The sequence below is a fragment of the Rhinolophus hipposideros genome, assembly GCF_964194185.1.
Source record: "Rhinolophus hipposideros genome assembly, chromosome: 4".
In the NCBI taxonomy this organism is placed as follows: domain Eukaryota; kingdom Metazoa; phylum Chordata; class Mammalia; order Chiroptera; family Rhinolophidae; genus Rhinolophus; species Rhinolophus hipposideros.
Window position 1 is genome coordinate 76,641,817 of NC_138050.1, and position 288,358 is coordinate 76,930,174.

Sequence of the window (288,358 nt, forward strand, 5' to 3'; positions counted from 1 at the left end):
ATATGTTTCCTACTTAGGCAGATTTTACTTTCTTAGCTTAATTTTTAAAAGTAAAATCCCATGTTTGGAGAGCTGATTTATGAAAGGATATTTAAGTTCCAAATCTCTTCTACTCATTTACAGGAAACTTCCTTATTAGAATATACTATATCAAGTCATGTGTTGGATAAAAAGAATTCCCTATTTTTGTCGTAGAAATATTCAACTTGAAAACTATTGCTTTATTTTTATATCTGTTTTTAACATTAACTTTCAAGTTTTGAAAAAATGTCTCAATCTGATTAGACGTCTGGAAGCAGGTAGGTGAGTGAAGCAAGAGAAATTTCATGGTGTGATCATAGGCAAACATTTCATTTATTAATACTAAATGTATTATTTTTTCAGAAGAAAAAGAATCAAGCTTTGTAGAATAATGAAGGAAAAGACTCGATCAACATGAAAAAGATAAACCATGTTTTGAACTGCTTCTTTTAGCAAGAGAACTTTTTGAATACACTAGTTAAGCTTAAAATATAAATCACTTGAGAGAGGAAATTAATATAAAAATTCACAGTCCTAGTAGTAGTGAACATGAAATTTTAAGATTTATGGAAAAAATATTTGTAATCTTAAAGAAATGTCAGTTGGTTTTTTTTTATACTCTGTTATAAATTACAGCAGGACTTTACCTACAATTCGTTGATAGAATTGATAAGAATCTGAATGAGAGAAGGAAAGTGAAACTGAGCAAACTAAGACATATTCTCTGAGTATATCCTTCTCTTGAGTTACTCATTTTGACAACATTTTCAGAAGAAAATAAGGAAAAGAACAAATTTATAATGGTTCTGTAATTTCTTTTTATTTTGTTTTTACAACTTCTCATACTCACACCTTTGCTCTCTATAATACTTTCTCTATATTGTCTCTCTCCTCTCCACCCCCTGGGGATACACACACACAGAGATACCACATATATATTTAGCCTAATTATTATATAACATACATATGTAATGTAATATATATATATATATATATACACATACTATATATATATATAATAATTGAGCTAAAAATAAAAAAATCAATTTGAAAAGTCTAAAAACAGATGTCACAGTCACATCCATTTTTCTAAGGTTGTTAAATAAGTTAAACACTGTATTATCAACACATATTTTTATATTGACCATATCCCTTTATTTGCATACTACTAATCCTTTCCAATTTTTCTTAAGACTGAAAACTCTCTGTGTGGTATTTGTCTATGTGCAATCATAGAAATCTGAAAGAAGTTAACAAACCAATATCCTATATGTGAATAATTATTGAAATCATAGCTAATAACTAAAACTTTTTATCTACAATGACGTATGGTGAGAATTACAATTAGAATTAATGACTATAAATTAGAAAATTATGGTCACCAAAACCATTGGTTATTTTTTTCTATCTTGACCTAAAAATATCAGTAGACTTAGAAAACTACATAATCAGAGGGTGAACAGAGGATAAAACGCCACACTAGCAAACTAATAGCAATATCCACTGCAGCATTTTGATATGATGCTAAGGGCTAAGTGGTCCTTTCATATCCTGTATCCATCTTTCTGCTGCTTTCTTTGGATAGAACGAAATTAATCTATTCTGGCATAGAATGTCTGAGATTGGCAATCCACTCAAAATATCTCACCTCTGCTAAAGTGAATCTGAGAGTTAAGTGATTTGGGCACAGTTTATCCAAGACTTTCCCATATTATATGTTAAAACTAGAGTAACCTAGAATTGCTGTAAAGAGATATAAAATCTATGTGGCAACTGCTTTGCATTCTTGGAAAAGAAAAAGCAGACAATACCAATATAAAGTCAAGGTATTAGAGGCAAAGGTGGCTTTTACCACTTCTGATGAAAAAAAAAAAAAAACACAAAAAGTTACACATAGTAAAATCCTGGAAACACTAATTAATCTGTAAGAGTAAGAGCAGGTAAACATTATTTAATTTAGAAAATGACTGGCTCGGGTTTTCAGTCATGTTCTTCCTGGTATAAAAATAATAAAATTATCTCTGATGTCAAAGAACAATAACAACGATATTGATAAGCTTAGCAGGATTCAGGAAAATTAACAAAAATTACTTTAAAGTAGTTTTTATATCACTATTAAGGAAAACAATGTGGATGGTGATACCTAGCTGAGTAAGAAAGACAAATTTCTTAATAAAACATACAGATGAAAGTGGAAACTAAAGAAAGTATTATTATTAAATCTACAAGATATAAATTATTGGCATATTTGAACATAGCCAAATTAGTAAGAGAATTCTTTCACTTTTTATATTCTAATGATGGCATATTATTAAGAACAGTGGTTCCCAAAGTGTGATCTCCAGACTTTGGGCATTTGTAAGAAAATTGCAGTTCTTACACCCCACCCAGAACTGCTGAACAAAACTTCTACAGTGGGGTCCAGCAATTTGTATTTTAACAAGCCTTCTAGGTGATTGTGACACAATAATTTAAAGCACTGATATATATAAAGCCACAAAGGAAACTAAATTATTATTTTCAAATTATAAAAAACACTAAAAAGAGGGAGGCACATTACAACACAAACTAATTTGTGGGCATATTTTCCCAAAGAGTTTAATAAGAATGAAGAGATGCTAAAGAATGAAGAGATGTTAAATGATAACTCAGCCTTAATTTCAGAACATTGTTTTTACAATATGTATAAGGCACTCTTCCATATATCACCTATTTCATTGACCTGATAGCACCCCTAGATTATTTGTCAAAATATAGCTTTATAACAGGTCAATTTAATTTCTAGAGATATTAAACCATAAAAAGTGCTGAATATTAGGAAATAGTTTGCACAGATTAAAAATAAAATGACATTACATTCAAGAAAAAATATATAGCGAAATATGAAAAATGCTAAAAAGTTAATGCTAAATTTGAGAAAAGGACAATCTAGGTATCACTGTTGCTTTTTGTCTGCTCTGTTCTTTTTTGTTTTTCTAGTCTTCATATTAGGTGACCTGCAATTACACTCAGGAATATTGTCTAGAGTATAATTTTTTGACAATGGGGAAAAATTATTGTAACCGTGTAACTAATCTTATGTGATCTACATCCTTCATGAAGAGATTTCTGAATGAAGCTTTAATGCTTGTGAATACTTTTAGCTCCATGACCTATTCGTTATCCCTAGGAGGTGGGTATTTAATCTGTCAAACATTTGTAAAACACCAAAAGCAGTATGGCCTTTGACCTGGGTCACTAAAATGGTACTCCATTCTAGAGACTTTTTGATTTCACCCAGCAGGTCCCATACATTTGTATTGTACCTTATGAAGCATTCAGGCAGAGTATGATCTTTGACTTCTGGCCACCTGTGTCCCATACTTTTTGTGTGAAAGAAATAAATGACAGGCTTGGAGATTAAGTTCAGCTTTCCTTTTTTATTCAGGTGTATTGCCAGCTGAGTTGAATGACCCATGGGTGCTTTAATTTATAGTATTTGGTTCTTTTGTTATTATAACTTATAGCAATGTATGTGTTACTGACAAATTATCTTAACATTCTGTGTCACAAATGGGTTCTCTTCTTTGGGAAGTAGGTATGGCAATCCCCCACCCCCCAAAAAAAATCTAACATTGCATGCACACATACATATATATCCTTAATTACTGCATGTGTTTTCCATATTAATGTCATCATCATTGTTTTTAAATCCAGAATGTTTGACATTTTGGAATGCTTGTAAGTGGATTTTATATATTACTATTTCAGAACCTATCGGGGGGATAACATTTGGAAATTCTATTGTGAACAAGTTTCATTTTAACAGTTCTATAAAAATCAACAACAAAAGGACTTCACTCATAAGGCGCAAAATCTAAAATTCTTTTCAGCTGCCCATCACTTTAATTCACTCATTCAAGAGGTAATTATTGGACCTCTACTATGTACTAAGAATTATGACAAGCACTGCAGAAAATATAGAGATGAACTTCCCTCTACGAGTCTGATATAGGAGCTAAGAGAGATAACTACAGCATAGGATCAGATTGCCCAAGCTCCAAACCAGAGGGCTAAGCAATGGTTTCTGAGGGCTTGGCTAAGAAAGATGAAGGTGAACTTCAGGGATAAGGTGGCATTCATCCTAGGACTTGAATGATGTATAGGATTTCAACAAATATAAGTAGTGAGACAAAATAATCCAAGGAGGAGTGAATAGCATGAATTATTAAACAGAGAAAGAAACAAACTGGGCCTCTTAAGGAAATGTCAAGTTGTCCATATTGAACTGATAATAAGACAAGTGAAGAAAAGTGGTGAGACTTAAGTAGAAAAATATGGAAGGAACTGGATTAAGGAGGATGTTGAATGCCATGCTAAGAAATTGTAACTTTATTGCAATAAGAAGTTGGGACTCATCAGATTTGTTTTAATGAAGAGAATAAATTTTGACTAGAGATTTTAAAAATAAAATTGTACAGTAGACAAGATTTACCTTGTTGGAGTCATGTAGAGCTAATTTCTATTTCCAAATCTTAAACTTGTTAGTTATCTGAATATGTTTCTTCTTTTTCTTGTGCCTCAGTTTCCTTACCCAGAAAAATTAGGAATAATTGCTTTTCTATTAGGATCCCTGTGAGGATTTATTTAGGTAATGCATGCAGTGCGTCTTAACAGAGTATCTGGGCTATAGTTGGTGAACAAAAACTGTGCCTTTCTCTGTTTTCTCCAAGGGTTTAATGAATGGGGAACTGAAGACTGGAAGTAAGAAAATAAAATGTAAATGTGACCCAAGGTGGTAACAGAATATTAATATTTTATTTTTAAAACATTTTATTAAAATGCAGCTAACATACAATATTATATTAGTTTCAGGTGTACACCATAGTTATTCAACATTTATATACCTAAAGAAATGATCACCATAAGTCCAGCAACCATCTGACACTGTACCATGTTCTCACAATATTACTGATTACTTTCCCTATGCTTTTCTTCACATCCTGATGACTATTTTGTAACTATCAGTTTGTACTTCTTAATCCCTTCACCTTTTTCACCCTGCCCTGCAACTCCCATTCATCTCTCATCCCAACAAATCTACGTAGGATTTCAACAAATATAAGTAGTGAGACAAAATAATCCAAGGAGTGAATAGCATGAATTATTAAACAGAGAAAGAAAAAAACTTCACCACACGTAGCTATTACAATATTATTGACTATATTCCTTACGCTATACCCTCCATCCCCATGACTACTGTGTAACAACGAATTTGTACTTTTTAATCCCTTCCCCTTTTTCACTCACTCCCCAACCCCCCTCCCATCTGGCAGCCATCAATATGTTCTCTGTATCTATGAATTTGTTCTGTTTTACTTGTTTCTTTTGTTCCTTAGATTCCACATATAAGCAAAATCACATTGCATCTGTCTTTCTCTGACATACTCCACTCAGCACAACACCCTCCAGGTCCATCCATGCTGCCACAGATGGCAAGAACCCATTCCCTTCCATGGCCGAGCAATATTCCTTTCTATATATGTATAACCTGCTCTTTCTCCGTTTATCCATGTATGGACACCCAGGCTGGTTTCACATCTTGGCCCTTGTTAACCACGCTGCAGTGAACATATGGATGCACATGTCCCATCAAAGTAATGTTTAGGTGTCTTCAGATGAACACCATGAAGTGGAATTACCGAGTCCTTCTTAGTCTCTTGCTATAGCCTTTGTTTTAAAGTCTATTTTGTCTGGTATAAGTATTGCTACCCCAGCTTCTTTGCTTGTTTTCTTCATTTCTATTTTCATGAAATAATTTTTCTATCCCTTTACATTCCATTTGTGTGTCTTTCAATCTGAAGTGAGTCTCTCGTAGGCAACATATGTAAGGGTCTTGTTTTCTTATCTGTTCAGCCCTCCTGTGGCTTTTGAGTGGATATTTGATCCATTTACATTGACAATAATTGTTGATAGATATGTAGCTATTGGCATTTTATTATTCATTATTTTGCTTTTTTTTCTTTTTTACATCTTAAGGAAGTCCCTCTATCATTCCTTGTCATACTGGTTTGGTGGTGATGAACTCCTTTAGCTTTGTCTTGTCTGCGATGCTCTTTATCTGTCCTTCAGTTTTAAATGATAGTCTTGCTGGGTAGAGTAGTCTTAGTTATAGGTCCCTGATTTTAATTACATTGAATATGTTGTGTCAATCTCTTGTGCCCTGTAAAGTTTCTGTTGAGAAATCAGTTGACAATCTAATGGGAGCTTCCCTATAAGTTACTAGTTGCCTTTCTCTTCCTACTTTTAGGATTCTTTCTTTGTCTTTAATCTTTGCCATTCAATTATAATGTGTCTTGGTATGAGCCTGTTTGGGTTCATCTTGTTTGGGGTTCTCTGTGCTCCTTGCACTCATATGTCTATTTCCTTCACCAAGTTAGGAAATATTTCAGTCATTTCTTCAAATAGGCTCTCAGTCTCTTCTCTCTTCACCTTCTGGTTCTTCTATGATGTGAACGCTGACATGCTTGATGTCCCAGAGGTCTCTCAAACTCTCCTCATTTTTTTTTTGGATTCCTTTTTTTGTTTTGTTTTGTTTTGTTTTTGCTACCCTGTCTTCCAAATTGCTGGATCCTCTACTTCATCTAGTCTGCTGGTGATTCCTTCTAGTATATTCTTCATTTCAGTTATTATATTCTTCACTTCTGACTGGTTCTTTTTTGTTTTAAAGTCTATTTTGGTTTCTATGTCCTTTTTTATTCTTGCTATTTCTTTGTTGAAATTCTCACTAAGTTTCTTGAGCATCCTTATAACCATTGTTTTGAATTCTGTATCTGGTAGGTTGTTTGCCTCCATTTTGTTTAGTTATTTTTCTGGAGTTTTTTCCTGTTCTTTCATTTGCGATGTATTTCTTTGTTTCCTCATTTTGGCAGCTTCTCTGTAAATAGAAACAGATAAATTTGTTTCTATTTATTAGGTAGATCTGCTACACCCCACCCCACCCCCCAGTCTTGTCTGGGTGGCCTTATGTAGTAGGTACCCTGTGGGGCCCAGTGGCTCAGTCTCCCTGGTCACCTGCCCTGTATGCTCCAGGAGTCTTTCTTGTGTGGATTGTATGTGCCCTCCTATTATAGTTGAGCTTTGGTTGCTATTGGTACATCAATGGGTGGGATTGACCCTCATGTTAATTGGCTCTGGGGTTTAACAACGTCCACAGCTTATGGGCTACCATGAAGGAGGCTCACTCCTTGAGTGGGATTTGCCCCAGCAGGTTCTAGTGCCTGTTGTGACCTCCCTGTGGGTGTGCCCCTTGTGGGGCTAATTTTGCAGTGCTCTGCTGTGGTCTGAAGCCAAACTTCAAGAATTTTGGTTCTGGCGCCTCTTGGGAGGGGCTCAGATGCAGGCCCAGGTGACCCACTGCCTGTGACCAGCCAAGGACTACCTGGTAAGAGCTACAAAGCAATCCATAGTTTTTTGCTGCCTCTGCTAACCCTGGAGGCGTGTTGAAAAGGCCACACTGTGAACCGAGGATGTCTGCCACCAATACTGGGCCTAGGGCAGCTCCACAAAATGCCAAGACACACTGAGGCCTGCTGCCACCTGCCGGCTTTCTTAAGGTTCAGCTGTTGATAAAGTCTCATATGGTACACAAGAAGAGTGAGGCAGGGTCTCAGGGATTCATTAGAGTGAGAAAAATTATGCTCAGCAGGTTAATGTAAATTCTGGTTTGGTGCCAGTGCCGAACCTAAAGCTACTCAGCAAAAGTCTCAGAGCATACCAAGGCCAGTTGCCACCTGCCTGGGATCTGTCGGACTTTGATAGTTTTCCAAGAAAGAGTACTATGCCAATGGGGCTGGCCGATCACGGAGAAAGTGCCTCTGGCATTGGGATAGTTGGGTGCGTCAGGGTCCCAAGTGAGTCAACATGGTGGAGCTATGGAGCTCACCAGACCAATCAGATTCAGATTTGGCCATGTGGGGACGGGCCAACACAGGAAATATGGCACCCACCTTCCAGTTTCTTCAGAGGAAGACCTCCTCACAGGGAAATAGCAACAGTCCTCCAGCCCTCAACCCCAAGCAACACAACTCAGACTAGCCCCTGTATGTCTTTGACACCCTACCAAGTTACTGTACCTCCACTGGAGCCCAAAGTGAGTGCCCAGGAGTGTGAGTCTGTGCGAGGGCCATTTAAGAAGACAACTGGGTTCCTGCCACCTTCCATCCCACCTGAATGGTCAGAATCCCCACTGCTTTTCACAGCCAGATGTGGGAGGGCTCTTTTTCATGTCACCAGTACTCTGGGCTCAGGAGGCTACATGGGGCTCGGGTCCCTCGCTCCTTTGCTGGGAACCTTCATGGCCAAGATATCCCTCCCTATTCTCAACCACCACAGGGAAGTTTGAGATTACCAGTTCTGTGTCTCCGCCCTTCCTACCAGTTTTGACATGGCTTCTTCTTTATCCTTAGTTACAAAACTTCTAGATTTGTAGAAGATTTCAGATGGTTCTCCAGATTGATTATTCTATAATTTAGTTGTAATTTTAATTTGTTCACAAAGGAAGCAGGCACAATGTTTATCTATTCCACCATCTTGGATCTTAATATTTTATTTTTAATAGAGGTTTGTGTAAAATGTAATAGATCTTCAATGTAGCCTTATCTACATGTTTATAATATATAAATGCCACAGAATACTATTTAGCTTGCTAATTTACCCCATCTCATTTCAACATCATTTATGAAAAGTTGAAAGTTACAATTTATATTTTTAAGTCATAAACTTTAATCACATAGATCATGTTCTCCAATATTCAGTTACACAAGTCAAATAAATCTGCTCATTAAGTTCTTAGCTTTAAGTATCTTTATTTACATTAGACAATACCTATTCTAGCTTCACAGAATTCTAAACAGTGTTATAATCCTTTAAAAAAGATAACTCCTGCATCACCCACATATGTACATGTAAGATAATATTTTACATATTCTTCACATGTACATATAAAATGCATAACCAATTAAATCAGTTTGTTAATTTGTTGTTAAATGTTGCAATTCCCAACTCAAATATGAACAGTTTGAAATACGTATGTAACTTCTTCTACTTTTCCTACTTCTCAATTCAAGGAAAGCATAAAAATATAAAAATAGGTCAATATTTATGTAGATGAATAAATGTCTCCTGTCACAGTTTCTGATTTAGCATTCCATTTATAGACTGCCCCACCAAAAATCTTCTTTAGTAAATTATGCTGCTATTTGGAGGATTAAATCATTAATGAATAATGCAACTTCAGATTATACCAGTTTGGCTGTGTTTGTAAAGGCCACCAACTCTGTCAGAAGATATTACCTGGAGGTTGTTATGGGAGGGACAAGTAGTCCTGAGATAAAATTTTTAAAAATGTAAATAAATAAGACTATAAAATATAAAACACTTACGTCGTGGACATTGCCAAATCTGACTCTCAAATTCTGCCTTCTCACGTACCCATAATCCTCTCCACAATACCCAAATCTTTTCTAGTGAATGTCCAAGATTGTAAATGGATTGTAAAATGAATTGTAAACTGGTGAGGGCATGAGACTAGAAGCCTGACTGACAGAACACAATGGAGCAAGAGGTGGTAAGGGCACCAGGCACAGCTAAGCAACTGCTCAGCTGCAGAGAGAACCTCTGCACATTTCTCGTCTGGAGAAGCATGACCTCATCTGGGCCCTCAAAGTAATGGCTCTCACATTGAGTACTCTTTGCAAGCATTCCTGCATCCTGCAGAGACACAGGAGTACCACGTAGGTCTCTGCTTATCCTAAACAGGACTTATTTCCAGTCTCAGAGATTTGAGTTTGGGATTGTTCATATATTTAAAAAAAATAGTTTACCCACTTTATTGAGATATAACTGATATACTAAAAGCTGTACATATTTAATGTATACAATGGGTTTGGAGGTAATTATAAACCTGTGAAATTATAACCACAATCTATGCCTTAAACATATCATTCACCTCTAAAAGCATCCTCCCACCGTCTTTATTATATATATATATTGTGTGTGTGTGTGTGTGTGTGTGACAAGAATACTTAATGTAAGATTTACCCTCCTAGCAAACTTTTAAGTATACAATACATTATTGTTCATTATAGGCACTATGTTGTACAGTAAATCTCTAAGAATTATTTGTCTTTTATAACTGAAACTTTGTACCCTTTGGCAAACATCTCCCCCATTTCTCCTGGCAACCACCATTCTAGTCTCTGCCTCCATTATGTTCACTTAGCATGGATTATTGCTATAAAAGTGGCAGTTCTTGTGCTATCATCTGCTGATGCCTGGGATGAATTTGTTGCCTAAGAAAAGAGCATGTTCTATTCATTTCTGAGTGGCCAACCTGCCCTTATAAATTTGCAACAACAGTTCTTTTACTCTAAGAAAATTGGGTATACATCAACTTTTACCAGAGAAGCTTATGCGGTGTAAATCCTGCATCTAAATAAATTCTAGAAATACAACAATCTGAATAATTATGTAAATATATTGTCATATCTTACCGAAAATAGATGGACAGAGGAAGACAATGTGCCAGGGGGATATATCCAGTCTTGAATTTCCTTCCTGTTACTTAGTCACCTCTGGTTTTACCCTTCACACCTTTTCTTTCTTTGTTCTCCTTTTCTAGTGATTGAGAGATGAGAATTGCTACAAGTACTACTAAATTTAATCCAGAGCACACTAGACTATGTTGGGACCAAATTTGGTTTACATTCATGATGCAGTCCTGATCTCTTAATGTAGACACTGGCAATGATCCTCAGTGACACATATGTAGAGGCCACCTATGTAACTATAATTGCAAAACTGTGGAGGTTTCTGTCCATTACCCAGAAATCATGATTTTACTCTTTTCTCAAATTTGAACATCACTGATGTAGTAATTGGGGAAGGAATCTTAATAGTCATTTAAAGCCAGGCCAGTCCCCTGCTCAGTCACTTTCTTGTGTGATCATAGGTTAAATTCCTTGAACTACGGTTTCTTCAACTGTAAAATGGCTAGGGTTGTTGTGGAAATTTCATGAGTCAATGCAAAGTGCTTAGCATTTTATTCTTAATAAATGATAACTATTCTTGTTTTATTTCCATGCCATTGTAACCACACCACTTTGTTACTTTGCTGGGCATTTTACTAGCTAAATAAAAACTGACAAAAATAAAACATATTATTTTAGATAAACTCTAAAGGTTAGCTTAGAAAAATGAGAAAAACAATAAGGACACCCAGCAGACTCATGAAGATTTTTAGCTTGCCAAACTAAAGCAAACAATTTAATAATTTTACTGGCATTGCCTAATGGTTTTACTTAAGCAATTTTTAAATAAAGACAAAAAACTCAATAGAGAAGACCAACATCTGCTGTCAGATTAACCAAAGGGTATGACAAAAATATGGTACCATCATAGGAGAGTAATTGTCTTTGTATCTCTACTTGCTATGTCCTAACAAAGAATTGATTGAGAATTAGCTTAAAATAAGCAAAGGTTAAAATGTTTAAAAAGTGAGATGACTGAAGTTTTACATTCTCAAAGTAGATTTATTGGTGTGAGATTACATATAGTCAATTCAATATGATTTATATCAATAAATAATGAATGAAGAATGGAATGATTGTAGGAATGCTTTTACTAGAATGCCCAAATAATTTTTATCACATTGAAGGAGAAATATAGATGAACTCTGCTAAAACATCCTCTGTGTAAAGACTACTTCAATAGGACAGTTATTTCAGCTTCCATTATTTTTAGCTTACAAATAAGAAGTAGAGAACTGTGTAAAAACTAGAGGATTTGGTTCATAATAACATTTTTAAATTACTCGAGACGAATCCTGGTTTAATGTCTGTAACCATTGGTAAGAAGTGTCAGCAAGAGAAAATTAAGGCGTTTTCTTAAAATAACTTACTTGGTGCAAGAAATAGAATTCTGTGTCCTTGAAGTTAAATGTATCATTGAAGCTGATGTAAAATAGATTCAGGAAGAGAGCTGAATAAAATTCCGTTGAACAGCAGTGTGGTATAGTGGGAGAAAAGATGGATTTTGGAATCAATACTGGGGTTAGACAGATTCAGAAGCTTACTTAACTTCTCTGAGTCTCATTTTTATCACCTGTAAAATGCAGATTATTATCTTCTGTGGATAAATGAAATGCAAAATATGTAAAAATGATAATAACAATTTATAGCATTCATTATTTATTATAATGGGTATTGTACTAAATAATTTATGTTTTACTTCATCCCTTTATATCACAATAACCCAGTGAGGTGAGTACTATTATTTTCCTATTCTACATATGAGAATATAGGGACAAAGAGGGATTGTGTGTCTTTATCAAGGTCAGCCGTCTTTTCAGTGGAGTGATCTGGATATGAATCTAGTCCATTGAGCTCCAGAACCCAGGTTATACTCCACAAATATAGAAAGGAATATTAAAAATGAAGTAACTACCAAATAGACATTTCACAACACATAGGATCTAGTTGATTCAATAATCTTTTATACTTAGATTATCTAGTCAATAATCTTTTATATTTCTGATCTCATTTATTTCACTTACAAAAAATAATAGTTTATTACTTATAATGGGTATTTGGCATGAATAAATTGACACCATCACACAGTTATCAGTGAGAAAATTATTATTACATTAATGCAAGATTATTAGTTGCACAGCCAACTCTCAACTTTCAATGTAAATCTTCCCTACTCCTACTTTTAAATAAAGTACATAAAAATACAAAATATTAGTCCAGATTAAGTTACTTTTGAACATTAAAATATACCTTTAGGGGAGGTAGCATACCTCATGACTGATTTAAACACCAGAATTAATTCTCATTCTCAATAGAGAAAAAAAAGATAATTATTTGTAAAATAAAAAGTAATCTCCATTTATTCTGTTCTCCATTCACACTTTATTGTTTTTATATTTTTAAAACTATAGTCTGTTTTTTAAATCAGACTTAGTGAAGTAAATTGACAAAATTGTAAGATATTTAAGGTATGCAATGTGATGATATGATATATGTATACATTCTGAAAGGATTCCCAAATTGAGTTAATTAACCTATCCATCATCTCACATAACTATTTGATGGGGGTGGGGTGGGGGTATAGAAACATTTAAATTCTACTCTTTGCAAATTTCAATTACATAATTTTATCAGCTATACACCATGTTTTACCTTAGATCTTTATTTTATAATTGAGAATTTATCCCTTTTACTAACCTACTTCTTCCATCCCCCCAGCTCCTGGCAACCACTTTTCTACTCTCTGTTTCTACTCAAACAGAGACAAACTCTCTGTTTGTCTTTTCCTAAAAATCTTTATTGTCATGTAGGATTTCATGAGAAGTCAAGAAATCTACATAATATGAAGGAAAGATGAACTTGACCACTCTTAAGCATATCCTCTGACTTTGTATGTTTAAAATAAGCCAATGGAATATTGGGGTTCTAGAAAGATAACAAGTACATATTCTATTTAAGGGAAAATCAGAAAAATTGAGGTTGGGAAGGCCCACCTAAGCAAGTAGGCATGGTTGCAACTTATTATTGCAAATTAATTTACTGGGATTCTATATTACATATAATTCGGAGTATTTACATCATAAATAGTAGTGTGGTAAAAAAAATATATCTTTCACCTGTGTCAGAACCTTCATGTGACAGCCACACCCTGGACCTTTATGACTTCATTAAGCTGACAAAGTCCAGGGAAATAATTCTGGTGTAGATTGTCCACAATGAATATCTAGAGATCAAAAATATACCATGTTTCCCTGAAAATAAGACCTAGCCGGACCACCAGCTCTAATGCATCTTTGGGAACAAAAATTAATATAAGACTTGGTCTTATTTTAATATAAGACCGGGTCTTTAATATAATAATATAATAATATAATATAATATAATATAATATAATATAATATAATATAATATAATATAATATAATATAATATAATATAATATAATAAACATAATATAATATACCAGGTCTTACATTAATTTTTGCTCCAAAAGGTGCATTAGAGCTAACTAGGTCTTATTTTCGGGGAAACACAGTATGTGTTTTGATTTTCATAATTGTATCCATCGTTGTTTTGATTTATATTTGTCATTGATCACTGTATATTTATGAGAAACTATTTTATATTCATATCATTTATTATATATTTGACTATATTAAGTCCATAATGATAAAATAGAATTTATTGATGAAGTATTTTATTGCTCACCATGTGAAAATGAAAGCTGAGAACACTTGTGCAAAATAAATTCAAAATTTGTGCTTCTAAATGAAAAGAAACTTTTTTGCAAGAATTTTTTTATCATCTTATTTACAATAGTAGTATGTACCTAATAAATTTCTATGCATTTTTTTCAGTTATAAAGGAGTACTTAAATGCTTCCATGACATAAGGTACAGTTCTGAGTGCTTTGTAGAGTACTTAAAAATAATAACAATAAATAAGACAGTCCAGTGTGGGAGATGGGGCATGATAAAAAGTAATCATTGTCATACCAGAGTTATGATAAACCACTAAGAAAGAAATTAAATTCAGATGGCCTCAGGAAAGGCTTCTGGGTGGAGATGGTGTTTAGACAAACCTTTAAAGAATGTCAGTTCTCTTTTAAATGATATTCTTATATACATCTATATTATATATCTCATAAAACATTCTTCTACTTTGTATTAGTTAATTGGTCTGAATCCTGGTTTTAGCTTCCATGATTCTGCTTAGTTTAGTCAGCCCTACAAAGTTTTATTTTTTGTTGCTTTATACGTAGTTCTAAACAGTAAATTTTAAGATACATTGTATTGCAAAATTAATACATGATTATTCAATTTTTAGTTTTTAATTTTTCAACTATAGTTGGCATAAATAGTTTATTAGTTTCAGGTGTACAGCACAGCAATTAGACATTTATATGACTTATGACATGATCACCCTGATAAATCCAATACCTATCTGATACCATACATAGTTATTATAATACTACTGACACCGTGATATACTCTACATCCTCATAACTATTTTGTAACTACAAATTTGTACCTCTTAATACCCCCATCACCATTCTCCACTCCCCAATCCAGCAAACATCAAAATGTTCTCTGAATCTATGAGCTCATTTCTGTTTTGTTTTTTCATTTATTCTGTTCTATAGATTCCACATATAAGTGAAATCATATAACTTTTGTCTTTCTCTGTCTCATATGATCCACTCACCAAAATACTTTCCAGGTTCTTCCATGTTGTTGCATTTGCAGATGTCAGTATTTCATTATTTTTTATGTCTGAAATATATTCCATTGTATACAAGGTCAAACAATTAAGTTTGTGAACTCATCCTAGAAAAAGTGCTGTATACCTCATCGCTGAATGTCATGATGGTCATCTTTGAAGTACTCCCCTTGGGAAGCTATGCACTGACACCAGCACCTAGTCCACACTTCAAAAGCAATTTTGGAACTCTTTTTCTGGAATGGCCATCAGAGCTGTCATTGTATTGTCCTTGGTGTCCTGAATGTCATCAAAATGTCTTCCTTTCAATATTTCCTTTATATTTTGGTAAATATAGAAGTCATTTTGGGACCACATGTGAGTAGGGTGGGTGTTCTAGTACAGTTTTTTTTTTTTTTTTCCTGGCTAAAAACTCCCTCATAGACAGTGCCGTGTGAGCTGGTACATTTTCATGATGCAAGAGCCATGAACTGTTGGCAAAAAGTTCAGGTCGTCTAACTTTTTCATGCAGGCTTTTGAACACTTGCAAATAGTAAACTTGGTTAACTATTTGTCCAGTTGGTACAAATTTGTAATGAATAATCCCTCTGATATCAAAAAAGGTTAGCAACATCATTGCAACAAACTCGCAGACTTAATTGTCAGGCCCAGTATATGTACCACCTCTTCTTTATCCATTTATTCCTCAGTGGACACCCAGGATGCTTCCACATCTTGGCCACTGTAAAGAAAGCTGCAATGAACATATGGATGCACATGTCCCCTCAAAGTAGTATTTTGGGTTTCTTTGGATAAATACCCAGAAGTGGGATTACTGGGCCTTTCTTTGTCTCTTGACGTAGCATTTGCTGTAAAGTTTGTTCTGTCTGTTATAAGTATAGCTACATCAGATTTTTTGTTTGTTTCCATTTTCATGAGATATATATTTTTTCCATCCCTATACTTTTGGTCTGTGGGCATCTTTTAATCTTAAATGAGTCTCTTGTAGGCAGCATATGTAAGTGTTTTGTCTCTTATCCATTCATCCACTCCATGTCTTTGGAATGGAGTATTTAATCCATTTACATTTAAAATAACTGTTGATAAATATGTAGTTATTGCCATTTTATTATTTGTATTTTTAAATCCTTTTTTCTTCTTAAAGAAGTCCTTTTAACATTTCTTGTAGTAGTGGTTTGGTGGTGATGAACTCATTTAGCTCCTTATCTGTTCTTTGATTCTAAATGATAGTTTGGCTGGGTAGAATTATCTTGGTTGTAGGTCCTTGACTTTCATCACTTGGAATATTCCATGCCAATCCCTTCTGGCATGCAAAGCTGCTGTTGACAAATCAACGGACAGCCTTATGGGCGCTCCCTTGTAGATAACTAACTGCTTTTCTCTTGTGACATATAAGATTATAATCTTGTCTTTAATCTTTGACATTTTAATTATGTTTTTTTTTTTTTTTTGGTGTGGACTTGTTTAGGTTCATCTTGTTTGGGACTCTCTGTGCTCCCTGGGCTTGAATATCCATTTCGTTCACCAGGTTAGGAAGGTTTTCTGTCATTATTACCTCAAATAGGTTATCAAGTCTTTGCTCTCTATTTTCCTTCTGGTACCCTTATGAGGCAAATGTTGGTACTCTTGATGTTGTCCCAGAGGCTGCTTAAACTCTCCTCATTTTTTTGGATTCTTTTTCTTTTTGCTATTCTGAATGGGTGTTTTCTGCTACCTTATCTTCCAAATCACTGATTCAGCCCTCAGCTTCATCTAGTCTACTGTTGATTCCCTCTACTATTCTTCATTTCAGTTATTGTTTTCTTCATTTCTGACGGGTTCTTTTTTTTATGTCTTCTACCTCCCTTTTTAAGTTCCCTACCTCCTTGTTGAAGTTATCACTGAGATCACTGAGCATCTTTATAACCGGTATTTTGAACTCTGAATCTGGTAGATTGCTCATCTCCATTTTGTTTTGTTCTTTTTCTTGAGCTTTGTTCTGTTCTCTCTTTTGGGACATATTTCTTTGTCTCCTCATTTTGGCTGCTTCCTGTGTTTGTTTCTATGTATTTGATGGAGCTGCTATGTTTCTGGCCTTGGTAGAATGGTCTTATGTAGTAGGTGTCCTGTGGGGCCCTATGATGCATTCTCCCTGGTCACCTGAGCCAGGTGCTCCACGTGTGTCTCTTGTATGGGTTGTATGCGCCTCAGCTTTGGTGCTGTTTGCTGGCAGTGGGAGGGACTGACCCTCTAGCTGAATTTTTGTGAGGACTGGCCATGACTAGAGTGGAGCAGCTGTTGTGTAGGAGCTGACTCAATGGGCAGATTCCCTTTAGTAGGGCTCTGGTGCCTGCCTAGTCTGCCTTTTGGGTGTGTCTTTCTGTGGAGGCAGTTGGGTGGTACTCTGATATGGTCTGAAGCTGGCCACCAGGTGTGTTGGTAGTTGGACCTCTTGGGAGAGGCTTTGTTGCAGGCCAAGGTCAGCCACTGCCTACTCTCTTCCTGGGGCCACTTGTTGTGAACTATAAAGTGATCTGCAGATGGTTGCCATTTGTGACGGCTTAGAGGTGCCTGGGAGACACCAAATTGTGTACTGAGGCTGGCTGCCACTAGTGCTGGGCTTGGGGTTGATCAGCAGGAGATGTGAAGCATATTGAGGCCAGATCCTGCTTCTTTGAGGTTTATGAACCATTAAGAGATTTTAGGAAATTTCTCAACATGAGTTAAGACAGGTTATTTGGATGAAAATTCTCCTGGAATTTGCTTGGGTGGGCCCACAAGTTGGGTAGTGCAGGGTTTCAGGGAATCACCAGGGCGGGGTAAATGGTATTACTGAGGTTGATGGAGACTCAGATATGATAGACACTGGAGTCTGCACACTGGTAAGAGGGAGGGCTCAACAAAGGAACTATGGCTTCTGCCAGCACAACTGAGAGGAAGCTGCCCCTCCTGCCCTCACCAGACAATTCAATTCCTCTCCATAAGTCCCTGGTACCTTTCAATCTGCTGCACCAGTGCTGAAGCTCAGAGCAAGTGCGTCCACTAACAAATAAGTCCATGCACACATCCTTTAAGAGGGACGCCTGGGACTCCAGCATCCTTCTGCCTCACTCAGCCACAATCTCCACTGGTTTTCATAGCCAGAATTTATGGGGACTTCTCTTCCTGGCACTGGAACCCTGGGCTGGGGAGCCTGGTGTGGGGGGAAACTTCACTCCCCGGGGGGAAACTCCATAGCCAATATATTCCTCCCAATTTTTAACCACCACAGATGTTTGTGGGACCAGCCCATTCTGCCTCTCCACCCCTCCTACCAGTCTCAATGTGGCTTTTTCTGTATGTCCTTACTTATAGGACTTCTGTTCTGCTAGACTTAAGACAGTTGTCAATAATGTTCTTTGGTTTAGTTATAATTTTGATGTGGTCATGGAAGGAGGCAAATGTAGTGTTTACCTATTCTGCCATCTTGATTCCTACATAGCTTCATTTTATAAGAGAAGTTATATGTTGGAATTTCTTTGTTTCTCTTTGCTGACCAGAATCAGCAGATATTCACAAATGGCTAAGGCCCTCCTCTCTGAAGAAGCAGTAACATCTTCCATTAAGTGAATATTATAGGTTACAACCAGTGTCTGATTAAAAAAAAAAAATCTATCTAGCATTACAAATAAGTTTTAATTAATACTTGCATTATAATATTAACAGTTTAAATTTTACAATTAAAATCCATAATGTTTATTGAACTCCTTCAATGTATTGGAAATTAACTTGGTAGTATAATTTTACATATATGTACTTTTAAATTAATAGTCAAGAAAAAAATTAAATTAAATTAAAAATCAATTAGTAGTTAAGATTATAGCACAATGCCTACCATAGGTAGGCACTCAATTATTACCTGTTGGATTAATTAAAAATTACTTAATTACATATTTGATGAGCCTCTTCTTGGAGCCATTTCATTCATATAGCTTGTCATAGTCAAAAGCAGCATGCCTAAGAATAGCAGAGGACTTGAATAAAAGGTTCTGCCAGGAGTATGAGTGGATTGATCAGATTTATGGTTGAAAGAGTTGGAGTTGTCAAGCATGATCATAACCTTGTAGTTCCAACAAGTCTTGATATTCACTGAAATCCAGAAGAGAGAAGCAAGAATAGGTGGATGGGAGAAGACAAATTTAAATCTTGAAAATGTTGAATATGAGATGTTGATAGACCATGAAGATATAAAATAATTGTCTGAAATTTATGGAAGGATCTGTGTTAGAGATACACTTATGGAAACGGAAGCTATGGTGAAGACTGAAAATTCTAAAGTATGTAGGGTAAGAAGAGACCAATAGTAGCGACCTGGGTTATCCATCAAACACAGGTTACTGTGATGAAGCATATCTGTCCAATGTAACTCAGCTCCTCCTCCTTTTCTGTCATTGATTGTCCCACTAGTGTGGGACATGGAGGGGTCTTATTCATGCTGCTGAACTTAAAATGTTTATCTCAACTTGACTATACTTTAGACAAGCAAACATATCCACATGCCTGGAGGGTGGCACACCCCAGTTCCATGAGAACAGGTGCATCTGGCCCTGGCCCTATGTACCTCTTCATCTGGCTATTTATTTGTATCCTTTATAATAAACTAGAAACGTGTTTTAAACTCTTAAAAGCTCCACTACATCTTGAACAACTATTATAACCTATAGTTAATATCTGTGCATATTTTTGCCACTGAACCTCCACATATTTTGATAAATATATGAGCTTTTGTCTCTGTTTGCTTTAAACATATATGCCTCTCAAAGGTCTGGAACATAGTTTATATTTAATTGATTCTTGCCTCATATTCCACATTTTTTTAAATGCATATATGTTACACCTACAGTAAAGGATTATGATGAGGATAAAATGGGATAATGACCATGAAAACTTTTTAAATTCTGAGCTTTGTGTGTTTTGTATTTTGCATGCAGTTTTTCCCTTCCCAAATCTTGGAATACATCAAAGTACTGTTACCACCACCACACATCCAGGAGTTTGAACAAACTAAGGCAACAATGTAAAAGGGATTGCTTAAGTAACAGGGCTCAGGGAAAATACAGAGACACTTTGATCATAGCATATATGGTAAAAGCAAATATGCTAAAAGGAGACCCATCTTAGAAGAATATACATTTTCTTGCTTTGCATATGCTCCACACACAGGATCTAGAATGACGCCTTATCTCATCATACCATCCATAATGAATGACTAACAACTTGAGTCTGTTAGGATTGGAAGCAGTGTAGTCCAAAAGAAATGAAGCATAATCATTAAACATTAGGGAGAGGAGAAAATGTGCCCAAAGGAGAATGAGGTTTGGATTCCTTTCTATAAGGAGACAGGTTGCCAGGAAAGATGATTCTGAGAACTGAGATTAGAGACTCCACACTTTTGAGAAGCTAAGAGGATATACTAAAAAAGAGTAGATGAGCCTGCATTAACCATCATGGCTATTGTTTAGGTCAAAGATCTGACTAGATTTCTGTGACTTTTCCATATTACCTCCGCATTACAAATGCAATGGTCAGTTCTCATTCCTCATTCCTCCTCTTTTGTAGCTTCTTGGCAGTATTTGGCTTCCATATTCTCTCTCTCCTTCTTGAAATAGTATTGTCCTCTGGATTATCATACTCTCTCAGGATTCTACTTTACTGGCTGCTCCTTTGAGCCTCCTTTTCTGACATTATCTATCCCCTTAACCTTGCTTCCGTGGGATTTTAATGTACACTTTTGTGTTTTTGATTTATTATTGAGCTGTTGACAAGTGGTACTAACAATAAAAGAATAGACAAGAACCTAACACACAAACTACATATTTTTACACTAATGACATTAGAGTACTAAAACATATTTCACAAATTGAAAAGAAATTTGAAGAGGGGAAAGTATGAGAATTTGCTCATTACGAATCACATGCTATTTTAGTTATGTTAAATTAAAGAAAACACATAGGAGCCATCAGCATTTTATTCAACTGTACACTGTAATTTATATAAAGCACATCACCGTCATCAGCAGTTACACCAAATTAATATTCATAATTTCATTTCACTGTTTTCAGAATTGTGTTTCACTTAGTTTTTAATTTTTAGTTATATCACTGCTATCAGTGTAAGAAATGTATACCTAACTTTGTATTTTCTACATTAAAAATAATTATCAAAAATTATATAAGATGATGTTTTTATTTTATGTTGTATTTGAAAAATACTGTATAGAAAAACTTTTATTTGAATTAGTCACTTAATGTTGTAGGAATACAAATTTCCAGAGGTGGTGATGATATAAAAACTGATTGCTCTAAATCAGTTAATAACTTTGGTCTTAGTAATGATTTTTCTATTATAATTTCAATTAAACTTTTCAGTAATATGTATCATATGAAAAGGTTTTTCTTTCTTATTATTATTTTCTGAATCACAAAAATGAAAATATCAGAAAAAATCCTCCTTAAATTTTATAATCTGATGTATCTGTAAAACGTGTGAATATCTAAGATTACTCCTAGCAGTGGCTTTGTTAAGTCTAAACAATATAAAGGAGGGGCCATTTCATCAGATCATTGATTACGTACCATTTTCAGGCACTTTAATAGTTGGAAACAGATTGAATGTGCTAATAAGACAAACGATTGATTTTACAGATATAAACTAAGGGTGACAACTGGTAACAAACTTAGAAGCTCTGTCAGTAGAACTGGCATGGGCCATACCATCCAGTCACTTTAAACAAGATCTCTTCATCATGAAATCCTAGTATTCTTACTTGGTACTTAGAGGCTAGCTTCTTGGATTTTTCTATTGATTTTTCTATTTTCAACAGAAATCTATTGATTGATTTCTATTTTTCTACCTCTTCATTAATCAAGTACATTATGTTACTTGTATAAATAAATATCTGTTTGATTCTCTACCATCTACATCATCGAACATGGTGGATTTCCTTGGGTCCTAATATACCTAGCACAATGCCTTATACATATTAGTCACTCAGGAAATATTTTCCAAAATCATTTATTTTTACTAGAGAGAGAGAGAGAGAGAGAGAGAAGCAGAGAGAGAGAGATAGAGAGAGACAGAGAGAGAGAGAGAGAGAGAGAGAGAGAGAGAGAGAAATAGATATACTGGGAATGCCAAAAAAAAATGTATTTAAGTGGACACTTTGGTCAACGTTGCTCAAGCGGTAGTTTGCCATAATCAGATGTGTCTGGACGCTGATGGTAACCACTTTGAGCACCTCTTGTAATTGCAGAAGTCAAACGTGACTTGTATTCATCTTTTGTTATCGGTATATATTATTACAATTTTAATACAGTTTTTTTCCTTTCTTAAAATGTGTATACATTTTTGACAGTATATGTGAGTGTGTGTCTGTGTGTTTGTGTATAATTTTATATTACTATTAGGTTGGTGCAAAAATAATTGTGGTTTCAAAGGTTGGAAATAATTGGAAAAACTGTAATACTTTTGCACCAACCTAATATGTATAAAATATATGCTTTTTCATAGATTGTGGAGTGCAAAGGATAAAAGAAGTCATTTTTATATGGTACAGAGCTGATCGTCAAGGGTTGTCCTGCCAATTTTTTTGTACCCGCCAGACCAATGAGAGGAGGACTCAACTGCTCAGAAGGGATCAGCTGCTCAGACACATTAGAATTTGTCTACACATCTTTGTGATGGCAGCAGTAATCTGTCTGAGATATTGTAGTGTTGAGATTCCTACAATTTATCCTGCTTAAATGTCCTTAGGCACTTGTTTAGCAAATAGACTTTGTATTAAGATATTCTTTCAATTATTACTTCTACATCCACCCATCTAAAAAGTCTTACCCTGATCTAGCATTTGGATGATGAATCCAGCTTTATTAATTTTACATTGCATGCTGGACTAGGTTTGCTTTCCTAACAATTTTTCTTCTAAATTTTCTGATTCTGTACCTTCCATTGTACTTTACCTGCAAATTCTTCATAAACTCTTACAGCTTTCGGGTTTGAGATTTTTTTTTTCCTCCTTTTGAAACAGATCCTTATGGTTTCATCCCTTCCATACAGCCACTTTAAGGTGTTCTTCTGTAACCTCTGGTACGTCCTCGCTCCCAACATTGTTTTGACTGGTGATCAAAGAGGAAGCAGAGCCAACTGTTCTAAACTTTGATCTCCATCCATCTCGGCATTTTAAAATTAGCATATTAACTCATCTTCTTAACTATTAAGGAGAGCATTTTATAACTACTGTAACCATTCCAGCAAAATAAAAACTTTAAGTGAAACAGGTAAAGTGAATACGCTTCTAAGATACTGAAATAATTTTCTTGTGTATGTAAATTCCTCTAAATGTTTCAGTGGTATAATAGTTTCTAAATTCCAAGAATATACTACTTTAAATATATATCACAGAAAAAGTTGTAATAAGAAAATTATGGAGGACAGGCTTTTTGAGATGACAGAAGAATTGTTGGCATGGTTTCTTCAACATTATTGCAATGAAAATTTTACTTTGTGTAGTTAGGAAGGTAGTGCTACAAAAATGAATGAGTACATACAAATTCTGCCTGGGCTCCACAATGATGCTTCTTATCATAAAACAATTACTTTGCTCACTTTCCTAGTTGATAAAAATCTTGTTTAACACACGTTTTCTTGGCAATTCTTTCCCCGTAGCATTAATAGCAATAGTTCCTGGTTTTTGTTTTTTTTTTGATTCAGATGAAGCACTAACAGAAAGACCACAAACTCAGAAATCACTTTATAGCAGGCAGTATGACTTGGGTTCTACAACTTTTTCCATGAGACAGGAAGCAATTGAATGTCTCCATGGCTTTATTGAAAGTTTTTATAAGTCTAGACAAAAACCTACACAAGAACTGCTCGCAACCCTGTAACTATAGAATGAGTGTGTGCAGAATGACTCTCCATGGAGAGTCAATAATTCCAATTAGACTCCTGATCTCTAGAAGTAGACCGTTTATTTGTTTGTAACTTAGTTACAATTCCAAATATATTTAGGTCTTTATTTAAACCTCACTAAACTGGAGGTTTCATAAACTAGTAAAAAAAAAAAAAAAAGCTTTGGTATTATTACTTCATTTTATACTTTAATCCACTTGTAACACTGTATTATAAATTAACATTATGATGTTTCCATGTTTTGTTTTTCTTACCTACATGCAAACAGATTTTATTAACATTTAAATAGGGCACCTATTACATAGAAATGCCTACTTTTTGAAATGCTTTTCATAAGGTCAGGTTATTTACTTTAAAAAGCAATCTATAGAAAAATGAGGAGAGAGTGTTAGGCAATAACCAAGATGTCTTATCACTACTATTATTATAATTAATTGCCCCGATACATTTGAAATTGCTTCTTTAAAGAAAAAAAAGGGGGGGGTGTTAAAAATCAGATCTCTTTGGCTTTTAGTAAAATTTGGTTTAATCCTGTGTGCTGTATCTGTCATTAAAGCAGTATTGTTAGACCTAATAATGTTTAAATGGGTTATTAAAAAAATGGATAGTTATGTTCACTAGGATAAGTAACAAAGGGAAAATGATAATTCAATATGTGGACACAAAATTCTCTTGGAATAAGTCAATGCCTCTGAAGTTGCTAGAAACAGAAAATGGTTAAGTGTCCAAACTCCTCATGCCCCTGCACATCTCCTAGATGACATTGCTTCAATGTTTTCCTCTAAGTAGACTAACTTCCTTTGCTTTTCTCATCCAAAGGGTAGGTAGATCATAATCTGCCATATTATAGGTCTGACCTTGGTCTTGATTCTAAACAAGAGAGAGAGGCTATTGACCTTTTGATATTACTTCATGGTCCTATTTATAAAGAAAGGCCAAGGTCACATTTTGCCCAGACATAACGGGGCAGTATGATATAGGATTGAGTGTCCCTTTGGATTGGAGGCAGTTTTTGGAAAAAGGAGAATCATGATGAACTGGGGAGGCACCCAATAAAAATTCACTCATTATTATATTAATAATGATCAGATATTATAAGCACATAAATGAAAGAATTTTCGTAACTATTTTGAAAGGACCTCTTCAACAAGGAACTTTCCTGTAGATAGAAGAATATAAAGATTAGGTAGATATGGTTCCTACTCTCAAAGCACTTACAATTGGATGTTTGCCGATACTGAAGAGTTTCTCTAATTACATCACCATCTGCTATGAGAATATCATGTACTCATGGTACAAAACAAATATATACTAACTTAAAAAGTAAAATAATTATTTGCTTTTCAAGTGTATATATAATGCACACATAGGTATATGTGTTTATTTGCTAAAAATGGTCTCAGTAGATCAAGCAAAGAATAATAAGGAGTAAAATATTTAAGAATACAGGGAATCATTAATTTAGTAAGTAGGGTGAGTCCTGTTTTGCAGATCCAAGTGATCTACAAGGTAAAATAGAGTTGATCCAAAAGCTTTTCTAAAAGGTCACTAAGGCCAGCTTTTGGTAGTTCACCAACTATTTTGTTTCAGTTGTTTCATAAAATTGTTAGAAAATAAGATCTATGTAAAAGCGTGAAAGGTGTGGAGAAAGTCACCTCCTCCTGCTAGCAGCCTCCCACTTTTTACCCTTGCTCTTACCTTTCTTTTTTAGTTTCAGATATACAAAACAATGTAATAGACATTTATACCCCTCACAAAGTGATAACCCCCCTCCCCCAATCAACATATATATATTTGGTATTCATTATTATTCAGCTTCAACTTCAGGTATACACTTCAGTGGTTAGGCACGTACGCCATACATGAAGTGGTCTCCCTAATAAGACAAGTGTCCATCATATACCCTACAAAATCTTTACAACATTATTGATTATATTCCCCAAATTGTCTTTCATATCTCCATGGCAATCTTGTGGTTACTGATTGTGTTTTCTAATCCCCTCACCTTCTCTCTCATCCCTATCCCCCTCCCACCTAGCAACCCTCAGTTTTTTTCTCTATATCTCTGAGACTATTTCTTATTAGCCTGTTCATTTATTCTATTCTTTAGATTCCACATATAAGTGAGATCATATGGTATTTGTCTTTCTCCGTCTGACTTATTTCACTCAGCATAATGTTCTCTAGGCCCATCCATATCATTGGAAAGGATAAGATTTCATTCTTCTTTATGGCCGAGTAATACTCCATTGTATAAATGTACCACAGTTTCTTAATCCAGTCATCTACCGATGGGCATTCCGGTTGTGTCCATGTCTTGGCTATTGTGAATAGCACTGCAGTAATCATAAGGGTGAATATTTTTTTTTTAATTAGCTTTTTGGATTTCTCTGGATAGATACCTAAGAGTGGAATTGCTGGGTCATAAGGTAGTTCCATTTCCAGTTTTTTGAGATACCTCCAGACTTATTTCCATAGTGGCTGCACCAATCTGCAATCCCACCAGCAGTGCATGAGGGTTCCCTTTTCTCTACATCCTCGCCATCACTTGTTGTTTGTTGATTTATTGAAGATAGCCACTTTAAAGCTTAAGTCAGATCATACCACTCTTGTCCCCAGACCTCCCAAGGCTTCACATGTGTAAATGAAAGACAAAATCTTCCCCATGTCTCATGACCCTACGAAACTTCCTTCTTCTTGACACTATGAGCCAATCTAGAAATCTCCCTCACCCATTCTGCTTCTAGCACACTGCTCTTCTCACTGTCCTTCAAAAATCCTCACAGGCTTTTCACTTACTTGCTGATCCATCTCCCAGGAATGCTCTTTTCTTAAATTTCTGCATGGTCCTCTCCCTCACTTTCTTCAGGTCCAAAATAGCAGCTCTTTCCACAACCCAACCTTTCCTACCCTACATGCTTTGACTGTATATCTGGCAAATCATATATTCACTGAAACTGAAATGTGAAGGACTTAGTTAAATCTAATTACAATTTTTGTCATCAAGAGAGTTGGGAAGCATTTTATAAAAGCACAGAACCTAGGGAAACTGTGATACAATATTGAGAGATTATTTTAAAATGTTAGGATCTCACCTGTACGGAGTGTTTTTGAGCAATCTAGCTTAAAGTTGGTAAATTAGTTGTGATTACTTCAGATGACCATAATATGGATGGTTGACAAGTTTTTGGGTGGCCAAACTGTTATAAAACAAACAATGGAATGTATGTGATTTGGAACCAGACTAACAGAGTTAAAATATTAGTGTTGCTACTTTCCTTGCTTGTAATATTTGGCATGGTCATAAACTAATAGAAAATATATTAATAACAGAAGTTTTAAAATATATGAATGCATTTTTTGAGCCACATATACTTATTTATTACAGGGAACCAGAACTTATACCTGCTTATTTGTCGTAATGAAGGATGAGATAAAATATGGAAATTCTATATGAGCTGAAAACAATCTATATGAGTTATTATTCTTGGAAATCAGGAAAGTAATAAAGTAAACACATTAATGAAAAAAAGTATACAACCCAGTGTAGGTAGAGTAGAGATGCTGATCAACACATTCGTACACATAAGTCAGGTCACAATATAATTGTAAAAGTATAATAAAGAAGAAATAATCGTAGTAATATTTACCGAGGATTACTATGTGCCAGCAAATGAACTAAGATTTTAAAGCATTAACTCTTGAATAATTACAGCAATCCTATAAGGCAAGTGACTATTTATTACTCCAATTTTACAAATGAGGAAACAAAAAGTAACCAGCCAAATTTCACATATCTAGTAAATGCTTCAATAGTGACTGGAATTGGAAAGTTTATTAGTCATTCATTATTTTACACACTCATATTGATATTATTAATTTAAACCCATAACAATATGTACCCTTCATACAGCCAATTTCTATTTCTTTGCAAATGGAAATATAAAAGGTAAACAAAATTAATTAGCATTTGCCAGAATTCAAAAACATACAAATTCCTCCAGACGTGGAAAAACAAATTGTTGCCATAAGTCAGAAAAACAGGAGGTCAGGGTTAGGCGTATAAATTTGAAGTAGCTATACACAATAGGATACATTCTCAGTAGCATTTGTAAATTTTATTACAGGGTGTGCATCTTGAGGAATTTGCAAAAAAGTCTTTGACAGTTTGGGCCCAGCTGTCCCTTATGGAGCATGATGGCTCTTTGGCCCTTTGCTCCACCAGAGGTCACTGCACCACTTATCAGACAAGGCCCCAAGGTTAACTGAGGGCAGGTCCTCTCTCTCCCAGGGTAACCTCCATGTACACAGTGACTTTGTGGGACCGAAGGAATGATGATCTGTTAATATAAGTGAGCTTTCTGTTACCATCGAATCGTAGAACATACCAGGAGATCGTTAATTGTTCAGGCCGTAGAAATTAAATTAACATCACTTCTCATACTTGATTACATGAAAGAGAACAGTAGAAATTTTGAAAAACTGGACTTTGAATGCAGTTGGAATTCAAGGTCTAGAATATAATAGAATTGCCACTGTCTTCAATTTCTTTTATCATCTGAAATATGAGCTCTGCTCTGAAATACTTTGGGGTATTATATAGCTCCTTTTTCTTCCCCTGTTGTTTTAACTTCAATATTGATGGCAAGAAAGAGTTAAATGAGTTTGAGAGGAAAGGGGGTGAGAAAAAAAACGACTTTACTAGGGAAACAGCCCTCTGATTGTGAAGTAGCTCCTGCATATCAAACAGGACTGTTTTGTCCCTTGTCTCATAACTATGGAAAAGCAGGAAGCAGTTTCTGCAAGGGGAAAATTAGAGTTGGAAGGAGGTGGGGATGGGAAGGTCTGGTTTGTCCATGTGACACTCTTCTGACTGGCACCATGCCCGGACATTTTTTCAGCCCCCTTTGAAAGACAGTCTGTATAAAAAGCTCTAAAGGGATCAATTTTCCTGAGAGAAGATGTGAGAGACAGGACAGTCAGGGCAAGCAGAGCTAGTACACGCCATACAATCAGACCAGACCAGATGGTGGACCCTACTCAGTGCTGTGAAAAGGCCAGGAAGAAGAGTGAGATGAGGTTGTTCAGAGAAGACACTGACTGTGAGGTCCTGGGAGCACATGGGTAGGAGGTGCAAATAGAAAAGACAGCTTTGTGAACTGGGAGCTGGCAGAGCAGGAGAAGAAGAGAACACCTGCTACTTTAAGTCAGTGATTAATGATCACAAGGAATTGAAGACTTGGAAATTGAAAATAAATATGGGGATTAAACCTGAGAAAACAGTGAAATATACATGAATATTCATGTACAAGCATTATTTATAATAGTGAACATTTTGAAGTAATCTGTATGTCTATATACGTATATGATATATGAAATACATATTATATACATGTATCTGTATGGTATATATATGGGTGTATATATACCATGGAAAAATAAGTGGTCATTTTAATTTTAAATTGTGTAAAAGTATGTTAAATTCATAAAGCATCACCTACCCTTATATATGTATATACATAAATATATCATATATATATATGTACGTACACACACAGGTACACATACACAAGCAAAGAAGAGAATGAAATAATACATCAAAATGTCAGCAATAATAACAAGTGTTGGAGAGGCTATAGAGAAAAAGGAACCCTCATACACTGTTGGTGGAAATGCAGACTGGTGCAGCCGTTATGGAAGGCAGTGTGGAGGTTCCTCAAAAAATTAAAAATTAAACTCCATTGACTATTTTCTCTCCCCAGTCCCTTCCTGCATCCATCCACAGCTTTCCGATATGTCAATTCTCTTAGTGCTTTATACCTTAACACCACCCATGTAAAATATCTAGAGTAAATTGTATTTTCTTCCTGGCTCTGGAATGGCATAGTATTTGGCATGGGAAAAAAATCCCTAGGGGGAGAAAAATCTTCAAAATGGGATTAAAGGATAAGTGTGTTACTTGATGAACATAGGAGTGATTTATTGCCCAGCAGAAATGGGTCACAAGAAATCCCTGGCATGTGGGAATTGTGATTGCTTAGAAAATCTCAATAGTGGCGTAGGATGAAGTACAGTGGAGAACAGGGCTTTGGGTGATCTGGTGGCTGATACTGTGATCACTGGGGCAAAAATGGTGGTGACAAAGATTGGGAGGGGAGAGGAAATAGTTAACCTTTACTGGACTGTACAAATGGCATAATGAAAGAGATGATCTGAGAGGCTTCACCTATTTACTCAAGGTACATATGGGAAGACAGAAAAGCTTCTATGATAGTTTTGAAATAATCCCTGAGGAGAAAGCATAGTGGTATTAGTTTCCTTTTGCTGTTGTAACAAATTGCCAGAATTTTTTTTTTTTTAAATTGGGGAATATTGAGGAAGAGTGTGTTTTTCCAGGACCTATCAGTTCCATGTCAAGTCGTCGTTTTCATTCTAGTTGTAGAAGGCACAGCTCACTGGCCCATGTGGGACTCGAACTGGTGACGTTGATGTTATGAGCACCGTGCTCTAACCACTGAGCAAACCAGCCACCCACTGGGAGGCTCAGCTCCAAGCTCAAGCCATTGTGTTCAGTCTAGTTGTGGAGGGCACAGTTCACTGGCCCATGGGAGAATCAAGCCTTGTTGAAAGCTCGCGCTCCAACCAACTGAGCCATCTGGCCGCCCCACAAATTGCCACAAATGTAATGGCTTGAAACAACACATTTGTTTGTTGTTTTGTTTTATCTTATGGATCTGGAAATTGGAAGTCTGAAGTGGGTCTTAGTGTGCTAAAATCAAGGTGTGTCAGCAGGGCTATGTTCTTTCTGGAAATTCTAGAGGAGAATACATTTCCTTGCCTTTTCCAGATTCTAAAGACCACCTACATTTCTGGTTTATGGCTACTTCTTTCCTTTTGAAATCTCTCTTTCTGGTTCTGACTTTGAATCTCATGCTTCCTTCTTTCACTGATAAGGATTTTTGTAATAGCAATGAGCCTACCTGGATAATTCAGGATAATTTCTACCTCTCAAGATTGTTAACTTGATATATGCAAAGTCCTTTTTGCCACATAAGGTAACAAATTTACAAATTCAGGGCATTAGGACATGAACATCTTTGGGGGCCATTTTTCTGCCCATCAGAATGACTAAGAATAAAGCCCAAAATATAATTATGTACTGTGCAAACATTACGAGACTAGTTAAATGACTGACTCACCAAGTCTTCCATACCAAGGATAGGCATTGGTTGGCAAGGAATTTGACCCTTAGACATGGAATGGGAAAATTTGGGCAGACATAGACAAGTCTGAGAAACATTTTCTCCTAAACCTATAAGCCACCCTTGCCAGAAGCAGCCACCTCACGTGTGGAAGTAAACTGCTTCCCTTTCATTAAACCTTTCATAAATTATGCCCCAAGGAAGGTTTCTTATTTTTACTTCTTATTCAGGTTCTACCACTCTTCACTGCCTCCAGGTTTATAAAAAACATCAGATGTCAGAATGTCCCAGGGAGAAATGATTTGGCACATACACTATCCAAGAAAAAGATAGTGAATCTGCCAAAGAGCTTTTGTAAAATCTTACTGCATATATCAACAAAAATCTGAGGAATACATGTATGAATGCCTTCTGATGATGATAGTCAAATGTAATGGAACATAAGGTTAAATTTGTTTTAATTAAACTGTATGTGCTCTCATTGTGATTGTAGATTCAATGTGTAAATTTTGAGTAGTAAGTAGTGACAGTTTGGTTACTTAATCAAAGCCTAGTCTCAATAGCAGCCTCTATTCAATATGCCTGAGATACTGTAATTCTCTGGAATACTGTAGAAGAGAGAACCCAAAGGCTCAGGGAGATGGGAATGTTGAAGAAAATCAAATATGTGCAACATATTCAGCAGCCATCATCCACTTCAGGGGACACTTCCTTAATGAAGACATCAGGAAACACATGGGTGTGGTTCTGTGGAGCTCCTTGTGAAGCTCCGTGGTGGCTGTCATCTGCAGGCTGGAGATACTGCCATAGAATGCGGCTCACTGATTGCAGTAGGAGCAAGAGAATTTCACAGAGGCAGAGACCAGAGAGTCGCCTTTTACTTTCGAAGATGAGATGGGAACAATTATTATAAAAGAAGAAACTGAGTTTCTGATCTACAAGGATCTGTGATCGTAGCTAATTAATCATTGTGATCCTAAGAATGAATAACATGAGAAAACACATAAAGTATGTTATGACAAATATGATAAAAATAAATAAGCAAAGAAAACTACAGGTCTGGTGAGTGGAAAAGTGACCATGATGGAAATTCATGGCTTCACACTCAATTCCTGAGCATAAGCCAGTTTATAGATCCCGTGTGCCTTAATTTAGAGGGAGGCTGGATCCCCTGAAAAAAGGACTTGAGATGTAACCACACGTTATGTACTTGTACTCCTCAGGTAGCTTCTTAGGAGCTCTTTGCATGGCCACCTGTTGTGGTAATGTTTTTTATTTTAGAATTTATTTTTGATATTTATACTGTACCTGCACAAGAAACATTTTCAGAAAGGGTAATAGGAAGTATGTCTACCTTGCATATCTGAATGTGTTTGAAATATGCTTTTACACTTGAAAGCTGGTTTAGCTGAGCTGAATATAAAACTTTGGATCAAAATATTTTTCCCAAAGAAATTTATTCTTGCCCAAGAACTTTTGATGACACAAGAATTAAAGTGTTTTTCAGTTGGATGCCATTCTGATTCTTATTAAATTAGAGGTAACATGGCTTTTGTCTTCCTGCATTTAGATTTTTAGAGGGCTTTATTGACATACCAAGGCTATAAGCTAACGAACTCACCAATACATACCCTCCCCCAAAACGTCTAATATAGTAGTAGGTCTATAGCCTGAGGTTTGCATCTTTAACATGTATCCCATCTTCTTCAAAATTTAAGGACCATTTTCTATACATTTATCCAAGTATAATCTACCAGGCAAAAGGCACTCCATGAATATCTTTGAATGGGTGGATAAATGAATGAGAACAAATGAATAAAAGCAAAGTTAAAGGGAAAACAAAGTCTAAGACCCCCTGTCTCAATGAATACAACTTTACTCCTAAATCTGCAGTTTTGATGAACGAATAGAATTTGACAAACTGTGCAGTGTAGTAGTGCAGTGGCTATGTCAACCTCTCTGAATCTCCTTCATCAGCAAACTGTTCACCAAGTTCTTATAAGGACTGCTTTAGCTAATTTATGTCAATCTCCAAGCACTTAATAAGCACTAAATTAAGTGGTGGCTCTGGTTCCAAAAAGATACTTTTATATTATATCTTAGACACACAATCCAACGTACTTACTTGATGCTGTTGAGCAGTATATGTATCTTTTTATTTCATTCAGGTGTGAGGATCAAAATCATAAAATAAATTTGGACTCGTGCTAACCTGAGACTATTGTTTTAAATGACATTAATTTTCCTCGCCATAACGTTGTCTCTTTGGGGCTGGCTACAGTGATACAGAGGAAACAACAGGATAATGTTCCAGATGTAACTGTAAATGGAACTATTGTGGACCTGCACTGATTTTATTACCACGGAAGAAACAGTCTCTGAATTTGTTGGAGAGAAAAAACAGGTAGGAGAAATAGACTTATGAAAAAACAACAACAACAACAAAACAACTAAAGATATATCCTAGTGAGATTTAGTTCCCTTGTACCCAAGGGAAATTCTGAGTTAAGCTCCAGAATCTGAGTATGCAGTGGAAGCCCACAGCGTTTGAAGCAGCTGGATTCTAGCAAATTGACAGTAAATATTAAGAAATGACACCACAGCAGATGATTAGTTGGTGAAAATTGAAGAAAGAGCCTGAAAGACTTGCCCATCTCCTTGGGTATATCATCCAGTCATTAGTCAGGATAAACTACTGAGCAAATAGTCATAGGCTCCGAAATTTGGTAGCTTGGAGACAAACAGTTGTCCAGAGTCAAACTGAAAAACTGAAAGATTCTATGTAATCTTAATAATAAAACTCTGAAATAAGAGAATGGGTCCCAAATGTCACATTTTGCTGGAAAAGAAAAATACGCAAACCCTACCTAGTTTATGATACAAATTACCTGGAGAAATACATGAAAAAATTACATTACTAACCTACACAGGCATGAGAAAAACTTGTCCTGGAAGTGTTAAATATTTGTGTTGTTTCACAAAAGATAATATTGAACAAGCATATCTTACTAGTTTTAAAATAATGTGTGATTCCAGCTTTAATGTTCTCCATATGGGTGGTAATAGGACATAATATATCAACATAGAATCTAAATTGTTAGAGGACTGGTGTACATAGGGGATTCAAACATCCACAAGGACAACAAGTCCTTTAGACAGTGATGAGGGACTGTGTTGACACCTTATGTATAAAATATGAACAAATATGTGGAAAGATGGAAAAATCACATGCAGCTCTGTGTGATTTTCCTAAGTTGATGAATTCTAAAATTTGCCAACAAGTATCTGGGGAGTAGAAAGACTGGAAACTGATTATTTAGCCTATCACAAATCCATACTTCATAGAGAGTTTAGAGAAACCTATAGCCCGACTCTCTCAGGGTATTGAAGAGTGAGGGCACTGGCCTAACCCTGAAACTCAGTACATGCCCATTTGTTCACCATAGAGCAAATAATATGGCCTGGACTCATTTTCTACTGCAAATTTAGGATAGTCTGCAGGGGAAGCTTTTCTATAAAATGACCCCTAGTTAGAAGACCTGTAGGGACCGTTAGTGCCAGGACCCAGGAAGAGAAGGCAGCCCAGACAAAGAGAGCAGACTGCAGCAAACCCCCTGGCAAATAGAATGTTTTGGGGGTAAAAGAAAGCCTTCAGAGCTTAAGATAACTACCTCACTCATGCTATTACTTTGTCCTTGTAACTAAGGGACCAATTTAAGCTGCTACAGAGGCTTCATGTTTAGCCTAGGGAGTGTTCTACTTAGAAAACAATGCCTGCCTGAAACCCTTCAACTGGCCAGCTTGAGGCTCACAAATAATAAGACTTAATGCATCTACAACTCTTGGTTTCAACTCACGAAAAGCTTCAAGCACATATTAAAAGCTCACTCTTTCACCATGGATATACAGCATCTCACTAGCATACATTCTAGTAAGTTATGGTTAGATGTCCTGCCAACTCTTAAGTTCAATGGCCTGAGGAAAACAATATAGATACTTGATTCTTTCTTCATGGGTCCCAAGCTTCCTACAGAAAGCATAACATAAACTGTAATCAATCAGAGAATTGCATTTAATGGCCCGATGGGGAGGACAAAAATAACCTGGAACATTTCCTAAAGATTGTACCACTAATGGCAACAAACCAATCCTCTGAGCTATTCTGAACAAAGTCAGTTAATGCGTGAAACTGACATTTAGATAGTTCTGCTGTCTAATAGAAGGAAAGGTCTCAAAGAGTACAGAGTAGCTAACAAAAGTAACATTATTCTTATAGGAATGACAGAAATGACAAATGCATGATAGATCCAGGGTAAATTTCCTGAAATGGACTAATGCTGCCCTAGAGATGCAGTAACCTATTTATGACAGCTCTTCACGGTGTTGATTACTGTGACTGGACTCAGGATCGTGTGCTCAGCATGCCCAGTAGATCCTTCACAATAGTATATACGAATAAAACATGGAGGCATTTTCCTTATAAATGCAATTAACACATAAGTGGAATAGGCAACTCATCTGGAAAACATGATGTGTAGCAAATCTCTATGAGACAAGAGTGACAAAAATGTAACCTAAATGTCCTTTAGCAAAAAAAAAAAAAAAAAAAAAAAAAGGAGGTAAAGGAAGGAAAGAGAGAAGGGAGAGTAAAGAAGGAACTAAAGGAAGAAAAGAAGTGGTTCCCTCATTAAATTGAAAAATCTAGGAATAATATATATATATTTTTTTTTAACAATTTATTTATTTTTATTTTTTTTTAAGTTATTTATTTTATTTTATTTTTTTGGTTGTTGAGAGCCCACTGGCCCATGTGGGAATCAAACCGGCAGCCTTCGGAGTTAGGAGTATGGAGCTCTTAACCGCCTGCGCCACCGGGCCGGCCTGAATAATATATTTTTTCTCTGCCTTGGCTCCATTCTCAGGCAGATTTTTACAATGACAAAATGGCTGCCCGTAGTTTCAGAAACTTCTAGTTTAAAGTATGACTTTTTTTTCTAAAGGTCTCTGGTGAGCATTTTGACATTGAGACTCCTTGATGTTCATCAATTCTCACTGCCATCTCTGAATTGCTGTGGTTGGAGGGATGGAATACTCTGATTGTCTGGGCCTGGAACGCGTCATCCCTCTGGATGGATGCAAAGTGGTAGGGTTAATATAAAATCAGAACGAGTAAGGAAAATCAGGGAACTGTTGCTAATAAAAGAGAGAATGGATGTTATGCGAGCAAAAAGATTTTTCGGCTGAAGTGTGCATGGATTTTCTTGTTCTATCTCAACAAGAGAATAGAAATAACATGAAGACAGCATCTTAGCCTCAGCCTCTTACAGGAAGCTAACACTCCTGTCCTTTCCTTGCACATCTACCAACCAAATGGGACCAGCTCCTGCCTCCTCCTCACTCCTCCTTCTTTCATCAAGAATGGGTCATTGTCAAAGGCAGGAAATGTTACTTGGCCTCAGTCCTAATGGACGGAGAGTTTTTGGTGCAAAGTTAAATCCTGAGTCAGTAGTGGTGGGATCTGCTCCCACACATTTGGCAGGTGAGACCAGTCGGGGGCCAGTTTTATTTGGTAACTGCCTGAGGAGGTGATATTACATTGGGATTCAGAGCAAAAGCCACATCATGATGAATAATATGCCTTAGCTTGGCCTTGCCCTCTGTGCACATATCTCTCAGGCATATTGCATATGCGCAGTGTGGGTTGAAGGAAGGATTCAAGGGGTTGGTATCCTGGGTCCTGGCCCAAATACCATCTCTTTTCACGCTTTAACATGATTTACATTTGGATCAGTTTCTGGAGATCATTTACGTGCAGCGAACTTGAAATTAAGAGGGAAGTGCTCCAAAAGAAAGAGTGAGACTCATGCTTTAGGAAAGGCCTCAGATGTTTATATAAAACAGCAAGGGCAGCTGCGCCTGCTGAGTAATATCCCACATGCAGCAAGCAGGCTCTGGTGTTAGTAGGGATAGGGATTTATTTCTCCTTCCAGACAGGCTCTCCTGGGAACTCTAAATGGTAAAAGCAGTGAACTTCCATATGGGCTGGGGTAGGCCATAAGTAGTCTCCGCATATGGGATTTTTTGGCCATGAGCCTCCTCACCTTACTTTGAACTCTGTATTTCCTTTCCTTTGCCAGCTGTAGCCTGCATGCAGGATGGACGATGGATTTGCGGTGGGACTAATGTAGGGGATTCTTGTAGCCTGCTGGAAACATCTCTGAAGCATCCATTCCATCCTTGGTCAGTCCACTAGATAAACCTTCATTTCTGAAGTCTTACAGGGGAAGGTCAGAGAGAGATGTGAAAGGAAAGCAGTTTGTTACTATGCATGACTTGACCACAGAATATCCGAATCCAACCCTGCTTCATTCTTTTCTGTTAGAGATCCATACAATACATTCAATAATCCCTCAGTTTGGTAGCAGATCTCAGACCCTTCTTTTGTGGGTTCAGCCACACTGCGTAAAAGATTTCATCACTTGAAATATGCTTCTTCTTCTTGGACTAGGAATATGGATTGAAGCTCTGGCAAGGTGGAGGTGAGTAATGATTAATTTAGACTGTATTTAATAAATAAAACCAAAGTAGGAAGTGTTGAAACATTTATATGTATTGCTCATGTGACAGACTTCCAGAGAAACATAGTCTAGGGCAGGTTAGGTGGCTCCTTGTCCATCAGGCACTCAGGTCTCTTCTCTCTTTCTGATCTATTATCCAACAATATGACACCCATACTTGAGATTTACTTTACAGTTGAAAAGGGCCACTGCAGCTCCAAGCATCAGTTCAGCATTTAAAATAACAAGAAAGAGGAAAAATGGAAGACTAAAAATGCCCATCTTCCAGCTATCAGTTTCCTTTGAGTACTTTTCCTAATTTTACTAGTGAGAAGTCACACAGCCTCAACTTGCTGCTGAAAAATGGGTCTTCTAACTAGGTGCAGTGTCAATCTGAATTAAATCGTGTTCAGGCAATATGAACATTCCTAGTTCGCTAAAGCATTGCTATGAAGCCCACTGGGTTAAAAGAGAAACAAAAGCTGAGGAACATATTCACCTCTAGGAGAAGTTGAAGCATTATTCCACTTCCTCCTCATGCCAACATTCTTTTTCCCCTCTCCTTCAGGAATTTTTCAAAATCAAGGGGAAACAGTTGATTGGTTACTGACACAGCTCTCTTCTGGCAGAGAAGGTTGAATCTTTCAGACCTGACGAGCGCACGCTTTCTCTGTGCTCTCTCCCAGTCAGTCTACTAACTAGAATAGGCCAGGCTATTGAGCCAATCAGCAGTCAATGTGCTTTAAGTTTCATACCACCTCTCCCTGGCTTTGCTATATATTACAGGAACTACAGTCCTCAGCTCCCTTTACCTCTGGATTTTTGATAGCAGCCAATGCGAAACCCAGACAGCAGAATAGGGGAAGAGAAGAAGGAAGAATGGTGGATATCCTATCGTTGTTGATCTCTGTAGTATCTCTTTCTAGTTCCCACCAGATAGCCCCTCCCTCTATTGTTCCAATTTCTATCAGACAGGACTTCCCTTGGATCTAAACTTCATTGTATGGCCTTATCTTCCGGGTTAATACCGTCTTCTCCCATTGTCCTTCTGTTCCAAGGGAATCAGCTTACTATAGCGAATCTCTGAGCTATCCTACTGCTTTCAGTTTGCTGTGTCTTCTCTCACCTCATCCGTGCAACAACTCTCGTATATTAAATGCACTGAATTTGAACAAGCTGAACAGTATCTGACAAGTTCTTGATTGGTAAAATTATGCTGCAATAATCAACAAGTTCCAAAATCTCAGCAGCTTAACACATAAAATTGTGTTTCTTACTCATACTGTACTGATACAGAGCAGCCACTTTCCAAGTGGTGAGTCACGGGTCCAGGTGGCTTTCATTTTTAACTATGCCATTTGGAGTATTTGGCTGCTACATCACTGCGGGAAGGGAAGGTAAAAAAATAAAGAATTCAAATCTACTCTTGTTTGCTTGATCCAGAAATGATGCATAGTAATTCCATATCAGCCCTTTGGCCAGGACTAGTCATATGGCCCAACATGATTACAAACGACGTTCTTATATATTTATACATGCATATATATGTGTGTATATGTGTACATACATACAGCCCCGTACCCACATATAAATACATATATACATACACATGCACACATACTCACAGAGATAGAGATATGCTTTTTGATATTCTCACGAACTATGGAAATGAGGTAAGAAAGGTATAAGATTTGGGCAACTTGGATTGTGAATCTAAGGTAAGTATGATCACCTCTATCTGTTTCTTAAGAACATACCTATACTCTTATCAGTGGTAGACCACTTCAAATGATTTGTTTATACATCTTTGTTACTCAATATCCAAAATCTCCCACGGTAGAAATGTTGTAGAATTATTTTCCTGTGTATGGAAAAATGACACCTAATTTTCTTATCACAGCTACTCTCTTTCCCTGTCTGAGCTCTACGCCAGCTTGAAAAGTCAATGTGAAATCTGAGTAGCACTCGCCACCAGAGATACGTCACGATGTTTCTTAGGAGAACACTAACAGCCTTATCCAAGTTCATGATATAATTATAGCGCCAAGTTTTTAAGAAGATTAAAACTATGAAAACTTAATAGAAAATGTTAATAAGAAATAATAATTACATATCGTTGAATAAACTCCAGACACATCCAAATAAAATGTTCCTCAGAGTCCCGCTCATGCTAACTTTTCATTGTCTTCATCCAAAGATCTAGAGCATTCTCATGGAGGCCTTAAGATGCGATATTTCCCATTTATACTTAGGGGCTAGATCTCTTCTGTAACTTTTCTTCTGTGTATTATTCTACTGCTATTTAAGGGTTACAATTTACACATAGATGAGCTAAGAGCACCAAAGCAAATTTATGTATCACATTGCCTGTTACAAATCACTGCAACAGGGACCATTAACTCAATCTAGCACAATACCAGGATTGCACCCATCAAACATATTTTGGGCTTTTCAAAATTGTAGAATTTAAATTGAGATTAATATATAAATTTTAAAAATACTTGAGCTGTTTTTTTGTTCATTTGTTTTTCCATTTGTGAGAGAAACCAATGTGTGTACAGAAAGCAGGTTCATTTAATGTTTTTTTATTAATATCTACTGTGTGCCGGACACTGTCACAGGTACTTATAGTGTAGCAGGGAATAAAACAAACATGATTCCTGCTCTCAGGAACTTTATATTCAGTGAAGAATATAAACAATCAATAATTATTAGCATGAAAATAAAAGAAGACCCAAGATCTTGTTGAGGTAAAAAAGAGAAGAGAAGAGAGGAGAGGAGAGGAGAGGAGAGGAGAGGAGAGGAGAGGAGAGGAGAGGAGAGGAGAGGAGAGGAGAGGAGAGGAGAGGAGAGGAGAGGAGAGGAGAGGAGAGGAGAGGAGAGGAGAGGAGAGGAGAGGAGAGAAGAGAAGAGAAGAGAAGAGAAGAGAAGAGAAGAGAAGAGAAGAGAAGAGAAGAGAAAAAGGCCACTGTGGCTGCAGGATATGAGCAAAGTTAATATGGTAAGATTGGAAATGTGGACACACATAAAATTATATGTGTGCACATATAACTTTGGAAAGAATTTTGGATTTTATTCTCAATGGGAAGGTACCGGAGAATTTTAAGTAGTACTTTTTTTTAATTAGTTTCAGATGTACAAAACAATGTAATAGTTAGACATTTACACCCCTCACAAAGTGATAACCTCCTCCAATCTACTAACTGTCTGACATCATATATAGCTGTTACAATTCCATTGACTATATTCCCAATGCTGTACTCCATATCCTGTGACTATCTATGCGACTGAGTGTGTGTGTGTGTGTGTGTGTATGTATGTATATAATTATAGTTGACATTCAATATTATTCAACTTCAGCTTCAAGTGTATAGCACAGTGGCCAGTGTATGAAGTGGTCTCCCTACTAAGTCTAGTGCCCATCTGGCACTCTACATAATCTTTACACCATTATTGATTATATTCCTCTAACTGTATTTCATCTTCCCATGACAATATTGTGACTACTGATTTGTACTTTCTAATCCCTTTACCTTCTCCCCCTCACAGTCTAGCAACCATCAGTTTTTTTCTCCCTATATCTCTGAGTCTATTTCTGTTTTGTTTGTTCATTTATTCTGTTCTTTAGATTACACATATAAGTGAGATCGTATGGTATTTGTCTTTCTTTATCTGACTTATTTCACTTAGCATAATATTCTCTAGATCTATCCATGTCGTTACAAATGGTAATATTTCATTCTTCTTTACGTTCAAGTAATACTCCATTGAATAATCGTACCACAGTTTCTTTATGTAATCATCTATTGATGGACTTTTCGGTTGTTTCCATGTCGTGGCTACTGTGAATAGAACTGCAATAAATATAGGAACGCATATATTATTTTGAAATAGTGTTTTGTGTTTCTTTAGATAGATACCCAGGAGTGGAATTGCTGAGTCATAAGGTAGTTAAATTTTCTATTTTCTGAGGTTCTGTTTTCCATAATGGCTGCACCAATCTGCAATCCCAACAGTATATGAGGGTTCCCTTTTCTCCACACTCTCGCCGCCACTTGTTGTTTGTTGATTTATTGATGATAGCCATTCTGACCAGGGTGAGGTGGTATATCACTGTGGTGTTTATGTTCATCTGTATTGATTAGTGAGGTTGAGCATTTTTTCTTGTGTTTGTTGGCCATCTATATGTCCTCTTTAGAGAATGTCTCTTCATGTCCTCTGTCCATTTTTTAACTGGGTTGTTTTTTTGGTGTTGAGTTGTATACTTTTTTTTATATATATAAATTTTGGATATTAACCCTTTATCAGATGTGTCAATGGCAAATATCTTCCCTATTCAGTCGGATGTCTTTTTGTTTTATTGATGGTTTCCTTTGCTGTGAAAAAAATTTGTATTTTGATGTTATTCCACATGTTTATTTTTCATTTTGCTTCCCTTGCCTGGGGGGCATATAAAAGTAAAGTATTACTAAGGGTAATGTCTGCAAATTTACTTCCTACATTTTCTTCTAGGAGTTTCATGGTTCTGGGTCTTGCATTTAAATATTTAATCCATTTTGAATTTATTTTGGTGTAAGAAGGTAGTCCAGCTTCATTTTTTGCATGTGTCTGTCCAGTATTCCGAGCACCATTTATTAAATAGACTGTCTTTACCTCAGTGTTAATTCTTGCTTCCACTGTCATAGATTAAATAACCATATAGGCATGGATTTATTTCTGGGCTCTCTGTCTGTTTCATTGATCTATGTGTTTGTTTTCATGCCAGTACCATGCCATTTTGATTACCATAGCCAAAGAAGGACACTACATAATAATAAAGGCATCGATCCAACAAGAGGCCATAACCCTAGTAAACATCTATGCACCCAACATAGGAGCACCTAAATATATAAAACAGACATTGACCAACATAAAGACAGAGATCAACAGTAACATTATCATAGTAGGGGACTTCAACACCCCACTGACACCAATTGACAGATCCTCCAGACAGAAAATCAAAATGGAAACAGAGACCTTAAATGACATATTAGATCAGTTGGATTTAATTGATATTTTTAGAGCATTGCAGCCCAAAGCAGCAGAATACACATTCTTCTCAAGTGCACATGGAACATTTTCCAAGATAGACCACATGGTAGGTACAAAACAAATCTCAATAAAATTTAAAATTGAAATTATATCAAGCCTTTTCTCTGACCAAAGTTCTATGAAACTAGAAATCAATTACAAGAAAAAAACTGAGAAACACACAAATACATGGAAGCTAACTAACATCATACTAAATAATGAATGGGTCAACATGAGATCAAGGAAGAAATCAAAAGATACTTTGAGACAAACAAAAATGAAAGAACAACTACCCAAATTCTATGGGATGCACCAAAAGCAGTCCTAAGAGGGAAATTCCTAGCAATGCAGGCCGCATACCTAAAGAAACAAGAAAAATCTCAAATCAAAAGTCTATCTTTACACGTAAGAGAACTGTAAAAAGAACAGCAAAATAAGCCCAAAGGGTGTACAAGGAAGGAAATAATAAAGATCATAGTGGAAATGAATGAAAAAAAGACCAAAAAAAAAAACCCCACAAAAGATCAATGAAACCAAAAGCTGGTTTTTTGAACAGATAAATAAAGTTGACAGACCTTTAGCCAGATTCATCAAGAAAAAGAGAGGACCCAAATTAATAAAATCAGAAATGAAAGAAAATGACAACAGACACCACAAAAATATAAAAAACAAAAACAAAAATATATGCCAACGAATTAGACAATCTGGAAGAAATGGATAAATTTCTTGAAGCATACAATCTTTGAGGCTGAATCAAGAAGAAACAGAAAATCTGAAAAGGCCAATTATTACCAACAAAGTTGAATCGGTAATCAACAAGCTCCCAACAAACAAAAACCCTGGACCAGATGGTTTCACAGGTGAATTTTACCAAACATTCAAAAAATAATTATAATCTATTCTTCTCAAAGTAGTCCAAAAAATTCAGAAGGAAGGAAGCCTCTCAGGCTCATGTTATGATCCACTATCACTCTGATCCCAAAACCAGAAGACATTAAAAAAAAGAAAACTATAGGCCGATATGCCTAATGAATATAGATGCAAAAATCCTCAACAAAATATTAGCAAACCGAATTCAACAATACATTAAAAAGACCATAAACCACAACTAAGTGGTATTCATTCCTGGTATGCCAGTTTGGTTCAATATCCTCAAATCAATTAACATGACACACCACATTAACAAAATGAAAAATAAAAATCATATGGTCATATCAATAGATGCAGAAAAAGCATTTGACAAAATCCAGCATTCATTTATTTAAAAAACTCTTAGGAAAGTGAGAATAGAGGGATAATATCTCAACATAATAAAGGACATATGTGATAAACCCACAGCTAACATCATAGCCAATGGGGAAATGCTAAAAGCATTGCCCTTAAAATCAGGAACAGGACGTTTGCCCACTTTCACCATTTTTATTCAACATGGCTCTGGAAGTTCTAGTCACAGCAATCAGGCAAGAAAAAGAAATAAAAGACATACAAATTGGAAAGGAGGAAATAAAATTGTCATTATATGCAAATGACATAATACTATATAGAGAGAACCCCAAAAATTCCACCAAAAAAAAAAAAACTGTTAGAACTGATAAATGAATTTAGTAAAGTAGCAGGATACAAAATTAATATTCAGAAATCAGTTCCTTTGTATATACCAATAACAAACTATCAGAAGTTAAGAAAACAATCCCATTTACAATTGCTTGAAAAACAATAAAATACTTAGGAATAAATTTAACCAAGGAAGTAAAAGACCTGTACTCAGAAAATTATAAGACATTGAAGAGAGAAATTACAGAAGATACAAATAAAAGGAAACACATACCATGCTCATGGATAGGAAGAATTAATATAGTTAAAATGTCCATATTACCTAAGGCAATGTATAAATTCAACACAATCCCTATCAAATTACCAATGACTTTTTTCACACAACTAGAACATATAATCCTAAAATTTATATGGAATCATAAAAGACCCCAAATAGCCACAGCAATCTTGAGAAATAAGAACAAAGTAGAAGGTATCATGCGATCTGACATCAAATCATACTAAAGACTATAGAAATCGAAACAGCATGGTATCGAATCGTGTTTTTAAAAAGCATCTTGGATGCTTGAGTCAGAAAGAGTAGAGGCAATGAGTTAGGATGCTACTAGGAGTTGTCCAAGTGAGAGATGATTATAAATGTTCTAAATGGCAAAGTTCTTTTCACATTTGAATACCACCAAAAAATTTCTAACAAAGAATGAATAACTCTGGTATTGAAAAGTGAAAGTTAAATCAGGATTCAAGTTTTTTGCTTCCAAAATTAAAGGGTTCTCCCCCCCGCAAACACACACACACACACACACACACACACACACACACTCTGCCATTTTGTCAACAGGAAATGTTCAGGAAAAGAACAAATGTAGCTGCTATAAGTAGAATCAAAACGTATTATATAGGTTGAATGGTAATTTATAGGCTTGACCAATTTTGAAATATTTTAAAAATCATAATGTTATATTCAAAGCATTATGAGACAATGCTGAGGCTTCTGTAATCACTGGAGGAGAGGCTTCCACTGAAAGTCTTCAGATTCTTGCTACGCTGTGTGGACATGAGTTTCTGTTACATTCCAATCGAGTGGTGCCATCTTGAACTTCCCTGTCCACAGCACTTTCCCATTCTCCTCTGCCACCTAATGTAGATGTGAATCTTCTTTCACTCCAATTCATTTCTTGGTGAAAGAGAGTCATATCCTCTTTCTAATGTTGCTCCTGATCAGACTGGCCTTGTAATGAGGAAGATTTTCGGTACAATTCTTATTTAAAAACCAACTTTTTTTTTTTTGCCTGGGGCCTGGAATGGGAATTGGGGTTAACGATAAAATAATATGAAACTTCTTATTGGGATGATGAAAAAATTCTAAAATGGAATATGATGATGTTGGTACAATTTGATAAATTTAGTGAAAAATCATTAAATTGTATGCTTAAAGTGGATGAATTTAAAGTATGTAAATTAAACCTCAATGAAGTAAAAAAAAAAAAAAAAAAAAGAAAGAAAGAAAGAAAAGAAACCCAACAGAAATAAAAGTACCTCCATTTATCTGAAAATTTGAGAATCAAATGAGAGGGAGAGATTTACAAATTGAGAATATAGTTTCAAAATTGAGGAAATATTTTTCAAAGCAGATTAGTTTCTAACAGAAAAAAATGCTTTCAAACAAACATCAAACTATGTGTGGATAGTTTAATATTTATTTGTGAATTCTGTTTCTGAATTTTCCAATATGTCACTTTTCATTACTTACTTCAATGGTAGAGCTTACTTATTACTGTTTTAGACTAAGAATGTATTTTTATATCTTAAAATATAGTGAATACAAGTGTCAGGATCATTTAGTTAGGAAGTTCATTTTTTGCTTGAGCCAAATGTAGCTCACCCATTACCTGTTTGATATTAAAGGGTACTTCTTCAATACCAAGTAGACGGTAATAGCAGCAAGAAAGTGACCATTTATCAAAGCCTATTCCTACCTGTGTCATACATAATGCTAATCATTTCATATAATGCCAAATTGAACCTTTGACAACAGCCTTATTGACTTTGTTTATTGAAGTATTTTCATTTTAAGGATAAAGAAATAGAGAGTCAAAGAATAGTGGTTCAAAAGTAAGTTCTGGAATTCACACAATTATTACCAAAGCTGAGAATTGAGCCCAGGTATCACTGTAACCACTGCCCACATTTTATTCATTAGTCTATTCTGTTCTTTCTAGAGAAGTATAGGGGAAGTATTCTATCACATCTGCCTTACAGTCAATTATAGATATATGATAGTCATATGTCTGAGAAATTACATTAAGAGTAATGAATTCATATCTTTTGTCAAATTGGATTGCATCATTGTGAACTTAGAAAACTTGGAAGATGAGGCTGATAAACTGCTTTTAGGAATCCTTCAGAGATAATAAGAAATAGACATTGTGCTAAAAGATAGGGTGACCATGTAATTTATTGTACAGACTAGGACTCTATTAATAATTTTTCTAGGACAGAAGACATAAACAAAGACTATTTGGAGCAAACTGGGACGTATGATTACCTTTCTCAAACCGAGAGATAGGTAATATACTACATATAGAAAAGAGTAATGGTATCATTTCTCAAACTATAACCCAGGCAATATTGAAGCAAAATTGCCTGAAAATACAGAAAAGATTATTAACTAGATCATTAGTAAAGATAAACATAAGTTCTCAAAAACCAAGTTCAACTCCAACAAGAACTCAGATGTCAGCTGAGGTAATATTACCCCTTAACATAAAGATAGATTTTATTCAGTCCATGCCTTATGGAAAATCTCAAACACTCAACAGGATTTCTGGGAACTCCAGAGTTTACACTATCTTGGTCATCTCTGGTTTCAGGTTTCTGACTCCAAATTTCTGTGTGCTAGGATCTTTTTTCTTTCATTATTTCTCAGAGTAATTATTTCTGCACTGGAATCCATGCAAATAGAGAACTCAACCATTTGCCTTAGTTTCAACCACAAGTTAACAAACACATGCACACATGCACATTGCTACTACTTCATGTGTAGCACAGACATGCTGCAAGTAGATGAGCGAGGGGATTTACAGAAGAATATGAAGGGGATGGATAAGGATACAAATCTAGCTTTTGGGTGTACTACATACTGCTTGTATGATTTTGGTCACATACTTGTAAAATGATAGCACTACCTCAAATAATTATAGTAAGGAGTTAATGAGACAACACATTGCATTAGCACAATACATGGGCACAAAGTAAGCGCCCAATAAATATTAGTTGTACATATTGTCACATTGTTGATGAGAAAGCAAACAAGTTAAAATTTAATCTCTATTCATAGAAGTTCTTTGGTTGTCTATAGTATTAGACCATCTTTTCTCTTTTCTTTATCTACTTACTCTATTCTACTCTCTCCTTTCTCTTCCCTGCACTAACAAAAACACACATGCACACATACACACTTACACAGATACACACACACACACACACACACACACACACACACACACACACACGCACCTCTTTTCTTCAGTATCTACCAGCAAATCAAATTCTGAAATTTCTGTTTCTCATTCTAAGATTTAACTGAGGCTACGAATAACATAAATACTTGTGAGCACCTGATTAAAGGTTCAGACACAACACCACCATGGTCTAGCAGTAGAGGAGGTAAAAAAGGTTTGTTGTTTTTTTTTCTTCCAGCCACGTAATCTTACTTTCTTGCTAGGAAAGATTCCTGGATTGATGGAATTTATGTTCATATAATGATTTCAAAAGTCAACTATTAAAATAGCGTATTATTTGATTGCATATAAAGAAGAAAAAGGCAGCTAAGTGATAATATATTTTAGTAGCCTCATTGCTGGTTGATTATACTTAACAAACATAATGATGAAATTGATTTCTACCTAATAGTGGGTTTTTGGAGAGTGACCTATTGGCTCTAACCCTGTTTGAGAACTCAGTCCACTTTGAGATTTGGATGAATATATCAGCAAAAAAGAATATACTAATATGAATACATGTTTATATAGAAAAAATGGATATATCTATAGATAAATATATCTATTAAAACTTTCCATGGAATACACATACACACACATATACAACCATTTTTTTCAGGTGATTCAGAGAACACCTAAACTTCGTGAGGGCTCATAAACTCCAACCTAAAATCCTTGATCAAAAACTAATCAAGAAATGATCAATGTTGTGCTTTGGTTCTGTCACTGTCATAGCACATTCTATATAGAAAACGGCCTGAGCCCATTTTTCACTATTTGAATATCAATGCATCCATGTAAATTTTTGAAATTTACAATGATATACACTTTTAGTTATTAATAAATATTGTCAATAGGATGTTCTAATAGCCACCCAATGACCTGGCAAAAAAGGTATAGGGATGCACTATATTACCAAAGTTCACTAACATAGTGTACTCATAGGAGACGCAATAACTGGATATAAATTTATCCTGTGAGTTAGACCAACACTTACTTGGGTGGTACTGCAATAGTATATGTTATACGAGGTCTGCCAATTAAGTTCATGAATTCATCCTAGAAAAAGTGCTACATACCTCATTGCTGAATATCACTATGGTCACCTGTGAAGTACTCCCCTTGGGAAGCTATGAACCAATGCCAGTGCCTAGTCCACCCTTTAAAACAATTTTGCAACTCTTTTTTCTGGAATGGCCCTCAGAGCTGTCATTGTATTATCCTTGATTATCTGAATGTCACCAAAATGTCTTCCTTTCAATATATACTTTATTTGGGGGTAAAGAAAGAAGTCATTGGGGGCCAGATCAGGTGAGTAGGGAGGGTGTTCCAATACAGTTATTTGTTTACTTGCTAAAAACTCCCTCACAGATAGTGCCTTGTGAGCTGATGCATTGTTGTGATGCAAAAGCCATGAATTGTTGGTGACAAGTTCAGCTTATCTAGCCTTCCCACCCAGCATTTTTGCCACTTCCAAATAGTAAACTTGGTTACTGTTCATCCAATTGGTACAAATTCATGATGAATAATCCCTCTGATAAAAAAAAAGTTAGCAACATCATTGCAACAAATTAGCAAACTTAATTGTCTGACCTCGTATATATCACAATGTAACTGTTGAGCCCAGTACACTTACATTCAAATCCTGGCTTTGCCTCTTGATAGCTATGAGAACTAAGTTAAACAATTTAACCCTTCCCAGCTTCAGTATCCTAATTTGAAACATTGGCCATGGTATCTACAAGTCATAATGCTATGATTAAAGGAAATGATATGCATAAATTAACTTTTACTGTGCTTGGCACATAAGTGCTCTGTGAATGACCACTGTTTTTAAGAAAACAGGCTGCTAAATACTTAGGCCATTGTAAAACTATTGCAATGTATATTATGATTACAAAATATAAATATTTGTGTACAGTAGTACCTCAGTTTTCGAACATCTCCGTTGACGAACATTTCATTAAAAATACCATAAATTTAATGGATCTATGGTATGATTAGATAGTAAAATTCATGCTAAATTTGAAGTTTTAGGGGTTAATTTTAAAAGTCTGAACGGATTAATCCATTTTGCATTACTTTCTATGGGGAAACCATGCCTCGGTTTTCGAACATTTCAGAACTCGAACAGACTTCTCGAACAGAATGGATTACGTTCGAAAACCGAGGCACCACTGTAATGTAATTAATATTGTTACAATTATAAGATATTGAATCTTTTTCTCTTCAACTCCATTGAGGAAAAAATACTCAATAATATTCTGCTGAATCATGGAATGCAGCCAATTGTGAATTTAGGACAAGGATTGGAGAATCTTAGTCAAGGCAGGCAGGAAGATATATTCAGAACAAATCTGTGGGTCAATACTAGGTATGGAAAAACACACAGTTCGAGGCTCGGGGAAAGCTAAAGGTCAGAAGCCAGAGAGCCTATGATAAAAGAGACGTACATGGATACCAGAAGGTAGCACAAGGTGTTAGGTTCAGTGTCAGTTGGGAAGGGGTATTTTGAACAAGTTGAAAAGGATAAGGTGAAGCAAACAGAAGAACAGATTTGATTGACAATCCTCATAAGTATGTGTTCATCATGTATGGCCTGAAATGGAAGCCTAGAGTCACAGTAAGTGACAAGAGGACTGAGGAGAATTTGGGGTGAGGGGCTAGAGAGGGAGAGAGAAAAACTGAGGAGAAGCCACCCAGGGTTGGGAGAGGCCGGGTCTGGTGGTCACCATGTCTTTTAATCACTCGCAACCATCCTAGTAGTTTCTGTCTTGCCTTAAAGCACTTCCTCAAAAACTGCTGACTCCTAAAGACATTTATTACATTTACCCTCCTACTTGATGGTCAGTTGAGACTATATGTTGAAATAATCATTGCATTTATTGTTTTAATCAACACTAAGAATAAACAGGACATATATTTTGAATTTTAAATTTATATGTGCTAATACAGATTTGGGCATACATCCTAAATATGACAAAATGTTATGCTTGATTCAATCAAGATTAATCATACTTGCTATAGTACTTGGTAGGCACATTTGGGTAATTTTAACATATTTTGAAAATACAAAAGCATAAAAGAATAAATCAGATGAAAGCTAGTAATATATCATAGAAATAGAATGTATTTTAAATTTTTAAAAATTATAATTGACATACAATATTGTATTAATTTCAAATGTACAACATAGTAATTAGATATTTGTATTTTATAAAAAGAAAAGTAATAAAGTGCATAATTCAGTTTGGCATTTTGTACCCATTGTCTTATTATTTTTTTTTTTTTCTGACTGCTATGTCACTAATGTTTTAGAGAACTCATTTATCCCATCTTTAGTATAATGTTGACCCCAGGTCTTAACGTAACAGAAAGGGCAATGACCTTGAAGTTAGAACTTCAAGCTGGCTTTCAAGTGCCAGTTTTATTCTTTGTCGATATATGACCACAGAAAATTAATTTAACCTCTGTGCTTTCCAGGTTTTCACCTATAAAATAAGGGGAAAACATTTTATTGACATTTAGTTCCTTTCTAGCAAAAAAAAAAAAAAAGAAAGAAAGAAAGGAGAAGAAGAAGAAAGAAGAAGGAAGAGGAGAAGGAGGAGAAGGAACAGGAAGAAGGAAAGAAAAACATTTGTTTTCTAAATCACATAATTGCATATTCACGAAAGCATACTCTTATTATTATAATTTTTTAACCATACTCTCTTTTTTTCTAAATGGGAATCTTTGATTTCTGATATATATATATATATATATATATATATATATATATATATACCTCTTTTTCAAATTTTCTTGTCTAAAAAGTCATGATGGAGTTGGAGAGTCCCATTTTGTGGCTTATAAAACTGAGCCCTGAGATATAAAATCATTCAGCAAAGATGGCATGATCAAATCCCATCAACAGTCATACATATATGTACATACAATTATATACTCTGCATCAATTATTACAAATATTCACCTCAAGATACCTAATAATTTTAATGAAAGGTATTTAAAACACGGATGTATTTCCACATTTTCAATGTGATTTCAAAACAGTCTATTTATTATGTTAAAGAAAGTCTTGGAAGACTAGCATTTGTTATAGCAGGACTTTCCCTGTAAAGTCAGAAGACTGAATGCAGGAAATAAATTATCAACCAGTTAGTGTGTATTTTTTCCCAAGTCTTACTCATAACTTCCTTAGCTGTCATTTCATATAACCATACTTTACCTGTAAATTAAACTCTCCTTTTATCAAACTCAGCTGGGGGTTATTATATCAACTTTAATGCCTCTAAAAATGGTGCTAAATGTGGATTTATATCACAAATGGAAAATCTGAGAGTGAAGGACATTTTCCACGTGGCAGTCTCATAAAACTATCGCTTTTAACAGACAACTTAAATTCAAGAGAAATTTGCGAAAATCTTTTAAGCACATTAATGGTCTTAGGAGGAAGTGCTAATATGGAGTCTGTCTGTTCTGCTGCAGCTGCTTGATTTATGAAAACATAAACAACCCTGACTCATTCTAGGGAAGTCATAATTACCATACGGACAGACGCTTCGTAAGGACTAATGCAGTAGCTTAAATTACAGTCATTGTGCTATCCCCACGCCCAAATCTTGCTGTAATACCTGCAGAGGAAAAGATAGTTCCCTACACAGTACCTTTTACAATCAACTCCATTACATCTTAAAGTAAATATATATGAAGACACTTTACAAAACAAAAAATCTATTGGCAAGGTAAGAAAGCTCAAGTGGCTACTTCCTCAAACTTTTGATAATGGCATCCTCAGCACACTTACTCTATGCTGTGCATTGTGCTTCGTAAGAGGTTTGTTGATAGGAATATCATGTGGCCAAGCCCTAAGGTTGCACAGTGTAGTGGGAGAGGCTAACAGCTAAACTTTTGAAATAACTGTGATGTGAACATTTGAAATACATTTTCAATGAAATTCTAAGTGCTGTGCTCCCAATACAATCAATAGTGAAAACAGTACCATACATATAATGAGCCAAAAAAGCTAGCAGACAAGCATTTTCTTATCTGTATTCCAAAGAAGTGTTTATTAGCATTGTATCTTTCCATTGTTGTCCAAACTAGCTACTTAGTATCTGAAAAGGCAATTTACCTTTCACCAGCATCACCTCTCATCCAGACTCTAATTTGTGTATGTTTTGGATCACAATATCAGAATAGACCTCAAGGAACCTTAGCTATTCTGATAAGGTGTCCTAGAGTTAATAGGAACCCATTGGTAGTTTCTAAACAAGAAAAGAAAAGAAAGACGCATCTTGTGCTGGGTGTGTGCTAGGAACTTTTCTAAGGGCTCTAAATATACCAGTTCACTTAAACCTAACAAACTCTAGCAGAGGCACTGTTAGTATTCTTATTTTGCAGTTGGGTAAGCTGAGGCAAAGAGAGTTTAAGGTGCCTAAAGTCACACATAATAGAGTCAGAACTCAAATACCTTGGACTCTCTAGTCTGCATACTATAGTTCTCAAACAAATAAAATGATATCAGAGTTAAACTTTGAGATAATATAGTGGCATGAAGGTATACCTGAATAGCCACAAAACTGGACAGAGAACTACGAATTAAAGAAATATAACCATATTCCAGGAAAGTAATACATATAAGAAAGAATATGAGGGCAGCTGGTTAGCTCAGTTGGTTAGAGCACGGTGCTCCTGACAACAAGGTTGCCAATTTGATCCCCACATGGGCCACTGTGAGCTGCACCCTCTACAACTAGATTGAAACAACTGCTTGACTTGGGTCCTGGACAAACACACTTAAAAATAAATAAAAGTTTAAAAGAAAGAAAGGATATGAAAGTGATTTCAAAGAATTTGGTGACTCATGTACCAAAATTAATTCAAAATGGATCAAAGACTTAAGCATAAGACCTGAAACAATAAACTGCATAGAAGAAATCATAGGTACTGAACTTATGGACCTTGGGTTCAAAGAGCATTTTATGAATTTGACTCCAAAGACAAGGAAAGTAAAAGCTAAAATAAATGAATGGGACTATATCAAACTTAAAAGCTTCTGCACAGCAAAAGAAACCATCAACAAAATAAACAGGTAGCCAATCGAAAGGGAGAAGATTTTTGCAAACAGTGCCTCCGATTAGGGGCTAATATCCAAAATATACAAGGAACTCATGCAACTCAACAACAAAAAAAACAAACAACCCAATTGAAAAATGGGCAGAGGACCTGAAGAGACATTTCCATAAAGAGGACATAAAATGGCAAATAGACATATGAAAAAATGCTCAACATCACTAATCATCAGAAAAATGCAAATAAAAACCACAATGAGATATTACCTCACCCCAGATAGAATGGCTATCATCAACAGGACAAATAGTAACAAGTGTTGGAGAGGCTGTGGAGAAAAAGGAACCCTCATACACCGTTGGTGGGAATGCAGACTGGTGCAGCTGATATGTGGAGGTTCCTCAAAAAACCTGTGTGGAGGTTCCTCAAAAAATTACGAATAGAATTACCATATGATCCAGCAATCCCTCTCCTGATATCTACCCCAAAAATCTGAAAACATTTATATATGAATACCAGTGTGCCCCAATGTTCATTGCAGCTTTATTTACGGTGGCCAAGACATGGAAACAACCAAAATGTCCTTCGATAGATGAATGGATAAAGAAGTTGTGGTATATATACACAATGGAATACTATTCGGTGGTAAGAAAAGATGAAATAGGACCATTTGTGACAACAAGGATGGATCTTGAGAGTATAATGCTAAGCGAGACAAATCAGACAGAAAAAGCTGAGAACCATATGATTTCACTGATATATGGTATATAAACCAAAAACAACAAAAGAACAAGACAAACAAATGAGAAACAAAAACTGATAGACACAGACAATAGTTTAGTGGTTACCATAGGGTAAAGGGGGGTGGATGGTGGGAGATGAGGGTAAGGGGGATCCAATATATGGTGATGGAAGGAGAACTGACTCTGGGTGGTGAACACACAATGGGATTTATAGATGACGTGATACAGAATTGTTCATCTGAAATCTATGTGACTTGACTAACAATTGTCACCCCAATAAACTTTAATTTAAAAAAAAAAGAATTTGGTGACTAACTGGATACAGAGAACAACAGAGGAGAAACAATTGGAATTATTACTAAGGATGTGAGCTTTGGAAACTGGGAAGATGTCTTAATAGAAATAGAGATGATTAAAAGAAAGTAAGAGAGGAAGAAAGACAAAATCACATTCAAACTTTCTGTCATCAGGGAGGAGTGCTCATGCTGTATACACAGAGCACAATTATCCACACTACATAAACCAACTGTTCTATCCCTTGGGTACTTGGGCATATGTCAGTCACAAGCTTCACAAAGCATTTTCAGAGCTATCTTATTTCTTTGCAATACTTTGCTATTGTATCTGTAACCTTAAGAAACTTTGCTGACATGCAGGTATTTAACATTTAACATTCTTCAGGCTAAATGTTGAGTAGGGAAGGGTCAACATGGCTCGGTGTCCTGTGACATAATCCATCACATCCCTCTTTAATTCCTCTGCACAAAGTCAGTTGGTTTTGGCCATTGGAAATTATTATAGGGCTGAACAAGAAGCAAGGCTAAGTATGTCACAAAAGTGGAAAAACCAGCCATCGGAGCAGAAAACCCTGTTCAGGTAGCCAGGTGGTCTGCAAATGCCTGCTAGCATTTTTTCTTCCAGTTGGCATATAACATCTGTTTCTAAAGTGAAAGGGTGTGAAGAAAATGACACAAGTGGTAAGCACTGACATATGCAGGGGAAAGGAAGTGATTTATTTTATATTAAGATTGTTACTGTTGCAAAAATAAAAGCACAACCTGAATATGTCTCTGTAAGACTTATATAATATATATGTGTGTTTAAGAGAAAGATTGTATATTTTTATTAAATCATAACACAAAAATACAGGACTCTGAAAATCTAATTAGCACAATGAATAAAAACAGGAGGCCTATAAAAAAATTATTTTCTGAAATAAGGGCAAGATTCTACCAAGAGTTTAGAAATAAGAAGGGAGGGAGTGGAACCTAAGAAAGTATAAATTACTCATTTGCATCAACTAGAAATGGTATATGTGAAATAATATTAATACATGAATATTTGCTAACAAAAAACAAAAAAAATTAAAGAAATGCTGACTATAAATTATCAGTATCTATTAAAGAGTCTACTGATTAAACTAGGCAATAAAATATTAAGCTTTTGGGATTACTGAAAATGGCAGCATTCCTGACTGAAGTTAGTATCAATTATATAGTCTAATAGAAAGAGTTTATGGAAAATTGGAAAATACAGGTAATGTAGAGTAGAATATAGATTGATCTTTAAACCTTGAATGGACTCTAAGTGTCAAACAGTGCCCACCTCAGTTTTTACAAATAAAAATCACAAGTGCCAGATGGTGAAGTTACCCTCCCAAGATCATAGAAATATCCGACCTTTCTTTGGAACTATGACAAGAAGTGATAGGAAGGGTGTAATATTGTCATAGTTCCAGAATGAAAGGGAGCTGGGTGAAGATTTAAGCATGGAGGCAGGTGGAGGCAATAATTCTTTCATAATAAGGTATGGAGAGTATACTGAGTCACAGAAAACAAGAAAGGACCAAAATAAGAAAGTCAACAAAATTGTAACAAATCATCAAAAAGTAAATGTGATACTAAGTTAGTGAATCGTTTATTAAAGTTCCTCTAATAAACTCCTCTGAAATCTGAGGAAACACTGAATTTGTTGGTACAACTTAATTGGGTAGACACGAACCAGGTAGCCAAGTTAGTCATTGCAGTTATGCTTCCCTTTCAGAACGGAAAAGACAACAATAAAAGGTATTGAGTACCTGAAATAAAACAGGGATGATGTATTATTTTTAACTATCTCGCAAACATTTTTATCTGGTAGAGGTGGGAGAGAGGCAAGGAGAAGAGAAAATTCTTTCTTTGAAGGTACCACTTCAAAAATAGAAAACATTGAAATGAGGAGAAATAAATAGTGTGTGCAAAAAAAAAAAGATATTAAAATTATTTCTTCTTACCTAATGTCTCAGGTATTTATAGGGTAAAACATGAAACAAAAATCTTCTTAGATTTATACAGTGGAACATGTTGAATAGCCACTCTCATGTCCCACATCTCCTCCATACTCAAGGCCATCACGTGGCATCTGTAGTGCAGTACTCGTCCTGTTAGGTGTGCTACCATCCCTTCACACATTGGACTTCCTGCCCCTGACAGAACAACATCTCTTATCACGGTGCAGAGCTTCTAGTGAGTATCTCACAACGTTCAATTATTAAACTTGAAAGTACATCTTTTTTGTCACGAGAATAGTACTGTTACATAATATACACCTATTAATAGTAGTTGTCATGCATTTGTGATAAATGGAATGAGGTGGCATTGTCATACAGGGAGATGCAAGAGGAAAAAGTTTCTCAAGTACTAGCTTCAGGAATAATGTTCCTAGAGCTTATGCAAGTGCTTTCAAGGTAGATAAAATAAATGAGAAGCAGATTTTCTCCCTAACAAAATTGCCAGTGGGTAAGGTAAAGGTTCAGAAAAACAGGAGGTTTCTAATATATTCACCACCCATTCAATGTCTGGCAGCAATTAGGAAAATAAACAGGATCCTGAGTTGAATTAACAGCACCAATTAAACTTTCCTGCAAACGCATTTATACCGATAACTGGTGGGGCAACATCTGGAAAATTATTCACAAAAATGATGCCTGATATTTCTGATATTCTCAAAGGAAACAAATTTTTTAAAAATTAAAAATGAGTACAGGGTATGAGCTGTGTACCAAACGAGAACTAGTTTTGACTTTTGCCACAATTTTAAACAAAAGTCAGATCAAACTTGTTTAAAGATTTAAAATGTATAATTATCTTAGTCTATAGGTGTAGGCAAAGAGCTGTTTCTCAATATGGGCTAAGACATAACATTCAAAAAATTATATTTAAGCTAGATACTAGAACCTTACAAAACTGAACGTGAGGTAAGGATATTGCACTTAATATAACACATATTTGGAAAACCTGACAGAAACAGTATTTATGAAATCATATAAAATCCTTAATGTTTTCAGCAAATTTTTTGGTTATAAACACCTTTGATGGTTTTTAATAAAGAATCCACTGTAATAAAATAATTCCCCTTATATTTATCTCAGCTGCGTGTTTGGAATCCGAGTTATGGATATGTTATATTTAAAAACTTATTGTAAATCTTTTGTATATTTATTTTGAAGTTTGGTAAACATTTTTCTATAGAAATCACAGTAATGGTGATTTGGTTTCCAGAGTCCTCAATAGTCTCTTTAATCTATGTGCCCAGAAACATAGTATCAATTGCATTATTTCAGTTACACTTAACCAATACATACTTTTTTTCCCCATTTTTGGAATGCATTGAAGAACGCATTCCAAATTCTAATTTAGGAGGCTAGAACGACCTTTCCTTCTCACAAAACACTCTCACTCACCGCCCAGATAGGAAAGACCCTTAATTAAAGACTTTATCACTAAATTCATTTTCAAAACAGAAGGCACTTCTTTAAGACACACTTCTGTGAAGTGAAGAGGGGAAGGAGATAAAAGAAGATATAGGAACCTATCTGGCTCAGACTTTCTAATGCAATTGTTTATTCAACAAACAACTATTGTGTGCCTACTAAGTAAACAACCCCAGGGCAGGCATTATGCTACTTGGGGAAAACAATGACTAATTAAATAGGGAATGTGCCTTCCAGGAACCAGTAGTAGTCCTGGAATAGAGAAGAAATGTGCACTACATATATATATATATATATATATATATATATATATATATATATATATATATATATATATATACTGTGATACAACATATCATGCCAAGTTTTGGCTAGATAATGAAATACCTTAAGTGCAATACCCAAGTGATTGGAGTTTACTCTGTGGACATCAAAGAGCCATCAAAAGTCTGACCTGTGTTTGTTTGGGGGCAGTGAAGTAACAGGAGAAAGGTTTTAGAAAAATACTTTAAAAGCCCAAGCAAGATTAATTGCAAAGGATGAGGGTGGTCATTGGGAAAACTGTTATTGGGAGACCAGTCCTAAAATATTGAAATAATATAAACCAAAAAAGACTGCAGAGCATTGGATTGTAGAGATTTAAGAAACTTTTTTAAAATACTGGACCCGGCAAAGATTGAGCTAATTCTCAATGGAGAACCAAACAAAGCAATAAATAAGGCTCTTAAGTTGAGCACACATAAATAAAACAATGAAGATAGAGCTGGTTTGATGGGAAAATGAGGTATTTAATTATGGACATATTTCATTTCAGACGTTAGTAAAATAGAGTTGATGATAATTACAGGAGCTTTGGTTAAATCCTTAACAACACTGAAAGAGATAGAGAACAAAATTTGGAGAAATGCATGTATTTAAAAAGTTATAGAAACAAGAGGTGAAAATGGATGTCAAATGTCAAAAAAAGACCTTGAAGAGCATTTCTTCTAGGAAACTAAGAGAAAGGAGTCAGTTTCAGAAGGACTTGGCCCATAACTGAAGTGTTGCCTATTAGTAGAGGAAGATGACAAATGGAAATGAACCATTAGAATCTTCAAATAGAACCCATTCCTATGTCACGTACTACTTCCAAACTTGTCTGCATCTAGTTTATTTTTTTAAAACAGGGTTTATTTTTACCATCCATTTCACGAGAAGATATTAGTTTTATCTTCTTGATGAACTAATTCACCAATTTTAATAAGTCACCTTTTATTTTATTAGATTATTTCTCTGTATTTCAAAAGGCTCTCCAAAATATTTTCCTGAATCTAGGATAGTGTCTGGTCCACAAAAATCACTGAATAATGGTGTGTTGGATAAAAGTATGATATTGGTGTAGAGGATATGCAGGTGTTGTTGGGAATGAGAATAAAAGGGGTTTGGGGAACATTGAGAAAGTAGAGTAAGGAGTCGATTTGAACAGTCTGGACTTTATGCAGACATAATATTTATTATTTATAATAATGAAGATTCAGCAATGAGAGTGGGAAAAGGTAAGGTAAAGCTCTGTAAAGAAATGTGCCGGGTTTGCGCAATCTGATCTCTAAATTCACTGGATTCCATTGTACTTCTTTAAATCTTTCTCTGTTAGGTATGTTCACCTTGTCTTTATTTTACAAATTTTTCTAAAGTCTGGAATTCCATTTCATCAAAGTATCAGTTTAAAAAGTCAATAATTCCTTTAAATATTACTGTGTTTTCAAATATAACTTGGAACTTTAAAAGCCTTTAGCTAATGAAAAGCCGCATACAGTAATTTTGAAATCCTACCAAAAAAATCTATGCCAATATATGCAAAATATTCCTACAGGTTACTAAAGCCACATTTAATAAAAATGTAAATCCAGTAAAAGTTTCTAATAATTCAACTTAATTAAAAATTTACCCATGTATAATAAATTATTAGGAAATATTCCCTTATTTCTTCTTACCAACACCTACAAGGCATGGCTCTCTCCTCACCTCTGCCCCACTATTACCTTATTAATAATTTATTTGTGTTTCTGACAACGTCAATTAAAGCCAAGTTTTTGTGTTATTCTGCCCTCCTTCTCACCCTTAACCTGAACTTGTAGTATTATGATAGTTGGGAAACAGGGATGATGTCAGCTCTTCTGTGAGCTTTTCAGTACCTTCCTTTCAATTTCTTCTGATGTTTCGCCCATCATTGCTTACTTTATTTGGCTCATGAAGGACGGTAACTGGCATGATAAGATAAATGAGTTATATCAGGGGTTTAACTTTGAATCATTACAAATCACACTTGTGCTTCTAAGGTGAATTTCAGAGCAACATGGAGACGTCCAGTGCTCAGCATCAGCAACTTTGGTGTAAGGAGCAAAGACATGACATACAATCTTCCTGGTGCCTCTTTGCGTGTGTGTATGTGTGTTTTTCTTTTGATGTAATCTCCTCTTTACACATCTGCCTGTATGGAGCATCCCCTGGGACAGATACGTAACGTGGAAAGTTGTGCCATCCAACCTTCAGTGTTAGTTGCCTTTCCCAGCACTGTTGTCCAAGTTCTGTGTGGATCAACATGGAGCGATTGCACTTCTCCCTAAGATCTACCATTCCCTCAAATTTGAATATTTTAGGTCCTGAGTAAGTTGTAATTTTAATGGCAAATATTCTGCTATGATGGCCATATTCTGTATTAGAAAGATTTGATTGCTCTTACTTTGAGATTCTCTTAACCTCTTCAACATGGTTTTTATTTTGGTCCTGTTTCTCCTTCACCTAAAGGACAAATGCATCTTGCCACTGATCTTCGTTGTTGTTGTTGTTTTCCCATAGGTTGTCGTTTGACTACAACATCAAATCCTGGGTGAAAAGAAAGTTCTGTGCCTCACAATACCTCAGTAGTAGTTTCTGGTTCAGTTACAAAGCCGTGAAGTTGACCTCCCAATTGTAGTTTTCCTTTTAGCTCTCCTTAAACCTAACTCCCAGATTAGGAGGGTTCCAAAGAGGATGAGCCCTTGTTGGTGGTAATTTGGTTAACGTTTCCCTCCACCTGATGTTATTAGGGTGGGAAATTGTCTATGTAATGGAAGTTTGAGTTTCCATTCATCTTTGTTTGTTAACTAATTTCACTCACGTCTTGTGGTTAATTCATTCTCTACAGCTAAAATCTTAATTTTTACTTACCCAATATCCATGGGGAGTCATTAGTCAGGATAGACAACCACAAAAACAAAAACAAAAAAAATGCATCTCTGGATGTTCTGGAGGCAAGCCAAGCAAATTACTAGGGTAACAGTTCTAATTTTTCTCTGTTTATCTTCTTTCTCACCCTCTCCTCACCAAATACTCCCAAACTCACAAACAAACAAGAGCTTATTTGAAAGGACATCTTGTGGTTGCTTCTCAGAAAAGTGCCACATTAAACCCTATAAGTTGATCCTGACAAAGTTGCCTCCTTGCTTCTATAAGTTGATGAAGATAGTGACGAAGAATGGGGGTGGGGGGGAATTGAAATACAACAAAAACAAAACCACAGTAAGGAATAGAATTGGGGTAGCCAGTCCTGTACCATTAGACCTTGCTGTATGGGGCTTGGTAACAAGGAGTATGTAAGGTGCCACCAATCTGAAACCCAAATGTAAGGTGCCACCAATCTGAAACCCAAAAACATACACATTGCAGTTATGACTATTTTAATGTGAATTAATGTTGACCCTAAGAACAAATTTCCTATTATCACCAAAACCAGATTCTTATTAATTAGATACCCTGGATTTCATCTATGTCCCATACAAGAGCCTAATTTCTCATGGGTAAAGTATTGGTTTGAGACTCCAGAGTAAGTCTCTTTCACAAATCTTATCAAGACAGACCAAAGATAGAGATGGTCAGGGTCATAAACCCTGAAGTCCTGTATATCGCCTAATAATTCATGTGTGAAAAAGAATCAACAGTGCAGGGAAATCACTATATATTTGATGGTTGTGAGACCTACCTGTGAATAGCACAAAGTGTCCTTTACTGTCATTCCCTTGAATTCCATTATTTCCCATCCTTGAGCCACCACAGGACAGTAGGAGAGCAGAGGTAAAACAATTTTTAGATGAAATCCCACCTGACCTCACCACACTAATAGACATGTGTTATATGGAGATAGAATGGAGGGGGGAAAAACATAGACATTTTTATACAAATTAATGTACTTTGTTTCTTCCTAAATTCTGATGGTTTATTCAAGTCATGCAGTTTCTTCTTGGGTATTGTGGATATCTATTAAATAAAAGAATTTACATAAATATTTCCCAAAAAAGCATTCTATTATATTTCTCAACTAGATAAGATCAGTACTCTGACAAATTTTTGTATACCCATGGCAAAAATGGACAGGGATGATGTAAATATGTTAATGATAGTATTAATTTCTCTTTCAATTACCAGGACATTAATAAAGGGGGAGAGGGATCAACATACCGGTAGGATCTTGCTCAGAGATCACAGAAACCCGTAGCAAGAGTATACAAGCATCACCTCAAGGTAGGATCAATAGCAGATAGGACACTAAAGGGTTATATTCTTCAACCCCATTTGAGAACAAGAAAAACAACGTCCAAAATAAGACAATTAACTACTAAGGAAGTGACAGAACCAAGAGTAAAGTCTAAATCTTTTGACTTATTCTGAAAGAGATGCTGTGGCCTTTTGTTATCATCCTGTCTGCCTTTTGCTGTGTCTAAGGAATCCTCCATCCAATAAGACAAAGAACATCTCTCATAATTGAGTTTGAAAATGCCAGATGGTTTTGTTACCTCCCATTCAGCTGAGGCATGGATGCATAAAGTCAGCAGCCAATCAGATGCTCTCAATATATGGACTTAGAAACAAGGGAAGGAACCCAAGGGTTTACAGAATTCAATCTGGTGAGAGCAGTGGCAGCAGTATCGGAGATCATCAGAGCCTTGAGATATCTGTCGTGTGGTTCTGGAAGTAATTTCTAGAGTGTGTCTAGTGACAGTGGATTCATAGTGAAAGCTGTGTGATTTTTGCCCAGTTGCGGTGGCAGTGGTGCTTCACGGCCTATTTGAAGACCGAATTTTGGGTGTGTGTAAGATACAGAACAAGCAGGAAAGCTGAGAAATGGCCCAAGAATAAACAATCCACACAGGTCATGCAGCTTTCTGTGTCAGCACAGATACAGTGCTTTTTCCTCGGCAAGCAGGCCTCAGGACCCCTCCAGCATTAGGATCTCCTACAAGCTGTGAATCTGGCTGGAGTCTGATATGAACAGCCATCGACTCCATTAGACCTTGCTGTATGGGGCTTGGTAACAAGGAGTAACGTTAATTAGTTTGTCATGTTTATGTTTCAGTGTTCCTGCTTATTTTCTTTTTAAATATGTGTTAGAAACTAGTAAAAAAAAATGAGGAATTCAGAAATGAAAGAATAAAGAAAGGAAAAATTAATGGATTAATATCTGTCTGTATATACACAATAAATCCAAGTAGGACAGAGAATACAAAACTACTTTAAGAAATCTGATAGTTCAGGGTCCAACCACTGACATTAAGCAACTCAAGTGCATACTGATCATTTTGTTTGCCACTTACAAAATTATTCCAAATGAATGACTGTCATGAATCCAGCTTGCTTAAAATAGAAGTTTCAAAGATATGGACATTTAAACAAGCTTCTTACGTTTTGTTGTGTTTTGTTGGTGTGTGCTGGTATAAACAGTTGTCATGTTTCATGGGAGGTGATGATACAACATCTAGTGGGAATTAAGACCATTCCCTGTGACAGCATTTTCTGTAGCTTCCAAAATAACATCACTTCTCCAATTTCTCTGAGCTTTCTAAAACAGTTATCTGTGATATTGTGATTTATAATAAGTATATATTATTTTGGTTCGAAAGTAATTGCGGTTTTGGCAATTATTTTTAACCTTTTAAATCGCAGTTACTTCTGCACCAACTTAATACTTGATCTTCATCCCTTTTCTGGCACAGAGCTCCTTGGAATATCCTAAATGAGGAGAGCCATAAAGTTGTCTTTTGTTATGTTAATAAGGTGACTTTTGAGCCCCAAACTAAGGATGGGGCTGGTTGCCAGGAGAACCAACCATGTGATTAGAAGGTTGAAAATTTTAATCTCACCCCCTGACTTCTGGGGAGGGGAGAGGGGCTGGAGATTGAGTTCAATCACCAATAGCCAATGATTTAATCATTCATGCCTGTGTAATGAAGCCTCCATAAAAAATCCAAAAGGATCAAGTTCAGAGAGCTTCCAGGTTGGTGAACACATGAAGATTTGGAGAGTAGCTTACCTGGAGGGAGTGTTGAAGATCCACAACCATTCCCCACACTTTGCACTGTGCTTCTCTTCCATCTGGCTGTTCCTGAGTTATATCCTTTTATAATAAACCAGTAATCTAGTAAGTAAAAGAGTTCTCTGAGTTCTGTGAGCCGTTCTATCAAATTAATGGAACCCAAGAAGGGGTCAATGGAACCTCCAATCTATAGCCAGTTGGTCAGAAGCATGGGTGACAATGAGACTAGCAACTGGCATCTGAAGTGAGGAAAGGAGAGGACTAATAGGATTGAACCCTTAACCTATGGAATCTGATGCTATTTCCTGGTAGATAGTGTCAGGATTGAATTATGAAAAACCCTGCGGGTGTCCAAGAATTGCTTGTTGGTGTCGGGGAAACACCGCCACCCCACGTTGAAATTGGGTGCAAATTCTTTCAGATCTTTTATCTAAAATGTGTAGCTTTCCTACTGCAGAAAACTAAAGGCTGATAAATTTTCCTATATGGAGTAAGGCTGTGTATTGGCCTTATCAGATCCTATCACCAGGAATACAAAACAAAAGAAAATCATTGGTGGAAGCAAAAACTATACTAAATACATATGTGATTTCAATTGCTCTTCTGTTTCTACAAACCTTGCATGTTTTACTTTATTCTTGATTTTTTTTTGAAATTTCAATTTTTAAGAATGCCTTAGACTTATTTTTCATATCCTCCACAGTTCCTAATGTAATGTCTTGCATGTAGGTGTTTAATTATCAGCTAGTGTCAATCAAGTCTTGATGCAAAATATCAATCCATTACCAAAATTACATTCAACTACACCTTTCAATTTAACAAATTTCCATTTATAAAATGCCAAAACAAGGAATATAATCAATGTTTGACAAATTATATATCAAAATTTTCTCCATTAGCAAGTCTAGAATGTAGCATGGGACAAATCATGAATATTTGCTAACTTTTTTATTCAAAATCATGTCATCTTAAATCTTGCATAAATTCTGGTATTATATAATTTTTGTGGCTCTTCCTAACAATATTGACCTTTATATTAATGTTCTGGCTTTATTTTACCTATTTATAAATTTCAATGCTGTAGTGTTATCTATTGGATAAGTCAAGGAATATATGCATTGGAAATTATTTCAATACAAGAGAGTATGTCTTATTAAGTATATTAAGAATTTTACATATATTGTTATCCATATCATACTTAGCACAAAAGAAGGCAATTATAAATATTATAGAATAAAAAGTGGATACAATTTTTATTAAGTAAATTATTAAATAAAAATGAAAGTTAGAAGACAGCATCATTATTTATTTATGAAATAACCACCATTTCAAGGTAGTTTCCTGATATCATCAAATCATCCCTATGAATTAGATATCAACAACTTTATTTTAAACTATAGACTTTAAGAATATGTAAGATTTAAGCCTCAATGACAGTAAGGAATTGGATAGGTATTCAAATGATCTTTTCTTTTTTTCACCCAACTATGACTTAGTGACTTTTTGCAGAATTTAGTGAACATTACATATAGACAATTCATGTAAAAGTTATTTTCATCCCATAAACAATTTCACCATTTGGAATTATGTTACTTTTTCTAAGTCAGATAAACTAATCATTCAGAGAGGTGAAAGGGAAATTATCTATGCCCACAATGACTGTAAGGGGGAAAAAAATGGTGAGTTCCAGTGGAAAATATTCTGTACATGAAATTTTGCAAGAATAACACTTTGTCAAGGAAAACACACTTCCCTTAGCATAATGTTCTCCAGGTTCATCCACAAGCCAATCCCAGGACAAATACTGCAGGAGTGTACTTATATAAGGAATCTATAATAGTCAAACTTACAGAAATAGTGGCTTCCAGGGCTGGGGGTGGGGTTGAAGAAATGGAGTGTTTTTATTCAATGAACATAAAGTTTCCATTATGCTGGAGGAGTAAGTTCTGGAGAGCCTCTGTAGAACATATTGCCTATAGTTAATACACTACCATGTACTTCAAAATTTATTAAGAGGTAGATCTCATGTTAAGCATTCTTACAGAGAGAGAGCGAGAGAGAGAGAGAGAGAGAGAGAGAGAGAGAGAGAGAGAGAACTTTGGGAGTTGTGGGATATGCCTAATACCTTCATTGTGGTGTTTGCATATGCCCAAACTCATCAAATTTTACAGGTTAACTATGTGCAGTGCTTTGTATATCAATTATACCTTAAAGCTTTTTTTAAGAAAAAGAAAGACATTTCCCCCTTAACTGGATTTGTGCTATTTTAAGTTCATATGATTTATCTATTTCATATTATCTTGACATTTGTTAAAAAGAAAAGGACAAAGACTTCCCAGATGCAAATCTACCCACACTCCATGAGAAGCCTGGAGCCATGACCGTACAGCTGTGTAGTCAAGGAGCGAAACAAGGAAGACAGAGGTGCATCCATTAAATGCACAGGATATGTCTGGTTATTTGTTGCACATATATGTCACAAGTTTCCTCTTTTATCAATAACTTAGCTAAATACAGATACCAATATTTATTGAGCTAAATACAGATCAATAACATAGCCAGCAGCTACTGTACGTCAGGCACTATGCTAATAACTATCATCTAATCTTTTATATCTATTAGGTCTAGCAATTGAGTTATGACGAGCTAGCATGGAGAACTAGACAAAAAAAATATAATAATGAGAGCAACAACTGTAAACACAAATCAAAGGAGCTTAATATATCTTGGCAGTTTCCTATCACTTCTTGTTTTCAACAGTGGTGCGTGCCAGTACTAAGCCCTTCTCCTGAATCCTTACATCCTTTCCCACATGTTGTGTCCCTTCCCTATCCTTGCTTCCTCATCTTGAGTTCTGCTGTAAGCTTCCTCCCCTCAAGTCTTCCCTGATTCAACTTCCAACTCCTTCAGAAAATTTCATGTATAATAGCTTTAGCATAGGATAGACACCTTCTTCATCCAGGAAAATAAAATTGTCTCAGAAAGCCACAGCAGTACAAATTCCAAAGTTTGAGTATCAGAGTCTGAAATGATAATACGTGGTGGCCACAGTATGTGTGGGTGGGGCTGCCAAGTCCCTTCCCCTTCAGGTTGCTCCACATTGTATGGTAAAGACACCTGACATCTCCCATGGCCTAAGTTCTCACAGTCTCCTCTTGGACACACACACACACACACACACACACACACACACACACACACACCCCTATACACATATGTATACATCTCTAGGGATATATTTTTTAAATATTATAATCAAATTAAGGTAAAAACAAAACTTCCCCAGAAGGCACACAAGCTTCTGAGATTTTTCTTGCCACTCAAGGTAAATAAGTATTTTATATCATTATTCAGCGTAGGTTTATCTTCCTTTTGTCTTGATAGTTATCTCCAGATATTGCCCAGGTGATGCATTAGTGCATATAAAACAGGCTCATTAAAGTGCCTGCTCTGAAGTCTTTAATTCAGTTACTCTAACTCCTCCAGAATACAAAATAAATTGTGAATGAAAAATAGCCCTTTATTTTATTTAACTCCATTACAACATAAAACTAAGTAAACAAGTTTAGTGGAAAATTCTACATAAATGTCGGTCTTTAGTTAAAATACATTAAGATCACAGAATCTATTATCTGCTTATTTGCATTCATCCAATGAACTCAGAAACAAGACATTTGGTGATGTATCTCCTAATTATCTTTCTGTTCCCCTAATTAGCCTTAGAAAATTCTTGAAATTCCTGTAAGACTCATGTATATTCTGACTTTTCTCTGACTGGCTTCTCTACACTTTTCCTACTCCATAGCCTAGTAAAGTGTATTAATTCAAGCTTCAATTCCTATTATGTAATCTCCACAACACCTCAATGCTCATTTTTACCTCATAGAAAAAGCCATTGCATCCCATGTGCTTCCATTGTGCCTTGTAAGGTCTATCAGTGTCCCTAAACTGTTATTTCACTTACTTGGTTTCATGTTGTGGCATTGGGCTGTATTTCCAGGATTTATCACAGGGTTTGGCACATATTAGGTGTTTCACATATACTAAATGAATAAATGAGTAAATAATTACTATTATATAACAAGTTTTGTAAAACTTCCATATTAGTTTGAGTTCATTCAAAAGTGAGCCTAAAACATGAAGGTCGTTTATGTGGAAGTGATCCCAAGAATAAAAAAATGAGAGAGAAAGGTATGGAAGAAAAGACAACATAAGGTTGAGGGTTTTTTTAGAGCCAGTCTGCAAGCTGCGTATAGAATAATTCAAAGAACTGTCTCTCCAAACTTTCACACTGCTTTTGAACATAGGCTGAGCAGCCTTACAATGAACATTTGAGGAGCAATGCTGACAATAGCCATGGAATTTTTCATCACAGCTTCAGTTCAACCCAGAGGTGACTCTACAGATGTGCATGGAGTATCAAAATCATCTGCTAAAGTTTCATAAAAATGGTCTTCAGATATCCTATGAGATCATTAATGGCTTCTATATACCAAGAACTAAACCATCGTTTCTATTCTTTCACTTCCAGGTTGAAATGTTATACAGGAACATGTTTTCACATATTAAAATGCAAGTAAATTCAATATAATATTTATGCAGTCCTTTCAAAAAAATCAATTTTACTAAAAAAATATTGATTGTCAAAACTGTTTCCTGTTCAACCAGTTGATGTGCACTGTAGAAGTGAACAACCAGAAGTTGAGAAGTTGAACATAGCCTACTGAAAGCATCTGGCTTGAACTGTTTTAAAAACTCTCTAGAATATTCTATTAGTAATGTTATTAAATGGTTCAGATGCCTGAATTAGAATCTTTTATTTCATCATCTCCCAATACATTTTATAAAATTCAGAAATCAATAGTGACATATACTAATTTCTGTTCAGATTAACCACATCATTCCTTGGTTAAACAGAAATTTGAAGCTCTACATTCTTTATGTTTATTTTGCATGAATAAAATAAACCACATATTAAGAATTGAGAACTATTGATAGTAGATTAGGAGATGTCAACAAAATGGCGGTGTGAGGCAAGCCTCTGTTAATCTCCCCTGGTATTTACAACTAATGACATAATGACATAATGCTATATATAGAAAACCCTAAAGACTCCACCAAAAAGCTATTAGAAACAATCAACGAATACAGTAAAGTTGCCGGCTACAAAATCAACGTACAAAAGTCCATTGCATCCCTATATACTAACAATTAAATCTCAGAAAAAGAAATACAAAAAACAATTCCTTTTGCAATTGCAGCAAAAAGAATAAAATACCTAAGAATAAACTTCACAAAGGATGTGAAAGACCTATATGCTGAAAACTATAAGACATTTTTTAAAGAAATTAAAGAAGACACAAAGAAATGGAAAGATATTCCATGCTCATGGATTGGAAGAATCAGCATAGTTAAAATGGCCATATTACCCAAAGCAATATACAGATTTAATGCAATCCCCATCAAAATCCCAATGGCATTTTTTAAAGAAATAGAACAAAAAGTCATCAGATTTGTATGGAACCACAAAAGAACCCGAATAGCCAAAGCAATCCTAAGAAAAAGAACAATGTTGGAGGTTATCACACTCCCTGACTTTAGCTTGTACTACAGGGCTACAATAATCAAAATAGTATGGTATTGGCAGAAAAACAGACACATGGACCAATGGAATAGAAATGAGATTCCAGAAATATAACCACATAAATATAGACAGACAATTTTGACAAAGAAGCAAAAAACATACAATGGAGAAAAGACAGCCTCTTCAATAAATGGTGCTGGGAGAATTGGGTAGCCACGTGGAAAAGAATGAAACCAGACTGCTATCTGTCACCATGTACCAAAATTAATTCAAAATGGATCAAAGACTTAAGCATAAGACCTGACACAATAAACTGCATAGAAGAAAACGTAGGCACTAAACTTAAGGACCTTGGGTTCAAAGAGCATTTGATGAATTTGACTCCAAAGGCAAGGGAAGTAAAAGGTAAAATAAATGAATGGAACTATATCAAACTCATGAGCTTCTGCACAGCAAAAGAAACCATCGACAAAATAAAGAGGCAACCAACTGAATGGGAGAAGATTTTTGCTAACAGTGTCTCCGATTAGGGGCTAATATACAAAATATACAAGGAACTCATGTAACTCAACAACAAAAAACAAACAACCCAATTGAAAAATGGGCAGAGGACCTGAAGAGACATTTCTCCAAAGAGGACATACAATGGCAAATAGACATATGAAAAAATGCTCAACCTCACTAATCATCAGAGATATGCAAATAAAAAACCACAATGAGATATCACCTAACCCCAGTCAGAATGTCTATCATCAACAAGACAAATAATAACAAGTGTTGGAGAGGCTTGGAGAAAAACGAACCCTCATACACTGTTGGTGGGAATGCAGACTGGTGCAGCCGATATGGAAGGCAATGTGGAGGTTCCTCAAAAAATTACAAATAGAATTACCATATGACCCAGCAATCCCTCTCCTGGGTATCTACCCAAAATCTCAAAACATTTATACATATAGACACATCTGCTCCAATGTTCATTGCAGCTTTGTTTATGGTGGCCAAGACATGGAAACAACCAAAATGTCCTTCAATAGATGAATGGATAAAGAAGTTGTGGTATATATATATATATATATATATATATATATATATATATATATATATATATATATATATATATATATATATACAATGGAATACTATTCGGTGGCAAGAAAAGATGATATAGGAACATTTGTGACAACAAGGATGGATCTTGAGAGTATAATGCTAAGCGAAATAAGTCAGACAGAAAATGCAGAGAACCATATGATTTCACTGACATGTGGTATATAAACCAAAAACAACAAAAGAACAAAACAAACAAATGAGAAACAAAAACTCATAGACTCAGACAATAGTTTAGTGGTTACCAGAGGTTAAGGGGAGAGGGGGTGGGAGATGAGGCTAAGGGGGATCAAATATATGGTGATGGAAGGAGAACTGACTCTGAGTGGTGAACACACAATGGGATTTATAGATGGTGTAATACAGAATTGTACACCTGAAATCTATGTAATTTTACTAACAATTGTCACCCCAATAAATTAAAAAAAAACTAGAAAGTAGATTAAATTGTTCTTGGTTCTAATTTCATTGATTACTGAAAAATAATATGCATTGGGCTCCTCAGAGATTATCCTATGCAATGCAGATATATAAACAAGAGTGACATAATAGGCTCATAACATCCTATGAAATCAAAAGATTTTTATCTAAACTTCAAGGAATCATACTTTCTTTTGTAATTCTAGAACTATCTATGATTACTTTCTTTGAACAAGTGATGTTTGTTTGCAAGGAAATGAAGTTAGGTTCCCATCACATGCTTCCTATCAAAACGTGGTCTCTGGATCAGCTGCATAGACATAACCTGGAAGGATGTGAGAAATATAGAAATTAAGGCTTCTCCCACATATACTGAATCACAATCTACATTTCCAAAAGATCCTCATATAATTTATATTCACTTAAAATTTGAGAAACACACTCCAGAAGATAATTTTCTTTTTTTCTTCTAGATACTGTTCCCTGTCTTATTTACGGAACTGGAGATGATCCTGACAATGCTCTTTGCTTTATGCCATTTAGGCCACAGCCTTTCTTTCCCTGGCTCATACAACTGAGAAACCAAACTGCTGGGTCACTACCCAACAAGTATTCCCAAGTTCTCTTCTAACTTTATTCAGTTATCCTTCATCTTTGACAAGGACAACATCTTCATAAACAACGAGAATATCCTTGGTCCCAGGGAGTGAACTATGACTATTTTAAAACAATTACATTATTTCCTTGTTATAGCTGAAATTGGTGTAGGCTTGCACATGTGACAATATTCTAAGCAGATTTATATTAATCTTGTCATTGTGTGAATCTTATAAAAGGAATCTATAGAGAAGTATAGTTCCAAGAAGTTCTAAACCGAAAGAAATCAGCAAAGACCAAGAAGATGATAATACAAAAACTTTGGGGGGAAAACAAGATATTCATATTCAACTGTAAAGTACTGATAAGTTTTTCTGTACTGTTGATGTGCATTGCTATTTATTTAGGAACACTGGAGATCTAATAGACAGCAGATAGATTACAGTCAACAATACCATATTATTGGGCCGGCCCGGTGGCTCAGGCGGTTAGAGCTCCATGCTCCTAACTCCGAAGGCTGCCGGTTCGATTCCCACATGGGCCAGTGGGCTCTCAACAACCAAAAAAAAAAAAAAAAAAAAAAAACAGTACCATATTATCAACTTCAAAGATGCTAAGTAACTAGATCTCAATTTTTCTCACCACAAAAAAAGAAGTGATAATTATGTGAGTGATGGGGGTGTTAGCTAATGTTAAGGTGGTCATCATATTGCAATATATAAATGTATCGAATCAACCTATTGTACTCCTTATACTTAAACAGTGTTATATGTCAATTATATCTCAATTTAAGAAAGTATACTTCCTCCTAATGACTCTAATTACCCATAGACAAAAATGTGCTATGAGGAAATTCATGTATCACAATCTTAAACCTAGAAATAATGTTTAAATTATGTTGGAAAAAAATCTGTCTTCTTTCAGATGAACTTATGCATTTTAGAAACTTTTGCCAGATCTGCAATTGGTTAAATAAGTAATTGACCTTAAATGTAAGGAAGTCAGAGGCTCTGTATTTGAAAGGGTCCTTTAGAGAAGTCTATAGCTGAAACCATGCTGTTTTATGGCAATTCTAGGGGAAAGACAGTATTGACTTGTTCAGTGAATCTCCTCTCCTTATCGTCATAACCCAGGGAAATCAGAATAGAGATTTTACCTCAGCAATTTTCTAATTAAAATATCCAGATTCTATAAACCTTATACTTTCAGTCCCCAAAAGAAATGTCTTTCTCAAGATATGACTCCTAAACATCAAATCAGCACTCATGGATTTAGTAGGGGAAAACAACATAGTATTTTTAAAGGTGGAAATTAATTTTCAGTGAGGTTTTCAGCTCCTATCTATCTACCAATAAATTACAATTAGTAACACTTAATCCCAGATAGAATAAAGGAGTATATAAGAGGGTTTATTCACTTAAAATTTAGAAAATTTTCTAATCTGAACTTCTGTGATTATCCACACCAGTGCTACAATTTTGTAAACGAAGAAATTGAAATAAGAGAGTTTAGATGGTTTTCCCAAAGTCACACCTGATTATTGCTGGAATCATGACTAGAACCCATGCTTCTTCCCACTTAACTCTTATGCTTTACCTTGCCACTTGCTACAATCATCACCAACATTTCCAATGAATCATCTGATGGTTCACAGCAAGTTTTTTTTTACTTTTGTATTAGTTATATGAAAATGGTATACTTAATTTCAGACTCTGGACATATATGAAGAAATAAACCACTAATATCCTATAGTGGTTTCCTAACAATAGGTTAAGAACCATCTAGTGTCTGACTGTGTACATTTTTGTTTCTAAAAGAAGCGTTACTGAAGTTTTTGCTTGGTAGTAGAACGAATGTAATGATTATGGATTTTTCTTCTCTTCATTATGAAAACTGTTGAGTGACACAAAATTTTGAAAGAACTATACTTTTCAAAATTCTAATAACATAAAATTGTGAAAATCATTATTGACCAATGTTCAAAGGTCACAATTTGCTTTCATAAAAAATTAATCCTTCTATTTTGGTAATCTGGAAATGATATAATCTCTAGGTTGAATTGTTGTTTGTTCATTCTTTTTGTAAGTGAATGGCTAGTAATTGCTACTGTAACTGATGTGTATACTGTATAATTTCAAATGTCAAATTATAACACTTTGTGTCCAAAATATTTTCAGTCTGTATTTATTATAATCCTATATTAATTTCATTTCTTACAAATTTTTGTGTGCAGATTTTGTCATTGTTATATGGCTGATACCTTTATAATTATTAGCACTTTTCCTTTAACAATTTCAGGAAGTTGGCCTATATGTAGATTTCTTACTTTAATAGGAAAATATTGTAATTGTAAAATATTTGAGCTAATAGAAACTCTAGGCCCATGTTATCGCAATGTAGGCATGATCCTATCTCTAAAAATCTGGTAGGTGGATATCCACAATTAGCTTAATTTCAGATGCTATTTCATTCAAATTGTTAGAAAATGATTTGCTTATATGGAGTTAAAGTTTTCTCGTTATAATTTCAATGCATTGGATTTAGTTTGGCCTTTTGGAGTAACACAGAATGTCTATTATTTTTTCAAAGTGTTGGGGGGATTTTGTTTTTAATATTAGTCATTAGTTATCATACTGCACTTCCCTTTTCTTTTTTACCAGGCCCTGAATGATGATGATAATAATACCTAATATTTATTGAGCACCTACAATGGGCTAAGAATGATTCATAGCCTTTCACATGCATTAGCTTATTTAATTCCCCCAATAGACCCACACAAGTGATACTAGTATCCCCATTTACTATATGAGAAAAATGAGGCTCAAAGAGATTGCACTACTTTCTTAAAGTAAACCAGCCAAGAAACTGCAAACAAGAAGCATACTCGAGGTTTCTCTGACATCAAAGCCAAGTTTTTCCTACTACACACTGTACTTTTTAGTGTATCTCATGTTTTTTTATCCATTCTCCTTGTAACATGATTCTTAAACTCATCATCAGTCTTTCACTCTGTATGCTTCTATTTGTTGATTTTTTTCACTCTTGCTGTATAATCCATATGCTTATAATATTAATGTTGCTACCTGAATAAATGATTCCACTTTAGTAAAACTTTCAGCAAAGTTTGTGTTGCAAAATATGAATTGCTCTAGCTAGCTAAAAAAAAATTAGTCATTCTTTTATATTGCACATATTTAAATACTTCTCAGTAAGTACTTCCATTTTCCAAGTGCCAGTTGGTTGTTGTGGAGACATAAATATAACCTAGAAAGTGATCAGGCCACTAATTGATACAGACAGTCAATTAGTGCTTCAAAGGATCTCGCTCAGTATTTTACACATAGAGAACATGGGAGAAAAATTATAGTTTGTTGTGTAATCTCTGTTGCTTCATTGTGGACCACAGCTATATAGCTACTGGATGGTTTCTACAGAAAGGAGGCAAGCTTCTTACCGGTTGCTAATAGGATGGTAGCATTATGGGAAACAATTATATTGTGCGATTTGAATGCATTAGCTTTCCCTTTATAAAGTTCCAGACTGAACCAATTCTGATTCTGTTCAGGTCAAAAGTCTTCTTAATCTCTGTGTTATGCTGATCAAACCTCAAAATGTCAGGTCAAATTATTTCCATTGGGCCAGTTCTATTTGTGATTAATTAAAATTTCTTCTTGATTGCATACAGTTCTTTTAAATATATAATCCCTTTATTGTGTAGCGAATTGAGAATATGGTCCTAATTTAAAAACAAATACTCATGTGGGCCTCTCAGTATGATGTAAGCCACCAATTTCAGTAAAGTGAAGAAAGAAAAGTAAAACATTTTACTGTTTTTGCATGAGTATATGAGTGCAATAACCAAGAGAAAATTATAACTACTTGCCTATCATTACAGATTACAAGAATTGATTAAAGAAAGTTTTTATATAAATAGAATGTATATGCAGAAAGTCTTGACACTAGATTTTTATCCAGAGATAGTTTTTAGTATTTTAGTTTTAGAAAAATAATGGTGAGACCACATGAAAATTTTAAAAGGTGGCAAACCTTCTCCTCATTAGACTACAGGAATTTGAAAATTCATGTTAATTTTCTTTAAGGATATTCTATAATTTAAATGAAGAATTGGTCTGAAATTCCTCTCTCTTTCTCTCTCTCTTTCATTTTGTGGTTATTAACTACATGATCTTTTATGTCACGTTAATTATGAGGGACAGGTTGCCTTTCTATTATTTTATTCATTTTCAACCCGCCAAGAAGACATACTAATCTTGTATGAGTTAAACGCTAGCACAAAAATGTTGTGCTATCAATAAGGTTGTGCAACATCAACCCTTTCCAAAAAGAAACTCAACTCTTCTCACCATTGACGGCTCTCCCAAAAATATGTATATAAAGTAAAGCAGTTGCACTAAGCAGTGAGGAAAATTGAGCGGCATTGCTGAGAACAGCAAAGCTGACAATGGACCAAGTTCTGAGCAACCTTTGAGTCCCATGGTGAAGGACAGTGAGGAGAGAGATGAAAAGGGGGAAAAGGAAAGGAAAGAGGCAGGAAGAAGTGAGCAAGAAATTCTCAGAGAGGGACTAGCAAACAAATACAGGAAATTCTCAAGACCAGAGAGAGGAGAGCTCATGAAAGGCAGGCGTGCTCCAAGATAGAAGAGGAAGGAGAGGGTTCCGCTGGGCTGGTGCATTGGTGAAGCACCAGACGGTGGCCAGGAGCAGAGGTCATGTGGTCCTCGGCAATGCACCCAACCTGGGCTACTGCCCAGGTGCCAGTCACTGGTTGGGAGAAAAGGGGTTAAAGTATATGAAAGGAATGCACAGTGAATTAGTGATAAGATATAGTATCACAGAAAACTGTCTGACATTTTAATTAAATGCCAGGTGCCTCTTAACTAAGCTGAGTGGACTTGCAGCCAACAAGAAACCTTGTTTACTCAAAGCTTTGAGTCGAAAAGAAGCTACTTATACTCCTTGTATCAAAACATTACTGAGGCCTTATAAAGTACAAAACATATATAAGAATGTGTGTGTGTGTGTGTGTGTGTGTGTGTGTGTGTGGTGTGTGTTGGGGACAGGTAGTATTGTTTAGGTATCTCATCTATTCATACTGAAGTCTAAGAGAGCTCTTACGCCTACTGGCTGAGACCGTGGGGAAGCTACTTCATCTCTCTGTCCTTTCATAGCCACATCTATGAACTGTGTATATAATAGCACCTACTTCCTAGGATTTTTAAGACGATTAGATGAGTTAGTATTTATAAACCATTTAGAGAAGAGGATGGCACACAGTATCATACCAATTCTTTCAACTCAAATAATTTTTTTCATAAAATTAACTTCTCTTTCATTTCACCATCGTTTACACACTTGTGCAAATAAATTTCCTTACTACAGCATTATGTTTCTTTCTGCCTTTCAATTCTTATGCAAGCAGACCCCTTGACTCTACCCTACCCATCCTTAAAAAGGAAAACCCTTCAACAGAAAAAATAATTTTAAACCTAAAGTCTTAAGTAATCACCCTGTATGACAGACTTCAGCCTGATATCAGGCTAAAGATTTAAAAATTGGGAAACTCACTCCATGCCAGTCTTTCTTCCAAGTATGAGCTCTTCCACAATATCTTCTTGCTTTGTCTATTTTCTAATGTCATTGGGTAGTTTTAAAAATATCTTGTTCAGAGTTTCTAGTTATTACATCAGTGGGAGATATGTCCAACAGGAACTTCTCTGACCTCAGTTGGAGGCAGAGCCTCGATATTCTAGTCTAATGTAATGGGGTGGAAGGGACAGGAACGGGGCTCCCTCTTTCACATGGAAACTTTGCTCAAATGTCTAGGACGCTTTATTGTTAAATTATATACAAGAATTAGGCATTAAAGCCAAGTACAAGTTCTAAGTGCATGGAAATGTTAGTAGGCTAGAGAGTGATAAGTTACTAGTCAAACTTTGTTTTGGAAACTTCCAAACATCAGAATTTGGGGGCATTTCTCTGGAGCATTAAGTTTCTTCAGAGGAGGATCATTTAGTTGCCTCCCTGGGGTATTACACAGCTACCAGCCAACATGAAACTGATATAGAAGGAGACCTGGTCTCCTTCAGGTCTATCCTCATATATCACCGCTTATTTTCAGTTGAGCCCTTCTGTGTGTCTAGAGCAGGGATGTCCAAACTTTTTTCAACATTTTTTACCAAGGGCCATATGTGGTAAAATACACAAACAGCCGGGCCACTCACTCGAGGTGAGGTACGTATTGCCTCACCTGGTTTATTTAAGTAAACTAAATACATTTTTGGAATTTGCTGTGGGCCAAATAAAAATGGATCGCGAGCCACAGTTGGCCCGTGGGCCACAGTTTGGACACGGCTGGTCTAGAGAAATGGAGTTTGTCATATTGTGAATTGAAGTGTCTCTAGTGAAAATGCTGGTGTCTCCTGGGGAAGGAGCAGTAGCAGTCTCCGTGCACGTGGTAAAGGTGTGACCCTGAAGGTCTAATTGCATCTCATACAAACTTACAAACAATCCACGTGTTTCCAGACATTCACTTTGACTTTATATTTCAAAGCCCATTATGTTTACTATTTCATTGTCTATGATTTAGAAGTGAATCAGCTGGTGGTTTGATTCTCCTGTAAGCACTTAATTTTGACCTCCCTTCATTTTGCCAAATCATTTGCTGTATCCTGGTCTTCTTTCCTTTTTCTTATTTTTTTATTTGGGGGTGGGGTGTACAGATGTTCACAAATTATAACAAAAATGTCTCTCTTTTGCAACGGTGAATTTATAAAGAGGGTGGATAAGATATCACCACTTTTATTAGAATTGGAAATCTCTGCCTAGAGTACTTTTAATCAACAATGTAGTTGATTTTAATAAACTGAAGTACTTTGAAATATTAAATGGATTAAACCCTACTGTATCATTATTGACAAATTTAAACTGAATGCAATTCTTTTCCCATCATGAGCATTTTGCTATAGGCACTATCTATGTACTATATTTTCTAGCCAGCAACATTTAAGGATATTTTTTCACAAACATATACTGGTCATTATTTAAAAAGAAACAAACATAAAATTAAATGTGAAGAGCAGATATTATGGACTGCAAAACAATGTATAATCTTCTTTGACAAGAGGAAAGACGATATGAAATGTTAGGTCTTAGAAATGCTCATTTCTTACAGAAAAGAAAAAAGAAAATGGGAAATCTGTACATATTTCAAATCATTACCAACTGAAAAACATAAGGAAATTGCACATTTAAAAATCTCTATTTGATTTTGCTTTACACATCAGAAGACCGGTCATACTGGTTCCATATTCATAGACAACAACAAGCAACAGCATTGAGTAAATGGTGTCATCTTCAGCCAGAACTTGTGCCTTTTCATTTCACCAAAATCCCTGCCTCTCTCAATAGAAACTCTGAAACCCAGCTTACGTTAGACATTCCACTATTTGCCTGCTCCTTATAGGATAAAACCAACATGGTAATGCTCATTCTACATTGAACTTTGTACTTAGGATAAATTTTCCCAAGAGTAAATGAATCAGCAAATATTAGAATACAATTGTATTGCTGCAATAACTATTATGTTAGCAGTTTGCAAAATATGATGGACAGTTAAGGAGTGTTCTTTAAAACTCTTCCAGATTATTTGTTAGTTCATCTTGGAGATTTTGTATTTATATTATAAAAACAATTGCATGTTTTTCTCTGGGATGAATGAATAATTGCACTTTTACAAAAATACTATATCAGGTTTAGTGTCACATCAAAAGAATAGAGTTAGATCATCCATTTGGCCACCTTAGCTGAGAAAAACTAAAGTACATAAGCAAGCTCTAGAGAAATACCAAGAATTAATCACAAAGGTAAAAAGAGAAGCCAGCTATCTAGGTAACAAGTAATCTAACTTGTAGTTTATGTGGATAGAAGTGCCTATAAGGGGGAAAAAAGAAGAAAGGGTGAACAGGTTGTCCAAAGCATTCTAAAGCTGACTAACCCTTCAAACACTATAGACATCATCAGTCTGTGAGCTTCCTTCTGAGTTTTGCCACAAGCCAGATCTATGAACCATGATATTTACTGCTTCTCATTTTTGTGAACAGTAAAATGTACCTAAACTAAATGTATCACATTAATAGGATAGCATGTGAAAACTGCCTAGGACAGTGTCCAAGCACATAGTTGGTATTCAAAAGATATCAGTTCCTTTCCCACCTAATTCGCTTTATGTTTCCTCAAAGTTGAATTCACTCCTTGACCACCACTTGAAATCTCATTTCATTTCAACATTCTACCAACATGAGAAGGTACTTCAGTGCTGTCCTTTCCTCATTGGGTAATCTGATTCAGGATATGTGAGATACAGGTGTCATATGATATGTGTGAGATATCACACATGTCCAATGATTTTCCTGAATTATATCCCTTCCTCCTACCTCTCAGAGAAGAGGCACTGGAATCTGAGTTTTCCATGCTGAAATCTCCCCTCTTGCTCTTTTGTCTTCTTTATCTCTGATTCAGTTCCTAAATTTAGATCTCCCACCATCATTTCCAATTGTCAAAGGATTGAGTGACTCCAGAAAGAGATAAGTGTCTAACATTCTCTTCATTTAAGGAGAATTCAATAAATATTTTTCTCCAGCCCATAACGGTGTCATCAGTTTTAAGTAATATCTGAAAAGCTTAGTGTCCCCAGTATCTTTGCATCCATCACTGATATAACATGTGTGACACCAACCTGTGCAAAAAATATATATATATATATTGATGACTAATACGCTTTCAATGATGACTAATACATTGACTCTTGTATAGTTGCAAATGCAATTAATGCAATGAAGCCCTTTATCTCTCTCAGGCTGGGCCACGTGACAAAATACCCTGTGTTTACTGTCATCTACCTGTCTGAGCTGAATTCATCAATTAGAAGATTCAGGAAATTTTTAAAAGCTAGTATCACATACAAGGTTAAAGCTCTGAGTAATATCTTGTCTCTGTCTTGTTGGCATTATTGAGTTATAAAATATTGAAATATGTTTAGTCCTTAGGGCCTCAGCCTAAGCAACACAGGAAGACCACCCTCAAAAACCCCATCCATGTAGGACCTGTCTCCCAGCAATAAACACTCAGCTCTCCCAAGCCTACTTCCACTTCAAATAGCTTTCATCTATCTGCTCAACTTTTTCAACATGTTCAAATGATGTCCTTGCCTTAACCAAAACCTCACTTTCCTTAGAAAACGTTAAAACCTGTTCAACTAATATCCCTCTCAAGTGGACACTGCGTGTTATCATGTACTCCACATGCCACTGAGTTAATTCTCATATTGGAATTAAATGTTTAACTTTTATTTGTGTTGATACAGCCAAGATTCTGTCCTAAAGAGCATCCGAAACTTTTGATTCCAGCTAGTGGAATCGAAACTACTTCACCTTTGTGTGGGCTGGTAGGCTCAGTTGGTTAGAGCGCACTGCTCATAACACCAAGGTCGCCAGGCCAGTTGGATTCCCACATGAGCCAGTGAGCTGAGCCCTCCACAACTAGATTGAAAACAATGACTTGACTTGGAGCTGATGGGTCCTGGAAAAACACACTGTTCCCCAATATTCCCCAATAAAATAATTTTTTAAACTACTTCATATTTGTTATTGCCACCTATTGATTTTCTATCCCCATGCAAGTGCCCTTTGACTTTTGAAGTTCATGTCATTCCACAACATGCCACTCATGCTAGAGATATTAAATTTACTTCATCTTTTTACCAAATTGCCCAACTAAAAATCTACATAGAGCAATTTTCTCAAGGGTATTACATAGAGGAGGTTTCTCAACAGTCATACTTTTACCATTTTTTATTAAATTTATTGGTGTGACATTAGTTAGTAAAATGATATAGGTTTCAAGTGTACATTTCTATAATACCTCATCATATATTTGATCCCCTTTGCCCTCTTCTATCACCACATACACATACATACACACACACACACACACACACACACACACACACATTATTACCATTTGAATTGAATAATTCTTTGATGTAGGAGACTGTTCTATGCATTGTAGGAAGATTAGAAGCATTCCAGTCCTCGATCCACTGGTGCCAGTAGCATCTCTTACCCAAATTTTAGTGAGAACTAACAATGTCTCCGGGCATTGCCAAATGTCCCCTGGGTGTAAAACTTCCTCCTGATTGAGAACCACTGTCATAAAGGACTTTTTTAAAAATCAGTTCTTTTCATTAGGGATTTGTAAACCTGAACTGACACATTCATTCAGAGTGCAGCTGCAGACAGAAAGGGTAACAAAATATTAAGGAAGGGAACATAAACACAAAGCCTGGAAATTTAGTCACAATTAATTTTGAAAACAATAGATGCATTAAAAATTTTTAGAAGTCTCTATTCAAGACAAGGTGTCTGAAACTGAGGAATAAATTCATTCCATAGTTATATATTCATTTAATTTATTCTTGGAATTACAAATGGATTTGATTTGGATACTACCATTTTGCACATACTACAATGGTGAAAGAAATAAGAAAAAAGAATAGAACTTTTTAAATAGCTTCAAACATAATGGATTCAGAGAGAAATAAATGTATTCAATTGCAAAAGTAGACTTAAAATGTCATAAGTGTCTATAATTACACCATTATCTTTTCTTAATATTCCATTTATACTAAAAACAGCTATTTATAACAATCTACTTATTTCAAAAAAAATAACAATCACAAAATCAAGATTTGAGCTCTAATTGAATGTAGTATAATTCCATGTACAAAGTGACAAAAAAAAAACCCACATAAATGTCAGTTGATGAAGATGAATAATGATGTCAAAGTAACTAAATTGGTACCAAAAACATAATTAGTCTTTTTTTTTGTTGTAATAGTTTTTCAAAGAAATAATAGCTATTATTCTTGAATTGTAAGTCCTACTGTGAGTTTGAAGTTTGGGCTGCCCAAATCAATCTCTCAAGTACGTTCATAATATACAAAGCATGTTAAAATTACTTGAAAAATCAAATATCCTGAAGTGTATTAATGACGCCAATTCAGTCTGCAGCTGCTGCAGCTTGAGTGTTGTGATTCATTCCTTGGTTTTCATTCTCTATTGTGTAGGAAGATGGATGCTCTCCTGATTATGGTGGTATACACAAGATAACAAAATATCCAAACTAACTTTTTAAAAAGTTACATATTATTTTCCTTTCATCACAAATATAAACATGCTGAAAAGTGAACAATATATATATATATTTTAATTTATAGTTTAATTTACGTAGGGCCAAATACATGAATTTCACATACACTCCAAAGTTACCATATAAATGCAACCTAAAGGACACTAAATTGGCTAAATACTTTGGTTTTTGTTACACACATCCAGTCAAGTATCATGAAATTGTTTTATTAAATTGGCAGACTATTTCTGTTTAGTTTTGGGTTTAGTTTTATTCTTAAGTAACCATAAGTGACTGACCTAAAGTTTAAGTGACAGATAGGTCATTCTTTAAAAGACAAACAGGTCTTTTTAAAAAAATGGACTTCCCTTTAATTTTAGAAGCTAATAGAATGATTCCTTGTTGAACTATTCTGGACAAGCAAGCAATCCATTACACAGTGATTTCCCATTTATGCTAAGAAATTTGATTTATCTAAAATTTTAATATTGACTACATGAAGATATTACTTGAACAAAACTCTCCAGTCAAAAATCTTCAATGCAAAAAAATATTGCATGGTAATTTAGAACTTAACTTTTGATTATATCTATATTTTGAATCCTGAAAATTTCTAGCTGTGTAAACTTAGGTAACTTCTATCAACTCCAATATTCTCCTTTATACGTTGGAATATTTTGAGTCACTGAAGGAATTAAATTGAGATAAATTTTTAAAGTGCTTACCATAGTGACTGGCAAATAGTAAATGATCAATAATTATTTTATTATTATTGAGACAGGTTAGTTAGTATGATTGCTAGGTAGACGGGTGTCCCTGATGGAATAAACAAAAAAGCAGACATTTCATGAAACTCCAGGAATGTCTCCTTCACTCCAGGACAGAGACATAAGAATATGCCTTGAGGTTAACAGATAATCTCAAATCCCTTCTGGCCAGACAAAGGAGCAGATCTATTAGATAGGAATGGGTGGGTTTTTAATCCCTTCAGGATGAGCAAACAGGACAAATCTAATAGATGAATTCCATCACAAGGCTCCATCTCCCCCCCCAAACAGGCAGGGGAAAGTATAAAAGTAAAAGGCTTTTGCCTTAGCTAATGGGCACCCCCATTTGGGACCCCTTCCCACTTGGGAGCTGCAACCTCCTGTCCTGCCTCTAATAAACTATCTTCCTTTACAACTTTTTGCCTCTCCCTGATCCGTGTTTCCATTCTTCGGTCTCATGAGACAGGATTCCGGACCACACCCAGAAAACTGCTAGTGTTAAGGTCTAGAATCGACCACCCCTCAATTGGACAGAGGACACACGCGATAATGCAAGTCACACAGCGAGGTTTATTTCCAGCTAGCTGGGGTCCAAGTATCTGCCCGACGCAGCGGGTTTCAACAAGGACCCCGAGCACTCAAAGCCAAGGGTTTATATAGCATCTTTAAAGCATCCAGTAATTTTCCATAGCTTCAAAGAGTATACATATCATGGGCTTGTTCCACATTCTGGGGATTTGACAAGATAAGCTAGCTTGTACCCCACCCAGTCGGTAGTTAACAAGATAAGCTCTCTTCAAATAGGACATCTGGTCCACACCCTGTTAAGGTCATCCAGAAAATGGTTTTCTTTCTTATGCTAACCTACTCTTACACTAGCAGATCCAACATCATTGGCATCATCTGAGGGCTCATCCGGGATTGAAGGAGAGGTAAATGTTATCTGTGCCTTTCTACTTGCCCACCCTATGGGCCTTCATCATTTTAGTCTCCTTTTCCTATCACACAGATATGGGGCCTCTGTCAGCTATTTCAAAGCAACTAGCATGGCTGCGGACCTTAAGCCTCTGAGGGCAGGTCTTGCAGAAGGGCTCTGGTTGATCCCCTCCGGCTCTGAGCCAGAGGAATGTTGGCCACAGTCCAGCTGCCTTCTCTCTTGCTTTCTCTCTTGGGTGGAGTAAAGCCCAAAGACAGTGCATGGTTGAGGTGAATGGCCCTTGGCAGCAATTGCAGGACTCTGACGGTGGCTACTCTGCAGTGTGGCCCAAATGCTCCCTGGGTCTTCCCCCAGCCCGACTGCCTGTGAGGGTGCCAGCAGGATGACTCCTTTGTCTTTGCTTTTCTTTCATCGTATCACTGTCTCTCCTCAGCTTTTGAGACGCTGGTCTAGGGTCTCTCCCCTGCGGGACCTCCTAAACACTCCCTGCCAACCTCAAGACATCTTAAGGTAAGAACATGGATCTCTGCCTTTATAGGACGTCTCTTGTCATTCAGGATAAGATATACTGGCATTTAACATTCCTTCCCAATCATCCTCTTGAGATCTCTTCCAAGCTTTACAGCTCAGATGGTAGCGTCCTGATATCTACCCCAAGTCTCTCTGTTGTTTTTGTGATCTCTCCACCTGTTGTCGATTCCTCAATAATTGGCAGCCTAGACTCATCAGGGGCTCCACCCATGGAGTCCTGAATACCTCGCCATTTTCCTCTTGTACCTCTGCTTTCATCAGCCATCTGACAAAATTCACAGGGAAAGGCAATATATTCTAGATTCACTTTACCTTGAGGAGGAAACTTATCTGAAGCTTTTTTGGGGCTTCCGTTTTCTCTTTTTACCCCCTCTTACCTATCAGGAATCAAAACTTCCCCCCTTGCCTTTCTGCCCAGACCATATGCCTTCTTTACAAGCCTTGAGTATATACTCCCTCCTTAAACATCTTTATTTAGAAGGCCACTATTATATTAATCGCGCCATCAATTTTTGTGATGCCCAGAGTCAGGGTATACACCCCTCTACCTTAATGCACCTCATTATTGGCCACAGCTTTTATCAGCCTGTGAGCCAGCGCCAAATATTCAGGCAGGGACAGGGTAGGCGCCCACCAGGGGGCGTGGGCCAGGCCACCCAGGTAAGCACAAGTAATCCTGGCACGCCATGTCTGTCCACCCGCCTCGGAATCGGCCAACCGGTCGCACAGTGTCCATGGTCCACATGTCTAGGGGATGCCCTATAGCAAGTTGTGGGAGATGAATTGCAAAGGGACGTCTTTCTGTTCTTCCTCCCTTTCAGATGGGCAATCAGCCCTCATGCGCCTACATCCCCCTGAATTGCATCTTGAAACACTGGGACAAATTTGACCCTCAGACTCTGAAGAAGTGGCACCTGACTTTTTTTTTTTTTTCAAAGGTTTGGCCTAAATACTCATTGGAAGATGGGGAGACGTGGCCTTCTGAGGGAAGTATTAATTACAATACTATCATGCAGCTAGACCTGTTTTGCAGAAAGGAGGGCAAATGGTCAGAAGTTCCATATGTTCAGGCTTTTTTTTTGTCCTGAGGGACAACCCAGGTCTCTGTAAGAAATGTAAAGTTGACCCAGCTCTTTTGGCTGTGATCTCTTGCCTCCCTTCCCCTAATGAGTCCCTTTTTAAGGTGCGTCCTCCTAAGGGGACTCCTCCCAGGGGGATTCCTTCTAAGGAGACCGCTCCTAAAGAGACTCCTCCACAAAAAATCCCAGTGGGATCCTCCTCTCCTGAGGAGGTCCCTTCAAAAAATACCCTGTCAGGGGATCACCCCAAAAACATATATCCTGCTCTGGAGCCAGTTGCTGCCCCAGCTCCTTCTAATTGTCCTCCATATCCAGGACCTCATATCCAAAACCTCCCCCAGCTTGGAGTAAATCAAAGGTGCTTCCAGCTTGGAGTAAATCAAAAGTGCCCCCAGTATAGAGTAAATCTCCTTCTCTTACAAGGGATGCCAAGAGGAGAATTTGAGTCTGCCAGGGTTCAAGTCCCTTTTTCCTTGTAAGATCTCAGACAAATAAAGGGAGATCTAGGGAAGTTCTCAGATGACCCCGACAATTACATAGAAGCTTTCCAAAATTTAACTCAAGTCTTTGAGCTCTCTTGGAAAGATGTTATGTTAATCCTGAATCAGACTCTCACCAGTTCTGAAAGACAAGCAGTCTTGCAAGCTGCCGAAAAGTTTGGAGATGATCAGTTCCTAGACTCTCATGAGGAACAGGCAGGACGGGATTCTACTCAGGAACCCTTCCCTACAGGGAACAGGCAGCACCCACGATGACCCATAGCTGATCCTGATACAGCTATGGGAAATTGGCAAAGAAAACACTTTCTGGCATGCATTTTAGAGGGACTGAGGAGAACAAGGGCCAAACCCATGAATTATTCAAAACTATTTACTATTAGCCAGAATTCAGAAGAAAATCCCTCAGCCTTTTTAGAAAGTCTCAGGAAGGCCTTAATTAAATATACTCCTATAGGGCCAGACAATCCTGCAGGGGAAATTCTTTTAAAAGACAAAAGCTCAGGCTGCCCCAGATATCTGGAGGAAACTACAAAAATTGGGTATTAGTCCCGAAGACACCTTGGACCAACTACTCAAGGTGGCCAACACCGTCTTTTACAATTGGGACCAAGAGGAAACCCAGGACAAGGAAAGGAAAATAAGAAAAAGGACAGAAATACTAGTGGCTGCCTTACAGGGCACCCAGGGAAAGGGAAGGTCTGACTGCCACCCATGTGGACAGTCTGGTCACTAGCGCAGGGAATGCCCATGGCAACCAGGGCCGACTCAGAGACCTCCATTGCCCTGTCCCTTCTGTGAAGGGCTTCACCGGAAGTCAGACTGTCCGCAAAGGCCTCCACCCTCAAGGCCAGACTCCTCCAGTCAGACTCCCACTCGGGAATGAACGGACCCAGGGCTTCTACTAGTGGCTCCCTCGTCCCATCTAACCATCAGCACCTGCGAGTCCTGGGTAACTCTAGAAGTAGAAGGAAACCTATTGATTTCCTTCTAGACACAGGAACCACATTCTCTGTCCTCTTCTCCAATCCAGGGACATTGATGTCCATGTCCAATCGACATGTTACAGTCCGCGGAATCACGGGTAAGTCAATTACTAAATATTTTTCCCAGCCCTTAGGCTGCATATGGGGTGACCTAATTAATGTTCCCCCATTCATTCTTGATCATGCCAGAAAGCCCTACTCCTCTGTTAGGAAGAGACATTAAGACTGAGATAGGAGCTATTGTTCTCCTAGCTCCTGGAAGGATTTCTAGCTGCCTCCCAGTAGTAAGAACCAACATCAACTCTGATGTTTGGGCATCACAAGGGACAAATGGTCGTACCTTAGACCGCTGCAGTCCACATTCATCTTAAGGACCCCACTTTATTTCCTTGCCGGAAACAATACCCTCTGAAACCCGAGGCATGGAAAGGATTAATCCCTATCATGAACAGTCTCTGGGGCCGGCACTGTAGCTCAGGCGGTTGGAGCTCCATGCTCCTAACTCCAAAGACTGCTGGTTGGATTCCTACATGGGCCAGTGGGCTCTCAACCACAAGGTTACCATTTCGGCTCCTCAACTCCCACAGGGATGGTGGACTGTGACCCCTGCAACTAACAATGGCAACTGGGCCTGGAGCTGAACTGTGCCCTCCACAACTACGATTGAAAGCACAACAGCTTGAGTTGGAAAAAATCCTGGAAGTACACACTGTTCCCCAATAAAGTCCTGTTCCCCTTACCCAATTAAAAAACAAAAATCAGTCTCAAATGACAAGGGCTCCTTAGAGAATGCAACAGTCCTTGCAACACCCCCATCTTAGGGGTTCCCAAACCAAATGGAGAATGGAGATTAGTTCAAGACCTCTGGGCCATCAACAAAGCAGTTATTCCTATACACCCTATAGTTCCAAATCCTTACACTCTCCTAGCCCAAATACCTGAAAGTGCCAAATGGTTCACGGTGTTAGATTTAAAGGAAACCTTTTTCTGTATACCCGTGCACCCTGACTCTCAATATCTCTTTGCCTTTGAGGACCCTGAAAGCCAGATTTCACAGCTCACCTGGACGGTCCTCCCTCGGGTGTAGAAATAGTCCACACCTTTTTGGACAGGCCCTCTCTAAGGACCTGTCAGAGTTTTCCTATAACAGTTGTACTCTTTTACGATATGTTGATGACCTTTTATTGTGTGCGCCATCTGAAGACCTAATCAGCCAAGGCACTACTGCCTTTTTTAATTTTCTAGCCTCGAAGGGTTACAAGGTTTCCAAGGCCAAGGCCCAACTGTGTCAGACTTCTGTCAAATACCTTGGGCTAAGTATCTCTGAAGGAACTAGGCCCTAGGGGAGAACAGAATTCATCACATCTCTACATATTCCCTACCTATGACCCTGAAACAATTAAGGGGCTTCCTAGGCATTACCGGCTACTGCCGACTCTGGATCCCAGGATACAGAGAAATGGCCTGCCCCCTTTACCAACTAATTAAAGATACTCAAACTGCAAATACTCATCTACTACTTTGGAACTCAGAGGCAGAACAAGATTTTAGCCTTTTAAAACGTACTGTTAAGTGCCCCAGCCTTAAGCCTTCCTACAGGAAAATCCTTTCATTTATATATAACAGAAAGAAAGGGAATGGCGTTAGGAGTCCTAACACAACCCAGAGGACCTCACAGCAACCAGTAGGATATTTAAGTAAAGAACTAGACCTTGTAGCATGCAGCTGGCTGGCTTGCCTCCAGGCCATAGCTGCAGCTGCCTTCTGGTTCCTGAAACTACCAAGCTCACGATGGGACAAGACTTAAGCATCTTTGCCCCCCATCACATTCAAAGACTTTTAAATACTGACAATAGTCACTGGCTCACAGATAGCCGCTTCTTACGGTATCAAGCTCTTTTACTAGAAGGTCCTGTAACTCAAATACAGACCTGTTCTTCACTCAATCCAGCCACCTTCCTCCCTGAGGCGGAAGAGGAACTGATACATGACTGCCAGCAAGTTTTACTACAAATGTATGCTGTTGGACCAGACTTATGAGACATACCCCTAGACTATCCAGATTGGACACCTTTTACTGATGGGAGCTCTTTTGTAGAAAATGGCACACGAAAGGCTGGATATGCTGTTGTTATTTTACATAGTATATTAGAACATGAAAGCCTTCTTTCTGGAGCCAGTGCACAACTGACTGAGCTAATAGATTTTACTCGAGCACTAGAGCTGAGTAAAGGAGAAAGAGCCAATATATATACTGATTCAAAATATGCTTTTTAGTATTACATGCCCATGGAAGCATTTGGAAAGAAAGAAGCTTCCTAACTGCCAATGGGTCTCCTATCAAATATCACCAGGAAATCAACCAACTGCTACAGGCAGTACTTTTTCCTAAAGAAATAGCAGTTATATGCTGCAAGAGACACCAAAAGGGAAGTGATGAGATTTCTGAAGGCAACAGATTAGCAGACCAAACAGCTAAAAGCGCTGCCAAACTAAGTTTCAACCCTACACTAACTCCTCTAATCAGGGATGGGTCCATAACCCATATTAAGCCCCAATATACTCAAAAGGAACAAGAATGGGCTAAGACAAGGGGCTACACCACCCAATCCACAGGTTGGTTACAATGGGAGGATGGTCATTTACACCTCCCAGCAGCCAATCAATGGAAAGTTCTAAAAACTCTTCACCAAACACTCCACTTAGGAAGGGACAAAACTTTATAAATGGCTCAAAAATTATTCACAGGAAAACGCCTTCAAAAGACTATACAAAATATTCTCACATCTTGTGAAGTCTACCTTAATAACCCCCTAACACATCTTCAGACAGCCATAGGCAAAGACAAGGCAAATACCCAGGAGAGGATTGGCGATTAGACATCACCCATATGCCTAAGGCCAAAGGATGTGAGTATCTTGTAGTATGGGTAGACACCTTCACTGACTGGGTTAAAACCTTTCCTTGTAGAACAGAAAAGGCAATAGAAGTAGTTAAGGTTCTAATTATGGAAATTATACCTAGATTTGGCCTCCCCAAGTCTCTTCAAAGTGACAATGGGCCTTCTTTCAAATCTTCAGTCACTGAAGATGTATCCAAAACCCTGGGAATAGACTATCACCTCCATTGTGCTTGGAGGCCACAATCCTCAGGCAAGGTAGAAAAGACCAATGACATTATCAAAAGACATCTTAGAAAATTATCACAAGAAACTAGCCAAACTTATACAGCTTTACTCCTCATAGCTCTCCTTCGTATTCAAAATACGCCAATTAAGTGTGGCCTAAGCCCTTTTGAAATGTTGTATGGTAGGCCTTTCTTAACCAATGGTCTCCTAACTTATCATGAGACTATAGAACTAACCCAAAGTATAACTTCTTTAGCACAGTTCCAGCAAGCCATCCAACAATTATCAGAAGTTCAACCTCGAGGGATCAAAATCCCTTACTTAACCCAGAAGATGAAGTTCTTCTCAAATCTCTTTCTTCTCTATCTCCGACACTAGATCCAGTGTGGAAAGGACGCTACACCGTGGTTCTTTCTACTTCCATAGCAGTAAAATCCCAGAATTTAACTCCTGGATTCACCACTCTTAAGTCAAGCCCTGTACGAGTGCACCCACACAAACAGAAGAAAAAGACAAAGGTCCTACATACTCCAGTCAACCACTAGGGGACTTCAAACTTCTTCTGCACCATACAGATAAGTACTTTGACGATACAGTCTAGTTTCAAAAAGACCATGTTAGGGGGCTTCATTCTCTTCACTGCTGCTTTCATTCTCTTTTTTGCTGCATCTGTTATGTGTATTGTCCTAGATTCAGTCCCTTCTTCCTGCCATTACTTGGCCTTGTTGCAGGTCAGAGCCTAGGAATATTTTGTATTATTTTTGCATGCTATATTTTAGTCAGTCTTTTGAAACTTTCTGACATTTAAGACACCATTAACAATTACTACATTATGTTTTATCAAGTTTTACTCTTTACAATAATGTTTCAACATGGGGCTCAGAAGACCTCATACCATTCCAAAGAAACGAAAATGTGTGGATTTACCTAGCCAAACATGTAATGAATGTGTCAAACTTTTGCTTTAAAGGAGGAAATTATGTTGAACAAACCTTTACCTCCTGTCTAGTTGGAGTATGCACATGCTTGAGTTATATAAAGAACTATACCACCCTTCAATACATTGATAATCCCATGTCTTACTCCAATATCTACAGTTGGGGTCCCACTACCATCCAAAAAGACATAAGCATGTTCTCTATACAGGTTCAAACTGTAACTCCGGCCGATCAATGTGTTATTTTTACCGGCTGTCCCAACCATTGTTGATTTTTCGACCAATGATGGCCTTAACTGCAGCTCTACCACTTCTACAATTTATGCTAATACACGTGTTAAATTACCTGCTGGATGGTTCCTTCTGTGTGGAAAGATGGTTTACTCCTGTGTTCCAGCTTATAGCACTAAGGGACCCTGATCTCTCGGAAGATTGACTGTCTTCTTACCTCAAAAGCCTCGTCAGGCTAGACATCGCAGAGAATTCGCTCTAGATCCCAGCTGCGGCAGCGATATACATTTATTTAGTTCAGCTGAATATATTTCTTCATCTCTCTTCGTAGTACCTGCTATGACCGTAGCCTTAGATGTAGAGATTAGTGACATTGCTTGTTCAATGGCAAAGGCCCGAATGCCATTTCACAGGCTATACACACCATAGACCAAGAGTTAGGACAAGTCAGAGAAGGAGTTCTTGAAAACCGAGCTGCTATAGACTACCTACTCCTCAAACACAATCAAGGATGTGAAAATTTTAAAGGATTATGCTGCTTCAATCTTTCTGATCATTCTCATTTAATAGAAGATAAGGTACAACAAATTCATAACTTAGTTTCCAATATTAAGACAGGATTATTTGGCTTAGATTTATCCTTTCTTACTTCCTGGCTTCCCAGCTTAACAGGGTTTAAAGAAGTCTTTCTCATATTTCCATTATTCATTATTATAGGAATTATCTCTACGGTGTATCTCTGCTTGTGGACCACTCGCTAGCTGGCTATAGCAGCCTCCAAAGCAACAAAACCCTCATCTGGATCTGGTCATCTACTCGGGACCCTTAGACAGACCTCTGGACAAGCCCTAGCTGCTGGTCTTCTACGTCCCTCCTCAGCCTGAAGTAGCCAGAGCAGTCTTCACCCTTATCCCCTAATGCCAGTTAGGGTTTCATCTTCAGAGGGAGGATTGAGACAGGTTAGTTAGCATGATTGCTAGGTAGACAGGGAGGTCCTTGATGGAATAAACAAAAAAGCAGCCATATCCTGAAACTCCAGGTCCTGGAATGTCTCCTTCACTCCAGGACAGTGAAATGAGAATTGCCTTGAGGTTAATAGATAATCTCGAATCCCTTCTGGCCAGACAAAGGAGCAGATCTAATAGATAGGAATGGGTTAGTTCGTTAATCCCTGCAGGATGGGCCTACAGGACAAACCTAATAGATGAATTCCATTACAAGGCTCCAGCCCCCTTCCCCAAGCAGGCAGGGGAAAGTATAAAAATAAAAGCCTTTTGCCTTAGCTAATGGGCACCCCCATTTGGGACCCCTTCCTGCTCGGGAGCTGCAACCTCTTCTCCTGCCTCTAATAAGCTATCTTCCTTTACAACTTTTTGCCTCTCCTGGTCCGTGTGTCCGTTCTTCAGCTTCACGAGACACGATCCCGGCCCACACCCAGAAACTACTAGCAGATCCAACATCACCTACATCATTATTACAAATAATTATTTTTATAAAAATTAATTCAACTTATTCAGGCATTCTGTGAAAACAAACTTCTCTATATGCTTTAAGTAACAACAAAATTAAGTTACATGCCTTGTGTTTTTGTGGCGTTTTTTTTCGAATGGAGGTGATGAAAGAAATATCCAAATGACAGTGTTACTGGTGGGAAAAAGCTTATCATTCCATAGGGACTTTGAGATAGACAAAAAGCATAGGCAGTCGGGGACATGGCCCTGGTGGAGGGGATTAAGGCGGAGACCATAACAAAGGCAGGGGAAATAACTTCAATAGCTAGCAAATAGAATCAAGCTGCAGAGCCCCCCAAAATCTATCAGCTCAGGGGGAGGGGAGCGGGCCAATCCGCTTGTAGTTAACAATTTCAAACTGCAGAGAACCTGTGCAGTCTGAAGAGATAACGTAATAGCCTCTTGTTAATCACAGGTGTCAATCAAATAGAACCACGCCTTGATTGGAGGACACTCATCCCAGATAAAACCCCCAGGCTCCTGCAAGCTGCCACCCCCCTCTTGAGCCTCGCCTTTGCTCCCAGGCTCCAAACCCTTTGGAGTGTATTTTCTCTTTTAATAATGGCCTTGAGCCACAGCTTTCTTCTCGGGACCACTTTTACCTCTTTGAAGTGTACTTTTTCTTTTAATAAACTGCTTTTTCACTACTTTACTTCAGTATCTCATTCAATGCTTTGCTCCAGACGTCAAGAACCTGAACGTTGCGCGGAGAAGGGCCCACTCTTGGGTAACATATTTTGGCCAGCCAGCCAGGGGTAGCTGCCCAGGTATAGAAGACCAATCAAGTTTGACTCAGAGTTATTATAGTTCCCAGCACAGTCCAGCCTGTGGGGCACTCCACTTGGGACCCCTCTCTCTTAGGCGAGCCTTTCTCTTGTGCCTGTTCTCTTACGCTTTTGCAATAAAAACTGCTCCTGTTTAAACCTTGCTTGCCTCTCGGGTCCATGTTCTCATTCTTCGGGTAGGTAAGACCTGAACTCGGGACACCAGACACCAGAATCCTATATCATTTGAGGGCTTGTCCCGGATATAAGGAGAGGTAAGCGCACCTCACGCTTTGCTGCCTCTCCTGCGGCTGCTTGCCTGGCTTCAGGCTTCCATTTTTTGGAGACTCTCCCTCTCTTAAAAAATTGGGCCTCCGTCAGCCATTTAAATGCAGTTAGCACGGCTGCCCACCTACAAGACTCGGAGGACAGGTCGTCCAGAAACGGAGGTGGTTGATCCCCCATCTACATCGGGAACGTGGCCGCCTGCCACCGGGCTTCTCTTTTCGCGAAGCAGGATGTCCTCGGGCGCAACGGACAGCGGCGACTGCGGACACAACTGCTGGGCCCGGGTCGTGGCAACTGCAGCGGGTCCCCAAGGGCTCTGCAGTCCCAGGCCAGTCCGATTGCTCCCAGTGGGTGCCCTGGGCCGACCCTTCCCACACTATGGCTCTCTTTCTAGCCTTTCCTGTCCTCAACACCTGTGAGGTGTTGGTCCACGGTCGTTCCCGTTTGACCTCCTCATCAACCAAGATCTCCTCTGTAATACTTAGGGTAAGAAAATGGGGCTTTGCCTTTATCGCACTTCCTTAGCCACCACAGATCACCTCTTCAGGCCATGGCAGAATTCTTTATAACGCCTCATAGTTCTCAAACACCGATGGTGCTGTTCTGAGTTCCTCATCCACCACTTCTGTTGTTTTGTTCCCTGACCCACTCCCGCCATTACACTAGCTCTTGTCTGGCGGTCCACATACATCAAGGCCTCCATCCCTGGGGACCCGAATATTTCCCTGCTTTTCTCTCATACCTCTATTTCTACAGGGTCATCAGAATCACATCCCTTATTCCCAATTCCCTATACCTTAAGGAACACTTCTCTGAGGCCTTCTGGGGTATTTACAATCTTTTCCTTAGCCCGCATGAGGACTGGGATTCCTTAGAATCCCTATCCCTCAGGCAGGTTCCCTCCCTCCAGGTTTTGGTCATTTACTCGCTTATCTCTGCTGTTTTCAAATGGAGTCACTTCTACATAGCCAGCACCATCAATTTCAGGATGCTCCGAGTAGGTCCCTTCATCCCTCCACTCCAAGATGGCTCAGTGTTGGCCACACGTTATACAGGTTCCCTACAGCGGGGGTAGGCAGCAGGCAGGCACTCGGGGTCCAGTCCAGGTGGCCCAGGTACGCATGATTAATCCTGGCCACCGGTGACCCCCAGTCTAACTCCTGGTCATGCAGAGAGCTAGACCACAGGGGCGGGTCTAGGGGATGCCCTAGACAGAACAGCGGGAGAAAAGAGCCATGAAGGGATGCCTTACCTCTTTTCCCTCACAGAGTGGGCAATCAGCCCTCAACTGCCTACACCCCTCTGAAATGCAACCTGAAGCATTGGGATAAATCTGACCCCCAGACCCTGAAGAAAACACATGATATTGCTTTGTTCAGAAACATGGCCCCAATACAAGTTAGAAGACGGGGAAACCTGGCCTCCTGAGGAAGTAGCAACTATATGGTAATACTATTATGTAGTGAGACCTGTGCTTCAGGTGGGAAGGCAAGTAGTCTGAGATAATAGCTCAGATTATTAAGTTTGGGATCTCATAGAGTTAAGAAATAATAAAAAATAACTAAAATAAAGTTTAAGTGAAACTTTTCAGTAATAATCATATATTGGGGATGCTTAGATATAATTTCTCAGCATCTATTGGTAACTTAAGATTTTAGTTTTGCTAAGTTGTATTAAATGATAAAAATTATTAAATATCTAGGTATTTCAAAATAATGAAATAATGAAATATTGATTATTGGATAGGTCTAAATTCATCTATTTCTAGCTTCTTATCACAGGACTGTTAAAAGATAAATTAAGATCTGTTAACAAATATATCTTTCATTGTAATAACTGGCAGTGTATCCCCCTAATGGTTCTGACCCACTGTTAAATCCCTATAAAGAGGTTCGGATCCTAGAGAAGGCCAGGAATTTGTTTAAATGTCTTTAACAACCGAGACAGGAAAACAAGGAATAAAGAAACAGTGAAACTGGATGAGGCCAGAGGCTGCCCAAACTTTTGGTCACAGTTATAGACAACACAGAGCTGAAGCCACCTCAAAATACCCAAAAAGCCCCAGAAAAGGAAACGCCAGGTAAAAGAGCCTACTCTGGATGTGGAAGCCCAGATCACTGGAATAAGGACTTCCTGATCTTCCAAAGCAGCCGTGCCCCTTGTACAAACTAAAAGGGCACTAGAGGAGGGAGTACCCCTTGTTCTGAAAGCAGCAGGGGCCAACTCCCTCTCCCCAAAATGGTTGTAATCACCGTTGGGCCTGAAGCCCCCACTGGCTCCTGAGCTGTTCTCATCACAGGGACAAAACTGCAGGTGACCCTTGACATGGCAGGTAAGCCTGTTTATTAGCCATTTATTCTTTCTTGACATCTCCTCTGAAACCTGCTTGATTGTAGATAGAGCCCCTAGAAAAGGACTCTAGGAACGCTTAGTCAGGAGACCTCTAAACCCCCTAGCTCTAATTATTGTACATTGCTTATAGATTCTGACCTCAATTCTGTTATTTCCTATGTTAACTTGAGAGGTTCAGCAGGCACTCAAAAAATACCGGGACCAATACCTCTCCCAGGCCAACCCCTCTACATATTACTACCCCCTAAAGTCAGGACCAAGTATCGTTAGAAGCCTAGAGGGGGCTCCCTGACAGCCCGGTTGTCAGGGCTTCGGAGAATCAACAGCTGGGACCCCTTCCCTCGAATTAAACCTGTTTCATTTAAGTGTCCACAGGACTCCCCCAGAAGGAAGTCTATTGGCAATTAAAGTACCAGAATTCGGCTCCTTGATTCACCACTCACGAGTCAAGCCTTGGACACCCACAGATCAGAGCCCTGAATACTCCAGCGATCCCCAGGGTGATCTGGGTGGTTTAGATAAGTGCCCGGATGGTGGGACTTAACCCCAAAGGGACGATAGTCGGGGGTTGGGGGGGTTATATTCTCCTAATACTTGCCTTTTTTTCTCTTTATCACTGTCACCCTCATCTGTGCTGCCCTAGACCTGATGCCACTTGCCTGCCACGGTCTCTCGTGGGCAGGCTTGAGTTTGGGACTGATTTGCATTGCATTCTTAGGACTCACTCGATTAGTCCTATGAAACCTTTCCAAAGTTTGGGACTACCGCAGGACTCCTTTCCCTTCCTCTCCTTCTAGCTACCACCTGTTTTTACATATCTTCCATTGAAGGTCTCTCAGGCTGGTGGGCATCCCTTAGAGCCCAACTCCTATGATGGCTATGCCCCCTCGTAGCCCTTCTACTAGTCTTCCTCTTTCTACTCTCATGTGGTTCCTGCATCCTCAATCTACTCACTTGGTTTATCTCTTCTCACCTAGAAGCCATAAGACTACAAATGGTACTCAACATGGAGCCACGTATGGACTTACAAGACCTACCCATCTACGTTGGGCCATTAGACTGCCTTGTGACCAGCTAGCCCACTGCCAGTCCATACTTCACTCCTCCTCAGCAGGAAGCAGCCAGAGCTATCTTCATCCCTTTCCCTAACAGCAGTTAGGGTCAGGTCATCATAGGGGGGATTGAGATAGAAGAAACCAAAGGCAGTCAGGGACATGGCCATCGTGGAGGGGATTAACAAAGCCAAGGGAATAACTTTAATAGCCAGCAAATAGATTCAAGCTGCAGAGCCCGCCAAAACCATCAGCTCAGGTATAGCGGGGAAGGGCCAATCAGCTTGTAATTAACAATTTCAAACTACAGAGAACATGTGCAGTCTGAAGAGATAAAGTAATAGCCTCTTGTCAATCACAGGTGTCAATCAAGTAGTCCCACACCTGGAGAGGAACAGCCCATCCCAGATAAAACCCCCAGGCTCCTACAAACCGCTGCCCCACTCTTGAGCCTTGCCTTTGCTCCGTGCTGCTCCAAACCCTTTGGAGTGTACTTTCTATTCTAATAATGGCCTTGAGCCACTGCTGTCTGTTCAGGCCCACTTTTACCTCTTTGAAGTGTACTTTTTCTTTTAATAAACTGCTTTGTCACTACTTTACCTCCGTATCTCGTTCAATTCTTTCTCTAGATGCCAAGAACCTGGACATCACACCGAGAAGGGCCCATTCTCCTTTAACAACTTCAGTGTACAGTTCTGTTTTCTAAAATACCTGATCATTTACTTCATCATGTTCATTTTGTTTCTTTACTTATAGTTGACATACAATATTATATTAGTTTCGGGTATACAATACAGTGAATAGACATTTATGTATCTTATGAAGTGATCAGTACAAGTCTAATAAACATCTGTCATATTATTACAATATTATTGACTATATTCCTTATGCTGTACATTACATCCTTGTGACTTATTTTATAACTGTAAGTTTGTAATTCTTATTACCCTTTCCCTTCTTGGCCCATCCCCTCACCCCACCTCCTCTGCCAACCATCAATTTGTTCTCTGTATCTATGAATGTGTTTCTGTATCATTTTATTCATTTGTTCCTTATATTCCTCAATATAAGTGAAATCATACAGTATTTGTCTTTTTCTCTTCAACTTATTTCACTTAGCATAATACACTCTCGGTCCATCTATGTTGTTGCAAATGGCAAGATTTTATTTTTTTATACTCAAGTAATATTCCATTGTATATAATTACCACATCTTCTTTGTCTGTTCATCTATTGATGGACACCTAGATTGCTTCCATAGCTTAGCTATTGTAAATAATGCTTCAATGAACATAAGGACGCATATATCTTTTTGAATTAGTGTTTTTGTTTTCTTTGGATAAATACCCAGAAGTAGTGATATGGGAGAGGTTTTGCTTCTGTACGGAATCCACTCCTGGCTCCAACTTAAATCTACATGACATATGCAATGCGGAGAAACGATACTCTGGTCTTTTTGAAAACTTTCTTTTCTCTCTTTGCCTCTTAATGATTCTGCTTCCTGTACATTTACTATGCATAGCAGTTTCAATGCTTCTATTTACTTCATCCCTGTGACTTGGGAGAGGTTTTGCGTCTCTATGGGATCCACTTCTAGTTCCAATTTAAATCTATATAACATATGCAACAGGGGGGAAATGATATGGGCCAAGTGAGTATCCCTCCCCACCCCACTAAAAAACTTCAAGTTTTCTTTCCTATAGAGATTTTAAGTTCCCTTTTTCTTAAGTTTTCTTTCCCCACTTTTTTTATCTCCTACCCTCTGCTTTAAACAATTACCCTAAAACTTGTGATTTATGCTTGTTGATTGTAATCATTGAAGCCTAAGGGTCTTTCCAACCCATTCTGGGCTCAGCTCCTGGAAAACTGATGCCACCTGAGTGAGCAGTTGAATGGCCACAGGCTCCATAAGAGCTGATGGATTTTCCATCATGTAGCCACCCCACATCAATAGCTTTGAGCTCTGCTTTTTAAGAAATTTATTAATTAAAATCTATTTTTCCTTCTTCAGGGGCTTTGGAGATACAGATGATATCCCAGCAAGATTACCAGTTCCAACTAAAGAAGCCAATATGATCTTCCAGGCAAATCTCAAGACCCCTTCCTCTCATCTAAGATCAGACAGGGTGAGAGTTCAGTGAATCCCACAATAGGTAGGAACAGCTCTATGCCTCTGCCCAGCAGGAAAGAGATACAGAAGAAAAGACCTTCTCTGCCTCAACTTCCCATAGAGATTTAATGGGGATCATGACTCTCAAGGGGAAAACAAGGCAGGCAGATAGAGACAGACATTGGGTCTCTGCATTCCTGCACGTCCAACACAACCCACAGAATGCGACCTCCCAAAAGTCCTCCCCTCTCCACCCAAAACTTCCCCTTTTCTCGTAATTATCTACCCCTATGAGGAAACAAATGGGTACAAAATACCCAATGGGTACAAAAATACCCAATGGGTACAAAACCCGTCACTCACACCTGTGCACTAAAGGCCACAACAACCTTCATCTCACCCGGGGCCTCATTATACCATCATTATAATATCATACATACGCCCGGAAGTTCATTAATTTCATTATAACAGACTGAATTCTGGGAAGGAACATGCACATTTTAAAAAGATGAGGTAATAGCCTCTTGTCAATCACAGGTGTCAATCAAGTGGTTTCACTCCCGGAAAGAAACAACCCATTCTAGGGAAAGAAAAAGGGATAAAAACTCCAAGTCCTCAGTAGGCAGCCCTTTTTTAGCCTTGCTTTTGCTAATAAACTGCTTTTTCACTACTTTACCTCGGTATCTCGTTCAATTCTTTGCTCGAGATGCCAAGAATCTGGACACCACGCCGAAGAGGACGCTTCCCCCAGCAGCCAGAGTGGCTAAGATTCCCAGTTTTGCTCAAAGTCCCGGGTTCAAACCATGTCTGGGAATCTAGCCCACACTCTAGCCCGGGTTCGACCCCTGGTGTGAGAGTCAAGCCTGGACATCCCTCTGAGAAAGGCTCACTCTCCGGTAACAGTAGGATTGCTAAGTCATAAGGTAGTTCTATTTTTAATTTTTTGAGGAACCTCCATACTGTTTTCCACAGTGGCTACACTAATTTACAGTCCCACCAACAGTGTACAACGGTTCCCTTTTACCTACATCCTTACCAGCACTTGTTTTTTGTTGTATTTTTGATAATAACCATTCTGACAAGTGTGAGATGATATTTGTGGATTTGGTTTGCATTTCTCTGATTATCAGTGATGTTGAGCATTTTTTCATGTGTCTGTTGGCCATCTATATGTCTTTAGAAAAATGTCTACTCAGTTCCTCTGCCCAGGTTTAATTGGATTGTTTGTTGTTTGATGTTGAGTTACATATTTTGAATATTATCCCCTTAATAGACATATCATTAGAAAATATCTTCTTCCAGTCAGTAGGTTGACTTTTTGTCTTGTTGATGGTTTCCTTTACTGTGCAACTTCTGGTGCAGCCTATTTTTAGTAGTGCTAATTTATTGGCTTTATTAATTACTTGGCATTATGGTGACTATCCCAACTATTCCAATCTCTGTTTTATTAATAACAAATATCTAGGCTTTTTCTGTCTGATAAAACTCAACAAAAAAAAAGTCACCAATATATAGCATATTTAAGACTCATTCTTCACAGAGACCAATGATGGTATTTATTTCTCTGCTGAGCTTCCCACCACCCAGAATTGCTTAGTAGTATTAGTATGTTAATTATATTGGTCAATGGACAACACTATTCCTCACCTGCTATTCCAACACTATTCCTCTAGGGATAAAAGCTCTGTAAAACATGTTACATTTAAAGCTATAAAAAGGCACCGGAAGGAGTTGAATACTATGGGAATTCATTCTGATAAAGAGTTTCTTTTGTTGTAACAAGTTAAACAAAAATATAAATAATTGCAACAATTTTCATCTTTGCAGAATGGTTGTAAATAAGTTATTCTTTCTGACAGTTATTAGTTACTTTTGCCCCATCCCCTGAACATACTGAATAATGAGACAGGTTAGTTAGCCTGTCATTAGGTAGACAGGAAAGTCCCTGGTGAAATAAACAAAAAAGCAGCCATATCCTGAAACTCCAGGTTTGGAATGTCTCCTTCACTCCAGGACAAAGATATGACACTGAGCCTTGAGATTAATAAATTATCTCAAATCCGTTTTGGCCAGACAAAGGAGCACATCTGATAGATAGGAATGGGTTATTTCATTAATCTCTTCAGGACGGGCAAAAAGGACAAACCTGATAGACAAAATCAATTAGAAAGCTCCAGCCCCCTTCCCCAAACAGGCAAGGGAAGGTATAAAAGTAAATGCTTTTGCTTCAGTCACTGGGCACCCCCATTGGAGCCTCCCCCCCACCCCTCCCGGCTCGGGAGCTGCCTTTAATAAACTATCTTCCTTTACAACTTTTTGCCTCTCCCTGGTCTGTGTCCATTCTTTGGTCTCACGAGACACGATCCCTGCCCACACCTAGAAACTGTCAACAGATCCAATATCATCTACATCATTTGAGGACTCACAGAAAAATCTTCCTACATCATCTGGGGGCTCATCCGGGATTGAAGGAGAGGTAAATATTATCTGTGCCTCTGGTTTATCCCCTCCAGCACTGAGCCGGAGGAATGTCGGCCACAGTCCAGCTGCCTTCTCTCTTGCTTTCTCTCTTGGGTGGAGTAAAGCCCAAAGACAGTGCATGGTTGAGGTGAATGGCCCTTGGCAGCAATTGCAGGACTCTGACGGTGGCTACTCTGCAGTGTGGCCCAAATGCTCCCTGGGTCTTCCCCCAGCCCGACTGCCTGTGAGGGTGCCATTTGGAGGCTTCCCTCCCCCTCTCTGCTACTTTCTCCTATCCTTCTGCTGCCTTTTTCCTTTCCATGAGGAGACTGAATACTGGCGTGTGGCTAGGACTGTGGGCCTTTGCAGACAACTGAGGGACCCTGGTCATGGCTACTCTGCGGTGGGCCCCAAAGGTCCCTCTGGTCCCTTCCCAGCCTGACTGCCCATAAGGGTGCCAGCAGGATGACTCCTTTGTCTTTGCTTTTCTTTCATCCTGTCACTATCTCTCCCTAGTACTTGAGACATTGGTCTGGGGTCCCTTCCTTGTGAGACCTCCTCAACACGCTCTAGTAACATTTAAACAAGTTAGCCAGGAACTGAGTCCCTTTTAGGGGACACCAAAACCTCTCACTCACTTTCCTATACCTCTTTTGTTTGCTGTCCTTTGCGGGCATGGGTTGGACAGTTAAATGTCCATTAAGGTGTCCACTGCTTGAAAATTCCCGTGACAGGATAACCCAGTCTTGGAACAGGTCATTTAGTACCTGCCAGGCTCAAGACAAACCCAAGCACCAGTGAAGTCTGTTTGTGCGGCATAATGCCTCTCTGGAGACTTGATTTTTCATCTCCTCTGTTCTATCGCTGTATGTGTCTGGGGACCCTGAGGCTTCTCTGCTGGAGCCCCACCCACCAGGTCACCTCAGCCACCGCCAGGCAGTTTTTAAGGAGGACCAACATATTCCAGATTTGCTTTTCCTTAAGGAAACAGCCTTCTCTGAAGACTTTTGGGGCTTCAGATATCTCTTTTTGTCCCCACTCACATATTGGGCTTCAGGGCCAATTTCCACTACCTCTTGCCTAGGCCGTATGCCTTCCCTACAAGCTTTAAGTATATACTTCCTCCTTAAACATCTTTATTTAGAAGGCCACTATTATATTAATAGACCATCAATTTTTGTGACGCCCAGAGTCGGGGCCATACACTGCTTTACCTTAAGGCACCTCATTATTGGCCACATCCTTTATTGGCCTGTGGGCCAGTGTCAGACATTCAGGCAGGGACAGGGTTGGCGCCCACCTGAAGGCACAGGCCAGGCCATCCAGGTAAGTGTGAATAACCCTGGTGCGCCACGTCTCCCCACCTGCCTCAGAACTGGTCACGTGGTGTCCATAGCCCACTCGTCTAGTGGATGCCCTAGAGCAAGTTGTGGGAGATGAATCGCAAAGGGACGTCTTTCTGTTCTTCCTCCCTTTCAGATGGGCAATCAGCCCTGACATGCCTTCACCCCCCTGAATTATATCTTGAAGCACTGGGACAAATTTGACCCTCAGACTTTGAAGAAGCCATGCCTGGTTTTCTTTTTCTCAGAGATTTGGCCTAAATATACATTAGAATATGGGTAGACTTAGCCTTCTGAGGGAAGTATTAATTACAATACTATCATGCAGCTAGACCTGTTTTGCAGACAAGAGGGCAAATAGTCAGAAGTTCCATATGTTCAGGCTTTTTACACCCTGAGGGACAGCCCAGCTCTTGGTAAAAGATGTAGAGTTGACCCAGCAATTTTGGCTATGACCTCTTGCCTCCCTCCTCCTAAGGGGACTCCTCCTAGGGGGAATCCTTCTAGGGAGACTCTCCTTAAGGAGACCGTTCCTAAAGGGACTCCTCCAAAGGAACCCCCAGTGGGATCCTCCTCTCCTGAGAAGGTCCCTTCAACAAACACCCATCTCCTAATCCACCTGTAAACAGAAATACCTGAGGCTGAGGTATCTGAAGGAAAAAAACTTTTAAAAACCAAGCAGCTAATTCTCAAGCCGGACCCCTTACTCGGTTGCTCTAATTTTAAGTCCTTGCAGGGACCACTCACAGTTGGATTCTTTATAAGGAAAATCACCTTTAGACTGGAGTTCTAGAGTACTAATATTCCAAATAAGCCTACTTTTAAAGTCATGTTATCTCTGTTACAGAATTTGTCAAGAAAATAGCTTAGATTAAATATCTAGGTATTTCAAATAACAAAATGCCGAGGTGTTAATTATTAGGTAGGTCTAAATCTATTTCTAGCTTCTTGTCACAGGAATGTTAAGGGAGAAATTAAGATTGGTTAATAAATATATCTTATATTTTATTACAAAAGCCTATTTTATTACAAAAGACTACAAAAGCTTTTAAAGATTACCAAATATATTCCTGGATTTGCCAGTGGGAATGCTAATTGCTTGCTTTTGGTTGTCAGCAAAAATTAAGGTTCTGAAGGTTATGGATTCTAACATGGAAGAAAATGGCGTGTGTTTTCAAGGAAGGTATAAGGTACGGAAATACATTTTTGAAGGTACTGAAAGAAAGCAGTTTGTCCTAAAGATGGTTATTTCTGAATAAGTAAAAAGAGACAAACTAAGAGGGACTGGGAAAGTTGTAGAAGGTTTGTGAGAACTTTTGAGAGTTATTAACCAAGTAAATTTAAATCTCAAAAGTAAGCTGGTAGAAAATAAAAGTTAAGTTTTCTCTCTCTCTAAGATAAAGTTTATTGGACTATTGGTCTGTTACTGACATTATGAAAATGTTCTCTACCTAAAAAAGCAAAGATTATATAAGTCACCAAAATAATTTTCTATGTTTTATATTTTCTCAGTCAGGTCCTTGGTTACTCAAAAATTAAATCTAAAAACTAAGTTTTGAAATAGTTAAGTAAACTTCTATATTGTAGAACTGCTAGAGTTCATGTGCCTTCTTTGGTATCAGCTATAGGCCAATATAGAAAGCTTAGCCTCATGTTGTCTTCTAGCTGGCAGGGAATCCTAATGGTTCTGACCCACTGTTACAACCCTGATTAAGAGGCTCAGATCCTAGAGAAGGCCAGGAATTTGTATAAATGTCTTTAACAACCAAGACAGAAAAACGAGGAACAAAGGAACGATGAGACCAGAGACAGGCCACACTTTTGGCCACAGTTATGGACAACCCAGGGCTGAAGCTAGCTTAAGATAGATACTCAAAAAGCCCCAGAGAGAAAACGCCAGATAAAGGAGCTTGCTTTGGATGTGGAAGCCCAGGACACTGGAAAAAGGGGTGTCCTAATCCTTCAAAACAGCCGTGCCCCCTATAGAGACTAAGGCCCTAGAGGAGGGAGCAGGGATCAACTCCCTAAAAATGGCTGTCATCACTGTTGGGCCTGAAGTTCCCGGCAGCTGCCAAGCTATTCTCATCACGGGGTAAAACTGCAGGTGACCCTGACAAGGCAGGTAAGCCTATTAATTTCCCAATTGATATAGAAGCCATTTATTCTGTCTCAACTGCTCACTCTGGACCTTTTTCCTCTGAAAACTGCTTGGTTGTAAAGATAAAGGGAGCCCCCAGATTTCGGCTCATTTTACTCAGCCTGTTTATTATCATTGGTCTATACCTTAAAGAAAATGTAAAATAAAGTAAACTTAAAAAGGACTCTGAAACTATTGCGTAAGGAACTAGACCTCGTAGCACACAGCTGGCCAGCTTGCCTCCGGGCCACAGCTGCAGCTGCCCTGCTGGTTCCTGAAACCACCAAGCTCAAGATGGGACAGGACTTAACTGTCTTTGCCCCCCAGCACATTCAAGGACTTTTAAATACTAATAATGATGGGGAAACTGACCTTAAAGTGGTTCCCTGCCACGTGGAACTGACCTAAAATGGTGGCCCGAGTGGAGAGAGAGGTCCCCAGCCTAAGCTCCAGCCCACTTCCTCATAACCCCCTCCGAGCCACACCCTGAGCCAATCACCAGATGACACCTACCCCTTCCCAGACTCAAGGAAGTCCCCAACCTGTAAAAACTTGCTCAAAACCTTGCTAGGGGCTCAGTCTTTTGGGAAGGATCCCGCTGAGCCCGCCGGTGTAGTAAAGCTGACTCTCCTAACTCTCTGAGTGCTGCTTCGGTTCTTTCCAGTCTTGGATTCTGCAACAATAATCATCACTGGATCACTGAGAGCTATCTCCTACGGCATCAGGCCCTGTTGTTAGAAAGTTCTGTAATCGAAATACAGACCTGATCCACACTTAATCCTGCTGCATTCCTCCCAGAGATGGAGAAAAAATTAACTGCCAACAAGTTTTAATACAGACCTATGCTGCTAGAGCAGATTTACAAAAACCCCTCTAGACAACCCAGATTGGACTCTGTTCACTGATGAGAGTTCTGTTATAGAAAACAGCCATATCCTGAAATTCCAAGTTCTGGAATGTCTCCTTCATTCCAGGACAAAGATATGAGACCACGCCTTGAGGTTAATAAATTATCTCAAATCCCTTCAGGACGGACAAAGGAGCAGATCTGATAGATAGGAATGGGTTAGTTCCTTAAGCCCTTCAGGATGGGCAAACAGGACAAACCTGACAAATTCAATTAGAAGGCTCCAGCCCCCTTCCACAAACAGGCAAGGGAAGGTATAAAAGTAAGCTTTTTCCTCAGTCACTGGGCAACCCAGTCGGGACCCCCTCACTGCAACCTTTTCTCCTGCCTCCAATAAACTATCTTCCTTTACAGCTTTTTGCCTCTCCCTGGTCCATGTGTCCATTCTTCAGTCTCATGAGACACCATCCCGGCCCACACCCAGACACTGCCGGCAGATCCAACATCATTTACATCATTTGGGGACTCACAGAAAACTATTCCTACATCAGTAATATTTTAGTCTCTGCAACTGTTAGCCCTTGTTATGATACTTTAAATTTTATTTTTCATTTTTCACTGCTAGCTGATTAATACTGCCATAAAAGAAGGCTATTAATTTTCATTATCTATTATACTGGTATATTCTGCTATGATACAAGGATATCTTATAAATTTTAAATATAATTCATAAATATTAAATATGACTAGTAGCTTTTCTCCTGAAATATTTTAAAACATTTTATAAAAGCTTTTTCTAAGTATATAACAATATGTATATGAAATTAAAGATAATCTTATTTCCAATAATTATATATTTCATTTTCTTGTATTACATTAGGCTTAACTTCAAAAACAATTTAATTTGTAGAGCTGGTTTTGTAACAATATTATGCAAATTAGTATTGGTTTGTAGTAATCCTTACATAATACTTATGTTCTATTCTATTATTTTTTTACATAGCCTATTGTTTAATTAGAAAGTGCTGCTGAGTTTTACCAATCCTGTTCCAGTACAAGTGATGTGAATATATTAATTTAGTTTAATTTGTCCCTGAAACAAATTACAATGGTACCTTGGTTTTCTAACGTAATCCATTCCAGAAGACCGTTCCAGTTCTGAAACGTTCAAAAACCGAGGCATAGTTTCCCCATAGAAAATAATGCAAAATGGATTAATCAGTTCCAGACTTTTAAAATCAACCCCTAAAACTGCAAATTTAGCATGAATTTTGCTATCTAATGATACCATAGATCCATAAAATTTACAGCGTTCATAAACCAAAATGTTCGTCAACGGAGACATTCGAAAACCAAGATACCACTGTATGCTGAGAAATTGCTAACGTTATATAATCATTGGAAAACTTGTGAACATTTTAAAAATCTTGTTCACTTTTTTACTAAATTTTAGATAACTTATAATATTGATTTTGAGAATTTTTATTGATCCCTGTTTTTTAAGTAGTTTTTATTTTAAGTTGCTAAGGTTTTGGTATGTGTGCGTTTAATTCTTTTACTTAATTTCAACGGGTATGGCTTATGCAGAGGCAATGTAGCCTGCACTTAATCGAATTTATTCAAGTTTTTGAGGGGAGATCAATATATGATCACTTTAATATATTTTTAAAGAAATGAGAGATAAATGTTTCATCTCTGTTTCAGATCTTTATTTCATAATACTTATTTACTCATTTTTCAATATTGTATGCATATAATAGTGCTTGTTGATTTTATTATTTGCCATTTTCATATTATTCCTTGATCCTTTACTATGTAATTCATTAGTACTAACAGATATATATTAAATCTCTATTACTACTGTATTGTGAAGGAACTTGTATTTCTAGGCATTTCTCCTTATGAATGTATGGCTAGAATTCATGGAAAATTTTATTATATATGCTATGTTAATTGAATTTTATTATAATTTTGATGTTTGATTCCTTTTCATCTGCTATTAATATTGATTTTCTTGTATTTTTTTGGAATTTCACAATAATACATTGATTTATTCCTATTCTATTATATTTATTTTATTGTATATACTAAAAGACAACTTTAATGTTTATACAGTTAAGTAGGGATTTTATTTATTTATTTTTGTGAACAGGGTGTTGTACTAACACTATAATTTGTAAATAATCTATCTTCTATTCACACTTTCAAAAGTTTTCCTCTCTCAGATTCCAAGATTCTACATGTGTGTTAGGCTGTGTCTGTGTTCTCTGTTTTATTTGTGTTTGTCTATCCCTATGCTCATGCAAAATTTTAAAATTAACATAACTTTACATGTGTTGAAATCTGGGATATCCAGTGCCTCTCTGTGGTGGCTTAGAGATGGATGCAATGTCTTTTTTCCAGTAAAGAGACAGGATTTCCCTTGAATCTGGGATGGCCATAGAAAACTGACTGAATACAATTCAGAATTAACACAATTGTGGGACCCAACATTAGACATAAAAACCTTGCAGCTTTTACCTTGGTCTCTTGGCAATGCTGTCTCTTGGATGGCTCCCTCTCAGAACACTGCCATAATGAGATAAATCCAAGCCATGAGGAGAGCCCTTGTGTAGACGTACCTGTAGACAACTGCAGCTGAGCTTCCAGCCTTCATTCAGCATCAACTGGCAACAATGTGGACAAGCCCTGACAGACATTCAGCCTCGGTGAGATTTTTCATTTTTCATTTAACTGCAACTCCATGACAGAACCCCTAAGCAAAACCACCCACCCACCTAAACCCATTCAGTCCTGTATAGAGCATATAAAATGTATTATACATGTTGGATTGAGGTTTGCAAAACAAGTTGTTTACTAGTAGGACAGGACTATGGCTGCACTTGTGGGAGACTGATAAGAGTAAAGAGAAAGTAAACATATTAATGTGTAGAGTATATACATGAAAGTAAACATGTTTATTTTTATGTGTGAAACTGAGCATAACAAAATTGAGTGGTAAACATGTTCACCAAAACAATTTCTGGTTATCACCTGAGAGGTAAACAACTCCTGGCAAACAACTTCTGGTTATTATCTAAGAAGTAAGCAAGTCCAAGGAAAAGAGGATAAAAGCAGACCTCCAGAGCAATGCCATGAGTGGTCTGACTGGGCGCCCCAGCTAAGACCCTCTGCGAGGCTCTGAGCGAGACGCTCCAGAACGATCCTACAGGACATCCTTCTGGGTGATCCCACAGAGCCCCCCGTGAGGTGCGAGCCACGATACCGGGACTCTCTGAAGTTCTTCCTTGCGAGACCAGCTTGCCTCAGACCGTCATGGGCCCAGTCGCCTCTCCTGGACCAGGAAACGTCTCCATCCCGATTGACTCTGGGATTTGGTTTGTTATTAAAGTCTATTCTATTCTGTATAACTTTCTGTGCTTACCAGAGCACGGGCCTCCCTGGAGGGACATTGGCTCCCAAATAAAGCTGTGTTACTCACTCTATCTGAACCTGTGTGCCGGGACTTTGTTCCCCACTCGGGTCATGAATACCAAACAAGGAGGTAGGGTCCTGCCGAGGGGTTAATGTCCCCTTGACTTTCAGGAAGAGACTGAAATGTGGTGACTGCCCTTCCAGGCGCTTGCAACAAATCCATAGAAAAATGAAAAAAAAAAAAAAAATGATAAACTAGTCTTTTAAGCCAGTAAACTTTGGAGAGGTTTATTTCACATCAATAAGTAACCAGGATGTTTGTGTTCATCACCTAAATTTTCTTTCCTATTTATTTTCAGTCACTGTGAACTTTAGGATTAGCTTATAATTTCATTTTCAAAAATTAGGAATGTGAATGGAATTGACACATGGATTAATTTGGAGAAAATTAAGAGTCTTTATGAAACAAATGGAAAAGAAACAAATTACAAGGCTCTGGGTTTGGAAGAAAGTCAATGAATAAAACTAAAGTAGAATCACACATTTATTTGCCTGTCATGCAGGTTTGTTGTTCATCAACCCAATTTTATAACAGGACTCAAAAGAAAATGAAGTTTTAGAAATAAATGCTATAAAAATTCAAGCATTTTAAATATATGAGCTTTTAAAGATGTATGTCTTTAAGAAAAAATAAAACTCCCCCCTAGCATTTCATAAAATTTAATGCACAAATACATGTGTATCACAAAGTGTTAAAATATTATTTTCATATGTTGGAAGATTCAATCCATGCCTCTCTTAAAAATTTAGAACTTGTTTGCTTGTAAGGCTGAGTGCATTTTGGAAAAACTTTGTGTTAGCTACAAATAACAATCATTTCAAGCCCAGCAACCGACTCTACTTTAGCAGAATCCTTTGAAGAGTCTTTCACTGCCTTGTCTCTCCTCCTATTGGCACCCAGGTCCCTACTGTCCCAATTATAATAATAAGAGAGGGAGGGAAACAGGGAGGGAGGGAGGGAAGGAAGGAAGAAAAAAGGAAGGAAGGAAAGAAGGAAGGAAGAGGGAAAGAAGGAAGGAAGGAAGGAAGGAAGGAAGGAAGGAAGGAAGGAAGGAAGGAAGGAAGGAAGGAAGGAAGGAAAGAAGGAAGAAAGGAAAGAAGGGAGGAAAAAACATTTGTTTAAAATGAGGTAATGCTGTGTTTCATAGTTTAAAAGTACATGAAAGCCAAATGCACACTTACTCACCTGTTTAACATGCAAGTTTGGGGATACAATCCTTCAGCAAACAACAGGTTTATTGATTATAAGGATTCTAGCACAGCTTTCTTGCCAATATATGCTGTTTTGTGAAGAAAAAGAGACAAAAAAAAGTGATTTGGAAATGAGCCACCTTTATTTTAAGTTCCCCAGTCAACATGTTGCCACAGCAACCAAAGTTCTTGCTATCCGGGAAAAGACAGATGTCTTTGCTTCAATCAGGATGCAAAGCTAAGAAGGAAAAAGAAAAAAAGCAATGAAAATTCATCATTTCATTATTTGAAGTGTGAATTGCTCTGAGTTGGCTTTGAGCCATAGTTCCTATCCACAGGATCCTTTAACATGTATTCAAGTCCCTCAATATTGCAATACTTCATTTCCATTAATTAAATAATTGCATCCAACACTATCTCATGATTCAGTTGAATCCATTCATTGTCAAAACCAGTCATTATTCAATTTAAAGTAGTTTATATTATTATGCAGTGCATTGACAAACATGATGTTTAACTTTACTTAATAGGCAGGGTTGTGTCCAGAGAAGGAAAAGATGGGGACTATGAAAGGAAAACAGAAAGAGGACCAGAAAATGCCTACATTTTCAGTTATTTGGCTATATGTGCTTTTTTCTTCTCACCCCAGAAGCTTCACTAAAATAAAGGTACAGCAATTGATAAATGTTTAAACTGATAAGAACGAAAAATAGAGATAATAGTAGACAAGATATTATAACAAATTTTTGAAGATGGAAAATAAATAGAATAGTAAGTGAATTAACAGAATAGAGGAAGTTTCCATCAATCTGTCTGCTTAATCTTCTGAGACTTCCTCACACTGTGTGGACCCCCCTCCCCCCATCCATTATCCCTCTGATAGTGGCTCTCCTCATGGCTTGGATACAGAAGAGCAGTGAGCAAATTTAGATAGAATTGCAGGTAAACTGAAGTTCAAGGTCTACAGAAGGCAAAGTGTTAAAACAGAAAACCAGGAAGTTGGTTAAAAATTCTGGTTCAAGAAGAGTCAGAGCTTTCAGACTCTTTTTCACTGACTGTGTATACATGAGAATAGAGGTAGGAAGACTAAGATAACAGACAGATAAAGTTGAGAGGGAGGGGTGGCCCAGGTCTCAAAGTAGGAACCTTAATAAAAAGTTTACATATTACATACTACACTCTTCAATTTTGTTTAATTTAGTGTTTGCATTTTTTACTTACTAGGCTTTATTTTTCAGGATAGTTTTACATGTACAGAAAACTTGAGAAGATAATGCAGAGTTCCTACATACCTCCTCTCCCCTAAATACTATTTCCCCTTTTCTTAACATTTTGCTTTATATGGTACATTTGTTACAATTGCTAACCCAACATGGATACCTTATTATTAGCTACAAAACATAGTTTACACCTTCTCATTCTTTGTGTTGTACTATTTATTCTATGGGTTTGACAAATGTATAATGTCATGTATCTACCATTAAAATATCACTCAGAATAGTTTTGCTACTCTAAATGTCCCCTATTCATTCCTCTTCCTACTCCACCTGAACTGCTGCCAACCACTGATCTGTTTGTCTCTATAGTGTTGCCTTAACCAGAAAATGTCATACCATTGGAACAGTACAGTATGTAGCCTTTCATACTGGCTTTGTTCTCCTAACAATATATATTGTTAAGGCCAAGCAGACAGACGGAGTGAAAATATACATGCTGATACTGGAAGAAGAATTTAAGGAAGATAATATTACAATTTTTGATACTGGTTTAAGCTAGTATTATCATACACAAGTGGAGCAGAGGCCCACAACAGGTCAGGACAAGGAACTTTATTAATTCTGTCACTGTATGTATCACTTACACATGTCTCAGCTACTCTAACTATTTAAATTTTCTCTATTGTAAAGAAAATTAATGCTGCTGATCCAACATCAGGATAAGTACTTCAGATTTTCCAGTTGTTCAAATGTGTTTTCTCATCTGGTTTTCACAAGCTACATTATCCAAGCAACAATCTCAGATAGGTGTGTCACCATAACCATGGAGAAGATCGGCATCTTAAGGTGCACCAAAGGGTTGGGTCTTATCCGTGAGCCTCATATTCTTAATAACTGAGCTGAAGAGTACAAATGTTCATTTCAACATGGTAGAACATATTTCTTGAAAATATATAATGTTTTAGACGACTGGTTTCTTCACATAAAAAGCACAATTCCTTCCCTAAATATTTGAATATTCACTTACTTTTCATAGTTGATTATATGTAATGAACTGAAAAGTTCATCACAATACACAATAACTTGCATAGCTTCAAAGTTCACAATGAAGTAGATCATCTGCCTTTTAAATGTTGGAATGGATCTGTATTTTCATGGAAATAATTAAATTACCATTTGGCTATATTTTATCACATATGGTATACTTAAATACCCAAGCAATATTAGTCACCTGTTTTATATTATGCTTGTATTACTTATTATACAAAATATGTTACATAGATCATACTTTGTTTTGACTATTGAAAAACTATGCCTACGATGTTTAATGCTGTAACTTAGTAATTCCATGGGAGTTCCAGAGTCCCCTTGGGAATTCTTCATATTGACATGACATCCCAAATTTTCAGAATCTACATTGGGATATCTGTAATTTCACTAAAAAATATGTTGAAACCCAAGCAATTATCCCTTCGGCTGTTCATCACAGAAGTCTCAGAAGATTAAGCATTTGTATTCTAGGGTTGGAATAATTTACCCTTTGAAAGACATGTAAGGAAATAAAATAAGCTCAAAATTGCCTTTAAAACTATTACTTTGAAAAGAAATGTTACCTACATAGAAGGTAAAACAACTAAATGCCTATTTAACATTTATAACATGTTATGAGCCATATTATTATCTACGTAAATAAGGAGTTGAAGGATATTTCACAAGACTCCCTTGAGTTACAACACTATCTTTCAGCAGAATCCAATGAAAACATGTTCTGTTTTAAAGAATTGGTCCAAGAAAGACGATTCAAGAAATTCCTCTTAAGACACTGGTCAGATAATTGTTATGATCTAGTCTATGGCTCTCAATATGTTTTTTTGATCATTCTTAATGAAGATGAATGTGAATGGTTATTAATCTGCACAAAGTTTGAATTGCCTGGAAACCATTATTGAGTAACTTTTCTGCCTTCTGATTTTCCAAGAATTCATCTCAATTTCCTCAAAATTTATTTCCTCAAAATCTATCATGTGGGAAGATGGAATAGATATACTTTTCCTTATTTCTCCCACTACATACCAAAGAAAGAGACAGAGAGAGTGAGTGAGAGACAGAGAGAGAGAGAGAGAGAGAGAGAGAGAGAGAGAGAGAGAGAGAGAGAGAGAGAGGGAGGGAGAGAGAGAGAAAGCAAGCAAGAAAGCAAGCAAGAAAAAAGAAAGAAAGAAAGAAAGAAAGAAAGAAAGAAAGAAAGAAAGAAAGAAAGAAAGAAAGAAAGAAAGAAAGAAAGAAAGAAAGAAAGAAAGCATTCTTATATAAAGCAAACATAGGAAGATTCTAAGAAATGTAGAGAAGGCAAAATGGCTAGGGCATTAGGACCCAAGGAATGACAAGATGATGAGTTCCCTGTATTTTTCCCCCTTTATATATTCCAGACATTGACCTGAAGCAGCTCACAATCAAGAAATGCCAATGGACACGGAGGGGCTGGGGTGGCGGGGGACAAGGATGGGCAGCTTACTGAGAGAAACACTCAAACAGTTATATAATAATAACTATTCTACTCAAGCCAAATGCCACAGTGAAAAAAAAACACAAAAAAGTGGCCTGATCCTCATCTCCACCAAGAAAGGCAGAATGGAGAGCCTAAATATCCACTGCACCTGGTAGTAATCAGGTGTTCTCTCCTCCATCTGCTATTCTGGTGTCAGAGGCCACCTTCTATGTGATGTCAGTGGAGGGGTGGAGGGGAAGTAATGCGGCAGCCCTGTCCCTTCAGGCCATAGGGGTATGAGTGGAGGCCTCACTGTAAGCCAGAACTCCCACCTCTGCTCAGTAGTAAAGAGGATTGCTTTCCTCATGTGTCATTAGGCTGAGCAGGAAACCTAGATTTCTATTCTCACATGGCAGTAAAGAAACTGCCAGAATAATGTCCAAAAAAAGAAAAGTTATCAAAAATAAAGGTTAAATAAGATCCAGAGTTTCATAATATAGTACCAGAAATTTCCAAGTTCCATCACAAGTAGCTTGTTACACCAAAAACAAAGAAGATCTGAAACTGAAGGAGAACAACTATAATCAATAAAGGAAACCACTGAAAAGATAGAGGTATTAGAATGATCTGACACAAATTTTCAAACAACCATCTTAAAATCACTTTAAAAAGCAATTGTGAGCATGTTTATACCAATTTAAAAATATAAACACTCAACAAAGAAATAGGAAATCTCAGCAAAGAAACAGGAGATATAAAAAAGATGACTGGATTAAGAAACTGTGGTACATTTATACAATGGAGCCATAACGAAGAAGGAAATCTTGCCATTTGCAACAATATGAATAGACCTAGAGAACATTATTTTAAGTGAAATAAGTCAGACAGAGAAAGACAAGTACCATATGACCTCACTTATATGCGGAATCTAAAAAAACGAATAAGTGAATGAAGTAATCAGAAACAGTTTTGGAGATAAAGAGGAAACACTGAGGGTTGTTAGATGGGCGGGAGGGTGGAGATAAGGGGGAAGGTGAGGGGATTAGAAAACAGTCGGTAACCACAAGATGGCCATGGGATTTTGAAAATTAATTTGGCGAACGTAATCAATAATGTTGTAAAGATTTTGTAGGGTACCCGATGGACACGTGTCCCATTTGGGAGACCACCTCAGGGAAGATGTAGATGCCTGATCAATGCACTGTACACTAGAAGCTAAACAATAATGAATGCCAACTATAATTATATATATATATATATATATATGTAGGTATATACTTACAAGAAGTGGAGTACAGCATTAGGAATAGAGACAGTGGAAATATAATGGCTCAGTGCGATGTCAGAGGGATAGTGGATGGGGGGAGGGGGGTCCACACAGTGTGAGGGATATAAATGATAAACGTCTAAGTATTACTTTGTCTTGTGCACCTGAAACTAAAAAAAAAAAAAAAAAAGGACCAAATGGAAATTTTAGAAGAGAAAAATATACTAACTGAAATAAACTCAATAACAAAATGAAGAGGGAAAATGAAAGAATTAGTGAGGTTGAACGTAGAAAATAGCAAAGCTGAACAACGGAGAGAAACTATACTGAAAAAAATGAACAGTGAAGGGGGATGGTAGAGGGTAAAGGGGGTCAAATATATGGTGATGAAAAGAGAATTGACTCTGGATGGTGAGTAAACAACGTGATATATATATATATATATATATATATATATATATATATATGATGTATTATAGAATTGTACACTTGAAACCTATGTAATTTGGTAACCATTGTCACCCCAATAAATTTAATTTTAAAAAATGGAAAGAAAAAAATAAACAGATGTGCAGTGACCTGTGGGACTGTAACAAAATATCTAACATTTGTGTCATCAGAGTCTTAAAAGGAGAGAATAAGGTGCAAGGGACTGAAAAAGTACTCAAAGAAATGTGGCAGGAAGATTTCCAAATTTGACAAGATAAATAAACCTACATATTCAAGAAGCTGCGTGAACCACAAACAGAATAATCCCAAAGAAACTCACACCAAGACACATTATATTCAAACTTCTAAAAATAAAGACAAAGAAAAATCTTGAAAGCAGCAAAAGAAAAACTACACATTATCTATAGGCAAAAAATTATTTGTATTACAGTGGATTTCTTATTAGAAGCCATGGAGGTCAGAAGAAAGTAACACATTTTCAAGTGCTGAAAGAAATGAACTGTGAACCAAGAATTCTATATTCAATGTAATATTTTTCAGGACTCTAATGAAAGTCAAGATGCTCTCAAATGAAAGAATGAATGAATGAATGAATGAATGAATGAATGAATAAATAAATAAATAGATAAATAAATAAATAAATAAATAAATAGACTAAGAGAAATGATCACCATCAGACCTACCCTACACATCATCAGATCTAAGTTATCTGACTCAGGAGTCCTCTCCAGTATCTTGACTCAGAGTCTACCTATACAGGGGAAAGTTTTTTACCCTTCTTAGTGAGAAGGCACAAAAACTTTAAATATTTTATGCATCACTATAGAATTGGTTGTATACATTGGTTTAAATTAACCGTAGCATTTTCTAAATGTTGGTTTTATCACTCTTAGTTACTCCTTTGAGTATATTCATGAAGTGTAATGCTTAATAACCCTTCCTGGTATTGTTACAGATGGCTAGCCAGATGAGATGAATCCCTTGATATATTGCAAATACAAATTCTGAGACCGAGAGTGGATAAAACCAGTTAAACCTTAAAGTGTGGTCTCAAATGTCAGCATGAAACACCTGTGCTATAGATTTAAGAACTGCAATGAAAAAACACAAAATATCTGCACTATTTAATTTTAGGTTTGTGGTATGGAATTTATTCATCCATTTTTTTTATTTTTATTTTTTCATTTAAAACAAGCATTCAAATTCTGTAAAGAAAACAATTAAAACACTGTCAAATATGTTAAATATGATATGATACCCATCCTCAGACTCAGAAGCTAGTGTACATAATAGGTGATGTGTAAATAAATATTTGGCAGTGCGCAATATGAATTTGGGAAATCTGCCTACAATGTGATAATCTACTTAGGGTGATTCCTCTTCGTCATGGTGACTAAACTTGTTATTCTTTAATTTGTTCTTTCAAATCCTTTTCCATCTGTTATTTGTCTTCACTTCTAATATCATTTTCCCTGATAATACCATGAGCTGTCTGTTTTTCCTATAACAATGATAATATTTAATCTATTATCCCTCACAAACATGTATGTGGATGTGTGTGGATGTCTGTGTAGGTTTGTGCTTGTGATTGTGTACATTTGTATGTATTTGTATGACCATATATGTACTTGTGTGTGTATGTGTATGTGTGTGTGTGCGTCTATGTGTGTATAGTTGCATGTCTCCTGATTATATGTGTGTTTGTGTGTTTATTTGTTTTTTATTTATCGATCAATCTATCTAACTTTAAACTTTTATGTCTTATTTACCTACCTAGTTACCTGCTTCCTATCTACTTTTACTCCAAAACAAGAATCACTTCACACCTTTTGAAATATTGTTTCACTTAAATTGAAATGACCACCTGATCACAAATACATGCTCAATAACTAAAATATGCTAGTCACTCTACCAGTTATTGTGAATATACAGTTAAAAATATACACTTTCTGCCCTGAAAAACACTTCTCTTAAAAAAAGTTTTGAGAAAACTGAGAAAATGGATATGTGACTAAAATGTAATTGATTTTAGTCATCAAACCAAAATTATACAAATCCTACCTAAAATTCCTCAACATTTCATTAAACAAATTCTTAAGTTTCCTTAGTTTTATACATCAGATTCTAATAATCTGACTCAGGTGCTCTTTCCAGCGTCCATTTTCCTTTCTGCATGATTCTCTGACATCCAGCTGGTGTTCTAGTGGACCTGCATAATTCACCATTTCATAAATATTCGCTTCTCCTCAATTACTTCAAAAAATTAAACATGCTATTTCTTTTTGGCTTACTCCTTCTCTCTTTTCCAGTGTCAATGCATTTCATCTGAAACCACTTTTCCAAACTGGCACAGGTTCTACATACTAGTAACTTACACCTTCTTAGTCACCTTCCTTTAGATTGTACCTGTCCTGTAACAATTCTCACAATCTGCATAAAGCAGTAAAATATATACAGCTAACGTGTTAGAGATATGCCTATCGCTGTGCTAGGCACTAGGCATACAGCTAGTCACAAAAGGGTACTGCTCGCACCCACACGGAGTTTAGAGCCCAGCAGTAAAAGTGAACTTTTAACAAATTATTTAAAAATAAGTACATGGCAGAGTGAGTACTGTGAAAGTAGATACAGAAGAGCGTGTAGTAAGCGTGTTTGTGTTATTTATGGGAAGGAGTGTTGCTAGATGGCAAATGCTTTGAGAGGAGAGATCACGTGTCTGTGGCATCTCCAATGAACCTTGTATATACATACGAGGCATTCAAACCATATTTACTAAATGGCTATATAGTTTCAAAAATACTTCAAGCAATTGTTCAGTTCATAGTAATAAGAAAGTGGAAAGGCTGGTTGTACAACTAGGAGGCTATTCATTCTTTTTTTAACCATGTTACAGCAAGCGAATAATAAGTTTCCGTAGACTGTTACCCTGTCTTCTTTTTTTCAGGCACATTGCTGTTCTTAGACCATACAAATGACTTAGAAACCAAACGGTGATTTTTGATGATAACAATTGTTTTGTGACTTCAGGAATAAACAGTTTATCCTAAAATAACAAAAATTCTCAGTGAATTAAAAGACTTGACAAGTGCACTTAAAGCATTAAAATTGTTCTGGGAGTAGAATAAGCCACACTAATTAAACATCACAACCTTACCAGTGCTTGGGTATCTGTTAGACCAGAAATCTTTCTGGATTCAATCTCAACCAAGAGATTATCCAAGAAAAAGTCCTGCTACTTGGAGACATCATTAGACACCACCCTTTCTGAAAATCTACTCCAATTTCAACTTAATTATATTGCATTTCACATTTTATCTTAATATTAATACCAAAAAAATCTGGGTCAAGCATTCATGTATTTCTAAAATATTTTGTACAGTCACTGCCTGAATTTAAGGAAAATGATTTATAATATCTCTTATTATATAGCTACACCCAACTAATAATGATGATACAGTAGCAGATGGATAGAGGAATTTAATCACCAGACTAGTAATAATTTGATTTCCCAAATCCAGTGATTAAAAATATGGATGTATTCATTGATAAATTAGATGTGAAGAGAACATGAAGCCTTAGAGAATAATTATTTTCAAGGGCTGAGTTACTATGTTGCTTCAAGCTAATATATGCTTCTTACCCACTTCCCCAATGTCTTCTTTTTAGATTATTTCCTTGTATTACATTGAACAATTAAAACACTGGATCTGTACCCTATTCAGCAGATCTTATTATTTAGCCTCAAAGTCTTTTTTTCTGTATGTCCAAATTATTAAAGAAAAAAGAAAAAAAAATTGATGGGAAATGAAACATAGCAAGAGATTTATATTTCATGTCACCTAAGTAAGGTAACTTAGGTCCTTCAAGGTAAAACAAGGTAAGAAGCTTGTCTTTTTTAATCTTTTTTTCAGGTTTTAAGATTTTATAGTTTTGAAAAAATGACAGAAGGCATTCAATACAAAAAGGTAAAAAACATATGGGAAAATATGACTACAAATCTTACCATCTATAAATTACAGTAATTACCTGACTATGAGTAGCATTTCATGTGTATATCCACACTACTATTTATAAATAGAAGAATATGCAAATAGAAAAATAGATGTATGGATTACAGATGTATGGATGGGTGAATAGATGAATGGATGATTAAATGGACACAATTTCATAAACCTAGATTTTATTATATTTGCCATTATAGTGAACAATTAACTTTTAAATTGTATTTAAATTAACAGAAGAAAGAGGAACTTAATTAAAAACAAAGGAATTTCCAAGCTTTAAATGAATGTTCTTACTGCACAAGAGATAGCCTCTTAAATACTATGAAGTTAGAATCATTTTCACTACGTGTTAATTTGTACATTATTTTGCTTCCTGTTACAAAATACCAGGTGTGCCAAAACAACGTATAGAAGTGGACATTATTGCTCAAGTAGTAGTTCACCGTAATCAGAAGTGTCTGGACACTGATGGTAACCACTTTGAGCACCTCTTGTAATTGCAGAAGTCAAATGTGACTTGTATTCATATTTGTTATCGGTATATATTGAGTATTACAATTTTAATACAATTTTCCTTTCTTAAAATGTACATACATTTTTTGGGCACCCTCTATAATAAGATCTTCACACTCTTACTATTCCTTTATCTCATAAAATTTGTTAGTAATGTTCTTATTTTTATGTTATCAAGGCATAAAATATTTATTTTTCTCTTTTAAAACCATAACTCTAACTAGTATTTTATCTATTCTGTTTTTTAATGTATTCAATGCTTACCACCAGCTCCCTTACCATATCTCCTCTTTTTCTGGGAGCTTTATTTGTAGGTATCCATTTGATAGTAGATTTCACTTTTAGGTAGTACTAATGGCAACATAACCTAGTTTAAGATGAAGTAGAAAAATACCAACCTTCTATGTCTTAATATCACAAAAGTTTATTTCTTGCTTATACTAAATATTCAATGCATATCATTCAGAGATCCAGTCTGACAGAGGCTCCATGCACCTCAACATAATCGTTGTGGAAGAGGGATGAGATAATAGTGAATAATGCAGTGACTCCTAAAAGATACATGTCATTTCCACTCATATAGAAAGGGGAGCCCCATCCTAACACATATGCTACTGGAATAGGACTGGAAAATGATTGTGAGTAGCTCTAAGGATTACCAGTCAAACCTTCTAGTCAACAATATTGGGAACACGCTCCTTGCTGTCAAAATACACTCAATGGAGACAGCCCACAAATCCCATCCAATCATAGCGTCAAGTTTGAGGAGCAAGATCTCTGGATGGAGCATGGTACTCCATCAGGAAATGATTCATGGTTGTCCACATTACATTCAGAAAATACTCCTTTTGCATTGAAACTTATGAATTAAAAAGACATATTATTTTTGCTCACACACACCCAATTTTAAAAAATGAGAAATAGAAATTGTTCTCAAAAAACAGTGCGGAATAGAAATTGTTATCAATAAATATATATATTTGCTAAAAAGGAGAGGAGAGATAAAAATCAGGTTGAGGTATGTAAAATTTTGAAATACACTGGCTAGAAATGTTGAGGTCCACCTACCCTGAGAAAGGAGGATATTTCTTGAATAGGACAATTCTGCACCCTAGACATAGTTTCTTTGCCTGTTGTTCTCCATACACTTTGGCACACTCCTCTAAGTTCTTCCTTTTCCATTGAATCTAAAATGGTTCTACCTTATACCTATTTTGATTTAAAAATATTAACCAAGAATTGTATATCTGTCAAACTGTCCTTTAAAAATGAAAGGAAAATTAAAACATTCTCAGATAAACAAAAGCTGAGAGAGTCTGTTACCAGTATATTTTCCCTACAAATAACACTAAGGAGACTCTTTAAGGTTGAAATGAAAGGACAACAGATAGTAACTCATAGCCGTTTGAAGAAATAAAGATCCTGAGTAAAGGTAACTAAATATGTGGACATATGTATGTAAAAGGCAGCATGAATATATTTCTGGTTATAAATCCATTCTTTATCTCTTACATGGTTTAATAAACAAATGAATAAGAATAATTATAAACTATATTATTGGGCAAACAATGTATAAACATGAATTAGTGACAAGAACAACAAAAAGGAGGCGTACAGGGAGGTATAGGAGCAGTTTTGTGTATAAAGTTAAGTTGATATCAAATCTAACCTGTTTGTCAGAAATTTAGGGTGTTTATTGTGATGTCTACAGTAACTACTAAGAAATAACCTTAAACATATGCTAGAGGAAATGGCAAGGGAATCAAAACTATTCACTATCAAGTAAATCAAATAAATATAAAAGAAGGAGCTAATGGAGGAAATTAGGGATGAAAAAATAAAGAGAACAAACAGCAAAATGGCAGAACTATATTATTCTTTATTTGTATTGTATTTTGTACAGTATTTGTACAAATAAAAATGTGTACAGTATTTTTTTATTTGTAAAGTATTTTAAAATACTTTAAATGTATATACTAGATTAAAGTTACCAATTAAAAGTCAGAAACTAAAAGAGTGAATTTTAAAAAAAATGATCCAACTATACCTTATCTACAGGAGTTTCACTTTAGACCCAGTGACACAAATAGGTTGAGAATGAAAGATGGAAGATATATTCCATGAAAATAGTAACTGACACAGAGCTGGAGTAATGACACTAACATCAGAGAAAATAAACTTTAAGTGGAAAATCATTGCAAGAGACAAAGAAGACATTATATATTGATAAAAGGGTGAGTCGAGAAAATTCAATGATCATAAACATAGGCAAATCAAAATCACAATGAGATACTGCTTTAAACACAATGGGATAACTATAATTTAAAAAATACTAACAAAAAGCAATATTGGTGAGGATATGAAGATGTTGGAACACTCATACACTACTGGCTGGATTCTAAAATGTTGCATTTGCTGCAGTACGCAGCTAAACAGTTCTAAAGAAGTTAAATAAAGAATTAACCTGTGATACAACAATTTCACTACTAGGTATACGAGAAAAAGTTTTCAAACAAAAGTTTGTATACTAACATTCATAGCAATGCTATTCACAATACTCAAAAGGTGGAAACAGTTCAAATGCCCACCAGTGTTGATTACCCAACCTGGCAAATAACAGAGACAAACACCAAGCCCAGTTTCCTACAAGGCAGCAGCCAGCCCCTTAGTGGTAGTTTTTTGTTTTTGTTTTTTTCCCCACTGGACATCTTCCATCATGGAAATGTCAGTGCTTCAGTCTCACTGAACAAATACTCAGGACATGTATTTGATTCATGATTTCAATGCTTCTGCTAACACTATTGCCCATGAATTTTCTGAATGCTTTTTATGGTCTTAGTGGTTTCTGATATAGAATCTCATTTTAGACCAAAGCCATTTTATGTCTGATGTGGAAATAGCTAGCCTGAAAAAATGTTGAATGGTCTATTGTATACTCAGTTGTGGTGCATTGTGGATGGTACCATCTTGAGGGCTTGGTCCTTTAAGACATGATATGTGCTTTAAATCAACACTTGATATACAATATTATTCCTTTCATGATCAAAATTCACTGCTGCAAGGATTTCTATAGCCATAGACCCAAAAGACCCTTTCATAAAGCATTTCTTCTTCTCAGTAAACTTTGTCTTCTGTTGGTGGAGTAGATACCAAGGAGAATACCTATACCAGGGAATATAATGTCCACTACATTGAATTGGAATTTGAGACTGCCACTTGGTCACTTAAGGTGTATCATGTCACTGAGACAACATAAAGATAAGGAGGTCACTATACTGGTTAACACCTTAGTTCTGATTATCTTGGAAAGTAGGACTGTGGCCAGAATATGGGAACAAAAAGAAGCAAATCAGAAGACCTCAGTGGTCCTATTTTGTGTTTGCTTTATTTGGTTTATTTTTAAAGTTTTCAAATCTGCATAGAATACTACAATAAGCATCCATCTATGTTTATCAAATATTAATGTTTATCACATTTCTTCATCTACAGATAGATAGATAATAAACAGATGGATAGATAGACAGATAGACAGATAAATATAGAATTTGCATTCATCATTGCCTCCTGAACACTAAATACTTCAGTATGTATCTCCTAAGAACTAGAACATTGTCCCATATAAACACAATGCCATTGTCATTCCTAATATATCATCCATATTCAGATTTTCCAATTGTCCCCAAAATAAAGCTGTGAAAGTAAATAGTCTTAAGTTGTGACCCTGCTGTACTCTACATCTGAAGGAAAACAAAAGAGGTAGGAATAGACTCCTGCAAGGTCACAGAAATTTATCCTTGGATCCCAAAATAAGGATGAAATCTTAAAATGAAAGTGTGGTCTCTATGCCATGCAATGACATTATAAACTTTGCAGATATCAAGTCATGGAGCTGAGGGCAAATAAGTTTCAGATCCTGCTGGTGATCCTGTCTTATTTCTTCTCAAGTCCCCAGGCTCACCATTTCCTATAACCCATAGAAACAGAAACCAACTAGAAAAACATTTTTCAGGTTTCTTTCACAGGTGGAAGGTGGGAGCAGTGCCAATCCAACCCCCACATTCATGCAGTGGATTTGGCTCACCATCTCACACAGAACACTTACTTCATATGACCCTGAAGGGGTAACTTCCTGACTTTGACAGGACTCATAGTGCAGCACACCCATGAATTCGTTTTGTTCATATGTATTTCTATTTAATTTATAGCCATGGACATTTTTGTTATGCTTGATCCCACCTAAGACTTTTTAGCTTTCCTTTCCATACTTCATGTATTATCATTATGGGTCTGTCACAGAAAACACAACATTGAAGCATAAACTATTTGCAATATCTTCATTGGAAATCATTATAAGGACCACTGCATATGGTTGTGAAGTTTCTTTAAAACACAAAAGGACCTAGCTTTAGAGTGATCAGGGCCAAAAATCAACCCTGATGCTTCACACCATGTTGTATGTCTGATAGGAAGCTGCATGCATCCCTAGGAAGAGGGACCATTTTTTTATTCACTCAAATAAACTGTTTGCTTACCGAGATGTATGTCATAGACGTGTGCCCAGTGAGAGGGGATATCTTTTCTCTAGTTCACACAAAGACAGCCTATGAGCTTGAAATATCTGTGGTCATTTTATTCATTTAAAAACCATTCCTGAGGTTTCCAGAAAGGTAGACACAGAGTTGTTCAATCCCCACATAAAATAGAGAGAGAAACTAAATGGCAAATTGAAACACTATAACTCCACAAAGGATTCCCTGCACAACAGACAGGCAAGACTAACAGGTGCACTACTGAAATCATCCAAAGGTGGGCAAAGTGAGTGAGTGGGAGGGGGGAGGAAAAATGGGAGAAGTGCGGAGATGTGCAGTCCGGGCACAGGACACAGACCTAGCTCAGTGCCCCGAGATCGCTGCATTCCGGAACTACCGCAGCTACAGGAGAGGGAAGAACTCGAACTGCTAGGGCTCCGTTTGTGGCCCACAGGGCTGAGGGGACAGCATATAACATGACTGAACCCAATGCTCACGGCAGAGACTTCAGAGCAAAGACAGAGGGAAGAAGGCTGCAAACAGTGGTTTAAGCCCTCACTGCCTAGCAGAGAATGGAAGCCTTAGGCATGGAGCCTAACTTCTCCCTCCCTACCCTACCATAACTCACCCTGCCCCCACCTGCCCAGTGCTAGAAGCAGAACAGCAGCAGTGTCAGATCAAAAGAACAGAATATTTGCAGTTCTGAGAACTGTGGACCGCAGACATTGACTCGCAGCCCAACTAGTTCTGGCAAAGGGGAGGAAGCCGTGGAAGCAGGACTGGTTGTGGTGGTTGTCACTGCCATTGTTCTGGGCCACCTTTCACAACCCACCCTGCCCCTGTCCCCACCTGTCTGGGCAGATCCCTGCAGGAGTAAACAGAACCACTGAAACACATGGGCACTGAATCTGGTGCAGGAAGAGCTTTGGAACTTCAGAAGCTCTCCGCATCTCCATAGAGGCAATGCCTATGACCCAAGGGAACTGTTCACAGAGGAGAAGCCTGCTTTCCAGGGTATCCCCACCATTGTGTGAGAAGCCGGAAAGATGCTGAGAAAATATAACACTACAGTGTGAGAGAGAATAAAAGGCTGCAGTAGGAGAGAAAATAAAACATTCTACCAACACTTACTGGAAAACAAGAGAAAGACCTCTTTCTATCAACCTGTTGCAGAACCCACTCCTGTAGATGTCTAGGAAGAGAAGTAATAAATCATTAATAGCCATGAATAACCAAGATAACAACAAGACAGCTCAGAAAGAAAATGAAATGCCTCCAGAAAATGAACTTAAAGACATGGAAATATGTGACTTAATGAAAGAGAATTCAAGATTTCAGTTCTTTAAAAATTCAATGAGATGCAAGAAAACACAGACAGACAGTTTAATGAACTCAGAAACAAAATCAAAGGACAAAATGAACATTTTACCAAAGACATTGAAATTTTTAAAAAGAATCAAATAGAATTTCTGCAGATTAGAATGCAATAAAAGAAATGAAAAATGAAATAGCCAGCTTCGGTAGTAGAGTTGACCAGATAGAGGAAAGGATCAGTGACATCAGAGATAGAAATTTGGAAATGACACAGTTGGAAGAAGAAAGAGACTTGAGACTTAAAAGAAATGAAAGAACTTCACAAGAACTTTCTGACTCCATCAGAAAGAGCGATATACGAATAATGGTCATATACCAGAAGGAGAAGAAAGAGAGAGGGGAACAGAGAGTGTATTCAAACAAATAGTGGATGAGAATTTCCCAAACTTATGGAAATAACTGAATCCTTGAAACCAAGAAGCAAATAGAACACCTAATAGAACACCTAATTCTTGAAACCAAGAAGCAAATACAACATGCCTTCTCCAAGGCAAATTACATTGAAGCTGTCAAAAATTAATGACAAAGGAAGACTCCTCAAGGCACCCAGGGAAAAGAAGATGGAAAGGAAAGGAAAGAAAACCCCATTACATTATCAACAGATTTTTCAGCAGAAACTCTACAAGCCAAGAGGGAGTGGAATCAAATATTCAAACTATTCAAAAAGAGAAATTATGAGCCAAGAATAATATATCCAGCAAAGATATCTTTTAGATATTAAAGAGGAATAAAGACCTTTCCAGATATACAGAAGTTGGGGTATTTTCTAACACACAACCTACACGTCAAGAAATACTGAAGGAGATTATTTGACCAGCATAAATAGGGATAATTTGTGACAACAAAAACATAAAAGTGGGGAGACTAAAGGCCTGAACCAGAATATGGGAATGGAGAAAGTAAGCATGCTGAAGAAAATGGAATTTCTAAATATCAAACTTTCTTTTACATAAACTTAATGGTAACCACTCAAAAATAAAAAAATCCAGAACAGAAATATGTAATGTAATAATAGAAGAAACAGAGGGGAAAATAATAGAATACCACCACACAGAAATAATAGACAACTCCAAAAAGTCAAAGAAATAATGGAGACACAGCCTTACCAGAAAACTAAAGATAGAATGACAGGAAATCCTCACGTATCAATAATCACCCTAAATGTAAATGGACTGAACTCACCAATAAAAAGACACAGTGTATCAGATTGGATCCAAAAACTAAACCCAAACATATGCTGCCTCCAAGAGACCCAATTCAGCTATAAGGACAAATATAGACTCAAAGTGAAAGGATGGAAATTTACACTCCAAGCAAATGGTATCCAGAGAAAATCAGGTGTAGTCATACTGATATCAGATAAAACAGGCTTCAGGATAAAAAAGGTAACAAGAGACAAAGATGGACATTTCATAATGATAAAGGGGACTATACAACAAGAAGACATAACAGTCATCAATATTTATGCCCCCAATCATGGAGCACTTAAATGTATCAAGCAACTACTAACAGAACTAAAGGGAGAAATTGACCAAAACACAATTATATTAGGGGACTTAAATACATCATTGACAGCTATGGATAGATCATCTAAACAGAAATAAAGAAACAGCAACCCTAAATGGCACATTAGATGAAAAGGACATGATTGACATTTATAGAGCACTTCATCCGAGAACATCAGACTATGCATTCTTTACTAGTGTACATGGAACATTCTCAAGGGTAGACCATACATGGGACATAAAACTAGCCTTAGCAAATTTAAGAAGACTGAAATCATATCAAGCATATTCTCTGATCACAAGGCTTTGAAATTGGATATCAACTGCAAAAAGAAAGCAGGAAAAACCCACAAATATGTGGAGATTAAACAACATACTTTTAAATAATGGCTGGATTAAAGAAGAAATAAGAGGAGAGATCAAAAGATACATAGAAACAAATGAGAATGAAAATACATGCTTCTAAAATTTGGGGGATGCAGTGAAAGCAGTTTTAAGAGGGAAATTTATATCACTACAGGCCTATCTCAAGAAACAAGAAAAATCCCAGATAAATAACCTCAAGTTACACCTTAAAGAAAAAGAAAAACAAATGAAACCCAAGGTCAGCAGAAGAAAGAAAATAATAAAAACCACAGCAGAATTAAATGAAATAGAGAACAAAAAGACAATAGAAAAAAATTAAGGCAACAAAGAGCTGGTTCTTTGAAAAGATTAATAAAATTGACAAACCCAAGGCTAGACCGAGATACAAAGAGAGAAGGCACTAATAAATAAAATCAGAAATGAAAGAAGGGAAGTTACCACGGACACCACAGAAATAAAAAGGATCATCCAAGAATACTATGAAGGACTATATGCCACCAAATTCAATAACCTACAAAAAATGGACAAATTCTTAGAAACATATCCTTCCTAGGCTGAATCACAAAGAACTGGAAAATCTAAATAGACCAATTACCAGTAAGGAAACTGAATCAGTCATCCAAAACCTTCCCAAAAGCAAAAGTCCTGAACCAGATGGCTTCACTAGGGAATTCTATCAAATCTTCAAAGAGGATCTAATACCAATCCTGCTCAAACTCTTCCAAAAAATTGAAAAAGAGACAATATTCCCTAAATCATTTTATGAAGCCAACATTACCCTGATACCAAAACCTGGTAAGGACAACACAAAAAAAGATAATTACAGACCAATATCTCTGATGAACACAGATGCAAAAATCCTAAACAAAATTCTAGAAAATCGAATGCAACAATGCATTAAAAAGATTATTCATCATGACCAAGTGGGGTTCATCCCTGGAGCACAAGGATGGTTCAACATCCGCAAATCCATCAATGTGATACATCACATAAACAAAATAAAGGACAAAAATCATATGATTATATCAATTGATGCAGAAAAAGCATTTGACAAGATACAACATCCATTTATGATTAAAACACTTAATAAAATAGGTATAGAAGGAAAATACCTTAACATAATAAAGGCCATATATGACAAACCCTCAGCTAATCTCATAATTAATGGTGAAAAACTGAAGCCCTTTGCTCTACGTTCAGGAACACAACAGGGCTGCCCCCTATCACCTCTGCTTCTCAACATAGTGTTGGAAGTCCTCGCCAGAGCAATCAGGCAAGAGAAAGAAATAAAAGGCATCCACATTGGGAATGAAGAAGTTAAATTGTCACTTTTTGCAGATGACATGATGCTATCTATAGGAAACCCTAAAGACTCCACCAAAAAGCTATTAGAAACAATCAATGAATACAGTAAAGTTGATGGCTACAAAATCAACTTACAAAGGTCCATTGCTTTCCTATATACTAACAGTAAAATCTCAGAAAAAGAAATAAAAAAAATAATTCCTTTTGTAATTGCAACAAAAAGAATAAAATACCTAGGAATAATCTTAACCAAGGATGTGAAAGACCTATATGCTGAAAACTATAAGACATTTTTTAAAGAAATGGAAGAAGACACAAAGAAATGGAAAGACATTCCATCCTCATGGATTGGATGAATCAACATAGTTAAAATGGCCATATTACCCAAAGTAATATACAGATTTAATGCAATCCCCATCAAAATCCCAATGGCATTTTTTAAAGAAATAGAACAAAAAATCATCAGATTTGTATGAAACCACAAAAGACCCCGAATAGCCAAAGCAATCTTAAGAAAAAAGAACAATGTTGGAGGTATCACACTACCTGACTTTAGCTTGTACTACAGGGCAACAATAAAACAGCATGGTATTGGCAGAAAAACAGACACACAGACCAATGGAATAGAATTGAGAACCTAGACATAAACCCACATAAATATGGACAGATAAATTTTGACAAAGAAGCAAAAAAAGAAAAAAAAAAAAACATACAATGGAGAAAAGACAGCCTCTTTAATAAATGGTGCTTGGAGCATTGGAAAGCCGTGTGCAAAAAGTGAAACTGGACTGCTATCTGTCACCATACACCAAAATTAATTCAAAATGGATCAAAGACCTAAGCATAAAACCTGAAATAATAAACTGCATAGAAGAAAACATAGGTACTAAATTTATGGACCTTGGATTCAAAGAGCACTTTTATGAATTTGACTCCAAAGGCAAGGGAAGTAAAAGCTAAAATAAATGATGGAACTATATCAAACTTAAAAGCTTCTGCACAGCAAAAGAAACCATCGACAAAATAAAGAGGCAACCAACTGAAGGGGAAAAGATTATTGCAAATAGCGCCTCCGATAAGGGGCTAATATCCAAAATATACAAGGAACTCATATAACTCAACATCAAAAAAACAAACAACCCAATTGAAAAATGGGCAGAGGATCTGAAGAGACATTTCTCCAAAGAGGACATATAAATACCAGATAGACATATGAAAACATGCTCAACATCACAAATCATCAGAGAAATGCAAATAAAAACCACAATGAGATATCACCTCACCCCAGATAGAATGGCTATCATCAACAAGACAAATAGTAACAAGTGTTGGAGAGGCTGTGGAGAAAAAGGAACCCTCATACACTGTTGGTGGGAATGCAGACTGGTGCAGCCGCTATGGAAGACAGTGTGGAGATTCCTCAAAAAATTAATAATAGAATTACCATATAACCCAGCAATCCCTCTCCTGGGTATCTATCCAAAAAATCTGAAAACATTTATCCATATAGACATGTGTGCTCCAATGTTCCTTGCAGCTTTATTTACGGTGGCCAAGACATGGAAACAACCAAAATGTCCTTCGATAGATGAATGGATAAAGAAGTTGTGGTATATACACACAATTCAGCGGTATACTATTCAGCGGTAACAAAAGATGAAATAGGACCAATGTGACAACATGGATGGATCTTGAGATTATAATGCTAAGTGATATAAGTCAGACAGAAAAAGTAGAGAACCAACTGAAAACAACAAAAGAACAAAACCAAAGAATAAACAAAAACTCATAGACATAGACAATAGTTTAGAGGTTACCAGAGGGTAAGAGTGGAAGGGGGTTCTAGAAGAGGATAAACTGTGTCTAATATATGGTAATGGAAAGAGAATGGATTCTGAGTGGCGAACACACAATGTGAGATATAGATAATGTAACACAGAACTGTATACCTGGAATCTATGTAACTTGACTAACGTCACTCCAATAAACTTTAATTAAAAAAAAAGAAAGAAAAGAAACTAAATGGCAAAACTCAAACTTCTAACAATAAAGGGGTAAATTCAATAAGACATAACAATGCTAAATATGTACACATTTATCAAGAGAACTTCATATTATACAAAGCAACAATTAACAGCACTGAAAGCACAATTACAGTTGGAGACTTCAAAACTCCTCTGTCACTATTCGATAGAATGAGTAGACAACAAACTGAACTAATTAACATTAGGTCACTCCATCCAAGAGCAAAGTACACATTCTTTTCAAGTGCATATAAAATAATGATCAATATAGACTGTAATTTGGGAAAAAAAGAAAAATGCAACTAATTTTTAAAAATTGAAATTGTACAAAGTATGCTCTTTGATCACAGTGAAATTAATGTATAAATCAGCAACAGAAAAATCCACCAACGGGAGCTGAAAGAAAAAGGTGAACAGATTAAGAAGTACAAATTGGCAGTCATAAAACAGTCAAGGATGTAAAGCATAAGGAATATAATCAATAATATTATAATTGTATATGGTGTCAGGTAGGTACTAGACTTATCAGGGGACCACTTCAAAAGTTATGTAAATGTCTAACTACTATCCTGTACACCGGAAATTAATATAACATTGAATATCAACTGTAATTGAAGAAGGAAAAAAAAGAAAATCCTCAAATATTTGGAATTTAACAAAAATGCTTTTAAATAAGTAATGTATTTTAAAAAGAGGTTTAAAAGAAAATTAGAAAATATTTAGAATTACCTTAAAATAAAAATAGCTAGCTAAAATTTGTGGGAGGATTGCTTAGAGGAAGATTTACAATATAAATGTTTATATTTGAAAACAATGAAGTCTTAAATCAATTATCTAAAATACTTAATAATCTAAAAATATATATAAATTATTTAATATATTATATATATGTAAATTATATATGTATATATTTTACATATATATAAATAATTATATAACATAAATTATGTATAAATTATATATATTATTTAAATATATATATATAAATTATTTAATCAATTATCTAAAATGTTGGTGGGAATACAAATTGGTATAGCCACTATGGAAAACAGTAGCAGAGTTGTGTTTGTTGTTTTTTATTTTTTTTATTTATTTTTTTATTTTTATTTTTTTTGTTTGTTTGTTGTTTTTTAAATTAAAAATAGAACTACCATAACATCCAGCAATCCCTTACCTGGGTATTTATCCAAAGGAAATGAAATCACTATTTCAAAGAAGTACCTTCACCCCCATGTTCATCCATCATGTATTCACAATAGCCAAGACATGGACTCAACCTAAGTATCCATCAACAAATGAATAAATTAAGAAAATGTGATATATTTGTTTTATATAACAAATATAAATATATATATACACACATACACAAACACAGATATATATATATACACATACACACACACACACACACACACATATATAATCAGTCATAAAAGAAAAAGGAAATTCTGCCTTTTGCAACAATTTGAGATTATGCTAAGTAAAATAAGTCAGACAGAGAAGGACAAATACTATATGAGCTCACTTATATGTGGAATCTAAAAGCTGAACTCATAGAATAGTAGTTGCCAGGGGCTAAGTGAGAAGGAAATGAGAGAATGTTGGTCAAAGTGTACAAACTCCCAATTATAAGATGAATAAATTCTGGGGATCTGAGATACAGCATGGTGACTATAGTTAACAATACTGTGTTATATACCTGAAGGTGCTGAGAGAATAGATCTTAAATATCCTCACCACACACACACAAAAATAATTATGTGAGGTGATAGAGATGTTAACTAACCATACTGTGGTAATCATTTTGTAACACATACATGTATAAAATCATCACATTGTACACCTTAAACTTACACAAACTTATATGTTAACTATATCTCAATAAAGCTAGAAAAAAATAAAAGACAAGAAAATACTTCTCAGATGATCCTAATAAAACCAATAGCAAGATTCATGGCTCTAGGAAGTAAATAGTTTGGTTTTCTTTATCCAAGAAATCATTCACTCTAGTTTGTAAAACAGGTTATATTGATAATTACTATTTTTTCTTATTACCACACAAAACATTTTATTGTGCTTACTCATATGAGCAATTTTGTAAAATCAATAATCTCAACATATTTTATTCTATAAATGATTTTTATATTTACAAAGTGTATACATTTATCTGGTGACAAACATTAAATATGTAGTTAGTTATAGAACTAACAGTGCTATTAAAACCTAATTGATCAGTTGGAAGGATGATAAATATATTAAATACAAAACTGTTAAATAAAGAAATTTAGAACATTTATTTTATATGAATTTTATCACTTGGTAACATACAGATGAAATGAAGCATTCTTTAGAAATATAACAACCAATAATTAAAAGAATTATAATATCATTCTGAAACTCCATGAATCAACAGATCAAGGCATTGAGCATTAATGAATTCTAATATAAAAAATAAAAATGTGAAAACTAGAAATTATATTCCTTCTGATGAAATGAACATACCATCACCTATAAACTTGCCAAAGGGATCAAACCTGAGTCTGATAAAGTCTCTGGGTCCAGAGGCAGAAAATAAAAGACAGAAGAATTTGTTCAACTACATTCTAACTTTGAAATCAGTAAAATCCACAGTGTGGGAAACTTTATAAGTCAAACAGCCCAAGGGTCTTTAACAGATAAATTATAAGGAAAATAAATGAATGAACATGAAGCCTATAAATTAAAAGATATATCAAAGGAAAAATAAATAGACAAGAGAAAACTATAGAGTCTAAGGATGTACACCTGTGTGATAAAATATAAGGAAAGGCACAGAAGTGATCACTGTATCTGTTAGTTTTGAATAGAGAAGCAAATAGAGGAAATTCTGGGGTGGCTGGCATCATTCTAATTTTTTAACGTAGGTGGTGATTACAAGTGTGTTCAACTTTTAAAAATTCATTAAGCTACACATTCATTTTGTATGGCTTTATGTATTTGTGTTTCATTTTATAATAAAGAAGTTAAAACTTAAGAACAAAAACAAATTAGTTCCAGAAAATCTGTTATGGATAGGCCTTGTTGTAAGCACAGAGGTACAAAGTTAATTAAAATGGTCGTGGTCTTAGAACAACTAATGGATGACATGGAAACACTGGTGGATGTTTTAAATATGATGGATGTGTTAATCATCTTGATCTTGGTAATCATTTCATAGGAGATATATATGGATACATATTAAATTATCACATTGTACACTTTAGATGTATACAATTATATTTGTCACAATTTTAATAAATAAATAAATAAATAATTGCGTACATGCAACAGTGGAAACACTCCGTTGTCAGAGCACTTAGTCCAGGCTCAAATACAGAGACTTAACACTTCCTGTGTAAAATATCATCTGAACTTAAAAGAAATTACCCAGGAGAGTGTATAGAGGATGTTCTAAACAGAAGTAAGAGCAAAATCTGAAAAGAAAAGGATGGCATGGGGCTTGGAATTGATATAGAAACTTATAACTGGAGCATAAAAGATGAAGTGGGAAAAGATCAAATAGTACATACTTATTTTGAAATAAAGATGCCAATATGACTTTTAAAATAAATTTATATGTGCTCTTCCAATTTTTCTAATACATTAATGCACAAATACCTTCTACAATGACACAAATAGCTCAATACTACACAATACAATTGTATCTGGCCTTACAATCTTCAGCAAAACTATTAATAGAAGCAATCAAATCAATTCTTTCAACAACTGTAATGATCATATGATGGATATTTTAAAATAGTCCAGATGTAATACAGTTATGTTGGGGATTTTAGAGACACTAGATTAAGTTGCTGGCAAGAAAATCTATTACTTTATACTTTGTGTACAAATAGACCAATGGACATGGCACAAAGCCTATATTTCAGGTCAGTTAGTTATTGTGATATTTTTATTGGCACAACCTTCCAGAGTCTAGCCTATAAGTCTTATTTATTGAAATCAATAAGAATTTCACATCTATAAAACAGATTCCCTCCAATATAAGTAAAGGTGAGCTCATAATTTGACAAATATTTAAGTGATATTGGTCACCTTTGGCTGAAATACTTATGAAGCTGAATTAAATGTAAAATGCTATTATTACAGAAAAATGCATGATTTCTACTGATTACTTCATTTCCTAGTATAAATCGAGTGAAGAGTATTAGAGAATATTGAACATAGTTCGTCATTATGAAAACATAAATCAAGTAGGATGACATTTTCAGTAGCAACACAATATGAGGAAGTGATTGTTAGATAAAGATATTTTTAAAGGCTTATATTGATGGACTGGTACTAAATCTAGATCTTATCTATCAAAACATGGATAACAAAGAGCTATACAATGGAAATCAGTTATATTTCATGTATCTGGATCCAACAAAATTTTAATAATGGAAGTTAGACAATGACTAACAATTCTGAATCATTGTCCAAGGAATCTAATAAGAAATATGTTTATTGGCATGTCTGTTTCATAACATCATATAATCAGTCATTTAAAAATCCTTTCTTCCTAGAATGACTCATAGAAATCAATTTAAATATTGCTTTATCTTTTTTTTAAATTAGCAGTAAGCAAAATATTTTGCTTATATTATATAAATTTCTAACCATTATGCTACACACCTGAAACTAATATAATATTGAATGTCACCTATATTTGAAAAATAAAAGAACTTTTTTAAAAATCAAAACAAAGGTGAAAACCTATCCTTAAATATGCACAAGAATTATCTACACTAGAAGAGTGCAATAAAATATGATTAATAGGGGAGAGTAAATTCATCCTGTCTTTTGAAAGAAAGATTAGATCAGAGGCATACATTAATTGTGCTACTAAAAATAACTGTTAGAGGAGAAACACTGTTTTTTAGTAAAATAGTATTTTCTTTTTAATGGATGAAGAAAATATTCGCTTTTATTTCACCAGTAAAATAATATGTATAAAAAAACATATTATAAAAAGTATATGAGGCAAAGGCTACATAACTCTTATTCTTAATGTTATATATTAATTTGTGCCAGTCCTTGTTTCCCCCTTAAACATTTACTAAACAGAGCTGTTGTTCTCAGAATTGATTTTGCTGTCTCAGCCACATTAGGCTGAGATGCTTTTTGGCTTTCATCTGAATGAACAATTTTCTAGTTAGACACACTGGATTTGGAGTTTAGTCAATAAAAGCTTTACTGTGTCTTTTCTCTTTCCTCTTAGAGCTCACAAAAGAGACCTAAATTCCATTCATCTTTTCACTTGCCACAGTGGAATCTTTAGCAATGCAATTATGGTTTGAATGAAGAAACAGTGAGAAATTGGCAGAGAAACAAATAAGAATTCTTTGTTTTCCATACTTTCACCTCTGAAGATAAGTTACTTCTAGATATGCATGTAAATTTATCTACCTTTAACTATTTATTTTTGTTATGCTTTAGGAGCAGACATCACTATCAAAAGTTTAATATAATCCTACTGAGTCCCATGTGACTAACTCTTAAGTTATGTACAAGGAAGACAATTTGATTGGACCCCACTATTTAAATTTAAAAGGTTTTAAATAGATTGAATCAAGGAGTTCATTTTACAACTTTGAATGGTGTCATTCAAACTGACCAAGTATTACAAACTCAGAATTTTTCATATTCATAAGCATTTATAAAAATTTTCTTAAGATGTCTATCCTAATTTATAAATTGTGCTACAAGAACCATGATATACTGCATCATTTTATCTGGCACATTTGAATTAAAAATAACAAGTCCGAAACTATCAGCAGTGAATGAAAACCATGTTATGAGCCAAATACAACTACAAAAACAATGGTAGTCCCTAAGGAAGAAATTATGGTCATTGTGGTAATAAGTCCAATGGTGATTCCACAGTTCAGTACCAATTGATTCTCCACTTCACTCTACTCCATTTAATTTAGAGGTCATACCAGCTCATTTCTGAGATGGGCAGTGCTTTTTGGCTTATAGATTTATTGAATCTTATCAGATGCTTTCTTTGCACAAGACATGAATAAAATATTGATCTATTTTTGTCTGTTCTAAGTCCCTTTCAAATCTACTTATAGTGACATATATAATGAAAAAGCTATGGAATATTCAATAGAGAAACAGGAAAGATTCAGCTAGAAGAAGGGCAGGGAAACATGTAAACAAATATAAAAAATTCAGTTCATCAATGGAAGAATGGCAACGGTGGCATTTGATGATCCATAAACAGAAGACACGCTCAGGAATAAATAGAAGTGACAAAAAAACTAAATGAATTCATTTACTTGACAAATGTTTATTGTAGAACTATTCTATATCAAGCACTTTTCTAGGCTCTAGAATATAATAACAATCAATGAATAAAACAGTCTCATATCCATGACTACATGGCCCTTATATGCCAATGAGGAAAGAGAGACAGTAAAAGCCAATAAGTAAACTAGTGAGTATGCCACATGCTAATGTGTACCAAGGGGGTGGAAGGGTAGAAAATTGGTATTGAATTGCATGTCTTGATCTTTGTTGAGGAAAACATCTGTGTATTTTCCTAAATATTTATTAGAGGTTGTAAAATTACACCCTAGTGTAAAATTCACTATATCTATCAGTATAATTTAGTAGAGTTGGGTTATATCCATGAAAGAAGTTGAAAAATACAAAGATGAATATATGTAACTCTTGGCTGAGAAATAAAATTTATTATTCTACTTCCACTATGCTCCAGGACTATAAGATTGCTAATATGAATCAAATTCAAATAAAAAATCATAATGGTTAGGTTGAAAAACATAGACCAATGAGTATCAATTTCTTACTTAATAAACATGTGGAGCTTATATTAATATATGGGCAATGAGATAAACACAATAAACATGAAAAAGAGAAATGTTTTCTGTAAGAAAAGAAGAATTAGGGTTAAGCTATGTGATTTTAAAATAAGAAGATGTAAAAGGGAAATATTTTTATAGATTCATAATTAACTTAGAAGGATACTGAAGTGAGAGAAAAAGATGATTTCTTAAGATATAAATAACAAAGAGTGAAAGACCCTAGAGCTTATGCAATGAATAAAGAAAGAGTGTGCACCCCTTAACATGAGGAACAAGACAAAGTTGCCCACTTTCACCATTTTTATTCAACATTGGTCTGGAAGTTCTAGCCACAGCAATCAGACAAGAAAAAGAAATAAAAGGCATCCAAATTGGAAAGAAGGAAGTAAAATTGTCATTATATGCAGATGATATGACACTATATAAAGAGAACCCAAAGACTCCACCAAAAAGCTATCAGAACTGATAAATGAATTTAGTAAAGTAGCAGGATACAAAATTAATATTCAGAAATCAGTTGCATTTGTATACACCAATAACAAACTATCAGAAGGAGAAATAAAGAAAACAATTCCATTTACAATTGCTTCAAAAACAATAAAATACTTAGGAATAAATTTAACCAAGGAAGTAAAAGACCTGTACTCAGGAAAATTCTAAGACATTGAAGAGAGAAATTACAGAAGATACAAATAAAAGGAAATGCATACCATGCTCATGGATAGGAAGAATTAATATAGTTTAAATGCCCATACTACCTAAGGCAATATATAGATTCAACACAATCGCTATCAAATTACCAATGATGTTTTTCACAGAACTAGAACATATAATCCTAAAATTTATAAGGAACCATAAAAGACCCCAAATAGCCATGGAAATCTTGAAAAATAAGAACAAAATGGGAGGTATCACGTTACCTGACATCAAAATATACTACAAGGCTACAGGAATCAAAACAGAATGGTATTGGCATTAAAAACAGACACATAGATCAATGGAACAGAATACAGAGCCCCAAAATAAATCCATACCTATGTGGTCATGTAATCTATGACAATGGAAGCAAGAATACACATTGGGGTAAAGGCAGTCTAATAAGTGGTGCTGGGAAAACTGGACAAACACATGCAAAAAAATATGAAGCCGGACTACCTCCTTATGCCATATATTAGAATAAATTCAAAAAGACTAAAAACTTAAATGTAAGACCTGAAATGATAAAACTCCTAGAAGAAAATATAGGAAGTAAATTTGCAAATATTACCCTTAATAATATTTTTACTGATATACCCCCTTGGGCAAGGGAAGCAAAAATAAAATAAACATGTGGAATTACATCAAACTTAAAAGTTTGTTTTCACAGTAAAGGAAACTATCAATAAAACAAAAAGGCATCCTACTGAATGGGAGAAGATATTTGCCAATTATACATCTGGCAAGGGGTTAATATCCAAAATTTATTAAAAACACTCATACAACTCAATACCAATAAAACAAACAACCCAATTAAAAAATGGGCAGAGGATACAAAGAGACATTTCTCTAAAGAGGACATACAGATGGCCATCAGACATATGAAAAAAATGCCCAACCTCACTAATCATTAGGGAAATGCAAATAAAATCCACAATGAGATACTACCTCACTCCAGTGAAAATGGCTATCATCAATAAATCGACAAACAAGAAGTGTCGGCAAGGATGTGGAGAAAAGAGAACCCTCATACACTGTTAATGGGATTGCAGATTGGTGCAGCCACTTTGAAAAACAGTATGGCAGTACCTCAAAATATTGAAAATGGAACTACCTTATGACTCAGCAATTCTGCTCTTGGGTACTCTCCAGAGAAATCCAAAACACTAATTTGAAAAAATATATGCATCCCTATGTTTATTGCAACACTATTCATAATAGCCAAGACATGGAAACAACCAAAATGCCCATCGATGGACAACTGGATAAAGAAACTGTGGGATATTTTTACAATTGAATATTACTCAGTCATAAAAAAGAATGAAGTGCTGCCATTTACAACAACACGGATAGACCTAGAGAATATTATGCTAAGTGAGATAAGTCAGATGGAGAGAGACAAATACCATATGCTCTCACTTATATGTGTAATCTAAAGGACAGAATAAATGAACAAATACAGAAATAGACTCAGAAATATTGGGGGGAAAAAACTGATGGTTCCTAGAAGGAAGTGGAATGGGGATAGGGGAGAAGGTAAAGGGATTAGAAAGTACAAATTAGCAGTCACAATATTGCCACGGAGATATGAAATACAGTTTGGGGAATATAATCAAAAATGTTGTAAAGAATTTGTAGGGTGCCAAAAGGGCACTGGACTTATTAGAGAAACCACTTCGTGGAATGTGTAGATGCCTGACCACTGACCTATATACCTGAAGCTGAAGTTCAATAATATTGAATATCAACTATACATATTCACGTGATGTACAGTACAGCATAAGGAATATAGTCAATGGAATTGTAACAGCTATATGCAATATCAGAGGTTAGTAGATTGGGGCATTATCCCTTTGTGAGAGGTATAAATGTCTAACTATTACATTGTTTTGTACATCTGAAACTAATAAAATAGAAAGAGAAAGGAAGGAAGGAAAGAAGGAAGGAAGGAAGGAAGGAAGGAAGGAAGGAAGGAAGGAAGGAAGGAAGGAAGGAAGGAAGGAAGGAAGGAAAAAAAGAAGAAAGAAAGAAAGAGCAACGCAACACAATCCCCCATGTTGTCAGCGGCACATAGCTGTTCTAAGTAGTGCAATGTCAAGCTGATGGAAATAAAGCCATCAATTCATATTCAGTAACAGTTTTTGAGCACCTCCCCACATATAGGGCAATATACTAAGTATTAAATTACGAAGATATTTTTAAAATATGGTTCCTGTATTGATATAGTCATCAGCCAGGTGGTTAGGACTGCAATGTAAACAAAGAATTATAATGTCAAGTGTTAAACACATGATGTATTTATACATAAGATGCTTTGAAAGCATATAACAAGTTGGGAGTAGAGTGGTGGTTCTCAGCCCAAACACTGCTTTAGCTCAAAGCCCATGCATTCTCTTACTACTAACAGCTGAAAGCACAAATGGTGGGGAAGTCAAAGGACATTTTATTAAGAGAAAATGGCTTCAAAAGTGGTACAGAGATGAAAAGTGCACTTCGAGGAATAAGGAATATCACACAGTCAGTATTAATTTTCCGAGAACCTACTGTGTGCCAGAAACTCTGCTAAAACCATGAGATTTACAAAGATGAATGAAGAGTGTTTTAGCCCTCAAAGAGCTCATCAGTCTCGGGGGAGAGAAAGAGAGAAGTACATCTGTTACCATGGCACATTGCCATAAGCATGTTTATAAAGAAATGCACCGAATATAGGGATGGCCAAAATAATAAAATGATCATTTCTGTTTGGGTAATATGGATAAATTCCCCAGGGTGTTCTTGTTTTAGTTTTTGAAAGATGACTTGGAATTCCAACATATAAAGGAAAGGAAATATTTGAGGGAGCAACATTTTGCAAAAGCACAAACACATAAATCATTTGGAAGCATCAGAGATAGATGGTTTTACATGGATGGAACACGGGGTACATGTGGACAAATGGACCTGTGAAGGGTCTTCCCAGCTGTGTTAAGTATCCCAGTTGGTGAGGAACATGACTTTTATGGAAAAGAAGTATAGAAGATACCACTGGAAAATTGATTGGTACCAAATTTTGAAGGACTTTAAATAGTATAATAAATATTTCATACATCTTTTAGAAATCTATGAGAATTCATTGAAGGATTTAAGCCGGGAAGTTTAGAGGTGTTGCCTAAAGAAAACTTACTCAATGACAGTGTCCAGGATTGTTTGACGGAGGAAAAATGTTTGTACCTATAAAGAAACTTAGAGTGATAAAGAATAAAAATTAAGATGTCAGAGAAAGGTATAGAAGGTGACTCTAAGATTTTGATCTATGTGTAAACTAAAGAAAACAAAATAAGTGCTTTTACCAACTAAGATTATGGGAATTACTATTAGAGAAGCAACACATTATAAATGTTCAGGATAAAATCGTGTTTAAACACTGTTAAACATTTACAAAATAGAGAATGAAATAATTTCACTTTTTCTTCCCATTACAAAGTAATTTTTATTTTATATTTATTATAACAAAAACGTTCGGCTTCTTTGATCCTTCTAAAGAAAGTTTTGGAAATTCAAGTTTCCATGCAGGTCTTACATACCCAATTTCATACATTTGATCATAAAAATTATGGATCAGGCTCCAAGCAGCTGGCCCTGTTACCTTCCCAGCTGTTCTTTCTCTTCTCAGCACCTCAGGATGTGGTAACAGGTACCAGGCCATTCTAGGAAATCGCCTTTACTTTCCACGATATAAGTTCTCCTGATTCTAAGAGGAGAACAGATATTCATCCAGAAAAAAAATTAAAGCGTGGGAGTGTATTTCCTCTCTGCTGCCATTTTCACTGACCTCTACCATAGACAGGGTTTGCCTGCTCCAGACAGAATCACTGGCTCCAAGCCTTTAAGAGAATAAGCTGATGAGTCAGAAACTGAGACCTTGAGCAAGGATTTCTTCACTGAAGGACACATTCCAGCAAACACTGTAGTTTTTCTTCCCACTGCCTTCCTCTTTGTCTTGCTCTTCGATTCAGTACAAACTGTTGCTGCTCCGGAGAAAATCCAGTTATGCTCCAAATCAGCACAACACAGTCTTTAATGTGGTTGTTAATGGTGGAAGATAGGTTTCCATTTGTATTATTTCTGTTTACGTTCCTTTTCTGACCTAGGGAAGGTTATTATCCTATTTATCATCTAATGACATTTTGATAGTGAAAGAGATGCTCTTCATAATTATCTCAGGCCTTTGATTGTAGAGGACTTAGGACACAGGATTATTCAACTGAATGAGATTTTGTCTTCTCTCTCCTAGCTGAAGAGTAGTTATAGGATGGAAATCTGAGAAAATGCTACGTAGATTTTGAAAAAAATAAATCTGATATGATTCAAGGATTTAGTAGCGTCTACGTTCTCCAGTAAAAATGGTGTGCTCCTTCCCTTCTACTCATATTCCTTATTGTTACTTGAAATACTTTTCATGTGTGCTATCTACTTTACTATTCTTTTGTCATACATGACCTCATTTTACAATTTATTACACACTCTAAGTATCCACAAACCTTGACACTATTTTTAATTTTATTGTATCATTTTAAGCAGTATATATCTTTAGGAAGTTATTTCAAGAACTCTGCTTACTTGTATCACACTAGACTCTGTCTGCTTTTGAATACACACAAACACACACACAAACACACACACACACACACATTTGGCAGAAGCCATTAATCACCATACAATATGCTCTAGTTTTTTCTGTGACAATTAGGGTAAGGGAAAAGCTAACAATGAAATTTATTCATCACTATATTCAACTTGACAAGCAGTTATTAGTTATTCTTTTTGTACCATGGAGGCAATGAAGTACCATCAGAAAATATTTACAAAACTGGAATTTAAACCTCATTTGATCAAAAACAAAAATTGAGTGCCAGTGTATACAAAACATTATACTGAAGCAATAAGTAGTATCAAAGAAAAAAGGCGTAATCTCTGCAAAAAAAGAACCTACAACTTATTTGAATGAAAAAATACAAGCCTAAAAATTACTTATATGCATTACTTATATGTACATATATGTGTATATACATATATATGTTGGTGCAAAAGTAACTGTTATTTAAAAGGTTAAAAATAATTGCAAAGACCACAATTACTTTTTTTCCCCTCCTATATATCGATACAGGAGGAAATATATAAATTTCAAATTACGCTCTTTAGTGTAATGGGTTATATAAGAAATGTCTTAAATTTTCTGTTTGTTTTTCCCTGGCATTAAGAAATGAAAAAAAGGAGAGCAAGGTTTTTGTCAGTTTAACAAGAAGTACCTTAATTAGAAAAGAGTTAATATTTCTGAGTTGGTCAGCAAAGGTAATATACAAAGTGAAGCTATTGGGTGAACAGGAGGTAAGGTAGTCATCCTTAAGAACAGGCCTTAGAGGTGAGACGTCGATAGGCAGTAAAGTTTCTGCCTTAATGTAACCACTTGTGGGAGGTGAAGCATAAAGGCCCAGGTCTCTCCTCTGACAACAATATGACAGTGGAAGACAGCAGTAGTGCACATTCTCCCATGACACACTGAGACTCATTTTTAAATCTAGGCTGAACCACTTTGGCTGGGAGGACAAATATAATGGGAGCCTAGTTGAAATCAAACTATGGTCCAAGACACATCATTTATGTTACTCCACTACTAGCCACGTCTACTCTGTGAGATTATCTTGTCCAGAGAACAGAATAGAGATACTGGGGAGATGATATTGGAGTCACTACTTCTGACTGGCTCTTTCTATGTCATTAAGCGCTCACTTAATTGATATGACAAGATGGCTTAAGGGAAATACATTTATTTTTGCTACTCCAACTGTATCCCACAGAGTTATATCAGCATGACCTGGTCACTTACTAGAAATTCAGATTATCAGGCTATCTCCCAGACCTATAAATCAAAATGTACATTTTAGCTGGATACCTAGAATATTTATAAAGTTTAAAGGACACTGCTTTGTGTAACTCAAAGGCCAAATCAAATCTCAGATAGCTTAGTAACTTGTCTAATATAACACAAGCAGTTGATGATGGAGGCAGGCAATCCCAGGATCATTTACAAAATATGTATATATAGACAGAAGCTCCATGAAATATAAGTCCAAAATCACTACATGATCAGAGACAGTATTGGCTGCAAAAATAAATAAGTCGTGCATAAACACACACACACACACACACACACACACACACGGAGGCTTCTTTAATCAGTAGTAGGTAGATAAAAGCAAAAGCTGGACTTTGAAAAGTCTAATGCAATAAAAAATGTTTTATGCCAAATTTCATTTTTTAAAAACAGAAAACAAATATACTGCTTTAAGCTTGGAGAAGTAACATAACTACAAATATGCAAAAGATTTCTTCTGCTAGAGAAACATTATAATTTTAATTAGAGCTTAGAATAAACATTCCAGTAGGCAAAACTGATTGATACAGACACTATGTACAAAATGGAACTCTGTCATGAATCTCCAAGTATTTCAGGAAGCTAAAATTATAAAATAACCAATTTTGACAAACAGAATGACTATATTCAAGAAACAGATAGGAGATAAGGCAAAAAGCAATTTTAAGGAACTATAATAAATATCCACAAAGAAATTTGATAGGATTTATTATTCCTAGAAAGATTCTCATAAAGAAAAAAAAACTAATGAAGATAATTGGAAAAGGAAAAGTTATTGCTAAATTTTTAAAAATCATAGAGTGATAATAGAATGCATCTAACTAAAGACTGAATTAGTGAATCTAATAAAGCCAAGAGATTCCCTCAGAAAGCAGTCAAAAAGGATAGAGTCAAATAACATCAGAGAAATTGAGGGTAGTCTCAATTTAAACATCTGCATAATAGTTCCAAAAGAAGAGAACAAAGAGAATGGAAGAAAGAAAATAAAATACCAGTAATAGTTCAAATAAAGTATTAGAAAGCTGAAGAAAACCGATTATTTAAACTAGACTTATATGAGTAATTGCTTCAAAAATCTTGCCAGAATATGAGTTGTTGGAAAATAAAAGCAAACCTATCCAAAATAAATGTATCCTCTTAAACATGTAAAACACACTTCAATATGACAGTAGGGTTGCAGATAATATCAATTTTAAAATTAGAGATTATTTAGAAAGGCACAACATATCAAAACCTGCTGAATAGTACTAAAGTTGCACTCAGAGTAATTTATATAGTTCTAAACACATACATTAGAAAACAACAAAAAAAAACTGTTTTTAAATTAGACATTCAGTTCGAGGATCAAGAAAAAATAACAATAAAATAAGACTCAATTCGCAACAGGAGGGACTTAATAAAGATAAAACAGAAACAAACCAAATAAAAATATAACAGTAAGAGAGTCAACAACAGATAAATATTTAAAATAGCTGGTTCTTTGAAGAGTCTACAGCAACAAACCAAATTTTTGCCACAGCAAAACAGTTTGAAAACACAAATAAAAAGCTGTAAAATCGAAAAACATCATCACTACAGATATGAAAGAAATTTCATAAACCATAGATTACTACAAGCAACTTTTCATCTATAAATTCAAGAAATGAAAAAAAATGAGTTGTAAGAAAAATATGAAATAACCAGATTAATCTGATAAAAGTGGAAAATCAGAGACATTTTAAAAGATTCTATCCCTTTAAAATGCATCAAACCCCTACAGCCTTATTTACAAGTCTTTCAAAACCATCAAAGTACAGTTAAATCCTGTCATATAGAAAGTTCTTCTTTTTTTTTTTTTTAGAAAATCCTATGATATAGAAAATAGAAAAATACAAAGGGTTCTCAGGGCTGAAAAATCTTTGTGGCAAAATGCAAACAGTTGGCATTACCAAAAAATTCTAATCCAATCTCATTGATCAAAAAAAAAAAGATTAAAAGATAAATACATTTTACAGTCCAGTCCAGCTGGAGGTTGGAATTCTATTTGTGACTAAGGAGAATTTTCCCCACGAATGTAAAACTTGCTCATCTCTAGGGCATCTCTGAATATTATGAAGTAGTTTAAAAGATTTAAATAGAAACTAAAGGCTTTATTGAGCTGATGCACCTCCCGGGAACTGAAGAACATGTAACTCCCAGAGACAAAGGAAGGCTGGGGTGTTATAGTGTTAAGGGAAGGTGGGCGCATGGGGAACGCGCAAGAGCAGACAGGTGAGTATTCTTGTGGTTTGGTCCAGGTTGCGTTTTTTTTCATCCCTACCTGCTGCTAAACTTCTGTTTGGAAGAGTTGAAGATTTTTCCAGTTTTTCATGCCTCTTGCTTGGGAACGCTTGCGAAATACCACCCTAACAACTGTCACAACAGTTCTTCTGAGAGCTGTTTTTCTAAACTTTATAATTTGTCAAGGTTCAAGGGAGGGAGGATGGAAGGAGCACAATAAATAAATATGTAGGGGTTAGGGGAAAGAATAGGGCAGAGAGAAAATACATGAGGAAAAAAAGCAAAGGAGGCAAGAGTTGAAGCAAGGGATAGTTGGGGGGCGGTTGTTTTTTTTTCAAATCTTTTTAAATGCTAAAATGACATGAATAGGTTTTAAAATATGAAGTCATCTAGAAAAATGCTGAAAACACATTACCACTAATTTAACACTAATTCTTATCTTGTTAAAATGTATTGATCAGAAATCTATAGCATTTATCACATATCACACTTCATAGATAAACATTTTTCAAATGCAGTTCCACTAAGTGCATTAATAAAACTACATTACTCACTGTCATGGACTTCTTTTGAGTGTCTGCTTAGCATTATTCTTGTCCTCTAGGAAAATAACCCCATTCTCGGGGGAATTGCACCCCACAGCAAGACAGCTATATGGTAGGGATGAGTGTGCCCCCACTCCCAGTTCATTTAGATACATGAGCCCAGCCAAGCCAATCATTATTTTCCAAGTTTTGCTTTCATTTTTTTTCCAGATGAAGTTGAAGAAAGGGATTCAATTCCAGCTAGTAGCTGAAAGTTTGAGATAGGATACATAAAGCTCTCTGTATCTATGGCCCTTGTCAATGAGGGGACAATCAATAGCTGTAGAAAAAGAGGCCCAGATGGAGAGAATTTCAAAAATGAGCTAGTGAGAGAATGAGTCCTGGCTGCATTTCAGTTACTGGTTTAGAGTGTCCTTCAGACCAGCTGTAAACTGTTGGAATTTCCTTATAATCTCCTCTTTTTACCTAAGTTTATTCAAGTTAAATGTACTGTTATTTGCCATAACAACACAAAGTAATATGATTTTATTTGCAGCCAAAAACATCCTGATTGAAATATCATCACTACTACTCAATCGTGCAGTAAGAGAAAGAAAATGAACAGAAGAACGAAATACTGAATATAATGATAATGTAATTATGCATGATGGCATTTACATCTGTCTAGAACATAGACTCAAATTAGAAATATTTTTAAAATATGAGCCAATGATAATGTTGCTCAGGGAAAAATTATAAAACTCAAAGTAACTTTTCCATGAATTAGCAACAAAAAAAATTAGAAAACATTATAGAAAAAGGTCCAAATGCAGCACAAGATCTGTGTTCCTGGATGGGAAGACACATTGAAATATGTATTCCTTTTAAATAAATCTTGCAAATGAGACATTCTAAACTGTTAACACTTTCTGCCTTTGTGCAAGGAAGTTGGAGAGAGAGGGAAGGGAAAGTGAGAGGTGAGCTCTTTCATCCTTTAGCTTGTACTATTTTTGTATTTTTTAAATTATTTATAATCATGTATTCAGACAGAACTTTTTTGTTTGCTCATTTATTCTGTTCTTTAGATTCCACTTAGAACTGAGATCATATGGCATTTGTCTTTCTCTGACTTATTTTGCTTAGCATTGCTGTATTACTTTTTAATTTTTAATAATTAAAAGTTTTCAAAAGCAAATTTCCTTTGAGGTCCACACCCCGTCAAAGACTTGACATCTCCCTCATCATTTTCCTTCCCGCCGTATTTTGGAGAGAGTCCTAAATCAGGTGGATGACTTTCCTAAAACTTAATCGCCTCAACTGGAACGACTTGACTTTCACTTAACTTCTGCAACCACTACCTTCAACTTATCACTGCTATTCCACTTCAGCAAACAATCTGCAATATATTTTTTACCTACAACAGTAATTTTATGTTATAATTTTCCCTTTGAATTTGCCCAATAAATCTCCTGATGTCGTCCCCTCCCCTATTCTGATGATTCATCAATCTCTACCTTTTACCCTGCTCTTCTTCCAAAGTGTACTTCTGGGAAAATAACTGCTGTTGGATGCGAGACACAGCCAAAATCAGAAACGGAAAAAAAAGAAAAATAAATTAAAAACTGTACCCATGCAACTATGTATGTAGACTATCAGATTATTCCAATAAAACCTTATGTTATACATTTTCATCTGTGCTTTCAAAACCACTTAGCTGTCCACTTGTATATTCAGAATGAGCTGCGTTTCACAGTTCCTTTTGTGATCGTTCCAAGTGTTTGTCATTGCCCTCATGCCCTCTGACTCAACATGCTCTCACTTCACAGCAGATGACTTCACTGTCCTCATCACAGAAAACGTTAGAGGTCATTATGCACCCCTCTTGCATTCCCGCTTCCTTAGCGGTAGTTGCACCTCTCCTTACCATGTTCACCCCATCACAGAGGAAGCAGCATCAAACTCTCCATGGATCTGAATCTGACACCCTAGCCCCTCCACCGCCATGGATTGTCGCCTGATTCCTGTGCATTTAACCTTGCTTTCTAATGGCTCTTGTACATCAGCATATAAATATTCTCTGGTCACTCCTATTAAATTAAAACACACACACACACACACACACACACACACACACACACACACACACACACACTCTTCCATGGTTTCACATGCCTTTCTAGCTATTGCCTCAGAGCTTTCCTTCCTTTAATAACCAAGCATGTAAAAAGAAGCTTTCCTCACTGTCTCAACCTCCACCTCTTAAAATCCAGTGTGTGGCCACACTTCTTAACAATGACCTTCAAGTGAATAAATCCTATGCCTCCTCATCCTGGGCCTTCCCTGATCTCCCTGAACTTCAGTTTCCTTACCCTGAACTCTTATGAGGCCCCGTGCTTATCTGGATCATTGCACTTAATACACCCCCTTATAGTTATCTTTTCATATATTTATCTCACTCACTTTACTTCTTGCATACAACACACCAACAATATCTGCTGATGTTTTCTTCTAAGTATTACCCCTGCACATTGCCTCATTTTGCAGTCCAATTCAGGCCTTCGGAATTCTTTATCAAAAGAAATTTATTTATTAAAATAGGTTATTTATCCTTCTTCCTTTATAGCACTTCCAAAATAAACTTTATACCAAGTAAACTGATCATATTGAGTGATTGAACATAACCTATTTGAATTTACTCCCAGGAAAACAATGAAAAGAACACAAAGTTATATGAAGATAATAGATAGGTCCCAGAAACTAGAGTAAGGAGGATTGAAAAAAGGGATAGAGTTGCATCCCCAGAAGGTAATATGACATGGGCTGTCCAGTCACCAGGAAGGCTTCTGTCAGGTTCCCAGCTCCTTCTTCAGTGAACCAAGGCAGTCTGAAGAGCACGACATACAGCAAAAAGAAAACGTATCATCACCCAAGTTTCCAGACCTGTCAGAGACTTAAGAGAATGGTTTAAAAAAAAAAAAAATCCCTGAAATAAAAACAAGAAAGTCCTGAAATGTATTTTGATGGTATTTTTTGTTTTTGTTTTTCTTAAAAAAAAAAAAAAAAAAAGAATTAAAAAGCAACCACAGCATGGTGTTGCTTTCAGGAGTCCTGAGTACAATAAGCATACGCAGAGTGAATTAACATCTGGTGAATGGTATCATCATCTCCCCTCCAACGAAGACCTGCATCATGTCTTCTGAGGCTAATTCCTCAGACCTTCATTTCCTTGAGCTCGAAATTAGGACATAAAGACTGTGTTATAGCAGTTATAATATCCCTGCATACTGCATTATCCCTTAGATTTAATTCATTTTTAAATTCACGAGCTTAGAGAAGAGATGGTCTCATAAGATTGCCTTTTAAATAAACAATTATTGTGTAACAGATTAGATATCATAAAATGCCCTCAATTATAAAGAGCTATCATTATTCTAATGATTTTTATTCTGGATTTCACAACATTTTTAAACATGGTTTGTATTTTGGACCTTGAACCTGAGGTTATTTTTAAATGGTTGCCTCATAATATGGTTAAGATTTTTGTTTTTTAAGGAGGGAAAATTTTAATTGTGATAAAGGAAATTGGGTTGCTGTTGGAAGCACTATTTGAATAGAAGAAGGAAACTCCTCATTTTGCAACTTGAATTTTCAACTGCAGGTGCAGGAGATAGGGAGTTATTCTGCACAAACTTTTGACGCACAGAACTAGTAGATAGAAGAATAAAATCATAGTTGGCACTGGCACTGACTGCTGAGATGGCTAAAATGAGGTTCCCCTAACTGTAGGGAGCACCTTCCCTGCATGACACTCTCATGACACAATCACAGCTGGCCGGGGACTTCAGGACATCAAGGCCAAGCTGTGACCCCGTGTAAGAATGTCTTATCCTACGTCTCTGACAGATGGCTTGCCCAGCTCCAGCTGGATTCAGAAAATAACCCTGCTTACTTTTGGACATTCCCAGTGGTCAAAAGTTTCACTTAACATTGCCTCAGAAGACAAAACAAAACACTATCTCATTGGTCCTCGTTTCATCATACATCAGAGACCTGAAAAATCTACTCCCTTGACAGGATAACTCTTCACATATTTTGTTACATCTATTTCCTTCCTTGGGCTAAACATTCCCAATTCTTAAAAATTTTTCATGTTTAGCATGATTTCCAGAATCTTCAAAAGTTTATCTTCCTTTGCTAGACAAGTTTACCTTCCAGAAACTTGTCTTAAAGTGTGGAAATTTTAGCTACACATAGTGCTCAGATCTAGTTTGACTAGTAAAAATGTGATGAAACTATTGATTCCTATATTTTAAAGGGTATACCTATATTAATCAACCTAAAAATTAGAACAGATGGATCTTTTATGTTTTTAGTCATTGTTGGTCATATGAATTTATGAAAAACAGCAAAATATTTTGCCCAGAAATGATTCCAAATACAATTGACTTTTAAAACATGCTTTCTGTACAAGTTTACATCTAATACATTTTATTCATACTTGCAATAAAAGTAATAAAATAATTTGACTTAAACTTAAATAGCAAGTGCGCATGAGTACCTGAAGAAAAGTAAAAAAAAAAATTACTAAGGTTGGTTAACAAAGCAAACATAAAAATATCTTTCTGGTTGGAAATGTTAAATATTATAAATATATTAAATTTCCAAAAAATATTTATTAAATGAATACATCTCATATAATATCCCCTATGGAACTTTTTAAGGATCATAACAAGTATTTCTAAAGTTCATTGAAACAGCATGTGGCTAGAAACAAATAGGCATTTTAGAAAAAGGAACAAGTGAGAGTTCATACTACCAAAAATTAAGACATACGAGAACTCCAGCAATTGAAACAGTGGGATCTGTGTCTAGTGTACACAGAAATCAGAATTCATAGCCCTGTAGCAATATATTGTATTAGAAAAAAATATGTATACTATCACAAATCAGTGAAAAGAGATAATATTAGTCCAAAAATCTTGACCTCTTATTTATTTCTGGTGAGATTATAAAATTAGCACAATCTTCCTAAAGATAATTTTGGTAATATTTATCAAATCTTTAAAAATATTCTACATCTTCATATAGCAAATTCCTGTCTAGAAACCCTAAGAAAATTATCAGATATTTGGACCAAGGACAGTATACAATAGATTATTTACATAGGAAAATAAGGGGAAAATGTATACATTCTAATCATAGAAGGAATAAAAGTCATGTATCATATATTGGTAGGTGAACACTAGTTTCTGTTAGAAGTAACCTCCAGATATAATGCTTCAAATATAAAAGAATCTATTTTGTGTAAGTATAAACTAAGTGTTTCTGGTTAGTAATGGTTTTCTTCTAATTCAAGATTCAATGACCCAGGCTGCTTCCAGTTTTCTGCCACCTTCAATCCAAAGCAGCCAAGGAAACCAGCCTCATTCTGTAAGAAAGGCAAAAGGCCTTAGAGTAACATATAGGTGACATGTTACTTTCTGTTCACATTCCATTTGCAAGAACTCATTCACATAGACACACATAACTGCCAGGGAGGCTGGGAGGGATAGTTGAGCTATGTGCACGGGATAAAAGGAAACTGTTTGGTAAATAACTAAACTGTAGCACTCTAGCCTCCCCTTGGAGGTTCAGATTGTACCTGTTTTTTCAAACAAAGAATACAGCCACTGCCTCCTCCAGGGAAACAACCAAATATCTATCTCAAAGTTCAGAATCTCTAAATGAGGGTGGGGGGGCAGTTCTCTCCATCAGATCTAGAGTGAGGTTCCTTGTGGGTCCAGTGACCTATGAACTAAAAGGATCAATTACTTCTTGATCCACAGATAAGATTACTTGGGGGTGGAGGGGTGGGAAGGAAACACCTTTTGGAATAACTTAGCTGAGAAAGAGAGCAGTTGTTAGAATTTTCTTGAGCAGACATTTTGAGGACCCACAGATTATTTTAAATCCTTAGCAATGAAAGATTGTTTTATTTTGTCCAAGTTCATGCTTTTCCATGAAACGCTTATGAGGCTTCTGTTAATTTTGCTTTTGAGGGTATGCTAATTACCACACCCTAAGTCCTTTCACAGATGCTATCCTTCTCAATTAACTTCACTGTGGCTATCTTGATACCATCTGAAAAAAAATAGGTGTGGGCCGGACGGTACTTAATCTGCTCTTGGCCACTGGACTGATTCAGTCAAGTGAGAAATCTACTAGGTCTGTTGTTCAAAGCCTTTTTTAGTCCTCCTTTACTATTTGGGATGCAGAAGTAATAACTTTCCAATCTTGTAAACCCCTCATAGCTGGACTCTGTTTTTGCGATTTCTGTTTGCACCCCAGGCTAAACTCATTTCTACTACAATACCTTTTACTGCTCCTTAATTTTGTTTTTCTTGCTCTTTTTTTGAAGGTTCTACCTTCAGTGCTTAATTAATTTAATCCCACTCTTTGTAGTTCAATGATTGTTGACTGCTATAAATTTTATCTCTGCAGAGCTGAATCTGTCACATATTTTTTATAAGCAGCATATTATCATTTGTCTTATTTAAAAAAACGATTTTTTAGCCAAAAGGAAATTAAAGTCAGAAAACATTTCAATATGTTCTAGTGATTAGATATTTATTTGCTTCTGATTTTTCTTGTGTTTTTTGTTCTAATATAGTTTACCCACCTTATTTCATTTTTATCATTTCAATTGTTACATGTGTTTATGCTTTTATTTTGGGCCTGTTATAAGTTTATTATTTTTGCAAATGCACTTGCAAAGAAGATGCATTCTCGCTTGGATGCAATTCTACCAGTCTTTACATGAAGATGTTTAATTCACAAGTCTTTCCCGCCCTTTGGATTAATGTTTTAGTCAATAAGACTGTTTCTAAGTAATTTTTTAGAAAGAGCTATAAATGCTATAATTATAAGTTACTGAATAATTGTAAATACATTTCCATTTTCTTTACATGTGTATGATTTGGGCTTGGTGAAAAATTTTGGGTGTATAACTTTTCCCTTCAATAGTGTATAAACACTTCTCCATTTAATTCTGCAAAGGTTAATAAGTGCTGGCTTTAGCGACCAGATTCTTCTGGTTGGATATTTACACAATTATTTCTTCACTGTAGACATCTAGAAATGTCATTATAATATAACGTGTTTCGCACCTTCTATATCTATATCTGTCACTTTCTATCCAATCTTATTTATCTCATTATTCTTATTTTATATAGTTACAGTTTTTCTCTCTCAGGACTGTCTTCCACATCACTGAATTTGATTTCAGAAATATTTTTTCTACTTCCTTCTGCATTATGGTTTTCATTTCCATAATGTTTTTCTTATTTTCTACTATTTCCTTCTCTTAAAAAAAAAATCTTTCCTTCTCTTAAAAAAAAATCTTATTCAATTTTATTGTATCATGTTTTCATATTTCTTTTTAATTATTTATTTTCAATTGCTTGTTTATTTGATTTATTTTAGTCCTGGGGAAAAAAATGTGTTATCCAAATTTTTCTTGTTTCCTGGTTTCACTCAGCTTGTTTTGTACCATCTCCCCCTTTCTTTAACATTTTTTTTCTGAGTGTCCACACACAGATCTCTTGATGGATTTATTCTATCTATAGTTCATCAAAATTGCCATAGATCTTTCTAAAGTTGCCATTACAGTAAGAGTGGTATGGTGCTCTCTCTTTGTCTTAGGTCTTGTTTTTTAATTTGTAAACTGGTTTAATTATTTTCTTAGAACTTAATTTGGAGGTTGGACTGTTGAGAGTTTTAAGTATCTCTTCAGTTCTTTAGCTACTTAGGGACAAATGGGGTCACTGGGTTAGAGAATAACTGAGCAGCTTCGATTCAATTATTCTATGTGAGAAAATGTGTTCTGCAAACTGCAGTAAATCCATCTTTTGTTTGTAACCATTGCTTCCTACCAAACAGCTCTCTCCAACAAAAAATCGTGTCACTATAGAGTTTCAGGATTCACTGTAAAGATATGGCGTACACTCATTTCTGTTACTGATTTATGTCTGAATGTTAACTTATCTTTGCTTAGGAATGTCATTCAGTAGCTGTGAAGCTGATTTGCATGTTGGTGATGCTTCCTCTAAAACATTTGCATTATCACAGATCTCCACCATTTTTTTCCAGCTCAAAGCAAGTGAAAACTGCACTTCCTTCATTAAGCCTCCTTTTCTCTGATGTCTTATAATGGGAAACTGGATACTATCCCCTGCCCATTTCTCAATCCTCATATTCCCAAATAAAGAATTCTTGATTAGGGCCCATTAGGAGCCTCTGACTTAGGTTTAAAGAAATTTCCCATCTGTATTGTTTCTGGAGAGGCACGTACTAGTCCCTAATGCTCTATTTTATTTAGACTCAGGTTGTCACTGTTTTTAAAAGATACTATGTTGTTTGTTATTATAGCTATTCCTTATTTTATTATAGCTAAGGTTAGTTTTCTTTTTCTTTTTTTCCTTATCATTTCAGTCATTTCAGACAGAAATTTATATAAAAACTTCATTCTCTTCTTTTACCAGAACTACATAGTGTGGTATCTCAGCCTTCGCCTATGTAAAAATATCTTTTTTGTTGCTTTCGGGCCTGAAAGATTATAATCATTTCTTTAAATTTGAATATGGGCAGAGAAATCTATGGGTGTGTGCTATGTGGGGGAAAAAAAAAAAACCTTGATTTTTTTTTTCGATTTATTTTTTTCTCTTTCTAAAGTTTCAGACATCTAGACATTTACTACTTTTAAATTTGTAATTCAAAAATTGTGGGAAAAGATGGAAACATGACTCTGAAATATAAAATAAGAGAAGTTGCATTTATGATTAAAATCATGGAAGTCACCAAATGACAATCACTTTGCAAATTTTGCCAGATACAGAGCATATAAGATCAGGCTAAGGAAAGGCACTTGAGTCCAACATGCTAGTGGGGTTCATATCTCAGGGTGGATGGTTTATCAAGTTGGTGAGTGGCAGCCTGGTAAATTATTGGGCTGAGTTTTGTAATAGAAAATAGTTCTTTTCTATAATAAGAGATAGCCTAGATAACTTAGAGAAACAGTGGCTCTGGTGAATTCTCAGATGGTAAATCCCATCTTAGAGGTGACAATTCTATTATTCCACCAGGAAAGGGAACTGATGATGCAGAGTCTGGAATTTGGCATAATACTTCACAAATTAAATAAAATCACACACAAAAACAAAAGAGAAATGGGGCCATGAATATATGCAACTTTCCATCTGAAGTTACCCACATTTCCAACATCTTCTCTCAAAGAGTGTAAAAAAACAAAAAAATCAATTATAATTTTACATCTGCAAAACAAAACAGTTCACCAGGAACCAGGAAAACAAAACTAATAAAAAAAAAAATACACAAAAACAAAGATTTGTTCTTGTGGAGAGTTTGTAGAGGCTTATTGGTCATTTCTATGCCCACCCCTGATTTCTTAACTTAATTGAAATAAATGCAGGAGCCAAGTGGACATTGAAATATAGTATATAAGAGCATGTATATTGAAAAGCATCTGTATTGCCAGTCACTATTCTGATTATATAATTTCATATTAACAGAGTCCATTGGTTCTCAGCACCAGAGATGTAATGAGTCATTTAATCTGTATATAGATGGAATAGGTAGTGTCTAACACACTGGCAGTACCTGAAATAGACTTTTGATTAATGATTTGTGTTAACCAGGCCTAGGTATTCATAAATGGAACATGAAAGCACAACAAAATAGGGACAAAAGATAAATCAAAAAAAAAAAAAAGATAAACCAATGTCACTTTTTTAATCAACCCATTAATACATGGGTAAGACTGCATTTTTCATATTTACAGATGAAAGAAAAGTAGCTATGATAAGCTGCTAACTGGACATTATCTGAAGGTTGGAAGTGGCACTACCACCTGGAAATGAAAAGGTATTTAAGTGAATGCTACTAAATCTACTATAGCAATCCTCAGCACAAAACTAATTTGTATTTTTTGTTGTGCATGTTGATATAAAAGAAAAGAACATAATGAACTAAGGTTTTTCTGCCAAAGGAACCTGACCTCCTTAATGGGGGGTTGGGGGGGAGAAAAAGAAGAAGAAAAATGAAATTAAAAACAGCTGTTTGGATTAAAGGAACAAAAGTATTCCCCAATGACAAATTTATAATCAAGAGGAAATCAGGTCCAAAGAAATGAAGTGAAGATAGCCAATGTGATTGTCTCTAATTTATATAAAATAGTTTGAGTACAAAGGACATGAAAGAAAAATGTCTTTGAAGAACCAAAATTCATGATAACTCTCCAAAAGGAACAAGAAAGTAAGAAGAAACAAAATCTGGTACTCGTATATATCATGTATTTCAGATTTTCTTTAAAACTACTACAAATTCCAACACACATTTAGCATATACTTAACATCGCTACATCAGAGATGGTCTGATTCTAAGCCCTAACTCTAATGACTCCACAACCTGCATTTCTAATATAGAGACATCAGATGTCCTATAACAAGAAATAAACAACATTTCTGGACAATAAGAAAATGGAATAAAAAAATGTAGATTAATAACATAGATCCTGTTGTCATGCAGCTGCCTGTCTGTCTGTCCCCTCGTGCCTACCCCTAAAAAGAAAGAAGAGTCTGTGAGACTATTCCTTTCAGGGACATTGCTTCATCTTTATGCCATCTCCTTGTATGGCCCCAAAGGATGGCTGGCTAGCCAATAACAGGTAAGATTCCTCAAGAAAGGAACGACCTAAGACAGGCACAGTTGTGTGGGGACAACCAGGAGAATTCACGGGGTTGATAGAGGTGGGCTTAGGTCCCCACCTTCCCCCGTCTAAGAAGAGCTTTTACCTCTGTGGCTGTATTCCTTCCCACAACCTCTTTGGGAAGTGATAACATCAGTTCTTTATGTCAGTAAGTTTTCAACATAAAAGTTTTTTCCCCTGGGGAGGTACAAACAATAATTATTTATACATCATGGGATTTTCAACAAGCAAGGGTGATTGGTTGGAACCAGTTTTCTGGTTTGGTGTATGAGACTCACAGACGTAGTAAAAACAATGCTACTTCCTTGTATGTGCATCAATAAAAGCCACAAGGTGGCCCCATTCGGGCCTTTCAGTCCTTTGAGTTTGTGAGACCCTTGGCCCCTGTTTCAAAACTTTCTTGATTTCTGTTTCTTTCTTAACCCTTTGCCTCCCCTTCTTGTTCTGTCACTCCCCGTGTTGTGCTGGTCGCAACAAGATCCTATCACTTTGTGTGCCTGGCCCCAACTCCTGTTATTAATTTGTCCCTTCACCTGCCACAACTTGAAATGGTTATGAGTATTGTGCTTCTTTCCCAACAAAAGGAAATTTCGCCAAACTACACTGTCAAAGGAGCAGCTTGAAGGTATACATAAGTCATAGGATGAAAACTTTTGAGATTATTTTCTCTAATAAAATATATTCACTTTTTTTAAGTTAGAAAAGAACTCCAACTTGTTATGATAAGATTTCCTCTAGATTCCTCCTCTTGACTTTAACAGTATACCAATTGCTTGGTGTTCCATAAAGATATTCACAAATACACAATAAAAAGTCCATATTTAAGAAATTAATAATAGAAAAAAATCACTTTCAAATATCCATGCTTTTCCTAATGGCAATAAATGATTTCTGTATGCATAACAACATGTACACAAAATGCATAATAACTGGACCATTTTTTTCAATATATCATGCTATTACTAAAAGGAAAAAGAATAATGATGACGGCACCCCAACTCAATAGAAAAACAGAATTGCAGATGTTGTGGCTTCTAACCAGAAGAGGCTGGACCTCTGTGCAAGGGAACTCTCTGGTCGCCAGAATCTCTGAACACACATCCTGAAACCAAGAGACAATAAAGCTTGATGAGAATTCTGGACTTCCCAGGAGAGACGAAACAAACCTTCCAAATTGAAAATTCACAGAATTGTCTCCATTTGCCTTACCTAAAATTTAAGTTGTATATTACAGAATTTGGGGTCTTTCTTACTAGATTGGGGGGGAAATAGCGAATAATTTTTTTAAGATTACTGACAGATAATCATTTTTCTTTCATAGCATTAGCTGTAGTAAATGTGTATGAACGTGAGAAAACCAGGGAGAGAGCTTCTAGTGGCTGTTACAGATGGTGCAGAAAGAGAGATTTTTATCTACGTAAGGATCTCAAAGGAAAACTTGTCCACACTCATTATAAAATACCCACAAAAGCGATAAGTTCTGTAGAAGGTTCTTCCAGTCTATATTCTGCCAGCCACAGAGGGTAAGGTATACCTTTCAAAATTATAAACCAGGGTTTTCATCTACAACCAGGAACTTTACTAAGTGTTCTAAAATATGTTCAGATTTTCTGCCTTTTGAAAACACCAGTTCCAAACGTTTTTAACTGAATTTATGCAGCAGATATGCTAAATTTAGTCAAGAATAATGTATTTATTTCCTGCATTTATAAAGTAAATATATATTGCAGATACACATTTATATGTATGTATACAATTACAACCTCAGAAATGCATAAAATGAACAGCGTTATAACATTGAGTTGATATGATTGCAGGTAAAGTGAAAAACAATTTGACATTTTAGCTTTTCCACCCTTATTATCAATAAACACCAAATGTTTTTGATGTATTTTTTAATCCTGAAAATAGCTTGCAAGCCTACACTCTCCCTGATTGTTTCCGTGCACATCACATTGAGTTCTGAAAATGCATGTTTGGATGTAATTATAACAAATCTTTAACAGATTCAAAAGGATTTCATTGCATTTTCAGCTGAACTGATTTTAAGAGGAATCCAATTTGCTTCCCATCTCTACGGTAACTTAAGTATAATAGATTTTATAAAGACTTGAGTATTTTGTTTTAACAGTCAAATAATTGTTTCTGCAGAAGCTAATACAATCTTGAATTTTGTCAATTGAATATGACTTCTGAAATGAGGAAACTGAAAATCCCTCTCTACTCTGCTTAGATAATTGTTGAAATAAATGCTTATTCTGGGGATCATGCTTTCAAAGAGACATTAGTGAACCTGAGTTTTTCCAGAAAGGGTGATATATATGGTAAGGAAATTCAAATCATGCTCAAGGGAAACTGGATGAGGCCCCCCAAACAACCTGGGAGGCCCACCTATTCTATATTTCTATGAATAAATTCAAGTTCAATTACAAATAACATTCTTATATAATATGTATAAAATACATTGAAGTGAGAAGTTCCATGACTTCCCATTCAAGTTTGTAAGCCAAAAATCCAATGACTTAATAAATCGTTTTAGTTCATAACCGAATTATACTACACATAAATAAATGTATATTATAGCCTCATTATTTTTGGTACAAATTATGATTTTTTTCTTCCACCTATATAAAGCAGAATTTTGACACTTTTATTATAGAAAATTTAGCTTTTTATAGGGATTCAGATTTTCTATATTCTGGGTCCCAGGATTTTAAAAAGGAAAATCTATTTTTAGAATAAAATTTTTTTAAATGAATTTTATTGTAAGGGATAAAAATACTTAAATATTTCAAGCAAGGAATATGACAGTGGTGGTGGAATGATGATGTCTTTGAGGAATCTTATCTAGAAAAAAACAGGTATGCATGTGTGATGAGAAGGGGGGCTATCAATGAAGATACCTCTCCCCCATTCTTAAAAACTAAGGTAAATGAACTGATGTTTTCAGAATTATAATATTCCTCTAGAACCACTTAATGTATGTAGTTGAAACATCCCCTAAACTTTTCCAGAGAGTGTTTGCCATTCTAGGAAAACATATTTTTTTTCCTCTGTGTCACAACACTTACCATGCTTTTTCCCAAACAGAATACCTATTCCCTTTCCTCAAAAATCGACCCTTTCCTCAGCTGGAGTCCTACCTTCTCCATGAAGACACATCTCAGTCAATTAATGGGAGCACATATTGTAATGATATTAATCTACCTACAAATTCTCCTAATTCAGACCCACTGCTTTCTCCTCATCCTTGCTGCAGTTACCTTTACTTTAGAGGTCTTTACCTGTATGCCCTTATCTTTAACTCTTAGGTCGATGATAATAGTCATTTATTTCTTTATTTCATTTAGTTAGCTGAATGTTAGAAACTTTTTTCACTTGTGTAGGTGAATTAAGTAAAAAACCATTTCTGCCACATCCATTATATTAGATATTTTTCTTTGTTTTCACTTTATTTTCTATTTTTCTTCAAAAGCTTTTATCACTACAAGTAAGTGAGTAATAGAGTAAATATTGCCAAGAAAAATGTTTTAATGCCTGTTAGAAAAAAAAAAAAAACACAGGGGCGGAAAAAAATGTATACAAGTAGGCACTTTGGTCAATGTTGCTCAAGCAGTAGTTTGCCGTAATCAGAAGTGTCTGGATACTGATGGTAAGTACTTTGAGCACCTCCTGTGATTGCAGAAGTCAAACGTAACTTGTATTGATTTTTGTTATCAGTATATATTGAGTATTACAATTTCAATACAGTTATTTTCCTTTCTTAAAATGTGTATACATTTTTTTGGCACCCTCTGTAGTTTATAAAGAAATATCTGAGTTTTTACCTAAGACATTTACATCCTTCTGAAAATATAAAAACAGCAGTGGGTAATTTTCTGTATTCATTAGATTCCTCACAGGTTACATTTAATTTCTTCTGTAATGCCTAAATTTATTCCACAGCAATTCCAAACAAAGACAATGTTGTAAAACAACTTAATAGAACATATACCAAAACCAAACCAAACAAAAAACTTCCTTTAAAAGTAAAGAAAATGCAAAATGAATGAGGGATGTTTTTGTGATAGATATGAATTCATTTCATTAGAAATTCCCCTCACTTCTCTCTAAATGTTTACACTGATTACTAGGATATTTTTAGTGTTTAATTTCAACTCATTAGAATTTCCAAAATGGGAGTTTGGGCATTACCAGTTGTCCCACATGACAATCTGAGTGAGGAGCTAGGATGAGCAAATTTTTGGATGGGGTCCTGGCAAATGTAGAGTGACCTCTGCTGAGTCAAAGGCCAATGAATGGCATATCAAGTGACTTGTCAAAGCAAAATTTTTTGAAACTAAATATAGAAAAAAGACACAATATTATTACCTATTCTTCACTTTACCATTTCCCTGCCAGTTATATCTTTTCCTGTCCCAGAACGGATGAGAAGTGTTTGTTTTGTTTTGTTTTGTTTATTTTAAAAGACAAGTAGAAAAAGAGGAAGGGATTACTCCATTTAGAGATAGGAAATGTTACATTACAAAAACAAAAAGATTATAGAAGATTATAATGGAGGCTTTCAAAAGAACTTCACTTCCAAGCCCTATTCTCTGTTGTCATCCTAGCTTGATTTTCAGGATAAATCCTCCCGCTTAGTAAAACAAATTCACTCAGAAGTGATTGCCTAGGGTCTAAGTGTAGCAAAAATGTTTCACTGGTGGCATTTGCTGATGTCTATATGGAACCTATTTCTATCATAACTTCTTCAAAGTTAAACATATAAATTACATTCTCTTACTGAATGCATTCACAGTAAAGGCAGAATTCAGTGGTAATTTGTATGATATATACCCTATTGTCTCTACAAACAAAGTTACTACTGTGTTTCCCCGAAAAGAAGACCGGGTCTTATATTAAGGTTTACATTAGGGTTTATCTTCAGGGGATGTCATCCTGAAAAATCATACTAGGGCTTATTTTCAAGTTAGGTCTTATTTTAAGGGAAACACAGTATGTGTTTACAGATTTATTTCCTAAGAATGAAAGGCCTTTAGGCTCCTCAAAATCCACAGAGTATAGTGGCTGGATGGCTCAGTTGGTTAGGAAGCAGGTCTCTTAACAACAGGGCTGCAGGTTTGATTCCCACATGGGTCAGTGAGCTGCGCCCTCCACAACTAGGTTGAAGACAACCAGCTGCCTGCGGCTCAGCTTCTGGAGGGGCAGCCGGATGACTCAGTTGGTTATAGTGCGAGCTCTCAACAACAAGGTTGCCAGTTCAATTCCCACATGGGACGGTGGGCTGCGCCCCCTGCGGCTAAGATTGAAAATGGCGTCTGGACTTGGAGCTGGGCTGTGCCCTCCACAACTGGATTGAAGGACAATGACTTGGAACTGGTGGGCCCTGGAGAAACACGCTGTTGCCCAGTACTCCCCAATAAATTAAAAAAATAAAATAAATACAGGGCAGTAAACTTTCTATAAATGGGCAAGCTATTGCAAAAGAAGAAAGAATGTTCTGGAATTGAAAAATAATGCAGACACTTGGAAATATTTAAATCTATCATGAAACATGCAAAACTGTCTTTTAAATGATAGGGGGGGAAATGAATGAATGAAGAAATGAATACTTTAGGAAATGAACCCTTACTTTAGGAATGAATTTTAGGAAATCTTACAGATGACTTCTTAAACTGCTCTTACAGAAGTTATAAATCGAGCTATAGCGAACACTAAAAATATTATCTGTAGATAATTAAGGGTCCTAAGGCCAAAGACCAATTATAAGTTCCAGAACATTTCTAGTTGTGTCTCTAGCAGATACATGTAATTAATTATTCCTTCATGCATATATCATTATTTTGAAAGGACAGGACTCTCAGTTGGGCCACAGTTCTCATTAGAAAAATTATCTCAAATCACTTAATTGTTACGTGTGTAGTCCAGGTTCTAGTCTTTTAATATCTTTTAATGTCTATATTCTCCCAAATTTTCTTCTAAAGAACTTAAAGTATTGTATGTTTGTTCCTTCTGTGATTCTTCCCATCATCCACATGGGAGAAGAGTATGATAAAAGAAGAGGATGAGACGCTGAGAGAGGAAATTGACGTCCCTGCCCTAAATTTTCTCTTCTTTTCACTCCATATACTCCTCGCTCTAGACTTTCCCCACTAGTCCTAGGGCTTGATAACCATCTATATCCTGATAACTCATAAATCTATATCTACAGGCCTAAATTTTCTCCTGAGTTCCAGACTCTTACCTTCAACAGCATACAACCCATCTATTCTACAGGTATCTATCTCAAAATCAATTTGTCTAAATATGTACCTATTATCTTTTTTCCATTAGTCTGTCCTCCTACTGTAATCACTAAATGAAGAAATAGCACCAGCTTCTACCCCACTGCACAGTCTGGTCACCCAGGTACATTACTGCCCACCACCACCACCCCGGGCACACACAGCCACTTAGCCTCACTGCTACTAACATTTTCCTAACCCAATACTATCATCTTTTGCCTAAACCCTTATGTGGGGACATAGCCCCAGAGAGCAGTTTCCAGGCTCTCGGCCTCACATAGAAAGGTGCTGGCTCAGGTAGTAGATGGCCATCAGCTGTGGCTAACTGACCATCAGCTGTAACCATTGAGCCATTGGCCACTAATATAACTGCTGTAGCTACGCTAGCAGAAAATGGGGGCTAGCAAGAAGATGGTGGCTGGCAAGTGTGGATTGCAGTTAGGATGGTGGGTTGCGGACAGTGTGGATCCAGCCTCCAGTGAGACTATAGTGCCTCCAGCGAGAATACAGTGGTATGACTCCCCTACCTATGTCTCCGTGGGTGTTCTTTTTTGGCCTCACCATGTCCTGCGTTCTTATGTGGGGAGCGGGACCAGAGACCCCACAGGCCACCCCGCACGACACCTTATTTCCACAGTTTCCTAAATATGCAGCCTGTTTCTGTTCAATCTATTGTCCATATTACAGTATAATCATTCTGCAACTATTTTCTTAATAGTTGGTATTGCTTTAAAAACATCTCTTTGCCATTTGAAAAATTTCAAAGTCCTTCACCTGACTTAGCAATGGGTTTGTGAGCAGAGCCCAGCTTTCCTTTGTCACCTGATCTCTATAACTTTCTCCCTACTAAATGTAACCCAAACCACATAGACCTCGCTCCAATTCCTTGGCATTACCACACACCGTTCAAGTCTGTTTCTCCATATTGCTCCCTGATGCACTATTCATCCTCCATGGTTCATACAACTAACTCCAAGTCATCCTTCAAATTTCAACTTAGCCATTATCTTCTGGAAGTCTTGCCTGATCCTTAACTTGGACTTCCACAGCACCATACAAGCAACACTCTAACAGAATTGGTTTTATTTATGCATATATGGCCTATAAACACAGAAAGAATAAGGAATGTGTCTGCCTTCAATATCACAGCAGCCCCAGCACCTAGCAGCAAGAGTTCTTGTCGATTAGTAGTTACTCAGTACATTTGGGTCAAATAGATGAAATTTTTAAGGCAGACAAAACCCAAAATGTGTTTTAGTCCTGACTATTATATTAAGTTAGTTAATTAGGTCACGGATAAAGTAAGGCAGGTACCAAAATCTGGTCTGTTTTTAATGATATACGAGGTCTGACAAGTTCACAAACTTGTTGCAACTATGTCGCTAACTCATTTGATGTCAGAGGGATTATTCATTATGAATTTGTACCAACTGGACACACAGTTAACCATATTTACTATTTGGAAGTGCTGAAAAGGCTGCATAAAAAAGTTAGACGACCTGAACTTTTCACCAACAATTCGTGGCTCTTGCATCACGACAATGCACCAGCTCACAGGGCACTGTCTGTGAGGGAGTTTTTAGCCAGTAAACAAATAACTGTATTGGAACACCCTCCCTACTCACCTGATCTGACCCCCAATCATTTCTTTGCTTACCCAAAGATAAAGGAAATATTAAAAGGAAGACAATTTGATGGCGTTTAGAACATCAAGGTTAATACGACAGTTCTGATGGCTGTTCCAGAAAAAGAGTTCCAAAATTGCTTTGAAGAATGGACTAGGCACAAGCATCCATGCATAGCTTCCCAAGGGGACTACTTTGAAGGTGACTGTAGTGATATTCAGCAATGAGGTGTGTATTAATAGCATTTTTTTTTTTTTAGGATGAGTTCACTAACTTAATTGTCCAATTTCGTAAGCAACAGCTTTTCGAAATGGGTTTATATGGTTTCAATTCGTCCTCCTTTGACAAATTAAAAAGGTCAGATAGCAATTAGTAGAAGACTCTTCCACATCAAAACTGATTGGAAGCCAAACTATCTACAAAAAATGTCTTTTATCCCCTTATTTGTCATTATTCCCAATCTTAATAGAGAAATCAAATTAAATTTTAGTTAAATTTTCATTTCTTTCTGTTAATTAATGGATTGGTTTCCTATTGTTATTCCTGCTCAGACTCTTTGTCTAATAAAGATTAACTGACTCATCCTTCCACCTCTGGAGATCTGGAATCAGTTTACTGGCAGTTTACTGGAACAGAGCCAGAGTTATCCTTATTCATTTGACATAAATAGCAGTGGCTGTGTGATTTACAATTGCGTTAGTGCTAATTTACTAATGGAACTGGTTGGGTGGATTTAACTTTCCCCAAAAAATACTGAGTCTGTTCTAAGAGCCAACCCCACTATAATCTCATATCACCAAACCATATTTCAAATCCTACTTTTTACTAACACAACAATTTGGATAAAGCTATTCAAAGCAGCACATTAAAGTGAATGACTGGAACAGTAACTTTATGGTATTAAGAAGATTTTTATTTCATTTTTCCTATCTGGTTATGTCAGATTCATTTATAGGATATTTATAACTGATTATAAGCCAATTTTCAGCGCATCTTTCTTCTTAGTCAGATCCATATGGATATATAGATATTGATATGGAGATATGGACATAGATTTATAGATATACTAGTAAATATAGAAATATAGACGTAGATATAGAAATAGAGATACAATGTTAGTTTTTCTTTCATTTCATCAATTTCACTGAAGAGTCAGAGTGTTTAATGGTATGCTTTACTTACATTTCCTGGCATACTTAGTTTTTTGTTTGTTTTAAAGCTAATATCAGTATTTTAAAACATTACTCCTTTGAGAATTTACATGTTTAGTTCATCGTATAGATAAAAAATTTGTTTAGAAAATCTCAATGCAAAACCTTATGTGAAATTCTTGTTTTTGAGGTAATAGTTTCTAAAAGTAATACTTTATTTTTAATGTTGCCTAGACCCTTAATTTGTAGTACTAAGATTGTTTGTTTTTTTTTTCCTTCAGAAATAGTAAGGAAAGCCTGCAGTTCCTTTTTGTAATGTTCACTTACATAGAAAGAGAGGCAAATATATATTTTAGTGACCTGGACTTTTAGAACAGCTCATTAGCGCCAGTTAGCATGTAATAGATATTTTGGCTAAAGAAGTTTATGGGTTTTACAAATAATTTCTTCCTCCCACACACCAAATTTAACAGTTTTATAGTTCTTTACAACTTCCACCCCATTCACGCACCTCGTCATTATACCAAGAGCCAAATTTTAATGATTTTTGTTGCCTCTAGCACTGTATGCATGTTCAGAAATGATGCACCCCAACTCTTGACTAAATGCCAAACTTTACTGATGAGAAACAGGTCCACTGAATAAGTAATAATGATGAGTGAGATTTCATGCTGTTTTACTGCCAACAGACCATCAGAAACGGAGTTCAGTTCATATAAAAATAGTCCTCCACCAAACAAGTCAGGATGGCTGGCAGCCTTGGTCAACATGTAAGTGAACTTGATAACCCTCTCTATTTGGAGAATTCATGTGAAATACTCTCCTGCTTGCTTTATTTGACTTGGTTTAAAATGTTAAAGGATGCAATGAGGCCATTATCATCTAAACTCTGAAATTAACTAACTGTGTACTATAATGGTTGACCAGGACCTGATGTATGATATGCAATGACTCTTGAGGAAACCTGAGAAGCATACAATTGAATCTAATGTTTAACCAAGAATAATGTGTAAGGTAGCTAAAAAGAAACATCATTAGGTTTCTACAACTACTGGGTACTACCGTCCTAAAAGCATAAAGAATTGGCACCACGAAGAACTGTTGTATCTTGTTATAATTAACAAGGTGTAGTGATGTGGTATTACTAAAAATAAAAAATATTTGTTGACCACCTAGTATTTGCTGGACCCAGTGCTATAGCCTTTATATATTTGAGTTTATATAAACTTTATGATATTTTAGCATAAGAATATTATTCACATTTTACAGATATGAGTACTGAAGATCAGGAAGATTAAATATCTTGCTCAAGGTCACCTATGAGCTTTGGATATAGAGTCAGAGTTCAAACCCTAGTATTGCATCCAAATTGTTCTCACTATACAATATATAACACATGTATGTGTGCCCACATACATACACGCACACACAATTTATATTTATTCATTTATTTTTAAAGTTAAATCATTTCTTATGTTAATCAACCTAGTGTTTTTTTAACCAAATTCCTGCATTCTATTATAAATGAAATAAAAAAGGGCAACACTAAGTGACTTATAGGCCAATTAATGAAAGATGACCCTTCCCTACACACTTTGTTGTCCCCTTCAAGGCTGAGAAGGTTCTAGATGAAATGTGACAACAAAGTTTTGAATTTGAGCCCCTCCAAACTTCATTTAAACAGGCAGATTTCCCACTTATTCTCAACAATGTGCTTGTCCATCTTCAAACTTCTAAGTCTCAAGATGTCCTTCATGGGAAGCCAACTCCACCAGGTGGAACAATGGCCAAAACTGACATCTTTATATAACTTTCCAACAACACATTTTTATAAGTCTCATTCTCTGTGTGTCATTCCCTCATGTCTTCATAGAAAAATTTTCCTACCTATTAAAACTCAAGAATGTTCTATTTTCCCCAATGAGAGGAAGGTACATTGACCTGTTAAGATGTTTTCTGAGTGTTCTAATAGTGTTGGTAACAACTACAAACCACCTGGGTCAGTGCTTTCCTTTGTCTAAATGTCTGCTCTTTTCTCTGCTATATAACATATCCTCCAATTTCCAAATTTTCTCTGTCCCTCTTTCTTCTAAGTATCTCTTATATTCAATACCTGACAGACACTGGTTCAGCTTTACCTCTAACATTAAGAATGTTGGCTTATCCTGGTCATGGCATTGTACACCAGAGGCTGGACATTAATGAATGTCAACTATAATTTTATGTGTATAATGTGATGGCTCAGTGTGAGGTCGGGGTGGTGGTGGATGGGGGGAGGGGGGTTCACGGTGTGAGGGATGTAAAAATAAAATAAAATAAAATAAAACTAAAAAAAAAGAATGTTGGCTTATCAAGCACACACACACAGACACACAGACACACACACACACAGACACACACACACACACACACACACACACACTTGGATGTCTTCTTGTATTAATGACCTCTGCCCACTTGTGAGTTTGCCTCCTTAGTCTGATAGCCACTCTTGCACTGCCATGAGAACTCAGCTCACTCTAGAATTCGTTTCTGCTAAATTTCATTATACCTCAACAGAGAGGTAAAAATCAAATTGATATTGTTTTATAAAATGGTGGTGTGAACACTATCATATTCTTGAAATGTTTCTTCTAATTTTTATCATTTCACAAAGATAAATAAACAATGGCACCAAATACTGAGTCCCAGAAAAATAAATTAGTTAGGCATCTGATTAATTGGTCTTTGGTTCCAGAATAAAGGACATATTTGATTCACTTGATTTTAATTGTTTGATTCTATATTTTATATATACACCTAAAAGAAGTTATTTGCACATAGTATATTTCTAAAATGCAGGAGCTGTGATAAGAATTGATCATCACTATTAATAAAGTAAATGAAAGATAAAAACACTACAAATAGGCAATTTATTAAATAAGAATTTCTAGTGGAAGGAAAGTACATGTTAATGGACGTACTTGAAATCTGAAGAAAAATTCTTAGGTGAACGTGCTCAAAACTGGAATTACAAAATATATAAATTTTAACTTTTTAGAGAAATCAGATAAATAAAGGAAATAAAAGAGATAATTGAGTAAATATTAATTATAAGAGTATCAAATTATTTTGAGGAGATAAATTAAAATATGTAATGTAATGAAGGTAAAGAAAATACTAATACTTGATTTTATTGGAATGAAATATCATTAAAAACAAAGTATTTAAGTCAAATGTTTGAAACATTCCAAAAGGTACTAAAATTTTTGCTTTCAAAAATCATTAGGCAGCAAATGAAAATATTTTACTTCAAAAAGATTCTCAGTTCAAAGAAAATACATGTTTATGATCCAGAACATGGAAAAATGCAAACATAAGAAAGATTTTCTTAGTTTTGTTACTTTGACAAAAAATTGAGAAAAATTATTGCAGATGTGAAAATAAAAGCATCCTGGATATAAAAACCCTGAGTTAATCCAAACGAGTACAGGTTGATAAAATCAATACAGTTGACCCTTCAACAACATGAGTTCGAACTGTGTACATCCACTTATATGCATATATATTTTTTCAATACGTATACAGTCAGTCCTCCATATCCCCAGGTTTCGCATCTGTGGATTCAACCAACCAGGGATTGAAAACAGTATTTTCAGTTCACAGTAGGAATCTGGGGATGCAGAGGGCTGACAATATGCATTGTTCTCCACCATTTGATATAAGTAACTTGAGCAGCCGAGGATTTTGGTATTTGTAGGAATCCTAAAATCAATTCCCCATGAATACTGAGGGTCAACTCTAGTTGATTGTCCATCACATTAAAAGAGCATTAATTTCAATAAAAGAAATATTCAGGAATTAAAAATCTAGGATCAGAATACCAAAGCCCTGCCATTTCCTCATAACTGTTATGTCCCTGAATGGAATAGCCAATGACTCAAAGGGAACCTAAACAAATAGATATTAAATGTTCTGGAGTCTAAGACACTTGGCTCAGTAAGAAGAGGCATTGCTGTCTTTCATGAATCATCACCTATTTTTAAGAACTTGTACTGGTGTCAGAACTACAGCTGCTGGAGGAAAACCAAAGTCGTATAAAACTGCACCCTGTTTTCAAGGAACTAAGAACTCAGTGTTGGCACATAGGGAGGAAAATCACACATAGCACGATAATAAATAAGAGTAGAGGTGAGAATTACATGAAGTCAAAAGATGGACTTCAAAAGCAAAATGGTTAAACAATGACTTTTTGCAGAATGTGGCATTTGAGCTTGACTGTGAAAATATGCATAAATTAGATAGGATAAAAGAAAACCAGAAGAGAGGAATAAAACATATAATGACCCAGATATAGTAATGCCCATTCGCATGGGATAGTGACAACCAGAACCAAGATTTCATTTCAGAAATAATAGAAAATCGAATGATCGTAAGATGGAGATAGATTATGAAGAGTTATGAAAGGAAATATAGCACAATGTTAGAGTTGTATATGAAGTGAAAAAATAAGGTTTTAACATTTATATTTATTTATGTTATCTGGAAAGCAAATATGAGGTGTCTGGGTAAGGGACTGACTATTCTTACTTGTAGCAAAAATTACATAGGTTCCCCACTTCCAGTTTTCCCTCTTCAGGGTGATGGAAAAGAACCAGATAGATCCTATGTATATACTCAGGGGGATTCCTATAACAGAAGAGGAAGCCCAAATCTAAGAATCTGGAAGCTTGTATAGGCTACCCAGTGCCCCCTGCCCCTCCTAAGAGTGGTAAGAAACCTTTGTTCCCTAATGTTTTACAATTGTTTGGAATGTGAACAGATGGCTCTTGACTCCAGGTTTTAGGCCCCTTTGAAAAACAAACAGATTTGGAAATAAATCCCTAACTCTCCAAAGGTTTTTCAATATCTATCGAGTCATATTTTATTTCCTTTAACCCAGGCTTGTCCTTTGACCCCAGTTCCAGTTTTCTTTGCTCAGAATTCCCTAAACGTGCAGAAATGTAAAAGAACACCCTTCCTGTCATCAGGCAGGCCTGAGTTTGAATCACAGATCCATAATTTACCAACTGAGTACTTTTGCATGGTTATTTAATATCTTTGAGGCTCAGTTTCCTCAATTGTAATTTTTTTTTTTAATTTAAAAGATGTAACATATGTCATTGTGAGATGTAAAATGGATAATGCATGTAAAGAACTGAAAATACTGCCTGGCCCTGGATTAGAGACTTAATTCATATTAACTATAATTTGCATTTTGAAATCCAGGAAGAAGCCTCCAAATTTTCTATGACTAAAATATGAGGGTATTTAAAATTAATTAAGCCTGAGACTGAAAACGGTATTTAAGCCCAATCATTAAGAGCAGTTTTTGAAATGAGCCAGGTGGGGTTTGGGTTTGAATCTGACCCTGCCATTTACTGGCCATGTAACATTGGAGGTATGACCTGGAGGTATCGCTCAGCCTTTTGAGCCTTATTTTTCTTCATGGCTAAAAGGTTGATAAATCATGCTTAATTTATTGGATTGTTACAAGAATTAAATGAGATAGTGTGCAAAAAGCATAAAACGTGGCATATATTAAAACTCACAGTATATATTAATAATATGTTTACTGTTACTGCTTTAATTGTTATTGTTATTACCATAGTAATCCTAGGTAGGTGAGTTTAGAAGTAAAATGTAGTCAAGAGGATAGCCAGTGTATTCTTGGAGTGACGCAGGGGTGTGAACTTGGACTTCTATGAAAAGAGGGACCCATCTAGAACCTCATGAATGTTTCTATTTACATTTGTAGAGAAAGCAAGCTCTTTGAAAGAGCCTCAGGCTTTATAAAGAATGTGCTCTTTTGTGTTTTCCCAAATGGAGGTGATCTGAGCTTAGTCAGTGTAAACGTTTACTAGTAGGTCAATACCTCTTTTTGTATTCTATTTCTAAAGTAATGAAAGAGATGTCCAGGAGGAATTAACATATGATGTATGATCAAACACTACAATGAATGCTTAACACTTACGATGAATGCTTAAATAAAAAAATTATTTTTTTACAGTAAAAGACACATTGCCATGAATCTCCCTCAAAATACGCCCCCTCGCTTCGATCACACTTATCCCATCATTCTTGCCAGTTTCTGAAGCAGTTCTGGATATCCTCTTTTATGAGTGTCCTCTTTTATGCTGTTGTGGCTGCCTCGATGTCCTGAATCATTTTGACTTTGGGGAAGAGCCAGAAGTCGCATGGTGACAGATCTGGTGAATAAGGTGGATGAGGACACACTGCAATGTTTTTAGTTGACAGAAATTTGCCAAATACCAGATGTGATGTATGACACAGATTATTTCCGTTGTGATCAAAACATAGAGTGAATGCTACCACTGAGTGCAATCCAACAGAAAGGCAGGAATCTTCAATATGGGAAGTGGCCCATCGAACGACATTAACAATGTGTTACAAGTTTCAACTTGTTCAGTGCAGTCAGTTGGGTGTGAGCTACAGTTGAGAGAAGATGTGCTTTAAAGTGTGCCATAAATCATCCTCCATCATGACAACACTCCGTTGTCACACACAGCTTCTGGTATATGGCAATTTCTGTCAAATAAAAACATTATGGTGTGTCCTCATCCAATTTATTTACCAGATCTGGCACTGTGCAACTTCTGGCTCTTCCCAAAAGTCAAAGTGATTCAGGACATCAAGGCAGCCACAACAGCACAACTAAAGATGCTCACAAAAGAGGATTTCAGGAACTGCTTCAGAAAGTGGCAAGAACAATGGTATAAATGTGTTCAAACAAAGGCGAGTATTTTGAGGGGGACTAACATCAATGTGTCTCTTACTGTAACATATATATATATTTTTTTTTTATTTAAATATTCACCATATTGGTTGATCACACCTTGTATTTACCTTGAGTGGATTAGAATAAGCAAAGAAAGAGCTTTTCGTCCTATTCTATGAGAAGAATTGTTTGTCCTGTTCTATGAAGTGATCATAGATTTTCCCATTTTCTAAACACAAACGAATAAAGCATCATGAGTGTTGACAAAATAATTTAAAAGAAATTAATGCTTTATCATGATGTAGAAAATAAAAGAAACAGAGCATATCTGACTTTTCGAAAAGCACAGTGATGTCATACAGCTAGGTTATGAATATAAGTCTCAAAGTCCATACAAGTGAAAGAATTATATTTAAAGGCAATGAAAATGCAAAGAACAGGAAAAAAAAACTCACCAAAGCTGGAGGAGGGAAGCAAAAGAACACTTTAAGGCAGCAATGGGAAGGAAGACATTATGGCTTATAATGATTATTTCCACTTATTATTAAAGATATTATTTTGAAAATAATTTTTCCCAATAGAGCGTACTTTTTTATCTGGGTTAAGTACAGGCTTTGGTGAACACAGGAACACACAAATGGATGATTTAAAATTATACTTTCCCACAAGTCTACTGGAGAATTGTTTTCTGATAGCTAGAATGCTTCTTTTGTCTTATAGCCTTTTATTTTAAATTAAATTGAGAACAAATTGCACATTACCTCTTCATGGTATTACTGCACTTAAGGCAGCAGGAAACTCTATATAATATGATTCCCATTCAAGAAAGTTAAATAGAGCCCTTGTTTCAACAATCATACCAATTTCTGTACCATTTATAAAATTGACTCTGACCTTATCAGCCTCAATCATCTTCTTCAGATTTGGATCAGTAAATTCAATTCTTACTGCTGTTCAATAGCTTCCAGTGGACATTCATAAGCCCTACCATTCGTTTTCCTTTGCTTTTATAACTAGGGGAATATGCCGGTGGTGCCAAAAAAATGTGTACACAGGAGTTGTACTTTTGTTATCAGTTTATATTGAGTATTACAATTTTAATAACAGTTTTTTCTTTTCTTAAAATGTGTATACATTTTTTGGCACTCTCTGTATATGTGTATTTGTGTATATATAGATTTAGGACAAAATTTCCTTAAATACACACATATATATTACACAAACACATGTTAAACTATATGTTAACACTTAATAAGGCCTTGTGATATATGATTTGTATATAATGTATCTTCTGGTCTCATCTTTTTATTCTACTCTGTTTTCTCTTTTATTAGTTTTATATATTGTTTTACATGTATTTTTGGAAGTCAGCTTTTTTGAACCAAGGTGGACTCTAAACAAATAAATAATAAGGATGTAACATCATTACAAAATTAAAATAAAAATAATTACCTTGTTTTTCAAATATACGCACAGACACACACACACACACACACACACACACACACACACATCTTTGCCACTTTGTGTAATCGGTAATTAGTTGCCTTTGAGGTCTAAAACATGTATAGTTTGTAATTATATAGCCTGATCATATGTTCAAAAAAATTTACAGGTGAAAGTATTACCATATGTATGTTAAGTTTGTTACTTTTTGTTTATTTGTTTGTTTACATTACAGCCTGCTCTAAAACAAGGTAAGACTCTACTAGATACTAACACACAATCCATAACTAAAATATAACCATTTAAAGATAAGTGTAATTCTCTAAGGATTCTATGTTTAGGAACTATTTCAGGGCTGTTCTAAACCAATAGCAATGAAAAAAACACTTTAGATGTTTGTCCTTAGCTATGAAACATGACTATCAAAATATATCCTGATTCTGACCAAGCCTCATTTTCTCTATCTCCACCACTGGGATCTAATACACTATTGTTGCCATGCAGCAGCCTACCTGTCTTCTCGTACCTGCCCCTAAAGAAAGGAGAGTCTACGAGACAGATCCTTTCAGGGACTTTACTTCACCTTTGTGCTTACACCTTATGTCTCCCTGTTTGGCACCAAAAAGATGGCTGGCTAGTCAATGAAGGGTAAGATTCCCCGTGGCGGGGGGACAACCCAAGCCAGACAGAGCTGCGTGGGGACCATCAGGGAACTCGCAGGTCGATAGAGATGGGCACAGCCCCCCACCTTCCCCCCCCCCCCCAAGGAGAGCCTCTGCCTCTGTGGCTACATTCCTTCCCACAACCTTCAGGGGAAGTGACTCAATGATGTGCTCTCCATCTATTTATATGCATAAAGGTTTTTTCCCTTGGGGAAGTACTTATCCTGAGACTTACAGTTCCGCTGCCTGCAGGCAAGGGTGATTGGCTTGAATCAGTTTCCTATTATAATGTATGGGATTCACAGATCTTGAGATTGACAAGCTTTATCTCCTTTACTTCCTCACCTAAGTAATAAAAGCCATGCATTAGCCCTATTCGGGGCTCAGCCTTTGAGGCTGGAGTCCCTTGGACCTGCTTGCACTATATTCTTGGCTACTGTATTTTTTAACTCTGTGCCACCCTCCTCACTCCCCACAACTTTTGTCGTGCAGAACGTGACACACTATTATGTATTGCCCAGGCTTCTGCAATAGTTTCTAGATGATATCCTGCTTCCATTCCTTCCATCCCCTTAGTTTATTCTTCTGATATTTTTAAATCAGTAAATAAGATTATTTCACACACATTCCCTACCCATTACCTAAAACCATTCAATAGCTTTTCTTAACACTAAGAGTAGAGGCATACATTCTCATTGTCATGGATGAATTTTTTTAGAAAAAAAATAATAATTAATGCAATAGCATTGACCACCTAACCCCTTACTGATGAATCAATCCTGAGGGAAAGACCAAGGCAAGGGTATAATAAGGGGCTCTGAGAAGTTCAACGGTGCGGAAGTGTTTCAATATTTAAATAATACTTAATTATTTGACTGTACCAGTGTACAGTCAAACAGTGTACAATATTTAAATAATGAGTTTGACTGTACCAGGCTGAACGATGGCTTACTAACTCTAGTATTTTCTGGACCCAGATTTCTTCTTCAGCCTCATTTTCTACCTTTTTCTTCCTTTTCCAATGCTTATGCTATATAGATCTTCTCAGTAGACATGTAAAACACACCTCACTTCAGGGTCTTTGCACTTGCTGTTTCCTCTACTGGGAAGCTTACTTCGTACACTGCCTCATTTAAAAAGTTCCAAGCTCAAAGGTTACCTCCCCAGAGAGAACTCTTTTGAGCACCCTGTCTATGGAAACATCTCCACTGTCTAGTCCCTTACCTGGCTTCAGTTTTCTTCATCGCCCTGACCACTTCCTGATATTTCTTAATGGTCTTACTTATTTTTTTATTAAACTTATTGGGGTGACAATGGTTAGTAAAATTACATAAGTTTCAAGTGTACATTTTTATAATACATCACCTACATATCACATTGTGTGCTCACCACCCACAGTCAGGGACTTGGAGTGTCTTGATTCCCAAGGAACCACTAGCATCTACAATAGTTCCTTCTGTATACTTGTGTACAATGGATACAAACACTAGAAACACATCAAGAATAATCTGATGCGTAGTGATATGTTAGTGATACTGGCAATGTACATAATGCTTTATCAATGCAAGAGAAGGTGATTTCTTAGAGACAAAGTTTCATGCAAGGCATAGTGAGAAAGTTCAGAGCCACAGAGTCTAGTTATAAAATCAGCAACCAAGATCCAAAGCCAAGGCAGTTATGAAAAGGTGGTTCCACAAACACATTACATTAAAAAAAAATTAATAGGAAACATTTGGGAACTCCTAGGCACTCTTGTGAAATAGCCCTTTAAAAATTTGTGTTGAAGATGAATGCATAAAAGATATTTATAACTGATGTTGAATATATGGTTTATAGGGTTGCAAAATAATAGATTTAGGACAAAATTTGCTAATGTATGTCTAACACAGACATTTTAATATCTGCTTTTTAAAAATGTCTTACTCTGTGGTTAATTTTAGAAAAGGGTAAAAAAGGAACTCAATATATTAGGTAGGAGACATTTAAACATAATATGGTGTAGCATTGTAAATTTGCTAAACAATTTCTCAAGCCTGCTAATATATACTCCTACTTCCCCAAGAAAACACTATAGAATTTTTAAAAGAAATGACCCCTCTACAACTGATTGAGCCTGAACTAGTACTGAAAATTAACAATTGTGTTCTCAGTTTAGATACCTCCTGTAGAAGACTGTGAGTAAAATGATATGACATATTAAGTAAGCACTTAACAATTATCAAAATAACAATTTTTTTGTTATTCTAAGGTCTTTTTGTTATTGAAGGTCTTGTTATTTAAGGTCTTTTAAGGCCATTGTGAATCTGCATGCTTAAATCTAACCAATTTAAGGAGATTAATCATTAAGATTAACAGCAAGCTTGATTGAGTTAAAAGTGTTGGTTTTTCTGGTGTCACTACTAAATTTGTGATCAATTTACCAGAAAGTATATATAATTTTTTAAAACCAAGTTACTAAAGTATTAAGCAGTATGGTTCTCCTATTATTGTTTCAAAAATGATGTCACATTTTATTCTTTTAATGCCATGATTATTGGAAAAACTATAAACAGGGAAAAATATAATACAGATAGAGAAAATCGCTAAAATTAATGGGAAAGTGAGCATTTCCCCATTTCAGAAATATCTCCTAACATTTACAATTTGGGAGAAAAAGAGAACAAAAATTTCTGTAGTTTAGCTCAGGCCACAAAACAGGAGAGTGTGAAGTTCTACGTTGGGGACACAGTGGTCAAAGAAGTTATCCACTGAGTCCTCATACTGAACAAAAAATGGAAGAAAAGGACCTGCAAAGGACTAGATCCCTTCCAGAGAATGCCAGTAGATTTCCCGTATGCAACAAGAGACACCCACGACCACCTGGTAGTCAGAAAACTGTTTCTCAGCGAAAAAGGAAGAACCCAAATATCTCACTTTTTTAAATGCATAAACATTTATGAAAAGGAAAAATGAAATGACTAGAAAGATATACACCAAAATACTTAAGAGGTTACTTCTGATTTGTCTGTGTGTATGTACTTCTCTGGACCTTTCTAATATTTTCCAAATATTATATATTAAAATGAATGTTATTTCAAACAATACAAGGCCACTCATTTAAATAAATAAAAAAGTTTCCTATGAATCTTTCATTCTTCTCTGATTTGCAACTTTGCAAAAAGTCTCTTGGAAACTTGGGAAAAATTGTTTTTATTTTTTATGTAAATTTTCAAATATAAGTATAACCTCTTTCTAAAAACTCCCTTTACTTTTGCCCTTGTGGCCCTCTTTTTTTGTTTTCTATAAATCTTTTGAATCATATTGTTTTACTTAGTGTAGCACATTGTGCACATTCCTGAAAATAACTGATGTATTTGTCTCATAAAACACTGTTTTCCTTCATGCAGGTGGCATTGTGCTTGTGCCAGGTGTCCCTGGGTGGCCACCTTGCCTATTTAAATGTAAATTATGTATGTGTGTATGAGACTAAGACTGCAGGCGCTGTTATAACAACTCATATTAAATAATGCACTGATGTCTAGCCACTGAGTGAAGGAATTTTTCATTGTTTTGAGATTGAAGTAAGCATTAGCGTGAGCAAAATGTCGTTAATGGGGGCAAAACATGTCCACAAATTGAGGATAAATTCAGAAGGTGGGTATGTTTACAGCCAGAGCTCCAAAACCTTGATTAAGATATTAGAAGATCCACAGTGGACAGCGTTCTCCTATTGTCCCTCTCCTTCTCCAATTCCTATCCTATAAGATGTAAGGTCCCTCTGCTTCAGTCGAGTTAAAGGTCTATAGCATTTTAATTTTTATTAAAAGTTCACCAAACCACGATTGCCATTCGCCTGCTCCATTTTATTGCCTCTCCTATCCTTGTCTTCATAATTTCCTGGAAGAATTTGATGCCATCAGAACTACATGTGAGATCTCTTCTGGAATGAATCAAAAAGTCATGTTACTTCCTGAAAAGTCTTTCGGTTCTTTACCTCAGCATCACTAAAATCCTTGTTCACCAGCCTCCTTCTTGACATTGCTTTATTGGCTTGTTCAGTTTTGTGGTCGGCATGTTTCCTGCCAGTAATTATAAAACCAAAAGGATATACGGAAAGCTGAGATTTCATTTATTTTTATAATAACATCCTTTAGAGGGAGTAAAAAGAAAACATGGAGACACATTGAAGGAATGAGAAATATGTGCTTCTTTATACATTATGCGTTGGGAATTAAATCCCAAATATAATTTGCTATATGTTAATGATAAATTAGATGAAGATGACATTAAAACCAAGGTAGTTACATTAAATACATTGCTAAGTAGAAAGGCATGTCTTTTTGTTATAAAATCTATTTTTCTACATATATATGGATTGGCTTGATCCAATTTTGCAGCATTCATGAACGCTCGTGAACTATTGACACTAATGGTTATACAACTGATGTTGGCTTTTTCCTGAGAAAGTGGGGCTACTAATTCATTAGATTTTACACTGTGTGTGGTTGCGTTGTTTCCTTATGGATTTTTCCGCATTGTTTCTAAAAGATTCCTAGTTTCCAAAATGTGAAGCTTAAAAGTGACAAGATATTGTGATTTCTTGGTGTGACAAAATTTGTACTTTCTAATCACATTTCCGTTATCTAGTCAAGGTGTATGTGGTACTTAAAAAAAAAAAATTAAAAAAAAAATGGATATTTCTTGACCATGAAGCCAGCTGGCTACATAGAAGATACTAGCACAAAATTATGAGAAATCTGAATCTCTTCAACCTCAGCAGGGACGGTACCAGCAAAAAAAAAATAAATAAAAGTTGTGAGACAAAGAGTTACAATTGATGTTTTATATGTGAAACACTTTTTCTCAGTTGGAAGACTCTAAAACAATAATATTTATTTTGTATGCTACATTATGACACATGAGGTTAAGGGGGAAAAATTTAATCAGTTTTGTCTCAGTTCCATAGAAATTCTCATGCCTTGATCTTAATTATGAATTAACTGAGTATGTTCCATATCCCAGTTACACACTAGACTAATGATGATCTTAAAGATTTGTCTGTTGGTAGCCCTCATAAGAATCTTTGTCTGGACACCTATTGCCAGTGTTTTGTTTCATTTGAACTTTGAAAAATAGATGGTGGTTTTATCTAAAAGAATTTCTCTAGACTGAAGAGGTTACACTTCATTTTTTCTAAACCTACCTCTTCCATCCTGTAACCTAAATGTAAATATGTAAGTGCTAAGAACAGAATGTCTGGTTTTGACTTTTTTAGCATATACAGTATATAGAGAGAAATTTTCAAAGATTGGCACACCGGTTATATAAATGACCAATCACCCATTCCAAATTGGATTAAACCAGTTTTGTATGTGTACTTTAGGCTATCAGCGCAGTTACATAGAATTAAAAGGAAACCTCTACGATTCATGTAAATGAAATATAATGATCATCTGCACTTAGGTGTTTTGTGGGATAGTCACTAAAAATGCACCACCATGCGCAGATGGTTGGCATTTCTACCCATATTACTTAAAAGCAGTTCCTGATGACTTGACCTGCTTTGTACGAACCAACACAATGACACGCCCCTTAAGCCTCACTCTCTGAAATGTGCCCCTTGTACACCATATGCTCCCACCCCTCACCTATTTCCATTTCAACATCTAGTGCGTTTCCCTGAAGGCAATATGAAACTTGGCTATGACTAGTTGCTAAAACTAATATGCAGTGGCAACAAAAAGTCATTAGCTGGTGCAAATTTGGCTGGGGATCAGCAATGTTGCTTATAATCCACATCTTGGTTATGATTTAGACTCTATTAAGAATGAGAGGAGCCAACAGTCATCAACTGGAGTGGCTAGTTCCATAAGCAAAAGGCAGGTAAATGTGATAAATACAAAGTACCCTTCCTACCCTAACCTTGTACCCATTGTTCAATCTTGGATTGCCCAAGGCTACAGGCAGAAGGTGGAGTTTAATGAGGAGTCCACTTCCAATTTGTAATACCCTCTTTATACAGCAAAATAGTGCTGTGGAAAGAACTCTAGGCAGAAGGTGAGGACACCTAGGACTAGTCCCAGGCATTTTGAGTCCAGAGCGCTGACTATAAGAAGATACAAATTTTCAGAAAAGTAGGCTGTAATAAGATGTGACCTTTGACCTGAAGGAACTTACAACCTGTCACTAGGAACTGATTGATGTAGCTTTCCTAAACTTTCAGTGCCTCAGTTTCCAACTTGAAAATGAAAATAATGAAATCTACTCCGCCATACTTCACAGATGTACTGTAACGCTCATCAGGCTTACAAATGGGAACAAAGGAGCTCATCTAGAGAGACCACATTCCACAAAATTAAAACCTAGGTTGATGTCAGTATGTATTTTAGGCCATGTTTTTTGTGTGTGTGTGTGTTTTTTTTGTCCTCAAATGTTGCTAGAGTTACAACTAAAATAGTCTAATGACTGATGTTTACTGCATTTTATTTTTCTACCAACTATTTCTTGGCCACTTATATTTGTTTACAATAATTTTTTTTCTCATGAAAACATATTAGATGCCTATTATGTATAGAAATAGTAAGAATTATATGAAAGCCACAATGAAGTATTCTATGCTGAGAAGTCAAACTCACTTTAGAATACTTATAAGTAGAAATCAAGGTAGATAATTTAAGAAACAAATGTTATAAAATAAAACTTAAGGAAAATTAGGAGAACTGAGGGGGAAAATGAAACAACAAAGTGAAGAAAGGAATTCATTAAGATGACAATTATTTCTGCTACTTCTCTTCTTCAATTCTTTTCCCCAAAACTTCTTCTCAGGAAAGAAGCTATACTATACGCAAAATAAGGAGCTATCTCAATGGCATGACTTCAGAATATATTTTAAAAAACAAATTACTACAAACCAGAAATCTCTGGTGGCATCAAATAACAACAACAACAATAATAATGTTGGGATTAAGGCATTTTAGGGATGTTCTTAAAATTCTTACTGTTCTCTATAAGGCATGCTCAAAACACTGAAGTAAGCCTATGTAACACTAGGCAAGTAACCTTGGAAAAGGGGGAAAAGGAAGTGGACAGATTTTGATAGTGGAGAGGAATTCAAGGAGATGGTACTAGAAAAGAAAAATCCGGATGCAGTTACTCAGTAAGGGAACCAGACCATCAGGGAATAAGCACCAAGAGGAAAATGAGACTGTAGTCCTTAAAATGCCAAATTGAAGAGGAACTAAGAGCAAATGGATGAGGAAACTTTTCAGTATATTACTACTTCACAAAATTCCTTAAAGCCAATCCTCCCATAAACTTCTACTTTGAGGCAAATAGCTGCTAAAGCTACCCATCTTGCAGAAGTTAAGTACATAGGCAATAAGAGAAGGTACTTCTGCAAGAATTAGGGAAGTGAAGAAAATAGGGTAAGGGTAATGGCTTAAAGGTTGTAGGCATGTTACCAACAATATGAAAGAGTTCAACATGCTTATAGGCTGAAAATAAGATTCCAGAATGACTGTCAGGAGAAGAGAGGGGATACTATAAAAAGAAGAAATTTTATTCCTCTGAGATCTGAAGAAAATAGCATAGAGTTGTTACGGATACAGGTATCGGGGGTGGTGGGGTGAGCAATGGGAGTATGCACTTTCTTGACTTCCATTTTCTCTAGGAAGTAAAAGACAAAGTCACTAATTAAAAATGAAAGGGCTAGAGTGAAGTACTTTGATGAAAGTGGTAGACTTTTCAATATCTGCCTTGGAAAAACAAAGTTGATTAGAATGGGGAGGAAAAGTATTGCCAAGGAGATTTGTGGTTTCAGTTTGGGTTGGAAACAAATGTCTAACTCTGGATCCCCTCAGGAAAGGACACCAACCTTGTTGAGACTATCCATGGGAAAATTTCATAAAACATAATCTTGGGGCCAAGCCAAAGTATTCAGAATATTAGATAATCAGTTCAAACATGGCAACCAGTGGAGATTAGCTTGAAGCCAGCAGCTGAAGCAGGCAGGTAAGAGCAGGCAGAGATGCCAAGACTGGAAATGGGGCAAACACTGATGGAATGAGGAGGCAAAGTGTCAGCGCCCGAGCAGTAAGGAAGAGAGCAAAGTCTGTAGGCAGCGGAGACTTGGTTCAAGAGAATGCGTTTTGCAAACAATTATTTGGCTGCTCCATTTATTTTGCCTATGGTTAGGTGAATTCCAGCAGGGTCAGACAGGACACTTACAGGGTATACATGGATCCAGGATGCATGATTTTCTCTAGTAATCTCCACAGGCCTGGAGTAGGAACAAAGAAATTGGATAGTTAGAATAACTCAGGGTTTGATGTCAGTTGGACAAGAATGTTGGAAAATCAACAAGCAATGATCCAGGCAAGATTTAAAAAAAAGAAGAAGAAGAAAAAAGAAAAGAGTTGGCAGAAGTCTGCTAAGGAATCAGAGAATAGGGGACTGGATGGCTACAGAACAAGTGAGTGGAAAAAAGAGATTGTGTTTAGATATGGGATTGCCTACCAAAAAGGCAATCCCAAATCTAAACACAGTACTTCAAATCAAATCAAAATTCTGGATATAGATAACTTATGACTCACAATGGCACAATAGGAAGTTCTGCTGACCAGGAGTAGTTAGAATAATGAAGAGAATGGAAAGAGACTATGGTGCTACTTGCCATGCTTTACAGTTCATTGAAGAAGAAAAGAATATCAAGCTATGAGAAAGATCAAATTATGTATATTTCAGTGAGCATCATAAAGAGTGTGCCTAAGGCAGAAACTGAGAGTTTCACAAATAAAGCAGACATCTTGACTTAGGTCTTTTTACATGAATGGTTGCCTTTTGTCACTAGCCCTTGATGTACTACAAACTTGAGATACAAATCAAAAATTCAGTGTAATTTTCAGAGTCCTTTGCCTTCTACTATGTCTGATGACCCTCAGGGTAACCCTGTGAGAGACGAATAATGACGTCTCCTTCCCCATTATATAGAAGCAGAAACTAGCACTAAGCAGATCCCTTAAGCACATGATCTTCAGGACTAAAGTCTAAGCTTCTTTCCTAATGTCAGAGTATGAGTGAGACAAGCTTTATGCCTACATATCAAGATGGAGAAAAACAGAGTCCCTGCAAAGCAGAAATACCAGCTACATTCAGACTCCGTAAAAATAAGTGGAGAGAATGATACTTTCAGTTTATGGGTCTCAGACACGCATACATTCATAGTGTTTAATAAGTTATAAAACTACAGTGCTATGATGAGAACATGTTATCTCTTTTATCAGTCAGTAATTTGTAGCATAAATCTATAGACTTGGCAGAAGTCATAATGGCTCCATATGTCCACGACTAAGCCTCAATTACTCTTTATTACTTATGAGAGATTCCTTGCTGCTTTTCTATTACATCATTTAAAATATTGATCGTAGGTTATTACCCACACGATCATGAATTAAGTTCTGTGTGTTTACATGCTGCAGTTGAAGACACAGATCCAACAGTATCATAATGTGAAATTTAAAGTATTTCAACTCCCTAAGGAAATTTGCTAAAACCACTTGGACGTACTTTGAATTATTTGTTTGGTTAATTGTCAATGCCTCCAAAGTGGGCCACTGTAAAAGCTTTCTCAGAAAATTGCTTTCAAAGCCTCGGGAAGTTTGTAGGCATTATGCTTCTCTTACACGCCATGCAAGGTTGTCTTTGTTTATTGCACTGTGTGCCACATGTACGCTCGTATTTTGCACTAATGTTTGTATGCAGCTCTGGTTCATTATCAGGTTACAATGACAACTTAAATAGTCTTCCAGTCCTCTCAGGTAGGGTTTGAATTTGAACATAAGATCTTTACCATCATATTAAACACACCCATCAGGTCACTCTGGATAAAGACGTTAAACACGCAAGTCTCCAAGTCCTTATTTCCCAATATCTTTTTTAAAGCTTCCACATCCCAGACTGGCAATTACCACATCATATAGCTGTTGCTTCCCTTATTATCTTATTATCTTCTCTTAATATCCTTGGCAATTAAGATCATATCCAGTGTGTCTGGAGGAAAGGTAACCTGGATGAGACTTCCTAAGATGCTATCTGATGCAGGTACTGAAGCTCTGATGAAAACATAACATCAACCAAAAGATAATATGTTTGTTCCAGAGAGAAAATGAGGTTGTTTGGATTTTTATTTCATTTTTTGTTTTAACGTATGCAAGGTGATTTGCACTATGTCAGTTCATCTAGGTTGGAACGGTGATTCTCAGAATTCCTTTTCCTGCATAGCTCCAAGTTCCTGTGGGCCTCAAGACATATTCGGGGTGACATTTGCAAGGTGAAAAGAAGCAGCAGCCGTATTCTTTTACACTGGGAAAGGTCATACAAGGCCTCAAACGCTGTTGCAACTCTGGCACATTGCTTCTGAGCTGCTGGCTCACCTTGTCTAAGGGGATCTCAGCCAGCCTGCAACAACTCCAGTCCACCGGGTCTCCTTCAGCTCCCTTAAGTCCCGGGCCAGTGTGTGCAGCTCCTGAGGCAGCAACAGCACTTGCTCTTCCAACTCCTGTCAAGTCTCTGTTTTGAGTTTCTGACTATTGGGCCAGCAATGTGTTTAGCTCCATGGTGAAGGGAAGCAGCCTCATTGCAGCACTACTGATGATGAGACTTGGCTGTGGCAAGAGACTGGCGTGGGTTCCAGTCACTTTTGTGGGTACAGAGTTATCCTGTCCCTCACCGGCTTCATCATCTTTCCTGCCCAATGGTCTGCCCTGCTGACTTCAAGCCCAGCAGCCAATATAGAAAAACAGGCTCATATAAACTATTTAACCAGCTCCTACAAATGTGTAAAGCCAAATTCCTGTGATAAATCCCCTAGTTCTTATCACTCCTAGTGGCTCTGTTTCTCTGATCCAAACTTGACTAATAAAATATGCATATCTGTTTTACTCAGGGGGACAATATCTAGTAAAATGGGCTTCAACGACCTATTTCATGTAATGTTAAAATTTGGAATGGTAAAGGAGAAAAATTCCACATTTATCGTTTTAGGTTGATATTTTGAACTTTCTACCCTTTCGAATAATTTTATTTTTAAAACAGTTTTCCAGGGGGAAAATGTAAACACAAAATTATTAGAAACTTAAGATTACCTCCCATACACCATTCTGAAAGCCACATTCATAGAAAAATTAATTTAGTCATAAGAGAACAATGCTCTTAATTAGGACACGGATGAGTTCTGTAGTCCAAACCACTGAAACCACTTCCGAGTTTTAACATCATGAAGACTTAATCCTTCTTACACTTGGGGAAATAAGAGAAATCATTTCAAGACATAGAAAATATTTTGTAAGTGAAACCAGGAGCTGAGCTAAAAAAAATTATTTATGAATACAAATGTTCTCCCCTGATACAGTTCTCCATACAGGCTATTAATCTAATTTATATCATACACTTAATTCCCTTCTACTATTACCTACCCAACAGAGGAAGGAATATGCTGGTATAAATTCACAGAAGGACATGTTCATAATTGCTAGAACGCTCACAAGTTTCAAAGGCACAGCTGAAAGTTTGATATGTGTTCCATAATTCTCCAGCTTTGTTTCTGTCCCTCTATTCTGTATCTGTGTTGAAGCAATGGGACACTTACATGTGAGTTGTTCAATGCCACTTAGCAATTCAAGTGTTCATAAGGCTTGGTTGCTGACGCTGCAGAAGACACGGAGATAATAAAGACCCAGTCCCTGTCTGCAATTCAGTAAAATATGTAAGAAGGAGGTGGTCCATGCCAAGGCTTCAGGGAGAGAACTTACTCTAAGGAAGAAAGTGAGAAGGGTGGAGGATGGTGCTGTTTTCCTCCTGTAAAAGACTAAAGGAGAAGATAAATGGATGTTAAAGTGAGGAGTCCACAAGATGGAGAAAGGGTGCTATAGTGAAAACCTGCTACCTATGTGTACATTTTAATAGAAACCTCTCAACTAAAGCCCATATGTAAATTTCAGTAAAGTCTACATTTGTGGCAAATGCTGTATGCAAGTAAATTCTACTAGAGGAAATTTGAAAAGGTATTTTTTTTCTATAGGATCACATAAAGTCTACGAGTATGCATGTCTATTCCAAATATGCATAATTTTTTTAAGGCAAAGATGGTTCTATGTAATGTCTGGGTTAAAAATTTAGGTAAATGGATGGACTAGCACAAGTACCCCAGTTACCACAATATAAACCAGAGTACGAAGTACAATGGACTTTGTAAAAAACATGAAATTATTTTGGATGAAGAAAAGCATTTCAGAAAAGCTGGTTACTCACATGAGCATTGAAAAGTGCATGTGATTTCAAAACATAAAAACAGAATGACAGATATTGGCAATGGAAGGAGAAAGTCACTGAATGGGAAAACTCAGTCAGTTAAAGAAATCAAGGAAAATGTCTAAAGTATAATGTATACATATAGGGGAGTAATAAGAGATTATACTGGGTAGTCAGTTATAACATATAACATGTTATGGACTAGAGAGCCCTGAATGTCAAACTAAATGTTTTTGTTGTGTGTTTTTTAACTTTTTTTTATTGGAATAAGGATCCCAGAAAGGTACCTCCTTAAAAGAATATTATGGAGAGAAATGTTGGTTCAGAAGGTTTATCTGGCAATAGCGTGTTGTTGAACCAGATAGTGTAAAGGCAAAAGTTGTAGGGACCAGTTCAGAGACAATATGACAGATCATAAATAATGAGGACCTAGAAATTCACCATAAGTATGAGGTGCAACAATTTTATTATAAAAACAGGTGGATAGAAGAAAAAACAAATGGAGTTTCAGATTCGCGCTGATATTATTTTCATGAACTAGAAAGTAAGGTCATTTATTGAGACGAATAGAAGAATGATGAGGTTACAATTTAAGGAAAGGGAATCCATATCTATAGTAGTATTTGTCCATTACACTTCTAGTTCCAGTAACTGTCCTGTCCACTCCGCTTCATTCATATCGTTTCTACTGGAACTGCCCAACTATTCTATCACAAAAACTCATATGTTTCCTTGGCCACAACTGATTAACCCAGAACCAGGCACAAGACTCGAGTGTAATCAATCAGAGTGTTCACCTACAGCTTCTGGAACTGATCCGTAAAAGTCGCTGTCTTTCTAGTTTTCTGGCTTTTAAGATGGAAACCTGAATGTCATATCCTATTGTCCTTTCATTGTGTTTCCCACACGTTTCTTCCCATCTGGGACACAGAACAGATGTGATGTACACAGAAAAAAAAGAAATTAAATTGATTCACAAAGAAGATAATAAACACAAGATGGAGAGAGATGAAATTTAATCCCCTGATTCCAATTGTAATAATGGACCAGTCCTATTCCTAGTTTAGTTCTTTGATTCTGAAAGACATCCAAGAAGGATTTTAATAACCATCCCCTCATTGCTTAAACCAGTTCAAGTTGATTTTCTGACACCTGCAATGAAAAGATTATAATTAATAAAAATTGTTTTGGAGAATTAGCAATAGAGCTTACTATGGGACACCTAACCAGTACCAGACACTGTTATGGGGACCAAATAAAGTTTGAGACAATAAATGAAAACAGTATTCATCTGTTTGGTGTGTATGTTTCTGTAGAAGTATTCTGTAGTCTGGGGATAAATAAAGAGAAGGTCAGCTATTGAATTGACCAAAAATTGTGTTTTTAATTGTAAAGACACTCAATGGAAGTACAATAGGACATAAAGGTTAGTGATATTGACAAACGTGATTGAAGCTCAAGGTGAAGTGTCTGTCAAGGGGAATGATGTAATCCATTAGTGGTATCTGCCCTGAGCAGAGAAGTCGGAGGCATAAGTATGATTTCTAATCATTCCCTTTCTTTCTCCTCTTCAGAATCTATATTTATCCTCCATAATTCTTTTAGCAAAACCACATTAATGTAACTCTCCAAATCAAGATTATGGTAAAGGAACTGATATAAAATCACTATGTAAAACGAAGATGCTTTTTTTTTTTAACACAAAACCAGATGTCCAAGAGACCAAGTCATGTGGTATATACCTTAAGGATGGGCTACTAGAAGAAATAGTAACACAGAAGAAATGAAAATTTTGGTCTTGATGTTATAAGAATAAAAAATTAGGCTACGGGCCGGCCTGGTGGCTCAGGCGGTTAGAGCTCCATGCTCCTAACTCCGAAGGCTGGTTCCATTCCCATATGGGCCAGTGGGCTCTTAACCACAAGGTTGTCAGTTCAATTCCTCGAGTCCCCCAAGGGATGATGGGCAGCGCCCCCTGCAACTAAGATTGAACAGGGCAGCTTGAGTTCAGCTGCCTCCGGGATGGCTCAGTTGGTTAGAGCGCGTCCTCTCAACCACAAGGTTGCCGGTTCGACTCCCGCAAGGGATGGTGGGCTGTGCCCCCTGCAACTAACAACGACAAATGGACCTGGAGCTGAGCTGCGCCCTCCACAACTAAGACTGAAAGGACAACAACTTGAAGTTGAACGGCACCCTCCACAACTAAGATTGAAAAAACAACTTGACTTGGAAAAAAAAAAAGTCTTGGAAGTACACACTGTTCCCCAATAAAGACCTGTTCCCCTTCCCCCAATAAAATCTTTAAAATTAGGCTAAAAAGAGAATTGTGTACATATCATTGGAAAATAAAATGGTAACTGAAGATGCCAACATTTTATGTTGGCAACAGTTTTTTTATGTTGGCAACAGTTTTCCATTTCTATGCTTCCTATTCTGTAAGATTTTGAAGTAGGAAACTGTCAAGGTTAGTGCCCCACTCAAATTCCCTCAAACCATTCCAATACCTGCTTTCCATATTTCCAGCTGTCTACACCTGCATTTCATTGCCTGTGCATTTCATCTGGCTACCAAAGCCCCTACGTCCTAGAAAGGCCTAATTAACACCCCCTAGGAGCATCCCTCAACCAATGATGGAAGAAAGCTTGGTATGTAAATATTCCAGCTTGTTCTCCCCACTGCGATGTAACTCTGAAATGCACCCAAATTTTCTCAGCAACAGCAATGTGTAGTTATTCCCAGTAATAACTTGCTAATACATTTGTTCTTGGCTGTCTTTCCTTCCCTACTAGACTTTCCATTTTTACTGGCATTTCCTGAAATTATCTTTCAAATAAATAACTTGAACTTGAATACTTGTTTCAGGATTTGCTTCTGGGGAAATGCAAATCACAAAAAGACTGGGGAGAATACTGTTGAATCATCATTCTCGGACCTCTTTTCTGAAAGCCAAGGTTTGGAGGGTTTTATTTTATTTCCTGGGCTCAGAAAAGTGTCAGTTCTCTAAATTTAAGTAGTAGAGAAGTGTGTAAGATGTTTGAGATATTAATTAAGGAGTATATAAAATTGAACAGGATATGAGAAGAGGAACTAAAAGTTAACAGGTGGGGGGGATGAAAAGGGCAAAAAGGGTCAAATATATGGTGACAGAAGGAGACAAGACTTTGGGTAATGGGCACACAATAGAGTACACAGAAGTCATGTTATAAAGATGTATACTGAAACTTATATAATGTTATTATTAACCAACGTCACCCCAACAAATTTAATTTAAAAATAAAAATAAATTCAAAACTTTAGAAACAAGAAATTCTAAAAAGAAAATTTTTAAAAATCTATAAATGCAGTTTCTTCATTGTTGATGCAAAACTACCTATCTGTTCAATTAGAGGCTATTATGGTATGTTGAGTGTTGATAAACCAAACATTTTTAAGAATGGGGGAAAGATGTACGAATATATCAGTAATTCATATACTTGTTAAAATCATCCTTGCCTAGTTATTATAATTTGTCTCCTTAAAACTTTTGCCAAAAGAATACAAGAGTTCAGTTTTCTGAAATGGATAACACTAGTATTTCAATCACTTTTTAAAATTCATAGTGTACAGACAGCACGGAGACTATCGTTAGTAATACTGGATTGCATATTTGAAAGTTGATAAGACAGTACATCTTAAAAGTTCTCATCACAAGAAAAAAATCTAGTTATGGTGATGGATTTAACTAGACTTATTATGGTGATAATTGCTCAGTATATACAAATATCAAATCATTATGTTGTACACCTGGAACTAATAGAATACATGTCAATTATACCTCAATCAAAAAAATTCAGAATTGAAACACATTCATATTGGTCTAATCCGATGCCAGTTAACTAAAGTAAGATACCTTACGTACAATGAAATGAGGAATTCTTATCTTTGTCACATATTTGTATATTTTTCAAGAAAAATATTAAGACCATTTCACAATTGCCATTTTTTTCTTCATAAAATTGTACCTATTTCTTCTGACTAGAAAAGATAAATGCAAGGAGGCAGAGATTATAGAAAATGTAAAGATCAAACAAAAGAGAAAACTAAATACAAAATATATGAATATTTTCATTTCTTTAAACAAAACCCAATATTTGTACTGTGAACAAAGTCAGCAAATGTACTAAGTTTTGTTGTTGATCCCCCTCAAAAAAGGACAGGGGGAAGGAGATATGTACAATCCTGGAGGTTTCCTCCACTCTTATATATGATAGAAATTGTCATCCTGCTTTACAAGGAAAGGAATAAGAATATGAAAAATGAAACTTTTTATAAGAAATAAATGCAATGATTGCAAAAATAGTAACAGTGTCAGTGTTACGTAACTGGGACTAAAAGTGATTATATGCACACATGCTTAAAGAAAAAAATGTGCTCTCAAAGTGCAATTTGGGGTGGCTTTTGAGGAAATCCAACATTCTAATAATGTGAAAGTCTGAGGAAAGACTAGGGATGTAGTATGGATTGCCCAACAGCAACAAGAAAAATATCAAGAATTATAACATTTGGTATGCAAGAAGTGATGGAGGAGAATCCATTACTACGCAAAAAAATTTCAGAAGATGTAGAATCCCAAACGACAGAAAACAGCAGCAAAATGAAAAAGCTGCTTTAACTGCTTGAGGGGGGAAGCTTAAAAGCTCAGTAAAGATGATCATTGCAAGGAAATTTGCAAGAGAATTAACAAATAAAAATGTAAATAGATTCAATTTTTATAAGAATGATGGAAAAAAATCATAACATAGGAAATCATAACCCACGAAAAAGTGAATGAGATAGAAGGGTCATTTTAGAAACATTTGTTTTTACTCTGACATTCTAATTTGAAATTAGACATTGAAGGAAAACAATTTTATGTAAAAGTATTGTTTAAAAGGAATAAACTTTATAACACAAAAACATGTTTATCTTCTCAGCAACATCATTGTTTAATGTAAAACCAAATGGAGAGCCAGTAATGGACTCACACTGTGACAAAAGATAGAACAATCAGATAACAAGAGTGATGCCACAGAAGCCCACTTTTTTAAGGCTGCCTATAACATTTTCTATCAACTGTACAAACAGAAAACTTGTAAAAATGTATCTCTGTTAATACTTGCTTTGTCATTTTTCCAGACAATTGGGCAACAGAAATGTTATTTGATCCATGCTGAAGTTCTTGAGAGAACCAGAAACATAATGGGCTCCAAAACACCTTAAACTGCTGGCATCATGAACACTTCCTGCCTAATTCTGTTGGACAACAGAGACAAAGCCAGCCCTGTAATTACATCCCAGCCTGATCTATGCTCGCAGTCATGTAATTAATACTTCCTCTGTAAAGCAATGGAATAATTTAAAGAGCAGATATTTTTCAACCATGGTCTGAAAAAAAAAAAGAAAGAAACTCTAAGAGGAGAATACATGTGCATTTTAGCTATGTGCAGACACTTCTGGGATTCCATTTGCTAAGAGAAATTGTAACTAGATTCTCAGAGGTTTCATTGTACCAAGAGATGAAAATGATACTTCCTTCCTGCTAACGGCTATAGTGGGGGGTAGAATAAAGAATGACTGGAGCCTATATTTATTCCATGAGGGTTTATGAAAATGGTAAACATAATCTCAGTTCCCGGCTACCTGAGCTACCCTAGTATGGTGCCAACCACATTTGCAGAGCCTCAGCCAGGAAATCGGTGTAGAAATCTGGCTCCAGAGGTTAGACCTTAACTTACACAGCAGAAATAAAACACTGCACTGCAGCACATCTATACCGACTTCCCAAATCCGTTCATAGTTTCCAATGTGCATCTGTAGAGAGGTACTCACAGTGGTGAGTGTAGATCCTACAGAACTCGGAGACACATAAAATGGTTTTGCAACACAAAAGTAGAAGGCAGAGTTAGAGAAAGAAGGTAAACTAATAATATAGACTTTACCAAGAAGCTCCGTTTTCAATAATTGTTACAATTTTAAATCATTTTACATTATTGCCTTCTAAATAATTTGCATACATGCCCCCCCCCAAAAAAAAAGTATTTTCAGAGTCCCTCTCAATCCCCAGCCAAATCCAAAACAAACTTCACCTTTGTCTACTTCTTGTCAACTATTTCTATTTAATATTTAGACTACACAAAGAGTGGTGCCAGGGTACACACAAAATGAGATGGCTATTTCCTCATCCTGAAACACTCTCTGTCCCTTACTCTTCACAACACTAAGTAAACTTATTCTTGAAAACCACATCTCCCAAAAGGTCTTCCCGGATCACTCTTCTCCTTCTCTATCACATCACCCTGGTTATAACCTATACGAGACCTCTCAATCTCAGAACCTTCTGTTTATTGACTTGTCTTGGCTTCTGTAACAAAATACCATGAACTGGGTGACTTAAACAATAGAAATTTCTTCTCTCACAGCTCTTGAGGCAGGGAAGTGTGAGATCAAGGTCCAGGTGAATTTTGTTTCTTATGAGAATGCTCTACCTGACTTGCTGCCTTCCGACTGTCTCCACTTCCTCTTTTTACAAGACCACTAATTCTATCCTGAGAGCCCTACCCTCATGACCTAATCTAACCCTAATTACCTTCCGAAGGCCCATCTCCAAATACCATCACATGGGGGGTTTGGGGCTTTAACACACGAATTTTGATAGGACACAAACATTCAGTCCTTAACAAGAGTATTCCAGATTTGGGTTCCCTCAACATAGTAGAAACAACAGCAAAAACAATTGCTCGATTATTTGACTTGATTATGCTATATCTCTCATAGAGGTAATCTGTTTTGTGCTCAGCAAAATATAGTTCTTAACTATGAGTAACTAATAATCATTTCCAGAGCAATTTGACGCATGCATCTTCACTCTGATGGCTTCATTGGTTTCACTTTATAGTTATAAACTCATTTGATTTCTTCATAAATTATGGAAGCTCTTAATTCTACTCTAAGAATTATGCCAAGAAAAATATAAATTTTTAAAAATAATATATGACTCTGCATGAATATTTGAAGGCAATAAGCCAGATTTATATTCTGTGAAACACAAAATTCTTTACAAAAAAGTAGAATGACTGATTGGATATATCAAAACACAATACCTTTCTGGCACAATGAGTCCAAGAGCCCTTCTCCATGGGAGATCACTTCTTTTTTTTCCATTAGAAAAGAGCAAACAGGGATTTTTTAATATACTTTTGGCTTAGGGACTCTGAAATGATTAAATTTCAGATATGTTCCAATTTGCAAAAACTGGAAACACAAAAATAGGCCAAGGGCCCAAGTCCAATTTTCCAGAATCAAAAACTAAAGCATAGAAATGGTAAAGAAACTCAAAATTACCATGAGTAAGGGATGTTTGAATGGATATTTTATTCATTGAACTCATCGTTTTTCACTTCCTTTAATTTCCAGTCTTATCTCACAGATTGATCCACTTTAAAGTTACCAAAAATGTTTTTTCAAATGTGTTAGATTGGCTAGTGATCATACCCACATGCACATTGTAAAAAGATTTATTGCATCAGCCTCATTTGTGCCATGTGAACCAATTAATAAATGAAGGAGTCAATATTGACATCATTCACTCATTTGACATTTTCTGGACACACACTTCGTACACACTATGTATGAAGCATTGTATTACAAATTGTGTCCAAGTACTATTTAGGAAACAAATAATTACAGGTTAAAGTGGGACTGTTTGCCCAGAGACAATTTTAAGGACTTAGAAGTTAAGTTATTCACCTAAAAGCAAAAACAGTTTTCTCAGGTATCCAAGCAAATGCTCTCCAGTTAGAAAAAAAGAAATATGCAGCCTTCAGTAGCCTCTGCAGCCAACCCTGCAGAAGTGGATTTGGATTAAAGAACCAGGCCAGGGTGTTAAGAATCTCTACTAATGTCTATATATATCATCTAGTTATACATCTCCCATTCGGCTAGGTCAAACCATAGGACTACCACAGGAAGTATACTTATGCCGTCTCATAACATTCAATATTTTCTCATCTCTAAGAGTCCATGACACTGTTTTTTTGTTTACCTTTCCAGTTCCTGGGTCAATTATTCCATCTCTTCTATATAATGTTCTTGTAGTTCCCTTATTAAATACTGGGGTTCCCCTCTCTAAGAATCCCATCATTTAGCCTAGGTCTCCAGCCTCTATCTCTTTTCTGAGTTCCAGATCCAAATATTTAACCCCTTACTGAACAGGTCCTTCAGCATGTCCTATAGGTACCAAAAATTAAATGTAATAAAATCAAAGTCATAATCTGTACTTTCAGAACAGGCTAGCTCCTGTATTTCCCCTGCTTTGTCAATGATACCTCCAAACACTCAGAAAAATACTAACCTGAAATCGAGAGAGCTTGAACTTCTTTCTTTCCTTCATGTTCCAAAGAGGGATCAAGTACTGTTGTTGATTATAATTTCTCCTTCATCCCCTGGAGGCCTTGGTTTAAACCCTCACTATTGTTTTTCATTTATTTGTTGAAGCAGTAATTATTTGCCATCAATTATGTGTCAGACATTGTGCTAACTCAATAATTTTTTTTTAATGTCTATACAGGGAGAAACAGATAAGCAAACATGGAATCATATAATAACCTTACTTTTAAGTGGTATTTCTTTCTTAAACTCTCCCTAGCCTTCTATTCTACCCTTGACATTGTCAGTTTTCTCATCATACCCTTCTCTAATCTAGTGAAAAACCTCCAATCACTCCTTATAACCTATACATCCGCAGTAGATTTCAGAAAAAGATTTACATGGATTTAAATAAAATGAATTTAAATTTCCAAAAGTGAATTTAATTTTTTCTAATAAAACTAAGGTACAAGTGAATTGCAGTCCCTGAGAGACTTAAACTTTGAAAACAGAAGAGCAGGGATGCCAAAGCTGAGTATGAACCAATGTCAGAAAACAGAGACAATGTAGTGTGTGTGTCATCACCTAGAAGCCATGAACATAGGTCAAAAGTAAGAAAGCTGACTTAGAGCAAAAGTTAAGCAAGCAAAGCAGGAAAACAGCAAAGCAGAACTCTGGGGGCAATCAGAGACTTGGTGCTGTAGAGTTTGATAAAGAAATAAATAAGTCAAGAAAACAGGGAAATGATTATGAGGGGCCAGAATGACATCATCAGTGTTCAGCCATTGCTAAAGTCTTCCTTTGGAAAGCTGGTGACCTGCCCAGGGTGTGTGTTCCTCAGCCTGTCTTTCAGAGGCAGAGCTCTGCTCTGATTCTCACTCCACACAAAATATTCCACTCAGCCATTGTCCTCAAAAAAATGTCTTGACTATAGAATTATAAACAGTGATTGCTGGCCTACCCAATAAATTGTATTTCCCAGTTTTCTGGGTGATGAGTGAAGCCCAGAGAATAGTGATAATCTCCAAGAAGGCAGACACAGACCCTTGGCACTCTAAGGATCCTTCAACCCTTATTGTGTGTGTGTGTGTGTGTGTGTGTGTGTGTGTGTGTGTGTGTGTGTGTGACACTCAGTATTATAGTGACATATTTTATTTACTTCCTCTGTTAAATAAAAGTTGCAGTATGTCAAGGACTATGTATTAATATCAACATAGAGCTGAGAACACTGCTTTTCACAATGAAGGCCCTTGAAAGAGGTGTTAAAAAGATAGGAAGTTAGGAGTTGTATCTTGAGAGTATTATGCTAAGCAAAATAAGTCAGACAAAAAAAGTCGAGAACCATATGATTTCACTGATATGTGATATATAAAACTGAAAACACCAAAGGAACAAGACAAACAAATGAAGAAACAAAAACTCACAGACACGGACAATAGTTTAGTGGTTAACAGAGAGGGGTCGGGTGGTAGGTGAGGGTAAAATAAATCAAATATATGGTGATGGAAGGAGAACTGACTCTGGGTGGTGAACACACAATGTGATATATAGATGATGTATTACAGAATTGTACACCTGAAACCAATGTAACTTTACTAACCATGCCACGCCAAGAAACTTTAAAAAAATTTATTGGGGTAACAATGGTTAGTAAAATTACATAGCTTTCAGGTGTACAATTCTGTAATAAATCATCTGTATATCACATTGTGTGCTCACCACCCAGACTCAGTTTTCCTTTCTTCACCATATATTTGACTCCCTTTACCCTCTTCTACTATATGCCTTTTACCCTCCCCTCTAGTAATGACTATTGTCTGTATCTGTGAGGTGTTGTTTCTTCATTTTTTGTCTTGTTCCTTTGTTGCTTTCAGTTTTATATCCCACATATAGGTGAAGTCATAGGGTTCTTGACTTTTTCTGTCTGACTTATTTTGCCTAGCATAATAATCTTGAGATGCAATATGTTGTTGCAAATGGCACTGTTTCACCTTTACTCATGGCAGAGTAGTATTCCATTGTGTACGTGTACCACATCTTCTTTAACTAATCATCTATCGAAGGACACATTGGTTGGTTCCATGTCTCGGTCACCATAAATAAAGCTGCATTGCATGTCGAAACACATATATCTTTGCAGATAAACGTCTTCAAGTTTTTTGGGTATATACCGTAGAAAGGGATTGTTGGGTCATATTCCATTCTGAATTTTTTGAGGAACCTCCACGCTGCCTTCCATAGCGGTTGCACCAGTCTGTAGTCCTACCAACAGTGTATGAGTATCCTTTTTCTCCACAGCCTCTCCAACACCTATTATCTGTCTTGTTATGATGGCCATTCTAATTGGTGGGAGGTAGTATCTCACTGTAGTTTTTATTTGCATTTATGTGATGATTAGTGATGTTGAGCATCTTTTCGTATATCTGTTGACCATCTGCATGTCCTCTTTGGAGAAATCAGGTCCTCTGCCCATGTTTTAATTGGGTTAGTTTTTTGTTGTTGAGTTGTATGAGTTCCTTATATATTTTGGATATTACCTCTTATTAGAAATCTCAGAAAAATAATAAATAAATAAATAAATAAATAAATAAATACAATTCCTTTTGCAATTACAGCAAAAAAAATACCTAGGAATAAACTTAACCAAGGATGTGAAGGACCTATACACTGAAAACTGTAAGACATTTGTCAAATAAATTGAAGAAGATACAAAGAAATTGAAAGACATTTTGTGTTCATGAATTGGAAGAATCAACATAGTTAAAATTACCATATTACCCAAAGCATATTACAGATTTAATACAATCCCCACCAAAATCCCAATGGCATTTTTTAAGGAAATAGAAGAACAAAAAATCATCAGATTTGTGTGGACCCACTAAAGACCCTGAGTAGCCAAAGCAATCCTAAGAAAAAAGAATAATGCTGGAGGTATCACACTCCCTGACTTGAGCTTGTACTACAGGTCAACAATAATCAAAACAGCATGGTATTGGCAGAAAAACAAACACATAGACCAATGGAATAGAATCAAGAACTCAGAAATAAACCCACAAAAATATGGACAGATAATTTTCAACAAAGGAGCCAAAAACATACAATTGAAAAAAGATAGCCTCTTCAATAAATGGTGCTGGGAGAATTGGATAGCCACGTGCAAAAGAATGAAACTAAACTGCTATCTGTCACCGTGTACCAGTTAACTCAAAATAGATCAAAGACCTAAACATAAGACCTGAAACAATAAACTGCATAGAAGAAAACGTAGATACTAAACTTATGGACCTTGGGTTCAAAGATGATTTTATGAAGTTGACCTCAAAGGCAAGGGAAGTAAGAGCAAAAATAAATGAATGGGATTATATCAAACTAAAAAGCTTCTGCACAGCAAAAGAAACCATCGACAAAATAAAGAGGCAACCCATCTAGTGAGAGAAGATTTTCAGAGTTGGTTTTAAGAGTTTATTTTACAGGCAATAATGAACTGGATGTATGTAGGGAAATGGGCAAAATCCATTTGACAACTTGGTGATTCTTTAAAGCCATTCAGAATCACTGGGATCATTTAGGTCTGCATGAGACAAACTGAATAATCAAACCTCTTATGTAAACTTAATTCATCAACTGCTTTTCTATCTCATTAAAGAAAGACTGTCTCAAAGCCTAAGCCTTATAAGTATCTCAACAGAATTTAGCAGTTTTACTTTGGCAGTTTGCTTTCTTTAAAAGTTAACTATAACTGCTATTAAATAGGTTTATGGAGATCTCTGGATTTGGACATAAATGTATTTGCAAATTTGTCTTTATTTGAATGGACATCTCTCTAAGTGAGACTATAAAATAAATTATAAATTGTATTTATTAGAAATATTTTGGTGGCAATGATGGATACTCAATAAGAACAAATTATAAAGAGGACTTTTTATTGGAAAGATATTGGGATATCTTACAAAACAACCAAGCTATAGGCAAAGCAGAGAACCAAGAATTCAAATAATTTGAATGCCATCAAGACTACCCATCTCTCTTCCAAATTGACAAGTGGGTCTACTTAACAGCTCTCTCTCTTTTGCTCTGTGTGTGTGTGGGTGTGTATCTTTCTCTCCATTTCATTATTCTTTTATTTTTTTTCTCTTCTGTTCTCCTTCTTTCTATTGTCCCTTTCCTTACCTACTCCCCAGGTAACTCACCTTGCTCTTCTAGCCAATGAGGCATGGCAACTGGCTATTTGCAACTGTTGATTTTTTTATATATTAAAACTTTAGCCACTATAAGTGCACATGGTAACAAGAAAATGCTACAGAAGGAATGCATTGGCCAACCTTAACCATGTACTCATAACTAGATTAATCAGAGGCCAAGGAAAGGGGTACTATAACTTTTCCAATTTGAAATTAATCAACTATTGCGTAGTAAAGTGGCATCTCAAGCACAATGAAATGGGGCAAGACACTGGTTCTAGCTTAAAAGGCAGGGCTACTGGGTTGACAAAAGTTCTATGTTTCAGAAAGTATCAGGTATTTGTCCAATTAATACTTCTTAAAAAGCAGATTTTTTTAAAGAATTAAATATGGCACCCACATGTTCAGATGTTATATGCATTGGTATTCAGTAACTTGAGCATGAATTTCAACAGTCTCTCATGTGAATAAGTCCAGCCTGCTTAACAGCTTTTCTGTCCTGTTTTATTTCCATTGTTATTTATTTCATGTTCCCAGCACTGTAATAAAACATTAAACACTGGTATTTAACTTCTTTGTGAGAAGTAATTTTTTGTCAAAATGTTTTTAATAAGTAGTGGTTTTCTGTAAAGTAAATGGGATGTTCACACCATTAAATTTAAATTGACCTTCATGAATGAGAATGATTTTATCCATTCATTGCCTAGAACAGTGCTTCAAAGAAGTGGAAATACAACAGCTATGTACTTAAGTGATAATGACCTCATTTAACAATAATTTTTTAAAGTACAGTCATGTTAAAATCCTATACACATTCTGTAGAATTAGTACTAACCATTTCACAACATTTTTAAATAAAATTATATGTATGTTGGAATAAGCTTTTTAAAAAATCTATACAAAGGAATGTTGTGTTTCTCTATCATATTAAAATGGATTTTAGCATGATCACTATAATCCAAAAATATTCAAAAATTAAAGTCATCACCATAAAACAAGGATTATCAGCAAATTAAATATTGAATTAAAAGCATTATTTCATATTGTGTTATTAATCTCACTCAAAAAGTATAATGCTTTTCAATCATTTTTCTTAATTATCCTGAATGAGGTATAGGAAGCTATTTGGTTCAACTCCATGGGCTCCCATGTGAACTTTTTGAAAAAAGTCATGAAATTGTTTGACTCTATATCAGAAGAAAACTCCATTCTACCCCAGAGTCCACCCCAAGCTGGTCTACCTAACAAGAAAAAAAGGGGACTCAGAATGGGGCAGGAATTTGCTCTCCATATCTGTCTTTCACTATCCTTTAGACAGAGTCCAGTTCAAGGACTGTTGGTTGATGGTACCTGACAAAATACACTGAGTAAAGACCTATGTGCATGCTGCCCACCACACACTCTGCAGACTGTTGGATAACTTTGCCTAAGAGACCTGTAAACATTGGCAAGCAAAAGGTTCTTTCCAAAAACTAAACTTTAGGGTCAAAGAGTTTTAACTTCTCAATCTTCTTTGTCAAACTTTATGAGGAATAGGAGTTGGGAGGAAATGGAAAAGAATGTGCAATGGATAGATATAGATGGATGGATGGATGGATGGATGGATGGATGGATGGATGGATGGATGGATAGATAGATAGATAGATAGATAGATAGATAGATAGATAGATAGATAGATAATTGAAACAAAAAATAAAAAGGAAAAGTATAGGGAAGAACATAAGTGAAATAAATAAAGCTCATTCTTTAAGGGGAACATGCAAACAAGGAAAGAAGTCGAGTACAGACTAAAGTATTATTCATAAGCTAGTGCATGGCATACCAATCCCAGTCATACATGCCATAAGGAAAGAACAAGATTAAATGGTATATAATTTAGCTTGCTAATGATTAAGCATAAAAAGTAGTAGCTTTTTAAAATAAAATCATACTGTCCATCTTTTGTGGGGGTTTTGACATTCTATTTTTTTTTTCTAATTTTCTTTTAGTTTACTTTTTAGTATCCAATGAACCCTCTTAAGTTAGATCAACTTATAAAGTTTAATCTATTATCTTGTCAGTTATAGTCTGTCATTGTAATGTACATAGGAATATGAAATAAAAAGAAAGACTAAAATGAGTTAAGTTTAAAATGTGAAGGTGAATTATTTTCTTTTTCAAGTAAAATCTTGATGAGTAACTCTGTCAAAACAATGCATTGAAACATGAGGAAAATTGTCACAGTTAAAGCAAATTAGTATAGTAACTGGATAAAAATAAGCTATTATGTGAATAGTTTTATTTTTTGGAGGCAATAAAAAACAATGAGGATAAGTTTCAATACAGTATCCACCTAATTTTAACAACGGGAAGAAAAACAGATCAGAAAGTGTGTATAGGAATAAGGAGATTCCATTTAAAGCCTCCACAGTAGATTTTCTGAGAAATAGTTTTAAATTCTTATATATAATTCAAAAGAGAAAAGTGTTGACCAATCTCAAGGGGAAAAAAGTCCTCATCTACAAAGATAAATTATTTTTACTAGGCAATTAAATCATGCCTTTATCACAAAACACTATTTTTTAAATCCTTCTATTTGTGCTGATTGATTTGCCATATGTGATTGCAGATTTGAACTCAATAGTATTTTCTATTTGCAAGTTGTCTTAAGGGTGAAGTAAAGTGTCCATTAGTTTTCAACTTTAAAATATTTCTCCCTAAAAACAGGACAGATGCATGCATGCAAAAAAAAACCAACCAAACAAACAAACAAACAAAAAACAACAACAAAAAAACCAAACTGGACCACCATTTTACTCCATATACAAGAACAAACTCAAAATGGATTAAACACGTAAATAAGGCCCAAAACCATAAAACTCCTAGAAGAAAACATAGGCAATAAACTCTCCAACATTGCCCTTAGTATTATTTTTTCTGATCTATCTCCTCGGGCAAGGGAAACAAAAGAAAAAATAAACAAATGGGACTACATTAAATTAAAAAGGTTTTGCACAGCAAAGGAAACCATCAACAAAATGAAGACATCCTACCAAATGGGAAAATATACTCACTAAAGATACATTTGATAAAAGCTTAATACCCAAAATTTATAAAGAACTCATACAACTCAACACCAAAAGAATAAACAATCCAATTAAAAAATGGGCAGAGGACCTGAATAGACATTTCTCCAAAGAGAACATACAGATGGTCAACAGATATATGAAAAGATGCTGAGTATCACTAATCATTAGAGAAATGCAAATTAAAATACCTGTCAGAATGGCTATCATTAATAAATCAACAAACAAGTGCTGGTAAGGATGTGGTGAAAAGGGAACACCCATACACTGCTGGTGGGATCGCAAATTGGTGCAGCCACTATGGAAAATAATTTAGAGGTTCCTGGAAAACTTAAAAATAGAACACCTTATGACCCAGCAATTCCACTTCTGGGTATTTATCGAGAGAAATCCAAAACACAAATTCAAAAAGATATATGCATCCCTATGTTCACTGCAGTGTTATTTACAGAAGTGGGGATGTAGAAGCAACCCAAGAGCCAGTCAATAGATGATTAGATAAAGAAGTGTTATATACATACATAAAATACAATACTACTCAGCCATTCAAAAAAGAAATCTTCCCATTTGCAACAACATAGATGGACCTAGAGGGTATTATGTTAAGTGAAATACGTCAGACAGAAAGACAAATATCATATGATCTCACTTATATGTGGATTCTAATGAACATAATAAACAAACTGAAAAACCAGAAACAGACTCATAGATACAGAGAACAAACTGATGTTTGTTCCCCATCTCGTTACCCACCAGATGAGAGGGGGGTTAGGGGTGGCTGGGTGAAAAATGTGAAGGATTAAGAAATACAAATTGGTAGTTACAAAATAGTCAGGGATGTAAAGAACAGTATAGGGATTATAGTCAATGATATGGTAATAACCGTGTATAGTGCCAGGTGGGTCCTAGACTGATTGGAGGGATCACTTCATAAATTATATAAATATCTAATCACACTGTACACCTGAAACATATAGAATAACATTAAATGTCAACTATAATTGAACAATTTTTTAAATAAAAATATTTTCCCTATTGATATATTTTTTGTCCTTTGATTAAAAAAGTGATTATGTATAAATGATTAACAATTCACCTTTACATATGCTTGATCAGATGAGTCACTCTATTCATAAAAGTCCAAAAGTGTATACATATAATATTATGTCTTGATTGCCCATCCTAGACTGAATATTATTTCATTTTTATAGGTGAGAGACTCACAAAATCCCTTTCAATAACTATTTCCTGAGAAAACCAGCCTTGCATATCCATGATTTAAATGCTTAGTCAAATCATTTCCTCTAATATGAAGAACTGCTGAAGGCAATGCAATCCAGCTCAGCAATTCTACCTTTCATAGGAGTCAACATTCTGAATGTATTTGTGACATTAAGAAAGGAAATAGAGACTATCAATCAGACTTTCAGATCCTGTTTTAATCAGAACACATTCAGGAAACAGTCTGAAAAGCCAGAACTTTCAATGCCCCTGTTCAAGAAGTTTTTTTTTTTCCTAACTGATTTGCAGCCCACAGAGGAAGAACAAATACTGGTGATGCTTTCTATTTAATTTGGTATAAGTTCATAAAACAAATTGCCCAGATAATTGGACATGTCTTCAGTTCTGCACTACATTTTCCATAGATGTAAACCAGATTTATAACTTCGAAGTGAAGCAATAAATGAGCATAGCTTGTAATAGACTTGTGCCAAGTCTTATGTCAAAGCGAAATAAAAAATGAAACTGACCACTTTGAATAATCAAATCTGTCAGCTCAGTTAACTCCTTCTAAAGTATTGATGGGAAACACTAAGTTCTGGGGAAAAAAAGGTTAATTACTTCTACTAGTACAAGTATATATAAGCAAGAAATAGCTGTTTTAAATAGATTCCCTAAAAATAAACGTATCATCTTAATCCTGTAAATGATTTTTCCCCCGTTATTCCTTCTTTGTTCCCGTTGGAGAATTTAAAACCCACTCACACATGGAAACTACTATCTTGAAGCTAAATTCCCATTTTCCTTTGAGGAGTTTTCCAGCTTAAATCAGAGTTGGCAATTATGCTTCTCTAGACGGGACCGTCTGGTCACCATTTGTCTCGTCCCTGGTCCAAAAAGGAAAAAAAAAACAAAACAGAGATCAACAATATCATGTTGGGAAATATAAGGTGGTTTTTAGCCACATCTGTAGGGCCTATAATAACTAAATAAATCCAGTTATTATAAGGCAAAGCTCAAGTCTAAAGATGTCCTTTAATTGAATTCTTCCTCTTCATGGTCAAGAAAACGGAAGGATATTAATGGTAATAAGATGGGGAAAGCAGAATTTCCATCTGCAAAGACTTTCCTAAGTCTATATACTTCTTCAGGCTATTTGCCAAGGCAATGTTCCAGAGGAAGTAAGTTTAAATAATACCTGACTCCAGGAATGGGAAATATAGATGTACAGATATGTGGAAATCAATTGGTATTAGTAATACGTTTCCAGGATTATTTTTTAAAAAGGCTTATTCATTTTAGAGAATAAACTATTATCTCCCAAATTTCTGTTTGTATTTGTATTGAAGTACATTATTTTACTCTCCATTGTTAAAGTATCCAGTTTACTCAAAACCAATTCATTACCTTTCGTCTGCTTTTCCTCTCCTTATCTGAGTAATAGAAGTATCATTCACTATTTGGCCAAATTAGAAGCCAGGTAATCACTCCTTTCCACTGAATCTAATTAGTGATAAAGACCTGATAGTTCTGACTATTAAATATTTCCCAAAGCTATTCTTTTCTCTCATATTACAATTGCTACTTACTTTTCTCTCTGCCTAACTACTCCATCTTTTCCAGTTCACCCTTCAAGGTGCTACCAGAGATCTTTCCAAAGGCAAATCCAATCATGTCTGTCTCCTACTTAAAATCGTTGACGCCCCGATATCTAAATACTAAAGTACAAATTCCTTGGTGTAGCATGCATAAGACCCTATACACTCTTTTCTTTTAGCTCATCTCCTACCACTTCCTTAAAGTCTGCCAAGCTTATGCTGTAGTTTCCAAAACAATCCATGCCCATTCATGATCTTCACTGTTGCACATTTTCTTCTACCTGAAATAATTCCTCAAGTGATTTAGTGTTGAGAACTCAGTCATACTTAGATAGAAATCAAGCATGACTTCTTCTGAAATCTTTCTTCACTCTCCTCACCACAACACTTAACATCTCACCTCTCTAAAAACTTATCACATAGCAGCTAGTTCCATTGTTATATATGTTCTTATATGTGCCTTCTCCAACCACCAAGCTTCTGAAGAATAAAAACCATGTGTTTTTCCTCTTCAATGTGGTGATACCCAGCTGATAATAAACACTCAGTAAATGCTCATAAGGTCAATGAATGAATGATAGCCATATAACTGACGTAAGTAGTAAACTGTTTAAGCCCTGGTCAATATTATGCAATTTTCACCTTCTTAGGTTAAATGGAATTGAACAATTGGACCAATTTTCACAAATTACTAAAAGTGCATTTGATATCTTTTGAAGTTGAGTTCATACAACACAATAAAATAGGCCCACTAATTTTTTAATTGGTATAGATTTTTTTCCCCTTAGAATTGGTTCTGCATTGCACTGTTTCCTTAGCTTTCATTTTCTATTTTTAATTTGTTTACTTTGCTTTCTCTGTTGGCTTTAAAATTCAGAGTTGGATACAACTTGTAAATATAGCTTTCATTTTCTTTCTCTAATGGAATTACATGCCATTAAACATTTAATAATTATCTTTCTGTGCTAATTTGAAAGTGCATATTTAGAAACAGAATCAAGAGAAAAGAAACATGACTCTTCTCCATTTTTGTTCTGACAATTTCAGAACATCTCACCACCCTTCCTCTCCTTCCACCAATCTTTTTGCTGTGTTTTCAGTTTTGTTTTATGCAATAGTAATAATAAGAGTATTTTTTCTTACAGAAAGACAAGTGGCATAAAAATGTATAAACTTTTCTGGTAAAAAAGAATTCATGTAATTTTGTTCTTTTCTTAGTTAATGTAATCTGAAGTGCTCATTAGGAAGAAGGCTATTTGGAAAAATGGTCTCTTTTTTTCTAAGCTTATTTTTTTTTTTTTTTAATGCCTGACTAAGGCTTTATTCAGGCACATATCTCATTAACTTGAATAAGGGCAGTTAGCCCTCAGGGGAACTCTGTTACCTTCTTCAATTTCTTTTGCCACATAGAGGTCTCCTATAAAAACCACTTACTGACGTGGACTAATTTAACTCTTATAGAAATTCCTCAAACCTCAAAATTGCATCTGACAGGAATGGCGGCAGTTCTTCATCCTAATTTATATGTTATTTATTCTTTTCTACTAGCGTATAGGCTTGAAGCCATACTGATATCACTATATACAGATATTTTCATCTTCTTTGCCTTGATATTTAACATTTACTATTACGTCTACTTCTTTGATCCAACATTAATTTATTCTTTGAAATTATTCAATATTTGATCAAATTCTTAAAAATTAGGAGTTTCCAAAGATTTTTACTCTACTTACTTTTTTTTCCATTTTTGTTAGTGTTTCTGGTACAGAATGAGCAATGAACTCCAACTAACTCTCCTCACAACTCGTGCACTGTTTTTAATCTGAATTCACATTAGAACTCCAAATCCACTCTTACTCGTGGCAAGATTGATTTTTTTCACTCTCTCACCTCACATATGAAGGTTATTACAAATTTGATGAGGATAATCAAGTCATACTGGAAAGAATGTTTTGGACCGTGAATATGCAGCTGCAATGAGGAGATATTTTGGCACTTCCAGCATTATAAAAGTTAGAATGATTAATAAGAAGAAGTATGGAATTGATCTACTGAGAATACTGTAATCCCTTCATGGTTATTCAGAGATGTGTGAGACACATTAAAATAGATGTAGCTTATTTGTTATCGAAAGGATTCATGATTCAATTTTATCACCTTTAGAAACTTATGTGTGTTTTTTTTATCTTTTGCATTTTACAACATATTAGAAGTTGTGACTTTCATGCTTAGATCAGTGTTAAGTAATGCTATATCTTAAGAGATTGTATCAAAAATTACATAGTTCAAGTTATCTAAATTGTACAGCAAAACCAACAGGTGCTTACCTCTGTTTTCTCATGATGCTCTACTAAAATAACTAAATGGATTTAGTTGTCAACTGGTGGAGGTTCACCAGTTGACAAGCCCATCAGTTTCTAATCAAGTCTTTGGTGACTCATTCTTAAAAATTTATGGGAAGCCAAGGATCCCCAGATATTTGAAGAAAGCCTCTAGCATGAAACACACAGACCAAACAAACAGAAATAACAAATTTGAAGAAAATACAGTGATGGAAGCAGAAGAAAACTCGTGTGTGTGTGTATGTATGTGTTTAACATTGCCTACCAGAGACAGAAAATTTAGCTTCCACAAAAAAACACATAATATTAAATATATATATATATATATATATATATATATATATACACTTTTTTTTTAAATATTAAAGAAAAATACTACAAGTGAATAAGCTCAGTGAGGAAGGCACGTCAAAAGCTAGGCCCCTGTGCCAAACAGTTAGCCAAGTTGTAAATGCAAAAGAAAAATAGAAATAAATAAATATCCAGAAAGTAAAGGAAAGCTTTTAGAAATTAGAAATATGATAGCAGAGCTTTACCACCCACTCCTCACCCACCTCCCTCCCCTCCCCCCCCCCCCCCCGCACACAAACACACACATACACACACTGCTGCTCTGGCTGCATCAAGCTCCCTCTTGACTCTAGGCTCCTGCTAAGCCAGCACCCATGACGTCTCCTTCCAGCCACAGTCATGATCACCTACCAGGACCTCATCAGCCATGATGAGATGTTCTCTGACATCTACAAGATCCAGGAGATTGCAGATGGGCTATTCCTCCAGGTGGAGGAGTGGATGGTCAGTAGGACAGAGGGTAACATTGATGACTCACTCATTGGTGGAAATGCCTCCACTGAAGGCCCCAAGGATGAAGGTACCAAAAGTACAGTAATCACTGGTGTTGAAACTATCATTTGCAGGAAACCATCTTCACAAAAGAAGCCTACAAGTACCTCAAGGATTACAAGAAATCAATCAAAGGGAAACTTGAAGAACAGAGACCAGAAAGAGTAAAATCTTTTATGGTGGGGCTGCAGAACAAATCAAGCACATCCTTGCTAATTTCAAAAACTACCAGTTCTTTATTGGTGAAAACATGAATCTATGTGGCATGGTTGCTCTGCTGGACTACCAGGAGGATGGTGTGACCCAATATATTACTTTCTTTAAGAACAGTATAGAAATGGAAAAATGTTAACAAATTTGGCAATTTGGATCTACCACTTGTCATCATAACTGGCTGCTGCTTTTCACCCACACAACAGGACTGGACAAATGGGAGTGATGTTAATGTTGAGCTCTTCACTTATTTTGACCTTGATTTATTTGGAGCAGAGGCATTGTTTTTAAGAAAAACATGTCATATAGGTTGTCTAAAAATAATATTCATTTAAAAGAAAAAGAAAAGAAAAGAAATATGATAGCAGAAATGAAGAAAGAAAACAACTACAAAATGCTGAATTTTAACTTAAGGAAATCTCTAAGAAATTAGAATTAAAAGTTTACATGTAGAAAATTAAATAGGAATAGATAAATAGAATGCCCATCTAAGAGTTTCATTATCCGAATAATAGAACAATCAGAAAAAGAAAACACAAGAAATTATGGCAGGGAGATTCTCAAGGAAATAATTCAAAATGTTTCAAAACTGAAGTTCAGAGTGAAAAGTCCATGAACTATCTCACACAGTAGGGGGAAAGACCCTTACCAGTGCATATCACTTCAAAATGTAGAACACAGGGGCACAATTTCCAGAGAGAAAAAAAGAAGAAAAAAACAAAACAGAATAGCATCAAACTTGTCAGCAACAACACTAAACAAATGAACAAATACACAAATCAAAGGATGACTTCAGAACTATGAACTAATATTATTGCTAGCCTATATTTTTACAGCAGCCAAATGGAATAAAGTGTGAAAGTAGAATAAAGACATTTCATGTTTATACAGTATCACAAACTTGATCTACCATGAGCTTTTTCTCAAGAAACTAGTAGAAGACATGTCACTAAAATGAGAGTGTAAACCAAGAAAAAGAAAAACATGAAGCTACACACAGGAGATTCAATTTCAGGTGAAATACAATGGGAATTCCTAGGATGATTGGGAAGGAAGATACCCCCCACCAAAAAAAAAAAAAAAAAAAGTTATACAAAGGACCAAGAAAGCAGTAATTCCAGAGGAGATCAGTAGGAGAAAACTCTCCAAGAAGAACATCTTTAAGCAGATAGAATTCATAAGAAATGCCTAATATAAACATAATAACTTATATGGGTTAGCTGTGAAAAATATTTATACACTCACAATAATGTAAAAACTGATTATTGACCAAACAAACAAAAATGAACATATTGGAAAAATGGGATAATGAAATGCAGAAGATTGGAGCTATAATTCATCTTTCACTGTAGTAAGTGAATACATAATGTCTAAAACTGGAAAAGTATACCTATATTATTAAAGTAGGTTAAGACTATTTTCCAGAAATTATAGGTAAATACCAAAGAAATAGATAAAAGATTTGAAATTGATTGGGAGAGGTAGAAAAAAGGAGAGGAGAATAGATGCTTTACATTAAAAAAAAACCTTGTATAAATATTGGAATACAATTATTATGAAAATTATACATTTATTTATTTTACTTCCCTACTTATTACTATATTTATTTTTAAAGTAATTTTAGGAAATAGTTTTATTGGATGTTAAGCTTTGAGTTTTTTAAAGAAATGATATGGCATATTGGAACAACCTGGGAGCAAGTTCTGGGCTTAAAGAAAGAAGCTCCAACTTAAAATTAACCAGATCTGTGACCATTAAAGGCTGAAGTTGTTGAAGTACCGGGCACTGGTAGTAATGGAAATGAGAAGCTATGCTAATGGTTTTTTCAGAGGGAATTTTCTGATGCCAAAAATAATTTGGGGGAAAAAATTACAAGATACAAGTATTGAAAAGAGAAAATTGTAAGGTTTTAAGCAAATAGATGAATCAGCAATAATTACATCATATGTTGAGCATTTTTGCACATATCATCTCATGTAATGGTCTCAGAAACTGCTACCTTAAAGAGGCTCAGATTTTTAGAAAGAGTTTGCATTGATCATGTTGCATTTTTAGAAAGAGTTTGCATTAATGTCACCTGTCATGAATATTAAAGGAAGTTGTTTAGATTTTCTCCTCCTCAAAGCTAATTTTTACTCTTTTTTTCTCCAAGTTTTACTCTTGATATGAATTGGTCCAACAGTTATATCCTTTTTCTGCATAATTTTTTCCTCCTGGTTTCAGTTCCTAATTTATGGGCTATAAATATGCTAAGTACGGCTCCCCCCATTTATAGATTGAGTGATCAAGAAAAGCAGACCCTCTCTCACCATCTCCATTGATTCCTACAGCACGTTATGCTAACCTTTCCCCTTTAAAGTGTCCCCAAAAGAATGAGCTGAAATCTCTGTCTCCACTGTCTCACATTTACTTTTTCAAATGACGTGAAACAAGTTTCTATCCTTCCCACTGCCCTATAAATATTCCAGTAAATGTCACTATTTTCTAATGGGTTGTTTTAGTCCTTATTTCATTTGACCTATGTACACTCCTTGTCACTGTTAAACTCTATCCTACTGTCTCTTGGTTCTCCACCAACCTCTCTAAATATTCCTCAGTCTCTTCTGCTTGCTGACTTCTTAAAGTTTGGAGTCCCTACAACTTTGTCTTATTTTAAATATAGTAGGTATACAATACTATATTAATTATATTACATTCAGGTGTACAATATAGTGATTTGACATTTTTATACCTTACAATGTGATCACCCCACAAATTCTAGTGATCATCTGTCACCATGCAAACTCATCGCAATATTATTAACCATATTCCCTTTCACCTTTTTCATTCATCCTCACTCCATCCCTTCTGGTAACCATCACTTTGGTCGATGTGTCAGTTTTTGTTTTGTTTTGTTTGTTAGTTTTGTTTTCAGATTCCACATATGGAAAACAGTATCGAGACTCTTGCTTTTGGAGACTTTTACATATGGAGACAGCTTTGTTTGGGTCTTTTCTTCTCTCTAGACATTCTCCGACATTCTTCTTTATAACTTTAGCTAAAATAGGTGCCCCAACAGCTACCATACCTCCTTGGTTGGAGCTCTTGAAATGACAAGTATTGTATATAGAATTTTCCCAAATCTCTTTTTCTTCTGAGTTACCTTTGAATAGTGGTTCAAAATCACCATGATTCACATAAAATTAGAAGACAAAACTTGGGAATGATTCTAGTCTCCTCTTTTATCCTTAGCCCCACATCAGTCACCTATACTTGTATATTGTTAATTCTTCTCCTTTTCCTTGTTTGATCCCTTTTTTCCATCTATTGCTTTCTTTTTCAAAGCCTCACCTCATCAGCACTTTCACAGACAGAGGTAATAACCCCACTCTAAGTATTATTCCTCAGGTCTCTTGCATCTTTAATTCATCTTCTATACTGCTATCAGCGTTATCTAACTTAAAATATAAATCTTGTCATTTTACTCAACGGCTTGAAACCTTTCAATCGCTCGTCATTAGCTATAGGATAAAGCCCAAACCCATCGGCATATGGCCTTCATTGATCAGGCCCCCAGGTACGTACCCCACTTATCTCTTGCTGTACCACCCTTGCATTATACACTTTAACATAATACATTTCTTCCAGTTTCTGTATTACATGTCTGTACTTTCATTCAAATTACATCATCGTTCTAGAATTACCTTCCCCTTTCCTTCCCTATCTCCACACTTACCTGGAAACATCTACAATTAAGACACTTTTTCAAAATCAACTTTCCTATGAAGCCTTCTTGAATACTCCAACCAAATTTAACCACTTCTTCATTGCATCTCCTCTTATCTCTCTGCATAACCACATTTTTAGCAAATAAATAAATAAATAAATAATCTGCATTTCTACATTGGACTGTGAGCAACTTTAGGACAGACTATGAGCTCCTTTAGCCCCTATGTACTATTTGTTTTATAGTACCAGTGTTTCAGTTTCTCGAGGACAGTAGGTGCTTTCCCTACGAAACTCATAAAGCCTCAAGTATCTGCTACATACCCAAAAATGAATTAGGAAAAGCAGCTCTAGATAGTTCTTTGCATGGAAGTTGCTATGCTTGAAGTTACGTGACAGTAAAACCCTATAACAATTGAATGGCTAAATGATAAGCCATTTCTAGGTTAGACATAAATAAAAGAAGCTGTCTCCTTACATTTCAGTCTGGAGAACACTAAGTAGGAAAGTTGTTCTATAATGAATGTGTAATATATAGACCAACTCTGGATGTTTTCAATAAGACCAAATTAACAGAAGCAGATACAGTTATAGTAGTAACAAGGAAAGCAGTAGAGAGCACTGAACCATGAGCACTGTGGAGTAGCTAGAAGAGAAGGACCTTCTGGGAATGGCAAGCTGATGATTTGCTGTGGGATAATAAGTAATATCATCGGTCCTGAAAGGGCTGCTATATACTATATACTGGACAGGGTAAATGATATTCCATTTCTTCATGGGGCCTGACTGTGCTGGCACTATATGGCATATTTTTAAAATATCCCATGATCACAAATGGCTATATAAATTTCACATACTGGACTTAAATCATAGTTTATAAAATTCAAATTTTATGGCATTTAAACTACTTCATTATCAGAGAGTTTCATAATTTGCACCATAGAGGTACAAAATCCATTTGATGGTAAAAATAAAACATATTAAATTCTTAACTAACATATTCCTGCATTCTAGCTTCTTTGAAATTTTCTAGATCAGACCAACTTTTACTGCTCACATTTAGACTGATATTAAATTTCAGTTTTGAATTTGGGACCTTAATTCCCCAATGTCTAGTTCATATTCTCTCACACATAGAAACTTAGGGCCTCTCCTGTTGGTTTATCCCCATAAATATATAGTCAAAGTTACACATGTGATAAATCAAACAAACTTAAACCAACACTAGAGAGAGACATCATGAGGAATGGAATAACACCTATAAAATATCTGGAGAGATGATTAGGGTCTAGATATAGGTGATACATGATGAAGGAATAATTGACGCAATACATTATGTAAAAGAGCATCTTTGCTTAGGATATTGCGTGCTTTTAGAAATGACTGTGATGGGGAATCTGGACACTGAGTGAGCAGCCACCTTCACAATGCTGAGTCTGCACCGTTAACATGAAGAGCCCTAGAGTCAGAATAGGAAAGGTATGGAAGACCTTTAAAATTATCTAATTAACACCCCTTTGTTCCACAAATCAAAACTGAGCCTCAAAGATTTTGATTTGCAAAATGTCAACTAGCTTCCTCAGAGAAGTAAGTGGGGATAGACCTTAGAAATAAACAGAGGAGGTGTGTGAATGATCTGCACATAGAAAGCTGGTGCATTCCTAAGTAAATGCTAGATAGCTGGCTCACAAAGCAGTAATAAAGAGGGAAGAAAATTTATAAAAATGGCACACAAAAAAGGCACAGGCAGGAAGAGGGGAATTCATGTGTCTCCCCCAGTGTAGACACAGAAAAACTTTACCAGATACACCAGAAGTTACAGACATGGTCCTAGAAGCAAACATGAGGAAGAAATAAACATAGAAATTGAATAAAGAAAACATAAAGCTGTGTCGTCTGGTATGGTGGCCCTGAGACATATATAGTTATTGAGCACTTGGAAGGTGACTAATCTAAATTGAGATATGCTGTATGTAAAATTTGTACATAAGAGATCTTGAAGACCCAGTATTTTTTTTAAAAAAAGAATATAAAATATCTCATTAATAATGTATATATTGGTTACATATTAAAATTATATCATTTGGCTATATCATGTTAAATGAAATATATTATTAAAACTAATGTTGCAGGTTTCTTTTTGCTTTTTTTAAATGTGTCTACTAGAAAATTTAAAATTACATAGGTGCCTCATATTTGTGGTTCACATTATATTTCTATTGAACAGTGTTGGTTTAGAGGATATGTGGAAAAAGGTAGACAACAAATATCAATTGAATACCTTGTGGGGGCTGGGCATTTTTTCATTTATGTTGTTTTATCTGAAAGTCACAATAATGAAGATAATTTCAATAGCTATTATTCTCATATCTATTAGTTCCAGGAACCTCCATATTTTCTTTCTCTTAAAATTCTAAAGGCCAGGGTAAAATGAGTTAGATAGAAAGGTGGGGGTTGTTTGTTTTTGTTTTTTTTGTGGGTTTTTTTCCCAGAGTTGTAACTCCTGTTCCAGGCATTTAATGTTAGTCTGACACAGGGAAACAAAATTTAAAACTTCATAATTAGTAAATATTTTACTATCGGTTGTTCTGTTATAGAAAGTATGTTCAAGGAAACCTGTTTTAAAAGCTGAGCTATTTAAGTCATAAAGGAAAAATCTGGTATTGTTACCCGGCTCTGCTAATTTACATTGAGATAACATGTGGAGAGACTACATCCCACCCTTCCTGGATATTTTTAATTGGTATATCCTCTGCTTTTCACTAATGTATCTTATTTCTTTCATTATCTATAAAAGAAGCAAGTGTTCTTTCACCTTGAAAACTGAAATACCTCTTCCCGATATAATCAGATGCTTTCCAACCCCTTTTAAAGGAAAGGAAATTGCTTCTCTGGCTGCCAGCCATCATGAAGCTGAGAACATGTCTCTTAGTAAAGGTAAGGCGCCCTAATGAATGACTTTCTTTTGAAAGAAGGAGAAACAATCCCTACCGTAATTCAGTACAAGCAGCTGTTATTTAGACACTAATGGAAGAAATAAAAATAGATAAGTAAAGACACAACTTCCCATGTGTAGCTGTCAGAGGTGACAGTAAGAGATAGGAAGTGATTTCCAACCAATCAAAACATTGAATTTAGTTGCTTGAAAGAACATGGCCAAAAATCCATTTTGGCACTTTGGATCTTTTTTCTCTTATATATATTAGCCCATCCACTATAAGGAAAAAAGGAAAGAAGGAAGGAAGAAGGGAAGGAAGAAGGAAGGGAGGGACAGAGAGAGGGAGAACTCCAAACAGTAAAATCTTTAATGATGTACACATCTGCTTTGAAATATTATACTTTACTCAGAGGTTAGCTTTTATTTTTGTCCTCTGATAAAAGACCACAGATTGTGTTTAGTATATTGATATCACATTTTACTATAGCTGTCATTTAATATTTGTTTCCTTAATTTGTGGTATTTTTCTGAGAGAAAATATGGAGTTGTGTAGTAGTCACATTTTCATTTGTATACTATCTGGCTGTGCTTTTCCAAAACACTGAACTCTGTCAACCTAATCTTGAGAAATTTTCCTCGGGTATATGAAATAGAATTAATTTACTCAGTTACAGTTATTGTACAGTCAGTACATTGCTCTGTGGAGAGACACCAAAAAATATACAGGACATAGTTCCTGCTCTGAAAGAGAGCATAATGTCCAGAAGAAAAAAAGATAGTCCCACTATCTAATGCTGCACTTATTTCACTTAGCATCATGCCCTTAAGGTTGAAAGCAACATCTTAGTGGTTGAAAACAACAGTCATTTTATTGCTCACCATTCTGTGGGTCAGGAATTCAAGCATGATTAATAGGAGACAGGCACACTAACATATCTGGGAATGTGATGCTGGCAGTTGTTCCCCACATAACCTGCCTCTGTACTTGGTAGTCTTAGTCTAGTTTTACCATTTGGTAGTCTATAGGCTAAGCATCTTTCCAAGGGTGAAAATGGAAGTCTCAAGATGTCTTAAGACTTAGGGCCAGAAGTTACACAATGTCACATCTGTTTCATGCCATTGGTCATAGCAGGTTACAAAACCAGCACAGATCAAGGGGAAGACAAACTTCATGTCTAAAAAAAAAAAAAAAAAAAAGAATGGTAAAGTCACATTACTAAGGGACTAAATTGTAGCCACCTTTGATCTTTGAAAACAATATGCCAAGCACTTGTGAAACAAATAGAACAAAAAATAAAGGAATAGATATGAAAGGTTCACATTTCTATAAATAATTATGCCACAGAAGAATTTTAAGAAGCTACTACAGTAATTAGAATGATCTAAGGTGAGCTATTCAATCTTTTTTGTTATTATTATCCATTTCCTTATAAACTTGAAATCACCAGGACATAGGACTAATTGATAATAAAGTCCCTAAAAGAGTAAGGATAAGGAAGACAATCAAAATACAATCAGATTCAACTAAATTCAGGAAATTCAACTAAAAGTAGGAAAGAACAAAACAACTTGAAATAATTAAAAACAAAAATTAATAAATTATAGAGCAGAATAACAGTAGAATTGAAAAAGTAGAATCAAGAGAGCTTGTTCATCAGAAAGACTAATAAAATTGATAAACACCTAACAAGATTAAGAAATAATAAATGACAAACATTGTAGTAGGCCTTTGAAAAAAAGATATCATTACAGAGTTTTTCTTCTTAATTATAGAAGAATATTAATAGAGCTCCGTATTAGTAAATTTTTTCCAAAGAAAAATTACTTTTGGAGAAATATACAAATCAGAACTTATTCAGGAAAGATGAGAAAACTGAATTAGAGCTATAACCAGGAAAGTGCCTGCAATGTTCTTCAACGGAAAACTGTTCTTCTTAACATATATTTGGCAGCAAGTTAAATGAGTCAATAATTACAGTGCTTTTTAAATCTGTGAGGCACATAGAAACAGATGAAACTATTTCATTTCTTTTCTTAAAAAACTTAGAATCATTCAAGGTATCCTCAACAAGAAGAAGAGCAAACCAATGTTCCCCAAGGTGAGTTCTACAGAATTCTAGTTATCTGGGATTATATTACATATTTATTGGGGAAATTTGCAGTTTCTAGTTAAGCATAATTAGGAAATACTAAGTTTACATATGTAAAACAAATTTCTGACTAAAGGATTTAATCAGAGTATCTAAATGATAATGGGTAATATTAATTTGTGACCATTTCTTAAACTATTTTAACTGTCAGAAAAGGGTTCTGAAAAAATTATGTTATTTAAAATACGACACAAGCCTCTCAATTATACATAGAGTAAATCTTAAAGAATACAGGAAATCCACTACTATCTGAGAATAACCACATACAATAGCCAAGTATAGTTAATTCCAGTAATAGAATATGATAAAATCTGCTGATATAATCTATTACATCAAAAATAAGGTAAAAAAAAAGAGGATGTTAATAGGAATCAAAGCATGTGGTTAAATTCAGTATCCACTTATACAACCTTAATAATCAATAAGTATACAAATATTTAATATAGTAAGGCATATCTAGACAAAATAAATACAAAACAATATTTTCTGAAACAATAGCTAATGTCACATTTGATTATGACAGAAATATTTCCAATAAAGTCAGACACAAGATTAAGATACCACTATTTCCATTACTACTACTATTACAATTATTCTCTACATTTACAATTTTTGGTAATTCCAGATGATGTAATAGGTAAGAAAAAGAATTAGTCTTATATAGGGAAAGATGATAAAATGACCATTATTTTATGATGACATAAATTGGAAGCATCTGCATCTAAAGAGGAAGAGGATAAGGGGATGACAACTAGAAGGACATCCATCAAAATATTAACTATAGTTCATTGGGGGAGGGGAATGAAATTTAGTCATTTTTATCTTTGACCTTTTCTGAGTTTCTCATGCTTTATGCCAGGAGATTACAATAATTCTACTCAAAAAATGTATTATTTCATAAGGCCACGTAAATTTTGTAGATAAAATGCTTGGGATTCTTAGTCTTAACCCAGTTCCACCTACACAGCATAATTTAGAACATTATCATGGGAAAGATGCATTAACTTTTCTAAAGAAACAACTACAGATCAGTCAAGCTGTACAAATTTTTTTCTATCCACTGAGGATTCACAATTCCTTTAGCCTTAATTGGCAATTTGAAAAACGTATGTTGTTACTTTGAGGGATTTTCAATGGCATTTTCACATAATATTTTCCCAAATGTCCCTTTCAAACTCCCATCATTTACCCATCAGCCTTCCATACTGATCTCTAAAGAACATAAAATCACACACTGGTGGCCGTTTTGTGGTATATATTGTGGAGAAAACTTCTTGCAAATTCAAGAATGCAGTTACAGATTTAGGAGGAGCCAAAAAAGTTCACATTAGCTGAAAACAGAGAACCATGATCATTTTTAACTCAAGGAACACATGAAAAACTCCAGAAAATCCAGGAGAATATGTATCTTGACACAGCAAATTTTTAAACTATCCTCATTAATTAGCTACCATGAATGTTATTTACTAATTCATTGACATAAATGGTAAAGATACTCTTAATTTTTTTCAGAAGGCTAATTAAAATCAACATATGCATTAACAATCATGACACAGTTGATGAGATTAGACCAGTGATTCTCAAACGTCCACCAGAGGGAATACTTAACATGGTCTAGAGACATATTTGGTTTTGGAAATTATGAGTAAAGGTGCAATTGGCATCTGTTGGATGTCGTCCAATAAACATGCTGCAATGCACAGGATAGTCCCCCAAAACAAAGAATTATCTGGCCCTCCATGTCAATACTATCAAGATTAGTATCCCTGGGTTAAATAACATGTTATATTGTTTTTGTGATTTGTTTAGAAAAAAACTTCTATTTTCTTCTCAAAGAAGGCAAATTTTTTTGTAAATGAATTGACGTGTAACTGGGAATCTGTATATGATTTATCACTCCATTTTCTGAGTGCTAACTTATTTTTGAATAATTTAGTTATATTAACTAATGTAAACGTCATCACAACTTTATGAGCACTGTGGCAGAAAACTAAATGACCGTACTAGCCATTCTTCTCATCTTCCCCAGTCGTGAAGCTGGGCACATGGGTACTCACCCAAAGAACGCATTTCTCCACATGCCTTGTAGCTAAAGGTGACCCTTCAGCAAAGGATAATGATATAATATATGAGCGATTCCCAGGTATTTCCTGTAAAGAAACAAAAATTATCATACGATCCCCTCATCCTTTTCTCCTTTTTGCTAGATGAAGATGGTGAAAATTTTAGCAACAACCTTGGACCCACATGTTGCAGCTGGGTGTGAGGATTACAAGGCCAATTTTCCTACTCTAAATACCTTTAGACTACTGTGTTTCCCCAAAAATAAGACCTACCCTGAAAATAAACCCCAGTTAAGATCTCAGCCAGATGGATACATTTAGTACCTTATGACGATGTTCCAGGAGAAGATGACATGACTGTATTTGAATAAATGTAGATTGTTATACATAAAAAAATAAGACATTCCCTGAAAATAAGCCCTAATGGAGCAAAAATTAATACAAAACCTGTTTTCTTATTTTCAGAGAAACATGGTATTAAGTGAATGAAAAATAAATTCCTGTGTTTTTTTTCATCCACTGTAGTTAGAATATTTATTATTATAGATTATCCCCTCTGAGTGATTACACAGGTTCTATGATTATCACCATTTTAAATATGAAGATCAGAGAAATTAAGAAAGTAAACCAAAGCAACAACTGGTGAGTTGTAAAAGCTGAGGTCAAACCAACTATAACTCCAGAACCTCATGGTGCTGGCCACCATGCAATGCTACCTGAGTAACTAGAGTTTATAAAAGTCATTGTACTATTGTAACAGCATGATTCCAAGAAACTCCTAAAAGATTTTCCACATCGTTTTTCAAAAGGAATTGGCATTTACAAAAGGAGAGGGGATAGTTACATGACATCTGAATGAAGCAACAGTCCCAATTCCATCGAAAACTTAAGGGAAAAATTAAAGAGCTTTAAACTTCTGATTGAACCATGGCACTGCTGAATGAATCACATAGAGTTGGTGGGCTACACTGACAATAGGGACAGACTAATGGTGTGGTGGGTCTTTTTATAGGTCACGACCAGCTTGACAGTAAGTTGAAAAGGCAACCTGGGAAGAAGGGGTAGCATACGCAAAGCCAATAATTTAATAAAAAACAAGAAATGTAACAAGGGAATCTCTATGCTATTTAACAGAAATAATCCTGGTCTATTGCCAAAGAGTAGGATTACCGGTGTTACATAGGAAGTGTCATAATATCTGCTTTAAGCAGGAAAGATTTCACCTCACGAATCATAGAGAAAAGTGTGGATATGCTATTTTGAGGATATATAAATGTCCTCAAAATTTGACAGCAGCAGTGCTAAATAGTCAGGCCTCGCCAGAACTACACCAGGAAAGCCATTAGTAGCCAGTCTCCCTGTCTCCCTGTCTTGATCAGGTTTTCATGCATTTCTGCTTTTTTATGCTAGATTACTTCATTCATCTGCCACTCTTCCAGGGGTCCTTTCTGCTTCAACTTTCACAAGTCTCCAGTGAAGACTTCAGCTCTCCCTACACAATGACTCTTCATTTGTCACTGTGATACATATCCCTAAGGTTAACTGCCTTCGGCAGGTCTGTTGCCCCATTCTAAATTCCTCAGCGATGGATCTGATTGGCTTTCTTTACATTTTTTTGAGCCAGGCTGTGTAAGTCCTAAGTTCCTGCCATGCTGAAACACGGACTTGCTATCTTGGGGTAGGTGTACATCTCTAGTCTAATAAGTATCAGCCAGATGGTTCGGTTACATGGTACGTGACCAGAACAGACGCACTCATTAGCTAGCAAAGACCACAGCAGCTTCCCTTAGAAGGCGCTGAGGAAATAACATGCCATTATGAACAAGTCTGCTACAGCTTAGATATTTTTTTCTCAACTGAGAAACCATTTTCAACTCAGATACTAATCAAGAAACGATTCTTTCTGCCAAATGCACTAGAATGAAATATGCTTACAATGGCAGTAGTGGGAAAGAACACAGAGGCAGCTGGGCAGAGCACACAGAACACAGCAGAGCAAAACACCAGGGTCTGCCCAGAACGTATGGGCAGAGAGCAGGGTTGCAGCACTAACACACGGGGAAGGAATCTGTATCAGATAGGATTCATCACATTTGAGTAAAAGAAATTTTCTCGGGCCAGCTCAAGTATATAAGAACATAATGGATTGGATGGATATAGGGGGAGCATTCAGAACTAAGAGGAAAACTCAAGTAGCAATCAGTAGCTTTTACAGAATCTAAGTTACATGGAACTACTTGAGAAGTTCGTCCAGGTTCGCTACAGCTGGAACGAACAGGTCCAACCATTTTCAGTTTATGTGTCACTCTGCCCACTACACAAATTCTCCATTTCAGGAGTGCCAGATTAAGCTTGAGGAGGAAAAGAAAGCACTTGTACTGACAGATTGTACCTAAAGTTAATGAGAGAATTCCCCAAAAGAAAACCAGATGCTATTTAAAAGTTAAGGGGGCATGGTTGTTGGACAAGAAATAATAACAACAACAATAATAATAATCATTACAGAAACTGTTTCTTGAGCAATAAGCAATTAGTAGATATAGTCTGCAGAATAATAACAATAATTATTATTAATAATAATGCTGAGAACTCTTCAAGAATACTCTTGAAAGGACCGGTACGTAAAAGTATAAACTGAACAAATGCAGCGGAAACTAAACCAAATCTTCCACTGGAAATAAAGATAGTAGGTAAAGTACACATGACACTTCCTATGTGTTAGAAACCTTCTAAACACATTTCATTTGTTAAATCATTTAATCTTCACTTCAACCCCATGAACATGTCAATTAAATCTCAGTTAGAGAAAGAAAAGCAAAGCACTGAGAGGTTAAGTGACTTCCATGAAAGTCCACGTTTGAAGCAGCCAAGCTGAGATCAGAAACCCGCTCTGACTTCTCTCCACATTCTACCCAAGGGGGACCCATTGCAAGGTTCTTAAGAGAGAAGGGGGAAAGGAAATGTGCTACAGAAAGGCCAAGGAACTAGAGAACAGAAGCAGCGGAACAGAGACAAAGCAAGAGGAGAAATCTAAAATTAGATAAAACCAGATCTCCTGACAATATGTCACATTAAGGATTTCACTGACTTTTCAGTTAAGGACAAAACAGGAATTAAGAGAGAAACTACTGCACATTGCTTATGTTTTCTTGAATCTAAAGGTGCTGAATCAGTTCATTATATAGTAGATTTCTTATTCTGAATTACAAGGTCAGATATTCCCAGCTAATCCTGTGTTTATATCTTCCCAGATTAAAGCTTTCCCCACTGCAGACCCCTCCAACAAGAGTTGTTACAGATAGTTGAAGTGGTGGCTGAGACTTTCAGCTTATGCTGTTATACAAGGAATACATTTTATATAGTTTTCCAGCCCACTTTTAAATAACATTTAAACAAGAGAAATTCCTGCTAACCAGATTAATTTCACTCTGGTTTAATTCCAGGAAAAGAGGATGAAGGAGTGAGAGGGCCAGGGAGAACCTGGCGGTAATGGGCTGTATCTCCTCATTGGTTAATTGTTTATATTGCAGAGTCTTAAGAATTTCACTTCTTTCCCTTCCTGTTTATCTCCATGAATAAATTAAATGGGACTCCAAATTGCAATTGTTTGTAAACAACAGAGATTATTTGGTTGGTAGGAAAGGCTGGTCTACAATTTTAGATAAACTTAAATTCTGTCTACTAGAAATGGCCAAACATAAGTCCTAAACTAACAAACTGACTATCTCAGGTTTGCTGCTTATAATATGGCTAATAGCCCACTGAGGATAGACTAAACTGTGTAGTTACAGAATTGCACTGGTACACATCTAACCATATGGTAAATAAATAGGGAATTCTAGTGGTTCTATTTCCAGATCCTCCTTTTATAGTCATACCTGAATTATTTCCAAAAAATAAAAGACAGGAGGCAGATCCATCCAAGGGCAAGAAGAAATGGGTTTCCAGTGTAGTTTATTTTTCCCTTCCTACCCTCTCTTATTTCTTAAATTAAAACACACACACACACACACACACACACACAACAATAGCAACAAAACCACTTCTTTTTTGTCTCTAGTAAAAAACACTGAGGTAAAACACTTAAAGAAAAAAAAGACAGAGGCCTCAGAAATATCACTTCTTAGTTGACACCAAATTTTAAACCTAGTTCTATTTTTTCACTTTTCTTCTCTTAGCTGTCATTTTCTGTCTAGATTTATAGAGATATAACTGACATATAACATTGTCTAAGTTTAAGGTATACAATGCATTGATTTGAAACATATATTAGGAAATGATTACCACAGTAGGGTTAGTTAACACCTACATCACCTCGCACGTGTGTATGTGTGTGTGTGTGTGTGTGTGTGTGTGTGTTGAAAACATTTAAGATATACTCTCTTAGTAACTTTCAAGTATTTATAATACAAAAACTTTCAAGTATTTATAATGATTAACTATAGCCAACTTGTTGTACATTAGATCATCAGAACTTATTCATCGTATAAATTAAAATTTATTATTTTTGACCAACATCTCCTCCACGCCCAGCTCCTGGTGACTACCATTAACTTTCTGTTTCTATGAATTCAGCTTTTTTAGATTCCACAAATAAGTGATACCATACAGCATTTCTCTCTGTCTGACATTTCATTTAGCATCATGCCCTCAAATTCTATCCATGTTGTTAAATAGCAGGATTTCCTTCCTATATGGTTGAATAATATTCATGTGTATCTATCACATTTTCTTCTTTTTTAAATTAAGTGTATTGGAGTAACATTGGTTAACGACATCACATTTTCTTTATCTAATTCATCTGTAGACAGATACTGAGGTTGTTTTCACACCTTTGCTATTGTAAATAATACTGCAGTGAACATGGGAGGATAGATATCTCTTTGAGGTTGTGATTTCATTTCATTTTGATATACACCCAGAAGTGAGCTTGCTGGGTCATATGGTAGTTCTATTTTTAATTTTTTGAGAAACAACGATACTATTTTCCATTATGGCTGTATCAATTTACATTCCCACCAAAAGGACACAAGGTTTCCCTTTTCTCCACATCCTCACCGACACTTAAAATCGCTTGTATTTTAGATGACAGCTATTATAACAGGTGTAAAGTGATACCTCATCGTAGCTGTGATTTGTATTTTTCTGGTATTAGTGATGTTGAGCATTTTGTTCATGTACCTGACTATTTGGATATCTTCTTTGGAAAAATATCTGTTCAGTTCCAGTGCCCATTTTTTAATAGGATTGTTTCTTTGTTGTTGGGCTATATAAGTTCCATATATTTTTTGGATATTAACTCTTTAGAAGATATACAATTTGCAATTCTTTTCTCCCATTCCATAGGTTGTCTTTTGATTTTGTTGATTATATTTTCTTCTGTGCAGAAGATTTTTAGTTTGATGTCATCCCATTTATTTATGTTTTACATTTGTTGCTTGTGCTTTTGGTGTCATATCCAAAAAAAAAAAAAAAAAAATCATTGCCAAAACTAATCACATGATTTTTCTCTATGTTTTCTTCTAGAAGTTTTATGGTTTCAGATCTTATGTTTAAGTCTTTAATCCATTTTGAGTTAATTTTTGAGAGTAGTATAAGATGGGGGTCCAGTTTTATTCTTTTGCATGATTATCCAATTTTCCTAACACCACTTATTGCAGAGTATATTCTTTCCCCATTAAATATTTTTGGATCCTTGACTGTATACATGAGGCTTTATTTCTGGTCTCTCTTTCCTGTCCATTGGTCTTGTGTCTGTTTTTATGCCAACACCATACTGTTTTGATTACTATAACTGTGTAGCATAATTTGAAATCATGAAGATTAATGTCTTCAGCTTTGCTCTATCAAGATTGCTTTGGCTATTTGGGGTCTTTTTTGGTTCCATGTGAGTTTTGAGATTGTTTATTCTATTTCTGTGAAAAATGTCTTTGGAATTTTGATAAGCATCAAACATTGAATCTGGAGAGGGCTTTGGGTGGTATGAACATTTTAATAATATTGATTGTTCTTATCCATTACACAGAATACCTTCCATTTGCTTGTGTCGTCTTCAATTTCTTTATTAAAGTAGTATAATTTTCAGTTTACAGATCTTTTACTTCCTTGGTTAAATTTATTCCTAAGTATTTTATTGTTTTTGATGTTATTGTGACTGGGGTTGCTCATTTACTTTTCAGAGATTTTGTTATTAGTATATAGAAATGCAACTGATTCTGAATATTGATTTTGTATCCTGAAATTTGACTAAATTTTAATTTTAAATCTAACATTTTTTTCGGTGGAGTCTTCAAGATTTTCTAAATATTTGATCATATCATCTGCAAACTAAGATAGTTTTACTTTGTCCTTTCAAATAAGGATGGCTTTTATTTCTTTGTCTTGCCTGATTGCTCTGGCTAGGACTTCCACATTGAGTAGTAGTGGTGAGAGTGGGCACCCTTGTCTTTTCCTGAGAACTTTAAAAACCTTTGCATGAATCATGGTGTGAACAGGCTTTCCTTTCCTTTCCAGTTTTATTTCTCAACAATTAGCTGCTATGTGCCGGATGCTGTTCTAGGCATTGGAGATATAAATAAGTGAACAAACCATTCAAAAACCCTGCCTTCATGAGGCTGGTATTCTAGTAGAGAAAGAAGATAATAATCATGGTTTTTAAAATATACAATTCTAGATAGAAAAAAAATGGCGGCGTGAGGTGAGCCTCTGTAACGCTTCCCTGGAATTTACAACGAATCGGACAACAATAACTCCACAAAGGACTCCTTGCACAGTAGACAGGCAAGACGAAGAGGCCGACTACTGAATTCACCTCCAGGTGGGTGAATCGCGCGAGCGGGGGAGGAGGGAGAGGAGAAGTGCGGAGACGGAGCCGCGCGGGCGCAGGACACAGACCTAGCTCAGTGCTCGGAGCCCCCTGCGCCCGGATCTTCCGCAGCTGCGGGAGAGGGAAGGACTCGGACTGCTAGGGCTCCGCTTACGGCCCACAGGGCTGAGGGGGCAGCATACAAAACCGCTGAACCCAACGCTCGCTCACGGCAGACCTCGGAGCAAAGACTGAGGGAAGAGGGCTGAAATCGGTGGTTTAAGCCCTCACTGCTGAGCGGAGAACGGAAGCCTTAGGCACGGAGACTAGCCGCCCCCTCCCTACCCTCCCAGAGCTCGCCCCGCCCCCACCTGCCCGGTGCTAGAAGCGATAAAGTAGCAGTGTCGGATCAAAGGACAGAATATTTGCTGCTCTGAGAACTGTGGACCGCAGACACAGATTCGCAGCTCAACTAGTTCCGGCAAAGGGGAGGGAGCTGTGGAAGCAGGACTGGCTGTGGTGGTGGTCGCCGCCATTGCTCTGGGCCACCTCTCACAACTCACCCCGCCCCTAGCCCCACCTATCTGGGCGGATCCCTGCAGGAGTAAACAGAACTGCTGAAACAAACGGGCTCTGAATCTGGTGCAGAAAGAGCTTTGGAACTCCAAAAGCTCTTCGCATACCTATCAACCTGTTGCAGAAGACACTCCTGTAGATGTCTAGGAAGAGAAATAGTAAATCAGTGATTGCCATGAATAACCAAGGCAACAAGATAGCTCAGAAAGAAAGTGAAAAGTCTCCAGAAAAGGAACTTAGAGATATGGACCTTTGTGATTTAAATGACAGAGAATTCAAGATCGCAATTCTGAAAAAACTGAACGAGATGCAGGAAAACACAGAAAGGCAGTTTAATGAACTCAGAAACACAATCAAAGAACACCATGAGCATTTTATAAAAGAGATTGAAATCTTGAAAAAGAACCAAATAGAATTTCTGGAGATTAAGAACTCAATAGAAGAAATTAACAATAAAATATCCAGCTTAGGTAGTAGAGTTGACCAGATGGAGGAAAGAATCAGTGACATCGAAGATAGGAACCTGGAATTTACACAGAGGGAAGAAGAAAGAGACTTGAGACTTAAAAGAAATGAAAGAACTCTACAAGAACTTTCTGACTCCATCAGAAAGAGCAATATAAGAATAATGGGTATACCAGAAGGAGAAGAAAGAGGGAAGGGAACAGAGAATATATTCAAACAAATCGTCGATGAGAACTTCCCAAACTTGTGGACAGAACTGGATCCTCGAATCCAAGAAGCAAATAGAACACCTAATCACCTCAATCCCAACAGGCCTTCACCAAGGCACATTGTATTGAAGCTGTCTAAAATCAATGATAAAGAAAGAATCCTCAAGGCAGCCAGGGAAAAGAAGACGGTAACTTACAAAGGAAAGCCCATTAGATTATCATCAGATTTTTCAGCAGAAACTCTACAAGCTAGGAGGGAATGGAACCAAATATTCAAACTATTGAAAGAGAGAAATCATGAGCCAAGAATAATATATCCAGCAAAGATCTCCTTTAGATATGAAGGAGGAATAAAGACCTTTCCAGACATCCAGAAGCTGAGGGAATTTTCTAATACACGACCTGCACTACAAGAAATACTAAAGGAGGCTATTAGACCACCATCAACAGGGACAACTTGTGGCAACCAAAACATAAAAAGGGGGAGCGTAAAGGCCTGAACTGGAATATGGGAATAGAGAAAGTAAGCGGACTGTAAATATCAATACTCTAAATATCAAACTTTCTTTTACATAAACTCAAGGGTAACCACTCAAAAAACATCCAAATCTGAAATATATACTGTAATAAAAGAAGAAACAGAGGGAAACATCATAGAATACTACCACACAGAAATAACAGACAACAACAAAAAGGCAAAGAAACAATGGAGACACAGCCTTACCAGAAAACTAAAGACAGAATGAAAGGAAATCCTCACATATCAATAATCACCCTAAATGTAAATGGACTGAACTCACCAATAAAGAGACACAGAGTAGCAGATTGGATCAAAAAACTAAACCCAACCATATGCTGCCTACAAGAGACACATCTCAGCTACAAGGACAAGCATAGACTCAAAGTGAAAGGGTGGAAATTGACACTTCAAGCAAATGGTACCCAGAAAAAATCAGGTGTAGCCATAATGATTTCCGATGAAACAGACTTCAGGGTTAAAAAGATAACAAGAGACAAAGATGGACATTTCATAATGGTAAAGGGGACTATACAACAAGAAGACATAACAGTCATCAATATTTATGCCCCCAATCAGGGAGCACCGAAATATACCAAGAAACTACTAACAGAACTAAAGGGAGAAATTGACCAAAACACAATTATACTAGGGGACTTAAATACATCATTGACAGCTATGGATAGATCATCCAAACAGAAGATAAATAACGAAATCGCAGCCCTAAATGACACATTAGATGAATTGGACATAATTGACATATATAGAGCACTTCATCCTAAAACATCAGACTATACATTCTTTTCTAGTGTACATGGAACATTCTCAAGGATAGACCATATATTGGGACACAAAATCAGCCTCAGCAAATTTAAGAAGATTGAAATCATACCAAGCATATTCTCTGATCACAAAGCTTTGAAATTGGATATCAACTGCAAAAAGAAAGCAGGAAAAAACACAAATACATGGAGATTAAACAACATACTTTTAAAGAACGACTGGGTCAAAGAAGAAATTAGAGGAGAGCTCAAAAGATACATAGAAACAAATGACAATGAAAATACATCCTACCAAAATTTTTGGGATGCCGCGAAAGCAGTTTTAAGAGGGAAATTTATATCATTACAGGCCTATCTCAAGAAACAAGAAAAATCCCAAATAACTAACCTCATGTTACACCTTAAAAAACTAGAAAAAGAAGAACAAGCGAAACCCAAGGTCAGCAGAAGAAAGGAAATAACAAAAATCAGAGCAGAACTAAATGAAATAGAGAACAAAAAGACAATAGAAAAAATCAATGTGACAAAAAGCTGGTTCTTTGAAAAGATTAACAAAATCGACAAACCCTTGGCTAGACTCACTAAGATAAAAAGAGAGAAGACACTAATTAACAAAATCAGAAATGAAAAAGGGGAAGTTATCACGGATACCACAGAAATACAAAGGATTATCCAAGAATACTATGAAGGACTATATGCCACCAAATTTAATAACTTAGAAGAAATGGACAAGTTCTTAGAAACATATAGCCTTCCAAGGCTGAATCATGAAGAACTGGAAAATCTTAACAGGCCGATCACCGGTAAGGAAATTGAATCAGTCATCAAAAACCTTCCCAAAATCAAAAGTCCTGGACCAGATGGCTTCACCAGTGAATTCTACCAAACCTTCAAAGAGGATCTAATACCAATCCTGCTCAAACTCTTCCAAAAAATTGAAGAAGAGTCAGTACTCCCTAACTCATTTTATGAGGCCAACATTACCCTGATACCAAAACCTGGTAAGGACAACACAAAAAAAGAAAACTACAGACCTATATCTCTGATGAATACAGATGCTAAAATCCTAAACAAAATTCTAGCAAATCGAATACAACAATGCATTAAAAAGATTATTCATCACGACCAAGTGGGGTTCATCCCCGGGGCACAAGGATGGTTCAACATTCGCAAATCCATCAATGTGATACATCACATAAACAAAATAAAGGACAAAAATCATATGATTCTATCAATTGATGCAGAAAAAGCATTTGATAAGATACAACATCCATTTATGATTAAAACACTTACTAAAATTGGTATAGAAGGAAAATACCTCAACATAATAAAGGCCATATATGACAAGCCCTCAGCTAATCTCATAATTAATGGTGAAAAGCTGAAGCCCTTTGCTCTACGTTCAGGAACACGACAAGGTTGTCCCCTATCACCTCTGCTTTTCAACATAGTGTTGGAAGTCCTCGCCAGAGCTATCAGGCAAGAGAAAGAAATAAAAGGCATCCAAATTGGGAATGAAGAAGTTAAATTGTCACTCTTTGCAGATGACATGATGCTATACATAGAAAACCCTAAAGACTCCACCAAAAAGCTATTAGAAACAATCAATGAATATAGTAAAGTTGCTGGCTACAAAATCAACGTACAAAAGTCCATTGCTTTCCTATATACCAACAATGAAATCTCAGAAAAAGAGATAGAAAAAACAATTCCTTTTGCAATTGCAGCAAAAAGAATAAAATACCTAGGAATAAACTTAACCAAGGATGTGAAGGATTTATATGCTGAAAACTATAAGACATTTTTGAAAGAAATTGAAGAAGACACAAAGAAATGGAAAGACATTCCGTGCTCATGGATTGGAAGAATCAACATAGTTAAAATGGCCATATTACCCAAAGCCATATACAGATTTAATGCAATCCCCATTAAAATCCCAATGGCATTTTTTAAAGAAATAGAACAAAAAATCATCAGATTTGTTTGGAACCACAAAAGACCCCGAATAGCCAAAGCAATATTAAAAAAAAAGAACAATACTGGAGGTATCACACTCCCTGATTTTTCCTTGTACTACAGGGCTACAATAATCAAAACAGCTTGGTATTGGCGGAAAAACAGACACATAGACCAATGGAATAGAATTGAGAACCCAGAAATAAAACCATATAAATATGGACAGATAATTTTTGACAAAGAAGCTAAAAACATACGATGGAGGAAAGACAGCCTCTTCAATAAATGGTGTTGGCAGAATTGGATAGCTACGTGCAAAAGAATGAAACTGGACTGCTATCTGTCACCATGTACCAAAATTAATTCAAAATGGATCAAAGACTTAAGCATAAGACCTGACACAATAAACTGCATTGAAGAAAACATAGGTACTAAACTTATGGACCTTGGGTTCAAAGAGCATTTTATGAATTTGACTCCAAAGGCAATGGAAGTAAAAACTAAAATAAACAAATGGGATTATATGAAACTGAAAAGCTTCTGCACAGCAAAAGAAACTATTGACAAAATAATGAGGCAACCAACTGAATGGGAGAAGATTTTCGCAAACAGTTCCTCTGATAAGGGGCTGATATCCAAAATATACAAGGAACTCATGAAACTCAACAACAAAAAAACAAACAACCCAATTGAAAAATGGACAGAGGACCTGAAGAGACATTTCTCCAAAGAGGACATACAGATGGCCATTAGACATATAAAAAGAAGTTGTGGTACATATACACAATGGAATACTATTCGGCGTTAAGGAAAGATGATATAGGAGCATTTGTGACAACATGGATGGATCTCGAGAGAATAATGCTAAGTGAAATAAGTCAGACAGAAAAAGCAGAGAACCCTATGATTTCACTGATATGTGGTATATAAACCAAAAAGAACAAGACAAACAAATGAGAAACAAAAACTCATAGACACAGACAATAATTTAGTGGTTACCAGAGGGTAAGGGGGTGGGGGGTGGGTGATGAGGGTAAAGGGGATCAAATATATGGTGATGGAAGGAGAACTGACTCTGGGTGGTGAACACACAATGGGATTTATAGACGATGTAATACAGAATTGTACACCTGAAATCTATGTAAATTTACTAACAATTGTCACCCCAATAAAATTAATTAAAAATAAAAAAATAAAAAAATAAATAAAATATGCAATTCTAAGTCATAATAAGTGTTGTGAACATTCAAACAGAATCATTAGCTAGAGAGTAACTGGCAGGAGACTAAATAATCAGAATAGCTTCTGGGGAAAGGACTCTGTGAAAATGCTATTTGAGCTGAGTTCTGAACAATGAGAAGGTACCAGTCATGTAAAGGTTAGGTGTAGACTATTCTGGGTATAGAAAATGGCTCATGGTAGCACTCTGAGGGAGGAACATGCAAGACATATTGAAGAGGTGGAGTGATCCAATGTACCGAACCATAGTCAACAAGTGTGAGAGTGTAGGAAACAAGTTGGAGAAGCACGTAAGGACCAGAACCTGAAGGGCCTTGTAGGCCAGGGCAAGGTACATGGGTTGCATACTAACTGAAATGGAAAGCCACTGAAGAGTTTTAAGAAAGAGAGTGGTTTGATCTAAGTCAGGAAATATTTATTGGTATATTTATGTGACATATTTAACATATACATTGACATACATGAAACATGTGTTTTAAAGTTTAGCAAAAACACACATCAAATATCTAGTCTTGGTCACTCTTAGGAAAGGGAGAGATTAGGCAATAGAGATATAGATACCAGGTGGGACTTCCATTTTATCTGTATTGTTTACATCTTTTGCAATGAGGACATATTTATATACGACTTGAAGAATTAAATTTAAAAATAAAACAAATAACTGAAGAAAAACTTTTAGGTGTAAGCTAGAAAAATAAGTCATTGTCAGACTTAGCCCTAAGATCAGATTTTTTTTTTTTCAGAAAGAGTCATACAATCTATACCGAAGCACAGGTTTAAACATCCATATGTTTAGATCTTGAAAATGAAATGAAATCCAGTGTAAAAACTTGTAAGATATGTTTATCTTTATATCATTCTGAATTAGTACATATGTGCTATACACAAAGAAATTACTCTTATCAACTTTTGTTAATTTGAAACCTCTGAAAGACGATATGAAAAAAAGAGAAGCAAGACATATTCCTGAGTTTCTCTTGTATCATACAGTTCTGAAAGAAACACAGGAGCAATTCTATTATCAGTAATTGTTTATAAAAATCCAGTCTGGTATGCAGGTCCAAACATGAGTATCTTGCTATCAGTATGATCACATACAGGTAGTAAGTCTTTCTTAAATCAGGTGCAAGAGCAGATGTGATTCCTGTGGGTTTTTTTTTTCTTTCATCATACACAGACACCCTTTCAGACTATTTGACATGGTTAGAAAAACACATATGTTTCAAATCCAAAGAAAGCTTATTAAAACATCACTATTTAGTAAATACCTATTTAGTAAATAGGTAAAACTTTAGTCCTAGATAAGAAAGAGCTGTAAACGTGGTTTTGGATCTATACATATGTTTTTTTCTAATCACTTGTCTTTAACTTCAATATTATGTTCATTATACTTGTTAAAGACAATTCAAGTCTGAATTTTAATTTCATGGGACCTAGTGGGCCCCATGGCAGAGAGCATGACGAGATATTTTGGGCCTAAAAAGCAGTCCTTAACTTGATGAACATAGTCATCAATACCTGTCGAGACAACGTACCAGCTTGAGAAGTAATTCACCTATTGGACTCTTGTATGAAGAATAATCAGAGGGGATCAGTGGTACATGTGAGGAAATCAAGGAAGAGGTTTGTACAACATCCATATGAGAGAATGTGATTCAGCTCCGGGGATGATACTTCACCTGAAGAGAAGATTCAAGAGATTGTGAAGTAGGTGGAATGAGCAGGACTAGATATGTGAACATAGGAGAGAAAGAAGGTAATGGGATAATGTCTCACAGACTTATGGCAGAGACATGTGAAACATCTATCAGGATTCTGACTAAGTATGAGTACCAGAGTTTGGACACTTCCAGTTTGCATAGTTTTGCAATGTGGAGATATTTTAAACAATCATTTGGATAATATTCTGCAGTCATCAGGAAATTTTTTACCCTCTAGACAATCTCTAAGGATTCTGAGAAACCATACTGCAGAATTAGTCCTTGAAAGAAGCTTGTGATTCTGCACCTGACAGCAGTGATATTAGCTGTCCTCTAGAAATGCTGAATGAAGTAGCTATAAACCAGAGGAGCAAGGAAAGCATCGTTGTCTCTGGGAACTGCACAAGAATGACAGGGAGCTCAGAGAATGGTGGTAAGCTCAGGGCAAGAGTATTTGGAGCACAATTCCTTGCTAAGTATCTCTGGGGGAAAAGAAGCTGTTCTCTATAAAAGCTCCTAACAGATGCTGCCAATTATCTACCTATAAGGTTAGAATCCCAGAAATTCTGAATCAACCTGTGACAATTTGAGCTACTCTCCTAAGTATTAGTAACAGAGAATCTGAAGAAAGAGTAAAAGTGGAATACGATGTAGGCATCCATTTGATTTAGCCTATGTATAGAATTAGAATTAAATATGTATATTTATGTATATACATAAATATATATTGCATAATAATATATTGTATAATAAATGCATAAGTATATATATATATACAGAGTGAAAAAGAGAAGAAAGTTAGAAATTTTTATACGTTTATGAAATATGGCTGCAGTCCTTTGTTACATAATCTTTACCACCACCACCACCACGACAAAATATCCTATTAGTTGGATGACAATTCTTTTTTCTAATCTCCTACTTAGAGATACATTTTAAAATATAATTCTTAAGCCTCTAGAAGTTATCTTTTGTCCTGCAGTTAATCTTTTAATAAGACCAGTTTAGCTGTAATATAAATGGTAATGAATAGTGCTCTACTTACTGCACAATTCTGAACTTGCTCAGAGATTGCCTCTGAACAGGCTGGCCTCACCTGTGGGCAGAGTCTGTTAGGAGACACTTGGTATGGTTTCAGAACCATAGAGGAGACTCAGGTTTTTGACCCTTATTAAACGTTCTGGAAAGAGTTATTTAAGATTTGCCAGCCCTTAAAAGAGCTTCCTGTATAAAAGAACTGCATTAGGCATAATGTCTGATCTTAAAATCTGAGGGATACAGGATTCAGATGTGGGTAAATGCATGACAATAGCAGGACTGTATTTGCAAAAAGGCAAATCAGCATAAAACAAGACAAATAGCATGACTGACCATCACCAGAGTGAGTTAGAATATCACCTGTGAGTGAGGTATATTACTAGATGTGAAACACAGTAATAATATTCCATTTTAATTTCTTGGGTTGTATGTCTATTTCCTTTTTTCCCCCCACAGATTTACACTACCAATATTGGTGTGATTTAATTTGCCACTGTTGAGTAGCCTGCTATTTGGAATGAGCTTGCATTCCATCTGTTGTAGATGAAGGATTTGCAAGTGGCATTGTTCCATATTTTCTTAAGGATTTAAGGTGTCACTAACTTTCGACTGACTCTCCTAAGGGGCTTTTTGCCAGGATCCTACATGATGCCAATTTTCATTCAGGCTCCATAATATTTATTAATACAGTTGTGCACAAATTTTTCTTTAAGTATCAAACATGCCAGAAGAGGTATTTGTTTTTCTACTTTTCTATGCCCATATTTAAACATGTTACGTAAATATGTCCACACCTAAATCTGTCCTATCTTGTTGATTCCTTTTTAAAATTCACACCCTGTCTTATATAAACGCAACCCAACCATGAAAGTAATTTGTTCATGAGTCATAACCTTACAAACATTGAAGTAATTGTAAAAGCGTCTCTTGTTAGTTTGCAATTAGGGAATTAAGTTTGATAAACTGCTGTATTAGATTTTAGAAAAAAAAGTCATAAAGGGTTTTATTTCTTAATGCTCAGTAACACTTAATCATAAACACATACAAAGACAAAGCTAAATCTATATCCATTTTAACACCTACAAAAATAATTAGTTTTCCTGGATGTATCATGGCAGAGGGTGCTGTTTTTTTCTTTTAAAGAGTATGTACAGACTATGTAAACTGAACAGGTACTTATAGACATGCCATAGTATGCTGGAATGGTCTGTGTGCTCAATTAACATAATACTTTTAAGTGTATCAGAAAACAATTACCTGTTGTATAGCTGCCATGTAGGGTCTCAGCTCCCTCTCCCCTCACAAGAACGCAGGATATGGCGAGGCCAAAAAGGAACGCCAATGGAGCGAAGGATAGGAGAGTCATACCACTATATTCTCAATAGTGGCTGGTCAAGACACAAAAGCAAACATGTGCCAGTACCCCAACAGGGGGTCTTCCTGCACCCCAGTCTCACTGGTGGCCGGGCAAAACACAGGAAGTAGGATCCACACGATCCACAATCTGCCATCCGCACTTGCTAACCTCAATTGCTAGCCGCAACCCTCCCTCCACTTCTCTGCCAACCAACCAACCCCCACGTGAAGCCGAGAGCCTGGAAACTGCTCTCTGGGACTCTGTCCCCACAATAGCTATGAATTTGAACCAAGTATGCTTTAGACTTTATCAACACTATATTTAGCAGTGATTCAAAGAAGGTGCAATTCAGTGCAAGAAGATTACAAAGGCAAAGAATTCCTATTCGACAAGATGGGGGTATCTTTCTAGTTCCCAAATTAGAAAGGTCAAGAACGGCTTCCTCCTAGAAATCACTGGAGCAGGCTAAGTTCTAGGAAGGAGCACATTATCTGCCCAAACTCTCCTGATAAAGCAGGGTCTCATGCCAGCTGGAGAATCTCTTAGCAGAGAAGCCAGACCCCTCCCTCTCACTCACTTGCCTTACGTCGAACATCCTTAATACCTGCCAAAGCTAGTCCCTTCTCTCCAACATCACCAACATGTTCTACATTGAACTTCTACACATTTCTTATCATTTACTGAAATTTTCCCTAATTGGTCTACTAGTTTCCAGTTTAATCCCTTTCTAATTTATTCACTACATGTTCAAACACAAATCTCGTCACACCATTCTTGCTTAACATATTCTAATAATCTCTTCAATAACTCCAGGACTCCAGGGTAATATCTCTATTTGTTAGCTCAAGGACTACTAAATTGCACTTTTTTTCAAAGCCCATTTTCCATTGTCATGCCCACTTGGTGCCTACCCTCAGACACTCTCTGCTCTGAGTCTTCTAAACACACTGTGCTCACCCATTTAGGGCTCCTTGCCGAGAATGCCATTGAAAAGTTAGCTCAAGTATTTTTCTCTTTCTGAAGATTTCTCAGAAAGCCTACACTATAAGAACGTGTGATGTAGTAAAAAGCTTATTCTGCAGAGCAGCTGGTGTGTGGAAGTGCTGGATCAAAGTCTAATTCTCTGGCTAGCTGTGTGATCTAGATATAATGGGTTGGTCCTTACAAATAACAGCCAACCATCTGCATCCTCGTTAAGGGAGTGCTGCTACCAAGGAATAGGACAAGTGGTAGATGCCTGAGCACCCATGGTCCTTCATACTCTGGCTGCAACATTTCTTCATTGAGATATAATTGACATATAATATTGTGTAAGTTTAAGGTGTATGTCGATGTGATATACTTATGTATTGCAATATAATTACCACCTTAGCATTAGCTAATACCTCTATCATGTCACATATTTATTAGTTTTTATTTTGTAGTGAAAGCATTTATAATCTAGTCTCTTAGCAACTGTGAAATATGTGACACGGTATTTTCTTTTATTTTTCAATTAAAGTTGGCATTCAATATTATGTTATATTAGTTTCAGGTGTACAACATAGTGGTTAGACACTCATATAATTTACTAAGTGATTCCTCCCGATGAGTCTAGTACCCACCTGGCACTATACATAGTTGTTACCATGTCATTGACTATATTCTCTGTGCTTTACTTTACATCCCCATGACTATTTTGTAGCTACCAATTTGTACTTCTTAATGCCCTCACCTTCACCCAGCTCCCCAACCCCTTCCCGTCTTGCAACCATCAGTTTGTTCACTGTATCTATGAGTCTGTTTTGTTTGTTTGTTTGTTTGTTTGTTTGTTTGTTTTGTTCCGTAGATTCCACATACATATGAGATGATACGGTATTTGTCTTTCTCTGTCTGACTTATTTCACTTAGCGTAATACCTTCTAGATCCATCCATGTTGTCGTAAATGGGAAGATTTCATTACTTTTTATGGCTAAGTAATAGCCCATTGTATATATGTATCACCTCCTCTTTATCCAGTCTTATCTAGTCATCTATTGATGGGCACTTAGATGGCTTCCGTGTCTTGGCTATTGTAAATAGTGCTGCAACAAACATAGGGTTGCATATATCTTTTTGAATTCGTGTTTTGGATTTCTTCAATAAATACCCAGAAGTCGAATTATTGGGTCATAAGGTAGCTCTGTTTTTATTTTTTTTGAGGAAACTCCATTCTATTTTCCATAGGGACTGCACCAATTTGCAATCTCACCAACAGCGCACGAGTGCTCCCTTTTCTCCACATCCTCACCAACACTTGTTGATTTACCGATGATGGCCATTCTGACAGATATGAGGTGATATCTCATTGTGGCTTTTTAATTTGCATTTCTCTGGTGATTATTGATGTTAAGCATCTTTTCATCTGTCCATTCAGGTCCTTTGCCCTTTTTTAAATTAGATTGTTTTATAATATATACCATAATCACAGTGCTATGCATTAGATCTCCACAACTTCTTCATCTTCTAACTACAAGTTTGTACCCGTTAACTGACACCTGACATTTGACAAGAGAGCCAAGACTACTCAATGGGGAAAGGACAGTCTCTTCAAAAAATGGTGTGGGGAAAACTGGACGGCCACATGCAGAAAAATGAAATTGACCTCTATCTCAACACTCACACACACATACACACACACACACACACACACACACATACACACCCGTTGAAATGGATTAAAGACTTAAACATACGACTTAAAGTAAAACTCCTAGAAGAGGGGGGAGGGGGGTTCACAGTGTGAGGGATATAAATGATGAACGTCTAAGTATTACCTTGTCTTGTACACCTGAAACTAATAAAAAAAAAAAAACTCCTAGAAGAAAATATAGGAAAAAGCTCCTTGACATTGGTCTTAGAAATTATTTTTTTAGATATAAGTCCAAGCCACAAAAGCAAAAATCAACAAATGGGACAACATCAAACTGAAAAGCTTCTGTATAGCAAAAGAACAATTAACAAAATGAAAAACCAATCTGTACAATGGGAGAAAATATTTGCAATTCATGAATCTAAAAAGGGATTAATAGCCAAAATATTTATAGAAGTCATATAACTCAATAACAAAAAATAAACAATTTAATTCTAAAAATGGGCAGAGGAACTGAATAGACATTTTTCCAAAGTCATACAAATGGACACCAGACACGTGGAGAGGTGCTCAGCATCACTAATCATCAGGGAAATGCAAATCAAAACCACAATGAGATATCACCTTACATCTCTCTGTGACAATTTGCAAGCCTGCCAGCCACACTCCTGTCATTCCTGAACTGTGATTTTTCTTTGCTCTCTTCTACCCATTGTGGATCCGTACAAACCATTTCCAGCACTTCATTTTTTCTGCTGCTTCTATGTGACTAAACAGTTCAATCTCTAAACTTGGTTTGGTCTTAAATATACTTTGTGTGTGTGTGTGTGTGTGTGTGTGTGTGTGTATGTTGACCCTTGAACACTTACATGTCGACTTATACGTGGATTTTTTTTTCAATAAATACAGTCTGCCCTTCATATCTGCAGATTCAACCAACAACCACAGATAGAAAACAGTATTTTCACATTCCCAACTTTGATTCCCCAATTGTAGATTCCTAATGGCAGATCAGAAATACTTGCATTGAGTTTTGGTTGAATTTGAGTTTTGATTTTCATTGAGTTTGGTTGAATCATTGCATTTAAAGGGTTGACTATAGAGTTAAATGTTATACACAGATTTTCAACTGGTAGGGGAAGAGGTGCCCCTAACTCTCCACGTTGTTCAACGGTCAACTATATATAAAAATATATATAATAGTATATATAATATATATACTACTAATACATATACTGGGGATGCCAAAAAAATGTATACAAGTGGACACTTTTGTCAACGTTGCTCAAGCAGTAGTTCACCATAATCAGAAGTGTCTGGATGCTGATGGTAACCACTTTGAGCACCTCTTGTAATTGCAGAAGTCAAACGTGACTTGTATTCATCTTTTGTTATCGGTATATATTGAGTGCTACAATTTTAACATAGTTTTCTTTTCTTAAAAATGTGCATACATTTTTATGGCACTCTCTCTCTATATATATGTATACATGCATACATATATATATACATATCTATGTACATATATATACATACTTATATATATATAATTTCCCATACACGTTTTTGATATACAAAAATCCCTTCTACTTCAACTGTAGTTTTTTGCCCACATTAATTTAACAAGGTTGCATTTTCCTACATCTTTGTGACCTAATCTCTTCTCTGTATACTCACCCTGGAACTGATGACCTATTCTGAGTTACATAATAGCTGTAATTACCATTTATGATACACCTACTGTGTACCAGGCAAGGTACGAGATACTTTGGATATATCATATGATTTTCCCCACAATCTCAGGAGTGGGTATAACTAGCACCACTTTAAAATTGAGGAAGTGAAAGCAGAGAGGTTGAGTACTTGTTCAATCACGACTCATAAGTGCAATATTGCTGCAAATATGCACATAGCAAGGCAAGTGAGAGAAATGTAGGAGAATAGAAAATGGTGTATGTGTGTCTGGAAGGGTAAGGGAGAAAAGATTAGGGAGAAAAAGAGCACAACTCAGAGGGATTTATACAGCAGAGCTCTCTACACTATTTGACATGACCACCAGACCCCAAATCCCCCACCCCCATCTTCCAACCACATTCTCAGATCTGATCTCACGCCTGAAAGGCCCAAATTTTCATGACGACTTGTTCTGTGGTCCAGGCATAAAGAATGTGTGTTACATAGAGGTAAGGACAGGTCCTCAATCCTGAGGGGGTGGGTCAAAAGAAGTTGACAACTGGGGAGACAGAAAGTGGAAATCAAGCCTATTACCAATAGATCATTAGCTGCTTTGCTGAGTTACAGAATTTTGTAAGAAAAAATTTCAACCAGGATTTTTCAAAGAGGTGACATCAGAGTATATACAACACTTGGCCAGAAATCAAAAGCTTTATCTTTCTGCAGTTGGAAGGCAAATTTGGAAAGAAAAAAAAAATTGGACTAACTAATAGAATTGTCTCCCTCAAGATTAGGACTTTTAGGAAGGTTCTCTGCTCTGAAAAATAATCATTATAATAAAAATTACCATTTAATAAACACCTATTTTGTGCAAGGTGCTTCACCTTCCTGATCTCATAGAGCTTACAACAACCTTGTAGAATGAGTAATATAATCCCTATTTCACATGTAATGAAATCAATGTTGCAAAAGATAGAAGAACCTGCTATATCAGTCAGAGTTCTCCAGGGAAATCAAACCAATAGGATACATATATCCTATTTTTAAAAAGTAGATGTGCAAAGATATTTATTATAAGGAATTGACTCACACAATAATGGAAGCTGAGAAGTCCCAAGATGTCTCGTCAGCCAGCTAGAGCCCCAAGATAGTCAATGGTGTAGTTCTAGAAAAAAGCTACCAGGTTCATGACCCAGGGACAGGTGATGTTTCTGAGGCAGGAAAAAGCAACAATGTCCCAGTTCCAAGGCAACCAGGCAGGAGGAATTCCCTCTTATTCAGGAAAAGGTCAGACTTTCTGTTCTATTCAGGTTTTCAACTGATTGCCCACCCATGTTAGAGTGGGCAATTGCTTTACTCAGTCTATTGATTTAATGTGAAACTTAGCCGAAAACACTCTCATAGAGACACCCAGAATAGTATTTGACCAAGCATATGGGCGTCGTATGACCCAGTTAAGTTGACACATAAAATTAACCAGCACACTTGCCTAAAGCTATCTAATTAGTAAGTGCTGGAGATGTGATTTAAACCAGGTCTGTCTTCTTCAAAAGCCTGCAGTTATTCCTCTATGTCAGAAACATGGGGCAACAAGAATTACTTATAATGCATAATTCTGTTAGTTAAAAGTTGCGCCAAAATAACAGAAAAATTAGTCAATGAGTGATTTTACATATATCTATATACATGTTTATATTTATAAACACATATAAAACAATACATACACACACACACATACACACACACACACACAATTTCAGAACATTAGCTGTATTGGTAAACTCATTTATTTTTGTACTTGAACCAAATGAGGTATGCTGGAGCTGGTACACATCAGAAAAGGAGAAAAGGGCTGAGTGCTGAAATTGCTATGGTATAGGGAGAAGCCAGCCACCTGGATTTCTTTCATTAATGCAGGAAATTTTTTCTCAATGGCCACAAATTTCAGAACCTCAAATTGATCACTTGCCACTGATTATATTCAAATAAAGAACAAAAATTAAGTTAAAAAGAATCCTTCTTTATACATGCAATGGTACTTTTTCTTGCAGTGGCTCAAGAGGAAGGGAGAATCACATTTGGGAGTTGGGGGATGTTAAAATAAGGAAGTCAACCTGCAAAATACAGGTGATCAGTAATCGTATTCTGTCCAGACAGCTTAACAAGATTCTGGAAATCAAACATCAGGAATATATTATGGAATGAACTGCCTAAAATTATGTCAATTTCTTTCTCTTTTGTTCCCATTGTTGCATATGACATTATATTCTACAAAAGGGGCAACATACTACTCCAAATAAGACTGGTAAAGGATAAATCTTTATGTATAGAAATTACAACTCATTGTTAGATAAAAAATAGTGATGCATGAACATTCTTCATAGAACTAATATCACCATATGCTCTCTCCTCAGTGCAGTTTTATTAACCAAGTATGTACTATTCTTAAAATTGTCTGAAGCTTTATAAACAAATCAGCAGGCTTTTAATTCCATCGAAGTCTGATAATAATAACCCTTTAAGAGTTCTTTGCTATCAGGTGATTCTGGGAGGATAGGGAGAAGGCCATTCTGATCAGTGAACACAGATAAAATCCATCATATTGGGAGCAATTTGACTCCCAAGATGGTATGTCTGAGGACTAAGAAGCAGATGTAGTATGCTACTTCTTAAAAAAAATATTTTGCAAACTAAGATCATTTGCTTAATTTGCAAAATTGTGTCGAGTCATGCAGGTCTGACCCAGTACAGTACGCTTTGGCTCCTTTTGCCTTGTTCAGGCAAGTATCATGTGGGAAATACTACCTAAAATGGGAAGCCCTGAAAAAGAAAATTAACATCTTGCTAAACATGAGGTTGGAGATTACTGTTATGAATTTATATAAAGGTAAAATAAAGCTGGGGCTCAAAATGGCTCACTCTTTCACAGAATGGGAAACTAGAGTCTAGATGGGACAGCCTCGAACTAAAAGACCTGGACTCAAACCTCTGAACCTGGGTCTGTCATTATCTGTGACACTACCCAGGTCATTGGCCTTCAGTTTTTTTATATACAATACCTCATATGAGAATGATAATTACTTTGTACTTCAAATGCATTCTATGATGATCCTCTAGAAAAATACCAAGGAAGAGAATGGAAAAAAAAAAAAAAACCTGCAATAACGACAGAAAAAGACTGGACATGAGTAGGCAAATAAAATGTTGGATGTGAAGATCTGGATGAGGAAAGATAAGATAAACAAAATATGGAATGGAGTCATAAGGGAGCAAAAACCAGGATTCCCAATATATGCTAATTATTAATGTGGAAAGAAGGGAGAATTAGAAGCTCCTGAGAGCTGAGGATTTAATGCTTAAAAGGAAGAAGATGAAAATGCAGTAGGGACAACGAGAAATAAAAGAGCCTATTTGGTGCTATCTGGTATCCACTGATTTCCCAAAAGACTGTGAAGAAGAAAAGAAAGATCCTCAGTCAAACACAAATCAAACCGTTCTCTAGCATATTTACATCCTTTATATCTTTACATTTAGAGCATGCTTACGTCTTTCTCCCATTTGATATAGAAGGACAGACCAGAGGATCTTAATACGTTTTGTAGAGTTATAAACAAAGAAAGATGCAAAAGAGCCAGCAGTTGCCTGTGTAGGGATTAAGTTATGAAACTTAGACTAAAAAGACACAGGAAATATTTCCAAGACACATTTTTGCAACGATTTAAATGTCAGGGTGGTGTGATGTAAGCTTGGGAAATAGTACACTGATATATCCTCAAAGATTTGGGGGGAAAAAATCAGAAATACAAGCTGCAATTTGTAATAGCACTGTTCAAAGGAAGATGGTTTACATGTTCTATTAGAAATGAAATAGCTGCTAGACAACAGCTTTTGGGGTACTGCAGCGTTAGAATTCACCAATACAGTTAACTGTAATGAACTGGCATGAAGTCAGCATAAAACGATACTTCAGCTAAGGAAGACCTGAAAAATAGGATGGCTAAAAGAAACCATCCACACAGATACGTTCTTGATCCTTTAACCACATAAATCTAGGAAGAAAACAGATGAGTCAGTGAAAGGGATAATAGCTCGCAAGGTCAGATGAATAAAGAGCTGGGTGGTGGACTGCACTTGGAGGTTGCCTTCTTTGCTACACTGGTTTAGTTATTTAAAATTGAAAGAGATATAGAAGGACGTGCAGGGAAGAGTATCTACTGGAATGTGTAACTAGATTTGTTTTCAGTGGTGCTGTATAATCACCACACTGGCCAGAGATGCCGTCCAAATGGCTACAGCTGGAGGAGAGAATATGTTAACAAGGAAAGAGTGTGTATTAATAGGAGTGAAGAGGAGTGGAAAAAACAGCATATTCCCTGGAAATATCTAGCACTTTGTTAATTCATGTCCCCTCCCTGCCCTTTCATTTGACTTGATAAACACAGTGCTTAGCACTGCTTGGTACATAAAAGGTTCCCAATAAATGTATTTTGAAAAATGAATCTCTCAAACATACTGACATGACCATCCCAATAAAAATATGTTGAAATGTATTGCTATTGGTCATCTTACCAAAACAATGGAGAACATAAGGCATTTCTGACAAGTGCAGTAATTATAAAACTACTTGAAACAAACATAATTACACATTCCAGATGGTTCTTTTTCCTGAAAATCCAATTTTGGATTCATTGTCCTTTATATCAAGACTATTTGAATAGGTCAATACATTTTCATTATGCTTAATTTTTAACATTTTATATAAATGTCTTATAACTCTTTCTTAGTGCAGGCTGCTATAAAAAAAAATACTGGGTGGCTTATAAACAACAAACATTTAATTTTGTGGTTCTAGAGGCTGGGAAGTCTAACATCAAGACAATGGTAGATTCAATCTAGTAAGAGCCAGCTCCTTGTTTCATGGATGGCCATTTTTTCTTTGTGTCCTCACATGGCAGAAGGGGCTTGGGATCTCGTTTTATAAGAGGACTAATCCCATTCAAGAGGGCTTCACCCTCATGACCTTATCACTTCCCAAAGGACATTCTTCCCAACAACATCACATTGGGGATTAGGTTTCAACTTATAAAGTTGAGGAGGAAACAAACATTCAGTCCATGGCATTCTGCTCCTGACCCCCCCTCCCCCAAATTCATGTCCTTGTTGCATGCACAATGCATTCATTCCATCTAAAGAGCCTCAAAAGTCTTAACTTGTTCCAGTATTAACTTTAAAGTCTAAGTCCAAAGTCTCATCTAAACATCACCTGAATCAGATACAGGCAAGACTCAAGGTATGATTCATCCTGAGGCAAACAGTTCTCCAGCAGTGAACCAGTGAAATCAAACAAGTTATGTGCTTCAAAAACATAGTGGTAGAACAGGCATAGGACAAATAGTCCCATTCCAAAATGGACAATTAGGAAATAAGACAGGAGTTACAGTGGTACCAAGCAAGTCCAAATTCCTACGGGTCAAGTTCCATTAGAACTTAAGTTTCAAGAACATCCTCCTTGGCTCAGCAATTTGCCTGCCAGGCCCCACAACTCTTCTCCTCTGATCTCTACCTCTGTTATCGTCCTAAATATTTTATCAGTTTGATCTTCTGTTGCTGTACCATGACTTTTTATTTGTTTATTATTTTTTTTGGTATAGCATATTTCCCATTAATTTTCTAAGCGTGGGTTCACAGAGTTAACTTTGTTGATACTTAAAGGTCTGATGAATTTTGTATTATTCCACACTCACACTAGTTGATAGTTTTGCAGAGTAAACAATTTACATTGGAAAAAATTTCTCTTAGGAAATACACTTAATGCCAGTCTATGCTAAGTAAAACTGAGATGACAGAAATTCCTCTGTATGACATAGGAGTAGGAATCCAAAAATCAGAGAGGGATAAGAATGTTGGGAGTAATTTATGTTCGCTTGTCCCAAGAGGGCAAGACGTCATTAACTTCCTTCAGCTATTAGACTTAAATTAGTGAAAAGAGTGCAAGAATCTCTGAAAAGTGCTGTAGATGATATTCTTTGGAGATGGAGTTGCAGATGTGCATGTTTGCTGTTATCTATGAAGCAGTTGTTCAATAATCAGTTAGATAAGATTACCCTATGGGGAGAGACGTCATCAAAATGGCGGTGTGAGGTGAGCCTCTGCAAATCTCCCTTGGAATTTACAACTAATCGAACAACTATAACTCCACAAAGAACTCCCTGCACAGTAGACAGGCAAGATGAAGAGGCCCACTACTCAATTCACCTAAAGGTGGGCGGATCTCGGGGTGAGGGAGGAGGTAAGCGAGAAGTACAGAGATGGACCGGGCAGGCCGAGGACATAGAACTAGCTCAGTGCTCCGAGCTCGCTACATCCAGGAACTACCGCAGCTGTGGAAGAGGGAAGAACTCGGACAGCAAGGGCTCCATTTATGGCCCACAGGGCGGAGGCAGCAGCATATAACATGGCTGAACCCAACACTCACGGAAGAGACCGTGGAGAAAAGACTGAGAGGGAAGAAGGCTGAAAATGGTGGTTTAAGCCCTCACTGCCACAGAGAACAGAAGCCTTAGGCACTGAGACTAGCGGTTCCCTCCCTACCCTCCCAGAGCTCGCCCCACCCCGACCTGCCCGGTGCTAGAAGCGGAACAGTAGTACTGTCAGATCAAAAGAACAGAATATTTGCTGTTCTGAGAACTGTGGACCGCAGACATAGATTGGCAGCCCAACTAGTTACAGCAAAGAGAAAGGAGCTGTGGAAGCAGAACCAGTTGTGCAGATGGTCGCTGCCATTGCTCTGGGCCACCTCTCACAACTCACCCCGCCCCGGGCCCCACCTGGGCAGATCCCTGCAGGAGTAAACAGAACTGCTGAAACATACAAGCTCTGAATCTGGTGCAGGAAGAGCTCTGGAACTTCAAAAGCTCTCCACATACCCACATGGACACTGCACCTTATGACCCAGGCAAACTATTAACAGAGGAGAAGCCCATCTCCCAGGGAATTCCCCACATTGTGTGAGAAGCTGGAATAGTGCACACAAAACATAGCACTACCATGTGAGAGAGAAATAAAAGCTGCCTTCGGAGAGAAAATAAAACATCTACCAACAAGTACTGGAAAACAAAAGAAAGAACTCTTCCTATCAACCTATTGCAGAAGCCACTCCTGTAGATGTCTAGGAAGAGAAATAATAAATCAGTAATTGCCATGAATAACCAAGCAAACAAGACAGCTCAGAAAGAAAGTCTCCAGAAAAGGAACTTAAAGATATAGAAATATGTGACTTAAATGACAGAGAATTCAAGATTGCAATACTGAAAAAAAATCAACAAGATGCAAGAAAACACAGAAAGGCAGTTTAATGAACTCAGAAACACAATCAAAGAACAATATGAGCATTTTATGAAAGAGACTGGAATTTTAAAAAAGAACCAAATAGAATTTCTGGAGATTAAGAACTCAATAGAAGAAATTAACAATAAAATATCCAGGTTAGGTAGTAGAGTTGACCAGATGGAGGAAAGAATCAGTGACATCAAAGATAGAAACCTGGAAATGACATGGATGGAAGAAGAAAGAGACCTGAGACTTCAAAGAAATGAAAGAACTCTACGAGAACTTTCTGACTCCATCAGAAAGAGCAACATAGGAATAATGGGCATACCAGAAGGAGAAGAAAGAGAGAAGAGAACAGAGAATATATTCAAACAAATTGTTGATGAGAACTTCCCAAACTTGTGGACAGAACTGGATCCTTGAATCCAAGAAGCAAATAGAACACCTAATTACCTCAATTCCAACAGGTCTTCTCCAAGGCACATTGTATTGAAGCTGTCTAAAATCAACGACAAAGGAAGAATCCTCAAGGCAGCCAGGGAAAAGAAGACGGTAACCTGCAAAGGAAAGCCCATTAGATTATCATCAGATTTTTCAGCAGAAACTCTACAAGACAGGAGGGAGTGGAAGCAAATATTTAAACTATTAAAAAACAGAAATTTTGAGCCAAGAATAATATATCCAGCAAAGATATCCTTTAGATACGAAGGAGGAATAAAGACCTTTCCAGACATACAGAAGCTGCGGGAATTTTCTAATACATGACCTGCACTACAAGAAATACTAAAGGACGCTATTTAACCACCATCAACAGGGAAAATCTGTGGCAACCAAAACTTAAAAAGGGAGAGTAAAGGCCTGAACAGGAATATGGAAATGGAGAAAGTAAGTGTGCTGAAGAAAATGGAATGCTCTAAATATCAAACTTTCTTTTACATAAACTTAAGGGTAAACACTCAAAACAACCCAGAACTGAAATATATACTGTAATAAAAGAAGAAACAGAGGGAAACAACATAGAATACCACCACACAGAAATAATACACCATAAAAAGGCAAAGAAACAATGGAGACACAGCCTTACCAGAAAACTAAAGACAGAATGACAGGAAATCCTCACATATCAATAATCACCCTAAATGTAAATGGACTGAACTCACCAATAAAGAGACACAGAGTAGCAGATTGGATCAAAAAAACTAAACCCAACCGTATGCTGTCTCCACGAGACACATCTCAGCTACAAGGACAAGCGTAGACTCAAAGTGAAAGGGTTGAAATTGACACTCCAAGCAAATGGTATCCAGAGAAAAGCAGGTGTAGTGATAATGATTTCCGATGAAACAGACTTCAGGGTGAAACAAGTAACAAGAGACAAAGATGAACATTTCATAGTGGTAAAGGGGACTATACAAAAAGAAAACATAACAGTCATCAATATTTATGCCCCCAATCAGGGAGCACCGAAATACACCAAGCAGCTACTAACAGAACTAAAGGGAGAAATTGACCAAAACGATTATACTAGGGGGCTTAAATATATCATAGACAGTTATGGATAGATCATTCAAACAGAAAATAAATAACGAAATAGCAGCCCTAAATGACACATTAGATGAATTGGACATAATTGACATTAATAGAGCACTTCATCTTAAAACATCAGACTATACATTTTTTTCTAGTGTACATGGAACATTCTCAAGGATAGACCATATACTGGGACAAAAAATCAGCTTCAGAAAACTTAAGAAGATTAAAATCATACCAAGCATATCCTCTGATCACAAGGCTTTGAAATTGGATATCAACTGCATAAAGAAAGGAGGAAAAAACACAAATACATGGAGGTTAAACAACATACTTTTAAAGAACAACTGGGTCAAAGAAGAAATTAGAGGAGAGATCAAAAGATACATAGAAACAAATGACAATGAAAATACATCCTACCAAAATTTTTGGGATGCAGTGAAAGCAGTTTTAAGAGGGAAATTTATAATCATTACAGGCCTATCTCAAGAAACAAGAAAAATCCCAAATAAATAACCTCATGTTACACCTTAAAGAACTAGAAAAAGAAGAACAAATGAAACCCAAGGTCAGCAGAAGAAAGGAAATAACAAAAATCAGAGCAGAACTAAATGAAATAGAGAACAAAAAGACAATAGAAAAAAATTAATGTGACAAAGAGCGGGGTCTTTGAAAAGATTAACAAAATTGACAAACCCTTGGCTAGACTCACTAAGATAAAAAGAGAGAAGACACTAATTAACAAAATCAGAAATGAAAGAGGGGAAGTTATCACGGACACCACAGAAATACAAAAGAGCATCCAAAAATACTGAGAAGGACTATATGCCACCAAATTCAATAACCTAGAAGAAATAAACAAGTTCTTAGAAACATATAGTCTTCCAAGGCTGAAACATGAAGAACTGGAAAATCTAAACAGACTGATCACCACTAACGATATTGAATCAGTCATCTAAAACCTTCCCAAAACCAAAAGTCCGGGACCAGATGGCTTCACTAGTGAATTCTACCAAACCTTCAAAGAGGATCTAATACCAATCCTGCTCAAACTCTTCCAAAAAATTGAAGAAGAGACAATACTCCCTAACTCATTTTATGAGGCCAACATTACCTTGATACCAAACCCTGGTAAGGACAACACAAAAAAAGAAAACTACAGACCAATATCTCTGATAAATACAGATGCAAACATCCTAAACAAAATTCTAGTAAATTAAATACAACAATGCATTAAAAAGATTATTCATCACGACCAAGTGGGGTTCATCCCTGGGGCACAAGGATGGTTCAACATTCACAAATCCATCAATGTGATACATCACATAAACAAAATAAAGGACAAAAATCATATGATTATATCAATTGATGCAGAAAAAGCATTTGACAAGATACAACATCCATTTATGGATTAAAACACTTAATAAAATATGTATACAAGGAAAACACCTTAACATTATAAAGGCCATATATGACAAACCCTCTGCTAATCTCATAATTAATGGTGAAAAACTGAAGCCCTTTGCTCTACATTCCGGAAAAAGACAGGGCTGTCCGCTATCACCTCTGCTTTTCAACATAGTGTTGGAAGTCCTTGCCAGAGCAATCAGGCAAGAGAAAGAAATAAAAGGCATCCACATTGGGAATGAAGAAGGTAAATTATCACTCTTTGCAGATGACATGATGCTATATATAGAAAACCCTAAAGACTCCACCAAAAAGCTGTTAGAAACAACCAACGAATACAGTAAAGTTGCTGGCTACAAAATCAACGTACAAAAGTCCATTGCATCCCTATATACTAAAAATGAAATCTCAGAAAAAGAAATACAAAAAACAATTCCTTTTGCAATTACAGCAAAAAGTATAAAATACCTGAGAATAAACATAACCAAGGATGTGAAAGACCTATATGCTGAAAACTATAAGACATTTTTTAAAGAAATTGAAGAAGATACAAAGAAATGGAAAGAATCATGGATTGGAAGAATCAACATAGTTAAAATGGCCATATTACCCAAAGCCATATACAGATTTAATGCAATCCCCATCAAAATCCCAATGGCATTTTTTAAAGAAATAGCACAAAAAAATCATCAGATTTGTATGGAACCACAAAAGACCCCCAATACCAAAGCAATCTTAAGAAAAAAGAACAATGTTGGAGGTATCACACTACCTGACTTCAGCTTGTACTACAGGGCTACAATAATCAAAACATCATGGTATTGGCAGAAAAACAGACACATTGACCAATGGAATAGAACTGAGAACCCAGAAATAAAACCACATAAATATGGACAGATAATTTTTGACAAAGAAGCTAAAAACATACAATGGAGAAAAGACAGCCTCTTCAATAAATGGTGCTGGGAGAATTGGATAGCCACTTGCAAAAGAATGAAACTGGAGTGCTATCTGTCACCATGTACCAAAATTAATTCAAAATGGATCAAAGACTTAAGCATAAGACCTGACACAATAAACTGCATTGAAGAAAACATAGGTACTAAACTTATGGACCTTGGGTTCAAAGAGCATTTGATGAATTTGACTCCAAAGGCAAGGGAAGTAAAAGCTAAAATAAACGAATGGGACTATATGAAACTTAAAATCTTCTGCACAGCAAAAGAAACCATCAACAAAATAAAGAGGCAACCAACTGAATGGGAGAAGATTTTTGCAAACAGTGCCTCCGATAAGGGGCTAATATCAAAAATATACAAGGAACTCATGCAACTCAACAACAAAAATCAAATAACCCAATTGAAAAATGGGCAGACGACCTGAAGAGACATTTCTCCGAAAAGGACATACAAATGGCAAATAGACATGAAAAAATGCTCAACCTCACTAATCATCAGAGAAATGCAAATAAAAACCACAATGAGACATCACCTCACCCCAGTCAGAATGGCTATCATCAACAAGACAAATAGTAACAAGTGTTGGAGAGGCTTTGGAGAAAAAGGAACCCTCATACACTGTTGGTGGGAATGCAGACCGGTGCAGCCGTTATGGAAGGCAGCGTAGAGGTTCCTCAAAATATTATGAATAGAATTACCATATGACCCAGAAATCCCTCTCCTGGGTATCTACCCCAAAAATCTGAAAAGATTTATACATAAAGACACATGTGCTCCAATGTTCATTGCAGCTTTGTTTACGGTGGCCAAGACATGGAAACAAACAAAATGTCCTTCGATAGATGAATGGATAAAGAAGTTGTGGTATATATACACAATGGAATACTGTTCAGCGATAAGAAAAGATGATATAGGAACATTTGTGACAACATGGATGGATCGTGAGAGTATAATGTTAAGCGAAATAAGTCAGACAGAAAAAGCAGAGAATCCTATGATTTCACTGATATGTGGTATACAAACCAAAAACAACAAAAGAACAAGACAAACAAATGAGAAACAAAAACTCAGACACAGACAATAGTTTAGGGGTTACCAGAGGGTAAGGGGGTTGGGGGTGGGAGATGAGGGAAAGGGGGATCAAATATATGGTGATGGAAGGAGAGCTGACTCTGGGTGGTGAACACACAATGGGATTTATAAATGATGTAATACATAATTGTACTCCTGAAATCTATGTAATTTTACTAACAATTGTCACCCCAATAAATAAAAAAAATTAAAAAAATTAAATTGAAAAAAAAAGATTACCCTATTGGTGTCAATCACCTTTCCTCACCCAATCAGTGCTTGCTTAATGGGCTCATGAATGAAGTGATCATAATAACAGATACTGACGTCATGCAGGATGGGCTCCCTGATGTCAGTGCAGATGTTGAGATCCCAGGGGAACTGAGGCCAAACACATTGCTTACAAGCCAGAGGCAAGGTGGACACCGTTCCTCTATTGGTCAGGCCTACAGTGATCGTCGATGTTGGGTAAGTGATCATGGAATAGTGGGATCAAAATAGATGGTCAAGGCACTGAATCTCTAGCAAAACAATATAAAACCCTGGTTTGCTGAACATGACTTTCAGCCTTGAGTCCTGTCACAGAGCCAGCGTTCCCTGAATAAAGGAGATGGGTAACTTTGGGGAAAAAAAATCCTGGGTAAATATCACACATACTTATTTAAGTCTTCCTTCTAGACTTCCACAAAAAGATCTGTGGCTATTGCACACTGAAGAAAGTTAAATATCCAGGACTTTGAAGGGTTATTGGAGGTAGATTGAGCCTAAGACCAATTCTTGGGAACCAAAATGTCACTGTGACCTACTGGTCAGGTGGATGTCAGAGGATAAATGAAATTTTGTTCAAAGACCATTCGTGTTGGGTCCAATGAGCCCCAAACATATGCTCTCATTAGTTCCTTAGTTCCTTTTGTCAATAATTTGATGAGATATATTCAGAAAATAGCAGATTTCCCAATCTTTCCCTGACACAGGCTGTTAAGACTACGATAGTGGGAATGGCAAACAGAAAAGGTGTGGAGCATGCCTCCTCATAAATTGACAAGTCAAAAGCAATGCCACATCACTGGGGGATTTCAGAAATGAGAGCCATTATCAAGAATGTAGCCCAATAGTGATGATTTCTAGCATTTCCCCATTACCTGTTTAGTTTATGCAGAAGACAGTTGGGTAGATCTTAGGGAATGATAATGAATTATAATATTCATAAGCATCTCATGACTCCATTTAGCTGCTGTTTCATATGGTTCTCCTTTATTTATGGTTCTCTTTGGTGGGGCAAATCAACACTTATGTGGAGATTGGTTTGCTCTGTAGCAATCAATGTCACCAGAAGAAATTTGCTTTCACTTGGTAGAGGTAAACATAAACCTTCACCTTTATATTTGTTAATCTCCTAGCTCTATGTCATCTTTTAGTACTCAGGGATTTTTATCATCTTATCATCCCTTAGGATATCTAGCACACTGGTCTGTTTTTATCCTCTTATCATTTTAGGATGTAACGCTTGTATTGTATATCAATCATGTTGCTAGGCAGTAAATGGCAGTAAAATAAATTTTTAGGTAATATCTACATTTGAAAGAGGATGGAAAACATACCACATAAAATTTAGATATTGCTAATTAAATTTTGGGGTGGGGTTCAGTGGTCTGGAGCTTGTTGAGATATTGCATCCAAAGTGAAAATCTACTAGGGGTTCTCTTTTTCCTATAAGGAAGAGATGAAGTAGTTTATGGACTTATTTGGATTAATATATAACACATGTGGATACGTGGCTCTTACATGTTTATCAAGTGAACCACTTATAAAACTGTTTACAATAGTGGGGCCAGAGCAAGAGAAGGCATTCCAGCAGATCTAGGCTGCAGTACAAACAGTTCTCTCCCTTGGCTCTTATGAAGCAACAGATCCAATGGGGCTTGTGATATCTTTGGCAGATTGATATGTTGTATAAAACACATACAAGCCCAAATAAGAGTCCTATAGTACAGACCTCTAAGGTCCTATTATAAAGCCATGTCTTCCTTAGCTAACTGTTCTTAGCTTGTTACTGGTCTAAGGCAGAGACTGCAAGCAGGTGACTACAACCTGAGCTCCTAAAACTAAGTGTTTCTATCTTGTTCTCCAAGCATAAAATCAAGTATGCTTAATAGTTCTCTATCAACAAATTAAAGTGGTAAATATGAAATCCAGAATATCTTAGATTCTGACAGCACAAGAAAGCTGAATGCATAAGTGACTGCTCCCCAGTGCAGTTACCCCTATTGCTCTGTTTCTGATCCTCTGGAATGGCCTTAAGGGGTGTTCCTGTGAACAGTTGACTCAAGGGGAGGGGCAATTTGAGTCTGCTTTAAAGGTGATAAATCAATTGCTGGCCCCAGATGGCAGAAGACTAGTTTACTATACAACCTATCTGAGGGGTAGCATGGAAGGGAAAGGAAAAGTCTCTTGGTGAGAAGACTACAAATCTACACCAATTTGTGTGTAGTGGCTGATGACTAGGTTGAACACTCAGGGATTTAGAAAGAATAAGACAGGAGGACTAGTGACAAACTGGTTTTGGGAAGAGAAATGTGGATGGACCTCTTGGAATGGGTCCAAGTGGTACGAGAACATTTGTGCCCTCAGTAAAACTCACCAAAAGGAACTGTGAAGGAGTTGTTCAATAATCAGTTAGATAAGATTACCCTATGGGTGTCAATCACCTTTCCTCACTCAATCAGTGCTTGTTTAATGGACTCATGAATAAAGTGATCATAATAACAGATACTGAGGTCATGCATACAAGGACTCAACAACATAGAATTCCCCTCACAGCAGCTGATGTGACTTTTCCCTGCAGGTGGGAGCCCAGCCTGTCAAAAACAGCAAAAAAACTTGAGCCCCTGATATGTTACTATATCCTAGAGAAATTAACCTATCTTTGGCAAATCGATTAACTGCTTTAAGGGGTATTCTAAAATATATTCCTGGAAAAAGGATTTGGGAAAATATTAAGCTAAGCCAGAATTCAAAGCTTCGTTTTGATTTAACAGTGATTCCATAATTACATTAATCTTTTCCCTACTAGGTACAATTTTTATTTTCTTCAAGTGATTCAAAAAACATCACAGTTTAGAAAACACTGTTAACAGTGGTATGAGAAGAAAACTGATTTAAATTTAGAGATAATACATTGTAACTTGTATTACCCAGAGGGGAAACATAATTTCATATTTATTTGAAATCAGTTGTTGGCTATTTTTTGTTTCATTACACCAAAATTGCTTTTAATTTTGATTAATCTGATGTTATCATTGAACACATAGTCCATTGATCAACACTATTCTGTTTTTAATTTTCTCAGTTAATAATTATGATGTTTTAAAAAGTGATACATAACTTCAAAGTAAATGTCTCCTGTTACTCATAATGAGATTTGGGCTAGCAGACTTCCTTGCAGAAAAGAGTCTTTCTCACTTAAGTTGGAGGAAAACTGCTAGCTTCTCAGCCGTCGGAAACAAATGTTGAATCATTTTTCTGTAGCCGAATATTTTAATCAGGAATAATTATTGCATACTTGTTTAAAATTATTTATTAATATTTATTAGCAATGCTGAAATAAAATTTATTTAAATTGAGGGATATTTATACTATGAACTTATTAAAAACCACTTAATGAGAAAGGCATGAGAAATAAATTCAGAAAAATGTTAACTTTAATATGAATACAACCATGATAATTTATAATTATTATATTCCTGAACAATCTTCCTATTGTCCTTTTTTCTTGTCCTTATTCCATAGATAAAAAGGGAAGAGTTAGGTTTCTTCTTAATGATATAACACATAAGCACTACTTCAGTTACATAAAAAAAAAAAAAAAATCTTAGGTTTGCTTTAAAAAAGAGTGAAATCTAGCCAATACTTATGATTTGTCTCCTGGGTAGATATCTCCATATGGGGCTAACATTAAAATCATTATAGTTTCTGCTCTCCAAAAATTCTTGAGGTAATTGAATAAATGAAATATAAATACATGTATCTAAATAACATTTAAAGAGTTGTTTAAGAGAGTGTAGAGAAGATTTCAAAGACAGTCCATATAGAAGTCAAATTAATTTTTCATACAATTATTGCTATACGAATCCAGAGAAGGGATAGGTCACTTCAGACAGGCTTTGTCTGGAATGGTGCTACTTTTCAATGGGATATCAAACTATCTGGTTCTGAATGTGCTTTCCTGGGCTAGAATGGATAAACAGGCAGATAGTTATGGGTTAAGCTTTAAAACTGCTTGACTAAAAATATGCTTGGCTTGGAGTTTCATTCTTTAAACACCAGTGTTGACTAGAAATTTTATATTAGACAGTTAGACATTAAAAGTGCTAGGGTTTCAGTTGTCATCAATTCAAAGAAAGAGATGAGATCTGAGCTGTTTAGAAAGAAAGATTTGGATGTATAGAGAGGAAGACCTCTATCTATAGAGTAATTTGGGCGTGTGTAACAAAAAAGTTCTGGGCATGTGTATGGTCAAGAGAGCTAATACGTTGGTTGAAGACGAGGCATCATATGAGGAAATAGTTGGCAATGAGGCCAGGAACTTAGGATGCTTGTTGAGGTCAAAGATGAGACCTTGAATACCCAGATTAATTTACGAGATGTGATCAAACAATACAGTGAATGTTTAAATTTAAAAAAAAAATTGTTACAGTAAAAGACACATTGCCATTAATCCCCCTCAAAACACTCCCCCTCACTTGAAACATATGTATCCCACCATTCTTGCCACTTTCTGAAGCAGTTCTGAAAGTCCTCTTTTCTGAGTGTCTTTAGTTGTGCTGTCATGGCTGCCCTGATGTCCTAAATCAATTCAAAACACTTATCTTTCCTGGTCATTTTGACTTTGGGGAATAACTAGAAGTCACATGGTGCCAGATCCAGTGAATAAGGTGGATGGGGACACATCGTAATGTTTTTTTTGACATAAATTGCTCTATACCAGAAGCAATGTGTGACATGGAAACTTTCTGTAAGGTATGGGAATGAAAGATCATAGATCAGATTTCGAAGAACTCAATGACACAGAAGAAAAATAATGAGACAAGATAATAAAGAATGACAATTTCTCACAGCTTCCTGACTGATGTACTTTGCTCTTCATGATGCATTGTTCTGAGGAACCTCCATCCCAAGAAAACTCACAAAGCCTATCTCTCTAATATAATCATCCAGAGCCAGTTTTTTTGTAGAGGTAAACATAATGTATGAGTTGGTAAATTGGTAAATGTGTAAGTTTTGTCTACTAAAGTGATTTGTAGATGTCTGAAATGCCGATATCAAAAGTTCCTTTAGTTTAAAATGAAAATACAAAGCATTCGAAAGGGTTATCGACGCAGACATATCTGTCACTTACTCTTTAGTCTTAACACTTTCTCTAGGAACTTTTTTCAGAGTAAGATTAGATGGTAAGATTACATGGGTAAAGAGAGGTAGATATAGCATATTAGTGTCAGCTTAATCTACTAATTCCATGTTTGCAAAAACATGGGAAGGGATGCTGGTGTGGAGGAAGGAAATACAAAAGACTGTTCTTCTGGCCCAAACCACACTATCTCAGTTTTGTCCAGAGCTAGCCAATCGCCATTCTGTTTTCCCAAAATTACCTTGTTAGGCAGCTCCATCTATTTTATCAAATATATAAAGGGATGATAACTTAAAGGATTTCAACATTAAACCCGATAACTCCTCCCTGAAATGAAAGTTTCGAAGATCTGCCAGAAAGTGAAGAAGTTTTCATTTTATTTCCATATTTCCTCTTTCATTATTAGTCATCTTTATATGGGGAGGGCCTCCAATATTCTCTTTCCAGTTTCCTGGTCTAAAAGTCACTTTTGGAGTGTAGTCTCTTGAGGGCTGTACTATACATTCTGAATATATATAGTTTTAATTCTATTTAAAGACCGATCTTGCATTTCCTTGCGAAAGCTAGGCATTTTGTTTCAAATGTGCTTTCCTTGAATAAAATAGATAAGTAGGCAGAGAATTATGTGTGAGTTCTGAAACTTCTTTACTAAAAGTATTTGGACCATTCATTTTTGAAATATCAGTGTTATCTGGAAACGAAATGGGAATTAACATGTTGAAGTACAAGGATTTTAATTATTATCAATTTAAAAATACAGCTCTTAGTCAAGGTCTGGAATGATTTACGTAATTATTTTAAAAATTTACACATGGTCTTATTTTGTTAGTGCCCGGTTGTTATGAATTTGATTTTGCCCTTGTTTGGTCAAGTTGATAAGTTCCTAAGAATTCTTCGACATTCCAGGCTTATTGTTTGGTAGGGGCCTGCCAAGCCACTGACCACATATGACTTTTCATGGTAAAGTATTTGTTTCAATATTTAGGATCATTTTCTCAAATGGACCAGAAGCACCAGCTGGAGAACTCAAGATATTTGGCAGATATTTCAACTAGCATTGTAAGTTATATATGAAAAACGAGTATAAAAGTTTGACCCGGTATTGAATAATCAGCAATGAGGTTGTTAAACTGATATAGGTATAATTTAAGTAGGGTTTGAATGAAACCCTTTATCAGATTTCTATGGCCACAATAATGAAGCATAGAAATAAGAAGTAATTATTTCGCTTACAAATCAGTGACTTAGTCTTGGCTCAGCGGGATAATTCTTGCATTGACCGGGCTATTTCATGTCTGACTATTGGCTGCAGTGATGGAAGCACTAGGCTACCACACGTGCTCTATAGTCCAGCAGGCTCGGCTAGGCAGGTTCTCATGGCAAAAGCAGGAAAGTGAGAGTCAGAACATGTAAATGCGCATGGCCTCTTGAGGTCAAGACTCAGAACTAGCACATTAGTTCTGAGGACAAGACTAGAACGAGCAGATCAGACAGCTCTAAGAGAGATCTTATCTAAAATATGAATATATCCCTTGGATATTTGATGGATATTAAGGCTTGAACTAAGAATAAGTATACATAAAACTAAACTGAAAAAGCTAGCAAGGCATTTAACAACTCTTTCTTGGAAGGAAAAACAATTATGGCATATCTTCAGTCTCATCACCTGTGATTAGTCTTTACATAGTCATAATGATATAAATCTGAATACTGATCTAACTAAAATGATGATATAACTATAACAACAGAAAGGCATCATAGGAAGAGAGAGTGTTGAAGATAATGAGGCACCATAAAGGCAAGCTCCATTTTATCTTTTATATCAATAGTTAATACTACCTAAAACCACCAGATGAATAGGTTGCAAAATAAGAGTTTTAAGGGATCAGGAAGTAAAATAGTCGAAAGTGGTTATCAGCAAAAAAAAAAAAAAAAGGAGGAGGATAGGCAAGAATGATAAAGGTGTATGTCACAAGCAAACCTTGTATAATAATTTGGATATTTCAATCACGGGCATGAACAAACTTGATGCAAATAAATTCCCCTTTGCTTAAGGGGAAAATGATCATAAACAGGTATAATATAGGTATCTAAAATTTATTGAGTGCCAAGCAAACTTCATCTCATCTAATCCTTACAAAAACTCTGAGATAGATATTGCTTCTGTTAAATATGAGAAAATCGGGATTCAGAAAGATTAAGTAACTCACCCAGTGGCTCTTATTTAGTCAGTAGTGGAATCAGGAATCAAACATAAAACCATCTGGCACCAAAATCCTTGTTTTTTTTTATTATAAATGCATCACCCTCAGTAAAACATCTTTATAGAATGTCTAAAGAAGTCTTAGGTTGGGCCTGTAATGAATGGACTTTCAATGTATTACAAAGAAAAGAAGTGTATCTTTAGCTGGAGGAACAATGAAATGAGTGCTGAAAAAGGCTAAGAACAATTGGCCTGATTGTAATAAGGTCATGTTATAAAAAAGGGAGGACTGATGTGGGTTAGCTTTAATGTAGAGATGGCATTCATTCCAAAAGATTTTTCTCATTAATATCAGGGGGTAGAGAGGAATAAAGAACACTCTGGCCATTATGCTACTTCCTTTACTTATAAAATTAGACTTCTCTGACAGAGCAACAAACACACATCCATCTGGAAAACTCCCTTGTCATAAGAACAGATGTTTAAATGACCCACAACAAGAAAAAAAAAAGAAGTAAATACAGAATAAAATCTTTTGCCAAAGCAAATTATTATAACAGGAACAGCAACTGCTACTTACACAGTCAGAAGACTGTCTGCTTAACTGGGATACAGGCATGGAGAGGCTTCTCATGCCAAAGTGAACCCATTTCCATGCAGTAGATCCATCTTTAAAATCATAACCACAAACAAAAACAAGCAAACACTTCTATCTTCTTCTCTGGAAGTTCTAATCTAACAGTAACCTAAAATTGTTCAGAAAAGCAATAGATTGAATTTTGATCAAAGCGTTTTTGTCAGGTTTATCTTGAGGTTTATGGAATAATAAAAGTATTACAGTTCTTACCAAATAGACTTAAAGTCTAAAAACTCTTTAAAAGGCTATTTCTTAAGTCTCGACCTTATTTGGGCTTTGTCACATCATCTTCATGAAAAGGAATGTTATATAATTGTGGGCTTAGGCTGTATTGTTTAGGATAATATCCTCTATGGACATACATTACGAAGACAGTGCATACTTTTGTTCATATAATTATCACATAAAGCCTTCAGCTGTTAACATAGCGGTGTCAAAGCAAATTGCATGGATGGGAAAGAGCTGCAGATGTCCCGCCAGTTATTCTAAGTACTATTACAATAAAAATCTAATGACTTGGATAGTTAGGTTAATAACATACTAAGCAAAAAACATTAGCCTTTTAGGAGGAATTAGTTTGAAGTTACATTACGCTATCGTGCATTCTGGGGGATAATCCAACAAAGACCCTGTCTTATATTCTCAGATCCTGACTTGGCATGCTGAAAGAGAACACATTATTCAAGTTTTTGCCTATGGCCAAGTTATAAAGAAGGCAATTATGATTTCAGCTATTTGAGCAGAGGAGAGGTTCAGCTGTTTACACATTAGGCCCAATAGGTGAGCTGTTACCTAGGTTTGAAACAAAAATCTCAAATAGAAAAGAAACTGATATATGCTAGCAAAAAAACAACAACAACAAAAAAAAAAACATAATTTTATCTCCATCAATATACATAGAATGATAATTTAGCCTAAAATACGATATGATAGAAGCATATTTGGAAATTATCTGTTTCTAATAAGGTCTTGTTAGGTATAGACTTCTGTTCTTTTACAGTGTTGTTGATTTCACAATTTCTCAAATGTAAAATGCCAGGGTCATTCAAAGCTTCAGCAGAAGTGAAAAATAAATGTGCCCTAGGAGACTTTTTGTAGCCCTAGAGTAGAACTGGGTCAAGAACTCACACCCTCCCTTTCACTATTTTGAGTATCAATACAAATAACTCAAAGATCATGGGTGGAGTCTTATATTCATGTCTCCAGGCTGATAAAATCATCTCTGACTCATACAGAGATTCAGAACTGAATTTTTAATTTTCCACACCCATACATACTTAATTCTCATTGGATTCTCCTGAGATTATTATATTAGTCAGGCCCTTTGAAATGACAAGGAACAGAGATATGGCAAATGTACCCTGAGTAATGGGGAGTTCTTGTAAGAAAACACCCAGAAGCAGGTGAACAAAGAAAACCATCTCTGCAACACTCACATGAATTTCTGCTTCTCTGGTTCTCTTCAAGTTTCTAACCAATTTACTGTCTGATTAAAATATTTCAAACTTCTTTGAAAGAAAATATCCAGTTGGGTCAGTTAGACACTCAGTGAAAAACATCCCTAAAAGACAGGGCCTTGGTGTAGGCTACCTCCTAGATCACCAAGTGCCCAGCCGGTAGCTAGCTGCCATTGGCAATTGGTAAGAAAGGAATAACCTTATAGCTTTGCTTACCTTATAATCTTACAGCCCCTTTGCTATAAAGGGGCTGTGGATACTCAGATACTCAGTGTGGCATGGCATCCAAAGTAGTTTAAGGCCAGGCTCTGTTTTCAGACTGTCTGATTTAAATCCTGAGTGTACTATACCTCAGTCCACAAAGCTCAAGGAAGTTATTTGATCTTTAAGCCTCAGTTTCCTTACCTGTAATGCAAGTAGAATTATATTACATATTTCATAGCACGTTGTATGGATTAAATGAGATAATTCATTGTAAAGCCCCTAGCATGGAGGCCAAATAGTATAATTGCTCAGAAAAAAATCCATTAAACATGCATAACTATTAATCCTTTGAATATGCATTTGCATACCACTAAAACTCTCAAGGTCCACAAGTAGCACACACACAATATTCGGGTAAGCCCTGTACCCGAGAACCTTGAAACCCTGCTATGAATCCTTTTGTAAAGTGAAACTATTGCCCTGTTTGAGGGTGATTACCTTTTTTGGTTCTATATGAAATTCCTGTACATAAGATTTGCTGAAAATAGGGTAGGTTGTAGTAAGTCTAGATGGTTCATGGGTTTAGAAACAAATTTATTTTTTTAAAGTAACATAAAACGAACATAGCTATGATGTATTCATATCTTATTCTTAACGAAGTCACATCCACAAATACCATTATTGTTCAAGGACTCTTTCTGTGAGGGAACAGAAATAAATAGTAGGAGTCCTAGGTGCCCATGAGAAAGGCTGTTCAACTTCTACTGTCACACAGTTCAACAGGTCTAGGCAACAAAATGGATGAAGTCGGGCCTTGATATCAGGCTGACCTGGGCATTAATTCCTACCTATTTAGATCTGTGACCTTATGGAAATTATTCAATCTCTCAGAGTTTCAAGTTCTTCAGACCAATTAAAACATATTCCCTAGGATGGCGCCCAGGCATCATGTTTTTAAACTCCCAGATGATACTGATGGGAAGTCAAGTTTGAAATTCCATACTCTAAAGCTGGTTCTCCAACTGTAGCATAAATCCCAGACTGCTGGGCCCCGCCTTCGAGCTTCAAGCTTTGGATTCTGTAGGTCTGGGGTGGGACATCAGATTTGCATTTCAACGAGTTCCAGATGGTGCCCCTGCTGTTTGTTCAGGGACCACACTTTGAGAAGCACTCTTACAAACTCATCAGATTACTTCTTGTTTCCCTTGCATGGTATCTATGAATCATATCTATGAATGCCCATCAATATCCTACTTCAGATCACTCAGAATAAATCTCTCCTAAAATTTCATTTTGATTCCCAATCCCCACCAACCTCTGGCAGTATTAATGTTACCTGTCTATGCCCACTAGATACTATTTATAATTATTTTAATCAATGCTCCAAACCAGAATGTTACAGTTATAACTCCATTATTCTTCTAGTCTCTAAATTGCCCCAAGGACAAAAAAGCAAACAAACAAACAAACAAAAACACCACACATTCTATTCATTTTTGTATTCCTGGCTTTAAACAATATGCCTGGCACATAATGAGAGCATAAGAAATGTTTTGTTGAATGCAAATAGATCAAAAGCCAAAAATACTTATCTAACACCTAGTATCGACCTATTTCTCTGAAAAAGACCAACTTGAATCGATGATGCGAACCTCATCACCACTTATCAGAACCTTTCAGTTCTTTTAAGAAACATAAACAGTGTTTTGCTTGGTAAGCAGTAGCGTGTGTCTTATAGCCTTATTTTTGTGAAAGTCTTTTCACACTTTTGTTCTTCAGCCTGACCATGCTCCTCTCCGTCACCTACGCATGCTAAACTTGATAACCACACACCCCTAGCACTGTGACAAAAATATACCAATTTTCCAGTCAAGGGTTTCTTACTTTTAAACAATATTAAAATAGAGTACATCAATCAAGGTGATAGTTGGCCCTGGTTAGATCTGCAATCCAAATAAGTAAACAGGCTGAAAAACACAATAGGAAATTTTGCATTAGCCCAGTGGGTCCCACTAATGTAATTGGCCCAACGTCTGTGGAAATGTGTCAACTTAATAAGGTGGAGGCCAAGACTGTGCCTTTTATCCTTTAACCTCAGGGTCTGTTTATAATTTGTTATTCATTAAGCAGCTAGCTCTTTACCAGGAGGCCTAAAGCTGGCTATCTTTGCAGTGACATGGTGTCCTAAGTCCTGTTGCTGCTTGTTCTGCCCTTCCTTTAGCAGACATTATTATAAGTAAGCTCAAGGAACAACAGCACTCAAAAAAAAAAAGAAGATTGTGACACTAAATGTGCCAAAGCCTAGTGAAGGTTCTACAAAACAATCTTTGCTGAAACAGGGTCTTGTTTATTGGGTACCAAAGGGCTATAGGAGGCAGAGTGTTTCGTTTTGTTTTTGTTGTGTGTGTGTGTGAGTTTCTTTTTCTTTCTTTCTTTCTTTCTTTCTTTCTTTCTTTCTTTCTTTCTTTCTTTCTTTCTTTCTTTCTTTCTTTCTTTCTCTCTCCCTCTCTCTCTCTCTCTCTCTCTCTCTCTCTCTCTCTCTTTTTTTGGGGGTGGTGGTGGTTAGAGACGTTGAAAGACCAGAATTGTCAGGTAGAAAATCTTGGGCTCTTTTACTCCCGAGTGCAAGAAACTCAGAATAACTCAGAAAAGAGAAAGTGCCTGAAATGAAATGCTAGGGGGAAAAAAGACCCAAACAACAAATCTGTTAGCAGAGTGGCCTAGTCTTAAGAAAGAGAATTAAATTAGACTAACACTTCCTTTTAAATTTAAAGAGAGAACCAGAGGGTAAGGGGAGGGAAGGGAGTGGTGGATGAGGGCAAAGAGGATCCGATATATGGTGATGGAAAGAGAACTGACTCTGAGTGGTGAACAAACATGTGATATATAGATGATGTATCACAGAACTGTATACCTGAAATCTATGTAACTTGACTAATCATTGTCACCCCAATAAACTTTAATTAAAAAAAAAAAATTTAAAGAGAGAATATGAGTTTTCCTCCTTAACGAGACTGGTTAAAATCCTGCCTATTAAAATTTCCTAGAAGAGTTATACATTCATCATTTCCTTACTATTTTAGCATCTTCTTAATAAATAATATCTCTGAATCCCCAGTCATGTTCCCCTTATCCTAATGATCCCCACCTGCAGCTTCAGTCATTTGACAAATATTTTCTGCAGACCTAGTATGTTTAAAACTCTATAGCATTAAAGGAACACACACACACACACACACAATGGAGTTGATCGCTGTCCTCACACAGCTTTTAGGCTCCAGGCTGCCTGATTAATTTGTTGTTGTTCAAGATTAGACTATCTTCATCATGAAGACATTCAGAATTAAATTAAAAGTAGACAACATCCACTAAGTTAGTCTGCTGACGGCTTCTGGGTACTGAGAGACTGGTGGAAAAGCAGAAAGGCAGTTTCTGTGAGGTGAGTAAAGAGTGCTTCACAAAGGAGCCTGCAGGATTCATCATCCTCACCACCAAGTGCTCTCCTTCCAAAGGAAGTCACTAACATCAGTGGAGCTAGGAAGAGCAAAATCTTAAATTATTACTACAGAATGGTATGGAGATAAATTTATGGGGAGTATATCCACATATATTTCTTTATTTTCATAATGTGGATTAGGTTAAGAAACTGGAGAATTGATTGCTAAGAACTTTTTAAGAACACATTCCATTGCTTGGTAGAAAACAAATTAACTTTCCATTGTTACATAAAACAATCTCTATCCTTTCCTTAAGTGTAAGTTTGATTATCACGAATTGTCAGGCGGGGGACCCTGCTCGCTGCACCATTTGTCGTGCAGGGTTTCAGCTCCCACTCCCCACCCAAGAACGCAGGACACGGTAAGGCCAAACAGGAACACCCACGGAGCCATAGATAGGGGAGTCAAACCAATATATTCTCGCTGGTGGCTGGGCTGGAGACACAGGAAGCAGGATCTACATAATCTGCCTAACAGCAGTCCGTGCTTGCCAGCCACCATCTTCTTGCTAGCCCCCATTCCTTTTCTGCTAGCGTAGCCACAGCAGTTATATTAGTGGCCAATGGCTTACGGGTTACAGCTGACGGCCAACTAGCCACAGCTGCTGGCATCTGATCACAGTTGATGGCCATTTACTACCCGAGCCAGCACCTTTCTATGTGAGGCCGAGAGCCTGGAAACTGTTTTTTGGGGTTTTGTCCACACACTCCACCCCTACAGGGTCTCGCCTCACAATCTACGCAACAAGCGTCTTCTGCGAGGGGCCCTGTGCAAGGAGCCTGGAGGTGAATGCACTATCCTGAACACAACCAGGCTCTCTGAGCACAGCCAGGGTTTCTCAGGGCACCACCACAGTACTTCTGGGCACAGCCAGACATCCTGGGCTTCTTAGGGTACCACCTGTCTCCCCGGGCACAGCCAGGTTTTCTCAGGGCACCACCACAGTACTTCTGGGCACAGCCAGACTTCCTGGGCTTCTTAGGGTACCACCTGTCTCCCCGGGCACAGCCAGAGTTTCTCAGGGCACCACCCCAGTACTTCTGGGCACAGCCAGACTTCCTGGGCTTCTTAGGGTACCACCTGTCTCCCCGGGCACAGCCAGGATTTCTCAGGGCACTGCCACTCTCTCTGGACACAGCCAGACTTCCTGGACACAGCCAGGGCCTCAGGGCACTGCCACTCTCTCTGGACACAGCCAGACTTCCTGGACTCAGCCAGGGCCTCAGGGCACTGCCACTCTCTCTGGACACAGCCAGACTTCCTGGACACAGCCAGGGCTCTCAGGGCACTGCCACTCTCTCTGGACACAGCCAGACTTCCTGGACTCAGCCAGGGCTCTCAGGGCACTGCCACTCTCTCTCTGGGCCTCTCGGGGTACTGTGCTGGAACAACAGCGGCTCACATCAAGGTGCTTACATATTATCAATGGCGGCCAGTCAAGACACAAAAGCAAACATCCACCAGTCCCACTACATGATGGTATGTTCCCAAACAGTCAAGCGTCCATTAAATCAGGCATAGAAGACAATTCCCCATAGTCCATAGTTATTCGCCAGGGCTGTCCTGGGGGTGAGGGATGACCTTGACCTCACCCTCATCGCCCACAGAGGACTCAGCAAGCGTTTCCTCCTGGGACTAAAAGTCCTGCATCCGGGCTGCCTCAGCAAGCAGTTCCCAGCCCACAGGGCAGCAACAACCTTCGCTTTCTCCGGCCTCCGCTGGTTGGGGAACCATCCACATCTTTCCACCCTTCCACGGGAATCGAGCTCTCCGGCAGTTGCTCCTCCTGGTCTTCCTCAGACTGAGCTTTCATAGGCACAAACTGCTCCACTGCCCTTCGGAAAGCTTTGGCCAGCACCGTATCCTGCCCACTACGCCAAGTGTCACGCAGGGGACCCTGCTCGCTGCGCCATTTGTCGTGCAGGGTTTCAGCTCCCACTCCCCACCCAAGAACGCAGGACACGGTAAGGCCAAACAGGAACACCCACGGAGCCATAGATAGGGGAGTCAAACCAATATATTCTCGCTGGTGGCTGGGCTGGAGACACAGGAAGCAGGATCTACATAATCTGCCTAACAGCAGTCCGTGCTTGCCAGCCACCATCTTCTTGCTAGCCCCCATTCCTTTTCTGCTAGCGTAGCCACAGCAGTTATATTAGTGGCCAATGGCTTACGGGTTACAGCTGACGGCCAACTAGCCACAGCTGCTGGCATCTGATCACAGTTGATGGCCATTTACTACCCGAGCCAGCACCTTTCTATGTGAGGCCGAGAGCCTGGAAACTGTTTTTTGGGGTTTTGTCCACACACGAATTATAGTATTGTCACTGATTCAGAATCGGCATCACCAATAAAATGTTGCTATAAAAGCAATTTTCTGCTCATCATAAGTCCTCTGCCCATGTAGTTCTTTGTAGATACGTGTTCTTCTGTTGAACTATTTAATTTACCTTCTGTTCACCTCTGAGAAATGGGTTTTGTACATTTCTTTTTTATTTTATGGGAGCACATGACTAACCTTGATTATCATGATATACCTCAGTCCAGAAAAAATCTTTTAATGTAATCAAAACTTAGTATATTGTAGCCTAGCACACTATATGTTGAAATATATCATACTATACATAGCAAGTAGTCAAGGGTGGTTTTATCAAAACAGAGAAAAAATTTTCCCCTTGTTATTTTGGGATATTTCAAAAACGTGCCTCTGAGCTGTAGCACAGGGCTTGATTAATGCATGATTTCCTCTTTAAAATTAGAAACAGGAATTGAGAATGAAGCTTAATAATTTTCATTTGCTCTTCTTTTCCAAGCATTCTAATTAAGGTCTGGTTCCTAGACCTGATTAAGCAGCTCCTACATCTGACTGCAGTTTGCAGTTATCCCTGCAAGGCAGGAACTCAAGCTTATTTTGAGTGAATGGGAACAATCTGGGAAAGAACAATAAAGTGGGATATGCTGCAAAAGGGGGACTTATTTGGTTTGGGTTTTGCTCTTAGAATTTGCTATGTCCGTTGCAGAGTGCAACAACACAATTTAACAACAAATGTCAAAAATATCATTCAAAGTAAAACACGACAAGTTTATGACTCTTAGAGCACTGTCAGGGAGATCTTAGTTTACATTGCTTTTCCCCTTGAACCTCAAGAGCAACATGTTCTTTATTTTATATTTTATGTTAAGAAAATGTAAAAGATGTGTGTGCTATCTCTATCCAATGTCTTTCATCTCTTTGATTCACTGTCATCATAAAATAAATTTGAAGTATATTTTTAGATGACTACAATGGAGAAAAACATAAAGAAAAACCCACTAATTATCAAACATGAATTTTCTCAAAACCATTTTTCTATTTGAAGATAACAGCCCTGGATTATTTCAGGACATTAATTTTTATGATATTGAAATATTGAAAAGTTGCACTGTGACATAGTCAGTGGTCATTTTATATTTCCGGCTAATATTTTAAAAAGTAGATATCTAAGTTGTCCTATGTAAAACAGAGTAGAAGTCAAAACTCCTCTTACCGTGTTTCCCTGAAAATAAAACCTAGCCAGACCATCAGCTCTAATGCATCTTTTGGAGAAAAAATTAATATAAGACCTGGTCTTATTTTTCTATAATATAAGACTGGGTCATAATATAATATAATATAATTAATATAATATAATATAATATAATATAATATAATATAATATAATAAATATAATATAACATGACATAATATAATACCAAGTCTTATATTACTTTTTGCTCTGAAAGACACATTAGAGCTGATTATCTGGCTAGGTCTTATTTTCGGGGAAACACAGTAAGCACATCATATAATCATATGCAGGTTATATAGCTCTATAGATGCCTTCCCCACCTTCATTTCTTAAATATATTTTTTAGCTACCATAGCAGTCCCAGGCCGAAGGAATTTCAACTAAGTGAGATGCAAACCTGAGAAATAGAGAACTAGACTCTCCTTACATATTCCTTCTCCCTATGTCTCCATTGCACTTATATGCTCCTCATTCCACCTCCCCACCTCATAATGCAAAGAATACCTATTTGTTTCATCTTGCCAGTAATGTGAACTCATCCCATGCAGTAACTTAAATAGTCCACTTATATTAACTAATTCAGAGGGTCTTACAGAGTCCCTCTCTGAATACCCCCACGCCAAAAACCCCTAGCAGACCATCATCCCATTGCTCAGTGTTGGGTGATGTTTCCCTAGTTATTCTCACTACTTCCACTCTCCCTCTTTCCATGCCCACCTGCAAAGAGGATTCATATTGCTCTTCCTTAAATGCCACTTTGTTTACCTTATTCTCCAGTTTAGAAATCTCAGCCATATCCAGCTCAATCATTGGGGACCTTTCATCCTACATGCTTTGCTGAGGCTTCCTTCCTGAATGGCCTTCACCATTATTTGTTTGCATATCCAGATCCTATGGACACTTCACATCATGGGTAGATCTTGTTAAAATGCCTTTCAGTAGGTCTGAAGTGGAGCCTGAGATTCTTCTGTGATGTGTTACTGGCAGTATAGACCACACTTTGAAACACAACTGTTCCCTTTGGTCAGGAAAACACTGGTCTCTAGCAAGGGCTTATTTGAAGGATCAGAAAAAAGAACGTTGTATGATAAAATATATCTGATTGAATCAGGTTAAAGACTAGGCAAACTTTAAGTTCTCATCAAAAGTTATATAGTATTGCATGGTTGATTGATAATTGTGTACATGTATACCACAGAATTGTCCATGTCCTATGTAAGTAAATAACCCTCAGTAGAACAACTGAAAATTCTGAAACAATTGTCCAGTGTTTAATGCTACATAAAATGCAAATGCTAGCACAAATAACATGACCAAATTTTGTCTGAATACTGTACTTCTGTCCTCCAGGACTGTGCATCATGCATTTCTTTGCTTTTGCTCAGTCACTGTCCTCCCATTTGCAGTGATTTGTGAGCTGGATTCTCTCCATCTGTTCCACAACCTAGAGTCCAGCACCCTGTAACAAATGTCACTTCTTGCCTGTCTAATCTCTGTACCACGGGGACTGCTAAAGTAATGCACTTCAAAAAAAAAAAATTCTGGTGGGCAGCTGTTATAGGGTTTATATACTTTTATATAAAGTACTCTTTTGAAGATTCAAGATAGCAGAGTAGATGAACATTGTCCTGCATCCTTCCGCAAACACATTAAAATTACAACTAAATTATAAAACAATCAACCTGGAAAACCATCTGAAGTCTGACTGAACAGAAGTCTTATAATTAAGGATATAAGAAGAAGCCACATTAAGACTGGTATGAGGGGTGGAGATGCGAAGCAGCCTGGTCCCAAACCTCCATGTGGCAGTTGAGAATCAGGAGGAATATCGCAGCCGCAGAGGTTCCCCATGGAGAAGCGAGGGACCACAGCTCCACACCAGGCGCCCCAGCCTGAAGTACTGGTGCCAGGAAGAGAAACCCCCCACAACATCTGGCTGTGAAAAACAGTGGGGATTCTGAACTTCAGATGGAAAGGAAGGCTGCCGGAAACACAGATGTCCTGTTAAACAGCCCGCACACAGATTCTCACTCATAGGCACTCACCCTGGTCTCTGGCAGAGGGACATGACTCGGGGGGGCATTGGAAGAATATGGGGGGCAAACTGAGGTATGTGCCTTCAGGAAGAGGACTAGAGGACGGTTGCCATTTTCCTTGTGTGGCACTATCTTTGCCATGTTGAGCCCTTCCCCACAAAAATCTGAATCTGATTATCTGGGTGAGCATCACTGCTCCACCTTGCAGACTCACTGGGACCCCACCCAAGTCCCCCAACACTGGAGGTATTTACTCCTTGAGTAGCCAGCCCTACCCACATTACACTATTTCTTGGAAAACTATCAGAGTCCATGGGACCAAGGTCAGCAGCAACTGGCCTCGGTGTGCTCTGAGACTTTTGCTGAGTAGCTCCAGGCTCAGCACTGGTATTAAACCAAGTTTGGGAGGTTTGGAACCTACATTAACCCAGTGTCACCAATTCTTCCCACTATAGTGACTCCCTGATACCCTGCCCTACCCACCCAGACCACGTACCACAGTCTTTATTAGCAGCTGGCAGGTGGCAGCAGGCCTTGGGGTGTCTTGGCTTTTTGCAAAGCTACCCTAGGGCCAGTACTGGTGGCAGATGTCCTCGGTTTCCAGCGTGATGTCTCCTACATGCCTCCAACTTTAGCACAGGCAATGAACAACCACCAATCACTTTATAGCTTCTGCCAAGTAGTCCCTGTTCAGTTGCATGCAGTGAGTAATCTGGTCCTGCACCTGAGTCCCACCCAAGAGGCCCCAGAACTAACATACTTAGAGGTTGTCTTCAGAGGAAGCACCACCCAATTTGCCCAAAAAGTGGCACACATAAACAGTAGTCTCAACTGGCACCAGAACCCACAGGGGTGAATCCCACTCAATGGTGTAAGCTCCCTGCACAGCAGCCAATAAGCTGTGGATGTGGCCAAACCCCACAGTCCATCAGCCTGAGGGTCAATGCCATCTACTGATGTGCCAATAGCAATCAAGGCTCAACTATAACAGGAGGGCACACACAACCCACACAAGGGACACTGCTAGAGCACCCAAAGCAGGTGACCAGAGAGACTATGCCAGGGCCCCATAGGCCACCCAGCCAGATCTACCTAATACATGAAACAGACACAAAGAGGCCCCCAAAATGAGGAAACAAAGAAATACATCCCAAATGAAAGAACAGGTGAAAACTCCAGAAAAAGAACTAAACAAAATGGGGGCAAACAGCCTACCAGATGCAGAGTTCAAAACAGTGGTTATAAGGAGACTCAAGGAAATTAATGAGAACTTAAACAGAGAGATAACCAGCATTAAAAAAGGACATAGAAACCATAAACAAGAACCAGTCAGAAGCGAAAATACAATAACTGAAATGAAGAATGCAGTAAAAGGAATCACCAGCAGACTAGATAAAGCAGAGGATTGAATCAGTGATTTGGAAAACAAGGTAGCAGAAAACACCCAATCAGAACAGCAAAAAGGAAAAAGAATCCAAAATAATTAGACTAATTTAGGAGACCTCTGGAACAACATCAAGTATAACAACATGCACGTGGAGGAGAAGAGAGAAAGCAATGGATTGAAAACCTATTTGAAGAAATAATGACGAAAAGTTTCCTAACCTGGTGAATGAAATAGACATACAAGTCCAGAAAGCACAGAGTCCCAAACAAGATGAACCCAAACAGGCCCACACCAAGACATATCATAATTAAAATGTCAAAAGTTAAAGACAAAGAGAGAATCCTAAAAGCAGGAAGAGAAAGGCAACTAGTAACTTATAAGGGAGCCCCCATAAGATTGTCAGCTGATTTCTCAGTAGAAAATTTGCAGGCCAGAAGGGATAGGCAGAAACATTTTGATGGTTACCAGATGGGAGGGGAGTTGGGGGACAGGGTGAAAGAGGGAAAGAGATTAAGAAGTATGAGTTGGTAGTTACGAAACAGTCATGAGAATATAAAGTAAAACATAGGAAATATAGTCAATGATATGATAATAACTATGTATAGTGCCAGGTGGGTACTAGACTAGTCAGGAGGATCACTTTTTAATGATATAAATGTCTAACCACTGTGTTATACACCTGAAATTCATATAAAATAATACTGAATTTCAAGTATTATTGAAAAATTTTAAAAGGGGGGGCAAAGGGGAAAGGGAATAAGAGGTCCAAGCTTCTAAGTATAAAACAAATAAGTCATGGGAATGTAATATACAGCACCGGGAATATAGTCAGTAATATCGTGATAGCATAGTACGGTGTCAGATGATTGCTGGACTTACTTTGATGATCACTTCTCTATATAAATGTTGAATAATTATAGTGTACCCCTGAAACTAATATATTGTATGTTAACTATATTTTTAATAAAAATATGAAGCATTCTTTTGTTTTAAGAAAGCCCTTGTTTCTACTTTATATCCTACTGATGGAGATCAACAATCCAATACAACTATCTTTAAAGTGGGCACAGTACCAGCTCTTCATTACATCGGCTACAAAAGAGATGGGAAGCTAAACCAACCAATCTGCACATTGTTTCAAATACACAATTATTAAATACATAGTTTCAGTGTTTTTTATTGGGTTCATATTAATGAAAATTGCTTGAATCCTCTGAACGCTGGGGAACAAAACAATGCCATTATCTTGTGGAAGATGGATTCAGCATTTCTGTAGGTCTTCCCTAAATAAAATTCAACTTTCATAAAATGGGAAATCATATAAATTATACAAAATTTGATAAAATAAGCATTTCCAAATAATGAGTACTAATGTATTCATTATTTGGAAACGTGTATGTATTATTGCATCTTTTAATAAACCATAAACTTATTGTAAGCACTGTCTACTACTCTTTTAATAGGTCCTTAACCTAACTTGAATTCCATTTGGTTAGTCCAGGAGAGGGCATACCATTCAAACAAGCTAATCAAAGACCTTACCTGAAATTGATTATATAAACTTGGGACGAAAAGTTCTCTTTCTACCAGGTTTGTAATCTGGGAGAACGTGAATCTGGGCTCTATAGTACCCGAATAGTTTCTGTCATTTGGAGAAAGCATGTGAATTAAAACGTGTGTGTGTGTGTGTGTGTGTGTGTGTGTGTGTGTGTGTGTGTGTGTGAAGCAGGGGAGGGAAGGAGAGAAAGGGAAGAGAGGTGTACACACTTGGTGGAAAGGGAAGATTAGAGGAGAAGAGAAATTTTTCAGTACTGAGTTTTAATCCCTGACGCTTTTCTTTTGATCATGTGAACTATCCCCAGACCCTTTCCTAACTTAAAAGACCATGAACTCCCTTATTTTGATTAATGTAGTTTGAATCAAAGAAATATGATTACTATACCACATCCATATCAGACATGTTCAATCATTGTTGGTTTTTTGTTTGTTTGTTTGTTTTTAGATTTTAGTTTGTTTATGTAACTGCTATCTTTCACCTGCTCCATTCTCTTTGGGAGGGCAGCACCTGTGTGTTTGTGTAGCCATTCTCTCTAGTCTTTCTTCATAAGGTAACAAATGTCCAATTTTATGGTACATTGTCTTCCAGGTGAACAAAATAAAACTAGAATATCTTCAAAAAATAAAGAAATATTTTTTTCTGATTATTTCTTTCATATTGGATTCTAAAGCCAAGAAAATAAAAGATATCTTCCTTTTCTTCTCCCAGATACTCTAAGTGCCAACAAGGTTTTACCTAAATGTGACTCACAACAGTTTGTAAGTCAATACACTTGTGTGCCAAAAACGTGCAAGGGTAATGTCCTACCCGAAGTTACATAGAGCCTAACAGATTTATCCTGAAGACAGTCCGGGAAATACACATAACAATTTTTCTGAGTCTTCCTGATGAAAGCCGTAAAGTCAAAGTAAATGAGGATTCCCCAAATTGCTACTCCTGAAGTGGCTGCAGAATTTAAGACTATTTATTCTTTTTGAGAAAGGTGATGAAACGTAAAGTCTGGGAGCAAAATCAGATTCCCTGAATAACCAGAAGAGAAGTGATGGAGAGTGGTGGGATACTAAGCCTAAGCAATTGACTCCATCATTCAGCTACATCTAAGTACCGAAGCCTTTGTTGGAGGATAAAGCCTACTGTAATGAGAGAAGTTTTTCAAAAGAAAAGCATTAAAATTGACCCTAAAGCATGTCTCCAAAATATAAATCCTTCTATCTCATTCTTCCCTGAGAAACACAGACTGTACACAGGTATTTAAAATACCTTCCCTTGGTACCTTTCTCCCCAGCAACTCCACACACTTCAGCTATTCTTAATAGATGGAGTCCTATCCTCCATTCTTAAGCCTCATCCTCCCTGAGAGGATGAGAGGATCCCTTAAATATTCATGGAATCAGTCATGGAGAGAAAAGAGTTGAGGCAGAGGAATTTTTTCAGTACAGATGTCATGGTGTCTCTCATCAATAGCATAGTTCACCATCAATACAGTCCAATGACTTCATCCCATTCTCCAAACATGCCAGACCTCTCTTTGCTTCTTTCCACCATTCTCTAATATACTGCCCAGCCAACTTTTTAAAGGGACCATACTCCTTCCTTCCGGGGTTCTCTTCCCTTGCTAGGGTAAGAGGAGCTTTCTAAAATCCTTTGAGGTATTTTTCTCTCAGAGGAAGACAGTAAAATACTGTCCTAATATTTCACAAAAGACTCTCTTCCCCATCATGCTACAGAGTATACTCGAGTCTCAGATGTGAGAAAACAGCATATGATAATCCTTTAGTGGCAGAGAACCCTTTACCTCTGCCACTTAGTAGTTGTGTGGCCTTAACTTCTCTATACCTGAGTTTTCTCACATGTAAAATGAAGAAAGTGGTAATACCTCCAGCATGTAGTTATGGTGACAATTAAATAAATGCATATACGTAGCACTTAAACACTGCCTGTGACATAGCATGTGATATATGAATTGTGTCAATTAAGTTTGCAAACTTGTTGCAACAATGTTGCTAACCTTTTTTGATGTCAGAGGGATTATTCATTATGAATTTGTACCAACTGGACAATCAGTTAACCAGGTTTACTATTTGGAAGTGCTGAAAAGGCTGCGTGTAAAAGTTAGACGACCTGAACTTTTCACCAACAGTTCATGGGTCTTGCATCACGACAACGCACCAGCTCACACAGCACTGTCTGTGAGGGGGTTTTTAGCCAGTAAACAAATAACTGTATTGGAACAGCCTCCCTACTCGCCTGATCTGGTCCCCAATGAACTCTTTATGTACCCAAAGATAAAGGAAATATTGAAAGGAAGACATTTTGATGACAATAAGGACATCAAGGGTAATGTGATGACAGCTCTGACGGCCACTCCAGAAAAAGAGTTCCAAAATTGCTTAGGAGGGTGGACTAGGCGCTGGCATCAGTGCATAGCTTCTCAAGGGGTGTATGTCAAAGGTGACTGTAGTGATATTCAGCAGTGAGGTATGTAGCACTTTTTACTAGGACGAGTTCGGGAACTTAATTGTCTGACCTCGTGTGCGTGCCATCTTACTATTGCTTCCTGACTGCCCCCTTTCACGACTCCCTTTGCTTTACATTCTCCATTTTACCCCTTTACACACATACCAACAGAAGTTAAAATCCTTAGCCTGTCATTCCAATGGGAATTTACTGTTTGTGTTTGGTAGAAAAATCAATCAATAAATAAACAAATAAACAGTCACATATTTAAAATCTTTGTCTTATCACAGATTTCACAATTTAAAAATAACAGGAGTTATTTTTAAATTGGTATGATTAATTTAATGTCAAAGCCAGCTCAATTTTTCTGAGTAAAATTTGAAGAAGGAAAGAAATGATGAGGGAAGGGAGGTTTAAAAGAAAGGGGAGAGAAAGAAGAAAGAAACAAAGAAGGAGGGAGGGAGAGAGGGAGGGAGGGAGGGAAGGAGGGAGGGAAGGAAAGAAGGAAGGAAGGAAGGAAGGAAGGAAGGAAGGAAGGAAGGAAGGAAGGAAGGAAGGAAGGAAGGAAGGAAGGGAGAAAGGGAGAAAGGGGAGTGAGAAGACTACTCTCAAGAAAATCGTGAAACTACATCAAAATTCACTGTAAAACAATCCCATTTTACATCCTATTAAATTCCATAGGAAATGACATTTGCTACAGTAAGAAAAACAGATGGTGGAAGGAGAGAGGAAAATAAAACTCTTTGAAAACTGAGAATGAAAATGCCACTGCTAACATGTGACATGTTCACATATCAAGCTATAGACAATCACTTTCTTTATTATATGCATGCCCACCAGCCTAAAATAGTGCCAAGGAGCTTCTAAAGTAAGAAGTGAGTGGTGTGTTGGATGTGTATTTGTGTGAGGTTGCATGTGAGTTTGTGAGTGGGGCCAGGACGGGGAACAGTGGGGGTCATTCAAACGCATGAGACAGGCACCCTGATTCCGATGCTTTGCCAGCCACACCATGATTCATCTTCCTCTCAGGCACAAGTACATCAAGTCCTCTGTTTTGCTCTCAGTTCACATTTGTCCTCTTTAAACCAATGAGTCATAAGTTGGAAATATGTATGAAATAAGCAAGAATATGTCACCGAGTTATTTCTGGTTGTTCAATATACACATCCCAGGATGTCATGTGTTTGAAAGGCAAATTTTTAAGTATGAGAAGTTTATACAAAGCAGATAGAGTTGGTTCTATAAGGAAAAAGCAAGTCAGGTGCAAGAAAAAAATGGAGCCCGGTAAAATCATTAGGTTTAGGTGAAAAGAATGAAATATTTCTTCATGCTCTCAAAAGGATAGTTTTCTTCAGAGGAAATTGCAGAAATTCTTGGTTACTCAAATTTGCAGAAAACTATTCTTGCCGAAGTTTAGTAGTGGGAAACAAATGATATTTGGTTTGTTGTAAAGTTGTCCACCTCTCCATGGCAAATATAAATTCATACCTTAATATAAATAGAATTTTTCTACAAATAGATTCCTGGACAAAACTAACTCCCTGACAAATGAAAGGATTAAATAATTGAGGAGTTTTATCATGAGAAAATAGAAACCTGAAAACAGACATATATAATGCCTGTTCTAATAATTACCCCTACAGGTCCTTTTCACATATCCTTTTGTTCAGCAGTTACCTGCTAAGCACATGTCATGTGCCATGTTGTAAGGCATTGAGGACACAACAGTACACAGGCAACACTGCCTATTTCCTCAAGGATTTTAGGATTTATGGGTCAAGACAGGTATTTAGCAAATAATGATAGAAATAATATTCTTACAATCAGTGGTATGAATAGTAGTTGAGGTGGGGGCTTCGCTTGTTGGGTTGGAGGTAGGGTAGGAAAGAGATACGAAATTTGAAATTTAGCTGAGATCTAAGGAAGTGAAGGAAGTGAAGAAGGTGTTGGCAAGAACATTCCAAGCAAAGAGAATATCTTTGCAAAGTCCTGAAGCTGGAAAAAAATGGGGTTTCCTAGAAACTGAGAAGAGAGTGTTAACTGAAACACAGTTAACACTGGAAGAGAGGAGAGGAGCAGAGGGGAAGGGAGGGGAGGGGAGGGGAAGTCATGGCAGAACATGAGAACAAAGGGAGGAATGGATATTACCCAGAGATTGTGGCCTGAGCTAGATGCATTAACTGATAAGATTTGGGTTGTTTTCTTTTTAAAAGGCAGTGGGTGCATTCTCAGTTTTTTGTGGAATTATTATGTTGCATGGAAGCAATTTCTTTTTTAGACGTTTACATGTAGAAGGAAGTATGTGTTGATTTTAAGCAGCCAAAGGGTATATATCATTATAGAAATTTGTCACTTTTTTTGGTTGCCCAGAATCTGACCTTCTTCCATGTATTTAGGGAATATCACATCTTACAAATCTTGAGGGGGGCATATCCTACTATCAAGATAAAATATGCCAGAGACTCACCAAACCAGGCTTTCTGGCAGTTAGCATGTGGGCACATTTCCTAGGGTACCAGCAGCAGTGTAGATGGAACACAGATCAGGGTGTAATTCTCAGAAGTAGTAGCAATTATATTATATATTCTCCTGGCCAGTTATATACTGTGTCTTACGTTGTCATTCTCGCTGCGTCAAATCTCAATCTCCTTGTTCTGCACTTCTAGTGATTCTGTGAGACTCTCAATATCCTTTCAATTAATTTTTTCCTCCATTTGTATCTGGCCTTTAAACTCAAACCCTTTAGTAATACAATAACATTTAATATTCCACCCACTGGAAAGTTTAACAAACTGAAGAACACTCTCCAAATATAGATAGTTAATTTAGTAGTTCATTGTTGTATATCTCAGATGATTGGTTTCTTTATGTGTGTAGCCAATATCTTCATTCAGAAGTCCCAATTTTTATTACTTGTTGTATTTTATCACTTCCTGAAATTTATAAAAAACATATCCTTTTCCCTAAATACATATGTACAGACCTTTGAGAAGGTGATGAATAGAAATTCAACTTCAAACTCCAAGGTCATAATTGTGACTCTTTTGGCATCTCCTTGATATTCATGCCAATAGGCACACTTCCACTGACACTGCTGACATAGAAACTGGCCCCTGTGCCACCTGCCAGAACCCAGAAGGCGCATGACCTCAGAAGGGATTCTCGCCAAAGGCAACACAGGAGCAGTGATGAAGGGAGAAGATTTAATGTCACCACAAGCCAAAATGGAGAAGACTAAAAGTACATAATTCCAGGCTTCAATTCCCACACATTCCTCAAATGATTCTCTATTGGTATAATAACAAAAGATCCACGAGGAAACTGAATATGCTCCTCCACCATGAGTCTAACCTAGACTGATAATTCTACAAGCAGTATCACAAAGGTGTCTATGTCCCAGGTAGCCTCCAAAATGATATTGGTTGTTGATAGTTTTCATTCTCCCACCTTCTTCTTAGCATGGTAGCCTCTGAAAAGATTTGGCAATGCTTCATTGACCAACTTCTGGCTCTATATTCTAAAGGCAGCCTTTTATTCTTTGCAACCAAACCTATTTTATTTTCCCCTGAATTAGAAGGCTGATATTTCATTAGTTTAACATCAATGCCTACTCAGTGTCGGAGCCATTTCTTCACACTGACATCACAACGAATGGCATTGATGTTGCTTGGGTTTCATGACAAGAACAGGAGTGGATTGAGAGCAAAGACTGACTAAGTAGGGCCACCTCACAGCTAGAAGAAGCATATGTAGGGATAGGGGCTCTGACTTTTTAGTTCTATATCTAATACTCTCATCGTAGGGGATTCCTGATTCTCCTTTAGTTCTGTTGGCTTCAACTATCATCTGACAATAGCCAAATGTATTATTTCCAGCATGAACTTCTCCCTTAAATTCTAGAATCATGTTACCCAACTGCTTACTTGACATAACACTTGCATGTCTAACAGGTCAAATTTAAAATGAGCAAAACCAAATTCTTGATTACCCCCAACGCCTTCCCCAACCAGCTTATCCCCTAGTCATCTCCATGTCATTTAATGGCAGTTTTGTTCTATCAGTTCCTCAATCCAAAATTTACAGTTACCCTTGACTTCTTTCTTATTCTCAAACTTCACCTCCAAACTTCATCAAGAAATCATGTCTGCTCTATCATTGAAATATGCCCAAAATTTGATGAGTGCTCATCGTTTCTCTCATGACGTCCCCTATGCAAACTGTCATCACTTCTCATAGGACCAATTTCAATAACTTCTTAAATGGTCTCTGATTCAATTTTTCCTCACCTTTTTTTTTTTAATTTAATTTTATTTTATTTTATTTTATTTTTTCCTCACCTTTTTAATCTTCACTAAAGCCATTCAGTTTTCATTAAACAAAGTTCAACAAGCGCCCATCTGACAGCCTACAAAATCTTTACACCATTATTGATTATATTACCCAACTGTCTTTCATATTCCCGTGGCAATATTGTGAATACCAATTTGTGCTCTTTAATCCCCTCACTTTCTCCCTCATCCCCAACCCCCTCACATCTAGCAACCATCAGTTTTTTCTCTATATCTCTGAGACTATTTCTATTTAGTTTGCTCACTTATTCATGTTGAATGTCAACTATAATTTTATATATATATATATATATACATATATATGTATATACACACACACACACACACACACACACATATATATATGTCACCAGATATGGAATACAGCATAGGGAATAGTGTCAATGAAATTGTAACAGCTATATACCATGTCAGAGGGGTGATACATTGGGGGAGAGGGGTTATCACTTTGTGCAGGGTGAAACATCTAACTATTACATCGTTTTGTACACCTAAAACTAACAAAAAAAAAGTTCAACCTTAAGACATAGGTTCTTACTGATCCAAATTCTCTTGTGGATTTGCATCTCACTCAGAGTAAAATCTGAAGTTTTTATCATGGTTCTCAACGCTTTCCTTGATATGGTCCTCTATTTCCTCACTCACTCCATACCCTACCAATCCTCGCTATTTCTTTCTACTCTAGATTCACTGGTCTCCTTGCTTTTTCTTATACATACCAACCATCCTTCTACTTGGGGTTCTTTGTACACTGCTGTTTCATGTTCCTGAAATGCCGATCTCCAAATTATAACTTGTAACTTGCCTTACTTCTTTCAAAACCTTCCTTAACCCTTACTTAAAAGGTTACTATGTACACTTTCATTATGCTTTATTTTCCTTTGTCCCACTTATCTTCCTATTTTTGTTTACTTGTTTATTTTCTGTTGCTTCCCACAGGATTGTAGTTACTGTAATAAACATTTTTTTCACTATATCCCAATATTTATGATAATGTACATCTATAATAAAACCTTACTCTACACATGCTGAATAAATAAATGAAAAAATGGAGGAGATATTTAAGAAGGGATCTCTGAAGGAACCATGATATTTGAAGATTTAGCTAATAATAATAAGAGAAGCTTGTAAAAAAAACTGAGTAGTCTCCAAAGAGGAGGCAAATAAACCAGAAGCTGGTGTCATTGAAGCCACAGGAAACGATTGTTTCAAGCTGGAGGAAGTGGTTAACACTATAAAATGCTGCAGTGAATGGCCAGTGAAGTGTGAGAACAGAGAAACAGTAGCAAACAAACTCAACTGAATAGACATTTCTCCAAAGAAGATATGCAAAAGGCTAACAGGTATGTGAGAAGATGCACAACATCACTAGTCATTAGGGAAATACAATTTAAAACCATAATGAGATGTCACCTCCCACCTGTTAGAAAGGCCATAAAAATGTAAGACATAACAAATGCTGGTGTGGGTGTAGAGAAAAGGGAACACTTGTGTACTCTTAGTCGGATTGTAAAGTGGTACAGTCAGTGTGGAAAACAATATGGGAGATTCTCAAAAATAAAAAATACAAATCCATATGACCCAGAAATTCCACTTCTGGGAATATATTCAAAGGACACAAAAACATTAACTTGAAAAGATATCTGCACCCCCCCCATATTCTTTGCAGCATTATTTACAATAGACAAGACATGGAAATAACCTGTGTCCACTGATGGATAAATGAATAAAGAAGTTGATATATATATACTAAGGGTGCCAAAAATATATATACACATGATTTGTATTCATCTTTTGTGATCAATATATATTATTACAATTTTAATACAGTTTTTTCCTTTCTTAAAATGTGTATACGTTTTGTAGCACCTTCTGTGTGTATTATATATACACACACATTATATATATTATATATTATATATTATATATTATATATTATATATTATATATTATATATTATATATAAAATATTATATACTGTAAATATATATAAATTTTTATATAAATATATAAATATATAATATATTTTATAATCTATAAATATATATTATATATAATATGTGTGACATATACATATATATATCATATATATATATATAAAATCTCACTTATATGTGGAATTAATAAAAAAATAAAAACGAACTCATAGAAAAAGAGATCAGATTTGTGGTTACCAGAGGCAGTAAGTGGGGAGAGCAAGAATCGGAGAAAGGCGGTCAAAACATACAAACTTCCAGTTATAAGATAAATAAGTACTAAGAATGAAATGTACAACATAATGACTATAGTACCACTGCTGCACGATAGATGTTAAGTTGTTAAGAGAGTAAATTCTAACAGTTCTCATTACAGGCAGAATATTTTTTCCCCTTTTTCTTCTTTTTTTTAATTATATCTATATGAGAAGACAGATGTTCGTTAAACCTATTGTACTCACTTTACAATCTATGCAAATCAAACCGTCATGCTGTATGCCTTAAATTTATGTAGTGATGTATGTCAGTTATTCTCCAATTAAAAAAAATCAAGATCAAACAAGGAAAGGGTTTCAAAAAAGAGATGTGATCAACAATGTCAAACACTGTTTATGAATTAAGATCAAATGATCACTGGGTTTATAAAGCAGAGGTCTCTATAACTTTAATGAGAGAGTTTCAGCAGAGTAGTGAAAATGAGAATCTGCAATGGGTACAATTAGCTGCAAGGAAAGAGGGAACGGAAATAATAAGTACAGAAAATTGGGGGAAGAAAATTTTCTATAACTAGAAACAGAAATGAAGCAGTGGAGTTAGATGTATGGGCACTTGAGGCATTTGTTTTTTTTTTCAAACGGAAGATTTTATACCATTTTTGTATGCAGATGAGAACAATCTTGTAGGCAAGAAAAACTGACAGT

The 288,358-nt window shown here is 36.4% G+C and overlaps 1 long non-coding RNA gene and 1 pseudogene across 2 annotated transcripts; one reads left to right on the top strand and one right to left on the bottom strand.

Annotated features, from left to right (window-relative positions):
• Nucleotides 1-6,029: 6,029 nt before the first annotated feature.
• LOC308496539 lies at nucleotides 6,030-240,353 on the bottom strand. The gene is made up of 4 exons (XR_013993198.1): nucleotides 240,041-240,353; nucleotides 223,491-223,583; nucleotides 112,539-112,632; nucleotides 6,030-6,937 (listed from the first exon to the last, which is right to left on the bottom strand). It is a non-coding gene; the product is annotated as an uncharacterized lncRNA (long non-coding RNA).
• LOC308496758 (translationally-controlled tumor protein-like) lies at nucleotides 212,275-212,779 on the top strand (annotated as a pseudogene). Its single transcript has one exon. The product of its transcript is annotated as a translationally-controlled tumor protein-like (transcript).
• Nucleotides 240,354-288,358: the final 48,005 nt, after the last annotated feature.